Source organism: Ranitomeya variabilis, chromosome 6, assembly GCF_051348905.1.
Source record: "Ranitomeya variabilis isolate aRanVar5 chromosome 6, aRanVar5.hap1, whole genome shotgun sequence".
Classification (NCBI taxonomy): Eukaryota; Metazoa; Chordata; class Amphibia; order Anura; family Dendrobatidae; genus Ranitomeya; species Ranitomeya variabilis.
The window spans coordinates 37,780,472-38,068,829 of NC_135237.1; the positions used below are offsets into that span (position 1 = coordinate 37,780,472).

The 288,358-nt window shown below is 43.4% G+C and overlaps 1 protein-coding gene and 1 long non-coding RNA gene across 2 annotated transcripts; both read left to right on the forward strand.

The window, feature by feature from the left end:
- Nucleotides 1–30,229: 30,229 nt before the first annotated feature.
- Nucleotides 30,230–205,822, forward strand: ITGA8 (integrin subunit alpha 8). The gene is made up of 30 exons (XM_077268244.1): nucleotides 30,230–30,478; nucleotides 32,574–32,704; nucleotides 67,038–67,138; nucleotides 71,377–71,500; nucleotides 80,573–80,634; nucleotides 84,524–84,569; nucleotides 91,436–91,561; nucleotides 98,475–98,519; nucleotides 102,652–102,695; nucleotides 106,639–106,695; nucleotides 108,329–108,381; nucleotides 112,434–112,639; nucleotides 116,670–116,861; nucleotides 128,590–128,635; nucleotides 129,265–129,381; nucleotides 135,392–135,447; nucleotides 137,916–138,070; nucleotides 138,818–138,955; nucleotides 140,064–140,131; nucleotides 152,192–152,339; nucleotides 160,063–160,155; nucleotides 161,432–161,508; nucleotides 168,247–168,327; nucleotides 171,653–171,758; nucleotides 175,106–175,264; nucleotides 176,760–176,891; nucleotides 180,922–181,035; nucleotides 188,241–188,342; nucleotides 198,382–198,504; nucleotides 202,579–205,822. Exons 1-30 carry the CDS (start codon nucleotides 30,309–30,311, stop codon nucleotides 202,663–202,665), a joined length of 3,159 nt encoding a protein of 1,052 aa, XP_077124359.1. The 5' UTR covers nucleotides 30,230–30,308; the 3' UTR covers nucleotides 202,666–205,822.
- LOC143783394 (uncharacterized) lies at nucleotides 190,756–195,994 on the forward strand. Its single transcript, XR_013217147.1, has 3 exons — nucleotides 190,756–190,803; nucleotides 191,528–191,623; nucleotides 195,867–195,994. It is a non-coding gene; the product is annotated as an uncharacterized LOC143783394 (long non-coding RNA).
- Nucleotides 205,823–288,358: the final 82,536 nt, after the last annotated feature.

Below are 288,358 nucleotides of genomic sequence, written 5' to 3' on the forward strand. Positions count from 1 at the left end.
TGCAGTATAATAGATAGTTTAGGTTGACAATTACCCCCCCCCCCCCCGGCCCTACATGGTTTGTATTCTTTTTTTATGAAACAGTGCCACCTTTGTTCATGTCTGGTACTGCAGACTAGTTCTATTAAAGAGAAGGAAGCTCAGCTGCAATACCAGGCACAGCCTATGAATAGGAGTGGCGCTGTTTAGAGAAAGCAGAAAGCACACCCTTGTAAACTCGTACGATCCTTGGTATGGTCTCAATGTATAGTACACGGACTGATACTATGATCTATCATGTGGTCGAGGATGAGGAGAGCAGCCTGCAGGTCATATGGCTCGTGTATACAATTTAACATTTTGAGAACATTGATCTTTTGTGAATGAGCACCTGGACACGTCCTTCAATCCTGTCGGCCTCATCTGTGAGGTTCTCACGCCTATGCACCCTATGGAGAGAAGGACTAGATAGTGTGAAAGTAGACGTGCCTTCTGAATTCACTGGTAAATAGCCGCAGTGGGGGCAGGGGTACGACCCGTAGAGCATGAATCCCGAATGTAGACCTCATAGTATGACAGTGTTTATAGGAGATTAAAAACATTGGATTTTTTATTTTTTTTAAAGAAACAGTGCCACTCTTGTATACAGGCTGTGTCTTGTATTGCAGGACAGCCTCATTTAAGGGCTAAGATGCAATACCGTACACAGCCTCGGCACAAGGTTGGCGCTATTTCTACATTATGAAATTCCAAACAAGTATTTAAAGTAGTTATTTCCAATCAGGTAATTTCAGCGTCATCTCTATCTGTAAAAATGTGACTTAATCTGCCAAATTAGTGGTGGGCAGAGAATATATATGTATTGCAAGAGATATAAGCTGAAACTTCTGGACTCTTATGCAAAAAACTATATCAGGTCCCCATCTACCATTTATAGTGCTGGCGTCTACTTATGTGGTCCGGGGTGCCACTGCCACCTCTGCACCCTCTTTAGCTAGGCCCCTATTTGTTCAGAGTTCCCACTCACATAAACAAGTTTAAAGCCTAACTAAACTTTATAAAGAGTTCACACATGAAGAGTAATCCAGCGGGGCACAGGTACTTCCATAAAAAAACAGAATTTATTTATCCATAATTAAAAATATTCCAGTGGTGTAACATGAAAAATTCAGTGAACATCAACACATTGCAGCGCATGACACTACAGCAACATTAGCCGACGCGTTTCGACAAACGTCTTATTCATGGCTAGTGTGGATATGTTCTGAAGAGTTCTTATAGATCTCCAGGTGAGCTCTCTCTATATTCAACATATAAATCAAGAACATTAACAGACATAAATCCATACACAATATACATAAAATGTAAAATGAATGAGGGATACCAATAAGGAAAAAACATCATGGAAATATACAACAATTAGTATTGTAGAATCAAATCCTGTCTATAGTTCAAACCGTGCGGTATTCTTGTGCCAAGTGAAAAGATCCAAAAGGATTCTCTACTCAGTCATTTTCTTCTGTGATACCGACCTCTATATAGTTTGTAGACTTTCTCTATCCCACAGAAGCCTCTGGTGCCCCCCTTATGAGAATTCAGAAAGTGTTTTGAGACTGCAGATGAGGATATCGCTGCTGGGTTACCGGCATCAGACAGGTGACGCCCGATTCTGGTTTTTAATGTGCGGGTAGTGCATCCCACATATTGGAGTCTGCACAAGGTGCATTCAATTAAGTAAACCACATATGTGGCATTGCAGGTTATAAAATCTTTAATATAATACTCTTTGGAGTCAGAGCATGATTGAAATTTTTTTTTTGTACATATTGACACACTAAGCAGCGTTGAGCACCACATTTAAAAAATCCCTTAAAATCCAGCCAAGTTTTTTTTCCCCCTGGACTGCGTCTGCAGTGGCAGCCTGGACTTTAGATTTGTTTCTATTTGCTGTTAAAGTTATATCTAGAAAATTAATACTATTGATATCAAAATGAAATGTAAATTTTAAATCAAAACTATTATTATTTAAATATTCAACAAAATCAGGAGCTTCAGATGGAGTCCCCTTCCAAATAAACAGGAGGTCGTCAATGAATCTGCCGAACCAGATTACGTTATTCTTGTAGGGATTATCCTCATTGTATAAATATAACTCCTCCTATCTTGCCATGACTATGTTCACTAGACTTGGAGAAAATTTTGCCCCATGCTGTTTTTTATGGAAGTACCTTTGCCCCTCTGGATTACTCTTCATGTGTGAATTCTATGAATTCTATTGGCTTCTTTTTTCTGTGCGGGGCTAGATGAGGAGTAGCCTGAACAGGTGAGCTGACTTGTTTTTCCATATTTATAAAGAGTTGTAACGATAATCGTAGTCTTGATTGGTGGTGGCATGGAGTCACTTTGCATTCTGTCTGGCTTCTGCTCAGCAGCATCTATCTTTTTTGGACTGGTAGACCATGCTTTTGTGTTTGCCAAAAATGACAAAACACCGCCAAAGGCCGGACAGAATACAAGGTGACTCCATCCATCTCTTTATAGCGATTGTATTCTTCAGAGTTTTCCATCTGAATCCTGTTCTCCAGATGGAAGCCCCTGATGAAGCCACAAATGTGTAAGAGAAACGTAATGTAGACCTAGCCAAACGAAAAGTCAGAAGCTCTCAACTAATCCTTGGAGTGCAAGCTGAGTGGTACAGACCCACAGGCTTTCTACTGAGCCTATAAACTGATCTGCTTCTGCCCCGTCCTTCAGGAAGGCTCACACGAACGTATAAGGCTCACACGAACGTATAAAAAATTGCTTAACGTTTCATTCAGAAAAGTGGGACGATATTTTTTCTCACTTGTCATCCGTGTACAATCCATTTTTTTTACAGCAGCAATTAATCACGAACAAGAACATTTAGTTTCTTACGTTACGGAATTGCAATGTATCAGTAAAGATCAGATGTTATACTGTGGTTCCGTACGGCATCCCATTTTTTTTCACACACCCATAGACTTGGTTAGTCTCGTCCGATTTGTGGAAGAAACTAGTGAACGCTGCGATTTTGTTTCACACAGAAAAAAATCGCTCATCTGCACTTCTCCATTGAGTAACACTAGTCCGAGTGCAATCCCTTTTTTTCACTGACAGCACTCGGACCAAACATACAGTCAAGTAAACGAGCCCTGTGAAGGTCGAAGGAACTGGACTCGTGTGCACAAACCCTAAAACAAGCTTTGAAGTTTCTTGAAGAGTCTTTGATATAGATTAAGGTTACGTGCACGTGTTGACTTTTTCAGGTGGATTCCGCCTGGTACCCCCCTGAAAAAGCACTCAATAAGTATATGCACAGCAATGTAAAAACCACTTGCTGTGCACATATTCAGTCTTTTAAGGCTTTGAAAGCCATGAAGCAGCTAAAAGAAGTGACGTGACCATTTTTTTAGGCAACTTCCACTTGGAAACTACCCCTACTTTACATCTAACATTTTTGAAAAGAGTCATCATAAAAGCGACAAAAAAAGACGATTCAACATAAACACTGGTGGTGTTTTCCAAAAGTGTCTTCTGATCCAAAACCTCCGCAGGTACACCGGCGTCCAGAAGATACTATGTGCACATACCATAAGAAGGTTTTTCCTTGACACTTATCTACGGTGCTGATGGGAAAAGTAGACTACTGCGTTTGCCTGTCTGTGCAGGATGCATAGAAGTGACCGGTGGGATCGCCAGAGATCAAACACAAACCTGCCTGTGTGCAGGTGCTAAATGTCAATTGGGGGAAATAATCTATAAACAGAAAATTGCAGCAAAACATTTCTGGAAAGAATTAAAGATGTTTGGCTCTGACGATAAACGATACTATAATCCAAATGTGCAAACACCCAAATTCCAGCTCTGCCAACTGGACGAGTTTGTCTCCTGGTGTTGAAGAAAGCCGATTTATTTCTTCAGAGTAATCTGCAATTAAGGATTGTTTTTACGATGGTGCAGTAGAGGTCTGTAAGATGCCAGGTACAATTATACTTATCTCATCTAAACACATTTTATGTTATGTGACACCTATTTAAGTCACCATAAATACCTGTCTGGTTCCGCAAAGTATCCTCACCATGAGGAGAGAGGGGATTCAGCTATTCATTAGTGATGAGGGAACGTGCTCGGATAAGGTGTTATCCGAGCATGCCCGGGTGCTAACGGAGTGTCTTCGGCGTACTCGAAAAATATGTTTGAGATCCTCCAACTCCATGTCTCACATCTGTTCGAAAGGCAGGCCAGCTGAGAGACGTGCAGCCGCAGAGACTCAAGCATATTTTTCGAGGACGCTGAAGACACTCGGTTAGCACATGAGCATGCTCCGATATCACCTTATCAAAGCACGTTCGCTCATCACTACTGTTCATTCATTAGCCACAGCAATAGCAAAAAACTTTTCTCTCCCTCTGGAGGACCCAGCACATCGGTTGATTTAAAGAAATACGATGTAATGCTCTTTTCCCTGTGGTGGCGCTGTAAGGTATTCAAACACTTGCTCTCAGGTTCTATTTTATTATAGCAATTCGCTAGGGATGGCAGTAGCAGGAAACCTCCGATCAACTCATTGTCAAAATAAATATCTAAACTGAAAAGTCCTTTTAAAAATCCATCTCGAAAATTGGAGCACCACATTTTTTCATTGTACAAACTAGGTTAATAACTCATTGAAGATCTCCACAATCACATTAGAAGCAATCAATATCACCCCATAGACATTGCAAAAGATCAGCTCTACATATAATGTGGCCAAAAGAAGTCATTTTGTGCAGCTGGACTGCAATAATCGATGCAGTCGCTTAGAAATGAAAAAAATTGCTACGAAATTCCACCATTTTGCCCCAATTTTTCAAAAATTGCAGGCTAAACCATAATTTGACCTCCTAGGCATTTAGTAATTTTTCTGTGTTGGTCAATAACTTTAAGGCATTTGATATGGTCTTCACTCCATGACAGTGTAAGCTTCTTAAAATGCGCATGTGCCCAAGAGCAAATTTTGCCAAATTCTATGTGTATGGGGCCTCACAAATCTCGCCTCATCGAAGATGTTAGAGAAAAGAAGTAGTTTTCTTCTAATGGCAAATGAAGCATCTATAGAGGTATCTGACGATGGCTTACTCCCCTCTGCCCATAGAAGACACATGTACGTGTATTTATCTATATGTTGGAGGGATCAATTGGAATAGTTGTTCAGCCAAAAGTGATTGAGAAGATATAGACCTCTTGTTTTGATAGTGTAGCAACTCAGGAAAATAGGTAACACACTAAAAAACTGCAACTGACCCTGTCGGTTCCTGTACAGACTAGAGATCTTAACCCTTCAGTCCCTAGTGGTTCCTGCATGAGCTGATATAGCCCTGACCACAGACTAGACAATCGCAACTCGGCCCTATGCTGCCTGAAAGGCCGTCGAGCGCTTCACGTTCCTCCTAAAGAACTGGAGGGCAGAGAAGAGTGCAAATTACGTACAGAAGGGAAAGGGTGCAGAAATAGAATGAGATCCCAGAGAGGGTAAAACAAACCAAGAAATACAAAACAAAGGATTAATTACATACTATTAGAGAATATGCCGCCTACCTCCTAAAAAGAAACAGAAGACAGGTGCAGGGTAAATAACATAAACAGCAGAGAGAGAAACTCTAGCTGGTCTTTCATTGACTGGATTGAACTACAGCAATATGGCAGAACATCACCAGCAGGAAATACCAGCGGGGGAAAGTATATAAAGCTGCACCCGAAAGGTGATAGGGAAGACAAGAGACAAGTAAATGAAAACACCTGTTACCCTAAAAAGACTGAAGCAATGATAGAAGAAACTAAACACCTGAAGAAATGGTGTAACTGCTGTGGCTTGGCGGACAGAGAAGCTGACCACAAAGCACAGGCTCAAGGGTTTGAACCCAGACGAATGACACCCCTTTTCCTTCTCTGTGCCACTGACATATCATATAGATCAATAAATTGGGAGAAACTGCACATACACTGTTCATTGGCATATGTGACACATTTAATTACAAACCCCTGAACGCTATTTCTTGAGTCCATTGAGTGTGTGTCCACTGGATTAGTGTTATGAGGGTCAAGGTGATGGGGTTTTCAGAAATTAGGTAAGCCACCACTGAAAGGTCATGGAGATCCAACCCCAAAGAACCAGATCCTTTACAGTAGTATGTGGTACAACTTAGCACTGCAACTCAGCTCTAATGAGCCTTCTTACTGCCATTGGCCAAACTGGAGTACACTTCCACAATAATGTAATGACTTTTTAAAAAGTCGCAAATGATAAATCAGCTGGAAACATCTGGAAATTGTAAATTCTGCCCACAATGATGAACATACAAAAACAAATAGGTGAACACATATAAAATCGGTTTTTAAAAAAGGCACAAATTAAAAGAAGAATAAGTTGCAAATGAAAAACACCATTAAGTAGACAAATAAAGGTGAAATGCAATAATGAATCAGAGCAAGAGGGGTTTCCAAAGTTATTTAGCTAGAAATAAGTTATAGACAGAGCTGAAGTCTTTGTATTTGCAGTCTAAGGATAAGGTCAGACAAGAATTTTCATCCAGAAAACTTGCGCGTTTTTCATCTGAATTGCAATCCACGTACCATCCGAGTCCGCATTTTACATCCATGTTCCATTCGTGTGCATCAACATTTTAAAAATGTACAAGACCAAATACAGTTTCCTATGTTAATAATTGCAATGTATCTATAAATATCGGATGTTATATGGATGTTTCATATCGGATCTGATTTTTTGGGGCGCACCATAGACTTGTATAGGTAAGTCTCATTTTAGATACAGAAGAGAATAGTGCATGTTGCAATTTTTTTTACTACATCAGTCATTGGGCAGTCTGATTTATGCCCGGACAGCACATATATAGTATGTTTGTCGTAACAAGACGTAAAGTTGATACTTTCCAAATGGAAATAGACTTAACACCGGTTTTCCACAGCTTGAGATTGGAGAGAGGCGCAGCAACAAAACAAAAATAGCGCCGAACTTAGGAGAAAAGAGCCATTTAGATGAGTGACAGGTCCCTTTTCAACATAACCTTTGTGGTCCATTAATTGTAAGATAAACATTTAGGGCTCATTCGTATTTCACATACACGTTCTATCCATGATTTTCACGGAGAGAACACAGATCCAGAGTATTCTCTGACGCCATTCACATAGCCGTAATTTTTGGACGGACCATGTGGTCCACGCAAAATTTCAGAGCCATGTCCAATATTGATCTGAGTGATAAATCGAAATCAGGAATGCAAATCTACGAGTCCATGAAAAAAATCAGAGCGCTACTATTTGAGTGCGGTCTGTTTTCTAGTAGATCGCTAGATAGGAGAAGTTTGAGGGGTTTTTTTGCTAAATAGAAGCTTGAAAAACTTTTTGTTTGTTCGTTTCTCATCCGAGAAAAACTGGTGAAACTCGGATGAAACTGATGAAATTCTTCTCAAAACTAAACTAGGACCATTTTGATTGTATGTTAAAAACAAAACGGACATCTAAATGAGCCCTTTGAAAGAGAGGATTATCTGGCTTCAGTTATGGAGCCAACGTGGAGACGTGCCCACATCTACCAGTAAGTTCATATCCCGGTGAATGATGGCTTTTTCAAGCTTAGATGATGATGACCCAGGGCATATATCAAATGGATGTAATTTCCTACTCTAGGGAGTGTAGATGAATACACTGACCACTTTGGATGTCCTTCCCGATGTAGCACGTTACCTTCCTTCCTGCAGCTGCGTTCACATGTGCTGCCGGTCTGGTGAGTGATTGACAATATCTGTCTGTAGCTTTGGACACCTGTTTGTCGTTTGATGCTGTTTCCTACTATTTGGCATGGGACACATTGATGTCATCTACAAGGATCTATGACTTCTCAGTTTTCCACTGACTGGTTTTAATGAATTGCATCTTTTTCTCCCTCCCATTGTTGGTCTGCATACCCTTTCCCTTGGACGCCCAGTCTGTCTTACGCCCTTGCTTCCTCATCCTCACTCAATAAATCATTAAAACTTTTCACTACCAGGAATTTCTGGACATTTTTCACTTCTGGTAGGACAATTTTTAAACTTTTTTTTTCAAAATTACACTCTGTTTTATACACAAAAGGCGCCTTCCTGCCATTTGTTCATAAAAAAATGAATAAAAGGTTATGTCTATAGCAAAAAGTATGACCTAAGAAGAATATTAAAAGCTCAACACCTAAAAAAGTGTGATGATACATGCCACTTCTACCATGCATATATCTACACAAAATCATCACTAAAGAGACTGAACATCTGGTTTTAAGATGAAAGCAGATGACCTGATGATTGCAGATGTTTTGACTTGCTCTTTCAAGCCATATCCACCTTCATGAAACCTTGCTTCTTGTGCAATTGCCGGCCAATGATGTCTCAGATCAGATGTACTCGATGGGAAACAAGTCCGGAGACACTGCAGGACATGATAGCACATTTAGGTCATAGAGATTGCATATACGTAGTAGAGCAAGCAACATTCTTGAAGATGTGTTGCAGAATGTCTCCTGGGACACTTTGGAGACATGGCCAAACTACTGGTTCCATCACCACTATTAGTACACCTGGAATGAAAACTAGTGACTTCTGCCTACTATACAGTATGCCACTCCATACCATAATCTCAGGAGTAGGACAGGTTTGACATTGACATTCCCTCATGAAGACTTCTGCATGGCGTTGCTCACATGGTCTCCAGACCATTCTCTGGCTATTACTGCATCCAAGACAAGACGGCAATGGAGGTCGGAATGGAGGTCTATCCTCTTCAATGATGGGTTCCGAATATTTTACATTATGCCACCCCACACTATAATCTCAGGAGTAGGACTGGTTTGACGTTCCCTCGTGAAGACCTCTGCATGGCATTGCTCACACGGTCTCCAGACCAATCTCTGGCTATTACTGTATCAAAGACAAGATGGCATTGGAGGCTGGAATGGAGGTCTATCCTCTTCAATGATGGGATCCACCTACTGTACAGTATGCCACCCCACACCATAATCTAAGGAGTAGGACTGGTTTGACGTTCCTTCGTGAAGACCTCTGCATGTCATTGCTCATGTGATCTCCAGACCAATTTCCGGCTATTACTGCATCAAAGACAAGATGGCATTGGAGACTGGAATGGAGGTCTATCCACTTCAATGATGGGGTCCGCCTACCGTACAGTATGCCACCCCACCCCATAATCTCAGGAGTAGGACCGGTTTGACATTTTCTCGTGAAGACCTCTGTATGGCATTGCTTATGTATTCTCCAGACCAATCTCTGGCTATTACTGCATCCACGTCAAGACAGCAATGGAGACTGGAAAGGAGGTCTATCCTCTTCAATGATGGGGTCCGCCTACCTTACAGTATACCACCCCACACCATAATCTCAGGAGTAGGACTGGTTTGACATTTTCTCGTGAAGACCTCTGTATGTCATTGCTCATGTATTCTCCAGACCAATCTCTGGCTATTACTGCATCTAAGACAAGACAGCAATGGAGACTGGAAAGGAGGTCTATCCTCTTCAATGATGGGGCCCACCTACCGTACAGTATACCACCCCACACCATAATCTCAGGAGTAGGACTGGTTTGACATTTTCTCGTGAAGACCTGTGTATGTCATTGTTCATGTATTCTCCAGACCAATCTCTGGCTATTACTGCATCCAAGACAAGACAGCAATGGAGACTGGAATGGGGGTCTATCCTCTTCAATGATGGGGTCCGCCTACCGTACAGTATGCCACCTCACACCATAATCTCAGGAGCAGGACTGGTTTGACGTTCCTTCGTGAAGACCTCTGCATGTCATTGCCCATGTATTCTCCAGACCAATCTCTGGCTATTACTGCATCCAAGACAAGATGGCATTGGAGACTGGAAAGGAGGTCTATCCTTGTCAGTATTCCGGGTTTTCTAAGTTACCTTGTGAATGTTTTTGCCCTTTGTTAAAATGGAGTTTGCTGTCTGCCCTACTTCCTGTTCATTTGTTTAAAACCCGGGTCAGGTGTCAGCCTCACTGCTGGAGTATTCTGCTTGGTTTCTCCATCAGCTCAGCTGCTTGTCTGCTGTACTTCTACCCGTGGCTCTGGACATTCTCTGCCTATGTAAGTTACGCTCTCAGTCTGTTGGCTTGGGAACTTAACCCTTGGTTCTCTCCTCCGGGTAAGAACTCTGTTTGGAACTGTGTTTGGGGCTTTTGCTGCTGGACTTAGACTGTGTTTGCTACTTAATCCTTATTTACTCCCCCCGGTGGGAGCTACTGGAAATTACACCAGTATAATTCTTTATGTGAACTTGTTTCTGGACTTACCCGTGTTTATGCCACAACTGAGATAAACTTATGAACTTGTTTCTGGACTTACCTGTGTTTATCCCACACCTGGGATTAACTTGTGAACTTGCTTCTGGACTTACCCGTGTTCGTCCCACACCTGGGATTAACCTGAGGACTTGTTTCTGGACTCCCTGTGTTTACTTCATACCCGGATTTGACTCTTTCTGCACCAGCTGTGTTTGGATCTGCACGTCACCCGTCTCACTCACCTTGCCAAGGACTTTGGCCTAAGAACTCTTCTGTTTTGCTGTATATGGCTAAGGGACTTGTGTCATTGCAAGTTATCTATATATTGTTTGTGTGGTTTTTGCTGTGTTACAAATACACTATTTTACACTAAAGAAACCCGTCTCTGTCTGTTCATTGCCCCATGCTACCAGAATCTTAAGAGTTCCTACAATAGTATTACAGGATACTCCAGCCTAAAAAAAGATTCTGCTGGGGCAATGACAGAGACACGGGTAGACAAGATGTTTGCTATGATTAACTCCTTGCAGCAGGAGGTGGCGGCTGTACAAAGTAAAATTAGAGACATGGACTCCCGGGCTAACCACAATGCGCAGGTGTTTGGTCAGGCTCTCCAAGATTTACGTACCTTGATAGACGCCCAGGTTACACCACCTGCTCAGCATACACCACCTGTTCAGCATACACCACCTACCAGTATGCCTAAATTGCCTCCTTTTCGGTTTAATGGTGACCGAAGTCAATTCCGTGGGTTTGTAAATCAATGTATATTATTTTTTGATGTACATGCCTCCTACTATCAGTCTGATAGATCTAAAGTACTATGTATTATTATGTTGTTGACATCACGGGCACTGGCTTGGGCAAATCCTATGGTAGAAAGTCGCGATGTCCGTCTAAATAATTTGGATGATTTTCTGGCAGCTATGGCGCAAATGTTTGATGATCCCAACCGCCGTGCCTCCGCTGAAAAATCCTTGCTTTCCTTACGCCAGGGGAAACGTTCAGTCATAGAGTATATTACGGAATTTAAGAGGTTAGTAGTGGATACCAACTGGGATGAAAATGCTTTGTTACCAATTTTCAGGAAAGGGTTGTCCAGTACAATCAAGGATGAGCTAGCTCGCTCAGAATCTCCACAGGAGTATGAGTTATTCTTACAACACTGTGTGCGTATTGATATCCGCCTAACTGAACGCAGACAGGAGAAATGGGCAGCTGTAAATCGCATTACTAATTTTACTCTTCCGTCTAGGGAAACTACCAGTAAGAACCCGCGGGAAGCTGAGGAGGTGCCGATGCAAGTGGACTCACTACAAAAACGTGAAAGTAATGAACGCCGTGAATATCGCTTTCGAGAACGCTTATGTTTTTACTGTGGCCAATCAGATCATTTTCTTATTAATTGTCCTAAATGTCCCAGGCGACCTAACAAGGTATTGGCGGCAGTAGGGGATTATGACAATACGGACACTGAGTCAGAAGTTTCGGAGACCAGTTTACATCTAGATGCTGTGGTTCCCCTAACAGTGATGTCAACTTCCCCTAAGGATCAAGGGGAGAAATACTCACATTGTTCTCTTCCTATTCAGATTCTGTGGGAGGGACAGTGGATAACAAGTTCTGCTATGATAGATTCTGGAGCAGGTGGAAATTTCATGGATTCTTCTTTTGCCAGGGAACATGGTATTAAGACACAGCTAAGAGCCTCACCAGTCACCATGGAAACGGTGGATGGTTCTCCATTAGTTTCCGGGCCAGTAGACCGGGAGACGGTGCTTCTGAAGTGTAAGATGGAACCAGACCATCTGGAAACCCTATCATTTATGCTAATATCTTCTCCTAATTTTCCTGTAATTCTAGGAATTCCCTGGTTACGGTCACAGAACCCAAATATCAATTGGGAAACTAAGGAGATATCCTTCCTTCCGAAGTGTAGCTCTACCATCAGTCCACAGGTAATGGCTCCAGTTACCCAGAATTTGGAGGAAACGAAACAGGTATCTACTCTCCCTCTGGTTTACCAGGAATTTTCAGACATTTGTGACAAGAGGAAGGCAGATCAACTCCCTCCACACAGACCATATGACTGCCCCATAGAGCTGCTTCCCGGGGCAGCGATTCCTTTCGGCCATGTTTACCCGTTGGCAGCTCCAGAATTAAAGACTTTACGGGAGTATATAGACGAGAATTTAGCCAAGGGGTTTATCCGACCATCTTCTTCACCAGCGGGCGCTCCCATATTCTTTGTAAAGAAAAAAGATGGCACTCTAAGACCGTGTATTGACTATCGGGAGCTAAACAAGGTAACCATCCGTAACAGGTACCCGTTGCCATTAATTCCTGAATTGTTGGAGAGAGTTCGCCAAGCTAAAATATTCACCAAACTAGATCTTCGCGGAGCATATAATTTACTCCGTATACGTCCCGGAGATGAATGGAAAACAGCTTTCAGATGTCGGTATGGACATTTTGAATATCTAGTGATGCCATTCGGACTCTGTAATGCTCCTGCTGCTTTCCAACACTTGGCCAACGATATTTTCAGGGATTTACTGGATCATTATGTAGTCATTTACCTGGATGACATCTTGATTTTCTCTGATTCCCTACAGGAACACCAGGAACATGTCAAGACCGTGCTCAGACGTTTGAGAGACAACCATCTGTATATCAAACTTGAAAAGTGTGAATTTCATTGCTCCAAAATTCAATTTTTAGGCTATGTTATTTCTCCCCAGGGATTGAATATGGAGTCCAGCAAGATCCAGGCGATCATAGATTGGCCGGTACCAGGAAACGTCAAAGAGGTACAAAGATTCATTGGCTTTGCTAACTTTTATAGACGTTTCATCCGGAATTTTTCGGAAATTGTCCGTCCCATCACTCTCCTTACTAAGAAGGGGAGGAAGTTTGTATGGTCTTCGCAAGCCCAGGAAGCCTTTGATCGCCTAAAGGTTTGTTTTACCACGGCTCCGATATTGACACACCCGGACCCTGCACTGCCTTTTGTCGTGGAGGTGGACGCTTCTGACTGTGCACTGGGAGCAATCCTCTCACAACGAACCGGAGATAAAGGTTTGCTGCACCCGTGTGCCTTCTTTTCTCGCAGGTTATCATCTGCTGAACTGAACTATGATATTGCAGATAAAGAACTGTTGGCAATCATTTCCGCTTTTAAGGAATGGAGACACCATTTGCAGGGAGCAACTCAACAGGTAGTGGTGCTCACAGACCACCGTAATCTGGAATTCCTCAAGTCCGCCAGATGTCTCTCTCCTCGACAAGCTAGGTGGAGTTTGTTCCTAAACCAGTTTGATTTTGTCATCTCGTACCGCCCAGGTTCACGTAATGGGAAAGCCGATGCGCTATCCCGAATCCACACGATGGACTCCGTGCCTGGGACCCCGTCTAAGACCATCTTGTCGGATGCCAACTTCATAGGAGTGCTCCAGGACCGGGACCTGTGGGAGGAGATCAAGCTGGCCTATGATGGTGACGTATTTCTTGCTACCCCACCTGACAATGTGAATCTTGTCTTACAGAATGGTGTATGGCTTAGAGATCGCTGTATTTATGTCCCTGAGGCTGTGAGACTTCGAATTCTCAAATTGGTCCATGACTCCGTATTGGCTGGTCATCGGGGGGTACAGAAGACGCAGGAATTTTTAACCCGTTTTTTCTGGTGGCCTACCTGTTTGAAGGATGTGAATGACTATGTCCGCTCTTGTGAGGTTTGTGCCCGGTACAAAGTTCCTCGTGTTTCACCTACTGGCCTTCTTAAGCCACTACCTGTACCATCTCGTCCTTGGGGGTCTATTTCGATGGACTTTATTGTGGAGTTACCCACCTCCGGCGGTAAGAATACTATTCTGGTGGTAGTGGACCGTCTAACAAAGGCTGCTCATTTTATTCCTTGCAGTGGTCTTCCCTCAGCCACAGAGACAGTGGATCTGGTTATCCAGAATGTTTTCCGGCTGCATGGGGTACCAGATGAGATCATCTCTGACCGGGGAATACAATTTACCTCTAGGTTTTGGAAAGGATTTTGTTCTGCACTCCACATTAATGTTTGCTTGTCTTCTGCATACCATCCTCAGACCAATGGGCAAACCGAACGAACCAATCAAACCTTGGAGCAATATCTACGCTGTTACGTCAGTCATTTGCAGGATGATTGGCTGAAGCTTCTTCCGTTAGCGGAATTCTCGTATAACAACTCACAGAGCAGTTCCACGAAGGTAACGCCTTTTTTCGCCAATTTGGGATATCATCCAAATATTTTGCCTAGGTCTCCGGTTGCTACTTCGGTACCAGCAGTTCAAGACAGAGTGGCAGTGTTGCAACGTAATCTTGAAGTTTTGAAAGACTCCCTGATCGTAGCACAGGAGCGTTACAAGAAGTCGGCTGATAGATTCCGGAAACCGGCACCCATGTATAAGGTAGGAGACTCGGTTTGGTTGTCTACCAAGAATCTAAAATTGGGTGTTCCTTCGCAGAAGCTGGGGCAGAAGTTCATCGGTCCATTCAAGATCACTGGGATTGTGAGCTCTGTTGCTTGTCAGCTGAAGCTGCCACGAACTCTAAAGGTACACCCAGTATTCCATGTTTCTTTATTAAAACCAGTCTCTCTCAACACATTTCAGGGACGTATCGTACCTCCTCCTCCACCAGTGTTGGTTGATGGCGAAGAACAATTTGTTGTACAGGACATTATCGATTCAAGACTTCATAGGAATCGACTTCAGTATCTGGTTAGATGGCAGGGTTATTCTCCTGAAAACGATTCTTGGGAACCAGTAAGTAACATCAATGCTCCCCTGAAGGTTGCTCAATTTCATCGTAGATACCCAGGCAAACCTGGTCCAGGATCGTCCTGAGGCCGTTTCTAGGGGGGGAGTAATGTCAGTATTCCGGGTTTTCTAAGTTACCTTGTGAATGTTTTTGCCCTTTGTTAAAATGGAGTTTGCTGTCTGCCCTACTTCCTGTTCATTTGTTTAAAACCCGGGTCAGGTGTCAGCCTCACTGCTGGAGTATTCTGCTTGGTTTCTCCATCAGCTTAGCTGCTTGTCTGCTGTACTTCTACCCGTGGCTCTGGACATTCTCTGCCTATGTAAGTTACGCTCTCAGTCTGTTGGCTTGGGAACTTAACCCTTGGTTCTCTCCTCCGGGTAAGAACTCTGTTTGGAACTGTGTTTGGGGCTTTTGCTGCTGGACTTAGACTGTGTTTGCTACTTAATCCTTATTTACTCCCCCCGGTGGGAGCTACTGGAAATTACACCAGTATAATTCTTTATGTGAACTTGTTTCTGGACTTACCCGTGTTTATGCCACAACTGAGATAAACTTATGAACTTGTTTCTGGACTTACCCGTGTTTATCCCACACCTGGGATTAACTTGTGAACTTGCTTCTGGACTTACCCGTGTTCGTCCCACACCTGGGATTAACCTGAGGACTTGTTTCTGGACTCCCTGTGTTTACTTCATACCCGGATTTGACTCTTTCTGCACCAGCTGTGTTTGGATCTGCACGTCACCCGTCTCACTCACCTTGCCAAGGACTTTGGCCTAAGAACTCTTCTGTTTTGCTGTATATGGCTAAGGGACTTGTGTCATTGCAAGTTATCTATATATTGTTTGTGTGGTTTTTGCTGTGTTACAAATACACTATTTTACACTAAAGAAACCCGTCTCTGTCTGTTCATTGCCCCATGCTACCAGAATCTTAAGAGTTCCTACAATAGTATTACAATCCTCTTCAATGATGGGGTCCGCCTACCATACAGTATGCCACCCCACACCATAATCTCAGGAGTAGAACTGGTTTGACGTTCCCTCGTGAAGACCTCTGTATGTCATTGCTCATGTATTCTCCAGACCAATCTCTGGCTATTACTGCATCCAAGACAAGACAGGAATGGAGGCTGGAATGGAGGTCTATTCTCTTCAATGATGAGTCTTGCTTTTGTCATGGATGCAGTGATAGCTGGAGATTGTGAGAATGGGAAACTCTAAATTACCCCCCAACATGTGGATATCACGATTATTTACCACAAATGTTTAGACCTTCCATCAGTATTTATTCAGCGCTGGATACATGAAGTGGGCTCATTGCATTCCTCACATTTCTCTTCTAGTATCATGTAGGTAGGCTGAATTAAATATTTCATGACATTTTTGTTTCTGTTGACCTTGCAGGAGTGGGGTCATGTTTACCCAGGGGGGAACTCTAAGTTCCTAAAAGGGAAATGACTTACTTCTAGAAAGCAAACAAACAATTGGCATGAGGAATATGCTTAGTAGCAGAAAAGTGTTCATCTCAGGGGGCCCTTCACATAACATAGGTTTTGGAGAAGAACACCAGTAAGTAAATAAGTGTTGCTGGAATAAATATTCTGGATGCCTGCATTATATCCATATTAAAGGAGTATTACTCTCATGTAATGTGATAGCATATTGCCGGATATTCAATAACATTATGATCATGGAGGTCTAACCTCTCACTGACACTGATGTTGAAGGAGAAGGACTGACTGGCAATTGCCAGATTGGGAGCGAGTTTAGGTCAAGGCTCTGTATGGGCCACTTGCTTTCCTCCACACTATTTCTTTACACATTATTGGGGCAGATTTACATCTAAAAGTAAAACAGACTTTGTTGCCCATAGCAACCAATCACAGCACAGCTTTCATTTTACCAAAGCTGTTTGAAAAATGAAAGCTGAGCTCTGATTGGTTGCTGTAGGCAACAAAGAGTATTTGATAAATGAGGCCTAAGTTTTGTGGGCCTTTACTGGATCCTTCCTTAACCATTTCACAACATCTGCCGTATATGTACGGTGCAAGTCGGAAGCGGGTGTATGGAGCGGGCTCATGCAACGAGCCCGCCACTTTCCCAGCAGGTGGTGGCTGTGTATTACAGCCAGGACCTGCCGCTAACAATCATGGGTGGAGTGGTGCTTCATGCATGATTGTTAACTTGTTAAATGCTGGTGTCAATCTCTGACAGCTGCAATTAACATAAGCCGGCATGTGTGCACATCATTCTGCAGCGCCCCAGAGTCCTGGTCATTGCAGTAATGTTGTTCTTCCACTAGGGGGAGTGATGTTACGTCTGATGGCAATAAAGGAGATCTTCTGTCCAGGTATCACAATCACACACAACACACTTCACACTGCAGGCCGCCAGGGGGAGCTAAGCTTCTATCTATTAGGGCACTCCTCACAGTTAGGTAAAACTGGTGGTTTGGTTAGGAAGTTGGTCAGAACCCGACGGAGTTTGGCAGAAGCTGGCTGGAGTGGGTTCCAGTCAGCTCCAGACTGCGGTCTGCGGAGGACGAGGGTCCACGGAGCTGCGCCTGCCCCACGTGCGGCAGCATCCTAAGAAAGAGACATTGAAGAGAAGCGTTTTGCAGTGAGTGAGAAACGAAGTCATAGCAGCAGGAGAGGAAAACCAGAAGGAGTTCTGCCCTGTAAAAGGCTGCCTCCTTCTGAGGCGCACAAGAATCCCGGTAGCCAGAACACCGAGGGAGTAAGGATCTCTACGCTTTATTTCAGAGACTGGCAGGACAGTTAATTCTACGTTGGCTGCCCGACCTTTATACACTGGAGGCAAGGTGGTAACCTTAAAGAGGCCGGGGCGTGCTAGAGTCCCTAACCAAAGTCTCAAGTCACCGGTCATACGTGTTTTGTTTTGTCCTATCCTATCCATCAGGGGGACAGAGAGAAGGAGACTTAACATCTCCAATAGTTGTGAGGATCTCACCGAGTTGCTTAGCAGGGAGGAACTACAACACACAGGCACTAGAGGAAGTCTACTGATTTCCACCTGGATAAGGGGACTCTGGATTTGCCTTCAGACCAGCCGGACTCTGCCTACCCTGTGGTCCGTACCCTGGACTGTGGATGCTGAAGCCTTCGGTAAAGGTAAAGAGACTGCAACCTTGTGTCCTCGTTATTCACTGCGCCTTACATCATCCACCATCACCATCTACACCTCTGGGAAGCCCTGGGGATACACTTCACCTGTGGGAAGGTATACCATCTAGCTGCCATCACATCACCCCAGCGGACCCCTAAGCAGCATCGGTCACCCTGACCGAATACCACAGGTGGCGTCACAAACATTATCCCTTTAAAGGCCTTTTCTTATTTTATTAACGGACCTCCCGAGGGCCACGGACCGGGTCAGCCACCGTGACATCCCTACTGAGGACCGAGGGACCCGGTACCGATTGACTCCTAGCCCATTCAATTCTCTCAGCCGATCGATGCAAAAATGGAGACACAACCCAAAAAACTTTTTTTGTGCAAACTTCTGATTTTTTTTCACCACTAAAATAATTTTAAAAAGCTGTACATGTTGGGGATTGCCGTAATTGTATTGAATCATTTTGCAAGGTCACTTTTACCACAAAATGTAAAAACAATTCCTGAAAACCATTTTTTTTTCTCACAATTTCACCACACTTGGATTTTTTTTTCACAATTTACAGTACACTCTTTAGTAAAATGAATGATGTCATTCAAAAATAAAACCGTCCCACAAAAAAAAAACTTTAATATAGCTAGGTGGACAGAAAAATAAAAGAGATATGGCTCTGGGATGAAGGGGAGGAAATAACGAAAATGCAGAAAGGGAAATTGGCCCCGTCAGGAAGGGGTTTAACTGTTACCATAGAGGTGAAAGAGTAGGACTGTGTAATGTCTCTGAATGCTGGATCAGTAACACTACTGACTGAAAATAAGTAGCAAAAACATGAAAAATAGCCCCCTATCATTATCCCTCCTACACCAATACAGTAGAGCCCATGTATTCGGGCACCTAGTGCTCTTCGAGCATCGACCAAACCCAAATCATTCGTGAAACTGCTACCTCAGCACTTGGTACCAGTTTACACAGCTTGCCACTATTGGACGAGCTTTTAGTACTTCTGGTTATGTCTACTTTACAATAATATCTCTGACAGATCAAGCAGATCATAGATTTCATCACTTGAGTTACAGCAAAGTTGGCTATGCCAGTGCCAGGCACTGAGTTTTTCTGTATGAACCCAAGTCTGATGGTCAGGAAAAAGGGACCTATAATGCTGCATGCAGGGCAACCAGTGCATTTTATGTGACCACACTGGAATTGTGCATCTACTGATGTCCACTAGTGTCCTCAAACTATAAAGATACTGTCATGACCCTTCATACAATATGATGTTCCAAACATGTTCTCCACACATTGATGTTCTCATAGTGCCTCCTTACACTCAGTATGATGCCTCACAGTATTTCTGCCATCCGTTATGATACCCCTAGATTACCCTACTTACTATAATGTCCTCAGTACCCCCAAACACAATGATCCCCAACACATTATGATGCCCTCAGTCCCCTCCACACACTGTATAATGTCTATACAGTGTCACCCCCCCCCCCCACAGAGTATGATGCTGACGGTGCCCACTTTCTCCTTAATGGTGCCATTTTGCTCTCTCCATCCACCGACAACTAAAAGCAAAACTGAGCCCTAGTCCCACAATGAGCAGAGCAGATCTCTGCACCCCAACGCAGCAGGCGTGATGTAGTGACATCATTGAGCCATTGGTGCGTAGCCTCAGACGGCACAGGTGAATGATGGAGCAAGGAGCTGATGCCTCCCCTCTACACCACTGTATTGAACCAAATATGCCTCCAAAAGAGGCAGATGCATTTTAAACCAGGACATGCTGCCCACCTCCCAGGACAATGGGACCGCTACCCATTAGGACTGTTCCACTGGATTCGGGATGGTTGGCAGCCATGTTACTATCAATGTCTACCTATAGAGATTGCATGACTGTGTGCTTGATTTTAAGTGCCTGCTTGCCGTGAGTGCGACTTAAGTATCTGAACTTGTTAAAGGGGTTGTACCAAATTTGGAATTTAATTCCTATCCAAAGAGCCATCATCAATCCCAAGAAACATGTGTGAACAGAGCAGTTGTAACTCATGTGCACCTCTGCTCCATTTACTTTTTAATGAAAGTGCAGAAGATGACCACTCTAGCCCAGCGCTAGGTTATCACTGGCGGTCCCATAGAGATTAAATGAATTGGAAGTGCGCATGATCGACCATCGCTCCATTCACTAGGGGCTCTTCATAGCTTCGGTAATTGGGATTGGTGATGCACGATCAGCAAGTTTCCCCCTCTCCTATGAATATGGGATAATTTCCACACTTCAAACAATCCCTTTAATTATATGTTGTGCATGCAGCACAAATAGTTTTGGCCATATGGTACCTTTATCCTACACCACATACATTGATATCAATGTATGACTTCAATGCTCTTTAATGTACTGTATATGAGGGATGATCGGACGGTTAACTAGCCGTACAGTGTGAGCGTTCTTTAGATTAGTGCATTATTCTCCAAATCCAATGACACATCTTCCCCGTCATTAACAAAATTAGCTTCAACGTGAAAATCAATATGCGCGCTTGTTAATGGCCCAAGGATCCTAATGGGCTCTCAGCAGCTCGCTGCTTTCAACAAGTTAACCCGGGGAAAGTGACTGTCAGATTTTAATTCAATTTTGAGTGGAGAGATTTATTTTCTATAAATGTTTTCTTCCACTGCAATCGTGGGCTGAGCGATCCCTCCGAGGCATAATTTCCACAGTAAATACCCTACTACAATATTAACAATAAAGGAAAAAAAATCCTTTCTATTTCCTACTAACATTTAGCACATAAAAGGCATGTATCACATTTTCGCATCCAATTTTTTTGCACCACTGCATCTTCCCCCAAAAAATATGGAGCAACTTTGCAAATAGTTTTAGTTAAAAATCTACTACCGTTTTGTGTACACAGGTTCCTATGCAGAGCTGTATCATATGCAATTGCGGCAAAAATGAGCTTAGAGCATTTTCTATGCTGTGAATGTGTGTAGAGTTACCTCTATGGTGACTGGGAAAATAGAGGTAACTCGATTAGGGTACATTTAATTGGGAGGATTTTTGATTGGCATCAGAGAATATTTTTGGTGTGAATTTAATCTTCCAGGTAGAGGTTAAAAAATTATTTACTCTATTTACTCTTAATGGGAGTCTGTAAGATCAAATTATGCTATAATGAAATAAAAAGCAGGGTGCTTCATAGTGCAGAAATCATTAATAAATTGAAGATAATGAGGGCCTAGCCTGAGGACAACATCTGTTGATGTTGAAACGCATACCAGAAGCGAGTGGGGACCCAAGAGAGACCAGACCCGAGTGAAAATCTGAGAGACCCGACCCGAGTGAAGACGCGGGAGAGACCAGACCCAAGTGAAGACCCGAGAGAGATAAGACCCGAGTGAAGACCAATGAGAGACCCGACCTGAGTGAAGACCCGAGAGAGACCCGAGTGAAGACCCAAGAGAGACCAGACCCAAGTGAAGACCTGAGCGAGACCAGACCCAAGTGAAGACCCTAGAGAGATCAGACCTGAGTGAAGACTCGAGAGAGACCTGATCCGAGTGAAGACCCGAGAGAGACCAGACCCAAGTGTAGACCCAAGAGAAACCAGACCCAAGTGAAGACCCGAGAGAGACCAGACCCGAGTGAAGACTCGAGAGAGACCCGACCTGAGTGAAGACTCAAGAGAGACCAGACCCGAGTGAAGACCCGAGAGAGACTAGACCCGAGTGAAAACCTGAGAGAGACCAGACCTGAGTGAAGACCTGAGAGAGACCTGTCCTGAGACAAGACCTGAGAGAGACCAGTCCTTGACAAAGACCATGTTTGGTCGAAACGTTGTATGTATTGATGGCAGAATAAAGAACTTTTTACTTTTTCACCTGGATTGGATGCTGCTCGCCTTTCTTCAGTCCTGAGACAAGACCTTAGATAGACCAGAGCCGGAAAGACCTGAGCTGAGTGAGCAGAGTCAGGCCCGAGAGAGAGACAACTAGGCTGCAGAGGATTGATGTTCGAGTGAACAGTCGCCTCTAGTGTAGATGTATGGTACAAAGTGGGGACTTGAGCCATCTTTCAGGGAGCAAAGGTGGCCATCATGCCGAATATGCAGAGCAACCCACTAATCTGGGACTTGCGGCCTATCGGGTAGTATTGTCAACCCCCTGTTAGGACCCATGTGACATTCTGCGTTGCCTAGAGAGTGAGAATGGTGACGGGCCCTGTAGTGATAGTGACAGCCTTTTGGTTAGGGTATTAAGACTAAGACTTCACTGATGATAATAGTTGTTTAGTGGTAATTGTAGAATGCTAGTGCGTAAATAGCATTTGGTCAATACCCTGTTCATCTGAAATACTGTATTATCCTTGTAACATAACTTGCTTCATTTTTCACCATTTGCACCATTGCCTGATATTGTCCTGAAGGCACCCCTCTAATTATCTTAATTGAATAAATAGTTGTTAGTTTAAGTACCACTGTTTCCTCATTGCCTGCGCTGTTGCATACGCGTTACCTGTTAACACGTGTCCTTCCGGTGCTCTGATTTGCTGTTCTTTGGCCATCTCTTTCCCGCTGCTTCCAGGTCTTCCCTCTTTGGGCATTACCATTGAGTCCTCTCCATGCACATCACTGATGTTAACTGAGTGGGGCTTTGACCATGTGGGGCCAAGATCACGTGGGGCTATGACCATGTGGGGCCAAGATCACGTGGGGCCATGACTGTGTGGGGCCTAGTTGGGATGCAGAATAAGAAGAAGGCCAAAGAGGAGCAATCGGAAGACTGGGCTGCGGCAGCACTGGTTTGAGGAGAGGTGAGCAAAAAAGAGTATTGTATTTTAACCCATTTCCAACCCCCAGAATTGAGCAAAACAGCTGCCAGCTAAATTAGAGCAAACTGAATCCCACAAATTTGGATTAGTTAAGATCCGAATATTTTGTGAAATGCATAGCGAAAGTGATTAGAATTGATTCACTGCTCCCTACTAGTGACAATATATCAACCTCCATAGTGTATAACCCTATAGACCAGTGCGATAGTATACACAGAACACGTCTGTGACTCATCAAAGTACCTGAATACCGAGAGCTCGGGACCCTACCATGGCCGTGTTATAACCAGCACTGGCACTGTGAGGGTAATGTCATGCCTCCTTCCATAAGACCACCCTTTGATCATCAGCTCTAGCACAATGTGCGCTGCCTTCCCCGCTACTGCAACAGTCATTCCTCCGAATCAATATGAGCATGAAAGTAAATATTCTGACATGAGGAATAAAGTTGTTTGTCTTTTTACTGTCACTTATAAATTAGTCATGTTCCTCGTTACAGCGGAAGTTCACTTTCCTGTAAGTGGAATAATATTGTTTACCCGCCGGACTGGTGGGATCTGATGGCTCCAGGGTTACACTGTATTACATGTTAAAGTAATGCTAACTATTCAATGCAATATTAACGATTGTTCCGCAGGAGAGTGTACAATTATTTTCTAAATTACTGGCATGGTTATATTTGTGTCCACGTAGTAGGACTGACTGGCTGCTGTCCATGCTGTAGGATACTCGCAACTGTGCGTCCGGTGCTGTCTCCTGTCACTGGAGGTGATTGATTGATAGATAATAGATATATGATAGATGACAGATAAGAGATAGATAGATAGATGATAGATAGATAGATAGATAGATAGATAGATAGATAGATAGATAGATGATAGATAATAGATAGATAATATATAGATAATAGATAAAACGATAGATAGATAATAGATAGATAATAGTTAATAAATAGATAGATAGATTGTACATTCACACTGAAGGCATCAAAACTATGAATTAACACATGTGGAATTATATATTTAACAAAAAAGTGTGAAACAACTGAAATTATGTCTTATATTCTAGGTTCTTCAAAGTAGCCACCTTTTGCTTTGATGACTGCTTTGCACACTCTTGGCATTCTCTTGATGAGCTTCAAGAGATAGACCGGATCATGCAGCTTTGTATGAAAATCCCTATGTATTATAATTGCCAGACCTGAAATAACAATCACTTTTCACTATTGTGTCCCCCCCATTTCCTTGTAGATTGTAAGCTTGCGAGCAGGGACCTCACCCCTAATGTCACTGTTTAAATTGTCTGAACTCGTACCGAATTTATTGTTTGTACATGTCTCCGCTTAATTGTAAAGTGCTGCGGAATATGTTGGCTCTATATAAATAAAATTATTATTATTTATTATTATTATCCTCCAAGTCCTATGGTGCAATCCAGATTTATGGTGTCGGCTGGATCTTAACCCCTTAACGACCGCTGATACGCCTTTTGCGTTCAAAAAGTCAAACGGTGCTCCGTCCTTTCTGAGCCCTGCCATGCGCCCAAACAGTGGCTTTACCCTACATACGGGGTATTGGCGTACTCTGGAGAAATTGCACAACAAATCTTGTTGTCCATTTTCTCCTGATAGCCTTGTGAAAATAGAAAGGTTCCAAAGTACATTTTTTGTGGAAAAAGTAAAATGTAAATTTTTTCCTTCCACATTGCTTTAGTTCTCATGAAGCTCCAGAAGGGTTAATAAGCTTCTTGAATGCGGTTTTGCGCACCTTGAGGGGTGCAGTTTTTAGAATGGTGTCACTTTTGGGTATTTCCTGTCATATTGACCCCCCAAACTCGCTTCAAATGTGATGTGGTCCCTAAAACAATGGTTTTGTAAACTTTGTTGGAAAAATGAGAAATCGCAGGTCAACTTTTAACCCTTATAACGTCGTAACGGAAAAAAATGTATGTTTCCAAAATTGTGCTGATGTTAAGTAGACATGTGGGAAATGTTATTTATTAACTATTTTGTGTGACACCACTCTCTGATTTAAGGGCACAAAAATTAAAAGGTTGAAAATTGCAAAATGTTCAAAATTTTTGCCAAATTTCCGTTTTTTTTCATAAATAAACGCAAGTCATATCGAAGAAATTTTACCACTAACATGAAGTACAATATGTCACGAAAAAAACAGTCTCAGAATCAGTGGAGTCCGTGTAAGCGTTCCAGAGTTATTACCTCATAAAGTGACAGTGGTCAGAATTGTAAAAATTGGCTTGGTCGTTAGGGTCAAAATTGGCTTGGTCACGATATCTACAAATCTATGGTGCAGGGGCAGACATATCTTGTGTGCAACCTAGAGGTAATGCGGCCCATTTGCAACTCCAAAGCAGGTGGAATAGTGTATTATAATGAGCTATTGGAATGAAAAGAGCCCATATAATGTTCTTGCACATGGGCCCTTTTATGTCTGTGTTGGCCAGTGCTATGGTGCTTCTTGGATCTATGGTGTCTCCTAAATCAATGGGACCTTTCAAATCAATGGTCCCTGGTGGACGTTTAGTACCTTCTGAATCTATGGTTCCTTCAGAACATTTGGTGCCTTTTGAACTTACAGTGCCTTCTGAATCTATGACGTCTACTGGAATTTTGGTGTCTCGTGGATCTATGATGTCTTCTGAGACATTTCTTTACTGACACGTCTTCAGGTTTATGATATAGGACACTAGATCCATGATTTATTATTGACGCACAGTAGATGTCGCATTGTAACTTAGGATTGTAGCTTTCATTCTGTTTTTTTGTTTCTAAAGGAAACACAATGTTATGAATGGAATGTGAATATTAAGCAGGCGGCACTTGGATATCTAGAATAAGCTGGCTCCATAGAAATGCAGGAAACAGTCATATAATTTAATTGAATTATTTAGGTGAATTCTTCCTTAGATGGGTTATCGCTATCGGTTTTGAACATTTGTCTTTAAAGCTTCCACGGTGATAAGGAGTGGTCTGCTGCCGGAACCTCCAGTAATCATCTATGATCTGTACCGTAATCATTTGGTTTTGCAGGTCTTTACTTTACCTGCAGCGCCACCACAGAGATATTTGAGTACTACATGGCACCCATTGAAATCAGTGAGCTGTCTGTAGAATGTAGAGATACAATGGCTCCGCCAGAGAGATAGATGCTTTTTGTAGATGCTCACTGCTTGGGATAATATATGGAAGTCCTGAATTAAGAATCAATCAGGAGTGGGTGATAAATGCAGAAGTGGTGATGTGTTTCTGTTATACTTTTCCTCTGATTGTTCCACTCCTGATATTGGCTACAAACACTGATGTAGAATACTGACCAAATACTGCTAGTGTGAACGATAGTAATCCTGACTACAAATTAATAAACTGCAAAGGGCATTTCAGATTTAGGAGATAATGACAAAATGTGACAAAGAACAATCCGAAACCACCAAACAATTAATTTCCGTGCTCTGAGAAATTACCGTATGCTCTAAGATTAAAATGATAATAACAAAGCTGTATTCTAATATTTAGTCCATGGTCAAAGCCTTTAGGGTTTAATTTTCATTTATCTTTTTATTTATACTGCGTCCAAATCAGCTTAGCTGCTAATGTAAAGCAGAAAATCTAGATAAAAAATAGGGTGGATCTGCTGCCGATGTAAAGATGTCCTTCTCGGTGATCCGATAGCCGCTACTGCACAGGCGCCGGTGGCGCCATCTTGCTAGAGAAAAAAAAGTCCTTGAAGATCTCGCCGCCCCATCAGTAGCAGCTATCGGATCACCTCTATATAGACCGATAGCTGCTACTGCGCAGGTGCGGCAGGCGCCATTTTCAAATGCACTTTTTTTTTTTAATATCAGGATAACCTCAATCATAATAATTATGAGATTATGCTGCAGCGCAAGAAGGTTTTTTTTTAATATGTATATATAATAGGGGGCAGGTCAGTGAGGGATCAGTGACCTGTCAACATATCTGATCTTACAAGATGTAGAATCAAGCCAGCCATACACATCAGATAACTGGCCGCCAAATTATTAATTTGCGAACAATTTGGTCAACAGCTATGTTAGCCAACTCTCCCATACACAGAAGTGCTCGTTTGGCGGGGCATGCCTGCGTTCGCTATGAAAAGTCCTCCGGATGACATCTTGGCTGGTTTCTGATCTCCAGGAGAACAATGCGATTACAGTCCAAGATTGTTCATGCCTAATCAATATCTCCCCCTATGAGCCGACGGCTGGTGCCCCCATACACATTAGTCTGTCATCCAAACCCTATCAGTGGACTTGGCTGACATTAGTCTAATGTTTTTGTTTGTTTTTTTAATGGCCTTTGCTTGATCTCGAGCAATGGTGACTTGATGGATGAACGCTCAATAGGAAGATCGATGTTCTGCAAGTCTAGATAGGTCCACTAGGGTCTTCTCCACCCTTATGTTGATAGTATCAAGCTATTGGGTTGCTGGTCTATCTCTTTGCCTTGTTTCTTTTATTCTTCTCTGGTGATTTCTGTCTTTGAATGATGTGTCCAAAATAGGCAAGTCGCAGCTCAGTGATCCTTGCTTCGAGCACATGTCTGGTTTGATTTGTTCCAAAATTGATTTGTTTCTTCTTCTTGCCATCCATGCTACTGATAACATCCTTCTCCAGCCCACATTTCAGAGGCGTCAATTCTTCTTTTGTCTTATTTCTTTATCTTCCAGGTTTCGCAACCATATGTTACTATAGAAAACACCAGATTATGTACGAGCTGTGTCTTCATCGCCAGTGAATTGTTCCTCGATTTGAAGACCTTGTCCAGTGTCTTCATTGTTGATTTGCCCATAGCTATTCTCCAATAACGTCTGGTGTTGTCGCTGCATCTCGAGTGATCATCGATCCAAGTAGGTTGTAGTCTAATGTGTATGGGGACCGTAAGATGTGGTCACTGGTCTACAATGTTACCTATCTGATCTTACAAGGTGAGGAATAAGATGTTATCTATGGTTTTAATGTAACATCTGATTTTACATGGTCAAGAATAAGATGCAATCACTGGTCTACTGTGTAATTTATCTGATTTTACAAGGTGTAGAATAAGGCGCAATCAGTGGACTTCAAGGTAACTTGTGTGATCCAACAAGAAGTAGAAAAAGATGTAATCCCAGGAATACAATGTAATAAAATAATCTGTCAAGGTGTAATAGTGTAATATCACAGAGTGTAGAATAAGACACAATCACTGGTCCACATGACTTATCTTGTATGGAGCTTTCTTGGCTACAATGTGATTTTTATCAGCTGAGTTGCTTATAAAATGCAGTTCCTAAGTTGCATGGAGCCCAGCGCTGATGTTCAGTGCAGGGTCCCTCTTTCTCAGGGCAGAGTCCCTCTTTCTCAGTACAGGGTGCCTTTTTCTCAGTGCAGGGTCCCTGTTTCTCAGTGCAGGGTCCCTCTTTCTCCGCGCAGAGTCCCTCTTTCTCAATACAGAGTGCCTCTTTCTCAGTGCAGGGTCCCTGTTTCTCAGTGCAGGGACCCTCATTCTCATTGCAGGGTCTCTCTTTCTCAGTGCAGGGTCCCTCTTTCTCCGCGCAGAGTCCCTCTTTCTCAATACAGAGTGCCTCTTTCTCAGGGCAGGGTCCCTGTTTCTCAGTGCAGGGACCCTCATTCTCATTGCAGGGTCTCTCTTTCTCAGTGCAGGGTCCCTCTTTCTCCGCGCAGAGTCCCTCTTTCTCAGTGCAGAGTCCCTCTTTCTCAATACAGAGTGCCTCTTTCTCAGTGCAGGGTCCCTGTTTCTCAGTGCAGGGTCCCTCTTTCTCAGTGCAGGGTCCCTGTTTCTCAGTGCAGGGTCCCTGTTTCTCAGTGCAGGGTCCCTGTTTCTCAGTGCAGGGTCACTCTTTCTCAGGGCAGGGTCACTCTTTCTCAGTGCAGGGTCCCTCTTTCTCAGTGCAGGGTCACTCTTTCTCAGGGCAGGATCACTCTTTCTCAGTGCAGGGTCACTCTTTCTCAGGGCAGGGTCACTCTTTCTCAGGGCAGGGTCACTCTTTCTCAGTGCAGGGTCCCTGTTTCTCAGTGCAGGGTCCCTCTTTCTCAGTGCAGGGTCCCTCTTTCTCAGTGCAGGGTCCCTGTTTCTCAGTGCAGGGTCCCTCTTTCTCAGTGCAGGGTCACTCTTTCTCAGTGCAGGGTCCCTGTTTCTCAGTGCAGGGTCCCTCTTTCTCAGTGTAGGGTCCCTGTTTCTCAGTGCAGGGTCCCTGTTTCTCAGTGCAGGGTCCCTCTTTCTCAGTGCAGGGTCCCTCTTTCTCAGTGCAGGGTCCCTCTTTCTCAGTGCAGGGTCCCTCTTTCTCAGTGCAGGGTCCCTCTTTCTCAGTGCAGGGTCCCCCTTTCTTTCTCAGTGGAGGGTCCCTGTTTCTCAGTGCAGGGTCCCTGTTTCTCAGTGCAGGGTCCCCCTTTCTTTCTCAGTGGAGGGTCCCTCTCCTCAGTACAGGGTCACTCTTTCTCAGTGCAGGGTCCCTCTTTCTCAGTGCAGGGTCCCTGTTTCTCAGTGCAGGGTCCCTGTTTCTCAGGGCAGGGTCCCTCTTTCTCAGTGCAGGGTCCCTCTTTCTCAGTGCATGGTCCCTCTTTCTCAGTGCAGGGTCCCTCTTTCTCAGTGCAGGGTCCCTCTTTCTCAGGGCAGGGTCCCTCTTTCTCAGTGCATGGTCCCTCTTTCTCAGTGCAGGGTCCCTCTTTCTCAGTGCAGGGTCCCTCTTTCTCAGTGCAGGGTTCCTCTTTCTCAGTGCAGGGTCCCTCTTTCTCAGTGCAGGGTCCCCCTTTCTTTCTCAGTGCAGGGCCCCTCTTTCTCAGTGCAGGGTCCCTCTTTCTCAGTGCAGGGCCCCTCTTTCTCAGTGCAGGGTCCCTGTTTCTCAGGGCAGGGTCCCTCTCCTCAGTGCAGGGTCCCTCTTTCTCAGTGCAGGGTCCCTCTTTCTCAGTGCAGGGTCCCTCTTTTTCAGTGCAGGGTCCCCCTTTCTTTCTCAGTGGAGGGTCCCTCTCCTCAGTACAGGGTCCCTCTTTCTCAGTGCAGGACACTACAGGCTGCTCCAGTCAATGAGACCTCCTCCCCCTCCTCTTCCCCTTTCCTTAGGGGAGTGAGTGGGCTGCAGCACATCAGGCTCAGTGTGTGCTCCACAGCTCAGCACTCAGTCCTACCTCTGCTCCATCAGTCTCTGCTCAGGACCTCTGGATACAAGATGCTACATGAGTGGAGCCTGGCACTGCCTCAGCTGCTGCTGCTCTTCATCCATTGTCCCCCTGCACCCCTGGCATTTAACCTGGACGTAGACAAGGTGACAGTGTACAGTGGTCCCCAGAACAGCTACTTTGGATATTCTGTGGATTTCTACATCCCGGACTCCCACACGTAAGTGCTGCACAGACTGTGGGTGGAGGATGATGGGGGTTATACTTATATCATCAGCCTCCTGCTGTGCTAATGAATGCACAATAAATAATAGTCATCTCAGAGACTGATCACATGGCCGGTGAGAAGTCAGTGCCCCCTACTCCGGACCTCAATCACTACCTTGTTCTGATGTTTGGGGGGAAAAGAGGACACTTTACTTACCCAAAGTTACATGCAAATCATTAACCCTTGGCGTGCCAAGGCTGAGGGACAACAGATGACTCCCTCGCCTTCATTGTCAGTGGAGGGGACACTGTGCAGGCTCAGAGATGTCCTGGCATGAAGGACTCTGCCAGGGACCTGGGGAGGATGAGCAGAGCGTCCTGCAGTCCGGAGCATGTAGCTGTGCAAAGAAGAGAGCCTGGAGGTGTCCTCACTGCTCCCATGGAGTGGCTTCTAACAGCAGCCTTATGTATACTCTAATATCTATCTGTGTCATATCTATCTATTATCTATCTATCATCTATTATCTATCTATCTTCTATCTATCATCTATCTATCTATTATCTATAATCTATCTATCTGTCTCATATCTATCTATTATCTATCTACAGTATCTATTATCTATGTATCTATCTATCTATCTATCTATCTATCTATCTATCATTTATCTATTATCTATTTATTATCTATGTATTATCTATTATCTATCTATCACCCATCAATCATCTATCTATCTCATATCTATCTATATATCTATTATCTATATCTTTCATATCTACCTATCTATCTCAAATGGGAAAAGCTGACAGCACTCCAATAGTTACCAAAGCAAGTGGACTTTATTTAGCCCATGTGGGAGGCTGTGCACCCACATTGTATTTTTTCAGTGTGATGTTCCAATTTATATTTCTTGATATGTACAGTATCTATCTATCTATCTATCATCTATCTATCTATCTATCTATCTATTATCTATCTATCTATCATCTATCTATCTATCATCTATCTATTATCTATCATCTATCTATTATCTATCTATCTATCTATCTATCTATCTATCATCTATCTATCTATCATCTATCTATTATCTATCATCTATCTATTATCTATCTATCTATCTATCATCTATCTATCTATCATCTATCTATTATCTATCTATCTATCTATTATCTATCTATCTATCTATCTATATATTATCTATCTATCTATATATTATCTATCTATCTATCTATTTATTATCTACTGTATATCAATCAGCTGGGTGTCAGGTTTGGTCTTGTGTATTCCTGGTTTTCAACCTAGTATTGTTCTGTATAGGTTTGGCGAGTGCTGCTACCTAATATTCATATTAAGTATTGTAAGATAACAAGGTCAGATACATAAGTGAGAAACAGACATGATGATGATAAATATGAGATAGATAGAGAAAATATGAGGCAGAAAAAAACATAATAAAATTGCTATATTAATTAATACATTATATGAGTGCGATCTGCAGCTTTCAAACTAATAGTCAGTAAAATGATAATGGGTCAGAGCACAATAAGAGATAGCTGTACTGGGTACTTAAGAGGAAACATCAAGTCCACAGGTAGAGTTGATATAGATTGATAAATTGTACATTTATTAATATACATATAAGATACGTAGCTTTATAAATAAATATGATAAAAAATAGAATAAAATATGACATAAATTAATAAATAGAAATATAACAGATAGATAATAGATGGATGGATAGATAATAGATACATAGATAATGGATGGATAGATAGATAATAGATAGATAATAGAGAGATAGATAATAGATAGATAATAGATAAATAATAGATAGATAATAGATAGATAATAGATAGATAGATAGATAGATAGATAGATAATAGATAGAGAATAGATAGCAGATAATAGATGGCCTTCAGTCCTGCCCTGTAACGTCTGTACCTTTCCTCATTTTCTATCCCATTGGAGATCATTATCCAGGACCCTTACCCCATGTGGTATAATGAGCCCCCGTATGGTGGAGCTGCTGTCTGCCCGCACAGTAGTGTCTGCCATTGTATTATTCTGTAGAAGGTGCTGATCATCGCTCACTTCTCTCCATCTCTTACAGAACCGGCGTACTAATTGGAGCCCCCAAAGCCAACACCAGCCAACCGGAGATAGTGGAAGGAGGAGCGGTGTACTACTGCCCCTTCCCCAGCACAGGGACACCCTGTAAGAGGATCCCATTTGACAACACTAGTGAGTATATCTATACCATGTGCGTGATTACCACCAGTGATGACATGACCATATGACGGCCATTCTCAGCCGGGGCTTCGTGATGTGAAGGTGTTTGCATTTAGGAAGTTAGTGACCCATTTGGTCAGCAGTAAAAGTGATAACGCTGCATAAAATGCCAGGCTGGGTGTGGTGCTGTGGTGTGATACGTTGTGTCAGTGTAGTGCTGCGGTGTGATACGTTGTGTCTGTGTGGTGCTGCGGTGTGATACGTTGTGTCAGTGTGGTGCTGCGGTGTGATACGTTGTGTCTGTGTGGTGCTGCGGTGTGATACGTTGTGTCAGTGTGGTGCTGCGGTGTGATACGTTGTGTCAGTGTGGTGCTGCGGTGTGATACGTTGTGTCAGTGTGGTGCTGCGGTGTGATACGTTGTGTCTGTGTGGTGCTGCGGTGTGATACGTTGTGTCAGTGTGGTGCTGCGGTGTGATACATTGTGTCAGTGTGATGCTGCGGTGCGATACGTTGTGTCAGTGTGGTGCTGCGGTGTGATAAGTTGTGTCAGTGTGGTGCTGCGGTGTGATACGTTGTGTCAGTGTGGTGCTGCGGTGTGATAAGTTGTGTCAGTGTGGTGCTGCGGTGTGATAAGTTGTGTCAGTGTGGTGCTGCGGTGTGATACGTTGTGTCGGTGTGGTGCTGCGGTGTGATACGTTGTGTCGGTGTGGTGCTGCGGTGTGATACGTTGTGTCAGTGTGGTGCTGCGGTGTGATACGTTGTGTCATCGTGGTGGTGCACTGTGATACGTTGTGTCTGTGTGGTGCTGCGGTGTGATACGTTGTGTCAGTGTGGTGCTGCGGTGTGATACATTGTGTCAGTGTGATGCTGCGGTGCGATACGTTGTGTCAGTGTGGTGCTGCGGTGTGATAAGTTGTGTCAGTGTGGTGCTGCGGTGTGATACGTTGTGTCAGTGTGGTGCTGCGGTGTGATAAGTTGTGTCAGTGTGGTGCTGCGGTGTGATAAGTTGTGTCAGTGTGGTGCTGCGGTGTGATACGTTGTGTCGGTGTGGTGCTGCGGTGTGATACGTTGTGTCGGTGTGGTGCTGCGGTGTGATACGTTGTGTCGGTGTGGTGCTGCGGTGTGATATGTTGTGTCAGTGTGGTGCTGCGGTGTGATACGTTGTGTCAGTGTGGTGGTGCATCGTGATACGTTGTGTCGGTGTGGTGCTGCGGTGTGATACGTTGTGTCAGTGTGGTGCTGCAGTGTGATACGTTGTGTCAGTGTGGTGCTGCGGTGTGATACGTTGTGTCAGTGTGGTGCTGCGGTGTGATACGTTGTGTCATCGTGGTGGTGCACTGTGATACGTTGTGTCTGAGTGGTGCTGCGGTGCGATACGTTGTGTCAGTGTGGTGCTGCGGTGTGATACGTTGTGTCAGTGTGGTGCTGCGGTGTGATACGTTGTGTCATTGTGGTGCTGCGCTGTGATACGTTGTGTTTGTGTGGTGCTGCGGTGTGATACGTTGAGGCTGTGTGGTGCTGCGGTGTGATACGTTGTGTCAGTGTGGTGCTGCGGTGTGATACGTTGTGTCATTGTGGTGCTGCGCTGTGATACGTTGTGTCTGTGTGGTGCTGCGGTGTGATACGTTGTGTCAGTGTGGTGCTGCGGTGTGATACGTTGTGTCAGTGTGGTGCTGCGGTGTGATACGTTGTGTCATTGTGGTGCTGCGGTGTGATACGTTGTGTCTGTGTGGTGCTGCGGTGTGATACGTTGTGTCAGTGTGGTGCTGCGGTGTGATACGTTGTGTCATTGTGGTGCTGCGGTGTGATACGTTGTGTCTGTGTGGTGCTGCGGTGTGATACGTTGTGTCAGTGTGGTGCTGCGGTGTGATACGTTGTGTCAGTATGGTGCTGCGGTGTGATACGTTGTGTCAGTGTGGTGCTGCGGTGTGATACGTTGTGTCAGTGTGGTGCTGCGGTGTGATACGTTGTGTCATTGTGGTGCTGCGGTGTGATACGTTGTGTCTGTGTGGTGCTGCGGTGTGATACGTTGTGTCAGTATGGTGCTGCGGTGTGATACGTTGTGTCAGTGTGGTGCTGCGGTGTGATACGTTGTGTCAGTGTGGTGCTGCGGTGTGATACGTTGTGTCAGTGTGGTGCTGCGGTGTGATACGTTGTGTCAGTGTGGTGCTGCGGTGTGATACGTTGTGTCAGTATGGTGCTGCGGTGTGATACGTTGTGTCAGTGTGGTGCTGCGGTGTGATACGTTGTGTCAGTGTGGTGCTGCGGTGTGATACGTTGTGTCAGTGTGGTGCTGCGGTGTGATACGTTGTGTCAGTGTGGTGCTGCGGTGTGATACGTTTTGTCAGTGTGGTGCTGCGGTGTGATAAGTTGTGTCAGTGTGGTGCTGCGGTGTGATACGTTGTGTCAGTGTGGTGCTGTGGTGTGATACGTTGTGTCAGTGTGGTGCTGTGGTGTGATACGTTGTGTCAGTGTGGTGCTGTGGTGTGATACGTTGTGTCAGTGTGGTGCTGCGGTGTGATACGTTGTGTCAGTGTGGTGCTGCGGTGTGATACGTTGTGTCAGTGTGGTGCTGTGGTGTGATACGTTGTGTCAGTGTGGTGCTGCGGTGTGATACGTTGTGTCAGTGTGGTGCTGCGGTGTGATACGTTGTGTCTGTGTGGTGCTGCGGTGTGATACGTTGTGTCAGTGTGGTGCTGCGGTGTGATACGTTGTGTCTGTGTGGTGCTGCGGTGTGATACGTTGTGTCAGTGTGGTGCTGCGGTGTGATACGTTGTGTCTGTGTGGTGCTGCGGTGTGATACGTTGTGTCAGTGTGGTGCTGCGGTGTGATACGTTGTGTCTGTGTTGTGCTGCAGTGTGATACTTTGTGTCATTGTGGTGCTGGACACTTACATAGGGGGGCTTTGCTTTTCAGAGATCAGAGACATGTGGTTACAGGGGGCTGACACTGGAGGTTAGGCAAAAAGACAATTACTGCAGAGACAGCGCCTCCCATTGTTATGGTTTGTGTTGGTATTGCAGCACTTGATTCAAGCAATTGGTCCTGAGCAGCAATAATAGAAATTGCCCAAAGACAAGTGTGCCGCCATTGACATTTTTCTATTTACAAAAAAAAAAAACAACTAATAAAACAGGGTTTATTGCATCCTAATCGTGGTTCACTCTCTAATCTTACGGGCACTGTGCAGCACTCACTTAGGCAGCAAATCAAGAAGGGAACCACTTGCTTCATTTAATCATTTTCCTAACATGAAATGAAAAATACTGAATGTATGTGACTACCACTAGGGGGAGCTTGTTGCATATAAGTTATACGGCTCCCATCAGTCCAAAATTAGTGTACAATGTAAGGTGCAGCGAAAGGGGCAATGTAAGTGGCAATGTAAGGGGCTTCCTGTAGTGCTGGCTGTAAGCAGAAGGATTTTATGTTTATATTTCAAGGAGTTTATAAAAAATAACAGAAGAAAGTGTGATAAAAAAGAAGTAATATTCATTTGTTCAGTCCTCCGCCTTGGTCGTCCCTACTGGTCTTTCACTACTGTCCTGCAGCGATGATCTTCTGTACATAAATGTGACCTGTGCAGCCAATCACTAGCCTCAGCAATGATATTTCCATTCACAGTGAAAGACTGCTAAGGCCACTGACTGGCTGCAGCGGTCAAACGGATGTACGTGATGTCATCACTGCAGATAAGTAACAAAAGGCTGGGAAGCGGGGATATACTTATAAGACTGGGGCTACATTGCTAAAGGTCAGCACAGTGCAGGGGAAAGGGGGCCGCATTGTGACCCCTTAGGGTACCGCAATTACAACAAACAAATAACAAAGGCACAAATTTTTGCGAGTCCCTGTGGCTGTTCAACAGCTACAACACATGCAGGGATTTCCTGTTTGTCAGGTCTCTTCCTGTCTGTCATGCAGCCGCGAGGACTCGGACATAGTATTTGAGCACGCCGCGGACACTCAGTGAGCACTCGAGCATGCTCAGATAACACCTTATCCCAGCACGCTCGCTCATCACCACTACTAACCGCCATGTGTGCAGGTTTTCTTCGTTTCTGAGTTCATCTGTCGCCGCTGGCTTTTTATGAATCTCACAGATTTATACACTGTGCTTCGGGCACATAATTGAAGACTTTGATGGGTTTTACTTCCATGACTTTGTCTTGTGTAATTTTAGCCTGTTATTATTATTTTCTCATGCGACTGACGGTGGTAACGACTTCCACATGTTAATTAGAAGCCCAGAAAGCATTGTTTCCTATTGTCAGTGTTACATGCTCGCAGCCCGGTACTTTTATTATGCTTATTATCGGATAGTTGTTCCCTGTTGATTTCCTTCTGGCGTCTGAGTTTCGCTCCTGACATACTTCTTCTTTCCTCAGCAACCGAACATCCTTGCAATGCTCTCAGTGAACTGCCATTGCACTTGGATACCTAGGATGAGTGGGGATAATATTCCTTCCTTGTCTCCAGGGCTTCCATAATGACCAGCCTGTTTCCTTTTTCCTGTAATGCCTTATTTATCCTGCGGGGGCACTGTGGCGTAACTAAAAACGTACAGGCTGGGTTCTTTCTTTGATTCCTGCTGATCGCTGGGGATCTCCAGATATTCTGTAATCAGGTTTTAATGAGTAAAACCCTTTAGGCAACACTTTTTAATGACAGAATGACTTTCTAAAGATTCCCAGAGAGAGAGACACCCGTAGGCTAAAGACTGAAGGGCTATTTAATGTGTATAACCAAGCGGTAGTGCTTATGTTCAACAGAGGTGGTAATGCCCATGTGTGACCACCACATTCATAGGCAGAGAACGGTTTGATGGTCAAGCATGCCCACTACTGCCCCATTCACACTGGCTTCTGGAAATAAACTGTTGGCGTTTCCTGGGCGGCTTCCACTCACGTGAAAACCATGTTGAGTTTGCCTACATGGAAAAAATGTCATGTACACAGATCCTTAGAGTCATGTTTAGGAACGACTTTGGAAACCAAGTTTTAATATAAAACGCATAAATTTGTAATGAGACGTATTAATTTCTGGGCAGCTTTCCAGAACTCTTCTGGCATTGTGCAGACTTTGTCTTGGGTTTATATCTTTAAGTGCTTAGTGCTGGTTGTACATTTCTTTGAGGTCTTCAGTCGACATGTACGTGTCGCTCACCCATTCCCACCTGTCATGTACCGCACTCTGCACCTTGTAAAATAGAAGTGATGCGAGTGGTAAATGTCTGGCAATGCTTGTCCGGTTTCCTTGCCTGGATTGCAGTTGTCTGGACTTTATAAACTGTGGCAGGATTTCTTGTCATATTTTTGAAGTAAGAATATCTTCTTACTACAGGACGTAAAAATAATGAACAATTGTTTCGGAAGGGTTTTTCCAAGTAGTCATGATGTATGGCATGCAGGTACTGTGCCAGTGCTGAGGTTATGATTCCGATGGTCATCTAGGGGCAATATGAACTATGCTGACCACGGGGTGGGCTATACCTTCAAGGAATAGAAAGAGGCATCATTTGGAACACAAGTCTTTTATGTCTTTACTTTTCTCCCCAGAGGCAAATAGTGGTTACACCAGTAAAAGTATGCAGCATAATGGTTACACAACCAACGAGGGAAACAGCTTAATGGTTGCACATCCAAAGAGGGAAACAGCTTAATGGTTGCACATCCAAAGAGGGAAACAGCTTAATGGTTGCACATCCAAAGAGGGAAACCGCTTAATGGTTACACATCCAAAGAGGGAAACAGCTTAATGGTTACACAACCAAAGAGGGAAACAGCTTAATGCTTACACAATCAAAGAGGGAAACAGCTTAATAGTTACACATCCAGAGAGGGAAACAGCTTAATGGTTACACAACCAAAGAGGGAAACAGCTTAGTGGTTATTCATCCAAAGAGGGAAACAGCTTAATGGCTACACATCCAAAGAGGGAAACAGCTTAATGGTTACACATCCAAAGAGGGAAACAGCTTAATGGCTACACATCCAAAGACGGAAACAGCTTAGTGGTTATTCATCCAAAGAGGGAAACAGCTTAATGGTTACACAACCAAAGAGGGAAACAGCTTAATGCTTACACAACCAAAGAGGGAATGAACTTAATAGTTACACATCCAGAGAGGGAAACAGCTTAATGGTTACACATCCAAAGAGGGAAACAGCTAAATGGTTACACATCCAAAGAGGGAAACAGCTTAGTGGTTACACATCCAAAGAGGGAAACAGCTTAGTGGTTACACATCCAAAGAGGGAAACAGCTTAGTGGTTACACATCCAAAGAGGGAAACAGCTTAGTGGTTATTCATCCAAAGAGGGAAACAGCTTAATGGCTACACATCCAAAGAGGGAAACAGCTTAATGGTTACACATCCAAAGAGGGAAACAGCTTAATGGCTACACATCCAAAGACGGAAACAGCTTATGGTTATTCATCCAAAGAGGGAAACAGCTTAATGGTTACACAACCAAAGAGGGAAACAGCTTAATGCTTACACAACCAAAGAGGGAATGAACTTAATAGTTACACATCCAGAGAGGGAAACAGCTTAATGGTTACACATCCAAAGAGGGAAACAGCTAAATGGTTACACATCCAAAGACGGAAACAGCTTAATGGTCACACAACCAAAGAGGGAAACAGCTTAATGCTCACACAACCAAAGAGGAAAACAGCTTAATGGTTACACAACCAAAGACGGAAACAGCTTAATGGTTACACAACCAAAGACGGAAACAGCTTAGTTGTTACACAACCAAAGACGGAAACAGCTTAATGGTCACACAACCAAAGAGGGAAACAGCTTAATGGTTACACAACCAAAGATGGAAACAGCTTAATGGTCACACAACCAAAGACGAAAACAGCTTAATGGTTACACAACCAAAGAGGGAAACAGCTAAATGGTTACACAACCAAAGAGGGAAACAGTTTAATGGTGACACATCCAAAGAGGGAAACAGCTTAGTGGTTATTCATCCAAAGAGGGAAACAGCTGAATGGTTACACATCCAGAGAGGGAAATACTACATTTCTGCCCACTGCAGGGAACATATGTGTCTGCCCATGACTTACCCTGCCATTAACAACTTTTTTGCTGACTTGAGCTAGACCTAGAGCAATTAAATGATACAACCCTTTACAGAGATTTCCTATCCCTAAAAATACATTTTATCAAGTTGAAAATGCCTTAAAAAATACAAGATACACTAACCCACCATTACTTGTGCCCAATCCTGTGTTTCTATAGAAGAACACTAACATTTCATCCATGCCATATGACTTCTGCAGGCAATGAGGTCTCTATGGCCTGATCCTCCTGCAATGATTACAATATCGCAGAGGTCACAAGTAGCCAAGTACATGTAGTGCCTGAAAAGGCTGGTATATTACATTTATAGGTATTTTTAGGGGTAGGAAAAGCCTTTAAATCAGTCCTTTTAATGCTGCTTATCTAAAAACTCGCAAATGAAAACACCACTTAATCCAGCGCCATAAATCCCAGCCTCATATTCAGCTCCCGCGGTGCGATTATACTTAGGATTTATACAAACAGATACTTTGGTTATTTTTGGAATCGAGCTCACAGCCTCAGACTATAAAAGAAGAAACAGCAAAATGAAGAAGGACATCAACCATTTGGAAATTTCACCCTTTGGTCTTTATGAAGTCTTTTACAAGATGATTCTCAGAGTCTGGTGACGATTGTTCCTCTCCATCTTATGTTCATTAGCGGAAAGTAATCAGAATCTAGTAAACAAAACAAAAAAAACCAGACTAAAAGGTCATCACTGACCTCCTCTTGTAACTGGAAGAAGACGAGATTCCCACACCAGCTATGATCAATGATCCCAGATCCTCTGAAATCCACCCATCTCATTCAAGGATCAGGGTACTTGCTCTTTAAATTTCAGATCGGCTCGTTCAGATTGGCTATGGTGTTTAAGCAGAAGCCCACCTCATTGAAGAGAAAGCTGCTGCATTTATTTCCTAGGGAAAGATGGGAAGATTATAAACCACCAACTAGAAACTACTCTACATATACTGATGGGATTATACTCATACCAGACTTGGGAAAATTCCAAGGAATCTAATAAGACCCTAATTTTTAAAGCTGTTTTTATGTCTATGGGTTGGCTGAAGACTAAAATATCAGATAGCACTCCATCCTTGTCTTGAGGGCCCCATAAACATCAGTTGAAAGTCAGCTCTAGATGTGGATTCAGGCACAACTGCTCAACCATCTGATGCATGTAATACGCCTATCACTCACCCCGGTCTGCTAAACTTTGTTGTGCTCCACGTCAGGCTTTCTAGATGACCTTGCACAATTGTTGTGAATTTGGATTCTGGGCTCCCCCGGTGGCTACTGGTGGAATTGAACTTGTGACATCATCTTCCCTGTTCACCTGTTCTGATTAGATCTGGGTGTCGCTATATAACCTGGCTTCTCTGTTAGATGCTTGCCGGTCAACAATGTTATCAGAAGCCTCTCTGTGCTTGTTCCTGCTCCCAGACATCTACTAGATAAGTTGGACATTCGTCCATGTTTTGTTTTTGTATTTTGGTTCCAGTTCACAGCTGCAGTTTCGTTACTGTGTCTGGAAAGCTCTTGTTGATCAGGAATTGCCACTCTGGTATTATGAGTTAATGCCAGAGTCCTAAAGTAATTTCTGGATGTGTTTTGTTAGGGTTTTCTACTGACCATGAAAGTATGCTTTCTGTCTTCTGCTATCTAGAAAGCGGACCTCAAATTTGCTAAAGCTAATTTCCTGCTGCGTTTGTTGTTTCATCTCATATCACCGCCAATATATGTGGGGGGCTTCTGTCTCCTTTTTTTTGGGCATTTCTCTAGAGGTGAGTCAGGTCTTATATTTCCCTCTGCTAGCATTATTTAGTTCTCCGGCCGGCGCTGGGCATATAGGGATAAAAAGTAGGACATGCTACCTGGCTACTTCTAGATGATGCGGTAGGTTTAGTTCATGGTCAGTATAGTTACATCTTCCAAGAGCTTGTTCCTATTGAGGCTTATGCTAGTTCTCTGGCCATGGAGATCATGACAGTTTGACCGGCCCACTAAAGGGTTAAAATCCTTGGCTGAGAAAGGAGAGAAATAAGAAGTCTGCTGAAAATTTTTTTTTTTTTTTTTTTTTCTCTAGTAGTTAGTGTGCTCTTAATTGGATCACTTGCCAGTCTGTCTATGCTGCAGTCTTTCTTTTTTTTCTCTCTCCTTCTAATCTTTGAATGGCTCTATGTTCACCTGTCTATAATGGATCTACAGAGTGTAACTGCAGGTTTGAATAATCTCGCCACGAAAGTACAAAGTTTGCAAGATTTTGTTGTTCATGCTCCGGTATCAGAGCCGAGAATTCCTTTGCCGGAATTCTTCTCAGGGAATAGATCTAGCTTTCAGAATTTTAGAAATAATTGTAAGTTATTTTTGTCCCTGAAATCTCGTTCTGCTGGAGACCCTGCACAGCAGGTCAGGATTGTGATTTCCTTGCTCCGGGGCGACCCTCAAGATTGGGCTTTTGCATTGGCACCAGGGGATCCTGCGTTGCGCAATGTGGATGCGTTTTTTCTGGCCTTGGGCTTGCTGTATGAGGAACCTCATTTGGAACTTCAGGCAGAAAAAACTTTGATGTCCCTATCGCAGGGGCAAGATGAAGCTGAAATTTACTGCCAAAAATTCCGTAAATGGTCTGTGCTTACTCAGTGGAATGAGTGTGCCTTGGCGGCTACTTTCAGAGAGGGTCTTTCTGATGCCATTAAGGATGTTATGGTGGGGTTCCCTGTGCCTGCAAGTCTGAATGAGTCCATGACAATGGCCATTCAGATCGATAGGCGTCTGCGGGAGCGCAAACCAGTGCACCATCTGGCGGTGTCCACTGACAAGACGCCAGAAAACATGCAGTGTGATAGAATTCTGTCCAGAAGCGAGCGGCAGAATTTTAGACGGAAAAATGGGTTGTGTTTCTATTGTGGGGATTCTACTCATGTTATATCAGCATGCTTTAAGCGTACTAAAAAGCTTGATAAATCCGTTCCTATTGGCACTTTACAGTCTAAATTTATTTTGTCTGTGACCCTGATTTGCTCTTTGTCATCTATTACTACGGACGCCTATATCGACTCTGGCGCCGCTTTGAGTCTTATGGATTGGTCCTTTGCCAATCGTTGTGGGTATGATTTAGAGCCTTTGGAGACTCTTATTCCTCTGAAGGGGATTGACTCCACCCCATTGGCTAATAATAAACCACAATACTGGACACAAGTGACTATGTGTATTAATCCGGATCACCAGGAGACTATTCGTTTTCTGGTGCTGTATAATCTACATGATGATTTGGTGCTGGGATTGCCATGGCTGCAGTCTCACAACCCAGTCCTTGACTGGAGAGCTATGTCTGTGTTGAGCTGGGGATGTAAGGGGACTCATGGGGACGTACCTTTGGTGTCCATTTCATCATCTATTCCCTCTGAAATCCCTGAGTTCCTGTCTGATTATCGTGACGTCTTTGAAGAACCCAAGCTGGGTTCACTACCTCCGCACCGTGAGTGCGATTGTGCTATAGATTTAATTCCGGGTAGTAAATACCCAAAGGGTCGTTTATTTAATCTGTCTGTGCCTGAACATACTGCTATGCGAGAATATGTAAAGGAGTCCTTGGAAAAGGGACATATTCGTCCATCGTCATCTCCCTTAGGAGCCGGTTTTTTCTTTGTGTCAAAAAAAGACGGCTCTTTGAGACCATGTATTGATTATCGGCTTTTGAATAAAATCACGGTTAAATATCAATACCCATTGCCGTTGCTGACTGATTTGTTTGCTCGCATAAAGGGGGCCAAGTGGTTCTCTAAGATTGATCTCCGTGGGGCGTATAATTTGGTGCGGATCAGGCAGGGGGATGAGTGGAAAACCGCATTTAATACGCCCGAGGGCCACTTTGAGTATTTGGTGATGCCTTTTGGTCTTTCTAATGCCCCTTCAGTCTTCCAGTCCTTTATGCATGATATTTTCCGCGATTTTTTGGATAAATTTATGATAGTGTATCTGGATGATATTCTGATTTTTTCGGATGACTGGGACTCTCATGTCCGGCAAGTTAAGAGGGTTTTTCAGGTTTTGCGGTCTAATTCTCTGTGTGTCAAGGGTTCTAAGTGCGTTTTTGGGGTTCAGAGAATTTCCTTTTTGGGATATATTTTTTCTCCCTCTTCCATTGAGATGGATCCTGTCAAGGTTCAAGCTATTTGTGATTGGACGCAGCCCTCTTCTCTTAAAAGTCTTCAGAAATTTTTGGGCTTTGCCAACTTTTATCGTCGATTTATTTCTGGTTTTTCGGATGTCGTTAAGCCATTGACCGATTTGACTAGACAGGGTGCTGATGTTGCTAATTGGTCCCCTGATGCTGTGGAGGCCTTTCAGGAGCTTAAGCGCCGTTTTTCTTCTGCCCCTGTGTTGCGTCAGCCTGATGTGACTCTTCCTTTTCAGGTTGAGGTCGACGCTTCTGAGATCGGGGCTGGGGCAGTGTTGTCGCAGAAAAGTTCTGACTGCGCCGTGATGAGGCCTTGTGCCTTCTTTTCCCGTAAATTTTCGCCCGCTGAGCGGAATTATGATGTTGGGAATCGGGAGCTTTTGGCCATGAAGTGGGCGTTTGAGGAGTGGCGCCATTGGCTCGAGGGGGCCAGACATCAGGTGGTGGTATTGACTGACCACAAAAATTTGATCTATCTTGAGACCGCCAGGCGCCTGAATCCTAGACAGGCGCGCTGGTCATTATTTTTCTCTCGGTTTAATTTTGTGGTATCGTACCTACCGGGTTCTAAGAATGTTAAGGCGGATGCCCTTTCTAGGAGTTTTGAGCCTGATTCACCCGGCAACTCTGACCCCACAGGTATTCTTAAGGAGGGAGTTATCTTGTCAGCCGTTTCTCCAGACCTGCGGCGGGCCTTGCAGGAGTTTCAGGCGGATAGACCGGATCGTTGTCCGCCTGATAGGTTGTTTGTTCCTGATGATTGGACCAGTAGAGTCATCTCTGAGGTACATTCTTCTGCATTGGCAGGTCATCCTGGAATTTTTGGTACCAGGGATTTGGTGGCAAGATCCTTCTGGTGGCCTTCCCTGTCACGAGATGTGCGAGGCTTTGTGCAGTCTTGTGACATTTGTGCTCGGGCCAAGCCTTGTTGTTCTCGGGCTAGTGGATTATTGTTGCCCTTGCCTATTCCTAAGAGGCCTTGGACACACATCTCGATGGATTTTATTTCAGATCTGCCTGTTTCTCAGAAGATGTCTGTCATCTGGGTGGTGTGTGACCGTTTTTCTAAGATGGTCCATTTGGTTCCCCTGCCCAAATTGCCTTCTTCTTCCGAGTTGGTGCCCCTGTTTTTTCAAAATGTTGTTCGTTTGCATGGTATTCCTGAGAATATCGTTTCTGACAGAGGAACCCAATTTGTGTCTAGATTTTGGCGGGCATTCTGTGCTAGGATGGGCATAGATTTGTCTTTTTCGTCTGCTTTTCACCCTCAGACTAATGGCCAGACCGAGCGGACTAATCAGACCCTGGAGACATATCTGAGGTGTTTTGTGTCTGCTGACCAGGATGATTGGGTTGCTTTTTTGCCATTGGCGGAGTTCGCCCTCAATAATCGGGCCAGCTCTGCCACTTTGGTGTCCCCGTTTTTCTGTAATTCGGGGTTCCACCCTCGATTTTCCTCCGGTCAGATGGAATCCTCGGATTGTCCTGGAGTGGATGCGGTGGTGGAGAGATTGCATCATATCTGGGGGCAGGTGATGGACAATTTAAAGTTGTCCCAGGAGAAGACTCAGCTTTTTGCCAACCGTCACTGTCGTGTTGGTCCTCGGCTTTGTGTTGGAGATTTGGTGTGGTTGTCTTCTCGTTTTGTCCCTATGAGGGTCTCATCTCCTAAGTTTAAGCCTCGGTTCATCGGTCCGTATAAAATATTGGAGATTCTTAACCCTGTTTCCTTCCGTTTGGACCTCCCTGCATCCTTTTCTATTCATAACGTTTTTCATCGGTCGTTGTTGCGCAGGTATGAGGCACCGGTTGTGCCTTCCGTTGAGCCTCCTGCTCCGGTGTTGGTTGAGGGTGAGTTGGAGTACGTTGTGGAAAAAATCCTAGACTCCCGTGTTTCCAGACGGAGACTCCAGTATCTGGTCAAGTGGAAGGGATACGGCCAGGAGGACAATTCTTGGGTCACTGCATCTGATGTTCATGCCTCTGATCTGGTTCGTGCCTTTCATAGGGCCCATCCTGATCGCCCTGGTGGTTCTGGTGAGGGTTCGGTGCCCCCTCCTTGAGGGGGGGGTACTGTTGTGAATTTGGATTCTGGGCTCCCCCGGTGGCTACTGGTGGAATTGAACTTGTGACATCATCTTCCCTGTTCACCTGTTCTGATTAGATCTGGGTGTCGCTATATAACCTGGCTTCTCTGTTAGATGCTTGCCGGTCAACAATGTTATCAGAAGCCTCTCTGTGCTTGTTCCTGCTCCCAGACATCTACTAGATAAGTTGGACATTCGTCCATGTTTTGTTTTTGTATTTTGGTTCCAGTTCACAGCTGCAGTTTCGTTACTGTGTCTGGAAAGCTCTTGTTGATCAGGAATTGCCACTCTGGTATTATGAGTTAATGCCAGAGTCCTAAAGTAATTTCTGGATGTGTTTTGTTAGGGTTTTCTACTGACCATGAAAGTATGCTTTCTGTCTTCTGCTATCTAGAAAGCGGACCTCAAATTTGCTAAAGCTATTTTCCTGCTGCGTTTGTTGTTTCATCTCATATCACCGCCAATATATGTGGGGGGCTTCTGTCTCCTTTTTTTTGGGCATTTCTCTAGAGGTGAGTCAGGTCTTATATTTCCCTCTGCTAGCATTATTTAGTTCTCCGGCCGGCGCTGGGCATATAGGGATAAAAAGTAGGACATGCTACCTGGCTACTTCTAGATGATGCGGTAGGTTTAGTTCATGGTCAGTATAGTTACATCTTCCAAGAGCTTGTTCCTATTGAGGCTTATGCTAGTTCTCTGGCCATGGAGATCATGACACACAATCCCATGTGATCACCTGCCTGCGCCTAAATAAGGCTCGTCAAGACACACACCTGTGTCTTGATATTAAAACTTTAGTGTCCCTGACCCTTGTCTGCCTCCAGCCTTCAGTATCTCTGCAACATGTCTGCGGTCTCCAAGATGTCCCCTGGCTGCCTGCGGCTTCCAGACCCCCAGTCTCCTGTCTGCCTGTGGCCTTCAGCATCTCTGCAACCTGTCTATGGACTCCATGACGTCCCCTGGCTGCTGGCGGCGTCCAGACCCTCAGTTTCCTGTCCATCTGCGGTCTCTAGTGCCTCTGCTACCTATCTCTCACCCGCCTGCTGCACCGACGCCCGTGACCCGTGTGCCTACCCAGACTTTGGGCTTGGAGGATCCAGGTCACCAACTGACCTTAACAATGTGTATGTGAGCCTCCCAACTCTCTGGAGACAAAAGGAAAGGGCATTTAAAATCTAACGCCCATCCTTTTTTTCAGAGGGAATAAGCCACTGCCAGAGGTCTCTGGCAGCAGCTTTCTACTGTCCCCTGTTGAAAACACATGAATGTTCGGCAAAGGCCAATGCTGATGTCTGTGGGGGAGCCGGGAGAGATAGCTCTGTCAAATGAACATTCAGCAAGCAACTATCTCATTTGTATGGCCAGCTTTAGAATAAGGCATGGTCTACCTAGGTTTGTTGCCATCTAATGAGTATAAAGGTTTCCCAGCACTCTGTACCATGCAGAGATTGGAAGGATCAGGCAGCTGGATTTCCATATGCCCGATCCTCTTGTTTCCTAGAGGCACTTCCTCCATGTGAGTTCCACCATCTTCATCTCCACCTATGTAATCGTCTTGACATATCTGAAACCATAAGAACTGAAAACCCACCTTTTTGATAGATTGAGACACGTCCTCGCACATATTTATGTCAAATTATATCCTTGAAACTTGAAGTCGCATTGATGTTCTCTGCAGTTAGTCTTCTTACCGGTAAACATCACAGACTGAAGCCGCTGACACACGTAATCTCTCACAACAGTAGAGAGGAGATCAAAAGCTAACATGAAGCTGCAGTAGATGCCTTCACTTCAATTTCTTTTAAATCCACCTACACATGTTTCTGATTTATTTTTTTTAATACAAAAATAGGTTTTTACAGAGTGGCTTCCAAGTCTGGCCGCATCTGTTTCAGCCCCTTGGTCACATAGTTTACGAGATAACATCAGCCTTCTGCAGGATGTGCTTTCAAGAACAAGAAGAGTAAAATAAAAAAAATTTGCTTTATCGTCCCGTATGTATGAACTGAGAAACACAAGATGACCCCAGTTGTATAAGAGCCAATGGTTAATCTCACAATACATCTTGCAAGGAGCGAGAACCATTTCCTCCTCCAGACCGGGCAGAAGGAGGCTGGAGAAGATCCTGAAGGAATATGAGAGAAGAGCCAAACTTAAGACTAAGATGTAGGACTCTCAGATAAAGGCCTACATTTCTGGATATTGTCAGAGCTCTTCTCTGAGTGCAATGTTTCAGAAAGTCAACATTTCGCTTAGTAACAACTTAATTGTGTCTGGAAAGAGGCCAAAGTGAAGAATTCTGTATCTGTACTTCAAAAAGATCCATCAAGCTTGACCGCATGATCTGATTGTTACATCATTGTGCTTTATTTAAAGGGGTTTTCCAGTTTCATATAAATAAAGTTTAATCACCCCATAATGAAAAGTTCTGCAACTTCTTAATATTCTTTGATCCCAATTCATCAAAGCTTTCACGCCAGAATTATGGCTTAAAAGCTTTGAAAAGTTGCAAAAATTAGGTGCAACTTGGAGTTGTGGCTAAATTTTGAGACTTTTGGCGTTTTCACGCCACTTTCTGGGGCAGGATGGGAAGTAGCGTAGGATTTGTGGCGAGGAGCTCACACAGGTGTATCCAGAATACCCCCTCATCGAGACCAACGTAAACCATTTTGTTTAAATTCTTCACCATTTTCAAGATCTCTGTTTTATCCTGTGAATTTGAATGTAACGCGGGTGGGTGTGGACCACCGTGCCACAGGCTGGGCTTACCCCAGAGAGGCTTGACATAGTGACTACCGAGTAGTCACTAGAGCCTCTGATGGTGAGGATAGGCTTAGTTGCAAGTAGTCACCAGGTACTACTCCATGGCTCTCTCCGGGTCTGCAGCAGCTGACCGGAGGGTCAGAAACACGGCAAGGAGGTACAGGAGGACAAAGGAAAAGACGTGGTCAGGCAATCCGGCGTCAGGGCAGGCAGTGCAGGTTCAGTATACGTAGTGGAGGTTAGGAATGGAGAGCTCAGGATAAATGGTTAACGATCTGGGTCAATAGCAGGAGAGACATAACACATGCACCCACAGGATCCAGCAACAAGCAACAGGGAAGAGCGCCTCTCTGGTCATTAGGCTGTTTATGGTACTGGAGAAAAAGCATTTGCCGTGCATGTGAGATGAGCGGGCTCAGGAGCTGCACCTGCTCAGTACGCAGATGGTGACGGTGGTTATACAGCTAGCTTGCATCTCTAACAGCATCGACTGGAAAGATCTTCAATCAATGCTCTTTTTTTTCTACTATGCTACCTACCTGTTCTATTTGGCGTCTGCACAGAGCGGTAATGAGTTACTCTACTCTTCTTCTGGGCTGCTCTGTTGACACTGCGTGATTGCTGGTGTCATGCTGATTGATAGCCGGCTTTCCACAGTCAATCAGCAAGATGACTGCTGTCAATCAGCATGACATTAGCAGTCACGCCTCGTCAACAGAGCAGAGAGGAACAGTCTGTCGATGTGACATCAGCAGAAGCCGCTGAATAGCTGGGTTGAGTGGTCTGTGACCGCTGTGTGCTGTCAGAGATCGGAGCCACACACAGCAGGCAGGTAGGTAGCAACTACCTGCGTGTTACATCTTAGGCCTATAGTAAAAAATAAAAAAATTAGTCCAAGATAACCCCTTTAAGTGTTGCGACCCCACATGGCGAGATGACTTCCACCTGCCATATCGGTAAATTCACTCAATACTGAAGAACTGCAGTATTGTATATAGGACAAGCGATCAAATGATCACCGGTCTCTGATATAAAAAAAAACTGAAAAATTTGAATCACCCCCTTTTCCCCAGTTAAAAAAAAAATAGAGATGTAAAAAAAACATTTGGCATCACCAAAAATATGAAAAAATTAAATGATTTAACCCATATAATAGACGCTGTAAAACAAAAATTAACATTTTCACATTTTTCTGTCTCCTCTCTTCCCTCAAAAAATGCAGCAAAATTTTATACCAACATCGTTTGTACCCAAAAATGCAAAAACTAACAAACCCTGACACGACCGGTAGGTCTCAGAAAACGGGGACACATACTTTATTTTTTCAAATCTGTAATTTTTTTTTCACCAATATACAAGTTTGGTTTCTCTGTAATCATACTGACCTGGAGAATCGCATTTCCAGGTTATTTTTACCGCACAAAAAAAAGGAAACCCAAAAACCAAATAGCGGAATGTTTTCCCTGTGTTTTTAGTGCATTATATAGTAAAGTGAATAGTGTCATACAAAACTACAACTCGTCCCGCAAAAAAGAATTCCTCGTATGACGATGTTAACGGAAAAATGAAAACGTTATGGCTACTGGACTTCAAAATTAAAATTGGCCGCAGCAGGAAGGAGATAAAGGTGTTGTCAGTAACTTTATAATATTTTGAAATAGGTTGTTCTAAAATAATAAAAAAATAATAATTTTCTACCAGACTTACGCCATTTCTCCATACTTCTGCCTGTGTCCCCTGTCGGTCTCCTCACTTCTTCTTTTGAGTGGGAACACCAGTGTCTGCTGCAACCTCTAGGAATTTGGATATTGACCGTCTGTAGGAGCTGGATATAATGGTTGTCACCCAGCAGATAATAAGCAGCAAATGATCGTATTCCTGATGGTGTACGGATGACTATTTATAAGGAAATGCTCAGCAGCCATGAGAACATCTGCATGAAATACAATCTGTGTGGCCCTCTCTCCAGTCGGGGTCCACGTGTTGGAGATGCTTCAGGTTGGTCCATGGTGAGGTAGACCGTACGACCAATGTTGGAAATTGGCAGGATATATGGAGAATTCTTCCTTTGTAGGAATATTTTTTTAATGTCTGTAGGATTGGCAGCAAACATCAGCAAAATGAGTAACAGGATAAGTAGTCAAGTCTGGGGCCCCGGCTAGGAATACCATGTAACTTGCCCAGGGCTACGAGAGGCTTAAGGAGAACTTGAATTCTGTCTGCGACCGTATCCTGCACAGAAGCCTTGTAACAGGAGTTTCAATGGGTTACATGCCCATCTGGGCAGCGTTATTCACACCTATTCTACCGGCCCCAGCCACTGAAGGGGCCCAAACTGGTAATATTATATTGGATTACAACTTGGGTTGTACTGAGGCAGCCAATCTCGAGAGAGCAAGCCCAGGGTCTGACACAGTAATGTGCCTGTTGGGCTCACTAGATGAGGTGGATCCTCAAAGCTCAGTGTCCAGGTGGACACAGGGGCCCTGGGTGTTGAGGAACACGGGAAACAGATAGCAGAGGTACTGGAGACCGCAGGCAGACAGGAGACTGGGAACAGGTAGTTGAGTTCCTGGACGCTGCAGACAGACAGGAGTACTGAAACAGATAGCAGAGGTCGTAGAAGACCAGGAACTGGTAGCAGAGGTTCTAGAAGACCGAGTACAGGTAGCAAAGGTCCTGGAAGATCGCGAACAGAAGCTGGGGTCCTGGAAGATAGGAAACAGGAAGCAGAGGTACTGGAAGCCGCAGGTGGACCAGAGATGTCCTGAGGTGAACACGTAGCAGAGGTCCTGGAAAACCGGCAACAGTTCGCAGACAGAACTCTAAAGCAACTAGAAAGTCAAAATACCAAGACCACAGTGTCTTGCTGTGCCTTATATAGGTCCAGACAGATGATCACATGGGATCACGCCGGACCATCTGCAAAACCCGACGTGTTGGAAAACAGAGTTCATTGGACTGGAGTGAGGGGAGCACAGCCCATTCTTCTGGCCTAATAGGCAGATACTGATGACAGACCTGGGAGTTATTGTTAGACCTCATGGAAACCCATATGTACCCAGCCACCATGTTGTAGTGAGCGACAAGCTGATAGAGGGAGCCCTCTCCCTCTGTCAATCCCCTATGCGTCTTTTAAGAGACTAAAATACTACCATCATCTAAGGTAACACTGAAGTGTAACAGCTGGACGTCAACCTGAGTCTCTTCAGTACATCTTGCAGTGAGCGACAAGCTGACAGAGGGAGCCCTCTCCCTCTGTCAATCCCCTATGCGTCTTTTAAGAGACTAAAATACTACCATCATCTAAGGTAACACTGAAGTGTAACAGCTGGACGTCAACCTGTGTCTCTTCAGTACATCTTGCAGTGAGCGACAAGCTGACAGAGGGAGCCTTCTCCCTCGGTCAATCCCCTTTGCAACTTTTAAGGGACTAAAATACTACCATCGTCTAATGCAGGGGTGGTGAATCTTTTTTCTGACAAGGGCCATTTGGATATTTATACCGTCCTTCGGGGACCGTACAAACTCCGCTCACAAAGTAAATCCTGACTCTGGCACTGGTGTCAGGACGTAATCTTCCATTGCATGCCCTTCAGTGTTCAGTAGTGATCCCTGAGAATCTGCTCGGAGGCCTGATAAAAGGTCATCGAGGGCCGTAAATGGCCCTGGGGCCTGAGGTTCCCCACCCCTGGTCTAAGGTAACACCGAAGTGTAACAGCTGGACGTCAACCTGAGTCTCTTGAGTACATTGTGCAGTATACTCACGCATGTAGAAATGGCTCCCGCTAATGACAGATACTGTATACCTGTTATATGGCGTTTAGGACATGCACCCACCAAGAGAATACGCTGCATTTTTTCCAGTGCATTTCTTTGTGAAGAAAATCTGCTGCATCTAACATTTCTAGCAAAGTGGATGTGATTTCGGCCAATCAGCTGCTCTCCGTGTTGGCGGATGCCAGCCGGGAACTGCTCCGTCTTCTGAAAGTGGCCGCGGCCAGGTACTGCACATCCACCTCCTGTTGATTTGAATAGGAGCCAAATGTGCAGCACCCAGCCGTCACTATCAGAAGACGGAGCAGCTCCACAATTGAGCACTTCCGGCCAACGGCTGATCGGTTGGTGTTCTGGGTGTCTGACCGTGACCGATCAGACACCAATGACCTATCCTAAGGATTGGAAACAATGATAAAGTACTGGACAACCCCTTTAAAGACGCTGTGAATTTTCCATGTTTTTAAGTTTGTTTTCCATTAAGACTTCTATGGTTAATCTGAACAAACACATTGTTTTTGCATTAAAAAAATGAAACCAGATATGTATCTACAAAAGGGAAAGCACACTGGAAAAAAAAAGCGGCAAAAATGTTGTGGAAAGCATGATGTGGGAATTCAGTAGAAAAAAATGCAGCATTTCTGCACATGGAAACATACTTGGCCTAAAGGTTTAATAAATAAAGACTGTTATATATACATGCCTTTTAAATTGTGATTACATTGCTGGTTATCCTATTAGTTTGCGTGTTGTCAGGAGATACATACAATTTAGACAGTTTGCATATTATCCTTGCTGCGCCCAGCAGGGCTGTCTGCGTCCTTCCAGATGTGCACGCGTGCTTTCCTTCTATTAAGTGCATGTTACATCAGGGGATCTATATATAGAAGTGTTTGTATGAACTTAGGCTAATAGTCTGTCTCTAGTCTGCAAATAATAGACACGGTACACGTCTCAGATCCAGAAAAAGCATCCTGCAGCGCCCTTTATGCTGCAGTCCCAAAACCTTCCCCCCAGTTATAATAGATAACTTGGATCTGATTGTAAATTCATATGGACAGTACTGGAGATGAGGGGATCGCTTCACACCCCCCTGGTCCACAGTCCAGGTCAGTGCTCTCCGGCCTTGGACAGGAGCTGTGTGAATCTTCTTACCCTCCAGGTTCGCCTTATGATTAGCCATGACTGTCGGTTTGTCACCTGTGCACCACATAGATGTCGTCACCCCAGGCTGGCGTATCAAGCGCTGCTCAAGAGAACCTGGAAGCTCTGGAAATTTTCCCAGTTCCTGTCCACGGCCAGAGAGGAAATTTGCCCAGCTCCTGTCCACGGACAGAGAGGAAATTTGCCCAGCTCCTGTCCACGGACAGAGAGGAAATTTGTCTAGCTCCTGTCCACGGCAGAGAGGAAATTTGCCCAGCTCCTGTCCACGGCCAGAGAGGAAATTTGCCCAGCTCCTGTCCACGGCCAGAGAGGAAATTTGCCCAGCTCCTGTCCACGGCCAGAGAGGAAATTTGTCTAGCTCCTGTCCACGGCCAGAGAGGAAATTTGCCCTGCTCCTGTCCACGGCCAGAGAGGAAATTTGCCCATCTCCTGTCCACGGCCAGAGAGGAAATTTGCCCAGCTCCTGTCCACGGCCAGAGAGGAAATTTGTCTAGCTCCTGTCCACGGCCAGAGAGGAAATTTGCCCTGCTCCTGTCCACGGCCAGAGAGGAAATTTGCCCAGCTCCTGTCCACGGCCAGAGATGAAATTTGCCCAGCTCCTGTCCACGGCCAGAGAGGAAATTTGCCCAGCTCCTGTCCACGGCCAGAGAGGAAATTTGCCCAGCTCCTGTCCACGGCCAGAGAGGAAATTTGCCCAGCTCCTGTCCACGGCCAGAGAGGAAATTTGCCCAGCTCCTGTCCACGGACAGAGAGGAAATTTGCCCAGCTCCTGTCCACGGCCAGAGAAGAAATTTGCCCAGCTCCTGTCCACGGCCAGAGAGGAAATTTGCCCAGCTCCTGTCCACGGCCATAGAGCACTGACCTGGACCGTGGACCGGGGTTGCATGAATCGACCCATTCATCTCTAGACAGGACCAATTATCATCTCCATAGTGACTTCGGAGCTAATGGGTAGTTATCTATTCAAAATCCTAATTTCTTGGCCAGTGTAGAGAGAGGTTATGAAGAGCATCTTTTACTCTGGAGGACCTGCCAAGTCCTATATTACACAGATAGACCATTGATTTGAATAGGCATTGTGTAATTCTCAGATTCTCCTCTGGAGGAGCTGTTGGGAAATTAAATACTTTTAACCAGTTTTCTTCCCAGATCACAGCGGATCACTGGGGGTCATAACTGGGAAGCACTTTGCAGTCAGCTTATGATAAAGAGATCCAACTAATAAGTCGGGTTTTCCCAAAAGAGAGAACTCTGTTAATGTGTCTAGATTTAGTTGAACTTGCTTTTCTGTCTACTATGTTAAGGATAGAGAAGGATGAAGACTGTGCAATTTATAATATGTAATGTACTATTTAAAGAGGACCTGCCACTTGTTCAAAAATTTTAGGTTAAATACCTTGTAAAAATCCCTATGCTCCCCTGATTCTGCCGCTCTTTTCCCATTTTGCGCTGCTTCACTCCATTGCTGAGATACTTACATTTCTTTCTTCTGGAGCACAGTATGTGAAATTTCTGGTTGCAGTCCAACTGGACAATTCTTAGTAGCTTTCTCTGGGGTGTACACTCTCATCCCTCCCTTCCAGGCACTGCCAATCACAGCTCACCAGTGTCTGAGCCTGCTAGATCAGCTCCCGGGCTGTGATTGGCAGTCTTTGGGAGGGAGTGGTGAAAGTGCACATTCCCAGACAAGGCTGTGAAGAAATGGTCAGTTGGACTACAAAACACAAATTTGTAAAAAAAACGAATTGCCAGTTATCACAAACGCTTGACTGTAGTTGTTGCTGCTAAGGGTGGTCCACCAGTTATTAGGTTTAGCGTGCAATCACTTTTTTCACACAGGACCCTGTAGGTTTGGATTTCTTTTTCCCTTTGTAATAAAAACCTTCATATATAAACTGCATTTTGCGATAACTTGTGTTATCTTTGTCTAATATTTACATTTGTTTGGTGATCTGAAACATTTAAGTGCAAAAAAACAAGAAATATGGAAGGAGGTCAAACAAAAAATCACACAGTGCCCTTTAGGTTTGGATTTCTTTTTCCCTTAGTAATAAAGACCTTCATGTATAAACTGCATTTTGTGATTACTTGTGTTATTTTGTCTAATATTTACATTTGTTTGGTGATCTGAAACATTTACGTGTGACAAACATGCAAAAGAATAAGAAATCAGAAAGGGGGCAAACACGTTTTCACACAACTGTAGGTTATAATGGGTACGTGTGGAATCTGTGAAAAAACAGATGCCAAACGTACTGCAAACGTGGACATGAGAAGGAGGCCTAAGGGATTAACTGGAGTACACTTGTTACAAATTTAGTGACTTCTGAAAAAGTCGCAATTAATAAATTAGCAAAAAACATCTGGAACACCCAGCAACCAATTAGCGAAGCGTGGTTCAAATCCTGCGCCAATTCGCGGTCGGACTGCATCTGTCCCTGATTGTTCGCAGCCGGCCGGGCGCGAACAATCAGTGAAGCCAGGGCCGGCTCTGGGTTTTTGAAGGCCCCGGGCGAAAGAATCTCACAGCCCACGTAGCATATAACACAGCACACGTAGTATATAGCACAGCCACGTAGTATATAGCACAGCCATGTAGTATAGAGCACAGCCACGTAGTATATAGCACAGCTATGTAGTATATAACACAGCCACGTAGTATATAGCACAGCCATGTAGTATATAGCACAGCCACGTAGTATATTGCACAGTCACATAGTATATAGCACAGCCACGTAGTATATAGCACAGCCCACATAGTATATTACACAGCCACGTAGTATATTGCACAGCCACATAGTATATAGCACAGCCACATAGTATATTGCACAGACACGTAGTATATAGCATAGCCGACGTAGTATATAACACACGCCACGCAGTATATAACACAACCCACGTAGTATATAACACAGCCCACGTAGTATATAGCACAGCCCACACAGTATATAACAGCCCACGCAGTATATAACTCAGCCACATAGTATATAGCACAGCCACGTAGTATATAGCACAGCCACATAGTATATAACACAGCCCACGTAGTATATAGCACAGCAACGTAGTATATAACACAGCCCACGCAGTATATAACACAGCCCATGCAGTATATAACACAGCCCACGCAGTATATAACACAGCCCACGTAGCATATAACACAGCCCATGTAGTATATAGAAATGTGGGCACCATATCCCTGTTAAAAAAAGAATTAAAATAAAAAATAGTTATATACTCACCTTCCGGTGGCCCCCGGATCCAGCCCAGGCCTTTAGCGATACTCCTCGCGACGCTCCGTTCCCAGTAATGCCTTGCGGCAATAACCCGTGATGATGTAGCCGGCCGCGATTAATCAGCCACGCGGGATTTCCGTGACAGACAGACAAACAGACGGAAGTGGACCTTAGACAATTATATATATATATATATATATATATATATATATATATATATATATATATATATATATATATATATATATATAAATTTGCACTAAAAAATGGTCCATATTTCTGGAAATGTACTGTGGAACTGTGGAAAATGAAACAAAAGAAAACAGGAATATTCCCGGGGAGCAGCCAGAATAACATGAGCAAAAAACTGTCCCCTTTTCCTCTGGTGTTTAAACACTTCTCTGTAATTACTCAGTGCGTGCAGCAGACGGTTTCTTCTCCAGGACGGAGCTGATCTGCTAATAATTGGTTTATTATTATTATTTAACATTTATTATCAGACGGTGGAGATTTCTGTCGTCCGGGAGAAGTTTGCTCTTCCGTGTAGCAGAGTTTATATAACGTCTCGGTATCTCGTATCCTGATCTCTTTCATGAGTCTCCAGATCATTCCTCTGTTTATTCCGCGGCGTGGTGGTAAATAGCTACACAGAGATAGATTACTCCATTGTATCTAGCTTTCATGTAGGATCTGGCCCCAACATAGTCCTCAGCGCTTTCCTATCAAGAAACCACGAAAGGAGTTTTCTAATTTCTGAAAACCCGTGTCCTTCTATTGTAGTTTGTTTAAAAGCATACTGTCCTTTATTCACCCTCCCCAGGTCCAGCGCTGAGTCTCCTCCACAGCTCCCAGTGTCTGTTATTGTCTGCAGCGCTACTGTCATGTTGACAGCACTGCAGACAATTGGTGAGCTCAGCGGTTCTGCGGGGGGGTGAAAGGGATTTTTTGATTCTGGGAAACCCCTTGCTATTTGCTGCAAGTTGAGGTAAGAAACATAGAAAATGATGATCTCCGTCATGCTGGAAAATTTGCATATTTCCCAAAAGGGATGAGGGCAGTGTTCTGGATCACTGCGTTGAGAAACACGTGATGGTGTCTCCGCGGTGTTGGATGTTTTGGTCTCCCCGAGGCCAATCATCTGTGCCTTTACAGCCTTTTTACTAGGCACTGCTCCTAATAGCCAGATTCCTACTCCACACTGATGAGGGGCAAAAACCCCGAAACAGCTGTCTGTGGATGGATACCATGCTTGGCATAGGTGGTTTTCCTGTATTGGATGTTTTCCTTTATTGGATGCTGCCCTTCCCGTGGTTGTTCCTTCCCGGGGAAAGGTCTGGCTATTCACTGCTTGCGTTGAGAAACATGTGATGGTGTCTCCGCAGCTATCCCACATGCATTTGCATATTTCCCATAAGGGATGGGGGCAGTGTTCTGGATCACTGCGTTGAGAAACACGTGATGGTGTCTCCGCGGTGTTGGATGTTTTGGTCTCCCCGAGGCCAATCATCTGTGCCTTTACAGCCTTTTTACTAGGCACTGCTCCTAATAGCCAGATTCCTACTCCACACTGATGAGGGGCAAAAACCCCGAAACAGCTGTCTGTGGATGGATACCATGCTTGGCATAGGTGGTTTTCCTGTATTGGATGTTTTCCTTTATTGGATGCTGCCCTTCCCGTGGTTGTTCCTTCCCGGGGAAAGGTCTGGCTATTCACTGCTTGCGTTGAGAAACATGTGATGGTGTCTCCGCAGCTATCCCACATGCATTTGCATATTTCCCATAAGGGATGGGGGCAGTGTTCTGGATCACTGCGTTGAGAAACACGTGATGGTGTCTCCGCGGTGTTGGATGTTTTGGTCTCCCCGAGGCCACTCATCTGTGCCTTTACAGTCTCAAATATAAAGTCATGGCTGAAAGTGTTGGCACCCTTGAAATTGTACCAGAAATATGAAGTATTTTTCCCAGAAAATTATTGCAATTACACACGTTTTGTTATACACATGTTTATTTCCTTTGTGTGTATTGGAACAACACAAAAAAGGCATATTGGACATAATTTCAAACAAAACACCCCAAACTGGCACCTTTACAAAATTGTGGGTAAATAACTTTGTTTTAAGCATGTGATGTTCGTTCAAACTCACCTGTTGCAAGTAATAGGTGTGGGCAATATAAAAATCACACCTGAAAGCCGATAAAAAGGGGATAAGTTGACTCAATCTTTGTGTAATTGCAATTATTTTCTGGGGAAAATATTTATTTTTCTGGAACAATTTCAAGGGTGCCAACACTTTCGTCCATAACTGTATATACTGTAGCATACCCTGGTGTAGAATTGATTTATAGTCAACGTTCAGAAAATACAAATACGTCATTTTTCAATATGATCTACTTGATTTTTGATGCACTTTTTCTTTCTGCTAACAGGCTTTTGTAGTCTTTCATTAAAAAATAGTTTGGCTGAGCACCGCTGCCTTCACCTCTTCATGAGATGTGAATCTTTGTCCTCATAGGGCTTCTTTCAGGGGAACAAACTGATGATCAGCCGATGAGGCAAGATCAGGACTGTAGGGAGGACGCTTTAACACCTCAAACTAAAGTTTTTGGAAAATGTCGGCAAAATGGGCAACGGTGTCCGGTTGACAGGCAACAACACCACGCCCTGGTGTAGCAATCCTCATCTTCTGCATTTTGTCTGATTTTCTTTATATTCTGTAGGGGTCTAGGGAGTAATTTTTCGCCTTGTGGAGAGAGACAAGCCAAGCTTGGCATGTCAGAGTGAGGAGACTTATATGCCATGCATGCTACTCTGGAAAATTAAATATGCAAATTGTCTCTTCAGAGAGGAAGAGGACTAGAACTCTAGTCAATTTCGACTCTTTAACGAGCCTTGCCATATGACTTGGGATAAAAGCCAAACCAGAATCTCAACTTGAAGGCACGATGTTTCGGGATGTTGCCCCTCATCAGTGCAAAGCATGAAATCTGATTTGGCTAGGTGAGAGGCTCTAGACTGGAGTCTAAGGGGTGAACATTTCTCTTTGTGAACAGTGGCATGTCAGAGTAAGGAGACTTACAAGGATCACTGCTTGAAATAGATGGCACTAGAGTTCTAGTCCTTTTCCTCTCTGAAGAGACAATTTGCATATTTAATTTCCCAGAGGAGCATGCTTGGCTTATAAGTCTCCTTACTCTGACATGCCAGGCTTGGCTTGTTACTCTCCATATTGTGCACAAAGTCTTTAATAATTATTGGCACCAAACGCACCCACAGACCACAAAAAAATATCCGCTGCACGCTGCTCTTCCTACATGAAAATGACAAGCGGGGCAGCGATTGTTTCTCGCACCGCAGATAGACATGAAACTGTTCAGATCATGGGAGCAGAAGAAGGAAAATGACGGAAGTCCTGGATCCAGCAATGCACGACAGACCCTACTGACTGTAATGGGGTCTGGGATAGGCTGCTTTGGGGGGTATTCTTTTCTGGATCTGTGACAGATCCTCCAGAGCACATGTGAATGGCGTCTAAAGCTGCACAGACCCTTCACCCAGCGAGGATCTGTGCCGCTGCACATGAAGAGTAATGCAATGAGAGCAGACAATTAAGAACAGTCGAGAGATTCCTGGGACTAGGTCACATTGTGTCTGGGTCATAGGAAATAGAATTATGTGGCACAAGTCTCCTTGGAATGATAATACCGTCTGATATGTTTGGAAGAGTAACTATTGAAAGATTTTTTTTTTTCATAAATCATGAAAATAAGAAACTTTGTCATATATCTTGTTTGAGAAATCCCCTCCTTTCTCCTCCAGAACTGATTGTTCATTCTCAAAACTTCTCAATTCACGGGTAAAATGTGTCTTCAGTGAATACAGATTTTCCCATTGCTAAGACGGGAGATGACAGTTGGTGCTCATAAAGTTCTATGTCGTTTCAGTGGAATGTCTGCCTCTGGCTCCTCCCTCCATAGAATGTTATAAGCACCAACTGTCACCTCTTATCTCAGTTATTGGCAAATCTGTCCTCACTGCATACAGATTATTTTACAGATTTTATCCATGAACTGAGCGTGACAGATCAATGCTGGAGGAGAAAGAAGATTTCTCCAAGATATATTACAATGTTACTTATCTTTATCTGCACTATTAATTTAAGAAATAAAATTAAAACAACGGACTCTTTAAATATATAGAAATTACTAATATATTAAGAAAACGGGCTTCAATCTGACGATTTCCGCTATATTTGAAGGGGACTGGACGTTAGCCCAATGACCCCTGTATACAAGCCTATCAGTGGTCGTTGACTGACCTGTTTAACCCAAAACAGCCTTCCCACTCATTTTCTATTATTGGCTCTCTTAAATGATTCATAACTGACTTATTTCATTGCATAAGCCAGCCCCCTTCACTGTCTATGCTTTGGGAGCTAGCTTGGATATTGAAATGAGCCTCTCAGCCAGCCCCCTTCATACACAAATGCAAGCCGAAAGAGGGAGTAAGTGGACCCAGAGACCAGTGTTGAAAAAAAGTTGTATATATATTTGTATTTAAACCCACTTAAAGGCATTTTTTAGGTGTGTGGACAACACCTATTGTGAATGGTGGATCCTGTGCTATCTACTGTATATAGAGGTGTTATCAGTCATTGTACAGGAGGAGGAGGTGAGCTGTGACATCACCTGTTGTGAATGGTGGATCCTGTGTTATCTACTGTATATAGAGGTGTTATCTGTCATTGTACAGGAGGAGGAGGTGAGCTGTGACATTGCCTATTGTGAATGGTGGATCTTGTGAATGGTGGATCCTGTGTTATCTACTGTATATAGAGGTGTTATCTGTCATTGTACAGGAGGAGGAGGTGAGCTGTGACATTGCCTATTGTGAATGGTGGATCCTGTGTTATCTACTGTATATAGAGGTGTTATCAGTTATTGTACAGGAGGAGGAGGTGAGCTGTGACATCATCTATTGTAATGGTGGATCCTGTGTTATCTACTGTATATAGAGGTGTTATCAGTCATTGTACTGGAGGAGGTGAGCTGTGACATCTCCTATTGTGAATGGTGGATCCTGTGCTATCTACTCTCTATAGAGGTGTTATCAGTCATTGTACAGGAGGAGGAGGTGAGCTGTGACATCACCTATTGTGATTGGTGGATCCTGTGTTATCTACTGTATATAGAGGTGTTATCAGTCATTGTACAGGAGGAGGAGGTGAGCTGTGACATCAACCTATTGTGGATGGTGGATCCTGTGTTATCTACTGTATATAGAGGTGCTATCAGTTATTGTACAGGAGGAGGAGGTGAGCTGTGACATAATCTATTGTAATGGTGGATCCTGTGTTATCTACTGTATATAGAGGTGTTATCAGTCATTGTACAGGAGGAGGAGGTGAGCTGTGACATCTCCTATTGTGAATGGTGGATCCTGTGCTATCTACTCTCTATAGAGTTGTTATCAGTCATTGTACAGGAGGAGGAGGTGAGCTGTGACATCACCTATTGTGATTGGTGGATCCTGTGTTATCTACTGTATATAGAGGTGTTATCAGTCATTGTACAGGAGGAGGTGAGCTGTGACATCACCTATTGTGAATGGTGGATCCTGTGTTATCTACTGTATATAGAGGTGTTATCAGTCATTGTACAGGAGGAGGAGGTGAGCTGTGACATCACCTATTGTGAATGGTGGATCCTGTGTTATCTACTGTATATAGAGGTGTTATCTGTCATTGTACAGGAGGAGGAGGTGAGCTGTGACATTGCCTTTTGTGAATGGAGGATCCTGTGTTATCTACTGTATATAGAGGTGCTATCAGTTATTGTACAGGAGGAGGAGGTGAGCTGTGACATCATCTATTGTAATGGTGGATCCTGTGTTATCTACTGTATATAGAGGTGTTATCAGTCATTGTACAGGAGGAGGAGGTGAGCTGTGACATCTCCTATTGTGAATGGTGGATCCTGTGCTATCTACTCTCTATAGAGGTGTTATCAGTCATTGTACAGGAGGAGGAGGTGAGCTGTGACATCACCTATTGTGATTGGTGGATCCTGTGTTATCTACTGTATATAGAGGTGTTATCAGTCATTGTACAGGAGGAGGAGGTGAGCTGTGACATCAACCTATTGTGGATGGTGGATCCTGTGTTATCTACTGTATATAGAGGTGCTATCAGTTATTGTACAGGAGGAGGAGGTGAGCTGTGACATAATCTATTGTAATGGTGGATCCTGTGTTATCTACTGTATATAGAGGTGTTATCAGTCATTGTACAGGAGGAGGAGGTGAGCTGTGACATCTCCTATTGTGAATGGTGGATCCTGTGCTATCTACTCTCTATAGAGTTGTTATCAGTCATTGTACAGGAGGAGGAGGTGAGCTGTGACATCACCTATTGTGATTGGTGGATCCTGTGTTATCTACTGTATATAGAGGTGTTATCAGTCATTGTACAGGAGGAGGAGGTGAGCTGTGACATCACCTATTGTGGATGGTGGATCCTGTGTTATCTACTGTATATAGAGGTGCTATCAGTTATTGTACAGGAGGAGGAGGTGAGCTGTGACATAATCTATTGTAATGGTGGATCCTGTGTTATCTACTGTATATAGAGGTGTTATCAGTCATTGTACAGGAGGAGGAGGTGAGCTGTGACATCTCCTATTGTGAATGGTGGATCCTGTGCTATCTACTCTCTATAGAGGTGTTATCAGTCATTGTACAGGAGGAGGAGGTGAGCTGTGACATCACCTATTGTGAATGGTGGATCCTGTGTTATCTACTGTATATAGAGGTGTTATCAGTCATTGTACAGGAGGAGGAGGTGAGCTGTGACATCACCTATTGTGGATGGTGGATCCTGTGTTATCTACTGTATATAGAGGTGTTATCAGTCATTGTACAGGAGAAGGAGGTGAGCTGTGACATCCCCTATTGTGAATGGTGGATTTGTGTAATCTACTGTATATAGAGGTGTTATCAGTCATTGTACAGGAGGAGGAGGTGAGCTGTGACATCACCTATTGCGAATGGTCGATCCTGTGATACATACAGTATAGAGTGGTCATCTCTCATTTAATCCCAGTGTGTTGATGATTTCACTGCTGAATAGTCTTCTGTGCAGAAAAGCAAGTATGGGTCTAGTATTTGGCCTGAACATTGCAAGATTTTGATAAGAAAAAAAACCATTTATCAAGTTATACAAAAATTACATTTAACATAGAAACCTGATGTAAACAATTGGTTATTTTATGACATTTTTTATTTTTTAAAGGGTTTTCCCAGTTTCTGCAAATAAAGGAAACATTCTCTCCTATTTGTGTTTCTGATACTCATGGGGATGAATGTTGGTGCTTGCAGAATGGAAGCTTTCTTGGTTACTTGTAAAGGATGAACATCTGTGCTGATTACATGAAGATCACGTTGGTGGATGATACTTTAGAGTCAGGATCGGTTTTCATTCTTTAGAAGTTAATTAAGTGCATGAACTATATTGATGACTTATGATACCAAGAACGAGATTTCCTAACATGGAAAACCCCTCGAATTTAGTATTTCTATAGTTGACATGTTAGAGCCGTCCACAGTTTGACCGATGGGGGATGAGCAAGTGTAAAGCTTCAGAGGTAAAAATGACAAGTTAAATGTAAGAGGGTTTTTGGTTTCAAAGCGGAAACATATGTTAAAGTGGATTGAATATGGTTTGAATGATGGGATCGGGGACAACAAGTCTGAGCACATCTAAACGGACTATAAGAAAATCTTTCAATTTGCAGATGTGTGGAAATTGTTCCCTTACGTGGTCGGGAACAGTCTAAAAAAAAAACTTTATTCTGATCTTTTAAGCTGAGATCTTCTATTAATAGAGAGTCGAGAGGTCGAGCTCTCAGGATATCCCTACTTAGGCACAGAGGTATGTGTTCTAGCACAGGTGCTAAGGTTTCCTATGGTGACTAAGATTACATCTTTGAAGTGTTCCAAAAAGTTAAGAAAAACCTCCGAAATTAGACCGACAGGTCAAATCCACAGTTTACTGGTTGAGGTCTATTTCATAGAATCCTAGAATGTTAGAGTTGGAAGGGACCTCCTGGGTCATCGCGTCCAACCCCCTGCTCAATGCAGGATTCACTAAACCATCTCCAGCCTCTGTTTGATGACTTCCATTGAAGGAGAACTCACCACTTCCCGGGGCAGCATGTTCTACTCATTGATCCCCCTCACTGTCAAAAAGTTTTTTCTAATATCTAATCTGTATCTTCTCCCTTTCAGTTTCATTCCATTGCCTCTTGTGTTTCCATGTGCAAATGAGAATAATGATGATCCCTCTACACTGTGACATCCCGTCAGATATTAAGTCTCCTCTTAGCCTTTTTTTTTTGCAAGCTAAACATTCCCAGATCCTTTATCCGTTCCTCGTAGGTCATAGTTTGCAGTCCACTCACCATCCTGGTAGTTCTTCTCTGAACTTGCTCCAGTTCACATATCTGCATTTCATGGTCTGTGTACGGACCACGATTTCCGCACCACCAATGGGTCTGCTGATCCAAACTAACCGATTTATGGCCTTATATGATGCTCTTTAGGAGACCCATGGCTGGTATGGGGATTTTGGTCTGAATGTGGACCGTGAAATGCAGACATCTTGTCTACAAAGTTTGCCCATCATGGACAACTTTATTAATAAAACTGCTCCAAGCATCCACCAACTTTCGGGATGAATATATTGAGCTCTCACACTACTGTAGGTTCATCAATGGTATAAGTTGGGAGGCTTTCCTGAAATACACCTGTGACAGATGCCTCCAAGAGATGAATCCGTTTAAGCATACAGTTACATTCATAGGCTGCCATCGTCAAAAAATAATGGCGCCTCTTTATGGTGTAGTACAGAGGATGAAAAGGTAAAAAGATATAAGATATATAGCAGCTTCACGAGACACTCTTTTAGCCTCAATAGTGTGCAGGGTACATTATCTGGAGCTTTCTATGAACATATAGCTGAATTTCAACAGAAAACATACTTTGAATTCTTCTTAAAGGGAATTTGTCACCAGGTTTTTGCCACTTAATCTGAGAGTGGCGTAATGTAGGGGCTGAGACCCTGAATACAGCGATGTATCACTTAGTGGGCTCCTTTGTGTAGTTTTTATAAAAATCACTTTCATAGCAGGAGATTATCAGTAGAGGACTAGTAAACCTGCTGCCAGGTAGTCCAGACACGCCCCCAACACTGATTGGTAGTTTTCTACCTATGCACAGTGTACACATAAAGCAGCCAATGAGTGATGAGGGCGGGGTTATACTGAACTAAGTATTTAGAGAACTGCTAGATCTGCAGCAGAGAAAACACTATTTTTTATTAAAATTGCAGCAAGTAGTAAAGTAAGTGTTACATTTCTTGAATCAGGGTCTCTTCCACCACATCATATTTTAAAATATATTAAAATTAAAGATAAGCAAATAAAATTGTAAGTCCCTGGTCCGCGGGCCATGTCATTAATCCGTGGCTGTTGGATTTTAGCCCTGTGATCCACCTAGTTGCCGTCCCATCATCACATAGTTGTGGCGCGAAACACATAGAGTTGCACCAGGCCGGCTAATCAAAGGAAGAGTCGGAGGGTAGGAGCGGGATCATAGGGCTCTTACCCGGCAGTCACAAAATACTCATTGTTTTAGTGTTCAGATGACGTATACTTTATAATATTGTGGATATTTTATAGCCATGTCATCTGATCCCACCACCGTCTTTGCCCCATTACTATGAAAACTCTGAAATGATTAATAGCGGTAAAGCAATGTATATGGATTACAAGACAGTTATATGCGCCAAGGTCGGTCTTGTAGGGACTCCGTGGTATTTATATTTAGTAGGAAGCGTTCTAGGGTTTCACTCCTTATTTTACAATCTTTATATGTTTTATGTTTTGTTATAGCAGGAACGTAACTCAGACCCAAGCTCACAAGTCATGTCCGACAGCCCCATTGAAAATTAGCATGAAACGACGTATCCTGTGTGAATTGTGGTTAATGTTCTTTTTCCTGTGCAGGCAACAGACAGGCCAGAATCAATGGAACCAAGCAGACGCTGGAGTTCAAGTCACAGCAATGGTTTGGGGCAACCGTCCGGTCTCATAAGGAAAAAGTTGTGGTGAGTCTGAGATTCAATAGAAACCTATACATGTCTGATGTGGGCGTAAAGAAGCTTATATTTACGGTATTTTATATTTTCTGGACAAGAGGAAACAGATGTCATATTTAAAAAAATATTCTTTATCCAGATGTCTGCATAATAAACGGTAATATATGCTTCCCCAAGCCATGATCTTGGAAGCCTTCATATAGAAAATACCAATTTTTCATGTATTTAGTAATTGGAATAGGAAGACTTTCAGACGGAGAAATAGTTATAGGGGGTGTATAGGCGGAGAATAAAATTATTTACTAAATCAGGAAAAAAATTCTACTGGGAATTTGCAATTTATGGTATCTACACATTGATGTCAGCGATCAAGTTTCTCCTCCTTTTCCTTTCTTACAGTCTGCGAAAATCGTACCGCACTTGGATGTCATCAGAGTGCCGTGTACTTTTTCCATGGACTCATTGATGTGCTTTGCCAATAAGATTATTATTATTATGTGTCTGTGATTTTCCACTTACCTAAAAAAATCACGGACATGTGAATATCCCCATAGACTATCACAGGTTCAAGTGCTTTACGTGAAAAATACAGATAGCACTTGTACGTGAAAATCGGACGTCTGAATTAGCTCTTGATCTTTGATGCGCTGGACACCTTTGACATAAAAAAAATGATCCCACATGTCAGTGGTTACTTTTAGTTAATGACATTGCACTGTTTGTCTGCAATTGTCATTGCTTCATTCATTTTTAGCTCCTCCTAACGCCACCCCTCCCCCATATGCAGTTTGAAATCTGAACCAAGTTTAATATTTTTCTCTGATTGGACTTTCCCTTTCAGTAATACAGGCTGGATGTGATACAGATTGCTGCTGTGTTCACTTGCTTCAAGACTGTCACGATCCATTTTTGGATTCGTGGCAGCTCTGGTTCCACTATAATTTAAATGTAGCTTTTTTTCCTTTCAGGCCAGCAGGGGTTAATGTCATTTTTTCTTGCTGGTAGCCTGCTGCAGCTGCTGCGTTGCTAGGTCAGCTGATGTGGGTGGTGAGCACTCCCACCATCCTTTAAATAGTCACCTGATGCATCAGCTGACTGTTGGCGATAGAGTTATTCTATGGCGAACAGCCTTGCAGTTGCAGCTCTCTGGAGTCAGCGCTGTATCAGCTACTTCTGGAGTTCGGAGTTCTGTTTCCGTGTCCTCTGTGGTGTGGAGCTTGGCAGCAGAGTCTGGAAGCTAAGTGTTGTTGTGTTTTTACCTTGTGTGTCTTGTGCTTGTCACCACTTCCTGTGGTGAGGCTAGCGCCCTTGCCAGCCAGTTCACTAGCCAGGGCTGTGCGAGGTAACAGCGAGGGATGAGGTTCGTGACGGTGGCGGAGGGAAGGATCCGCTTAGGGCGTTGGGGGAGTGCAGGGACAGGCTCAGATTGGAGCTCAGGAGGTGTCCATCCCTCATTCTCTATCGGTAGGGCCTTCCACTCCCCATTTCCATGCCGTTAAGTGTGTGTTGTGCCGTTCGCTGACCAACCCCCAGTGGGATCGTGACATTGACTTTATTTTTCACTCTATATATCCTTTCCTCCTTGCCTATAACCTGTTTTCTCTGGTCTTCAAAGAACTTTTTGGTCTCTCCATTGCAGATCTGTTTACAACTCCCTCCCTGCTGCTGTCTCTAAGGCCTCATTCAGACGTCGATTTTCACATGCAAGTGCTATTTGTAGTTTTCACGGATAGCACTCATACCTGTAATAGTTTATGGACCCATTCACATGTCGATGATTTTGAGGGCCACGAAATATCTCAGAGGCATATGCGATTTTGACCTGCTGTTTGGATTAAAATCAGCAACACAAGTTTATGGATCTGTGAAAATATCGGACCGCACTCAGATGACTGTCAGAAAGGAGAAGATGGATCAACTTTTTTTTTTCTCTCCACGTACAAAAAACTGATGACACTTGGACCAACCTCTGATCACCCTCTGATCATTTGATCAATATAATTTTTCACCTACATGAGAAAATTTGACGTCTGAATGAGGCTTTACGCTCAGATAAGAGAGAGCGGGGAGAAGAGAGAGGGGACCAGTGAGAGCATTCACAACCAGGAGCAGGAGCTGTGATGGATTTGTAACATTTTTGCAAAGCACTCAGCGAGATAAAAAAAAACTCAGCAGTGAAAAGAATAGGACATTTTTATTGAAAACTATTTAGAGACTTTTTCGCCTTGCATCTAGGAAGCAAATGAACAACAAAACAAAACTTTTGTGCAAAATGCAAAACTCTACATAACTTTTAAAATATAGCAATGTCAGTAGAATAGCGGATTTATTCATTATTTAGGCATAATCCTATAACCTTAAACTGCAATAAGAAGTTTTTTTTTGCAAACCCCACCCCAATGTAGGAAGTTTAGTGAAGTAATACATTGTGCCTTCTCATGAATATCTTATGAAGGTGAGAGGACGAGTATGGAAAATGTAAAAAGGTCGCCTCATAGGGCTCCCCTATAGAATAAGACATCAGGGTTTGATTGATGATATTTCCAGCCATATTTTAGGTTTTAATTAACCTTATCCCAGATTCTCCACATATTTTCTATTTTTCCCTCTTCATCCGTCTGTAATCATGTATATTGAATTAAGGGTGTACGCCTTATGTCAATCTCTTCTCATTAAAGCATTTATGCACTATCAAAATTAGACGACGCCACTTTGGCGAGGGTGCGGCTGATTTTCCGGGTATACGACGGTCATTTATTTTATCCAAAAGAATGCTAATTGACATAAATGTTAGATGACTTTCATAGCCGTAGACTCATCAAGGAGAAACTATCCCAGCAATGAAATGAAGAAGACGGAAATGGAAATGACCTAGATTTTTATTTTTTTTTAAGGCCTGACATTATGACTTTTTTCACCCAACTGCAAAAAAAAGTAGAGCGTGACTAAGAAAAAAGTACACGAGGATAAGGCCTGTAAGAAGCGCTATCTCGGAGGAGAGGGAACCCAACCAACACTTTCTCTTCTATCCTGACCGGAAGGTCACACCAAGGATCAGGAAAAGGTGGCTTCTCCTTGTAGAGATGGAGAAAGAGTCTGTCTTGGTTCCAACTTCCACCCCAGTGTATCATTTCAGAACTTTTTACACCTTTAATGTCCTCCTTAGGCCTCCTTCCTTTGTTTGTGTTTCAGGTGTGTGTGGCATCCATTTTTTTTACAGATACCACACGTACCCATTAAATGCTGCTCACATGTCCTTTTTTTACCGGCAGCACGGATGATAATCCCTCATACAAGTCTATGGGTCTTTGTAGAACACAGGATTCACAATTCACAGTAGCTGATGTCACAGCTCACCTCTTCTCTCTCCCTTCACAGTGACTTTTTACCTTACGGAATCATGCTTTGATTAGAGGTTTAGAAGGTTTCTATACAAAAATTAGGGTCTGTGTCAGCCTACTGATGATAATATTCATATGTCTACAGGAAGTTGAAATCTTTAACTAATGGCCAATGAGAAAATTGAAAGATTTGATTTTACTACTATATGTCATGATATAAAAAAATGACATTATCATTATTTTTTAGGATTTAAACAATAGGTCATTTTTTGATGGCACAAGCCTTTAAGGTAGGATGCGAGTGTAGTAATACCAGAAATTTATCTTGACTTGTTGTCAGCCAAAATAAGCTTTGGGGCTCTATATTAAAGAAGCCCTCCTCATCCTCCTCCTCCCATGAACATTTTTATCTTGTTAATATGTTGCAGTCATCCTATTATATAGCGCTGTGTACTTACAGTACAATTGCTCATTTTGCCTTTCTACCCAGCTTACTCTTCTCTTTTCTCTGCTCTATGTAGAAACCGGAGGTGTCTTTTCCTTGCATGAGTCATGCCCTTTTCAGCTCCTCCACAACTCCCCTCCCTGCCAGGGATTTTTCAGTGATGACTCAGGCAGGGAAAATTGACCTCCTGTTTCTACATAAAGCTTAATCAGTTTTTAATCACATGATGTCATAGAACTAATGGAAAAGAGAAGAGTTAGCTGGGTAGAAAGGCAAAATGAGCAATTGTAAGTACATAGTACTGTATAATATGATGACTGCAATATATTAAGAGGATACAAACTTTGATGAGACGTGGACCGCTTTGCATAATATAATATGTACAGTGCTTTTGCAGTCAGAATTGATACATATGGTAACCTTGCCATTGTTTGTTGACCTTTGTTTTCCCGTTTGTCTAGGCCTGTGCCCCTTTATATCACTGGAGGAGCGTAAAAGAGGCAAGTGAGAGAGACCCTGTGGGTACTTGCTACGTGGCGGTACAGAACTTTAGCACGTATGCGGAATACTCCCCCTGCCGCAACCGTAAGTTTATTCATTAGATATATTCATAGGGATGACTATGGTGGTCCATCCACTATGTAATCTAACACGGGGGGGAGGCACTGAGCTGCAGATGCGCCCTGAATAAGTTTGCACCAACGTGTCAACCCAACTTTATTCCCGGGAGGTGGTAGAGAAGACATTGGGCATGCTGGAGCAGATTGCTTTGAAATTATGTAGCAATTTTACATTAAGAATTAGGATATGCCGTAAGTGTCTGAGATATCCGGGTCCCACTTCTAGCTCCTGCATGTGTGTCAAGAATGGAGAGTCTCTGATCCTCAGTGTCGACTGGTGCCCGTCCAGAGAAACAGGAGGGCTGGCTCTGCATGGAGTCCTAAAGTTACAAAAAGCCATGGACACTCGTGGGACTCCCATCTATTAGTGGTTTATGGCGTATCTTATAGCTATGCCATAAATGTGAAGCCCCCCGTTTAGGTCCAAACTGACTGTATCCTTAAAACCTAAGTAGGAAACTTTTGTATCCAAAAAACTGAAACTCCGACTACTAAAAAGATATATCTGTAAATGATTAATTGAATGATTGAATCACTGTCATAATCTAATTAAATTAAATAGATAGGAAGGAAAATTCACTTCTGCCAGTACAGGTATGTCCACACAAGGTCTTTTTCAGGAATCCACCTGAAAAAGCGCAGCGAAACCACTGCAAAAAAGTTTAACTAATGCACAACAATGTAATAACTACATTGCTGAGCACATACAGAAAAACTCCTAAAAATATATAGATCCCCTCCAAAAATAAGAGCACATACACCTACAACGATACAGAGGGAATACAACTGATCCAATAAAAAAACTATATACCAAAGTATATTGAACATATAAATTACAAAACAATTAAAAAAATTAAGTGTTTCATACGAGTCAGAAAGAGAAATATATGGGCTCTACATGATTAGCAAGTATTCAAAAGATACTGTAGAAAAGCAACCAAAACTAGCTGCCCTATTAATAGTCATTATCTTGCAAATTTGAATATAGCTGCAAATTTATCAAAGGAGAAACATAGCAATGTTGTCATTAATTAGCATTCTGCGTGTATGGTCAAAGAAAGGAAAGATATAGGCAGACTATATTGAGGTCATAAGTTAAAATATGTGTTGTAACAATTCTGCTCACTTGGGAGCGATGTGAGGTATCACTGCAACTGTTTAAAGTCCGGCTGTTTATTTCAGTCCTCATAAACTACATCACAGGAAACTCAAATACAGCCCTTGTCCGGCATAAAGTAAAGCATAATTTAACAAGTCCATACAATAGTCCTGCTTAGCAGGCCTGTCTTAGGGTACCGTCTCACAGTGGCACTTTTGTCGCTACGACGGCACGATCCGTGACGTTCCAGCGATATACATACGATATCGCTGTGTCTGACACGCAGCAGCGATCAGGGACCCCGCTGAGAATCGTACGTCGTAGCAGATCGTTTGGAACTTTCTTTCGTCGCTGGATCTCCCGCTGTCATCGTTGGATCGGTGTGTGTGACACTGATCCAACGATGCGTTCGCTTGTAACCAGGGTAAACATCGGGTTACTAAGCGCAGGGCCGCGCTTAGTAACCCGATGTTTACCCTGGTTACCGTCGTAAATGTAAAAAAAACAAACAGTACATACTCACATTCCGGTGTCCGTCAGGTCCCTTGCCGTCTGCTTCCCGCACTGACTGACTCCCGGCCGTAAAGTGAAAGCAGAGCACAGCGGTGACGTCACCGCTGTGATCTGCTTTCACTTTACGGCCGGGAGTCAGTCAGTGCGGGAAGCAGACGGCAAGGGACCTGACGGACACCGGAATGTGAGTATGTACTGTTTGTTTTTTTTACATTTACGACGGTAACCAGGGTAAACATCGGGTTACTAAGCGCGGCCCTGCGCTTAGTAACCCGATGTTTACCCTGGTTACCCGGGGACCTCGGCATCGTTGGTCGCTGGAGAGCTGTCTGTGTGACAGCTCTCCAGCGACCACACAATGACTTACCAACGATCACGGCCAGGTCGTATCGCTGGTCGTGATCGTTGGTAAATCGTTTTGTGAGACGGTACCCTTAGAGTCCATGTTATTAGTCCTTTTGCAAAGGCACTCAGTCCAGGAGATCTGCACACCTCCATACACACAGACATGTGTGAGACAGCTCTCAATTTACAAAATGAACCACACCCAGGGGTGGAGATGTGGTTTCCCAATTCTTCAGCTGCTCGCAATCAATCTATATATACTAAACACATTATTCCAAGTTTATCTCCCAACCATTAGGTGTCCGAGAGCCACCTTACAGCATATCATACAATACAATATTAGTCTTCATATTAATGCATGAGTGTAACGAATGGAAACAGAGGCACTGATGGTGAAGTTCACATTCATTTATTGAAATTTTCATGAAACCACCGGACCACTACCCAAGGGGCTCCGAAAGGGGCGTGACTAAGTGAACCCCGGACCCCCGTAGTAAGTCCCCTCAAACAGGACCGAGATGGAAGTTTGGGGGATGCAAGGTGCTACCTCCAATTAGACCCTGGGAACGTGATAGCTGACTCAGCCGGATTGGCGGGCAGTCAGGTACTGCGGAGAACGAGACAGGAGGTAAACGGCCCAAGCATGTAGCGGACGACAGCTGGCACGGAGAGAAGCAGGTGGAGCAGGTGTAGTTCCAGAAGGTGTGGGAAAGCCCAGTAGGTACTCTGTTGTGAATTCTGCTCTTGGGTTCCCTCCGGTGGTTGTAAGTGGTAGCGCTGCTGTCTCTGAATCACAGCAGTTATCAGGTGTGTTCACTTTTTGTAATTTTGACTGGGCTATTTAATCTTGCTTCACCCTTTAGTCAGTGCCAGTTGTCCATTGTTCCTGGAGGATTCACATGCCTGCCTGGTCTCTTCTGCTTTGCAGTTCATTTCAACAAAGCTAAGTTCTGGCCTTGATTTTGCTGTCCACATGCTGTGGACTTATTGTTCAGTTCTTTTCGTCACTGACGTCACCGCTGTGATCTGCTTTCACTTTACGGCCGGGAGTCAGTCAGTGCGGGAAGCAGACGGCAAGGGACCTGACGGACACCGGAATGTGAGTATGTACTGTTTTTTTTTTTTACATTTACGACGGTAACCAGGGTAAACATCGGGTTACTAAGCGCGGCCCTGCGCTTAGTAACCCGATGTTTACCCTGGTTACCCGGGGACCTCGGCATCGTTGGTCGCTGGAGAGCTGTCTGTGTGACAGCTCTCCAGCGACCACACAATGACTTACCAACGATCACGGCCAGGTCGTATCGCTGGTCGTGATCGTTGGTAAATCGTTTTGTGAGACGGTACCCTTAGAGTCCATGTTATTAGTCCTTTTGCAAAGGCACTCAGTCCAGGAGATCTGCACACCTCCATACACACAGACATGTGTGAGACAGCTCTCAATTTACAAAATGAACCACACCCAGGGGTGGAGATGTGGTTTCCCAATTCTTCAGCTGCTCGCAATCAATCTATATATACTAAACACATTATTCCAAGTTTATCTCCCAACCATTAGGTGTCCGAGAGCCACCTTACAGCATATCATACAATACAATATTAGTCTTCATATTAATGCATGAGTGTAACGAATGGAAACAGAGGCACTGATGGTGAAGTTCACATTCATTTATTGAAATTTTCATGAAACCACCGGACCACTACCCAAGGGGCTCCGAAAGGGGCGTGACTAAGTGAACCCCGGACCCCCGTAGTAAGTCCCCTCAAACAGGACCGAGATGGAAGTTTGGGGGATGCAAGGTGCTACCTCCAATTAGACCCTGGGAACGTGATAGCTGACTCAGCCGGATTGGCGGGCAGTCAGGTACTGCGGAGAACGAGACAGGAGGTAAACGGCCCAAGCATGTAGCGGACGACAGCTGGCACGGAGAGAAGCAGGTGGAGCAGGTGTAGTTCCAGAAGGTGTGGGAAAGCCCAGTAGGTACTCTGTTGTGAATTCTGCTCTTGGGTTCCCTCCGGTGGTTGTAAGTGGTAGCGCTGCTGTCTCTGAATCACAGCAGTTATCAGGTGTGTTCACTTTTTGTAATTTTGACTGGGCTATTTAATCTTGCTTCACCCTTTAGTCAGTGCCAGTTGTCCATTGTTCCTGGAGGATTCACATGCCTGCCTGGTCTCTTCTGCTTTGCAGTTCATTTCAACAAAGCTAAGTTCTGGCCTTGATTTTGCTGTCCACATGCTGTGGACTTATTGTTCAGTTCTTTTCCATGTTTTTGTCTTGTCCAGCTTGGTCTGTATAAGGATTTGTTTAGCCAAGCTGGTATCTCTGGAGATGCAGATATACCTTCCATATCTTTAGTTAGCTGTGGAGTTTTTGTATTTTCTGTGGTGGATATTTTCTAGTGTTTTAATACTGACTGCATAGTACTCTGTCCTATCCTTTCTGTTTAGCTAGAAGTGGCCTCCTTTGCTAAATTCTCATTTCCATCTGTGTATGTTTTTTCCCTCTCCTCTCACAGTCAATATTTGTGGGGGGCTGCCTATCTTTTGGGGATTTTCTCTGAGGCAAGATAGTTTTCCCTTTTCTATCTCTAGGGGTAATTAGTCCTCCGGCTGTGTCGAGATGTCTAGGGAGCGCTAGGTACATTCCACGGCTACTTCTAGTTGTTGTGTTAAGTTGAGGGTCTGCGGTCAGTACAGGTACCACCTTCTCCAGAGTACGACTCATGCTGCTCTTAGGCCACCAGATCATAACAGTACGCTGAGGAAACAAACCAGTATTAGCGAGGTGCAAGCAGGGCATAACACACAGGCACTGGGAACCTGAAAACTAGCAACAGGAAACACTTGTTGCTCAGGCACCTCCCTAAGGGCAGAGGTGCCTGAAATAGTATGAGATACTCAGCCATTGGCTGAAACGTATTTTAGAAAATGGCTTGCTGTCTCTTTAAGAGATCGTGAGTGCGCGTGCGCCCTTAGTGGCATGCCAGAGGACTTTGCGGGATGCGTGCAGTGTCCCAGAAGCAGCAGCAGGAGCAGGCTGCGCAGGACATGGGAAGTGAGCCCCAGGAGACTGGCGTCTCCACCAGGCACCAAACCGAAGCGGCAGCCCAGGGAACGGGACAGGGACGCTACAATGAATATGCCAAGAAAAAACACCTCTGGGCAACATTTATGTATAAAGCAATGAAAACAATGTCCCATGTAAAGCAGCATATATATTAAAGTGCTAGTGCTTGTATTTACCTTTAGCCATTATGATAAACAGAGGGGCAGAGAACACCTCGACGCACGTTTCACCGCCACCTGCGATTTCGTCAGTGAAACACCTTGGAATTCCTCAGCAGGTGCATCGGGGTCTTAAAAACATTGTGTGCACATAACCCAAAAGAAATTGGATTTTCTTAAAAAGTGAAAGGAAGTTACCGCCAGTTTATGCTTTTTCCTAAAGGATTTATAAAAGGTCTATAAAAAGTGTCACTATTGTGTAAAATCCAAGGGATTTTTCTCTCATTAATCTTGAACTTCCTGTAGAAAATTATTTTTGAAGGAGTCATTGTTGGAAGGGGAAATGATTTATTTGAAGTCTCAGCTTCCAGTGATTTGCTTTCTGTAATAATAATAGGGCTTCATTGTAACATTTGGTTGCACTACGGGCAACATAAAGCCGAAGGTTGGCAATAAGCAATGTTTCTCGATGGGTGAAATCGTTTTGGGTCACTTGCAACAATTGCAAGAGTTAAGATCTTGTTGGAATTTTTAGAGTTTGTCACAACTTTTCTCCATAGGTAAAAACTATGGTTGGACTTCAGTAATGATAAATGACATTCTACAGTGACCAAATATGATTGTGAAATTATAGCCCTGAAGGTTGAGGATACCTTAGGTGGTATTTTTGGGCAAAAAAAATATCTTTGTAGTTGTGTTTGTTTAAAAATTTCTTTTTTACAGGTTCTTTGTTTCCCTGCAGAATACTGACTGCAGAAAGAAACCACCAGAGACTAGACGTAGGTGGACATGACTTGGGGATGGGTGGAGCAAGAACTCCTGCAGCTTTTGTTTGTATTGTGGTATAGATTTTAAACAAGAGTGTTGTTGCTTTAAGAGGAAGGAGTTTAGATGTTTGTGCCTGGTGTATTACTGTGAGGAGGGTGGGGCTTATATAGGGGAGGCAACTCTGGCTCTCCCTCTTTCTTTCACAGGATGGACAGGAGGAAACATAACCCTCCCTCCCGCCCTGTTTATAATCTCTGTCCTAAAACTTTTTAATTATTGCTTGTATAATGATAAATGCTTTATTGTATTTTTGAATTTGTCATTTGATATCTTGTACCAGGTTCAATTGTATATTGGCTATAAAGAGTTATTATTTGCAGTAACCTTCTAAGCCCAAGGGAAGGGCAATCCTTCAGCCATGGTTCCCTAGAGGTTTCCTCCACTGGGGTTTTTTCCTCTCCTGAGCGCTGTAGGATGACTCTTTGTGAGTCGGAGGTTTGCCAAGTTTAGTCCCATTAATGCTTTTTCAGGGACTTCTAGTTTTTAAGTTTACAAAAATGATTTAATTATAAAAAAAAAGTGTCAAATGAGACACGTCATGGCTTTGCGGTTTAGGAGTCAGGTGGAAGTTGCAGACAAGTTAAGATGGACTCATTTTAACTAATAAAGGATGTAAAACCTCATGGTGGTAAGCAGGCTCGGCTTTGGTGGCCAGCCTCAAGGACGTTGTAATGGTAACATCAATCAGGGGCGGGCACAGTGATTAAGCACAGGAGTGAGGATAATAGGGTCATTGGTGCCCTGAAAGTTTACTGGCTCTGCTTGAATGGCAAGACAGTGCGTGCCGCCCCTTTATGGCTGTCTGTCCTGGTGCTGTATGTCAGACAGCTAGGGATATTGCAGTACTTGTGAATCCCAATGTACTAGCACTCCACCTGACTCCTACTGTGATTATTTAATCCTGTGATTATAATAAAAGCTGTGGCCATTTTGACAACCAAAATAATGTGTTTTGTGTATTTAGTTTAGTGCGTAGGTTTACAGTAGTTATGGTGGTTTTAAGATGGAGTGGGGTCCATCCCTTATCCAAAAGTCATAAGGTATCTACAGTTGTGGCCAAAAGTATTGACACCCCTGCAATTCTGTCCGATAATACTCAGTTTCTTCCTGAAAATGATTGCGATCACAAATTCTTTGGTATTATTATCTTCATTTAATTTTTCTTAAATGAAAAAACACAAAAGAGAATGAAGCAAAAAGCAAAACATTGATCATTTCACACAAAACTCCAAAAATGGGCCAGACAAAAGTATTGGCACCCTCAGCCTAATACTTGGTTGCACAACCTTTAGCCAAAATAACTGCGACCAACCGCTTCCGGTAACCATCAATGAGTTTCTTACAATACTGTGCTGGAATTTTAGACCATTCTTCTTTGGCAAACTGCTCCAGGTCCCTGATATTTGAAGGGTGCCTTCTCTAAACTGCCATTTTTAGATCTCTCCACAGGTGTTCTATGGGATTCAGGTCTGGACTCATTGCTGGCCACCTTAGAAGTCTCCAGTGCTTTTTCTCAAACCATTTTCTAATGCTTTTTGAAGTGTGTTTTGGGTCATTGTCCTGCTGGAAGACCCATGACCTCTGAGGGAGACCCAGCTTTCTCACACTGGGCCCTACATTATGCTGCAAAATTTGTTGGTAGTCTTCAGACTTCATAATGCCATGCACACGGTCCAGCAGTCCAGTGCCAGAGGCAGCAAAGCAACCCCAAAACATCAGGGAACCTCTGCCATGTTTGACTGTAGGGACCGTGTTCTTTTCTTTGAATGCCTCTTTTTTTCTCCTGTAAACTCTATGTTGATGCCTTTGCCCAAAAAGCTCTACTTTTGTCTCATCTGACCAGAGAACATTCTTCCAAAACGTTTTAGGCTTTTTCAGGTAAGTTTTGGCAAACTCCAGCCTGGCTTTTTTATGTCTCGGGGTAAGAAGTGGGGTCGTCCTGGGTCTCCTACCATACAGTCCCTTTTCATTCAGACGCCGACGGATAGTACGGGTTGACACTGTTGTACCCTCGGACTGCAGGGCAGCTTGAACTTGTTTGGATGTTAGTCGAGGTTCTTTATCCAACATCTGCACAATCTTGCGTTGAAATCTCTTGTCAATTTTTCTTTTCCGTCCACATCTAGGGAGGTTAGCCACAGTGCCATGGGCTTTACACTTCTTGATGACACTGCGCACGGTAGACACAGGAACATTCAGGTCTTTGGAGATGGACTTGTAGCCTTGAAATTGCTCATGCTTCCTCACAATTTGGTTTCTCAAGTCCTCAGACAGTTCTTTGGTCTTCTTTCTTTTCTCCATGCTCAATGTGGTACACACAAGGACACAGGACAGAGGTTGAGTCAACTTTAATCCATGTCAACTGGCTGCAAGTGTGATTTAGTTAATGCAGCCAGTTGACAGGTGCTGTTAATTACACAAATTAGAGAAGCATCACATGATTTTTCGAACAGTGCCAATACTTTTGTCCACCCCCTTTTTTATGTTTGGTGTGGAATTATATCCAATTTAGCTTTTATGACAATTCTTTTTGTATTTTTTCATTTAAGACAAATTAAATGAAGATAATAATACCAAAGAATTTGTGTTTGCAATCATATTCAGGAAGAAACTGAGTATTATCTGACAGAATTGCAGGGGTGTCAATACTTTTAGCCACAACTGTAAGAATCCAGCAGTGAGCTTGATCTGACGGAGAGTTAGTGATTTTTACCTGTCTTGTTCTAAGCTCCGCTGTGTTGATTTATGACCGTAGACCACACCAATGTTTAGCTGTGCTTTGATGTGGTCATAAATTGGCTAAGAAGAGCTCAGAAAAAGACAGATAATGGACTTACAAATTCTCCATCACTGATATTCTCTGTTAACTCATTCTACAGTAAGCAATGTGTAGGGAAACAAAAACAGTAAAAGCAAAATGGTGCAACATTTTATAGAGAAACCTAATCACAAAACTCATTTTTAGCCCAAAAAACATGCTTTTAAGCAACATAAAATAGTTATCAAACATTCTTTTTCTTTTGCCAGAAAATGCTGACCCAGCAGGACAAGGGTACTGTCAAGCAGGATTCAGTTTGGATTTCTATAAGGTACAGTTTTTCAGTAATATTTTAGAAAATACGAGATGAGAAAAACATTACGAAATGTTACTGGTATACAAATATCCTCAAGATTTAATCATATACGGATTTCATGGTCTAGAAAACCCATTGTAAATGTCTTATTCTGAGCTCCCTGGGACTGATTTATAACTATAGACCACATCTTTCCCTCGACTTGTCATTTTGACTCTCCCTTCTGCCGGAAAACCTCCCCACAGCATGATGCTGCCACCACTATGTTTCACTGTGGGAATGGTGTTCTTGGGGTGATGAGCTGTGTTGGTTTGGCTCCAGACATAGCTTTTACCTTGGTGTCTAAAAACTTAAATTTTATTCTGATCTGACCACAATACCTTCCTCCATACATTTGGGGTGTCTTTTGACAAACTCACAACAAGCCTTACAATTTTTTGTGTGTAAGTAAAGGCTTTTTTTCTGCCTACTCTTCTATAACACTTTTGCAATCCACTGTATTTTTTTGCCCAAAATACTTGCATTAGAGTAAAAAAGAAAAGGCTAATTGGTGTTCTTATATTTTAAGAGACAATAAACTAGATAATCTCTGTGTATATTAGTGCAAAAGGACATCATAGGAGTCGGGAAGTTTAGGGAGAGGGATGTTAAAAAAGCTGTATGAGTGGTGATCAGCTGAGCAAACTAAGCCGCTCTTACAGTATGTGTGTGCTACACTGATGATTACAGGGTAATGTATAAATATTTGGAAACTCCAGATAAATCTTGACAATTTTTGGAAAACCTTGAGCTCGCACAGTGCGGCAGGGAGGATTATCAGGAGGAAGGTTTCTCATACGCCAGCTGCTTGTGACACTGAAGGATCTCGGCTGGGACACGATCCTCCTGGCTCGGAAAATATTTAACTGAACATGAGGGACATTACCGCGGCTTATCTGACGCTTATTTACACGACCTGTCAGGCGCTATGTATGGCTTCACATTATTCTCCAGCTTGTGCAATATATTATGGCCTCATTACTGATCCCGGATGACTCCGCTCTGTAATTCTAGAAAAGCTGCTTTTACTGCTTGATCTCAGTGTATTATATATGAGAGGTTAGAAGATCTATGTAAATATTACAAACGTGGGATTTCTAAGAATGTAAGGGTTTGTTCACATGTAGCTTTTTTGGTGCAACTTTTCAGTGTGTTTTTATTTTAGCGCAAAACCAAAAAAATGCATTTTTTCCCCATTCAATTGAATGTATAAAAAAAATTAATAAAAAATGTGCGTAAGGCTCCTCCTGCCAACACTCTACGTTTTACTGCAAAAAAAAAGAGGTTTACCATGAGGGTTTACATGTTCATCAGTTCGCCCCTGGTGGACCCCGCATCTGAGATTAAATCAGTGGAAGTAAATGGTGCTAATCAGTCACTGCTACTCAGGGAAAAGGAGTGGAGGAATCTTCACACTCACTTCACTATTGCATTTGCGCTTTTTTTTTTTGGCAACTTTTTTTTTGTTTGTGACATATTTTTCTTACCATTTGAGCCTTTATTGAAGTCTTTGTTTTCGCCTCTTTTCTTTTTGGAGTTTATGATTTCCAGATGTGTTCGTTTGATTCTTCGTTTTAGACTTTTAAAAAAAAAAAAGTTGCAAATTTTGGTACAAGTGTATTCCAGTCCCATCTCCCCAAAAGTGATTTTATGTATTTCTAAAAGTTTTGCTCAAATTCTTCTGCATTTTAGTAGCACATGCGACTCATTTTTTGGGGGGGCTAAAAATACACAAAACAAAAATTAAAAATAGTTTTTTATTTTGCTCAAAATTCATTAACTATGTGCGCCCTATGGATGAATGTGGCACAAACAAAATATCAACAAATATTACAAGACAAAAAAAAAAGAAAAGTGACTTTAAAAAAATTGCAGATGATGATCCGGGCTCTTCATGTGTCATAATCTGCCATTCCTGGGTCAATAAACTACTGAATATTGGACTTTGAAGTGCTACCTTGATCTTTTTGGACATATCTATCCATGTATTTATCTATGTATCTATTATCTATCTATCATCTATCTATCTATCTATCTATCTATCTATCTATCTATCTATCTATCTATCTATCTATCTACAGTTGTGCTCAAAAGTTTACCTACCCCGGCAGAATATTTGCTTTCTTGAACTTTTTTCAGAGAATGTGAATGATAACATCAAAACCTATTTCTCCGCTCATGGTTAGTGGTTGGGTGAAGCCATTTATTGTCAAACTACTGTGTTTTCTCTTGTTAAATCATAATGACAACCCAAAACATCCAAATGACCCTGATCAAAAGTTCACATACCCCATTTCTTAAGACCGTGCATTGCCCCCTCTAACATCAATGACAGCTTGAAGTCTTTTGTGGTAGTTGTGGATGAGGCTCTTTATTTTCTCAGATGGTAAAGCTGCCCACTCTTCTGGGCAAAAAGCCTCCAGTTCCTGTAACTTCCTGGGCCGTCCAGCATGAACTGTGCACTGTGATCTCCCCAGAGTGGCTCAATGATATTGAGGTCAGGAGACTGAGATGGCCACTCCAGAACCTTCACTTTGTTCTGCTGTAGCAAATGACAGGTCGACTTGGCCTTGTGTTTTGGTTCTTTGTCATGTTGGAACATCCAAGAATGTCCCATGTGCAGCTTCCGGGCTGATGAGTGTAAATTTGCCTCCAGTATTTGCTGATAACGTGCTGCATTCATCTTTCCTTCCTTTGACCAAGTTTCGTGTGCCTTTGTAGCTCACACATCCCCAAAACATCAGTAATCCACCTTCATGCTTTATAGTAGGATTGGTGTTCCTTTCATCGTAGGCCTTGTTGACCTCTCTCCAAATGTACCGTTTATGGTTGTGGCCAAAAAGTTCAATTTTGGTCTCATCACTCCAATTACCTTGTTCCAGAAGTTTTGAGTCTTGTCTCTGTGCTGTTTTGCATATTGTAGGTGAGATACTTTGTGGCATTTGCGCAGTAATGGCTTCCTTCTGGTGACTCAACCATGCTGCCCATTTTTCTTCAAGTGTCTCCTTATTGTGCATCTTAAAACAGCCACACCACTAGTTTTCAGAGAGTCCAGTATTTCAGCTGATGTTATTTGTGGGTTTTTATTTGCATCCCGAACAGTTTTCCTGGCAGTTGTGGATGACATTTTTGTTGAGCTACCTGACCATGGTTTTGTTTTTAAAGACAGCCTGGGATTTTCCATTTGTTGATTACAGTTTGATCGCTGGTGACTGGCATTATCAATTCCTTGGATATCTTTTTGTATCCCTTTCTTGTTTTATACAGTTCAACTACCTTTTCCCGTAGATCCGTTGATAATTCTTTTACTTTCACCATGGCTTACAATCCAGAAACGTCAGTGGCTGGATGAAAGATGCAAGAGTCTGTCTGGATCCCAGAAACTCACTCAGCTTTTATGCACACACATTGATTACAAGCAAACAGGTCACAGGTGAGGATGTTACCTTTAGTAGCCATTCAAACCCATTAGTGTCAACTTCTGTGCATGTTATCAGGCCAAAATCACCAGGGTATGTAAACTTTTGATCAGGGTCATTTGGATGTTTTGGGTTGTTATCATGATTTAAAAAGAGAAAACACAGTAGTTGGACAATAAATGGCTTCACCCAACCACTAACCATGAGTGGAGAAAAAGTTTTAGTGTTATCATTCATATTCTCTTAAAAAAGGCCAAAAATTCTGCCGGGGTATGTAAACTTTTGAGCACAACTGTATGTATCTATCTGTCTATTTCATATCTACCTATTATCTATCTTTCTCTCTATCCCCCTGGCACGTTGATGCTGTATCCCATTACCATTAGTTCGGAGGCTGCGGGCCGCCCTCCTGTGTAATGTAATAATGCTGTTTTCCTTCTGTCTAGAATGGAGACCTCGTAGTTGGAGGACCCGGCAGTTTTTATTGGCAAGGTAAGACTTATGTAACCGGATTAGCCGCTACATTGTTGCACTCAGATTATCACTATTTCCTCTTGTAAACAATGTAATTAAATAAACTGTATCTAAGCCAAGCTCGTGGGATAGACAGCGCTCCGTATTCAGGATGTTCTTGGATTTCAGTTTGGTGGAAGTCCATGGCCATGATGTGATCTGGAGCGCTAGCTCTGTAGCCAACTAGCCTTTTAGGATGCCATTGCACGTGTTATGGGGTCAGTGAGCAGAAGAGATCCACATATCTGGCAGGATATCATTCTTACGGACGTAGACAAACACAAAGTTTTATACTTCTGCTGTCAAACTTTACATGTAGGGGTTTTTTTTAGGAAAAGATGTCGATAACGATCCATGCCTTAAAGGGAAGACAAAAGTGGTGTCCTTCTTACAAAAATAGCTCCACGTCTGGCTTTAGGATGTCTGCGATATTGTAGCTCAGCCCCATTCATTTTGATGGAACTGAGCTGCAATACCAGACAAAACCTATGACTAGGCATGGCAGTGTATTTAAAGAGGCCATCATGTTTTTCAAGTCCTATACAACCCCCTTAAATGGGAAAAAAGTTATATCATTGTTGGTAAAGTTTACATTAATATGACTTTTTTTTTCTGGTGGTTCTATGGGGCCTTTTAAAGTCAAAGGCCTGTCAATTACCTTAAATATTTAGTTTTTTTTAGCCTGATGTAAATGCCGCTGTTTTGCTGAATCCGGCGTTGTTTTTCTTTTTTTCCTGCTACTCACCGTTCCTGAGATATGGCCTCCCTTTCCTGGCTATAAATCTCTAGTCTTGTTATCCAAGGGGGTGTGGTTTTCAAGAAGACGCCCACTGAGAAGCATTTGAGCACCATGCCCACTTGGCTAACAAGACAAAATTTACAGATAGCAAAGAGGGGGCCGTATCTCAGGAACAGAGAGGCGTAGGAACGAAAGAAAAACATCGCCGGATTCAGGAGAACTGCGGCATTTATATCAGACAAAATACATATTCATGGCAAGAGCATATCCTTTTTTACCCTTTCAGATGGGGTGTCTTAAACCCATTAACTGATAAACTGAGTTTGCTACCAACCATTTTTGTTTCCCTTCCATGACACTTGAGTTAATTTACTGGTTCTCTTGATTAAGGTATTTTTTTTACAGGTTTATGCTATTCATTAACGAAAAGGATGGAATAAACCAGGGCCCGGTGCCCTCCCTCCATGAGCCCCACATGGGCTGCATCTTTGGCATTTATACCCTTGCAACACAATTGCCAGTCCTTGCGCCTCACATTACTGCGGTATAATCCAGCGGTAGCGTTCCTCCGATGCTTATGTAATTCTGGATGGGGAATAACACATTAAAGACTCATCTAGCTTTCACACGGTTCTTACGTAATTTAAGCATGTGGAGATATATGTATAGAGGGCTCCGTAGTATCATCTAGAGAGTCCAGAGACTAACGCCATTAACAATAATAATAGTAATAGTACATATAAATAACATAAGGTTTTTAGTAAACATTGTTTTTATTAAAAAAAGCATAAAAGTCATCCAACGCAACGAGGTGACCTTATTCGGGACAGTCCTATGCTGCCATAGAGGAACTCCGGCAGCTCATCTTGAGAATAAGGATAGCAAAGTCCCCTGTGATTGTAGTGCACGCAACATGTTAGGATTTTGTTGCGGTCGGCGCAGCTTCAAAACGATGCATGCGGAGGCATACATCCGCATACATCCGCATGGCCTGCGCACCCAATGTTAAAGCTAGGGTACGCAGGACGAATGCTGATGTAGGCGAAGCTGAAGGAAGAGGCGCGGCAGTGGGCGGGGCTTCCTGGAGAAAGAAGGCTGCCGTCCACAACCCTGCCGAACGCTAGTGTGAAGTTAGCCTTAGTCACATCACAGTACGATGTTACTTTCATGTTTCTTTCAGCCTGAGCTATCCCTTTCTTGTCTGGCACCCCTGGCCCCTGAGACACTTTGTCCGTCTCCGCAGCTCTCATGAGTTCCGACCCACCTTTCTGATACAGATCCCTGTCTGACTTTCCCTACTAGAAAATGATAAAGGCACGCTCCCCTGTACCTCATTCAGGCCGTAGGCCCTGACGTCCACTAAAGTTAGTGGCAACCATCTTTGTGCTCATTCTCTCTTGTGCTTTTCATCCCTCTTGCCTTAGACTATACTTATCACACTTTCTATCTAATCTTCTCATCTCCTAAAACAGGAAGTGTTTGCCCTTTTTAACTAACCCTGCCCCTCCCATCTTTTGGCTGTTCTCCAACACTTTAACTGTTCGTTTACTATAACTATCTACTTCCTGATTCTATTGTGCCCTCCACTGCCCCTTCCCATTTCTTATCTATATCTACCGCTTGATCCTATTTCTAATCCTTATCCTTTCCCCATATCTAATACATTAGCACACTATGAGTTCACATCACAAGTATTTAAAACATTCTATGGAATTGTCTTTATTATATCATTCACATTACCAACATAAATTTGTTCACATTAGTGCCCGCAATATTCTGCCCGCAATATTCTGTGCACTTAAAATATATTTTTACTACACAAAAGCACACCCATTTTATTATTATTATTATTTATTAAAGAGGTAAACAGAATATGATTGTCCCGGACACACTCTTACAAATATATTGCAATCATATTATATAGCTCTATGTACTTACAATTGCTCATTTTGCCTTTCTACCCATCAAACTGTTCTCTTTTCTCTGCTCTATGTAGACACAGGAAATCTCTTTTCCCTGCATGAGTCATGCCCCTCTTCAACTCCTGACCCAGCTGCTCTGCTCCTTTCCTCTCTGCCAGGGATTTTGCAGTGATGACTCATGCAGGGAAAATTGACCTTCTGTTTCTGCATAGAGCTTAGAAGGATTCATAGTCAGTTTTTAATCATGTGATGTCATAGACCTAATGGAAAAGAGAACAATTAGCTGGGTAGAAAGGCAAAACGAGCAATTGTAAGTACACAGTGCTCTATAATATGATGACTGCAATATATTAAGATGATGAAAAATTTTATGGGAGGAGGAGGAGGGCTTCTTTAAAGTCACATATTTGTATGAACAGATACAGATTTCCAATAGTAACACATCTAAATCTGCTTTAAGTATGCTCGTCATTAACATTGGGATATTACTTCCACCTGTTGAGAACCATTATCCAGACTCCTCGTGTTCTACCTCTGCATGTTCAGCCAGATCAATTGCCAATCTGCTTTTTTCCTTTACGTTTTCTTTTTTTTCTTTTTTTTTTTTTACCATTTACACATTTCCGGTCATAAAAAGGTAACAGATGTGTGGTTAAGCGTTGGCTCCATTTGACCAGGTCTGATTTAATAGCTCTTAAATGAGAGGTGTTACTTAAAGCTCTTGGGTTCCTAAGTAAGACTTATACTAAGACCACCCACCCATACCGGGGACCACTTACAGCACTGCTGTTATGTTATGGGGTGCAGGGACCATTGAGCCCCGTCAGGCACTAAAGCCAAGGTGTACCTACAGCGTCTGCATCCCCTGTTGGTTCATAACTTTTACCTGGGGGAACTCAGACAGCCGAGACCCCCTGGACAACAGCAAAATATGGACTCTTTACTCTTCGTTATCTCATCATGGAGCTTCCCTTTATGTATTTCTTACAATCCCCTAATAATTATGTGCCATGAAATTCCTAAATTTCATCCCATAATAACATATAATAATTTGTATATCCATAGCGCCAATATATTCTGCGGCACTTTACATTTTAGATGGGACTTGTACAATCAAGATAAGACATTACAGAGTAAAATATAGTTGATCCCATACCAAGAGGCGTGATGCGTGAGGATCCTGCTCGCGAGCTTGCACTCTATGAGGAAAGAGCGGTAACACTAAAGGAGCCATCGGTATAATAAATAGGAGCATTCAAATAAAGCGGCCTGGTCACCATCCAGTATCTGTACAGATATAAAGTGCGTGGAAGAGAGAACAGGGGATAGTTAGCTTGATTAGTCAGGTGAGGGGAGAGGCCAGTCTAAAGAAATGTGTTTTTAGGGAACCCTTGAAGCTGTAAATACTGGGGTTTTCTGGAGTAGTGCATTCCAAAAAACTGGTGCAGCACGAAAGAAATCATGGAAACGGGAGTGAGAGGTCATTAACGCAACAAAGAGGACGGGTAGGGTGATGGACTTAGATGAGATGTATTAACCTTTACTTAATACAATTTCAGTCTGCAGTTGTCATTCCCTCATTCATTTTCATACCCCACCACTACACACATATATCCAGTTTACAGCCTGATCCAAGTTTCAGATTTGTATTTTCTTTTTGGGAGTTTTTCTCCCAGTAATTTAGGCTGGATGTGAGATGTACATGTATCCAGAGGACAGCTGTGTTTATATACCAGCACAGTTTCAATCCTGCAGTTAGTTTTTCTCCATGTACTTTTATGTTTTCCACAGCCTATTTTTCTCTCTGCCCTCCCTGATACTATAGATGCTTTTCTCCATTCACACCATGCACATCTGTGTAGAACCCCTGACCTGTTGCTACCTCTAAGGCCAAGTTCAGTATTTGGTCAGTATTTTACATCAGTATTTGTAAGCCAAAACCAGGAGTGGAACAATCAGAGGAAAAGTATAAAGGAAATACGTCACCACTTCTGTATTTATCACCTACTCCTGGTTTTGGCTTATAAATACTGATGTAAAATACTGACCAAATACTAAAAGTGTGAATGTGGCCTAATACTGGGAGAAGTAAGTGTGAGGGCAGAGAGAGCTGTCAGAACCATAAGCAGGTGTTCTAATTTGTAACAGTTTTGGAAAGAACTGAGCTAGATAACAGACTTTCTACAGCAAAAGCAAAATTGTAGATTTTTTTATGAAGACTATTTAGAAAGTTGCTTACCTATGCATTTAGCAAGAAAGTGAGCAGTATAAAAAAGTGTTCATATAATAAGAAAAGTGCCGGTTACAAGTCATGTAATGACCATATATATTGTTATTCCTCATGTATACACAGGACAGCTTATCCAGGTACTGCTATTACCCGGGGGAATTAGAATTATTTGATCTTCTTCCATGATGGGAAAATTATATATTTTTGATTTGGAGATAAAAAAAACATGGCCGTCTACCATCTGTTTGATATAAATCATTAGCAACAAGCTTATACAGGATGGATGATTAGAGATTTTCTGAATCCCACACCAGAAAATATTATTTTCTGTCGGCTGAAACTAAAGGGAATGCAATGATTATAACTCAATCCATATGATTATGTCATTAGAAAACAGTATCACTATAAAGTGCAGTCAGACGGCCGTATAACATGGACGAGGATCGCATCGCAGTGCACGGACTGGCTGGCGGCTCTCCTGTGCTGAGAATGATAGATAGCTGCATAGAAATATATGCTGTCGTGCTTGGGTCAGGAGAGCCGCCAGCCAGTCCAAGCATTACAGCGCGATCCTCCTCTGTGTTATACGGCCTAAGAGGCGCACTAATATCATATCAATCAGACAGTGATGTATTCATGCTTTCATGCTCGTTGGGGCCATACCACTTGATCCAGAAATCCGTCTTTATCATTATGTCCATCCATTCTACAGCATGACATCATCATATACTGGTAAATCTGAGGATGTCCTGGTGGTTAGAGAGCAAGCCCATAAATATGGAATTTACACCGGGGCTCCAAGATAATTCCACAATTAGACCTAAATAAAACTGATTTATTAAAAGCTTCTACATTTGTAGTATTTGGTGTCCATTTACCTTAAAGGGAATCTGTCAGCAGTTTTTTCCTCCTGAATTTGAGAGCAGCGTAATGTAGGGGAAGAGAGTCTGATTCCATAGATATGTCACTTACTAGGCTGTGTGCTGTAGTTTAATTACAATCAGTGTTTTATCAGCAGCTGATGATCACTATCGGACAAGGTGTCTCATGCAGGCCAGTCAGGCTAATCTGTGGAACCCCGTCCCCACCACTGATTGGCAACTTGCTGACAGTGTACACAGAAAGCTACCAATCAGGGCTGTGGGTGGGGTTATACAGGGCACTGCTATATCTACAGCATAGAAAATAGGGATTTTATCAAAACAAAGCAAAGCAACAAGCAGTCCAGTAAGTGATGCATCTCTGTCCACCCAACATCATGTTGCTCTCAGATTCCATAGCAAAAACCTGCTGACCGATTTCCTCTTAAAGAGTCCCTGCTCTTCTGACTTTTCAGAATAAAATGTCTCTATTTAGCACATGTTCAGAAGCAGCAGTAGCATAGAGGACATTATAAAGCAGCACCGAGCACTGTAGCTGTGAGTCCAGCACAGGGCTGAGATAAAACTCCTACTAGAAATACAACTGAAATATAGCACATGCATCCCTACAATCAATAACTATACATTGCAGAACTTACCGTAGATAGCCAAGGAAATCAAAGCAGCAGCTGACAATAAGAGTGCCTGCACACGTAAAAGACCATGCAGGCTAATGAGCTCTCAGTCTGTCTTGTCTTGAGCAAGATAAATCAGGAGGGGGGGGGGGAGAAGTGGCTTACAAGTGGAGAAAGAAGAATATTTATCTTATGAAGTATATTACAAATGTCTTATAGTCACTTGTACTATTAATTCATGCAAAGTTGTTGAAAAAACTATTTTAAATTAATAGAACTGTTATTTGGATTTTGGTTGTTTTCTTTTTTAGAGTGAATGATGAGATCAGGAGAGGGGGAGAAGTGGCTTATAAGTGGAGAAAGACTAATATTTATCGTATAAAGTGTATTACAAATTTTAAATTAATAGAACTGTTATTTATATTAAAAGATTCATAAAATAATTGTATTTGTATTCAGGGCAGGTCTTCAGTGCCAACGTCGTGGAGATATTTAAAGGCTATTCCTTCCGGAGCATTATCAGAAACCTTGCTGGAGAGAAAAAGACCAAAGTTGGTGACTCTGCCTACGACTATAGCTACAGAGGTAAGTCGTAAAGAGAACCCTCGGCACACGCATGAAACGACAGCCAACATCTCCTAACTTGGCCAACATTATCACAATGTTCTTCTATTTTCCTCCCTTGCTTTATAGAAGAGAGAGCAGGTTGTCAGTCATTACATGTCTCACACTGGTAACGCCACATCTGGCCACTGATTTCCCCTGTATGGGAAACGTAGTGTTAGGTGTCGAGGTCCTGCCGCTGCACAGGGGGAATCTCAAACACTGCGGTCTCCCATTCTCCTCCAGCCGCAGTGGAGCCTGCTCAGCAGAGACGTCGGTCCCAGCGTCTGGCTCAAACTGATACTGTGCGGCTGGTTACTGCTGCCCTTCCAGGTCCAGCCATTGTAACCAGCACTGATCAGGGGGCGAGCAGACCCTCCTGGGACTAAATCCTGCTTTTTCTCTACTGAGCATGCCCAAGAGACGACCTCTCATTGGAGGTCGGGGGTCACATGCTCACGTCCTGTAGCAGCTCCTATTGGATCATTAGGAAGGTCCCGGAGAGCTTCCGCTATAAAAGGTTCGCATGGCCGCCCGGCCATGCGCTAGTATAAACTTGATAACGTGTGAGTGTAGATGAGTGACTGTCGATGTATGAAAGCTCCTTAATCATTCCCATTCCTAGTGTTGTTGACTGCTCGCGAATGGTGGGAGCTACCTAGAGCCTGACAGTGCTACCTGCACACGTAGCACACATTACAGTGCCTTTTTGCAGTGCCCGTCTGTACGGCATCGTGCGCAATCAGTGCGCTTTCCTGACAATTGGTCAGTGTAGGGTGGGAATTCCCGCTCGATCTCTTTATCTGACTCAGGGCGTCCTCAGGCTCAAAAGCCACCGAGGGTCAGAGCGAGTCCAATCACCAGATTAGTGGGGGTGATTCATAGGGATCCCACTAGTGTCTTGCAGCTGCACCCTGTGACTGCTAACAGGGAGCAGCGTATTTTCGCGACTCTGTGAAGCAACAGAGTTCGCCTCCATTCACACTGGGTGAAGTCTAACCCACGTGTGAGCAAGCGTCCGTCCGCCATTACTCAGCAGCAGGTACCATCTCTGCACGGTGGACCCCGGGCTGCGAACGCACCTCACATCTACCTCTTTATTATTTGGTGCGTTCCGCCAGCCCTAACATGTAGGACTACTTGCCGGCCATTTAAAAGAATTTGTGATCCCATAATACATGGAGGTGATGGGGTCACATGAGCATCCAGGCTCAGCTTTGTACCCCCGCTATCATGTCCATATGACCTAAAGAGCTGATGGACAGGGAGTTATCCTTGTGACACATCCCCTTTTATGATTTATAGAGAATCTGAAAAAAAAATAAATCCAAACGCTCCACTTTATTTAAAGCTATCACTTCATGAGCAACTGGACTTTTCTATGGGAATTTACATTGAAAAATGTGTTTTATCCGAGACATTAAAATCCTGGAATTTATAAGGATTTATAGAAGTGATCCCAGCGGTTAAGGCTCGGTGGGGTATACACAGGATGTCGTCCATTTAGGTCTTCCCTTCTATAAAGTGTCTCGTTCCGATCTCTACATTGTGATTTATTTATATACGTAGAGATAGTTTTATTTTCTTAGATAATCTCTCGCAGAGACAAATCCCAATGTTTATTAACATTGAAAATATACAAACCATTGTGACATTTATAGAGAGGAAATTAATTCCTTTACCTCCCGGGGAGGACACAGATTTTTTGTGTTTGTGCTTTTCAGTTTCGGGACCTATCTTGTAGGCAATGGTAGAAATTAGGGTTTATGTTAAATCACTTCTCAGAAATAAGGAAAATAAATAACTTTTCTAATTCGCTGTGTTGCAGATGTCATTATTATTTTTTTATGTGATATATATATATATATATATATATATATATATATATGCATTTGATTCTTGGTCGGTGGCACGCACTGATCGCAGTAGGAGATGATGTGACCGAGCTCGGTGGGTCCAGTCTTGATCCAGTTTTTACATCCAATGGCCAATTAATAAGAATTACGATTATGACCCTAGTACCATGTTGCAAGCTTTATGCGGTTCTGCTTAAATTACTGTTCTGATACCTCCAAAGCAGGGAAGCTAACATATACAGTAACACTGCTGCTTTGAGATTCCGGAGGAGTCAACACTGTGATTGGCCATATGGTCATCTCTGTTGCTAAAGTTATACTGGTTAAGTGACTTTGGTCTCATCCAAGAAGTGTTATGTTATGCTCCCTTTGGTTGAAAAATAAAGCCATTCCTGAGATTAGCCTGCTAAGTCACTGCATCATCTGTATCCCAGTTTATTCTAGATCCTCGGAGACTTAAATCTGGACTTATTTCTTCTTCTACGACCCATGAGCTCTTCCTCCTGTATGTTGACACACACTCAGACTGAAAAGTATATGAATCTCCCCCTTCCACAGAATTTCTTCTGAATGCTTTCTTCCCTATCTACAGCCTGTGTGATCCTCATAACTAGGATGCTTTCCTCCCTTTTCACAGTCTGAGCTACCATTTACAACATTTGGGACAAACATGCATATATAGGGCATTACCGTTAGAAACAAAATGGGGGTAAGGGTGATGGTAGCGCTATAGAAATCTTATGTGCCGTAACTACAGCCCCGGGACTGGAGGAGAGTATCATCCAAATAGCAGTTTGGCAAAAGCAAATATTATCAGACCGGGAAACATGGATGTGTGCATTTAGCCTAGTGTGTATGGCCGTCTTCACGCTAGAAGGTAAAGGGAAAGTAGAGAGAAACACAGCCAAGAACAGTGTGCTGTTAGATTTATATCGGATTCAACAGGACAGCACGCTAGTTAAAGAGGTTACACAGACTGCACACCAGCAAAATCTTAGGAAATTTTCAATTAATACTATTTATAAATTTGCTTGATTTTTACGCTTAGGATACAAATGAACAAAAATAAAAATTGTCCATAGATTTTACCTTGTGGTCTAGAGGCCTATTCTGGGAGTTGAGAGTGGAGTAATGTATATTCTATGTATTTATGACATTTTTTAAGAAAATAAAAATGCCATGGGATAATTATTGTAGTAATCAAGTATCATTCCTATAATCAATCTCGTAATTCTTTCCTTTTCATATTCATAGTAATTTTTAAACAGCGTAGGCAGCCATATTATTTCCCGGCAAGACGGCACTGACAGTCATGTCTCTGCTTTACTGTCGCTATAAACCGGCCATTATATGAACTAAAGGTAGAAATCAGGCAACGCATAATATACTCGCTCTGTTCCACATGGTAAAGAAGTCTAGGAATCCTTATGTTCCACGTCTGAGGCAACGTAAGGCACGAACATTGGATTCTCGACGATGGGCCTGATGCCTTAGGATGTGTTTACATGATCTTGGCGTGTAATCAGAATTTGTGGTTCTCATTGACTGTTTGCCGGTTCCGGTTGACAAGGAAATTTCTCTGGGGGTAATTGTCTCCCCATATGTAAGTAGATGATACACTACCTACTGTTTAACCCCAGGCGTTCTCATTTGTTAGAGCGTAATGTGAGGCCTGTTGTGATGTGGCCATTTATAATGTACTGTAATAGAGCTAATTGCAACCATCCACTTTTACATAATGAGAAGATTATGCCTGTACCGTAATCTTTCCTGTACAGTGTCAGCTCGTGTTATAATCTGTAAAAGCACTAAAACCTACATTTTCCATGGAATGCTGTGTTTCATTGATATATCAGCCATTTTTCTTTCATATCTCTACCTAGTAACGTAACTAGAGTACGATGGGCCCCAGTTCAAAATTTGTACCTTGGCCCCCACCTCCATGCTGGACAGATGTATGGGCTCTTGTATCATTATAGAACCTATAAAAAATATGTGTATTCACTGCACATGTAATAATGTCCTCTGTCCCATCTCCTTCCTGTAATAATGTCCCCTGTACTGGCTCCTTCCTGTAATAATGTCCCCCATCATGGCCCTTTCCTGTAATAATGTCTCCCATCTTTGCCCCTTCTTGTAATAATGTCCCCCGTACTGGCCGTTTACTGAATTAATGTCCTTAATCCTGGGCCCCTTCCTGTAATCATTTTTTTTTTAAACAAAAAAGGCAGCAATCTGAAATATGAAAAATTGCGAAAGTTTAGCGCATAAATAGGCCAATTCATGTGTACCTGGAAGCCACGTTAAGGTATTTCTCGTTTCCAGGACCTATCAATGCCTTTCCTCACTTAGAATAAAGTCTTCATCTGTATGGGAACATAAATCCTCTGTTAGACTAAAATCTATATCTCTGTGGAGAAGTAATGGACCTGCTGGGATTAAAAACACCTGTGGCTAAAAGGCAGAGTGCTCAGTCAGAAGGCTAATGAATACAAATTTAAAAAAACTGACCATCACATCCAAACATAGACTAAGTGTGAAAAGGTGCTGAACCTAGAGTCTCCAGCACATATACTCTCAAACAAAAAAGGCAGCACTCACATCCTGGGCCACTTTCTGTAATAATGTCCTCCATCCTAGGCCCATTTCTTTACTAATGTCCCCCATACTGGGCCCCTTTCTGCAATAATGTCCCCCATCCTGGCCCCTTCCTGCAATAGTGTCCCCCATCCTGGGCCCCTTTAAGTAATAATGTCCCCCATCCTGGACCCCTTTCTGTAATAATGTCCCCCATCCTGGACTCCTTCCTGTAATAATGTCCTCCATCCTGGCCCCTTCCTGTAATAATGTCCTAAATCCTGGCCCCTTCCTGTAATAATGTCCCCCATCCTGAACCCCTTTCTGTAATAATGTCCCCCATCCTGGACCCCTTCCTGTAATAATATTCCCTGTACTGGCCCCTTACTGAATGAATGTCCCCCACCCCGGACACCTTTCTGTAATACAGTCCCCAGTTGTTGGGCCCCTTTATGTAATAATGCCCCTCCCACCCAATCCTATATCAATGTTTCCCATCCTGAGCCCTTTCTTGGTATAATTCTTCCCATCCTGGGCCACTTCCTGGTATAAAGTTCTACATCCTGAGCTCCTCCCTGGTGTAATAGCCCCTATACTGGCTTCCTTCCAGTAATTATATCCATCTCCTGGCCTCTTCCTATAATAATGCTGCCCTCTATCCTGGGCCCCATCTTAAAACAATGTCACCCATTATTGGAATAATACTTATTATTGTATATATTGCATCAACTACTATTTACTACTGTTTAATAGTGCATGAGTTTCTGTCTCCAGCAGTAGCGTTTTATTGCCAGTAAAGCACTGTTAAAAATAAACCAAACAAACAGGAAGTTTCTGCTCACTCACTGTGTGTGTACCTGGAGCATAATTTTACTTTCACTTTCCAATCTGACAGATACGATGCTAAGATCTTAAGCTATACGAAATAACAGTTGTAAGCTGTGTTATCTTTGTTCCTGAATAAATATATATTCACTGTTAAACGGCTGGACAGTACAGAGATTAATCTGCTGCCAACACCCATACTGAACCTCTTCCTAATATAATGTCCCCCATCCTGAGCTCCTTCCAGCAATAATGTCTTTCGTTCTTCTACAGCACATGTTAAAAATAAATAAGTCGGCACAGAAGCCAGAAACTGACTTCAGTGTGCCAGCACAGGTGTAACACCAGTGTCGGCGTCCCTGCGTGGCCATTTTCCCTCCTCCCAGCAGGGATTCTGACATACTCACCGCCCTGGCAGCTCGGTGGTGTTTCCATCCTCTCCTACGATATTCTGTTGCTCTGGACCTGCACACGATGCGCAGGTCTCTCAGTGGAGCGCCTAGTGCAGGCACACACGCCCCAATTCTTAAAGGAAAGTACCTGAACCTAAGACTGCACCGGTGGTACCTGAACCTGAATCCGCTCCGGCGGTACCTGAATCCGTTTTGTCTCAATAAGTTACGAATCCGGTCCTCCCAGTGACTTCAAGGCCATATCCGCAATGGCTATCCTGACCCTTGGGGATCAGCTGCTTCAGTCCCGGGGACTGCCTAGGAGTGGTTATCCTATCTGCAGTTCAAGCCCAACTCCACCATCAGGAGCTCCAGCGAAAACAAGGAAGCTGCCAAGCTGGGTAAGCCCGGCCGTGGCACAGCGGGTCCACAATCCACGTGTGTGACAACCGGCAATGTATGACATCACTGCCATGCACCACCCGTGATGTGCAAGCCATCGTCTGCTGCCGGTCTTTGTATTGCGGTGCTGGGATCTGGTGGGTCTCTGCGCCTGATGGCCTGTTCAGCGGCCATAGATTACCTACGTGGCCGACGGAACGTGTCCTGCAAATCAGTTTGCACCATCTCTAATATATAGGCATTGAAAAGTGATCTATACAGAACAGGAAGTATAAAAGTAATTTTTTTTCCAATATAGACTGCAATATGAAAAATGTAAAAAAAAATTACCAACGTTCTTAAAAAGAAATTTGACTTCAATTCCCACCGATTCTACTATATATAGATAAAACAAGATCCATCATTCATTATAGGTGATGTCATGGCTCACCTCCTCCCCCTCTCTGTGCAATGACCTCTGCACAGATGACAGAACATGCCCACAACACTCTCTCAAATCGATGTGTCATATCTAAGCTATTATTTCCTATGATTCATGTTGCTGCTGTTAAGCAAATATCTAAATGCTGGTCATTCCATCTTCAGCAAGATAAAGAAAAGTAATTAAAAAAATCCACATTCGCAATAATATATGTAATAAAAAAATAGTAAAAATATATAGATAATATGATTAATTAATGGCCATTAAATGGAGAGGTGTCAGTGTCCGTTTTTATATTATTTTTTATTATGTTCTATGTACCGTTTTATAATGGACGGATCGTGAGTCCCGGCTTCTGCTATGATATGTGCCTGGATGCAGAATTGATTGCACGTTCTATCTCTTTCTTTCTTTCTTAACAGGTTACTCTGTGGCTGTAGGAGAATTTACAGGCGATTCTGAGCAAGGTAATGTACTAACCTCAGACCGCAGACCTGGGTGCATTAGGGTTCCCATAAGAGGAGGCAGCTCTTTATCAAGCATTCGTCATTGTCAGTAATGCGCCTCTGGTTAACTGCGAGACTATTAAATATTAAAGGATGGGTGCCATTACTGGTGGAAGCAATGCGTATCTTCCCGATCCGATGATGACTCAGGGAAACTTGGGTCTCGGTAGTATAGAGGTCTGCAAACTAATGGCTGCAAATGGAGAAACCAGTCTGGACCTTTAAAACTTTCAGAATGCATATCATAAGTAATACATTATCCATCATATCCTCTTGTGCCAGGTTGGCCCCTGAAATGTGTAGCTCTGGGATACTCCACATTATTTGGAATAAATAATGTTCTCTTGGATCCTATTTTATAATAAACAACTGTGTTACGCCAAATATAAGACCTACCTAGAAAAATAAGCCCTAGCATGATTTTGCAGGATTTTTGGGGTATTCTTGAAAAATAAGCCCAGAATCCGACATATAGTTACTGTCAGTGTTGGCATTAGGGACGACCAATCTGGGCAATTGTCTAGGCTCCCCATCAGTTTGTAATTTTAGGACAAAATTTAACCAAAATTTCAGGGCAACAAAAAAAGTTATTTTATGGGCATTTTTAGGGTACAATAAGGCTACCGTATGTTCACATGATGCAGTTTTTTTCTGCCGGCAAAACCTGTTCTCTTGGCAGTAAAAAGCAGTTTTTGCAGCTTTTTTGGTGCGTTTTTTTTGCTGCAGATTGTGTGAGTCAATGGTTGTATATTAAAGTTATATTTTATACACCAAAAGAGCAGCATAAATTCAGCATACTTTAGTTTTTTGCTCTTTTCTTTTTCATTGTTTTTTAAGTGTAAAAATGCTGCAAAAACTCTGCAAAAAGAATTGTCATAATGCAGTTTTCAAAAATGCATCATTTTTACAGTTCAGTCAGTATGAGATTTCTGATATCTTATGGCTTTTGCTGGTGCTGTAAGGCTGCGTTCCCACGTTGAGCTTTTGATGTTGCAGATTTTCTGCACCCATTAAGTAAAATAGATTACTGGCATTTTTTTTTTTTTTAAATACGCAGCATAAAAAACTCACCAAAAATCTCATCACATGGGAATGTAGCCTGAAAAGTAGTTTTTAGTTTGCGTAAAAAAAAAAAGCGCAACAAAAACGCAACGTGTGAGCATAGCCTAACATTATAGGGTCAGGTCAGATCTTCTTGGGGGCAATGAGCCACGTCATACTGTTTAGTAGGAGAATAAGAGTTCCTACACTTTTACATTACCACCGATGGAAATATTCCTCAGCGGATTTCATCTATAGGGTGAGGGGCTCTACCCTCCAATATATCGATTTAAAAAAATTGAAGTTAGGGGTAAATGAGATGTTCCATTTTTTGTTTGTAGGGTCTCTGGGCGCAGGCTTCGGAGTTTTGAGGCAGAACATGTAGACAGAGGGGCAGGAACTACTCTAACAGGAACCAGCTGTAGAAGAACCTGCCTGTACGCGGAGTCTTAGGAAGTAGATGAAAGGCTCCACTCCTGCCACTTCCACCCTATAACAAGCTGTTTCTGATGGGAGATCACATTGATTGAGTGTGTTTTGGAAATAGACTTCCTTTAGACCAGCCGTCCTCATGAGCTCTTTGCTTTCGGCTCGTCAGATCACAAAGTTATTCTGAACTACTTCATAAGGGCAGGGCCGTAAGGAAACCAGTAGGATGTACAGTATATCAAAACAGTAGTTCTATCAGCGCATTGTAGACCCATGTGATATTCTTCTATGTCTTACATTTTTTGTTATGACAGCCATACACTTTTCCATTTTTCTCTCCACCCCCGGAAAATTACATAATCATCAAATTATCGGTTAAAAAAAATAAAGATAATTTATAGAGGTGAGTCTTACTAACTGCAAAAATAATTTTTGACTTGGAGGACCTTTACTCAACTTCTCCTGTGGGGGCGCTGCAGGAAAACTGAATGAGTGCTGACCAGGTTTCCTATAGATTAGAGCTCATCCCAACAGTCAGGAACCAGGTGATCAACCTTTGATCTTACAAAATTAGGGAATAATTCAAAATGTCAGATTGATCTATTTATTGCTAGGTTATATTAGACCAATGGTATTAAAGTCATAAATTATCCATGTATTTGTGAGATGCTTAAAGGGGTTGGCCTAGTTTCAAAAACACATGAAAAAAAAAAACTTGAATGAAGAATAATGAGTTAATAGATGTGATCTCCTCTTCAGGATCCTAGTAGGCAAAATGGAGAACTGCTGCAAAAAGGATCTCTGGTTTGGAGGACTCAAGGTAGATACTCCATTTCTCCTGTGGAGGCGCTGTAGGAGAATTGAATGAGTGCGGTCTGGGTCTCCCACAGATCATAGCTGATCTTTAGAGGTCCGAACAGCCAGGGACCAAGTGATTAGAGCCATTTAAGAAGGTGGAAGGGGTTTTTTCTTACCTTTCTTCTTCAGGCAACATATCATAAGAAAAAAAAAACAAAACATAATTTTGTGATCCTCTGTTGGGAGATGTTTTCGCTGTATGTGTCTGTATAGGGAAACCTAGTGGTTGTGATGTGAATTACAGCTAGCGAGTCTGAGTAAGTTAGTCTGATTAGTCAGATACTGGATCCCAGCAGAACGTAACCACAAGCCGTGATTATAACGCAGCACTATTCCCAGTTAGTAGTGTAATGTATACTGGTAATTAGAATCAGAAATGTTACGTGCCGTTTCCCATACAGAAAGTAATAAAAATCTATGTTATTGTGCATTTCCAGGTCCAGATGAAATGTTGAGTCCCATAATACCGTATATTATATTAGTAATATATAATCTTTTATGCAATTTTTAAAGAAAATATCTTTTTTTATTATAAATATAGTTTATTTTACTTTCTTGTGTTCTTTTTTATATAAGTAAACATATATATTTTTTAAGCATTATAACATACAAATAATGATGAGTAGGACGTTCTTCTGACATCCTGCTCTTCATTCACCTGTTTGCTGAGTCCTGCCATAGGCTGAAGTACTCAGGTGACTGGAACAAGATGTCATCCGATGCATGTCCGACTGCAGCCTTTTAAAGACAGACAACCATTCTAACACTGACCACCAGAAGACACACAATAAGCTGACACTTCCTAATTTCTGAAGCTCGCTTGGCTTTACTGAATAGATTGAGGCTATATCAGCAGAGTCATCTCATTATCATCAAAGGGAAATGGATTAAGATGAGATAACTGCTCTATGGTACTGCAGTAACCAGAAACAGAATAAATCTCTCTATGCACCTCTCATGTCGCTCTGTTTCTCCTGGAGAAGAGCTGTATTCCATATACTCCCACTTACAGCAAGTACAATAAGCTGACATTTCCTAATTTGTGAACCTCACTTGTTGGCTTTACTGTATAGATTGTGACAATATCAGAAGAGTCATCTCATTATTATCATCAGAGGGAAATGTATAAATATCAGATAACTGCGCTATGGTACTGCCGTAACCAGAAAACAAGATAAGCCTCTTTATGCATCTCTCATGCCGTTCTATGTCTCCAGGAGAAGAGCTCTGCTCCATATCCTGCTACTTAGAGCACATTTAATAAGCTGACATTTCCTGATTTCTGCACATCACTTGTTGACTTTACTGGACAGACTTTGAAAGGATTCGCAGAGTCTTCTCATTTTCACTAGAGCATAATCTCGTGTTAATAGGAGATGAACACTGTTTTTTACAGTAGAAACTAGGAAGCAAGAACGTCTCTGTATGCAACCCGGCCCTCTCAGTCTCCAGTGGAAGAGCTAGCCTCCATATTTTTCTGTGATAGTCTATGAACATTTTCCTGTCCATTAACTCCTGATCCCTCTGGCTGAGTACATAAGGTCATGCATCTGTACCAAGTGCTGCGTATTATGTTTTTTTTATTTCACTAAAAAGTTTTGGTCTCTTTGGTAGTAAAGAATAAAGGCTGGTGTATAAAAAGCTATATGTGATTTATATGAAACCCCACCACTACCTGCCGATGTCCATTCCTTAGACTTTCACCATTGAATGCTACTGTCATTTCACTTCTTTATCTGCTGTTTTCATTTCATTTTGTCAACAGAGTTGGTGGCTGGAATCCCAAGAGGCGAGCAGAACTTTGGATATGTATGTATTATTGGTTGTTCATGTAAACATCATTATGTTTTTTTTTTACTTGTCACCATTATTATCAATTATTAAAGCGTTTTACTTTTTTCCCATTTTATTAATTATATAGTTTATTATTAATTGTAGAGTAATTGGTTCTAAAACTCTCTAGTATATTTGTATTTTCAAGATCTCTTCTGTTTGCTGTCAGAGAGCAGCATAATATAGGGCAAGAGACCCTGATTCTAACGATGTATCACTTACTGGATTGCTTGGTGCAGTTTTGATAGAATCCCCGTTTTCTGTGTTGCAGAGGCTGAGCTGTGTATAACCCCACCCACACCACTGATTGGTCTACGTTGTGCAATCTCAGCAAGCTTCCAATCAGGAGGAGGCGGGGTTACACAGATCAGCCTGACTGGCCTGCGTGTGACACCTAGTCCTGCAGTGATAATTTCCTGCTGATAAAACACTGCATTGAAACTACAACACACAGCCTGATAAGTGACACATCGCTGGAATCAGACTCTAATGATCTATATTATGCTGCTCTCAGAATAAATAGCAAAAACCTGCTGACAGATTCCCTTTAAAGGGTTGGAGATTTGTGTGCTCAGATAACGTTCACCAAGGTTTCAGACCTTATTTAGCCTGTTAGGGTCATGGCTCATTCACTATCATGTTAGGAAAGGACAGGTGATGCAAATTTCCCAGCTTTATAAAAACTTAGACTCCTCTAACTTTGGGCAAAAAAACATCAGCCATGGGTTCTTCTAAGAAGCTGCAAAGCCTATGAAAATGGTGGAGGCCCACAATGCAGGAGAAGGCTGTAAGAAGTTATCAAAGTGTTTTCAAGTTGCCCTTTCCTCAGTTCGAAATGTAATGAAGAAATGGCAGTTAACAAGAACAGTGGATGTCAAGATAAGGTCTGGAAGACCAAGCAAAATTTTAATTAGAGCTGCTCGTAGGATTGCTAGAGAGGCAAATCAGATCCCCCGTCTGACTGCAAAAGACCTTCAGAAAGATTTAGTAGACTTTGGAGATGTGGTACACTGTTCTACTGTTGTTATGGACTGGTAATTTAGGAGCGACATGCGACTAGCTCTGAGCAGGTGGTAACTGTTGTGAATTAGACTTTTTGGCTCCCTCTTGTGGTTACTAGTGATATGACTCTGGGATTTTCTTCCCTCAGTTTGCACCCAGCTGGGTCGTTAGTTCAGGGGTGTTGCTATATAAACCTCCTGGATCCTTAGTCCAGTGCCTGGCATCGTTGTAATCAGACACATTCTGTTTGCTCCTATCTGCTGGTCCTGGTTCGTGCAAAATTAAGCTAAGTCCTGCTTCTTTGTTTTTTGGGTTATTTGCTTGCTCTCATTTTTGTCCAGCTTGTACTAAATGTGATTCCTGACCTTGCTGGAAGCTCTAGGGGGCTGGTGTTCTCCCCCCGGGCCGTTAGACGGTTCGGGGGTTCTTGAATTTCCAGTGTGGATATTTTTGATAGGGTTTTTGCTGACCATATAAGTTATCTTTCTATATTCTGCTATTAGCTAGTGGGCCTCTCTTTGCTAAATACCTAGCTCATTCTTATGTTTGTCTTTTCCTCTTACCTCACCGTTATTATTTGTTGGGGGCTTGTATCCAACTTTTGGGGTCTATTCTCTGGAGGCAAGAAAGGTCTTTCTTTTCCCTTCTAGGGTTAGTTAGTTCTCCGGCTGGCGCGAGACGTCTAGAATCAACGTAGGCACGTTCCCCGGCTGCTGGTATTTGTGGTGCTAGGATTAGATATATGGTCAGCTGGTTACCACTGCCCTATGAGCTGGTTTTCTGTGTTTGCAGACTTAGCAATTATTCCTGAGACCCTCTGCCATTGGGGTCATAACAGGTAACTATACAGACCGCAGTTCCTGATCTTAACACAACACTAGCAGTAGCCGTGGGATGTTCCTGTCACTCCCTGGACACCTCGTCACAGCCAGAGAACTAGCTACCCCTAAAGGTAGGAATAGGAAAGCTATCTTGCCTCAGAGAACATCCCAAAAGGAAAGGACAGCCCCCCACAAATATTGACTGTGAGAGGAGAAGGAAATGACATACGTAGTATGAAACAAGATTTAGCAAAGGAGGCCACTTCTAGCTAGATAGATAGTACAGGAAAGAACACTGTGCGGTCAGTAATAAAAACTAGAAAAAGTCCACCGCAGAGATATGCAAAAATCTCCACACCTGACTAAAGGTGTGGAGGGCAAAATCTGCAGCCCAGAGCTTCCAGCTTAGCTGAATAGATCCATACTGATAAGCTGGACAAATGAGCAAAACATAGAATGTGCTGAACAATAAAGTCCACAACAAGTGGACTGCAAAAGGACAAGCAAGGACTTATCTTTGCTGAACTGGACAGAGTGTCAGGGAAATCCAAAAGAGCAGTGGCTCCAAGCAGGAACAATTGACAACTGGCATTGATTGAGGGATAAGGCCAGACTAAAATAGCCGAGCCAGAAAGACGATCAGTGGAAGCAGCTGCTGATGCTAAATCCAAGAAGCAGCTATACCACTCAAAACCACAGGAGGGAGCCCAAGAGCAGAATTCACAAAAGTGCTACTTACAACCACCGGAGGGAGCCCAAGAGCGGAATTCACAACAACTGTTGAGAGACACATGCAAAAATATGACCTTCATAGGAGAGTCATCAGAAGTAAACCTCTTTTGCGTCTTCACCATAAAAATCCGCTTCAGAAGTTTTCAAAAGAACATCTAAACAAGCCTGATGCTTTTTGAAAACAATTCCTGTGGACCGATGAGGTTAAAATAAAACTCTTTGGCCATAATTACCAAAGTTATGTGTGGAGAAAAATGGGCACAGAATTTCAGGAAAAGAACATCTCGCCAACCATTAAACATGGGGGTGGATCAACCATGCTTTGGGGTTGCAGCCAATGGCAAAGGAACATTTCACGGGTAGAGGGAAGAATGGATTCAATGAAATTTCAACAAATTCTTGATGCAAGCATAACACTATCTGTAAAAAAGCCGCAGCTGAAAAGAGGATGGCTTCTACAAATGGATAATGATCTTAAAAACCACAATAGACGACCTAAAAAGGCACAAGCTGAAGGCTTATAATGGCCCTCACAGTCTCCTGATCTGAACATCAGTGAAAATCTGTGACTAGACCTTAAAATAGCAGAGGAAGCAAGACGACCCAGGAATCTCACAGAACTAGAAGAATTTTCCAAGGAAGAATGGATGAAAATCCCTCAAACAAGAATTGAAAAACTCTTGGCTGGCTACAAAAAGGGTTTACAAGTTGTGATACTTGCAAAAAGGGGTGCTACTAGTTACTAACCACACGGGGTGTCTAAACTTTTGCATTGGCCCATTTTCCATTTTGTAATTTCTAGAAATGTAAAAAATAACTATATGTATAGTTATCTTTTCTAAAATACAAAGGAAATGTGTCATCTTTAACTTTAGGCCTTTTAGAGATCATATCATCTTCAACTTGCTTAACTGTTCATAATACCAGAGATTTTGACCAGGGGTGCCCAAACTTTTACATGCCACTGTAAGCAGCAGATGATCTTGAAAATGGTGAGAAATTGATATACATTGGTCATCTCTTACGGAATTTGTAGTAAGTTGTACCAAATTTATTTTGAGATGTACTGACGGAACTCTTCTGTGCTAACTTATGACACTTTTATGCCATAAATTATGATGGCTTTGCCCATGCTGCTTCCCGACACAGCTACACCCTTTTCTTTAAATGTAGGTAGAACTGTTCAAGATTGGTGTAAGAATGGCAGAAATCACCTTTTTTATGCAACTATGTGTTGTGCACAATTTTGAGATATTTCAAGAAGTTGTACACCAAAAAACTTAATGTGAAATTTTGATAAATAAGGCCTCAAATTATATTGACCCCATATAATCAGGCTGATGGACCACCATCTCTTTTTCCAGGTCACCATCATTGACTCTACAGAGATGACGTACATTCACAATTTCACAGGTGATCAGGTAATTTTACACATCGTGGGGGTTATTGATGAGCCTGTAAGACACAGACAGATAATTGGCTTTTATCCATTTTATATGTAAAATACTTGTCGAATAGTTTCATGATACTGATATCAGTGTTCCAGTTGCAAAATTTGGGGTGCAGAACCTGTTCGAAATAAGGGAGCGGGGAGAAATTTTTCAAATTTTTTTTAAGGTTCTGTTTAGGGAAGGGGGAAGGTACAAGTTTTAGCAGGACGAAACACCCCAATCTGTCACAGCTTGTACAGTCTTGAGTGACCCCTGGGAGAGTGAAACAAGTACTTTTCCTCTTTTTATCACCCCCTTACCAATTGACGAAACTTGGGAGGGTGAAAGAAGAACTTTTCTTCTTGTTATCACCTCCTTTCCAATCAGAGACCATATTTGCTCACAATTAGGGAGGAGGTTTTTTTTGTACTGGATGGCTAATATTTCATTTTAACATCCATTCACCATGGCAGCTACATGGATTCAATTCAAAGTACACTCCCCATAACCTCCTATGTTAAATAAATGTAAAAAAAAATAAATAAATAAGTGAAAAATGTTATAAAATAGCCTCGTAAGAAAAGGGGACCTTTCTCTGGATTTTTTTTTTTCATTTAAGCTGAGCACCTTCTCCAGTTCTTGCTGCTCCACTGGTTTTGGAACAGTTTTTCTTTTTCTTCTGTGCTCCTCCGTTCCAAAGTTATGCCCTCTGGAATTAAAAAGATGCAAAATTTTCCTTCACCTAACTGGGCGTGCACCACAGAACTTCCTGTGAACATTTTATTTTTCTCCTGGCCAATCAAAATATGGCTACGCCCACAGAAAGGTCCTGTGGTCTTCACCCAGTTGGCTGAAGGGAAATTTTGCATCTTTGTTTCCAGAGGGCATAACTTTGGAATGGAGGGGCTTAGAAGAAAAATAAAAACTGTTCCAGAATCAGAGGAGCTGCCGCAATTGGAGGAAATACTCAGTTTAAATAAAAAAAAACTAGTGCAAGGTTCTCTTTAAAAAAATAAAATGCTTTGACATTATAAAACAAGTGATAATATTATTTTTTCTTATTTTTCTTCTAATAAAGCTGGGTAGTATAGACAACCTTCTATACAATACTGATTCCCATGTCACAGCAGACAAGCGCTTCCTTGGTTTCATTTGTTTGCATTGAAAAATGGGAGGATGGGAGCAAAAATTACCTTAAGAAAAATACACGGCTGCCTGCTGGGCGTGACATAATCCGTGCCTCCATACATCTTTAAGACAAAAAAAACCCCCAATGAACCCACATAACCCAAATAAGTATAAAAAAAGGAGGATTCCGATCGGAGCTCCGAATAATGCATCGACCACATTAAATGTATCAGTGATTCCTTATGTCCATATAGATGGAGGAACATCTGCCCATCCATCCTCCCATCTATGGGGTTAGCCTGCCCTTGTTTACTGGAAGTCTCGGAAATTGGCCTTTGAGGGTTCAGGTTCAGCTCCCTGTTTAAATAATTCAGTGAGATATTGAAGATTTGCAGATTCTTGTCCCATTAAGACATTGTTTGATGTCAGAACGCTGATACATTCGCAGATATATACGAGGAGGGTCGTGCCATTGTTAAAACCTCTCTCTTTCCAGATGGCTTCATACTTCGGATATACAGTCGCCGTGTCAGATGTAAACAATGACGGGTATGTTAACACTATCCTCCAATGTTTGGGCCGCTCTTAATTACCACCATGAAGAACTGTGTTTTACTCCATTTTGCCACTTCGCTGCATTTTCATTTTTAAGACGACGCACGGGAGGCGGAGGGGGAGGAATCAATGTCTGACATGTATATGGGGGTTACTTTAGATGTAAATACGTGGCTTATGGTTTACCATAATGCTTATGGTTTCATGCTGTGCCCTGTATTCTGCTAAATGTCAGACGCTCTTGTAGTAGAAGAGTCGTCAGTGGAAACACTGCAAAATGGATTGGCAGGAGTTTTTTTTTTTTTTTTACAAAATCTAGTAGAAAGAGTGTGAATGGTAGAGATGCTACTATATATATATAATTTAATGACATTAAAGAAGCACTCCACCTCCCATCAAAATTTTTATCCTCTTATTATATTGTGATTATATATTATATAGAACTGTGTACTTACAATTGCTCATTTTGCCTTTCTACCCAGCTAATTATTCTCTTTTCCATTAGGTCTATGACATCACGCGATTAAAACTGAGGAGTTGAATCTTTCTAAGCTCTATGTAGAAACAGGAGGTCAATTTTCCCTGTATGAGCCATAAGTCTCTGCAAAAGTCCCTGGCAGAGTGGAAGGAGGGAGGAGCTGGGTCAGGAGTTGAAGAGGGGAATAATTTATGCAGGGACAAGAGACTTCCTGTTTCTACATAGATCAGATAAAAGAGAACAATTATCTGGGTAGAAAGGTAAAATGAGCAATTGTGAGTACACAGTTCCGTATAATATGATGACTACAATATAAGAAGAGGATTAAAACTTTGATGGGAGGAGGAGTTCTTCTTTAAGAGGACATTAATTGTCCAGACAGTACAGAAAAATTAGAAATTGCTCAAATAGTTCGAAGTTGCACATTGACCCACCAACTGCAGTAACCTCTTAAGTTTCATAGTAGGACTCACATTGATAACGCCAACTACATTACTGTTTAACGGTGCCCTTCCTATAATAAAAGTCTTCCTTATAGTACCTGTATGAGCAAGTCAGCCATACAGCCCATTTACAGAACTGGCAATAGTGCCATCTATTAGTGATTGGCCTAACAGCTTTGCCCAATAGACCCATTATAGTTGTCATATTAGGATGTTGTCATGGAACATGCTTTTGTCGGGCCATATTTAATTGTTTAAAACTGTTTAAAAAAACCTCAGATAATATTATTTAATCATGAACAAACCCTTTTAATAAATTCTTGGTAGGCTATAAGAGCTTTAAGGAGCACCAGTCACTTGCCATAAATGTGCAGTTTGTTATCCTATTGTTATTGCCGGGGTCCTACTGAATCCGGCGCTGTTTTCCTTTTGCTCCTGCTTCTCTCCGTTCCTGAGTTATGGTCCTCTCTTCCCTCTGTATAAATGCCATTTTATTATCAAAGTGGGTGTGGTCCTCATAGATAAGGCCACCGAGAAGAGATGAGAACCACGCCCACTTTGCTAACAAGGCAACATTTACAGACAGGGAAGAGAGGGCCATATCTCGGGAACGGAGAGACGCATGAAAATAAGATAAACATCGCCGGATTCAGGAGAACAGCGGTAATTAAGCCCAATGATAAAAATACAAAGAGTGACTGCAGACTTATTGATTTGGACCAGACAACCCCTTTAAGTATGAAATTGAATAGCCATATATATATATATTTTTTGTTTTGTATACAGTATTCTCCTTTTCATCACGGAAACTTTTATTTTAAAAGCCCAAAAAAGAGAGTATTGAGTCCTGTGACGTTGCATCCAATGAATGACTGCCTGTGTACGTGTATTTGCCTGTATACATGTGCAGGAGTTTATCATATTTTATTGCTGCATACAACGATCCATAATCAGTCATCAATCATAATTATATACTGTCCTGCAGATTCTAAACATTTACACAATGCATATGTTCGTGTCACATAATGTACACATCTGTGCTCATAAGTGATATTTTTAAGAGCCTCGGATTCCATGCATGTCATGGCGGGCTCGCGGAGGTTAATGTCCTGTGTATTTACGTACATTGCTTTCTATGCATCATTTAGATGGGAAAGAATGGTGTACAGTAAGATAATTGTGCTCGGATTTGGCCTTGTTGGATAGGGCGAGAACTTCGGCCCTCGCTAATGCACCTTGAGATCGATATTTATGAAGCATAGCTGATACTCATGAGACACTAATTTAGGTTTAGGTGATAATAGGATGTATGTACTATAGGGGTCCAAAGAGAGTGGGTGCCCCTACCCAGGTTGGCCTTGTCCCAAATTTAATGGGTGGTGAGAATCTGCAAAGGAAAGTGGTCTCCACCTGAGAGGATGTAAAAAATGGCCTATGGCTGCCAGGACCTTCTGTCCTTCCTCAGGAGCGTGTAAGTGTAACATTTTAATTTACTTCGTTATGAAGCTGCATCCACTGTGTACACCACTATGTTATAGAAATGCATTATTTGATCTGCCTCAAAGGGGTTGTCCAAAAATTGAAATAATGACGATTTTTTTCTTAGGCCAGGTTATCGAACCCCAAACAATCACCTGTTATCAGGTCTGGCGACAGCCTGATTTGAACAGTTTGGAGAGCTGGAACAGCACAGAATTGCAAACTGTGTAGGGGCTGGAACAGCAATTGAATAGCAGCTGTGGTGCAGCACCAAAGAATTGTCACTATACTGTATAGTGTTTACATCTGGCTATTGCTGGATCTGACAACAGCTGATTGCTGCTGGGTATCGGACCCCCTAGCGATCTGATATTGATGATGTATCCTATGGATACATCAAGATGTCTGTCCTGGACAACCCCTTTAATATATTCCCATACTCCTCAAACTTAAGCAAATGATAAATCGATTAAATTATCTGCTCCATAGGCAATCTTGATTTAAAGGGGAATTCTCAGCACTTTTACCGGTTGAGTCCTTACACTTACTAATACTGTCCAATCAGTAATGATGATGAATGGTTACAAACAGTTGTCAAATTAAGTATAAATTACTAGGAAGGAAAACAAAAAAGTCAAAAGTTAAAATTATTAAGAAGGATAACAGCGTGCAAAATTACTAGGAAGTTGAAAAAAGGAAGGAAGATTATTAGGAAGGATAACAGAGGAGAAAATTATTAGGAAGTGAAAAAGGGAGCACAGTTATTAGAGAGGATAACAGAGTGTAAAATTATTAGGAAGGGAAAAAGGGGGCAAAATTATTAGGAAGCATAACAGAGCGGAAAATTATTAGGAAGTGAAAAAGGGAGCAAAACTATTAGAGAGGATTTTTTTTGTTCCCTTTTTCCCTTCCTAATAATTTTGCACTCGGTTGAGTGCAAAATTATTAGGAAGGGAAAAAGGGAACAAAATTATTGGGAAGAGAAAAAGGAAACAAAATTATTAGGAAGGGAAAATGGGAACAAAATTATTAGGAAGGGAAAATGGGAACAAAATTATTGGGAAGAGAAAATGGGAACAAAATTATTGGGAAGAGAAAAAGGAAACAAAATTATTAGGAAGGGAAAAAGGGAACAAAATTATTAGGAAGGGAAAATGGGAACAAAATTATTAGGAAGGGAAAATGGGAACAAAATTATTAGGAAGGGAAAAAGGGATCAAAATTGTTGGGAAGTGAAAAAGGGAGCAAAATTACTAGAGAGGATAACTGAGTGCAAAATTATTAGGAAGGAAAAAAAGGAGCAAAATTATTAGGAAGGAAAAAACGGAGCAAAATTAATAGGGAGGGAAAAAGAGAGCACAATTGTTAGAGAGGATAAAAGAGTGCAAAATTATTAGGAAGGGAAAAAGGGAACAATATTATTAGGAAGGGAAAATGGGAACAAAATTATTAGGAAGGGAAAAAGGGAGCAACATTACTAGAGAGGATAATGGAGTGCAAAATTATTAGGAAGGGTAAGAGAGTGCAAAATCATGTGCTCTTTAAAGATCTATTCTCCTAGAGAGGGTATTTGAGGAAATTGCTGATATGCATGCAGTGTGTAGCTGACAAATATTTCTGAATGATTATATACCTTCTTTGTGCAGTTTAGATGATGTCCTAGTGGGGGCGCCACTGTACATGGACCGTGAATTCGAGAGTAGCCCAAAAGAAGTGGGCCACGTTTACCTCTACTTGCAGGAGAGTCCTCTTATGTTCAGAGACGCTCAGTTACTGAAGGGGGACGCAGTGTTTGGCAGATTTGGCAGCGCTATCACAAGTTTAGGCGATTTGAATCAAGATGGATACAACGGTAAGATGAATTTCTTCTATAAAGTAGACAATGGTTTATCTGTAATTCAGATAATAGTTGGAGCATCGCGGTACCATAACTGTTGCATATTCATCAGAAATTATTTTTAAAATGGCTTAGACAAGTTTAAAAAAAAATAAAAGAAGCGATATCCCCCTCTCTGACCCCCGAATCTCCAGATCCCAACCTCATCCAGCCCCTGCTAGTATCTGTTTCCTGGTCTCCTTTCCAATCACCAGAAATATCAGGAAATGTCATCGCAGCCAATCACTGACGAGGAAGGTCACTGTTTTGGCCAGTGATTGGTTACAACTTGAGGTCATTTGAGGCAGCCAATGAGCATTCAGTGTGGTCCCCAGGAGCCCTGGTGGGTATATGACTGAGCAAAGGATTACTACTATCATCTGTTACTTAAATAGGCCATAAAATTAGCAGTATAAAATTAAGTACATCCCCTATAAAGAGAATGTGTCACCAGAAAATGACCTATTGTCCAAATTGTTGTGTAATGTTAAATGTGTCTTTAAAAAAATACATATTTTTGTTTACATTTTTCATATTCTATATATATATTAATCTTGCAATTTTCACAGTTGATCATAATAGGAAATTGTTATGTTAGTCATTTTTCCAGTTAGCAGCATTAGACTGACTTACACCCAATGTTTTGCTCCATTCTGGGCAAAAGGTCTCTGTGAAGAAAATTGGAGGAGGTGAGCTGTGACATCACCTATTGTGAATGGTGGATCCTGTGTTATCTACTGTATATAGAGGTGTTATCAGTCATTGTACAGGAGGAGGTGAGCTGTGACATCACCTATTGTGAATGGTGGATCCTGTGTTATCTACTGTATATAGAGGTGTTATCAGTCATTGTACAGGAGGAGGAGGTGAGCTGTGACATCACCTATTGTGAATGGTGGATCCTGTATTATCTACTGTATATAGAGGTGATATCAGTCATTGTACAGGAGGAGGAGGTGAGCTGTGACATCACCTATTGTGAATGGTGGATCCTGTATTATTTACTGTATATAGAGGTGTTATCAGTCATTGTACAGGAAGAGGAGGTGAGCTGTGATATCAGCTATTGTGAATGGTGGATCCTGTGTTATCTAATGTATATAGAGGTGATATCAGTCATTGTACAGGAGGAGGAGGTGAGCTGTGACATCACCTATTGTGAATGGTGGATCCTGTGTTATCTAATGTATATAGAGGTGATATCAGTCATTGTACAGGAGGAGGAGGTGAGCTGTGACATCACCTATTGTGAATGGTGGATCCTGTGTTATCTACTGTATATAGAGGTGTTATCAGTCATTGTACAGGAGGAGGAGGTGAGCTGTGACATCACCTATTGTGAATGGTGGATCCTGTATTATCTACTGTATATAGAGGTGATATCAGTCATTGTACAGGAGGAGGAGGTGAGCTGTGACATCACCTATTGTGAATGGTGGATCCTGTATTATTTACTGTATATAGAGGTGTTATCAGTCCTTGTACAGGAGGAGGAGGTGAGCTGTGACATCACCTATTGTGAATGGTGGATCCTGTGTTATCTAATGTATATAGAGGTGTTATCAGTCATTGTACATGAGGTGGAGGTGAGCTGTGACATGACCTATTGTGAATGGTGGATCCTGTGTTATCTACTGTATAAAGAGGTGTTATCAGTCATTGTACAGGAGGAGGAGGTGAGCTGTGATATCCCCTATTGTGAATGGTGGATCCTGTGCTATCTACTATATATAGAGGTGTTATCAGTCATTGTACAGGAGGAGGAGGTGAGCTGTGACATCACCTATTGTGAATGGTGGATCCTGTGTTATCTACTGTATATAGAGGTGTTATCAGTCATTGTACAGGAGGAGGAGGTGAGCTGTGACATCTATTGTGTATGGTGGATCCTGTATTATCTACTGTATATGGGGGTGTTATCAGTCATTGTACAGGAGGAGGAGATGAGCTGTGACATCTATTGTGTATGGTGGATCCTGTGTTATCTACTGTATATAGAGGTGTTATCAGTCATTGTACAGGAGGAGGAGGTGAGCTGTGACATCACCTATTGTGAATGGTGGATCCTGTGTTGTCTACTGTATATAGAGGTGTTATCAGTCATTGTACAGGAGGAGGAGATGAGCTGTGACATCACCTATTGTGAATGGTGGACCCTGTATTATCTACTGTATATAGAGGTGTTATCAGTCATTGTACAGGAGGAGGAGGTGAGCTGTGACATCACCTATTGTGAATGGTGGATCCTGTATTATCTACTGTATATAGAGGTGTTATCAGTCATTGTACAGGAGGAGGTGAGCTGTGATATCACTTATTGTGAATGATGGATCCTGTGTTATCTACTGTATATAGAGGTGTTATCAGTCATTGTACAGGAGGAGGAAGTGAGCTGTGATATCACCTATTGTGAATGGTGGATCCTGTGTTATCTACTGTATATAGAGGTGTTATCAGTCATTGTACAGGTGGAGGAGGTGAGCTGTGATATCACCTATTGTGAATGGTGGATCCTGTGTTATCTACTGTATATAGAGGTGTTATCAGTCATTGTACAGGAGGAGGAGGTGAGCTGTGACATCACCTATTCTGAATGGTGGACCCTGTATTATCTACTGTATATAGAGGTGTTATCAGTCATTGTACAGGAGGGGGAGGTGAGCTGTGACATCACCTATTATGAATGGTGGATCCTGTGCTATCTACTGTCTATAGAGGTGTTATCAGTCATTGTACAGGAGGAGGTGAGCTGTGACATCTATTGTGTATGGTGGATTCTGTGTTATCTACTGTATATAGAGGTGTTATCAGTAATTGTACAGGAGGAGGTGAGCTGTGACATCTATTGTGTACGGTGGATTCTGTGTTATCTACTGTATATAGAGGTGGTATCAGTCATTGTACAGGAGGTGTTTGTTACCTTGCATTGTAATCCTGTCTGTGATGATAATGAGGCTGCTCAATCGTCTTCTGTGCATAATAGGAAATATGAGACTAGCATTAGACTTGTGTGAAATCTGCAAGATTTCTGATGGAAATTGGAAAAAGCATTATCAACTTAAAAAAAGAGAATAAATGTAACATAAAAGTGTGATTTAAACACTAGGTCATTATCTGACGGCCCGTTCCCTCTGTCCCGTTGCTATGTACTCCATTCTGCACAGTAGTGAATTCTATCTGTATCCCGCAGATGTCAGAATTAGCATTGTGCTAGAAGCGATCTTAGTATTCTCCAGCTCGGCTGTGATCTGCGCTCTCACTACTTGACCCTGCGCTCACTGGTGTCTGGGCTTCACAGCTTTCCACACTCCGGTCCATAGAGAGTCCCTTTTATGAGGATAACCTCTCAATTAACCTCCATTTCTCTTCTGATTCTGGTCTGCGAGCTCCCTAATACATTCCACATTTACTGCACAGCTCCTCTGATTAGTGTCCCGTGTTCGGGGCTGAATATTTTTCTTCCAAAACTCAGGGATTTATTATGAGGGTCCCAAGAGTGGAGGAATTTCTGCTCTCTCCAGCAATAATGTCCCAGAAAAAAAAATAATGCTGTATTACAGTTTTGTCCCAATGCCTAGGGTTTTGGTAGGGGCTTAAAAACCATGGGCACAAATAAATGTGGTGGCACTCAGATTGCCTCAACAGTAATCAGATATTTATCTAACCCTGACATTACATGGCAGACTGCAGGTTATATCGCACTGCACCAGTCTGCACCAGAAACATGTTTGACCCTTCATGATGTTCGTCTTGGTATTCTCAAACATGATCTTTTCAGTTGCGATATTGTACTATTCGTTACATCAGTATCTGTAATTTGTATTTGCACTATACATTCAAGACTGATAATTGGTGATAGGAAAACCGGTAACATATGTTTTTTTGCACCCCCAGGTGCTTAGGGAATTTAGAGGACATTTTGTTCCGATTTTATTAATATAGAACAGTCTTCAAAATCAATGACAGATAGATTTCATCTCATTGTTGTGTCGCCTTCATTTTGCAGATGTTGCCATCGGATCGCCATTTGCAGGGGAAGACAGAAAGGGAAAAGTGTTTATTTATAATGGGAATAGAAACGGGCTAAATGACAAACCATCTCAAGTCTTGGAAGGATCCTGGGCCTCAGCGACGCAGCCAGCAGGATTTGGCTTCACAATGAGAGGGGATTCGGACATAGACAAAAATGATTATCCAGGTATGTGTTTTGTATGAATTCTGCTGGGGAAGGTAAGTCTATGGAACTGTGTCGCTCCTTCCAACTGCTGCGGAATCTTAGTCTTCCTTACTTGATTGACTGAATATCTGCCCACCTGATAGCTCCTCAGTGTCCCTCCTCTCTGCTGCTGAATCTCTGCCCACCTAGCCTAATTGATGGCTCCTCAGTGTTCCTCCTGTCTGCTGCTGAATCTCTGCCTACATTTCCTAATTGATGGCTCCTCAGTGTTCCTCCTCTCTGCTGCTGATTCTCTGCCCACATTTCCTAATTGATGGCTCCTCAGTATTCCTCCTCCCTACTGCTGAATCTCTGTTCACCTAGCCTAATTGATGGCTCCTCAGTGTCCCTCCTCTCTGCTGCTGAATCTCTGTTCACCTAGCCTAATTGATGGCTCCTCAGTGTCCCTCCTCTCTGCTACTGAATCTCTGCCCACCTAGCCTAATTGATGGCTCCTCAGTGTTCCTCCTCTCTGCTGCTGAATCTCTGCCCACATTTCCTAATCGATGGCTCCTCAGTGTTCCTCCTCTCTGCTGCTGAATCTCTGTTCACCTAGCCTAATTGATGGCTCCTCAGTGTCCCTCCTATCTGCTGCTGAATCTCTGTTCACCTAGCCTAATTGATGGCTCCTCAGTGTTCCTCCTCTCTGCTGCTGAATCTCTGCCCACATTTCTTAATTGATGGCTCCTCAGTGTTCCTCCTCCCTGCTGCTGAATCTCTGTTCACCTAGCCTAATTGATGGCTCCTCAGTGTCCCTCCTCTCTGCTACTGAATCTCTGCCCACCTAGCCTAATTGATGGCTCCTCAGTGTTCCTCCTCTCTGCTGCTGAATCTCTGCCCACATTTCCTAATCTATGGCTCCTCAGTGTTCCTCCTCTCTGCTGCTGAATCTCTGTTCACCTAGCCTAATTGATGGCTCCTCAGTGTCCCTCCTATCTGCTGCTGAATCTCTGTTCACCTAGCCTAATTGATGGCTCCTCAGTGTTCCTCCTCTCTGCTGCTGAATCTCTGTTCACCTAGCCTAATTGATAGCTCCTCAGTGTACCTCCTCTCTGCTACTGAATCTCTGCCCACCTATCCTAATTGATGGCTCCTCAGTGTCCCTCCTCTCTGCTGCTGAATCTCTGTTCACCTATCCTAATTGATAGCTCCTCAGTGTCCCTCCTCTCTACTGCTGAATCTCTGCCCACCCAGCCTAATTGATAGATTCTCAGTGTGCTTCCTCTCGGCTGCTGACTCTCCACCTATGAACCCTGATTGATGGCTACCCGTTGTCCCAGCTGCTGCTGATTCTCCATCTATCTAGCTTGATTGTGTCCCTCCTCACTGCTGCTTAATCTCTACTTACCTAACCTATTTGACAATCCCCCATGTCCCTCCTCCCTGCTGCTGAATCCCCATCCACCTTGTTTGGTTACCATCCCATCAGTGCCCCTCGTCCCTGCTGCTGATGAGCATTCACTCACCTATCCTGATTGACAGCTCCTCAGGGCCCCTCTTCCCTGCTACTGCTGAATCTCATATCGCTCAGTATAAGCTGCAGCAGCATACTTGCCTGATGTACCAGATTTACTGAGACTGTTTCTAGTTTAAAAAAAACATTTCTGACAAATTCAGGGTGTCCAGGTTGAAATAGGGTGGTGTTCGCACAAAGGGTTTGGTTGGGATGAACCCAGGCACATATGAGTGTTGGTAACTGCAGTGGGGAAAATAAGTATTTAATACACTTCTGAGTTGGCAAATTTTCCCAGCTACAAAGAATAGAGAGGTCTGTAATTTCTATCGTAGGTACACTTCACCTGAAAGAGACAGAATCTGAAAATAAAAACCAGAAAATCACTTTGTATAATTTTTAAATAACAGTTGCCTTCTCACCAAGCTGCTTGCCTATTGCCCTGAAGCTCATTTCAGCCTTGTGCAGGTCTTCAATTATGTCCCTGGTGGCCTTAGACAGCTCTTTGGTCTTGGCCATGGTGCAGGGGTTGGAGTATGATTGAGTGTGTGGACAGGTGTCTTTCATACTGGTAATAGGGGGTCTGTTTTTACATACAGATCATTGACCCTCGGCCTCTTCTCTGTAGAATCACTTGTTGAGCCTTCAGATTTTTGCCGTTAATGTCTTTAACATTTATATTTGGGTGGTGAAACCTGAGCAGGAAATGTGAAATCTATTCATGAACGTCCCTTCTCTTTTATATCGTCGCTGTTGTGTTTAAAACGCGAAAATAGATGATTTCCTCTCTTGGACAGCGTGATTTGGACCGTAAATACAGTTCTTGTATTTAACATTACGGTAGATATAAAAAATCTACACACCCCTGTTAAAACGACAGGTTTTTCTTATGTAAAATAATCATAGCAAGAAGAAGAATTTCAGAACTTTCTCCACCTTTAATGTTCCTCCTAATCTGAACATTTCTATTGAGAAACAAAGTAAAAAAAAATTTGGTTGGAAGATGCACACCATTAAGCTAATACTTTGTTGGAGGACCTTTTGAATTTATATAATGTAGGAGCTGAGACCCTGATTGTAGTGATGTGTTACTTACTGGACTGTGTGTTGCTGTTTCAATACAATCAATGTTTTATCAGCAGGACATTATCACTACAGGACTAGGTGTCCTGTGTCATGTAGTCCTGCTGCTCTGTGTAACCATGCCCATACTGAGTAGCCGCTTTCTGTCAATGCACAGTATACACAGAAGAGCTGCCAATCATTGGTGTGGGCGGGGTTATACTGAGCTCAGCATTCTGAGCTCTGCTAGATCTGAAGCAGGAGAAACAGCGATTGTATCAGAATGACAGCAAGCAGGCAAGCAAGTGACACGTCGCTGGAATCAGGATCTCTGGCTTTACAACATGCTGCTATCAGATTACATGGCGAAAAACCTGCTGACGGATTCTCTTTAAACTGACTGTCTTATTGAAAAAAACAGCACGCTGCTAAGTAAGTGATGCATCGCTGGAATCAGTAACTCTGGCCCTACATCATACTGCTCTGTAAAAACTTGCAAACAGATTACCTTTAAATTGGCCTTAAATGGCGCAGCACAAACCTGGTGTCATATTCTCTTTAAGAGTAGAACTTGTTAAGGTTGGAACTCAAGGTCAGTAGGAGGTTGGTAAAGCAATGTATTTACAAGGTACTCAGCTTTTTTATGGATTGTATCTATATACTGAATATATTGTAAAATAATGATCACTTCATTCTAAATGTAAATACAGAATACCTACAGCCAGCGTCTAATATATACAATATATACACAATGCAGGAATCTGATCTTGTATACAGCACAATCACTGTCTGTCACACGCCTCATTTAGCAGTGGATATTTTTAAAGATAAATATACCCAGGTCCTAAGCAAAGATTAATCTTAAGATTTACACCTAGCTTTTTACTTTGTTCTTGATTGAACTGGCCTTTAAGAGATTTTTTTACTCTATATATTTGGATGTGGCCGAAGTTGCCCCCAAATGCCAAAAACGATATCACCCTCTGCCCCAACCATAGTGCAGAATGAGTTATAAGATCTATCTATGTGCAATAAAACTGCTAATTTCACTGTTATTTTAGGAAATGGGATTAATCTACAAATATTGGATTTATTAAATATATCTTTATATTTCTAGATTATTAGATGCTGGATTAAAGAAATGATCTCTATTTAATAATATCTACTAATGTGTATAGTAATTAGCTTTATTTTGTTTTATTCTCATTATGATATACCACCCCACCTCTTCAGCACTCAATTATAATTCATCTGTGCATGTATGTTGTTGATGGAGAAGTCTACTTGAGTCTGGGGTCTGCTATGACTCAGGGGGAGGGGCCTCCTATGAGTCAGAGGGAGGGGCCTCCTATTAGTCAGGGGAGGGGCCTCCAATGAGTCAGAGGGAGGGGCCTCCTATGAGTCAGAGAGAGGTGTTTCCTATGAGTCAAGGGGAGGGGCCTCCTATGAGTCAGAGGGAGGGGGCCTCCTATGAGTCAGAGGGAGGGGCCTCCTATGAGTCAGGGGGTGGGGCCTCCTATTAATCAGGGAGATGGGCCTCCTATTAGTCACGGGCAGAGGCCTCCTATGAGTCAGAGGGAGGGATTTCCTATGAGTCAAGGGGAGGGGCCTCCTATAAATCATAGGGAGGGGTCTCCAATGAGTTAGAGGGAGGGGCCTCCTATGAGTCAGGGGGACAACCTCCTATCAGTAAGAGGGAGGGGACTCCTATCAGTCAGAGGGAGGGACCTCCTATCATTCAGAGGGAGGGACCTCCTATTAGTCATAGGGAGGGGTCTCCAAGGAGTTGGAGGAATAGGCCTCCTATGAGTCATGAGGAAGGGCCTCCTATGAGTCAGAGGGAGGGGTCTCCTATGAGTCAGGAGTAGGGGCCTCCTATGAGTCAGAGGGAGGGGGCTCCTAGGAGTCAGGAGGAGGGGCCTCCCATTAGTCAGAGGGAGAGACCTCCTATGAGTCAGAGGGAGGGGTCTCCTATGAGTAAGAGGAAGGGGTCTCCTATGAGTCAGGAGGAGGGGCCTCCTATGAGTCAGGAAGAGGGGCCTCCCATTAGTCAGAGGGAGAGACCTCCTAGGAATCAGAGGAAGGGGTCTCCTATGAGTCAAGAGGAGGGGCCTCCTATGAGTCAGGAGGAGGGGCCTCCTATGAGTCAGGAGGAGGGGCCTCCTATGAGTCAGGAGGAGGGGCCTCCCATTAGTCAGAGGGAGAGACCTCCTATGAGTCAGAGGGAGGGGTCTCCTATGAGTCAGAGGAAGGGGTCTCCTATGAGTCAGGAGGAGGGGCCTCCTATGAGTCAGGAAGAGGGGCCTGTCATGATTTCTCAATGGCGAGAGAACATAGCCCAGCATATATGAGAACTAGCTCTTGGAAGATGGAAACTATACTGACCATGAACTAAACCTGCCGCACAACTAGAAGTGGCCGGGTAGCATGCCTACGTTTTTTTATCCCTAGATGCCCAGCGCCAGCCGGAGAACTACCTAATCCTAGCAGAGGAAAAGACAGTCCTGGCTCACCTCTAGAGAAATTTTCCCAAAAGGCAGACAGAGGCCCCCACATATATTGGCGGTGATTTTAGATGAAATGACAAACGTAGTATGAAAATAGGTTTAGCAAAAATCGAGGTCCGCTTACTAGATAGAAAGAAGACAGAAAGGGCACTTTCATGGTCAGCAGAAAACCCTATCAAAACACCATCCAGAAATTACTTTAAGACTCTAGCATTAACTCATAACACCAGAGTGGCAATTTCCGCTCACAAGAGCTTTCCAGACACAGTAACGAAACAGCAGCTGTGAACAGGAACAAAATGCAAAAACACACAAGGACAAAAGTCCAACTTAGCTGGGAGTTGTCTAGTAGCAGGAACATGCACAGAAAGGCTTCTGATTACATTGTTGACCGGCATGAAACTGACAGAGGAGCAAGGTTATATAGCGACTCCCACATCCTGATAGGAGCAGGTGAACAGAGGGGATGATGCACACAAGTACAATTCCACAAGTGGCCACCGGGGGAGCCCAGAATCCAATTTCACAACAGTACCCCCCCCTCAAGGAGGGGGCACCGAACCCTCACCAGAACCACCAGGGCGATCAGGATGAGCCCTATGAAAGGCACGGACAAGATCGGAGGCATGAACATCAGAGGCAGTGACCCAAGAATTATCCTCCTGACCGTATCCCTTCCATTTGACCAGATACTGGAGTTTCCGTCTGGAAACACGAGAGTCCAAGATCTTTTCCACAACGTACTCCAACTCACCCTCAACCAACACCGGAGCAGGAGGCTCAACGGAAGGCACAGCCGGTACCTCATACCTGCGCAACAATGACCGATGAAAAACATTATGAATCGAAAAGGATGCAGGGAGGTCCAAACGGAAGGACACAGGGTTAAGAATCTCCAATATCTTGTACGGGCCGATGAACCGAGGCTTAAACTTAGGAGAAGAAACCCTCATAGGGACAAAACGAGAAGACAACCACACCAAGTCCCCAACACAAAGCCGAGGACCAACACGACGACGGCGGTTGGCAAAAAGCTGAGTCTTCTCCTGGGACAACTTCAAATTGTCCACCACCTGCCCCCAAATCTGATGCAACCTCTCCACCACAGCATCCACTCCAGGACAATCCGAAGATTCCACTTGACCGGAGGAAAATCGAAGATGAAACCCCGAATTACAGAAAAACGGGGACACCAAGGTGGCAGAGCTGGCCCGATTATTGAGGGCGAACTCCGCCAAAGGCAAAAAAGCAACCCAATCATCCTGATCCGCAGACACAAAACACCTCAAATATGTCTCCAAGGTCTGATTAGTCCGCTCGGTCTGGCCATTAGTCTGAGGATGGAAAGCAGACGAAAAAGACAAATCTATGCCCATCCTAGCACAGAATGCCCGCCAAAATCTAGACACGAATTGGGTCCCTCTGTCAGAAACGATATTCTCCGGAATACCATGCAAACGAACAACATTTTGAAAAAACAGAGGAACCAACTCGGAAGAAGAAGGCAACTTAGGCAAGGGAACCAGATGGACCATCTTAGAGAAACGGTCACACACCACCCAGATGACAGACATCTTATGAGAAACAGGCAGATCCGAAATAAAATCCATCGAGATGTGCGTCCAAGGCCTCTTCGGGATAGGCAAGGGTAACAACAATCCACTAGCCCGAGAACAACAAGGCTTGGCCCGAGCACAAACGTCACAAGACTGCACAAAGCCTCGCACATCTCGTGACAGGGAAGGCCACCAGAAGGACCTTGCCACCAAATCCCTGGTACCAAAGATTCCAGGATGACCTGCCAACGCAGAAGAATGAACCTCAGAGATGACTCTACTGGTCCAATCATCAGGAACAAACAGTCTACCAGGTGGGCAACGATCAGGTCTATCCGCCTGAAACTCCTGCAAGGCCCGCCGCAGGTCTGGAGAAACGGCAGACAATATCACTCCATCTTTAAGGATACCTGTGGGCTCAGAATTACCAGGGGAGTCAGGCTCAAAACTCCTAGAAAGGGCATCCGCCTTAACATTCTTAGAACCCGGTAGGTAAGACACCACAAAATTAAACCGAGAGAAAAACAACGACCAGCGCGCCTGTCTAGGATTCAGGCGCCTGGCAGACTCAAGGTAAATTAAATTTTTGTGGTCAGTCAATACCACCACCTGATGTCTGGCCCCCTCAAGCCAGTGACGCCACTCCTCAAAAGCCCACTTCATGGCCAAAAGCTCCCGATTCCCAATATCATAATTCCGCTCGGCGGGCGAAAATTTACGGGAAAAAAAAGCACAAGGTCTCATCACGGAGCAGTCGGAACTTCTCTGCGACAACACCGCCCCAGCTCCGATTTCAGAAGCGTCGACCTCAACCTGAAAAGGAAGAGCAACATCAGGCTGACGCAACACTGGGGCGGAAGAAAAGCGGCGCTTGAGCTCCCGAAAGGCCTCCACAGCATCAGGGGACCAATCAGCAACATCAGCACCCTTCTTAGTCAAATCAGTCAATGGTTTTACAACATCAGAAAAACCAGCAATAAATCGACGATAAAAGTTAGCAAAGCCCAAAAATTTCTGAAGACTCTTAAGAGAAGAGGGTTGCGTCCAATCACCAATAGCCTGAACCTTGACAGGATCCATCTCGATGGAAGAGGGGGAAAAAAATGTATCCCAAGAAGGAAATCTTTTGAACCCCAAAAACACACTTAGAACCCTTCACACACAAGGAATTAGACCGCAAAACCTGAAAAACCCTCCTGACCTGCTGGACATGAGAGTCCCAGTCATCCGAAAAAATCAGAATATCATCCAGATACACAATCATAAATTTGTCCAAATAATCGCGGAAAATGTCATGCATAAAGGACTGGAAGACTGAAGGGGCATTTGAAAGACCAAAAGGCATCACCAAATACTCAAAATGGCCCTCGGGCGTATTAAATGCGGTTTTCCACTCATCCCCCTGCTTGATTCGCACCAAATTATACGCCCCACGGAGATCAATCTTAGAGAACCACTTGGCCCCCTTTATACGAGCAAACAAATCAGTAAGCAGTGGTAACGGATATTGATATTTAACCGTGATTTTATTCAAAAGTCGATAATCAATACACGGCCTCAAAGAGCCGTCTTTCTTAGACACAAAGAAAAAACCGGCTCCTAAGGGAGATGACGAAGGACGAATATGTCCCTTTTCCAAGGACTCCTTTATATATTCTCGCATAGCCGCGTGTTCAGGCACAGACAGATTAAATAAACGACCCTTAGGGTATTTACTACCCGGGATCAAGTCTATGGCACAATCGCACTCCCGGTGCGGAGGTAGTGAACCAACCTTGGGTTCTTCAAAAACGTCACGAAAGTCAGACAAGAATTCAGGAATCTCCGAGGGAATAGATGATGAAATGGAAACCAAAGGTACGTCCCCATGAGTTCCTTTACATCCCCAGCTTAACACAGACATAGCTCTCCAGTCGAGGACTGGGTTATGAGATTGCAGCCATGGCAATCCCAGCACCAAAACATCATGTAGATTATACAGCACCAGAAAGCGAATAACCTCCTGGTGATCCGGATTAACACGCATAGTCACTTGTGTCCAGTATTGTGGTTTATTACTAGCCAATGGGGTGGAGTCAATCCCTTTCAGAGGTATCGGAGCCTCCAATGGCTCCAAATCATACCCACAGCGTTTGGCAAAGGACCAATCCATAAGACTCAAAGCAGCGCCAGAGTCGACATAGGCGTCCGCGGTAATAGATGACAAAGAACAAATCAGGGTCACAGATAGAATAAACTTAGACTGTAAAGTGCTAATTGAAACAGACTTGTCAGGCTTCTTAGTACGCTTAAAGCATGCTGATATAACATGAGTTGAATCACCACAATAGAAGCACAACCCATTTTTTCGTCTAAAATTCTGCCGCTCGCTTCTGGACAGAATTCTATCACATTGCATATTTTCTGGCGTTTTCTCAGTAGACACCGCCAAATGGTGCACAGGTTTGCGCTCCCGCAGATGCCTATCGATCTGAATAGCCATCGTCATGGACTCATTCAGACTCGCAGGCACAGGGAACCCCACCATAACATCCTTAATGGCATCAGAGAGACCTTCTCTGAAAATCGCCGCCAGGGCGCACTCATTCCACTGAGTAAGCACAGACCATTTGCGGAATTTTTGGCAGTATATTTCAGCTTCATCTTGCCCCTGAGACAAGGACATCAAGGCCTTTTCCGCCTGAAGCTCTAAATGAGGTTCCTCATAAAGCAACCCCAAGGCCAGAAAAAACGCATCCACATTGAGCAACGCAGGATCCCCTGGTGCCAATGCAAAAGCCCAGTCTTGAGGGTCGCCCCGGAGCAAGGAAATTACAATCCTGACCTGCTGTGCAGGGTCTCCGGCAGAGCGAGACTTCAGGGACAAAAACAATTTGCAATTATTTTTAAAATTTTGAAAGTGAGATCTATTCCCCGAGAAGAATTCAGGCAAAGGAATTCTAGGCTCAGACATAGGTGCATGAACAACGAAATCTTGCAAATTTTGTACCTTTGTGGCGAGATTATTCAAACCTGTAGCTACACTCTGAAGATCCATTTGAAACAGGTGAACACAGAGCCATTCAAGGATAAGAAGGAGAGAAAGAGAGGAAGGCTGCAGTATAGGCAGACTAGCAAGTGATTCAATTAAGAGCACACTCAGAACTAGAGGAAAAAAAAAAAAAAATTGTAGCAGACTTCTTTTTTCTCTCCTTTCTCAGCCAGTAATTTAACCCTTTTTTTTGGGCCGGTCAAACTGTCATGATTTCTCAATGGCGAGAGAACATAGCCCAGCATATATGAGAACTAGCTCTTGGAAGATGGAAACTATACTGACCATGAACTAAACCTGCCGCACAACTAGAAGTGGCCGGGTAGCATGCCTACGTTTTTTTATCCCTAGATGCCCAGCGCCAGCCGGAGAACTACCTAATCCTAGCAGAGGAAAAGACAGTCCTGGCTCACCTCTAGAGAAATTTTCCCAAAAGGCAGACAGAGGCCCCCACATATATTGGCGGTGATTTTAGATGAAATGACAAACGTAGTATGAAAATAGGTTTAGCAAAAATCGAGGTCCGCTTACTAGATAGAAAGAAGACAGAAAGGGCACTTTCATGGTCAGCAGAAAACCCTATCAAAACACCATCCAGAAATTACTTTAAGACTCTAGCATTAACTCATAACACCAGAGTGGCAATTTCCGCTCACAAGAGCTTTCCAGACACAGTAACGAAACAGCAGCTGTGAACAGGAACAAAATGCAAAAACACACAAGGACAAAAGTCCAACTTAGCTGGGAGTTGTCTAGTAGCAGGAACATGCACAGAAAGGCTTCTGATTACATTGTTGACCGGCATGAAACTGACAGAGGAGCAAGGTTATATAGCGACTCCCACATCCTGATAGGAGCAGGTGAACAGAGGGGATGATGCACACAAGTACAATTCCACAAGTGGCCACCGGGGGAGCCCAGAATCCAATTTCACAACAGGGGCCTCCCATTAGTTAGAGGGACAGACCTCCTAGGAGTCAGAGGAAGGGGTCTCCAAGGAGTTTAGAAAGGATCAGTTATGTGGCAGGGGGAGAGGGCTCTGATGTAGCAGAGAGAAGGTCCCTTTGGTACTCCGCGACCAGACTGCCCCAATCTAGCATTTATTTTGTATCCAGCCATTGCAGCCATTGCCCTTACTACATCAGCATTAGCGGCTGCCCTCCAGATGACAATACAGGAATTACAGATTTAAGGCCCCGTCTCACACAGCGACGCTGCAGCGATACAGACAACGATGCTGATCGCTGCAGCGTCGCTGTTTTGTCGCTGTGTGGTCGCTGGGGAGCTGTCACACAGACAGCTCTCTCCAGCGACCAACGATCATGGGAACGACTTCGGCATCGTTGAAACTGTCTTCAACGATGCCGAAGTCCCCCTGCAGCACCCGGGTAACCAGGGTAAACATCGGGTTACTAAGCGCAGGGCCGCGCTTAGTAACCCGATGTTTACCCTGGTTACCAAAAAAAACAAACACTACATACTCACCATCTGATGTCCGTCAGGTCCCTTGCCGTCTGCTTCCTGCTCTGACTGAGCCGCCGTACAGTGAGAGCAGAGCGCAGCGGTGACGTCACTGCTGTGCTGTGCTCTCACTGTACGGCCGGATCTCAGTCAGAGCAGGAAGCAGACGGCAAGGGACCTGACGGACATCAGATGGTGAGTATGTAGTGTTTGTTTTTTTTGGTAACCAGGGTAAACATCGGGTTACTAAGCGCGGCCCTGCGCTTAGTAACCCGATGTTTACCCTGGTTACCAGTGAAGACATCGCTGGATCGGTGTCACACACACCGATTCAGCGATGTCAGCGGGACCTCAACGATCAAAAAACGGCCCAGGCCATTCCGACACGACCAGAGATCTCACAGCAGGGGCCTGATCGCTGGTACGTGTCACACATAGCAAGATCGCTACTGAGGTCGCTGTTGCGTCACAAAACTTGTGACTCAGCAGCGATCTCGCTAGCGATCTCGCTATGTGTGACGGGGCCTTTACCCGATGTGATCATTTATACAGATACAAGTAAATAAATGATAAGTTTGAGTATCTGTCCGTCTGTAAATGTCCTCCTTCCATAACTGGATTTGTGTTCTTTTCCTTCTAGATCTGATTGTTGGAGCTTTCGGAGCAGGGACGGTGGCTGTATACAGGTAAGATAAGAGCGCTTTCCATGTTGCCTCATTGATTGTTCATGACTCTTCCAGCCTCAGTGAAACATGGCTGCTTACTTCTATAAACAGCACCACACTTTTTCACAGGTTGTGAGTGGTATTGCAGCTTGGACCCATTTATTCCAATGATCCTGAGCTGGAAAACCAGACACAAGCCATGGACAAGTGAGCTGCAGTTTATAAGAGGAGTCATGAATTTCTAATCTAGGGCTGCACTTTTATAAACCTAATGCGGACACATAACTTTTTTTTTTCATGTAACACATGAATATATTTACATATTTATATATTATACTCCAGATCTGCACTCGCTGTTCTACACATTTTAGAGCTGAAATCTCGAGGCATTCCATAATAAATCTCTGCATATTTTTTTGTGTTAAAAAAGTATAATGCTTCTACTACCAGATACTGTACAGTTATAAACTTTCAGTGGTTTTTCTTGACAAGTTTGTTGACTATTTTCTTACACAACTTGCAGAATTATGATTTCAGCTGTGAAGTTTACTTGCTGTAAACTGGATTTTTTTTGCACATCCTCTGTACTGGATATCATTGCTCGGATCTGCTATGCTGCTGAGAACTTTCCTCCTCTGTTTCCTTCTCAGGGCCAGGCCTGTAGTGACAGTGGACGCTGAACTCCTACTTAATCCTATGATCCTTAATCCTGAGAATAGAACCTGCCTGATTTCCATCTCAGACACTTTGGACATGATGGTGACTTGGTAAGTGAGAGGATGGTGGTTTGATCTCTTCTATTACATTGTGTTATAATGCAGATGTTACAAGGTAGCCCTGTCAATGGTGTCTGAGGACATAAAGCTTTGTGGGGACTGATGACATCATCAGAACAGACATGATGATGTCACTTGTGACACTCTCAGACATTTAACCAACTGTAAGTTTGCGCTCACTTTACCAAATATGTCTCCTATATAACTTAATTTAATGCCCACATGAAACATTCATTATTCTAATAATACAGCTATACTGTGCTTTAATAGTGTAAGGTGTATTAATAATAAAGTCCCTGGTGGTCTAGAGTAGTGAAGAGTTTAATGATAAAGCCTCTGTTGCTCAAGGGCAGTGAAGGGTTAAATGTAAAGTCCCTTGGGGTCACGTGCAGTGAGGGGTTAAATAGTAAAAATATTGGTTGTCTAGGGCATTGAAGGGTTTGATGGTAAACTTCCTAAATGGTATAGGGCAGTGAATGTTTAATGGTAAAGTCCCAACTGGTCAAAGACCATAAAGTGCATGGTGGTGTAGGGCAGTGAAGGGTTTAATGGTAAAGTGCCTGATGGTCTAGGGCAGTGGCGGGTTTAATGGAAAGGTCTGTGATGGTCTAGGGCAGTGACGGGTTTAATGGTAAAGTCCCTGATGGTCTAGGGCAGTGGAGGGTTTAATTGTAAAGTCCCTGATGATCTAGGGCAGTGATGGGTTTAATGGAAAGGTCTGTGATGGTCTAGGGCAGTGTGAAGGGTTTAATGGTAAAGTCCCTGATGGTCTAGGGCAGTGATGGGTTTAATGGAAAGGTCTGTGATGGTCTAGGGCAGTGTGAAGGGTTTAATGGGAAACTTCCTAAATGGTATAGGGCAGTGAATGTTTAATGGTAAAGTCCCAGCTGGTCAAAGACAGTTAAGAGTTGAATGGTAAAGTCTCTGATCATCAAAAGCAATAAAGGGGTTAATAATAAAGTGCATGGAGGTGTAGGGCAGCGAAGGGTTTAGTGGTAAAATCCCTGATGGTCTAGGGCAGTGGAGGGTTTAATGGGAAAGTCTGTGATGGTTTAGGGCAGTGAAGGGCTAAATGGTGAAGTCCCTGATGGTCTAGGGCAGTGAAGGGTTTAATGGGAAAGTCCCTGATGGTCTAGGGCAGTGTGAAGGGTTTAATGGTAAAGTCCCTGATGGTCTAGGGCAGTGTGAAGGGTTTAATGGTAAAGTCCCTGATGGTCTAGGGCAGTGTGAAGGGTTTAATGGTAAAGTCCCTGATGGTCTAGGGCAGTGAAGGGTTTAATGGTAAAGTCCCTGATGGTCTAGGGCAGTGTGAAGGGTTTAATGGTAAAGACCCTGATGGTCTAGGGCAGTGAAGGGTTTAATGGAAAGGACTGTGATGGTCTAGGGCAGTGAAGGGTTTAATAGTAAAGTCCCTGATGGTCTGGGGCAGTGGAGGGTTTAATGGGAAGGTCTGTGATGGTCTAGGTCAGTGAAGGGTTTAATGGCAAAGTCCATGATGGTCTAAGGCAATGAAAGACTTAGTGGAGAAGTTCTGTTGGTCAAAGGCAGTAAAGAGTAAAATGTTAAATTCCCTGGTGGTCTAGGGCAGTGAAGGTTAAATGTTGGTAAATGGCAGTGAAAGGTTTAATGATGATGTCCCAGGCGGTGTATGGCAGGTAATGGGTTTGGTGGTAAAGTCCCTTGAGGTCAAGGGTAGTGAAGGGTTTAATGGTAAAGTCCTTGGGGTCAATAGTAATACAGGATTTAATGGTAAACTCCATGGTGGTCTAGGGAACTGAAGGGCTTAATGGCAAAGTTCTGTTGGTCAAAGGCAGTAACGGATTTAATGATAAAGTCCCGGTGGTCTAGGGCAGTGAAAGATTTGACAGTAATGTCCAGGTAGAGCTTTGCAGCTAAAGGGTTTAATGGTAAGGTCCCTGATGGTCAAAGGCAGTGAAGGTTTAATGGTTATATCCCTGTGGGCAAGGAATGTAAAGGGGTTAATGGTAAAGTCCCTGGTGGCCACGGGCAGTGATGCTTCACTTACTCCACTCTATGATTATTTCTAAAATTTAGTTCATGTGGGGGCTCTAAAAACTGAGGGTCCTGGGTAGTTTCCCAGTTTTCTATCCAATGACAATTTGTTTGGGTGTTTAATCCTCCTCTGATGACTTCTGATTTCATCTAATAACATTGGAAATGCAGCAATGTTCTGGGGCTGCGCTGTATGGACATTGCTTATAAAGGAGGACTATCTCGATGATACATGTGGAGTGCCGTGAGGAGTAAGCAGTTCCCCTATAGCCTACATACCATTACACACTGTATTGTCAGCTGATGCCTATCTCGCGAAACAATGGGATTGTAACCATAGACGCCAAAAACTGGCACAAATATCGCACAAGGAGAATGATCAGAGCTTTTTTGGCTCCTTTAAGACTATAAACTCCAGGACTCTAAATAATGCAATGATACTTTTTGCTACAGCAGATCTTAGATGGTCCCGGCCGATAGTCGCCTTTGGTATTGATTTGGTTTGTGTTGTTTTATGTTCTGTTGTAGTTGTTCTAACCTTGTATTCAGCATCTGAAAACGATTAGCAGGGTAAGTCCAACAGGCACATAATTCTTTAGTCCCGCGGGATCCATCTCGTCTGTATTCCTGCTCTCAATGACGGCTGATGGATGTGTCGGTGTAAGAGAAATTACAGAATGCATGTAAGGGAACCTGAAGGCGTTCCGAGTCGCCAGGGCCCGATTTCTAACTCTCATGAAAGCAGACAGCATCACGACATTCCAAGATTGATGCATCAGTTTACTAATCTGTTCGTTTATTTCTGCAGTTCCCCCACATTAAATGTGAATCAGTAAATTCGTACACCTCATTAATGGAAGGTTGCCAGATCGTGTCCGCATGGAAACGTCAGCTACAGAAAGATAAACAGACACATTAAGTTGTCTAAAACTTTACAAAAGGAAGGGAGTCTGTAAATAATCTACATAATCAAACAAGGTTGTTTAGAATTTTTGTTCACTTCCCAGTACATCGTATTTTAAGGAATCATACTACATGTCCTGATAGCTTCCCTTGTGCATTTGATGGTTGGAATACCATAATGTGCTCTGAATAAGAATCATACGTGGAGCTTGTATTCCTGGACACATCAGTTGAATATGGTAGAATAAGGCAGGTTTTATTCATTCCACCCCTAGATGCTTAAGGAGTTTAGGTGACGTTGGAATCAGTAGCAGATAAATCACATGTGCGGCTGACTCAGCTGCACATGAGGGGTTGAACCACACTGCATGTGTGTTCAATTAATATTGTGATTGTTCTGATTTCTTCCCATATAGATGCACCTCCACAGGACCTTGGGCGGAGGGTGGGCAACAGCTGTTCATGCCTACTTATATAGTTAATTAATTATTTGCTCTTCTTGAAGTGTGGTTTTCCCAGAATTCAAACTCAAAATTGTAGCATGGCAGATAGAAATTTTATTTTTAAAATTGAAGTATTGGAGGATTTCTTAGCCTAAAGTTCTAAATAGTATTCTTCTTTACAGGCATATTGCACTGGTACAATATAGTTAACTAATTATTTGCTTTTCTTGAAGTATGGTTTTCCCAAGATTCAAACTCATAATTGTAGCATGGCAGATATACATTTTATTTTTAAAATTGAAGTATTGGAGGATTTCTTAGCCTAAAGTTCTAAATAATATTCTTATTCTCTCTGCTTAAAGACCTAAATAGTATTCTTCTTTACAGGCATATTGCACTGGCACATGGAGAAACATCTATTTACCATTACATATATAACTAAGGATAAAATACAAATCAGAGATTTTTTTTCATCTAAAATAATACAAAACTAATAAATAATAAATAGTTACGATCATAACATTTTTATACACTAAACGTGACAAATATTTGGTATCCCCATAACAACCTATAGATTCAGATTATTTATGGAATCGGTAAATTACTTAAAAAAATGCCATGATTGTTTTTTTCACCATTCAACCCACAAAAACTTTAACACTGATATACAAAGAAGGTTACGTAAAAATAAAAAAAGACATGGCTGTTATATTGTAACTATCAGTGAGCAAAGAAAATATTCTGATCATCAACAAGTGCATCACAAAAATGTCACTGTGTATGGATGTGTATACTTCATTATTATTATTATTATTTATTATTATAGCGCCATTTATTCCATGGCGCTTTACATGTGAGGAGGGGTATACATAATAAAAACAGGTACAATAATCTTGAACAATACAAGTCACAACTGGTACAGGAGGAGAGAGGACCCTGCCCGCGAGGGCTCACAATCTACAAGGATCAATCTTCATATATGCTTATGTGCAAGTCTGCACTATGTATATGCATGAGTAAGGTATTAATGCATGTATAAAGTATTAGCATGTGCATTTTTATGTAATGTGCATGTGTGCATATGCAGGTGTGGCCTGACAAAAGTCTTAAAGAGGGGCCCAATTTTGGTCAATGGTCAAAGCCTCTTGGACAAAAGTCCAAGACAGATACAAGCCATTGTGGCATTTAAATATTCCTTTGGTCATCTCTAAACAAATGTTTTCACACTGATATAAGTCTTGGTATTCTCAAACATGATTTATTCAATTTCAAAATTGTACAATTTGTTACATTAGTATCTGTAATTAGTATTTACACTATACATTACAAAAATGATAATAGGTGATAGGAAAACGGATGATTTTTTTCACCCCCAGGTGCTTGGGGAATTTAGACAGATACAAGCCATTTTGGCATTTAAATATTCTTTTGGTCATCTCTAAACGAATGTTTTCACACTGATATAAGTCTTGATATTCTCAAACATGATCTATTCAATTTTGATATTGTACAATTTGTTACATTAGTAACTAATTTGTATTTACACTATACATTAAAAAATGATAATAGGTGATAGGAAAATGAATGTATGTTTTTTCACCCCCAGGCGCTTGGGAAACTTAGGGGACATTTTGCTCCGATTTTATAAATATAGAACAGTCTTCAAAATAAATGATTGATAGATAGGTAGATAGATGATAGATACCCTTAAATAGCAAAAACCAGGATGCAGGACTCTGCTTTAGTCAGTCAATTATTCCCACCCCCTCAAGGGAAATAACCCATAGATTCCTAATTCCCCAAGGGAGTGTCAGTAATCTGCAGCAATTATTCCTCACATTCTTGGCAACATTTTGTGTAATAGTGTGTAGGAAATGTGTGTTCTAGTGCGGGCTGGAAGCCTCCAGATGTCAGATCTCATTCAGTTTAATCACTTTGCAGAGAGGAAGTTAATCTTCAGTTTCAGGCATTATGATTAGAGGATTGTTCAGTGTCTCTTATAGATATGTTAATGGAGCATAGAGGAGATGTAATTACACTGACCACAGTTGTGATTTACTCCATTGACTGTGATGAAGTCCTTCCATGGATTCTGCATGTAATTTTTGCTTCTCGGACGTGGGTCAAAATATGATGGAACTCCGAGGTTTCAGGTCAGATGGAGCTCATAGCTGTGCACCAAAATAGCTTTTATGAGACAATAACTTTAGTGAGCTAATATTGTAGAACTTAGAATGTCTTTACATCTGAATGGAGCCGTTGTTGCCAAATTCGTTAGGCAGAACCTGATGGACTCCATTAAAAATCAATATCCCCCATATACATTGCATAGGAACCTTAATATGAAGCTCCTGAGACCCAATGCAGAATTTGCAACAGATTCTCCCCCTATGGTGCCATTTATAATATAGGTGTCTTCTTACATGATACTTTATAATAGTTGGGGGTCCAACGTCTTGACTCACTGAGAATGAAGGTGTCTGGCTATCTGCTGCACTGGGTAACTGTGAATGGGGGCAGCTGAAGCCCATGTACCTCCATGCAGAGAAAAATGCTAAAACGATGCAGACAGTTTTCATAAACCAAGCCTAAATGTCTCACAGAAAAAAGAGATTATTGATGTTTTTCTATTTGTTTTACAGCCTCACTGTGATAGTTTGTATGGACGTATCCGGACGAGGTATTCCAGATCACATGGGTTAGTAACATTCAATTCTTTGCATCCGTCAGAATACCATTGATATTGAACAGAATGTTTTTGGAGCTGCATTCCTTAATCATTGTATTCATTTCCTACAGTCCTATGTAAATTAGACAAAACCTAACATAAAAACAAAGTAAGCGAACACCCTGTAGTAAATAAATAAGTAGCAATACTCCATGAAAATAATATAGAGTACTTGGTTATCATAATATTTGATCAAATAAAAGTAAAAGCCATCCCACCACGTCAAGGTGACCCTACTCGGGATGTTCCTAACCTCTAGTATTAAAACCTTACCATATGTCAAGTGACATAAATGTGAGAAGGGGTTAAAAAGGATTGAGATCCCGATTAGTTAACATCCAACAATGGGCAGCTATATAAACGTAATGTTCAGACTCCCACCCATCCACAAATCATCAAATATCCTATGGAGAGGGAATATCTTTAAGTGTTGAGTATAATCCTTTAAAGGGAGTGTGTCAGCTCAAACTGACAATATGAACTAAGCACATAGCCTGGTAGGGGATATAGCTGCTGTAAAAATTACAATTTTAAGGCTCTAATCGCTGCCTCAATTTTGCTGAAGCTGAATGCTAATTAGGGTACTTGGTGCACCCTAGGTGTGGCCAAGAGGCTCAGTGCACAGTTCCGACCTAGGGGTTTTGTATGTCTCCGCCTCCCTCACTGGTGATTGACAGCACTGGCGTGCCAAGAAAGCTCAGGCAAACCAGCGCTGTCAATCACCAGTAAGGGAGGAGGGGCAAAGAAAACCAGTGAGCAGAATGGTGCACTGAGCTCCTTGGCGACACCCAGGGTGCACAAGTAACTTAATTAGCATATTTGATTAAAGTTCAGTTTCTGCAGTGGCAGCGATTAGACTAGAGGTGTGTTTTTTTTATATGGGCTACATCACCCACAAGGCTATGGGCTTAGTGTATACTGGAAATTTGGGCTGACACAGTTTCTTTATAAGGGTACCGTCACACAGTACCATTTTAATCGCTACGACGGCACGATCCGTGACGTCGCAGCGATCGTATGATTATCGCTCCAGCGTCGTAGACTGCGGTCACACGTTGCAATCACGGCGCTGGAGCGATGCCGAAGTCCCCGGTAACCAGGGTAAACATCGGGTAACTAAGCGCAGGGCCGCGCTTAGTAACCCGATGTTTACCCTGGTTACCAGCGTAAACGTAAAAAAAACAAACAGTACATACTTACATTCCGGTGTCTGTCCCCGGCGTTCTGCTTCTCTCCACTGTGTAAGCGCCATAGCCGGAAAGCACAGCGGTGACGTCAGACGTCACCGCTGTGCTCGCTTTCCGGCTGGCAGACGCTCACACAGTGGAGAGAAGCTGAGACGCCGGGGACAGACACCGGAATGTAAGTATGTACTGTTTGTTTTTTTTACGTTTACGCTGGTAACCACGGTAAACATCGGGTTACTAAGCGCGGCCCTGCGCTTAGTTACCCGATGTTTACCCTGGTTACAAGCGAACACATCGCTGGATCGCTGTCACACACAACGATCCAGCGATGTCAGCGGGTGATCAAGCGACGAAAGAAAGTTCCATACGATCTGCTACGACGTACGATTCTCAGCAGGATCCCTGATCGCTGCTGCGTGTCAGACACTGCGATATCGTAACGATATCGCTAGAACGTCACGAATCGTACCGTCGTAGCGATCAAAATGGTACTGTGTGACGGTACCCTTACAGTTATCTAGGCTTTTCACAAACGTCTGCAGTCACTCTGTGACTGTAGACCTGTAAATAATCACATCACGTGCACTGTGCAAACGTCTGGCACCATTCAGACTAGACGTGTGCAGCCTCTCTCAATACAATCAACGTCTAGTCGGTATGTGGCCGGGAGCATGAATTTCCCATACTTGAAATCACACGACAGCATAACATGGGAAACCGATTCAGCGTCAAGAAGCTGCATCTACAAATCATATTAAAAATAGTTCAAAGATTTTGTTTTATAAAAAAAACTGCCGTAGATGATTCATGAACAAGTAATCGCCAAATCTCGGCCACTGCTGTGATTATTTATTTAGTTCTTTATATGGAAATGTTGTTCTTGTCCATCGTGACGCTCCTTTCATCAGGCTAAGGCCGGGATATAACCAGCGGCATGTCTGAATTGTGAGACATCTCCGAGGGTCGATAAATCAGCCGCGGCATCTCTCTCATAAGAACAACAAACAGCAAAGTAATGAAGATCCGCTTCCCTTGGTTTATATTGGCTCTCGTTACTAAGTTTTATCTAAATAATCCTTCTCCGATGGAAATCAAAAAAATGTTTTGCTTCAATTATTAAAGTAAATGACTTTATTTTCGTTCACGTCTTATTCTCCATTCACATTGGAAGCCTCCAGACCCAAATTCCCCGGATTATAGGATCACGTCCCTGTAACATAAATAATTGATGTGCTATGTCTTCACCGATAGCGATGAAAGCTAACCTGGAGCTGGACTGGCTGAAGCAGAAGGGAGCGGTGAAGAGAACGCTCTTCCGTGATTACGGCACCACACAACACTCGTTTACTATGATCTTGGGGAAGGATACCGGAAAACTCTGTCTGGACTTCGTTGTGTATCTCAGAGTAAGTTGAGAACTTGTCACGTTCAGATATTTATGGATCTGATCTATCGGCAATGGCCTGTATAGAAGGGTTGTCCAAAATTGAAAAAAAAAAAAAATGACGTTTTTGTTCCAAAAGCACCGCTACATCTATCTGTTACAGATTGGGTCTGGTAATGCACGTCTGCTTGATTAAAGTCAATGGGCCGCAAATAAATTCAGACCAGACCCTTAAATATAGTCAGACCCCATGCCAGAACCATAAATATATTCAGACCCCCAAAATTCAATTGCAGACCCTCAGATGACCGTACACTGGCTGAAGTCAGATCCATGCCCTAACTGTAAAGCAGAGTAAAGAAATTAATTCAGACTTTAGAGCCAAACATAAAATTAATGTACACCCCCAAACTAGACCCCTAAGTAAACTGAGATCCAAGATCAGACCTCTTGATAAATTAATACTCCTTAGAAAACCCATATATAAATTGATACCCAAGTCCAGCCCCCTTAACTCAATGACAGACCCCAGACAACTAGACCTATGAATCAAGAGTCCAGACCAGACTCCCTAAAGGGATTTCCCATTTCACTGATATTAACGACCTATCAGATCACCGGAGACCACCACTGGTCAGCTGATATCAGCTCCTGGGGCCCCGGATGTGAATATGGCACGGAGCCGAACACTTCAAAACTACTGCAGATCAGCTCTTATCCCTTTGTCCTAAGTATGAATCTTTTTTTATTGACTTCCTATTTCCCGCAGGAAGAATCGGAATTCCGCGATAAGCTGACTCCAATCACTGTCAGCTTGAATTACAGCTTACACGAATCTGTCTTCTCCGGTGACCAGGATCTAAAACCAATATTAAATCTCTATAAAGAAGCAAAATTACAGAAACAGGTATGCTCTGGCTATAAGTCCTTCTAATTAACTGGTTTCCAGTGCAATGTTGTCAACAATGTGCCCAGGTATCATAAACAGCGGCAGGCATACCCTTAAAAACTGCACTGTGTGAATAGAGTTTCATAAAATAACTTCTAACTATCATCTGATCCCTTGCCACCTTGTTTTTGGTCATACATGACAGGAGTTTACCTCTGGTCACAGGTGTCGATTGATGGGAGTACTACAGGGGGTTGCAGCCTGCAGCTGTCAGCTTTACCATGCTGGTTATCAAAAATAGAGAGGAACCCACCTTGTTTTTTTTTAAATTTATTTATAGCACAGGCGCCGGTTGATAAATACTCCCATCATTTGCCAAATGCTCTATCGGTTATCATCGACAGCAGCCATAGGCTGATGGGAGTAGTACTTCCATCAGCTGGCTCCTGTGACCGTAGGTAAACTTTTTACCTCCGGTCACAGCTGCTGGCTAAGGGAGACTTTTAGACCAGGCAATGCTTCTTGAGAAAGAGGTATGCAAATGAGTCAATGACTGACTCTTGAACGAGCCTTGCCATATTAGTTAGTATATTTACCCCATCATTCTTCCATATTATGTCCGTGGGAAATTATAAAGTGGAGCTGAATCTATAATTAATATGTTGTACACAATATTAAAATAATGTAGCAAAGCTACTAAAAAATGTGCATTAAGGTATCTCTCCGACCGAGAGCGGGATCTGCTTAGAGTTTGTCTTTTTTCCCGGGTCTGCGTGGATTTCCACCGAGTTTCCTGGTTCCTTCTCACACTCTACATCATGATAGGCTAATTAGCTTCCTAGGAAATGTTCCCATGTGTGTAGGAGCCATTGGGGGCAGGGAGTGACGTGAAGGGTGACAAGTTCTCTGCACCACTGTTGAACTGCGTATTAAATTTGGTGTTTCAAGATCAAGAAAATTTCTTATTTTGTTTTATGAATTGCCAAACGGTAACATTTTTGGAGATGAGAGGAGCTCAATGATTTGAAAACAGCAAATTTTATTCAATAACTTTTCTTAAAATGAACAAAAAAATAGTAAAATGGTCTAAAAAGTTGTCACTGTCTTTTGTCTTCCCCAATCTCAGGCTCACATTCTTGTGGACTGCGGAGAAGACAATATGTGCATTCCTGACCTGAAACTTTCAGCCAGATCGTAAGTCTAAATAAACATACGGTACATAGCCTGATTGATTTCTATTACGGTAGAACACATGCGTCCCAAAAAATGTACAACCGGCGAGTGCTACGCCAACGTGCCATGTTTGTTTTACATGTTAATTGTAGCGCTCCACAAAATGTTCAGCTAATAGGTGGCAGATTTTCCACTGAAATTATTTTTACAGTTCATAAAACAATGCAGAGGGACACAATCAGAGGAAAGGGTGAGTGTAGAAAGAAACCATAGGGCACCACAGCAAAACCTGGAATTAGGGTTCACAGTGTTGTGATGAAATGCAGCAAGCAGAGAACATGAAAAAAATCTGATCATTTTGGTATACAGTGACGTTGGTAGAACAGGTGTAATGCACACAGTGATGTCACAGTACGAGGGATAATAAACACAGTGACATCACAGTACAGGGATAATAAACACAGTGACGTCACAATACAGGGATAATAAACACAGTGACGTCACAGTACAGGGATAATAAACACAGTGATGTCACAGTACAGGGATAATACACACAGTGATGTCACAGTACAGAGATAATACACACAGTGATGTCACAGTACAGGGATAATACACACAGTTATGTCACGGTACAGGGATAATACACACAGTTATGTCACAATACAGGGATAATAAACACAGTGACGTCACAATACAGGGATAATAAACACAGTGACGTCACAATACAGGGATAATAAACACAGTGACGTCACAGTACAGGGATAATAAACACAGTGATGTCACAGTACAGAGATAATACACACAGTGATGTCACAGTACAGGGATAATACACACAGTGCTGTCACAGTACAGAGATAATGCACACAGTGATGTCACAGTACAGAGATAATACACACAGTGCTGTCACAGTACAGTGATAATAAACACAGTGCTGTCACAGTACAGAGATAATACACACAGTGATGTCACAGTACAGGGATAATAAACACAGTGATGTCACAGTACAGAGATAATACACACAGTGATGTCACAGTACAGGGATAATACACACAGTGCTGTCACAGTACAGAGATAATGCACACAGTGATGTCACAGTACAGGGATAATACACACAGTGCTGTCACAGTACAGTGATAATAAACACAGTGCTGTCACAGTACAGGGATAATACACACAGTTATGTCACAGTACAGGGATAATACACAGTGACGTCACAGTACAGGGATAATAAACACAGTGATGTCACAGTACAGAGATAATACACACAGTGATGTCACAGTACAGAGATAATACACACAGTGCTGTCACAGTACAGTGATAATAAACACAGTGATGTCACAGTACAGAGATAATACACACAGTTATGTCACAGTACAGGGATAATACACACAGTTATGTCACGGTACAGGGATAATACACACAGTTATGTCACAGTACAGGGATAATACACACAGTGATGTCACAGTACAGTGATAATAAACGCAGTGATGTCACAGTACAGAGATAATACACACAGTGATGTCACAGTACAGAGATAATACACACAGTGATGTCACAGTACAGAGATAATACACACAGTTATGTCACAGTACAGGGATAATACACACAGTGATGTCACAGTACAGTGATAATAAACGCAGTGATGTCACAGTACAGAGATAATACACACAGTGATGTCACAGTACAGGGATAATACACACAGTTATGTCACGATACAGGGATAATACACACAGTTATGTCACAGTACAGGGATAATACACACAGTTATGTCACAGTACAGAGATAATACACAGTTATGTCACAGTACAGAGATAATACACACAGTAATGTCACAGTAAAAGGAAAATACACACAATGATGTCACAGTAGAGAGATAGTAAACAGTGATGTCACAGTACAGGGATAATACACACAGTGATGTCACAGTACAGGGATAATACACACAGTGATGTCACAGTACAAGGAAAATACACACAATGATGTCACAGTAGAGAGATAGTAAACAGTGATGTCACAGTACAGGGATAATACACACAGTGATGTCACAGTACAGGGATAATACACACAGTGATGTCACAATACAGTGATAATACACACAGTGATGTCACAATACAGAGATAATACACACAGTGATGTCACAATACAGAGATAATACACACAATGATGTGACAGTACAGAGATAGTAAGTGATGTCACAGTACAGGGATAATACACACAGTGATGTCAGCAGTTTTATCTACTATCCTGATTTGTATGCCCTCAGGTATAATGAGTAGAGTTAAATAATGCACAAATTTTACAATGTTCCCTTCCCTGGTATGTATATCACACTGCTATGGTGCCCTTGGAAAGTGCAGGTCCAGCTCTGGTCTGATTCTTCTGTGGTCCATGATGTAATGGATGTATTGCTGCATGTTGTGTTTCTTAAACCATGCACCCCATGGGGTCGAGAATAAGTAAAAATTGGTGTAAAATAGATTTCTAAAAGGGGCAGAGATTTATTGTATTTCCAGCATTAATCATGCTCCAGCTCCATTAGCGACCTAACGTTCCCCACCCGCATTCGCACAACATATTTGGACGCGCCGTCTTCTGTATGAGTAAATACATGTTTGCAATCAGGCGGCTTCCTGATTGAGATAAACATTTGAATACAAAGGGATGAATCTATTTAGAGGCCTCAAATGAAGCAGAGTTTAAGTTATTATTAAGTTGCCGTCCTCTGTAATCCGCCCGCGGCGGTCTAAAGTAAACACATTTAATTGGCCTCTTGTTTCTGTACAGGAAATAATTAAGGATGCTGACGATGTACGCATTACTGTACTGTGGGCTACTATTAATAAACATTCACTCCAAGGTTGAATGCAGAGTTCGCAATAAATATTTTTTTATACTTGATATTACCTCAAAGGGGTTATCCTTTGCTGCTTTTTTCCAAAAAATTGTTCTACCTAGGTCTTGTGGTGTTTTGCACCTCTGTCCCGGTCACTTCAGTAAAGTTGATCTTCAGTACTAGACACAACACGAGGACAAGTGTGGCGCTATTGCCGGCGCCCCAGCACAGTGTCCCCTTCTTCCTCCGTGCAGGAACACCGGCTTACTTACTGCATCGGTCCTTGGCGCAGTCCCGCTGTGCTCCTGCCTCCTGTCACTTCCTGGTTTGCACGCCGCATTGTTTCTCGGCAGTGTTGTGCGCTCCCCTATTCTTGTCAGGTGTGAGGCATTTAGTAACATGTTCTCCTGCAAGGTGTCTCTCGACCAATTGCTGGGAGACATCACGTATAAACGGCACCTGCCCCAATAGGGAGGTGCCTGAACAACCACTATAGTTTAGTGTTAGGGTTGTGCAACTGTAACCTGTCCCTGTGGCCATCCTGTTGGCATAGTCTGAACCTGTCCCTGTGGCCGTCCCATTTGCTATCCGGAGACTGCACATTCTGAACCTGTTCCTGTGGCTGTCCTGTCAGCATAGTGTGAACCTGTCCCAAGTGGCCATCCTGCCTGCATAGTGTGATCTTGTTCCAATGGATGACCTGTCCTGCCCTGTCCAGGAGTCTGTATTAACAGCTTAGACCCATGGGGTCAGTTGCTACTGCCCTGGCATGGCACCTGGCAGCTACCTGCTGCTCAAGGCTGACCTCACCACTAGAGGCTCCAGTGAACACCAGCTGCTTATTCACACCCCTCCAGGGTAGGTCCGGTCCGTGGCACAGTGGGTTCATGAACCACGTGCGCCACCTGCATGTGTATGCATCAACAAAGGTGTGGCACTGTTGTTTGGAAAGGAAGGCAGACATTTTTTTCTAATCTTGTGTAAATCCTTTAAAAGTGGGATACCAGACCCCAGTGACAAGCCATAAATAAATGAGGTTACATTGGGATTAGCTCCTTGAAGAGATGTAGTCAAAGTAGAAAGTGGTCACCATTGAGATAGGGAAGAACAATTCACAGGTTAAAATTATGCCCTGTGTCACCTACCCGCTTCTCAGCACATGACTTGGGGTTGCACCTGCAAGGGTTAATCTATCTCCTCTCCCTCAGTCCAGCATTCAACCTCTGTCCTTTGCTGCAATGGGAGCATAAATCACATCCCGACACAGATCACACGCCCCGCTCATACACGCTGCCACCACTCACCGAACACACGGGCGATGAGTCCCAGATGTACTGCTACTACTATGTGCCAATCACCAGGAGCACACACTCTAAGTCTATGGATTCTTTAGAGCATACAAGGTTCAGACTTATTAAAGTTTTAATCTTTAATATAAAAGGTACAGTGCTTACAACAAAAAGGATATAAAAATGGAAGTAAAAAGTGACATACAAATATGCAAAAACAGTGATAAAATAAAGGGAGAAAACTTACAGAAATATCGAACTTTGCAGTCTGGTACTCTGTCCCTGAGGGAGGGAGAAATTTGGAATGGCTCACATCAGCTTTCCAGGCTGCTGAACATCTTTCTTTGTGTGTAGGCCTAATTTATAGACTTACTCTAGAGATCAGATTGCTAGACCAGCCTCTCAGGTTAATATTCTAATTGCTGGTTTGTGACTGGACCATGGCTATTTTACCAATGAATACATGATTTTTCTCTGAAACTCTTTGTGTAACCTTTCTCATATATAGATAGTGTCAGGCTGCAATTGGCATCTCTCTTCAAAAGAGCCAGAAGGTGTGAAATGTTTCCACTTTGTGGTTCTCAGTAAAGCCCCCTGGCAAGATTGGAAACAGGAGACTGCCTTCTCAGGATAACATATGCTGTGACCCCTGTGAGACCTGCAGCCTAGAACAGATGGTAATTACTGCCAGTCATACATCCATACCTATACATATTTCACTACACCCTGTCTTTAATATTTTTTGTACAATCATTTGATCACTCTATTACATGTATCATGTTCTGCTGATCACTTCCCTGAAATACACTGAAGGAAAAACATACCTCCAACAGTAGCTAAATGAGTGATAGATCAGCTAAAAAAGGAGAGGCATGTTCTATAAAATCTCCACCTTGGGTATCAAAAGAGCTTTTCCCACTCCTGATTGTCATGAATCCTTTTCCCACTCCTGATTGTCATGAGGTCCTTGTTTCACTCTTGATTGTCCTGAGTCCTTGTCCCACTCCTTATTGTCCTGAGTCCTTGTCTTACTCCCGATTGTCATGAGTCCTTGTCTTACTCCCGATTGTCAGGAGTCCTTGTTCTACTCCTGATTGTCATGAGTCTTTGTCCCATTCCTGATTGTCATGAGTCTTTGTCCCATTCCTGATTGTCATGAGTCCTTGCCTACTCCCGATTGACATGTGTTCTTGTCCCACTTATGATTGTCATGAGACCTTGTCCCACTTCTGATTGTCATGAATCCTTGCAGCAATACCGATTGTCATGAGTTCTTGTCCCACTTACGATTGTCATGAATCCTTGCCCCTCTCCAAATTGTTATGAATCCTTGTAGCAGTACCGATTGGCATGAGTCCTTGTCTCACTTCTGATTGTTATGAGTCATTGTCCCTGTTCCGATTGGCTAGAACCTCGTCCCTCCCCTTATTGTCCATTTTCCACTACTTATTTGAGGCGGTACTGTGCTCTACCCACCACTGATTCTCTACAACATACCTCTCAAAAGTTGAATCCCAAAGTTTAAACATTATAAGCCCTATCCCCAGTTGTGTCCTGGGACACCTAAAACATTGTGATTATGTCTGTTTGTATGGTATGCAACTTTGCATAAACCACTGCCTTCAAGGGTCCTTGATTGGTTGGGTCGTCCTGAGATAGACCCTCTTTTTAGCCAGTTTACATTTTGGCTACTTTAGGTCGTGAACTCTATGGCCATGTGCACATGATGCTTTTTGTTTTATTACTATTTCAGATTATTACATAACAAAAATGCATCAGGAATGCATCATGTGAACACGAAACCAGAAAGTCCATTTAATTATGAAATGGTTAAACTGCTTACCCTGCAGAGATCACCAAGATCAGTGCTGAGGGATACACTTTCACAGTCCTATCAGCCAGGATAATTATATTTTTGTCTCAGCAAATCGTCTTATTCCTTGACCCTGTGAATGTGAATTCCAATCTTGCCGTAATACTTCACATTGTTTACTAACTGCATTATTTTTACGTGCAGCGATCGCTCAGCTTTGGCTCAAACTCAAGGCTGCAGAGTCGTAAGAGCACCATTTGCCACCATGCCATCCCGCAGTTCTCTATGACAACTGGGTGTGAAATGCTGGAAATAGTTTTTCTTTTTTGTGACTTCTCAAGTGTGTCCTCCTTATCCTGATGGGTCCATGCGCAACAGTAGTAGGAAGCCGCCCCCATCCCTCAGAGTCTGGTCTATACAACTTCAAAGCACAGTGAGTCCCATGACATACCCCCAAAACATTCCTGGCAAGGATGTGATAGGGCTTTGAAATAAAGCCATGTGGATTCCCATAGTGTTCACAACCACAAAAACAGCTCCGCGATGCCGCTACACTCCGTCCGCTGCACTAGAACATAAGGTTTTGGGAATTAACATATGGAATCTTTGCAAACATTCTCTTTGAAGTTACTTAGAGTTTTAAGATGTGTCCCAAAATATAGAATTAAAGGAGCCATGTTAGACATTTGTGCCACATCCGAGCATGCTGTATATGAATTTTGATTGGTCTCTTGGGAGTTGTATGTCCTTTTTTGGCAGTATAAGGCAACCGTATGGCAATGTTATTTAGAGGCTGTGCTCGTGTGTATGACATGTTTAGAAAATAAAAAAATTAATTTACACTTACTGCCACATACTGCAACACTACATAGCGGCACATAGTATGCCTACAGCTCCACAGTATCTGGGTGCATGGGCCTTCATACCACCTCCAGCCGGTGCCTACATGAGTCCTACTTCACATAAGACTAGAATAAAGAGAGCTATACACGTTGGTAGCAGCTTCTATATTCAGCTTTCTACAAAATACTTCACCTGGCATTGCCGTAGCTTCAAGAGACAACACCTTAACGAGCAACCAGAAGATGTGTAAATTGGAAAACGGTTTTAAACATATAGTTGAAAACAGAAGTTTCCATAAACTACGTAAAAAGACACATCTGCATGACTTGGGTCAGATGTTAGCGATCTCCTTCCATAAGATTCTCACAATAATTGGTCGGAATTTGGGCCTATTCCTCCTGACAAAACTGGTGTAACTGATCCCGGTTGGTAGGTCGCCTTGCTCGCACCGGCCTTTTCAGCTTTGCCCATACATTTTCAATAGGATTGAGATAAGGGCTTTCTGATGGCCACTCCAAAACATTGTGTCACGCTGTGACTGTCCTGGTGTGACACGACCTGGCGGGACGGTCACAAAACGACAAAACACACAAGGGTACACGGGACACTTTAACAACGGTGGGCCCTGTCGGTAGGGAACGGGGTATGGGCACCTCCTGCACTCACCTGAGGCTGTACCCTGATCTTGCTACCATCCCTATACGGGTTCTTTCAACCCGTCGCCGACCAGGATACCTTATCCCTCTCTTGCCCTGCTCTAATCCCTATGTAGGCTGGTGAGAGCACTGGTCCCACCGCTGCACTAATACAACACCGGAAAAGTTACACAACAAAGGGACAAAGAAACAATAACAGCACACTTAGCTTTCTCTGCTGCAATGCCCCGCACAGCAGAGTAAGGCACCTGGAATGAGTATTCAGCTGTAGAACCACAGCACTCAGCAAGCTCCTATTGCAGCTAGGTTGGTATCCAAAGGACCTGTATAACCAACAGTGAGCTGATGCACCAGGTGACCTTTTAAAGGAAGGTGGGAGTGGTCACCACCCACATCAGCAGAACAAGCTGCAATGCAATTACACCAGCGACCACCAGGGGAAAAACTGCATTAACCCCCGATGACCTGAAAGGAAAAAAGGTTTTAATCGGAGGGAAACCAGATCTGCCACAGATCCAAACATGAATCGTGACACATTGACTTTGTTGTCCTTAAGCCACTTTGTGACCATTTTGGCATTGTGCTTCGGGTCATTGTCCATTTGGAAGACCCATTTCCGCCCAAGCTTTAACTTCCTGGCTGATGTCTTGAGATGTTGCTTTAGTATTGCCATATAATCTTGTTTTCTCATTATGACATCTATTTTGTGAAGTGCACCATTCCCTCCTGCAGCAAAACAACCCCACAACATGATGCTGCCACCCACCATGTTTCACAGTTGGGATGGTGTTCGTAGGCCAAGCTTCTCCCTTTTTCCTCGATGGTCATTATGCTCAAAAAGTTCAATTTTAGTTTCATCAGACCACAGGACATGTCTCCAAAAATTAAGGTCTGTGTTCCTGTGTGCATTTGCAAACATTAATTTGGCTTTGTTTCTTTTGGAGTAATGGCTTTTTCCTGGCAGAGTGGCCTTTCAGCCCATGTTGATACAGTACTCGTTTCACTGTGGATATTGACACAATCTTATCAGCTTCCGCCGTCATCTTCACAAGGTCTTTTGCTTTTGTCCTTGGGTTCATATGCACATGTAAGACAAAATACGTTCATCTCTGGGACACAGAACTCGTCTCCTTCCTGAGCGGTATGATGGCTGGACATTCCCATCTTGTTTGTACTTGTGTATAATTGTTTGTACAGATGAACGAGGGACCTTCGGGTATCTTAGGGTATGTGCACACGTCTGGATTTCTTGCAGAAATTTCCTGAAGAAAACCGGAAATTTTCTGCAAGAAATCCGCATTTTTTTTTTTGCGGTTTTTTTTTTGCGGTTTTTTTTCCGTTTTTTTTTGTGTTTTTTTAGCATTCTGCAAGCGTAATTAGCTTGCAGAATGCTAAAGTTTTCCAAGCGATCTGTAGCATCGCTTGGAAAACTGACTGACAGGTTGGTCACACTTGTCAAACATAGCGTTTGACAAGTGTGACCGACTTTTTACTATAGATGCAGCTTATGCAGCATCTATAGTAAAAGAAAGAATGTTTAAAAATAATAAAAAAAATAAAAAAAATGCTTATACTCACCCAGACATTTCCTCAGCGGCGTCCGTTCCTCTTCCTATAGCTGGTGTGTGCGCGCAGGACCTTCCGTGACGTCGCGGTCACGTGAGCGGTCACATGACCGCTCACGACCAATCACAAGACAGTGACGTCATCACAGGTTCTTTACCGCACACCAGCTATAGGAACCGAACGGCAGCATGCAGCGGGGAGGCGGGAAGACATTGATGGTGAGTATAGGACTATTTTTTATTTTATTTCTTATTTTTTGACCACTTATATGGTGCCCAGTGCGTGGAGGAGAGTCTCCTCTCCTCCACCCTGGGTACCAACCGCACATAATCTGCTTACTTCCCGCATCGTGGGCACAGCCCCGTGCGGGAAGTAAGCAGATAAATGCACTCCTAGGTGTGCGGAATCCCCTGCAATTCCGCATTTTAATGAACATGTTGCTTTTTTTTCCGCGATGCGATTTTTTCGCGGAAAAAAAGGCTACATTTGCACAAAAAATGCTGAATACACTGAAAATAGTAGGAGGCATATGTTAGCGTTTTTTTCGCGTCTCTATCACGTTTTTATAGCGAAAAAACGCGAAAAAAACCCGAAAAATACTTAACGTGTGCACATGGCCTTAAAATTGTGCCCAAGGATAAGCCAAACTTGTGCAAGTCTGCAATTCTCTTCCTGATATCTTGGCTGATTTCTTGAGACTTTCCCATGATACTACACAAAGAAGCAGTGTGTTTCAGGTGTGTATTAAAATACATCCACAGGTGTGCCTCTATTTAACTCAGATGTTGCAAAAAAAGCTATCAGAAGCTTCCAAACACATGACATCATCATATGGGCAGAATTATTTTAAGGCATAGTAATCTTAGTGTATGTAAACTTTTGACTTTTGCAGTAAGTAATAAAAATGTCTTAAAATATTATCTCTCTCATTATTCTGGCATTTGGCAAATATTAATGATTATAGTAATCCTAATTGACCTAAAATGGGAAAGGTGTATTCTTATTTTGTGTCAGATATTGATATAAACATGCAAATGTGTATTTTTATATAATGTATGTAAACTTCTGGTTTCAGTTGTATTTGCCAACTTTACAGGACCAAGGGGAGACCCAACAAAAAAGTAGGGAGACCTCCCAGAAGCCAATAATTCTACAGAGACAGGCGATAGGATATAGACAGGGAATGGGATATAGAGGGCAATTAATAGGAGTCAGGGGAATGTGGCCTTAAAAGGAGCATGGACAGGGCAAAAAGTGTGTACATCATGCTTCATGTTAATTCTCCTTTCACATGTATGTTTCCAAAACTTTGCAGCTATGCCAAGAGCTTTAATCATCCTGGTGATATGATTGAGCATATCATTGAAGGGCATAAGAAGCCTCATAGATAGGCAAAAGTATGCAAAATGCAAGAACTTGAAAGTAGGGGCCAGCACATCAGTGGATAGCGTACCTGTAGTGTCATGTGACTTTACAGAATAGGCTGCCATATGCATACATGAGAAATAATCTATTTTTGACAATTATATCACTTGTATCCTGCAGTATTCCCCTCTGCAGGCTTTTTTCTCTAATTTTCAGTTGTATCTGAGCTAGTCAGTGAAGACTAGAGAATGATATCTCCCATACACAGCAGACACAGACATGAGGGACTCCTACTCTCTTGTCTGTATAGTACACACCAACAAAAGGGACTCCTGCTCTCCTGTCTGTATAGTACACACAGACATGAGGGATTCCTGCTCTCCTGTCTGTATAGCACACACAGACATGAGGGACTCCTGCTCTCCTGTCTGTATAGCACACACAGACATGAGGGACTCCTGCTCTCCTGTTTGTATAGCACACAGACATGTGGGACTCCTGCTCTCCTGTCTCTATAGCACACACAGACATGGGGGACTCCTGCTCTCCTGTCTCTATAGCACACACAGACATGAGGGACTCCTGCTCTCCTGTCTGTATAGCACACACAGACACGAGGGACTCCTGCTCCTGTCTCTATAGCACACACAGACATGAGGGACTCCTACTCTCCTGTCTGTCTAGCACACACAGACATGAGGGACTACTGCTCTCCTGTCTCTATAGTACACACAGACATGGGGGCTCCTGCTCTCCTGTCTGTATAGTACACACAGACATGAGGGACTCCTGCTCTCCTGTCTGTATAGCACACACAGACAAGAGGGACTCCTTCTCTCCTGTCTGTATAGCACACACAGACATGAGGGACTCTTAGTCTCCTGTCTATAGCGCACACAGACATAAGGGACTCCTGCTCTACTGTCTGTATAGCACACACAGACATGAGAGACTCCTGCTCTCCTGTCTGTATAGTACACACAGACATGAGGGACTCCTGCTCTCCTGTCTGTATAGCACACACAGACATGAGGGACTCCTGATCTCCTGTCTGTATAGCACACAGCCATGAGGGACTCCTGCTCTCCTGTCTGTATAGCACACACAGACATGAGGGACTCCTGCTCTCCTGTCTGTATAGTACACACAGACATGAGGGACTCCTTCTCTCCTGTCTGTATAGCACACACAGACATGAGGGACTCCTAGTCTCCTGTCTCTATAGCGCACACAGACATGAGGGACTCCTGCTCTACTGTCTGTATAGTACACACAGACATGAAGGACTCCTGTCTCTATAGCACACACAGACATGAGACTCCTGCTCTCCTGTCTGTATAGCACACACAGACAAGAGGGACTCCTGCTCTCCTGTCTGTATAGTACACACAGACATGAGGGACTCCTGCTCTCCTGTCTCTATAGCACACACAGATATGGGGGACTCTTTCCCTTCTGTGTCGCTCTTTCACTCTGCTTCTTGCACGGCTCCTCTTTCCCCTTCAATTTCCTTAGAATTCAGTAGTTTTGATTAACACAAGACAGATTTTAGCAGTTTTTCCAAGTGAGTAATAACTCTAAAAGCTGAAGGAGGAGAAGTGGCTCATAGGTGGAGAAAGAAGCATATTTTTTTATAATGTATTTTACAATATTCATTAGACTTGCAAAAATTGTTAAAACATCAGTGACCAATTAAATACTTTGTTTTAAATTTAGAGATAAAAAGGAGCTGATTTTAGGGGAAGAGAATCACATCCTCTGTATCATAAATGCAAGGAATGATGGAGAAGGTGCTTATGAGGCTGAACTACAAGTCAACATCCCAGCAGAAGCAGACTACGTTGGCATTGAGCGCAGCATGGAGGTAATCGCAGTAATACTTTTTTTTTTTTTAAATTCGTTTATTAATAACAATATCAATTGTACATACATTGTTTACATTCCCAACATCTAGAAGGTACATAAATTTTTTACATATAACCACAATTGGGATATTGCAAAGGTTACAAGTAGTGCATGTCAATCATTTGGTCATGTCTTATACAAACTTTATCTACCTTATCTTCTAATAAAACTTTCAAAACTAATGCGCTGCCACTGAGAGGAAAATTCTAAGTAAGTTTCGCCCTGTAAGCCACCGCTGCTCCGTGTATTCCGACACCCTTTCCTTGCATAGTTATTAAGATATGTTAATCTAAACGGTATGAGAGGAGGAGTTCCATCTCCCCCATATCTTCTCAAATTTGGCTGGATTGCCCCTATTTTGGTACAATGCCCGTTCATATGGAACAATAGAGTTCACCAGATCAACCCATGTTCTAAGAGTTGGACCAGAGCTCCCCATCCATCGTAGGGCCAGCACCTTACGCGCCAGAAACAAAGTCTCCCTCAGAAAAATGTCTATATAACGATCCCAAGTCTCAGCTTCCCATACTCCAAATAAACAAACCAAAGGTTCAAGTGGGACAGGGATAGATATCAATGAAGTCAGTAATGTCGTTACCTCTTTCCAGAATTGGGAAATAATAGGACATTGCCATATCATGTGGATGAAATCTGCGTTGCTGGAATGGCATCTCAGGCAGTCTGATGAGTGTAGACGACCCATTTTGAAGAGACGAATTGGGGTCAAATAGGACTGATGTATGATATATAATTGTGTCATCCTATTATTAACTGATGGGGAAACTTTAGTTGGGGATTCCAAAATTTCATCCCATTCCTCCTCCAGAGTGTCTGGAAGGAGCCGTCCCCACTTCCCTTTAATGGAGTCTAAGGTGGATCTCTCATTTATGGATAATAAATAGGTATATAGAGAAGAAATAAGTCCCTGGGGGCCCTGTGAATTAAGGATACCTATTAACGGTAAATCTGAAATAGCACGTCCTGTACCCGCACTCCGCATATACGATTGGAAGGCTGACCTTAGTTGCAGGTAACGGAAAAACTGAGACCTCGGTATATTGTATATAGTTTGTAATTGCTCGAAGGAGACAAAAATCCCCCGCTGGTGTAAATTACCCACTGTGAGGACACTATATGATGTCCAGAATTTGGTGGATGGGTGACCCAGTAATATCGGGAAATAACCATTATTCCACAAAGGCATTTCAGTTGCTATATCAGCAAATCCTATTAATTTTTTAAGTTGCCTCCATATTGAACGTGCTAGCCGGAGTATAGGGAGTAAATGAGGAACCGCAGTTCTCTCCATTTCCAAAAAACCCAGTGGGCAATCAACTTTAGCTGAGTACAAAATGTGATGTTCAGAGTTGGGAAGAATCTTCCCGGGCATCCACGTATTCAACATTCTGGCCTGGCCCGCTAGGTAATATAAGTAAAAATCTGGCAGAGCCGCCCCACCCCCTTGTTTAGGTCTCTGTAGAGTAGATAGTTTAAGTCTAGGTCTAGCCTTTCCCCATACGAAGGATGTAGTAAGGGAATTTAGGGTTGCGAAGAAGGACTTAGGTATAATAACTGCACTATGTTGGAAACAATAACTCAACTTGGGGAGTAATATCATCTTTATAAGATTGATGCGTCCAGCTACAGATAATGGTAGTTTGTCCCAGGTAGCGAATTTGGATTTGACCACGTCAAGTAATGGGAATATATTGAGATGTAGATCTAGGTGACTACTTTGGGACATATATATTCCTAGATATTTGAACTGGGAGACAATGGGTAGCAATGAGAGGGTTTCAAGGCGGGACATTGGAGTGTGGGAAAGAGGCATCAAAGCAGACTTTCCCCAATTTATATAGAGGCCAGAAAATTTACTGAATCTATCAATCATCGTTATTACTTTTGGTAGAGTGACCTCCACTTGATCCATAAACACCACCATGTCATCAGCATACAGACCGATGACCTCGACCCTATCAGCAATATGTATCCCTTTAATGTCCACAGAAGACCTCATTCGTATTGCCAGAGCCTCTATTGCCAGGGCAAATAGAGCTGGGGAAAGAGGGCACCCCTGCCGAGTACCTCTATGTAGGGAGAACGATGCAGACATTAAGCCGTTCACTACTACGCGCGCCTTGGGTTTTGCATATAGCGTGGCTATCCCTCTCAAAAATTTACTCCCGAACCCATATTTACGCAAACATGCAACCAAGAAGGGCCATTCTAGGGAATCGAAAGCCTTGGCTGCGTCCAGCGAAGCCAATGCCCATTTGTTATCTGTTTCCAGAGAACTATATTGTATGACTGACTGTACCCTCCTGATATTTATAGAAGTGTTTTTCCCTGGCATAAAACCGGTTTGATCCGGGTGTATAAGATCTAGTATGATCTTGTTCAGTCTAGTGGCTAATATCTTAGTGAAGATTTTATAATCTACATTTACCAAAGAAATTGGTCTATATGATCCACAATCTAAGGGGTCCTTCCCCTCCTTCTTAAGTACTATAACATTAGCATCGTAGAACGTTTCAGGAATAGATTCCCCTTCCCATATTCCCTTGAGTACCTTTAGCAATATGGGGGCTAGCTTGTCCCGGTATTTCCTATAGAATTCTATGGGAAACCCATCAGGTCCTGGGGCCTTTCCAGATGCCATGTCAGCCATAGCCTGCTCCACCTCTTCTAAAGTAAATTCAGCTTCCATAAGGGCTTGTTGCGATGAGTTTAGTGAGGGGAATGTAATATCTGATAAATAATCTAAGCACTCATCAACATTAGAGTTGTTACTAGATTTATATAACATAGTATAATAGTCATAGAAGCACCGAAGTATCTCATCAGAAGAGGATACTAAAGATCCATCAGACACCCGAATCTGTAAAATTGTATTGGAGGTATTGTGTTGACGTACCAAAAAGGCCAGCAGTGTACTAGCCTGATTTCCTAGCTCAAAATAAGATTGGCGCGTGAAAAACAATTTACGTTTCGATTTAACCTCTATATGTTGGGTATAAAGTCTTTGGGAGGTGAGCCATTCAATTCTGTTATTGCTGGATTGATTAGCTATATAGGCAGCCTCTGAAGCCTTTAATCTCTGTTCCATCTCCTCATCCTCTTTCGCTGTTGCCCTCTTTATATAGGAGATAGTGGAGGACAGACATCCCCTTAAATATGCCTTCAGTGTGTCCCAGAGTAAACCAAGATTTTGAAGTTCCGAGTGTATCAGAATGAAGGTATCTAATTGAGTAACCGTCCTGTCACTTGAGTCTATTAATTTTAACCAGAAGGGGCTCAATTTCCAGGACCCGCTGTGAGAATCGGATCGTCCATATTTAAGTTTAAGGATAATTGGGGAATGATCCGAGATCCCTCGGTTACCATGCTCAATACCATCTACCCACAGTGCCAACCCACTTGACCCAAATATATAATCTATCCTAGATAATGATTGTCTAGTGGATGAGTGGCAGGTATACCCCTTGATCCCCGGATGATTTATTCTCCACAAATCCAACCAACCACTACCGTCCATAAATAATGCTAGTTGAGAGGGGGGTTGAGGTATAATGTCTCCTGTCGTTGCATCATCTAATCTCAGTTTATCTATGGATGGATTCATAGTCAAATTGAAGTCTCCCATGCAGATAACATTCGCCTCCGGGTACTTTAAAGAGAAGCCTAGGGCCAGACGGAGAACTGATATATTAGCAGGGGGGGGGTTATAGATACATAACAATACGTATTCTCGCGAGTTAATAAATGCATGTACAAAAACAAAACGACCCTCTGGATCACGTCTCGCCTCCCTTGCCTCCCATCTGACCTCTTTGTGCACTAGTAGAGAGACCCCTCTTGAATAACTGGTGTGGAAGGCATGTAAGGACCACTGCACCCACGGCTTTTGCATACATCGAACTTTATCTCTTGTCAAATGTGTTTCTACCAGTGCTACAATGTGGGGATGGTATCTTTTTATCTGTGAAAATACTTTAATTTTCTTTTTAGGGGTCTTTATACCTCGGATATTCCAGGTCATGCATATAAGTTCAGTTCCCATATTTACTCTTGAGGGAAAAATCAATACATATCATTATTATTTGGGTGTATTCCAGCAGTAGCATATTAGGCATAGATTTAATATCAGCGGCAGCTTTACCTAATAAACAACCAAAACAAAACCATAAAACCAAATGGAACAAGAAAACTTGAACGGTAGGGGAGAGTATTTCCATCCTCCCACAGTCAGATTGAAAAGGGGATACCCTCACTGAATTCAGTGTCCGGTATTGTTGATTTCCCCGCACCTATACGGAAAGCTCAATTCTTATTGCCAACTTCCAAGGAACCCAGGCTAGGGGACTTCCATATTTGATCCTCCGTGAGATCGCAGCCATTCAATCGCCTCCGCTGGGTCCGTGAAGAATAATGAGGAACTATTGTGGACGATACGGAGCCGAGCCGGGTAGAGCATAGAATAAACAATGTTCTTGTCTCTAAGTTGCTTTTTAACATCCACAAATCTTGCACGTTGTTTTTGAAGTTCTGCAGAAAAATCTGGAAAGATTGATATGGTGGCATTGCCAAGTTTGATGAGGCCCTTCTGTCGCGCCAAGCGAAGAATAGTATCTCTGTCTCTGCAATTAAGAAGACGTGCCAGGAAAGGTCTCGGCGGAGCTCCAGGAGGCAGAGGCCTAGTTGGTACTCTATGGGCTCTTTCCACCGAGAATGTTGAGGAGAATTCATCTCCCAGTGTGGATTTCAGCCAGCCCTCCAGAAATTGCTCAGGTTGCTGACCCTCTGAACGCTCCGGGAGACCTATGATTCGGACATTGTTCCGACGCAGTCTATTTTCCAGGTCATCTGCCTTTTGCCTCCAAGCATTTACAGATCCAGTGGCTTTGGTTAATTTGGCTTCCATAGGAGTAATAGTGTCTTCTATAGTAGATACCCTCGTTTCAACCTCTGATATACGCCCCCTCATAGTTTGCATGTCATGTCGCAGGCGGCCCACCTCAGTATGCACATCCTCTATTTTCTCTGTAAGAGATGCCCTAGTGAGGGATATGGCCTGCATTAACTGCTCCGATGCCTGTTTGAGAGTCAGTTCTTCCTCCTCTACTTCCCCAGTGCCGTCAGAGGGGCGACCTCTGCGTTGAGAGGATGTGGGGTTATTCCTAAGATTGCGCACATTTTCATGAGGGTCATCCTTGGCAAATTTTTTAAGTTTTTCAGCAGCCGTTGCTCCTCTAGGATGCTGCATGGCGGGTATACACAAAAGGACCTCACAGGTTAGTGCTGAAAGTAGTTATAGGCAGACCGTGCTCCAATTCTGTGAATATAAATGAAGCAAGTTCTATATAGTATTAGATGATGCTCCAAAGTTCCATATATTATGTGTTAGCCAGTAATGGTAGGGAGGATCGCAGGGGAGTAGTCCAGGTGTTGATTTATGTGGTTAGACCTTATATGTTGGACGGGCGCTCAGCTTTTGCTGGCAGGGAGAGCAGCAGAAAGGGGGGGTTAATTCCCACTATTATAATGTCACAAGTGCAGTGATTGATTAACAGAGGAGGTGCAGGGCCCAATGTCTCAGGGCATACATACACCGCACCCCCTCACCAGATCTCAAGCACAGGAATGTTTCACCTGCAGCACTGTTAATGTATAGAGCGACACTGCCTGTGCTGTTAGACAGCGTGCTTCAGTAATGGCCGCCTCTCCGTCCACCCCAGGCCCCTCAGCTGTCATATAATAAAGTGAGTCTCACCGCTGCGATCCTGCCCCTCTCGGCTCCGTTATGAAGAAAGTCCGGTGCCAGTAGGAGATGATGACGCCCTATGTCCCAGGGCGCGCGTGCATAAAATGGCCGCTGCTCCACGTGTGTCCATCCAGCACCCTCGGCTCCCACAGGCACCGCCGCCCGCCTAGATCCTCCGGCTTCTGCGCCCCGATGTCTCTCAGCGATCTCTGCCGGTGTCTGTCAAACCGCAGGGAAAACCCGACACTAAAGGGAGCCGGCACTTGCGCTCTGTCCAGCCAGGGCGCGCACAGGTAATATGGCCGCCGCCACACAAGAAGTCCTCACCAGCCCGGTCCACCGCAGTATTCGGCGCTCCAGGACCTCACTGTGTCAAACCGAAGGGGTCCTCAGATTCCTGGGGGTCCCAGGACATCAGCGCCAGCCCTAGTTTTGTGTGGATGACGGGTTTTAATGGCAGAATATAGTCAGGATGGTAGGAGCTCACACAGGCACGTCTTCCTCTCTCTGCTACATAGCCACGCCCCCGCAGTAATACTTTGACCATGTAACCCACCAAGAATTGAATTAATCGTAGGATAAAAGCAAATGATTGCCAGCTAAACGCACACCCTGCCAGAGAGGGCCCTTACATACACAGGGCAGACATCTGGCAGTGAAGGATGCTTAATTTAAAACATCATATCCTATGCTTTCAAGATAACGCTCCTCGTCTTGCTATATCCTGTTCACTGTGAAAACATAGGATATTGTCGTTTACACAGAGGATATTTTTGGGGTGTGTCAGATTAGACTCTCCTGTTAGAGTCTGTGAGACATTGCAGATTTATCTATTCTTTTATCCTGTTTTCTTTCCTCGTACATTAATCCGGTTACAGAAATAAAATAAAAAAAGATAACAAAAGAATAAAAATTACAAAGATGAAAAGTCGAAAATAGTCTATTTTTTTTATATTTGGTCTCAGCAATTAATTGTAATCAGTGAAACAACAAGAGTTTAGTTTCTCTGCAGCACCCCCACAGGTGAAAGGGAGAATTACAGCTCTCATTTAAATTAATGTGTGTTCTGTGTAATGCGTTAACTTTTTTGGGTCCTCCAAAGCAAGAGGTTATTAGCAAAACTTACAGGTACAAAGCCTGATATATTTTTTTTATTATTTTTTATTATTTTATTACAGTCCTGGAGGGAAGATTTGCATCCCCAAATCTGTGTCTGTATATGTACACATATCTGCTGCTATTTAAGAAAATGTTGGAATTTTTGCCCCCAAAATGGTCTCAATGAAAACACTGTCTCCGACAAAAACCAAAAGAGGACATGTTATGAAAAATATATTTCAGTAGTGTATCTTGTATCGGCACACTATGAGCTTGATTCACTATTGCATTTGTGTCTGTATTTGGTGTTTTTACCCTGCTTTTCATTTACACCTTATTGTTTTAATTAGCACCTTTTTTAAAGTCTATTTTATTTGTTCCCCTGGTTTTTTTTTTCTTTTATGTTCATCATTGTGGACGTGGCAAGTGGTTTCCAGCTGTTTTTGGTTGATTCATCAATTGTGGCTTTTTAAAAAGTCGCAGAATTTGGTGCAAATATACTCCAGTATCCCACACCCATCCATTATCTTGGAGTCATTTTATGTAATCCAGTTATTTTGTGATAAAAAGTCACAAAACAGGTCAAAGACTAAATTAAAAAGCATATGTGATTTTGCGCAAAATTCATGAACCACGCTGAAGAATTTGGTACAAAAAAATTAAACGATTAGATACACGACAAAAATGAAAACTGACATAAAAAAAAGTCCAAATGGTGAATTGGGACCTGATTTGTTTTCATATTTTAAATGCAGATTTTTTCTACATTTCCTCTTTTTCGCTTCTTGAAATATTTTGATTTTCACTGTCATCATTTCTGCAGGGACTGCGACAGCTTAATTGTGAATACAAAATGGAAAATGAGTCCCGAATGGTCGTATGTGACCTTGGAAACCCCATGGTTGCTGGAACTAATGTAAGCAATTTTTGTAAATTATCTGTGTGAATTGTGGATTTTATACCAAGTTTGTTAACTTTGAGTGATGACCCTTCCTAGAGGTCTAAGATTGCGTCTTACAAAATTTTATTTCTTTAAGTCACATTTTACAGGCCAAATTTTGCACCATTTCTGGCAATTCCATAATGCACATGCTTGACCTCTGCTCCAGTCAAACAAGGGCGAAAAGTCTTAGCAGTCCAACCCTCCAAATTTAGAAGTTATTACCTATTCTTTCCCTAAGTGATAACCTCTTCTTACTAAAGGAAAAATGGAAAGAGCTGGATTGACTCCGAAACGCGTAGTCTCAATAAAAATGTTTTTTTCATTTGGGACCTCCTTCATTTTTGCATCACCCTTTAAGCCACTATTACTCTCATCCAGCACTTACTAATATTTTTTTTTAGGTAATTTTTAGAGGTCAGCGCATTTTTTTTAGCCCTTTTTTCATAACGATTTCAATATAACCTCAAAACGACACAGAAAAAAAGGTGAAAAAAAAGGAAAAACCACAAAGCATTTAATTTGAAAATTTAAGTTACTTTGCAAAAACTGTTCATTGCGAATATGTTAGTGCTTTGACTTTGCAACTCTTATATACAGACCTACGAATCTCCATAGTAAAAAAAACAAAACAAGTAGTCATGTTCCTTTTTATGGCTATGTACACAGTTTTTTAAGAGGTTTTGGAAAACTGAGCAGAGACCTCCCACATCCTTGTCAAAAATGCAAAATCTTGGAGGTACTGCTCAGTTTCTGCTCTGAAAATTCAATAGAAAGTCTAAGTGTGCACATAGCCACTGAGCGGAAACTCTCCAAATCCTCCTCCACATCTTAAAACTCCCTAAATAATTGGAGTTTCCACTCAGTCTGCTGCAAAAACTCAGCAAGAAAAATCCAAGTTCAAATAGCTAATATGTCCCCTATTTTTCCCTAATCTAAAGTTGGAAAGCCAACAAGATTTAGGGAAAGAGGAATGGACTGCAGGATCCGACTACACAGAGTTTGTTTGTTGTCTGTTACTACGGAGATGCCTACTGAGTCTACATTGGAGTTACAAAAACAAAATTGTAGGATATTTTTAATATATACTTTTTTTAAAAGTTAATGAAATTAAACGAATGAAAAAATGAATGCATGAATTCAATTAATTCATTAATAGAAAAGATGTTATTTCTGTGTCTACCCAGCATGGCCGATGATGCCACTTACAATATAAAAAATCCTGACCTTACAGGTTTCTGGTCTGTTTTAGCTCTCGCTTGGTCTACGATTTATGGTCCAGAGGTTGGAAAGTGCTGACAGCATCAAATTTGATCTTTTTGTAAAAAGGTAAGGCCTCTGATTGTTCTTCAATATTTAGTTGCTTGTTATGGGTATGTCCAAAATTTAATTAGGGGACAATTTATCGATACCATCTAAAAGACAGTGTCGCTATGCTTTTGGGGAGAGGGTTAGAGTGATTTCCGTATTATGAAAAGGGAGACAACTCTCAATATCGGAATAATGGTTAAAAGACAATAAAACAAAATTAGGCGAAGTTATTGGGGTCTAACCGTTGGGCTTCAACCCATCCAGAGAACCGAGGCTCTGAAGAGCCCGTTTGAATGCTCCATTTATTGTTAAGGGTTCTTCAGAACCCACGTTCTCGGGATTGGCGGACATAACAATCTTAAGAATACTACTTTCAAGGGTCATTCTCAAAAAAACAAGTTATCCCCTTTACATAGGGACATACAGCGACCCTGATATTAGGGCTCTAGAATCTCGAGAACGGAGCTATTACAGCCCAAGAACGGGGCTTAGTAGATACTTCTTAAATAAGGTGTAGGTCCCTCCATTCATTGTCTATGGAACTGCTCATTTCTCGGGTTTTCACAGCCCCTATGATGGGATGCTTGAGGGTCCCAGTGGCTTTCTTCCATAGTCTATGACTTTTGGTTCTGATCTTGTGAGATTCCAGATTATTTTGCAGTATTGCACCAGATTATCAGATTAAGTTTTCTTTTTTTTCATAGAGCCGGAATGTGAATGTGCATATATCTACTATATAATTGTCTAAGGTTCACTTCCGTCTGTCCTTCTGTCTGTCTTTCTGTCTGTCATGGATATTCATTGGTCGCGGCCTCTGTCTGTCATGTAATCCAAGTCGCTGATTGGTCGTGGCAAAACAGCCACGACCAATCTGCGACGGGCACAGTCCGGCGCAAAAATGGCCGCTCCTTCCTCCCAGCAGTCAATGCCCGCTCCGTACTCCCCTCCAGTCTGCCCTCACACAGGGTTAATGGCAGCGTTGACCGCGGTGTAACGCACTCGGGTAACGCTGCTATTAACCCTGTGTGACCAACTTTTTACTATTGATGCTGCCTATGCAGCATGAATAGTAAAACGATCTAATGTTAAAAATAATTAAAAAAAATAAAAAATAGTTACATACTCACCCTCCGTTGGCCCCCGGATCGACAACAGGCCTTTCCCGATTGCGACGCTCCGGTAACCGGTCCATGCTGCGATCTCGCGAGATGATGACGTAGCGGTCTCGCAAGACCGCTACCTCATCATCTCGCGAGACCGCAATGCACTCTTCAGACCGGAGCGCGTGAGGAGCATCGGTAACCGGCCACTTCGATCTGGGCGCCAACGGAGGGTGAGTATGTAACTATTTTTTATTTTAATTCTTTTTTTTAACAGGGATATGCTGTATACTATGTGGCTGGGCAATATACTATGTGGCTGGGCAATATACTACGTGGCGGGGCAATATACTCCGTGGCTGGGCAATATACTACGTAACTGGGCAATATACTATGTGGCTGGGCAATATACTACGTGACTGGGCAATATACTATGTGGCTGGGCAATATACTACGTGGCTGGGCAATATACTACGTGACTGGGCAATATACTACGTGGCTGGGCAATAGCATATTCTAGAATACCCGATGCGTTAGAATCGGGCCACCATCTAGTATATATATGATTAAGTAGTATAATAGGACGGCTGGATCATGGCCATAGTATAGTATGTATAGGTACAAGCCATGGTGCACTTTTTGTATATTTTGTTTCTTGACATACCGAGGAATGTCTAGATGTCTGACCTTTACACCTAATTGTCTGAAGCGGATAAAACAATTTGGAAAGTTTGAGAAATATCTAGATAACTTAGCGTGAAATCGTACGACAGAGCTAAAGGGAAGGAAGTGGTGACAGAGAAGGATTATTATCCCAACATGTCGACCTTGAGGCGATCTGTCACACAATCAGCCATGTTTTTACAGCAAGAAGCAGACATTAATCTTCCCAGAATATGTGCATGTTATTAATGGAGCCAACAATGTGTGGACACACCTTGATTGTGACACTGGGGTCACAAGAGCAGATAGATCTCTATAATGGGGTCCAGTGGGTGACTGTCACTAATGGAAGATTTATTAGGATGATCAGACGTCACCACTCCCACCAGTGTCAGGAGTGAAGGGAAATGTTCGCAAAATTCTTTAGTTACTTTCAATAAAGTAAAACCCCGATTCATTAAGACCGGTGACTTTCATAGTGGTCTTGATGAGGGGGCTTGTTGGAGTCAGACGTTCATGAATCAGGATTGTCGGAAAGTGGCGTGCATCTCCATGTGCCAAACATCAGTAAGATTTCTGGCATAAGATACAAATCGGCCTGTCATGAGTTAGACAAGCTGTGACTTCACGATTAGGGATGAGTAAACCCGAACTGTAGAGTTCGGGGTTCATACATGACACCTAGTGTCGGGTGCTGGACTCCGGACACAGACTTCTCAAGAAAGTCTGTGAGAAGTCTGTGTTACTGTTCGGAGTTCAGATGCTTAATAAAGCTTGTTGGAATGCTGCAGCGTAGCCAATTAACAAACTGTTAGCCTGTGGGTACTTCCACAGCCATCACAGCCATACCGAGTATTGGCATGGCTGTGATTTGCTGGTGATACCCATGACCTAGCCTGTATAACCACCGGATCATGGGTAGCTCCGCCATTGTGATCTGATTAGCGTAGGGACAGCTTAAGTGAGGGACAGTATGAAAGAACAAAATAAATAATGAAAAAACTATGTGGGGTCCCCCGTTTTAATAACCAGTCAAAGGACAGCAAACAGCTGTTAGCTGGTCTTACTGTGCTGGGAAAGGGACAATATCCATGGACCTTCCCAGCCTATTAGTATCGGCCCCCAGCTGTCTGCTTTGCCGGGTATTAAAAATGGGGGGACCCCAAAATAAACGACGTGGGGTCCCCTCTATTTTTAATAATAACCAGTTATGGCAAAGCAAACAGCTCGGGGCAGATATTAATAGGCTGGGAAGGTCCATGCATATTGGCCCTTTCCCAACCTAATAACGCCAACCCTCAGCCGCCCCTGTAATAGCGCACCCATTAGATGCACCAGTTCTGGCACTTAGCCTCCACTCTTCCCAATTGCCCTGCTACGGTGGCAATCGGGGTAATAGGTTTTGGGTTTGATGTCAGCTATGTAATGTCCACAGGCATCAATCAAGACCACGGGTGAGTAATGGAGAGGCGTCTATCAGACACCACCATTACTAACCCTATATTTAAAAATAAAAAGACACCCACAGGAAAAAAAAAATTATTTGAATAAAGACTCCCCCACACATTCCCTGGTTTATCCATTTATTACTAACAAATAATCCCAGCAGTATCGTTATAATCCATCGTTCGGTTGTGCTCATTTTATCAGAGTTGGGCAAAACTTCAAAGAAAATGCCAAAAGTTGTAAAATATTTGCGCAGCTCTTTGTGCATATAATGCAAAAGTTTTACAATTCCAGAAACGAAAAACTGGACGAGAAATTCCTTTGTTTAAAAAACATTAAAATAAATTCAAATGATTATTGATTAACCATCATCTATTTACAATGAAGTTCCTTTTATCCATCATTCCATAATCCCAAATCTGATAATCCAAGCTATCTGATAATCCGGCACATCTCTAATCCTACAGATTCCATATTCAAGAACTGGCGCTGTAGTTGTGTGAATTTATTCTTCTGTGAATCAGTCACATTTTTTTCCATTTCCAGCTGATAACGTCCTTTGTTTTCCTATTTGCTGCGTTTTTCTAAACCACGATCTGGGAGTTTACAATCTTGTAATTGTGGAGCACGAGCGATGTCCAGGAAACTGTCAGCAGAGCTGTAATGAGATCCGCCGCCGAGCTGTTGACTCTCATGAATAACATTGTGATGCAGACGCGGGAGGATAGCCATCGGGTCACATGGCCAGGCTGCCAGTTGCTGCCTCCAGATACCGCCTATGTAATGAGATGATCTGAGCGGAGCAATGAGGGATTGATTATCTCGGACGGAACGATATGGATGTGTTTATTTAAAGATTACTAATTTATTTACATAACAGAAAACAAAACTTTTATTTTCGGCCTTGGCTCGGAATGTCTCAATCTTGTGGTTTTTCTCAGTTCATTGATCCAAGTTTGTCACCAGCTCCAAGTAGGAAAGTCAGAAACTACACTGAGGTCCAAATCCAGTTTTGAACACTTTTTTTTCCCATTGAAAACTATGATTATGTCACATCCTCTACTCTACTCACATGCGAAGCTGCACCAAACTCTGGGCAGTATAGCGTTCTTTTACATTAGACTACTTTACATTAGACTTCTTTATACTACAACAGATGAACACAGCAGTAATCATGTAATCTGAAATGCAGCTTTGGATGTGACTAGAGTTAAAAGTATGATATAATTTAAAAAAATTTCACCTCTGTTAACATCAAACTATATCGGCGACTTTAAAGGGAATCTAAATCTGAGAGCAGCATGATGCAGGGGCAGAGACCCTTATTCCACTGATATATCACTTTCTGGGCTGCTTAGTGTAGTTTTTATAAAATCAGTGTTTTATCATTTATTTAATCAGGAAATGCAGCAGGAATTTTGTTGTCAAACTAGATAGTAAAAGAACATCACAGCTCAAATATCAGCAATAAAAATGGAGAGAGAAGGCCATAAACATTTGCAGAAACTGTACAGATAGTATTTGACAGCAGTGAAGAGCAGTGTGTGAGGACAAGAGAATAAGACAGATAGTAATAGATAATTTAATAGGTTAAAAGAGATATGAAGAGATGGAAGAGTCACTGTGTCTATGAGGCAGGAGTGTCACTGCATCTGTGAGGCAGGAGAGTCACTGCATCTGTGAGGCAGGAGAGTCACTGCGTCTGTGAGGCAAGAGAGTCATTGCATCTGTGAGGCAGGAGAGTCACTGTGTCTGTGAGGCAGGAGAGTCACTGTGTCTGTGAGGCAGGAGAGTCACTGCATCTGTGAGGCAGGAGAGTCACTGCCTCTGTGAGGCAGGAGAGTCACTGCGTCTGTGAGGCAAGAGAGTGATTGCATCTGTGAGGCAGGAGAGTCACTGTGTCTGTGAGGCAGGAGAGTCATTGCATCTGTGAGGCAGGAGAGTCACTGCATCTGTGGGGCAGGAGAGTCACTGCATCTGTGAGGCAGGAGAGTCACTATGTCTGTGATGCAAGAGAGTCACTGCATCTGTGAGGCAGGAGAGTCACTGCGCCTGTGAGGCAGGACAGTCACTGCATCTATGAGGCAGGAGAATCACTGCATCTGTGAGGCAGGAGAGTCACTATGTCTGTGAAGCAAGACAGTCACTGTGTCTGTGAGGCAGAAGAGTCACTGAATCTGTGAGGCAGGAGAGTCACTGCATCTGTGAGGCAGGAGAGTCACTGCATCTGTGAGGCAGGAGAGTCACTATGTCTGTGAAGCAAGGTAATCACTGCGTCTGTGAGGCAGGAGAGTCACTGCATCTGTGAGGCAGGAAAGTCACTGAATCTGTAAAGCAGGAGAGGCACTGTGTATGTGAGGCAGGAGAGTCACTGTGTATGTGAGGCAGGAGTCTCACTGTGTATGTGAGGCAGGAGAGTCACTGTGTCTGAAGCAAGAGAGTCACTGCATCTGTGAGGCAGGAGAGTCAATGCATCTGTGAGGCAGGAGAGTCACTGTAAGTGAGGTAGGAGTGTCACTGCGTCTGTGAAGCAAGAGTCACTGCGTCTGTGAGGCAGGAGAGTCACTGCATCTGTGAGGCAGGAGAGTCACTGTGTATGTGAGGCAGGAGAGTCACTGTGTATGTGAGGCAGGATAGTCACTGTGTATGTGAGGCAGGAGTGTCCCTGTGTATGTGAGGCAGGAGAGTCACTGCGTCTGTGAAGCAAGAGAGTCACTGCGTCTGTGAGGCAGGAGAGTCACTGCATCTGTGAGGCAGGAGAGTCACTGTGTATGTGAGGCAGGAAAGTCACTGTGTATTTGAGGCAGGAAAGTCATTGTGTATGTGAGGCAGGAGAGTCACTGTGTCTGTGAGGCAGGAGAGTCACTGCATCTGTGAGGCAGGAGAGTTACTGCGTCTGTGAGGCAGGAGAGTTACTGCATCTGCGAGGCTGGACAAAGGAATGATACGCATGGCTTGCATCTGTTTCTTTCTTCTTCAGTGTGGTTAGAGTGCTGCAGAAAATCAATCACACATATTGTATCTGGAGACTGGAGTGCTTTTGATTCATGGTCAATCGAATCGCTGCTTTCCTATTAAAATTTGGCGAAGCTAGCGAATTAAAATTTGAAAAAAAAATCACCAATCACTTGTTGGGACCTACATTGTCGACAGATCAAAGGAGCGGAGGCTGTGACTAGTTCTCAAACTCCTGCACCTCTGCACCATTCACTTAAACAGGCTGAGCTGCATTACCAGGCAGTGCCACACACATATGACGTCGCTGTGTCTGGTGTGGAGCATCTGCAGAGAGTTCAGCTGCTTCTTTGTACTATTGAACAGTGAGCTGACCAGAAAGGTGATCCCTAGCAATCATAGATTGATGGTGATCCCTAGCAATCATATATTGATGATCTGTGCTGACGATGAATGAGCTATGTATATCATTAACGTATCATTAAGAATTATTATATCCCAATCTCAAAATGTAACACCAGCTAAACTCTCACCAATTACAAAACATTTTGTTGTTCGTTATTTGACCCTAATAAACTTTTTTTTCCTCCAGTTCTAATAAGGATAATCCCAACAGTAACCTTGTCAGTCTGGAAATCTTCATCACTGCTGTGTCCCGGGTGGAGATCAGGGGGTGAGTATCTTAGTTTGTTTTCCTATATTTTGATCATTATTTCTTCTAAGTACATATCTATGCATTTCAAAGATTGACGTCCTGCAGCCCCCAACACCAATATCTTGTAGGTTCTGCAGCAGCCAGAAGTAAACAGTGCCAAAAACCGTTATGGTCTCAAGTTTTGTGAACAACCAAAATAGTACTTAGGGGTGATTTTTGACCCCATCGCTGTACCTTGTGCCTTATACTGATTATATAGGTTTGTACAAACTGTGCTGCTGTAACTATCTTTACAGCTCATCCATTGGGGCATATGTTCATCTTGGAAACTCCATATAATGGAATCCATAGCCTGCCATATATTTAAGATTCTATACCAAGGTTTCATACTAAATCTACGAGTAATACAAATTAAGCATGCCCCCAACAAATATGTTATGATGGACAAGCAGCTCTTCAAAAGGAGAATACAGTGCCTCATGGAGATATCATACTACCCCTCTAAAGTATCTATTGGTCTGTATCAAGGACCCATAGGGACTGTGTGTCCCTAAATACAGGCTCTGTGCATATGGCAAGATTATGTTCACAGCTTGAAAAAATCACCATCTTAAATTGTAAATGGTACAGGTGAAGATAAAAACTGCAATGACAATAAGCGCAATAGGGTCTTATCCGAATTACAAAAGAGAGTAAAACGGGATTTGCTCACCTGGGGGGGTTGTGACTTTTACAACCCCTTTGTTAGCTTGTAAGTAAAGATGGCTGCTGCAGATTCACCAAATAGAAAGTCAGCAAACTTGGAAATGAAAGTGGATGTACAACTGCGCTGCCGATAATCCAATATACAAGAGACCAGATGCGGTATGGGTGCAGTTTTATTTGTCAATGGAGCACAAATAGAGGTGGATAAGGGTGTTTGTTAAGTTTGAAAGAAGGAAAAGGGGGTTTTGAGAAGAAAGAAGGGTTTAACTTCTTTCCTTTTCTTTTTTTTCTTTCAAATAATTTTATCTGTTCCTTATTCACTTGCTCCATATCTAGTGGCTCATACCACTACAACACACTCCCAGCCCACTAACCACAACAGCTGGTTCAATTCTCTCCATCTCTTTTTGATATTTTTACCAAACACCCTTATCCACCTCTATTTCTGCTCCTTTTTATTTCTAAACACAAAAAATTCTTATTCTTTTTCAATTCAATTTCCAAGTTTGTGCAAAGGTCGTTTTATGTATCATGCCGACAAGATAATGTTTTGTGCTGGTCATATGACCATGGGGGACCCTCTTTGTGTGCTCCTGTTTTTTGAATGTATTGTCTATTTATTTTTGGAAGTTGTACCCTATCATGTGGTTTATCCTGATGAAGAGTTATGATCACCTCGAAACGCGTCGACAAGTAAATCGCATCACTACTGCATCTGGTGTCCTGTTGTATATTGGATTCTCGGCAGCACAGTTTTACATCCACTTTCATCTCCAACTTTGCTGACTAAATTGTAAATAGTGTAACTTTTCTACATAAACAATTTAATTTAAGTTGAAAAAAAACGTAGCAGCCTTGTAAATTTTCTCCTATTGTTTTGTGTCTACAGATCCTAATCAGGCTTATATATCTCCATGGCAACAGACTACAAACAAGCTAACTGTAGTCTGAACCTCACATTGCCATCTATCTGTCTGGTCCTTCTTGCAACTCTACCAAATGTATGTTAGTAAGAAGAAGGATGGCAGATGGAAATATTAATGCAGGATCAAACTACACAGAACTTGTTTGTAGTCTGTTACTATAGTGTTTGTAGTCTGTTACCATGGAGATGCATAAGTCTGCATATAAACTGTAGACACAAAACAATAGAACTTGTATTTATTGAGATTACTTTCAAAATTGCTTTGTATTTTCATTTTTAATTTATCGGAATAATAAAAAAATGACTGTGATACCTTTTTAAAGCAGTACTCCACTTCCTCCAGTCAGTCTCTTATACAGTGAATGGTCAACATGTGGACCACTCCAGGGATCTCAGGATCGCTGGGGGTCCAAGCAGACAGATCCCCATCGACCAGTAAGTTATAAGTCCCAGAGTTAGAGGATAACACTATGGACACAATGGATGTTACGACCCTCACTGTAGGAATTCTGCCGCGACCCAAAATGTATCTATTTCAATACTATAGAAAATTTAACAAGACTTCATGTAACGACCAATAAAAGAGCAAATCCTTAAAAACTGAAGTTAATAAGGTTTACCTATATCATATAGGTCGGGGGAATAGCAGTCCCCGTCTTGTTTGATATCATATCCAGGCTGCTGGAATATGCTGCGTCTGCTTTTTTTCCTTTCTCGGTGCGCAGACTGAGCCTTGGACTTTGGTGACCTCCAGGAACGTGTTAGTAATTCCAGACAGCATGTGCTGCCATCACTTACAGTAAAATGAAACAGGTTCCGTGGTCCCTGGAGGAGGATTAAATTGGAGACTTCTTCATCTAAAAAAAGGGAGACCAATGGAGAAATTAAGATACTTACAAAGAATACAATAGTGGGCTACAAGGCTCGTATTACTTCTCGAACATCTCCATAAAATACTGCCGATCTTTACAACGTGGCTTCCATTACGAGCTTATTAAAATCTCCGGACTTAGTTTCCATCATGTGCTGTATTGTAAAGAGATTTAAGACCATGACCTAAGACAATATTCCCTGCTAGAAATCATTAGAAATACTGTATTTCCTCATCCTAACCTCCTTTTCTTTAAGTTCTTCCCAAGCCGACCGGGTTCTGGTCTTCTGGTTAGTGTAGTAGCATCAACCAGGAAATCACCGGAGGAAATAAGTGATTAGGGATAACCAGCTACAGTTGTGTAAACTGTGGGATAAAGAGGGTTTCTCAAGATTTTGCAAATGGATGGCAATTTTGCTAATGGAATCCATGAAGTCCAGCTTCTTCCATCTTTGATTTCTTGCAGAGTTACCCCAATTTATCTTGTATCTGGGAACCTTTCCGATGTCAGTGATTACATTAAAAGGATATCTGTACTTTGTCCCCGGATTGGATGGGACAGGCTATACATTACTACACTCTTTAGATGTGACCCTTCAAAGGGAACATATGGATTTTCTACATGTCATGATTAATAGGATCAGTTACTATGAGCTGGTTTCCATATTTCTTACTGATTAGGACCATCAAGTCTAAAACTGTTGTATGCATGTTAGAATTAGGGTTCATTCCTACATGGTAGATTTCCAGCCCCAAAAACACATTCAGATGAATAAATCCTATATATATATATATGATTAATATTAACCACTCATATTAATTCCTAAATATTTTTCTTGTAGAGTGTCTCTACCTCCTCAAGTCGTCTTACCTATTCCTGACTTTGAACCCAAGGAAAAACCAACAGAAGAAGTGGAAATCGGACCCTTAGTTCAGCACATCTACGAGGTATAACTCAACTTACTAAGTAGCAGTAAACTTATAGGAACACCTTTATACTGTTTTTGTTATTGTGCATATTTTTTACTATTTTGCTGCTTCGGCGTGTCTGCAAGTCCTTTATGTAGCTGAGTGAACCTCAAAAATGTTACAAATCCGTCCTGGTCCTGATGCCTCTCTCTGCTCTCTGCTAGAGATAGAGAAAGAGTGAGGGGTTGTGCACAGATCTCCAAAGCCGTCCCCCCAAAAAAGCATGTACAGTCTCAGAGAGGGCTGAGAAAACAGGCTATAGAAAAGAAGGAAAGCAAATGAAGAGGAAATAATTGCAGGATAGAAGCTGTTCTGATAAGCAAGCTAATGAAAACAGCAGTACCTGAATACACAATGATCATGTCAAACCTATATTACCAGGAGAGACAATCCCGCAAAAGAAAAATCTGAAACTTGGATCAGGGAGTCTGACCGGGAATGAAGGAATGAAGCTTGCGGAGTGAAATTTGCTAATTTATTTATTTTACTCTCGTATATGGTCCCACTACAGAAGTCATCTGTCCCCATTGACGCTCACAATCTAAATGTGTGTATACTTTTTCATTGGCACTCACAGTCTAAATTCCTTATAAGTATGTCTTTGGAGTGTGGAAGGAAACCCCAAATCCTTGCAGATATTGTCTTTGGTGGGATTTGAACCCAGAACCACATTGCTGAAAAGCCGTAATGTTAATCAATGAGCCACCAAGTACTAACATATGTAACAATGCATCCATGACAAAGGTTTCTATAGTCACGCGTGTAGACTTTTTGAACCATTTTGTTACTGTTGCACCATTCTACAATGATAATTTCCTGTTCCTGCTAGAATACAGGAAATAAAAAATGTCTAGTGCAAATAACACATAGGGTCTGATTGTATTCTGTAACTTTACGTGCACATTTACAGTGGAGAGAATAAGTATTTGATACACTGCCGATTTTGCAAGTTTTCCCATCTACAAAGAATGGAGAGGTCTGTAATTTTATTGTAGGTACACTTCAACTATGAGAGACAGAATCTTAAAAAAAACATCCAGAAAATCACATTGTATGATTTTTATATAAGTAATTTGCATTTTATTGCATGAAATAAGTATTTGATAGAATAGAAAAGCAGAACTTAATATTTGGTACAGAAGCCTTTGTTTGCAATTACAGAGGTCAGACATTTCCTGTAATTCTTGACCAAGTTTGCCCACACTGCAGCAGGGATTTTGGCCCACTCCTCCATACAGATCTTCTCCAGATCTTTCAGGTTTCGGGGCTGTCACTGGGCAACATTGAGTTTCAGCTCCCTCTAAAAATCTTCTATTGGGTTCAAGTCTGGAGATTGTCTAGGCGACTCCAGGACCTTGAAATGCTTCTTACGGAGCCACTCCTTAGTTGCCCTAGCTGTGTGTGTTGGGTCATTGTCGAGCTGTAAGACCCAGCCACGACCCATCTTCAATGCTCTCACTGAGGGTGTCGTGATATATAAGACCCCATGGGGGGTCTGTTTGCGGACAGCACGACACACAACGGGATGGTAAAGGGTGAGGAAGGCCCTACCAATAGGGAAATGAGGAATGGTAACCTCCTGCTCAAACCTGAGCCTGACCCTGCACTCCCCTAATGCCCTAAGTGGGTCCTTCCCCCCACCGTCATCAGGAACCTCGTCCCTCACTGTCACCTCACACTGTGCTGGCTAGTGCACTGGACGGCAAGGGGCGCTAGCCTCACCACTGCAGATAGTACAGCACAGGGGACAGTGACAAAGACGAGACAAACGGGGTAATAACACAACTTAGCTTTACAACTTCCCCTGCTGCAAAGCACCGCACAGCAGACTAAAGACACCAAGATCATGAACTCACAAAACCAGCTGATAAACCACAGCAGCCAGCAAGCTCCTTACTCCAGGCTTGGTCACTGTAGATTGCTCTATCACCAACAGTCAGCTGATGCATCAGGTGACCAGTTAAAGGATGGTGGGAGTGGTCACCACCCACATCAGCTGACCTAACAACCCTGTAGTTAGAAAGTTAGAACAGATTGCCAGAGAGGGAAACTGATAATAACCCCCGACCCCCTCTGGTCCTGAAAGGAAAAAAAGCTTCATTTAATTCATAGTGGAACCAAAGCTGCCACAAATCCAAAAATGGATCATGACAGTGGGAAGGAGATTGTTGGCCAAAATCTTGTGATACATGACCTCATCCGTCCTCCCTTCAATACAGTACAGTCGTCTTATCCCCTTTGCAGAAAAGCACCCCCAAAGTATGATGTTTCCTCCACTATGCTTCATGGTTGTTATGGTGTTTTTCGGTTGTACTCATCCTTTTTCTTCCTCCAAACACGGATAGTGAAGTTGATAACATAAAGTTCTGTTTTGGTCCCATCTGACAATATGACCTTCTCCCATGCCTCTTCTGGATCATCCATCATTGGTGAACTTCAGATGGGATTGGACATGTGCTGGTGTGAATAGGGGGACCTTGTGTGCCCTGCAGGATTTTAATCAATGGTGCCTCAGACAGTGGAAGATTGACTGTCATCTTGTGTTTCTTCATTTTCTAATAATTGTGCCAACAGTTGTTGCCTTCTCACCAAGCTGCTTGCCTGTTATCTGTAGCCAATCCCAGCATTTTGCAGGTCTACAATGTTGTCTCTGGTGTCCTTAGACAGCTCTTTTGTCTTGGCCATGGTGGAGAGGTTGGAGTGTGATTGATTGAGTGCATGGACAGGTGTCTTTTCTACCGGTAACAGGATCAAACAGGTGCTTCTTAAAGAAAAACTAACAGGTCTGTGAGAGTCAGAATTCTTGTTGGTTGGTTGGTGATCAAATACTTATTTCATGCAATAAAATGCAAATTAATTACGTAGAAATCATATAATGTGATTTTCTGGATTTTATTTTTATATTCTGTCTCTCACAGTTGAAGTGTACCTACGATAAAAATTACATTGCAGACCTCTCCATTCTTTGTAGGTGGGAAAACTTGCAAAATTGTCAGTGTATCAAATATTTATTTTCCCCACTGTATATATTAGATGCAGTTAATATTGTTGCAACAGTGTACACACCCTTTCAATGGACTTTCCTAAATGTGAGGCTTATGGCAAGTTAATGAAACATCCCAAAACGTGAAATTTCTTGTGTCTCACCAATCTTGTACATTAAAAATTCTCAGTCCCAGATTTCATTGCAGAGATTGTTATTTGGTAAAAAAAATATCCTCATATACTGTAATCAGTGAGATGGGCAACAGTCCCAGAAACTTTGCAAGAAAAACTATAGAAATACAATTTGTAAAAAATGATTTTTTTCTTTATTTTGTCTTAAGCTGCATAATATTGGACCAAGTGCGGTAGGAGAAACACACGTTACTGTGGAATGGCCTGTCCAGGACAAAGAGAAGTTCCTCCTTTATATATTTCACATTGAGACCGAGGGCCCCTTGCAGTGCCATCCAAACAGCGCAATCAACTCTTTGAAAATTAAGGTATGTTAACAAGACAAATTCACCACATATAATGCTTAAAGGGCAACCCCAATAATTAGCTGATCACTGTGATTGCTTCTTGGAAACCTCTTCTGACCATAACATTCCCCTTGCAATAGCCCTTGCAGGGAATATGTTGTATTGCATGACACAAATTCAAATAAATGGGATACTTTGTAATGTGTACCAGGACTGAGTCCTCCATAACAAGAGTTACTCCTCTTAAGCTACCATCCGCTAAACAAGTCTCGGTAAACATTTATTAAAGCTCAATATTTTTACATTTTGCATTCACTTGTCTTGAATATTTATGATCACCCCCTTTAAATGGAACATTTCTGACAGTTTCCCATAGAGTGTGTCAATAAAATTCTTCTTACTCATGCCATGGATAATACCCGGGTAATCCACATTGCTCACGGATTAGATGTACAGCGTTGTCAGTATCCCCTAATTTCTCTACAGGGATTGAGATTAAACCTTTTGCAGCTTTCTCGATACGGTAACTTCCCCACAGGGTCCTATTTGTCTCTGCACTTTTCTTATATCAGGCATCCTACTTCATGTACGGCTTTGCCACCCGTGGGATTTATGGGATAATATCCTTCTATTTTCTGCCCCATATGGGCTGCACATGTGCGGGTTTCCGTCTATCCAGTCCAGGGATAATTCCTCTACTGCTAGCAGCCGTTAGTTAATTTTCCTCCTCCATTTAATCTTTTATTGAAGTCGCACTAATGGAACGGAGAACGAATGTTCTTTCCTTCCCGAAAATTACAGTGGATGGATTATAGGGAACAATGCTGATTTACTAACATTTAATAAGAAAAAAGGAAGATAATTCTGTATGTGTATATATATATATATATATATATATATATATATATATATATATTTATATATAAAATGTAGAGCGTAAGAGTGACGTATTGAGGAGCTAATGTCGGGAAGTCTGCTTGTAACCCCCATATAGGACAGGATATACGTCCGGAAGCTCGGACTTCTAGACACAAAATGCTGTAGGGTCTTTCCCTGAAGATGTGCACAGCTTCGAGCAGGGGCAACTGAGGCTATAGTCTTGGAGTCTCCACCACTCGGAAGCCCCCATCGTCCTACCTTACCATGCACCATTTCTTAATTAAAAGATAACCACTATTATACATGCACTAATATATGACCACAAAATGTTATAATTTGGTAACTCTTGATGCAATATTTCGTTAAAGAAGACCATTTGCCCCTGAGATATTTGCCCAATGACCTCCAATCTCTCCCAATCTGGCTTTGGGTACACTCTTATTATTCTAGTATCAGTATTAATACTATTTAATTATTGACTTTTCTGGCTGTTGATGTTAGTTTTCTTGCCCCTTTTCATTATGAGCAGTCATTGTGGGATTAGCTACATAAAATAGTAGTTCCATTTTGGAAGGTTTCAGACTCATCACCTATCAGACATTTCAGTTTTCTAATTAATTTATTGATGTCTCTTTAGTCAAGTGAACCAGAAGACACTCCAGTATTAGCTGCTTTCCTACGAAATTCCAGTGTGTCTCATGCCGTGAGTCGAAGAGACATAGCGATGGCTGAACCTCTGAGGCACAACCCCATTTTAACTAAACTACTGGTAAGAACATGGCATCATATGGTAAGAACGCTCGTTCAGATGAAAGCTATCTTCCCCGATCCCCCCATAATTATATTGACACTGAGATCAATTGCATGGAAGGATAACATTAGAATAGCTTGGTAGTAGACTTGGACCTCGTCCATCAGTAATCTCTGGCCACTAGACGGAAGCCCTGAGAACCGCCTCTTATGTCCCAGCATTATTTTTATTAGCCAATCGTACTCGACATCATCGTTACGGCATGATGCACATGTGACATTGTGCCAGGCCAGCTAATCAAAAGAGGAGCCACAGACAAGGCACCAGGAGATAGAAGGCAGTTCTCAAGGATCCCATCCAGCAACCACAGAATAGTGATATGGCCAATGGATCAGGTCTTGTGAATCAATTCACGCCAACTCTACTTAATAGCTTTACAGTAGAAGAATTACACATTAGGGGTGCCAAGGATTTTGAGAAGTTCCTCCATGACTTGGAGATACCAAAGTGGTTAGACTTTTCTCAACCCTCCTCCTTACGTCAACTTAAATGTTCATCCTTGGCCATTAAATTTGTGGGACCCTGCAGATCGTTCTTAAACATCATTTCATGAACAACTTGTTTGGATTGTCTGAAAATGCACCTTGAAGGGTAATTATAGTCAAAGGCAGTGGCATCTCAGTGTCTTGAAGGAAGCACCATTTGACCAAAAAGGAACATAAGCGTTTGGTGTTTCATCTACTTCATGGTAAGCTAAATCGCTTTGACTATGATGTAGACATAAGCACATAGTCTTAGGTGTCTGGGCCAGAAAGTTCATGAAAGCCTTTTCACTTTTGAAAACCTCTGTAGAAGATTCTGAAAAGTTATTTTTGGCAAAGATTGTATGCTAAAATGATGGTAAAGCCCCTTTCAGAGCAGACAGGTCATTTTATGTGTAGGTAACCTTAGGCACATGTTTAAGTTTATGCCAGCTGGAAGGTTGATTATGGTCAAGCAACACCATGATCATCATGTCTTAGAGAAAATTACATTTGTCAGCTTGCCTCATGGCACCTAAAAGACCCCTGAGTTTTTCATCCAAGACATGAATGTAGCAAAGCTGTTCAACTCATGCCACTCGACAGTCTCATAGAATTTGACCAGAAGGACAAATGTGGCACCACTGCTACATTTCAATGGGAGGGACATGGGATGGAAGCTCTGAAAATTACTGGGGGTCTCAGTGGTCAAACCCTCACTGATAACTTGTTATTACTGGATACTCGATCAAGATCCTGCACAGGTTACCTGACAATTCATATTTTAGGATACGGAAGGTAGGCAGTAGGATAAAAAATAGTAAAAAAGCTTCAGTCTTTCCATGTCTTGAAGGAAACATTTGACCCTTTGTCTGATGGTCCCAAAAATTTAGGAATTTTGCCTAGTCCTGCTAAATCAGGCTACGGCCATGTAATGCCTCTGAGTATTTTCACTCTCCTTTATCTGTCTATAAGAACACGTGTGACATTTCTATCTCTTGGATTTCCGAGAGATTGAAAGATACACATGTTGTTCAATTCGTTAATAAGAAACACATTTGATTATTTGCTCCAGGTCATTGACTTGTTTTCATGTCTGGAAGTGTGTTTTGTTCCGATTTTTTTTGTAATAGTTGTTGGAAGATCTTGTAGTTATTTTGCTGGCTTGGTCCATAAATCTGTTGTAGATAAGAAGAATGCTTTTCTAACATACCAAATCAGAAGAGAAGTGAGGCATTTATACAGACAATTGGAATCCAAGAAATTAGATAAAATTGTTGTTTCAACATTTATACGAAATCTCACCTGGCAATCTATGGGTCTCGCTTCAGAAACTCCCCCAAAATTTGCATTTTTCACCAGAGTTATCTCCAGGTGCCCTCAACCAAATTTGGAATGCACCCAAAGTAAAGTAAAGCTTTCTAACCTGAAACTCGGGTGTAGCCAACTAAATCCAGATGAAATAGTAGATTGCACAAGGTGGAGAATCCCCCTTCCATTCCCTGTCATTGTAATTTTTCTGGTTAAGGTGGAAACAGTGGCCCGCATATAATGTTCAGCATATGCCTACTTTGCTGAAATGACAAAAAAACAAATTACAGGCTAAAAAGTTTCATCCAATATTTAGCAACTAAATTTTCAAAATTTCTCTTCCTTCCTTACAAAAAAAGAGCAGTCCAGAAAAGTGACCGAGATTAAGCATACATCTCGCCTCATTTAGTACATGTAAAGATATTATTAAAAAGATATTAAGTGCAGAAAATGTACAAAAGAAATAAATACCTCCTTTAATCTCCTTCTATTCATTCTTTGATCTCATTTTTTGCTCATGTTTCAATTAATACTGAGAAATATATAAAGAAATCTTCTGCACTTGTCTCAGCCATGCCTCCTCTCCTACTTCTCATTGTCCCGTGTGTGGCTGTAAAGGTACCTTCACACGAAACGACTTTGAAACGATATCGCTAGCGATCCGTGACGTTGCAGCGTCCTCGCTAGCGATATCGTTTAGTTTGACACGCAGCAGCGATCAGGATCCTGCTGTGATGTCGCTGGTCGCTGAATAAAGTTCAGAACTTTATTTGGTCGTCCGATCGCCGTGTATCGTTGTGTTTGACAGCAAAAGCAACGATACCAGCGATATTTTACACTGGTAACCAGGGTAAACATCGGGTTACCAAGCGCAGGGCCGCGCTTAGTAACCCGATGTTTACCCTGGTTACCAGCGTAAAAGTAAAAAAACCAAACAGTACATACTCACCTGCGCGTCCCCTGCCGTCCGCTTCCTGACACTTACTGAGCGCCGGCCCTAAAGTGAAAGTGAAAGCACAGCGGTGACGTCACCGCTGTGCTGTTAGGGCCGGAGCTCAGTCAGTGTCAGGAAGCGGACGCCAGGGGACGCGCAGGTGAGTATGTACTGTTTGTTTTTTTTACTTTTACGCTGGTAACCAGGGTAAACATCGGGTTACTAAGCGCGGCCCTGCGCTTAGCAACCCGATGTTTACCCTGGTTACCCGGGGACCTCGGCATCGTTGGTCGCTGGAGAGCGGTCTGTGTGACAGCTCTCCAGCGATCAAACAGCGACGCTGCAGCGATCGGCATCGTTGTCGCTATCGCTGCAGCGTCGCTTCGTGTGAAGGTACCTTAAGACAACTACTTGCAGCAGGAGCCTCTCCCCTTTTCTCTGTCTGAGGGGGTGGAGCTTCAGCTACGCACCAGCTGAAGATGGAACTGATCAGCAGGAAAATAAACCCTTCTACATTTCTGCAAGACAAACTGATCATGTAGAAATTTAGCGTTAATAAGTTTAAAGCTTTTTTAAGGAGCATGTGACTTTTAACAAATTAGGTGTAATCAACTACCTTTTTTATAATCACAAATAGCCCATCTATATATATAATTGTCTAAGGGTTTTTCCGTCTGTCTGTCTGTCCTGGAAATCCCGCGTCTCTGATTGGTCGAGGCCGCCTGGGCCTCGACCAATCAGCGACGGGCACAGCATGGCGACGATGATGTCATAAAGGTTGCCTCGACCAATCAGCGACGGGCACAGTCTGCCGCAAATTCGCCTCGACCAATCAGCGACGGGCACAGTATCGACGTAGATGTCATAATGGTTGCCATGGTGACGATGATGTCATAAAGGTTGCCTCGACCAATCAGCGACGGGCACAGTCTGCCGCGAATTCTGGAATCATCATTGTCCATATACTACGGGGACATGCATATTCTAGAATACCCGATGCGTTAGAATCGGGCCACAGTCTAGTTATTAATAAATGTAGATAATTGTACCCCCTTATTGACCAGTATAGACTAATATATCATTAAAGGAAATGTTTGTGCAGCTCAGCTCCTACTCACTTCAATAAGAGCTGATCTGCAGCTCCCGGCAGCAGCCACTACAGTGTACAGAGTTGTTCTGAGAGCAGCTGATCGGTGGAGGTGCTGTGTGTTAGACCTCCTGATATTATAGGAATATGTGTATAATCCCCCTTAAATGTATTTGTGTATTTTTCTTATTGCAGAATTGCACTAATGTGAAATGTTTAACAATCTCCTGCAAAGCAAAGGGATTAAGAGGCGCTGAACGGGCAGTGATAAAGATACGATCCCGGATATGGGCAGAAACATTCCTCCAGGTAGGTCCACCCAAACCTAACCTTTTGGTATGTTTGCTCCTTGATTGTGAGGTTTTTAGTTTGCTTTCCACATTCCAAAAACAAACTGAAATTGCACAGATAACAATGAAACATGAGGACACCAGCAGGCTCGGACTGGCCCACAGGAGAACAGGAGAATCCCGCGGTGGGCCGCACTCCACCTATATGAGCAATAATTGGCACAATAGATTACTTTCATTATGTACAGAGTAGGGCATTATTTCTTAATTCCATTAACAAACGGCACCATTTATTATTATATATAAACATAGGCAAATTTCTGAATGAGGGTAATGTGATCTTTTCATGTAGCTAAACAGTGGGCCACCAGAGTCAGTGTTACTGGTGGGCCCTTGGCACTCCAGTCCGCCACTGGACACCAGTATGATCGGTCTGGTACAGTCTTATTATTGGGTCCAGAAGCTTCAAGTTATGCATCTGGACACCACTGTAGATATACCCCTCTCCCGCAAGGTAATAAAATAGGTTGGGTCAATCTTGAGCGACTCCTACCGTTCTGTCCCGTCGCGGCTTACCCTTCCAATACTCTACAATGTGCATCTCCTATTCTTATTCTAGACAGTCAGCGAGTTATTTTTGGAGCAGCAGTAAGTACAATGACATAATGATTGCTTGCGTTGTCCGGCGGCCAGGACCAGCTGCTTCTGGATAAATATCAAAGTGAAGATTATTAATGAGATGATTCATCTCTGCATTAGAACTGAAACCGGATCTAGCAGTAAACGCTTATTGTACAGTGTACTTCCCATATCTGCAGATACTTCTTTTATTGTATAGTGTCTCACTACTTTGCAATTTCCTTTTTGTTTTTCCATTTTGCAAAAGTTGAAACTTTTTGGCTTAAAAATAATCTACTGTATATTTTCAATGTAATTCAGCTTATATTAATAACATAACAGTGATCTATAACTACAAATCCAGGGCTGCATAATACGGCTAGCGTTGCAACCACTTGGTGTATTTTTGCCACCAAAGTCATCGATGGTAGTTTGAGTCATCTACTGCTATGAGACTGAAAAGCGCCGATCAACGATCATCAAGAGTCGATCAGCTCTCATTAAAGGCGATTTATCTGCTTGTGTAAAAAGATATCTGCTGATTGGTTCCGAGGTTCGGTGGCCCTCTAGTATTTTAAGGGGTTTTCTAGGGAATAAAAATTATTTTTGAAGGCTCCAGCTTTTTAAAAAAATAAAATAGGTAAAGTATCATGAACCCTCTCTGATCCTGTTCAAACACTTACCAGGTCCCCATTGGTCTCTATTTCCTGGTCCTGTCTAAATTATAAATAAGATTGGCCATAAATGCCTACTTATTGAATCATTGGCTACTACAGGTCACCTTCTATTGACAATGATTGAAAAGGAATTTCTGCCCATATTTCGTTAGTGTTATGACCGCTCCAGGAAGTAGAGACCTATGTGACCCGGGTATGTGTTGAAATTGGAGCTCCGGGGGATTGGCGATGGTGAGTATTGCTTCAATAGATTACTTTATTCCAATCTGAATACTTATATTAAAAAATGTCCCTGGAAAAACCCAATAATGGTGTTAGCCAATATCGTCAGTTCAAGAAACCTAGCTAAAATAAATGAATAGGGAAGAATTTGGAGAACCAATGGTTTTCTATAGGGTCGTACTGGGGTGTATTGGGTCAATTAGAGTCAAAGATTCTGCAGGACTAAACTCTATTTATACAAAACAAATGACCAATAGGTTATTTGTGAATAAAGCTTTAAAATATAGTCCAGGGCAGCAAGGAATTGTCTCCTAAAACACCTTCAGTCTGGGTTGTCTTCTGCTGAACATTGTGTCAACACTTGGGTCCACCAGAGGATCTGATCTGATGAGCCAGTCCAGCCTTATGCCTGAAAAAGCAAAGAACAATCTTTAAAGGGTATTACCACTTTAGACATTTAAGGCATTGCCATAGGATAACTATAAAACATGCCATCTCTTCAGATCCCTCCTATCTCCACAATGGGGGTCCTTTGTCCCCTTTCCTGCCTGGTGAGGAGGCCATTGCATCTAGACAGAAGAATAAATGTAAAGGTGTCCTCACCTCTCTTCATTCACTACTATGGAAGCCATGGGTACTAGTCGAGCATTTGATTTCTTACTTAACATATTGATTTAGTATCTGACACTTCGAGCTCCATTGTACAAATGTCTAAAATTACAGCAGAAAAAAAAATACAACCTTGAGATAAAAACAGCTTTGCGTCTCCTGGGACCTCTGACTATATATAGAATGAGACTGCGGAGACAAAACAAAGGAAGAAAGGCCTTAAATATGTGCGTGTGATTTAAAGTCTGTAAGGAATTATTTCAGGAAGAGAAGCCATAAATTATTCTATTCTGCTCCAGTTTTTCTTTAATTGGAAGTAAATGTTGTGCACAATGCCAAGGAGGCTCCAGGTTTTGGACATGTTTTTTCTTTCACTGCGGAGAGGATGAAATGCAAATCTCAGAGATCTGCTCATATCTGGCACTGGGCCAGGGATCTATCACATTGCCAAAAGCTTGTGCATCTCCGGAAGTCTGCTCCTTATATTTGAGGCTCTGAGGGATTCAGGAAGAGCTGTAGGAAGCTTACCTAGGTCTGAGATTTTCATTCTGGGGGATGTTGTACATTTTGTGAATAGTGAAGCCATGGGCATGCACAATGCCGGTCTTCTCTGTCATCGGATATTTCTTCGTAAAGGAAAATAAACATTCCATGTTGATGTGAGTTGAACAACCTCAACAAGAAGATCACAACCATCTGAGAACATGACCTCTTAAAGAGGGATTAAAGATGCAAAAACAAGCCCGTCAGTAGGGCGCCTTATTTTGTTGGCTTTGATCAAATGGGCTCTTGGGCAGAGGGTACAACTTCTCGTAAGAAATATCTTAGGAGTTAAGACCATGTGCTTTCCAACACTTAAGATTGACTTAGAAAACGTCTTACACTTCTCAAGTACCTGTTTCTGTTTTCTTAGACTGCCAGTGATTGGTGTTTTATAACAACCAGTACGGCGGTACATCCTGTTGTCACTTTTGCAAATATTGGCTGCATATCCAAACCCCCAAAAATTCTAATATTTTTATAAAGCAGATCTGTCACCTGATTTCATAGTATAAATCACATACATAACTACTGTGGCATGTAAACGTTTGAGCACCCCTGGTCAAAATGACTGTTATTGACAACAGTTAAGCAAATTGAAAATAAAATGATCTCTAAAAGGCCTAAAGTTACCCCTTCACCCCCCAAGCCTGTTTTGACCTTCATGACTAGGCCAAATTTTACAATTCTGACCAGTGTTACTTTATGTGGCAATAACTCTAGAACGCTTAAACGGCTCCTATTGATTCTGAGATTCTTTTTTCATGACGTATTGTACTTCATTATAGTGGTAAAATTTGTTTGTTATGGCTTGCAATTGTTTATGAAAAAAATCAGAAATTTGGAGAAAATTTTGCAATTTTCAAACTTTTAATTTTTTTACCCTTAAACCAGAAAGTTATGTCACACAAATTAGTTAATAAATAACGTTTCCCACATGTCTATTTTACATCAGCACAATTTTTTAAACATAATTTTTTTTTGTCAGAAAATTAGAAGAATTAAAAGTTGACCAGCAATTTCTAATTTTTCCAACAAAATTTACCAAACCATTTTTTTAGGGACCACATCACATTTGAAGTGACTTTCAAGGACTTACAGTATATGACAGAAAATGCACCAAATTGACACCATTCTAAAAACTGCACCCCTAAAGGTGCTCAAACTATATTCAAGAAGTTTATTAACCCTTCAGGTGCTTCACATTGTTGTGCAATTTCTCCTGAGTACGCTGATACCCCATAAGCGGGGGAAAACTACACTTTGGGCACACGGCTGGGCTCAGAAAGGGAAGGACCACCGTTTGATTTATTTTTAACGCAGAAAAGCAGAACCCCCCCCCCCCATAAGTGATGTCATTTTACAAAGTACACCTCTCAATGAATTCATCTAGGGTGCAGTGACACCATATGTACTTCACAGAAATTTACACCATTGGACGGTGAAGAAAGAATAATTAAATTTTTACTACTAAAATATTGTTTTAGCACCAAATGTTTAATGTTTATAAGGGCTAATAGGAAAAAATGGACCTCTCAGTTTATTGCTTAATTTCTCCTGAGTACGCCTATACCCTAAATGTAGTCAGAAAACACTTTTGAGGCACAGTGCAAAGCTTAGAAGGGAAGGAGCGCCATCATTTAGTTCAGATTTTACTGTTCTGGTTTGCGGGTGCCATGACCCACAGAGAGGTGCCAGAACAGCAGAATCGCCTAAAAGTGACCCCATTTTACAAACTACACCTCTCAATTAATTAATCTAGGGGTGCAGTGATTATATTGACACCACGGGTGTGTCATAGAATGTTGTACCATTTGGCAATGAAGAAAAAATACGGTAATTCAATTTTTACCACAAAAATGTAGTTTTAGCCCCAGATTTTACATTTTCACCAGGGTAAATGGGTAAAAATAGCACCAAAATTCATCCCACAATTTCTGCTGAATGTGGAATTACCCCATATGTAGCTGCACAGTACTACTTAGCCATACGGAGAGACTCGGGAGGGACGGAGCGCTATTTTCCAGATTTTCCTAGAATAGTTTGCGGATTCCATTTAAGGAGCCACAAAGTGCTAGAAGAGCAGAATCCCGCCTCAGTTGACCTCATTTTGAAAATTATACCCCTTTAGGAATTTATCTACAGGGGTAGTGATGATTTTGATTCCATGTTTTTTTTCCAGAAACAAGCAGCAGTGGATATTGCTGAGTGAAAACTGAAAATCTGCCATTGCAGTGCCCATAAATTGTAGTCACCAGTACGTTATGCCCAGCCCTTCTTCAGGCTCTCATCGCTATAGAAATGCCAAATAATGGGGCGCTAAAGGTGATTTAGGCACACTGGGGCTCAGAAGGGAGGGGGCATTTCGATTTGAGAGCACAGAATTTGCTGACTTTCTTTTGGGGGACAAGGAGCCATTTAGCTTTTCCAGAGCCTTTGTACTACCAGTAACGTGGAAGCCCCCTATATTTCTGTTAACAGATGACAGACCTGAGTGGTGACTTGCTTTTTTTGTGGATTGAGTTGTAGTTTTTATTGGGAACATTTTACATAACGTTTGGGATCACATTTATCCTGCGCTCTATGCTGAGCACTTACATTGGGGTTTCCATCTAAACCTCCGAGTTATGTGATTCAGATGAAATTTCCATGGGTGCCCAAGTTATTGCATCAACCTATTTTCATTTTTGTAATTTTTAAAATGAAAAATAGACAATATATAGTTGTTGTTTTTGCATAAAATGCAAAGGAAATGTGTCATCTTTAACTTTAGGCCTTTAGAGATCATTTCATCTTTAACTTGCTTAACTGTTCACAATAACAGTACTTTCGACCAGTGGTGCCCAGACTTTTACATGCCACTATAAATAAATCTAAACCTGATGAGACTGGGGTATTTACTTTGATAATCCACATCAGAATGGCTGTATAATTCAGATGTTAAAATGAGCTAGAGAACGGGAGAGCTCCTGAGTTCATATGTAATCTCCACCTACCCAGCCCAGCTACAGTTTGTACTTAGCAGTGTTAGATTTCAGCAACAACAGGGAGAAGCTGTCAATCAGGCTAGGTGGGTGGAAATTCAGGGGCGGGGAGGTGGAACACTGAGGAGAGGTCAATCAGGCTATGCGTTATAGAAGGAAAAAAAAAACATAGCAGTGCCCCTCTAAGGTAGTAAGTCCGAGAAAAAATTGTGTCCTACTATAGTGTCAAGTCCTCTCCTATAGGAGTTGCGCTATTGTTCCAGCACGACTATGATAATTGCATGCAGTGTAAAATGGCTCAGGCAACTCCTATTCGCTGTATCTTGGGATCCGGTCAGCTGGAACGAAGTGTGATCTATTCACGATGCAATTTATTGGTATTAGGCAAAAAATTAGATCTAAAAGTCATGCACAGATTGTTGGGAATAATGCCCTCTTTGAGATATAAATTCAAGAAATTTGCGTCCAAATTATGATTAATTTCCTAGATCATTAAGTCTTCCACTGATAGAAATAAATTAGTGAAAAAAAGGCTCTTCACATACCTTAAGATTGGATTCATCACCATAAAAATTTTTCCTTGTGTATTGGTGAATTAATTGGGTAATTTATAATAATCAGGCTAGGTGGGCAGAGATTCAGCAGCAGCAGGGAGGAGGGACACTGAGGAGCTTTTAATCAGGCTATGTGGGTGGATATTCAGCAGTAGTTAGGAGGGCCCCTGAGTCACAGTCAATCATGCTAAGTGAATGGTGATTCAGCAGCAGGGAGGAGGGACACTGAGGAACTATCAGTCAGGCTATGTGGGCAGCGATTCAGCAGCAGGAAGGAGGGACACTGAGCAGCTGTCAGTCAGGCTAGGTGTGCAGAGTCAGCAGCAGACAGGATGGCCACTGATCAGCTGTCAGTCAGACTAGGTGGACAGAGAGTCAGCAGCAGACAGGATGGCCACTGATCAGCTGTCAGTCAGACTAGGTGGACAGAGAGTCAGCAGCAGACAGGATGGCCACTGAGCAGCTGTCAGTCAGACTAGGTGTGCAGAGAGTCAGCAGCAGGGAGGAGGGACACTGAGCAGCTGTCAGTCAGACTAAGTGGGCAGAGAGTCAGCAGCAGGGAGGAGGGACACTGAGCAGCTGTCAGTCAGACTAGGTGGACAGAGAGTCAGCAGCAGACAGGATGGCCACTGAGCAGCTGTCAGTCAGACTAGGTGTGCAGAGAATCAGCAGCAGGAAGGAGGGACACTGAGCAGCTGTCAGTCAGGCTAGGTGGGCAGAGAGTCAGCAGCAGGGAGGAGGGACACTGAGCAGCTGTCAGTCAGACTAGGTGGGCATAGACTGAGTTTAAATATTCGCAATAGATTATGCGGCCATTCTAAAATGGATTTCCAAAGTAAGTACACAGAACTTGTTCAGGTCTAATATATCTATTTAATAATGTTTGTGGTTTATGTTGTGAAATATGGCGATAGATTTTCATTCTTTAAAACATAAGTAAAGCAATAAATTATTGTATTTATCCGACTAACATATACGGCATCACAAACTTATTTGGATGTTATGTTTTTTTTGTTACAGAGAGAAAATGAATCTTACTCACTTACCGCCATTGTGTCATTTGAAGTAAAGAAGATGCCATACAGTGTTCAACCTGCAAAACTGCCTGCAGCAAGTATAGCGGTACGTACACAATGCGGCTCATTAACTACGCGTAAAAGGGGTAGTGTCTGGATAATTGCATTCGCTGTGTGTACTCAGCTGAGGTGCAGTCGGAGTCGTAACTGCGGCCTGTGCATTATATGTATTATGTTAGATAAAACATTTCTCCAATTGCTTTGCATTAAAATGAATCTGCCAGCGGGATTTCACACCCCAATTATTCATATGTGCATGTAACTCTTTCACAGATAAGTCCAGCAATACATTTTACTTTTACATGGCAAGTCCATTCCTCCCTTAATGAGAAATCAGCATTTAATTTAAATGGATATGCAAATGAGGCTGAAGTGCTATGGTAGATCTGAAGCCTTTGTCACTCCAGCTCTATTGCCCACCCAGCAATACCTCCTCCTGCTTGACTGATGGCCTCTTGACTGTTTGATTTCAGGCAAACAGAGCCATCAGTCAAGCAGGAGGAGGAGGCACTGGACAGGGAATAGAGCTGGAGTGACAGATTTACAAATAACGCTTCAACCTTATTTGCTTATCAATTCAAAGGCTGATTTCTCAGTAATGGAGGAATGGACTGGCCTTGTAAAGGTATGCATAATAAGGAGGACAAAGAGTTAAAACACACCAAAAAATAGATCAAATTTTATTAAGAATACATAGTGTATACCATAATTATCAATTGCATGGGTTTCATATTTGCAGATAAGAGACAAAATCCATAGGTGTAAAAAATGGCCGAGGAAAGTCTAGGGAAAAGAAAGACAAGCACCTGTATTGTATCTAATCCTGTTAGTCTAGTGATAGGTACATATGGCCAGTTGTGTATAATAAGAAATGCCAGCAAATACGCTATTTTGGTCAAAGTACCATCACCACATTCATAATAACGTAGCGTGCCTGTAATTCCTGCATGAATATAAGTCACCAAAGGCAATAATTACCCATTTGTGGTCAATTCCTGTCTAAACCTCCGTCCTTATCCCCGACGCGCGTTTCGCGTGTAAGTAGTCTCGCTTCCTCAGGGAGACTGGCCTTGTAAAGGTATTGCTGGACTTGTCTTTGAAAAAGCTACATGTTCTTACCTTTAAAAATGTAATGTATAACAATACTGGTGATGCCTTTCACTTCCTACCAGCAAATTCTGCAGCCCCTTCAGTAAACGAAAGAGTGAAATGGGAGACTGAGCCAACTGGTACCTACATGTAATGGGTGAAATCTACGGTGATTGAAAAATTGGCAACTGTGGTCAATTTACCCAACTTACCCCCTGGGCAGGGCACCCATATAAAATCTGTAACAGGACCTCTCCCTATCATGCCGGTGTCTTCTTACATGGGCGCACCTAGGCACCAAGACCATTTTACCATATTTAGTTTTTCGTTTTTGTTGATAGCCTAAGATCGTGTTTTCCAAAATGTATAAAATATGTGCCATGAATAACAAAAATGTGTTAAAAGAAGAAGGACCCCAAACTATTTATCATCAGAGACAGCATTTTTAAAAATGCCGTTTTGCGGGCTACACCAGCAAACAGCTGTAGTCAGACTGGCACCCCTCCAGCAGCCGGACATATGGCAGGGGTTGCTTTCAAAGGGTAATACCTTTTAAGATAACACATCGGTAGGTTTGATGACTGTAAGGGCTTGAGTACTATCCATGGTTTTCACAGATACCTCTCATACCCATGATATTCTATGGAGTTGTCTACATGTCCAATTTTTTCCTTGGACCAAGAGGTCCGAGAAAAAAATCGGAGACATGCCCGACTTTGACCCATGTGTCAGACCAAAATTGGCAATGCCGTAAAAAAAACATTGGACCACTGTCAGATGACATCCGAGCGCAGTCTAAATTTCAAGGACCGGCAGAATGGAGAAGGTAGAGGATTTTTTTTTTCTCTCCACCTTCGAGAAAAACTGATACCGCTCTGATCAAACTCTGATCAGAATAACCAGACCTTTTCTCTCGGATGGAGAGAAAAGCGGTCGTGTGCACCTATCCTAAAGGTACCTTCACACTAAACGATATCGCTAGCGATCCGTGACGTTGCAGCGTCCTGGATAGCGATATCGTTTAGTTTGACACGCAGCAGCGATCAGGATCCTGCTGTGATATCGCTGGTCGTTGAAGAAAGTTCAGAACTTTATTTGGTCGTCAGACCGGCGTTTATCGTCAGGTTTGACACCAAAAGCAACGATACCAGCGATGTTTTACGCTGGTAACCAGGGTAAATATCGGGTTACTAAGCGCAGGACCGCGCTTAGTAACCTGATGTTTACCCTGGTTACCAGCGTAAAAGTAAAAAAAACAAACAGTACATACTCACCTGCGCGTCCCCTGCTGTCCGCTTCCTGCTCTGACTGAGCGCCGGCCCTAAAGTGAAAGTAAAAGCACAGCGGTGATGTCACCGCTCTGCTGTTAGGGCCGGCGCTCACACAGTGCAGGGAAGCGGACGCCGGGGGACGTGCAGGTGAGTATGTACTGTTTGTTTTTTTTTACTTTTACGATGGTAACCAGGGTAAACATCGGGTTACTAAGCGCGGCCCTGCGCTTAGCAACCCGATGTTTACCCTGGTTACCCGGGGACCTCGGCATCGTTGGTCGCTGGAGAGCGGTCTGTGTGACAGCTCTCCAGCGACCAAACAGCGACGCTGCAGCGATCGGCATCGTTGTCGCTATCGCTGCAGCGTCGCTTAATGTGACGGTACCTTTAGATGGACACTAAAATGCGGCTGTAATACCGCCATCTAAATTCGGACTAAATAGCGTACTACCCCCTAATAAAACCATTCTCGCACAGACTGATTACAGGTGACCACCCATTGCTAAAATGTCATAGACAATTACTAATAAATTCAGGGTTGTCTCATCCATCAATGGACACAAATTTGTTCCAGCGAGACGATCACCATTTTCTACCACAATTCGGGACCAATTCCTCCGTCGTAAAGCGCAGTTGGTGTTTACTCAGCTCATTTAATGAGACTCCAAACTTGCTGTATATTTGATGTTCCCTAATAACACTTTGCTCGGGCTCATAAATTGTGCGGATCGTTATAAACCTGGACTGAACGAGAGACGGGAGGATTACAAGAAGAAAACTAACGATTCAGGATGCAATTGCTGGAAATAATTCTAAAGAAAACATAAAGAGGGAGCTCAGGGCAATTAATATTATTGACATCTGTTTACAGTATTCGGCGTATTTACACAGCTATGTGACCCTCGCTGCGTGCGTCTGCAACTGAATGGAAAACGAAGGAGCAAAATACATTGAAATTAGGCCCAGGGTATGTGACATTTGGCATGTGCTGGAATGAAACACTAAAACAAATATTAGCTAAATGTTGCATATAATAATTGTTGCCTGAAGTCATTTACAAATGTGTTTTGCCTCTGCACAGTCCTGTGCTGCAAGCAAGTAATCAGTTCAGAAAGAGCAAAATAAAGTTTTATTTGTGTTTTCATTTTTAACAAAAATACACTCATTTTTAAAATTAATTGTAAATAATATTCAACCCTCATCTTCAAAACTGTCTGTTTTGTAGCAATAATTGATTAGAATTTACTAGAAAGGGTCCTACTTGTTAGAAGAGACCTCTGACTAGGGCTAATCACAAGCTGACCGCAAGTGATCAGCGGTTTTCAGCAAAGAAATCTGGCAATAAGTGTTCAGGCTCCCTGCCGCGGCACCATGGGAAACTATCAGTCTATCAGCCATTTACATCATTTAATTCTTTAAAGAGAGTTTTCTGGTTCTACATAACTTTTTGTAGTTACCCTATATGACTGCACATTGTTAAATTCTCACAGTGTGTAATACGCGCAATGTCAAGATTCCCCTGTTTCCAGCATGTGACCGCAATTTGCAGACTTGCGTTCATGTGCTGACTATCTTCTCATCCATTACTGTCATGCTGTGACAGTCTTCGGTATGGAAGGGGGCCTCAAACTGTCCTTGGAACTGGGCCCTAACTTTCTCTGTACTCTTGAAGGTAGAGAGGCCCGAGTGTCCGACCTTACTATGCTCCTATTAAACCCTGATCTGTCCCCTCCCCAACCCATGAGACATGGGACAGAAATGTAAGGTAAACAGGACACAAACACATAACAGGGATAACAGAAAGCAACAAACCTACAAACACTCACCAAAGGTAGGGAGTTATATAGAGAAGGATAGGAATGTACCAACAAAATGGGAAAGGACAATGAGGAAAGCATACACCCAAAAACGGCACGCAACAATCTCCACTAGCAACAACAAACTTCTATTCAGCACAACATCACCAAGGAACTTGGAAGCAAAGCTTTCACCGGCAAGGCAGAGAAGGTCTGGCCGGGTTTTATAGGGAGAGGTAATGACCAGATCAGAAGCAGCTGAAATAGAGCTGCAAGTTTCTGACCAGCATACAAAGGGTCATTAACCTCTTCAGCACCAAAGGAAACCAAATCCATTCAATATGGGACACAAACACACAGGCTAAATGGAAGATCTGCGATTCACAATACGTATTGATCTTCTAACCCCAGATCTTCCAAGAGTACGTGACACACTCATGACAATTACTGTCAATAAAAAAAAAAACTGAGAGTCGAGGGTGAGAACCTAATTGGTACATAAAGGCAAGTATGCAAATCACGACTGGCCGCTCAAGCTAGACACAGAGAGGAATCTTGACAGTGTGTATATTGCACACTACAAGGATTCGGCAATCTCCAGTCATATAGGGGGACTGCAGAAATTTATGTTGAGTCCAGAAAACCCCTTTAAAGTTTTAGCAGGATAGCTACAGGATATGGTATAGAGGGTTGATAGGCAATAGTGTGATCTCTGACTGATCATTTCATGCCAGGTTTCCTCACTGATTACAACTGATCACCTGGGGTCCTGGCAGGGTGACACTTTGTAATCAGCGTAGGACCCCTTAAAATATATTCTAATCCAATTTTGCTACACAATTTTTGTAGCGTTGGGTTAAATACAGTACTTTTTACCACTGACTTTAAGGGCTCACTCGACCGTAGTTTTAGTCTGCGTGCTGTCCGTGGAAAAAACAAACCGCTCTCGGGCCAGTGTTACTCTATGGGGCAGTGCTGATGAACGATTTTTTTTTCTGGGTGAGAAAAAAATTCAGCATGTAATACATTCTTCTGTAATTTGGATGAGACTCACCCATTCAAGTCTATGGGTGCGTAAAAAAAATAAATCGGATGCCGTACGGAGCCACAGTTAGGAATATGATTTTTACGGATACTTTGCAATTCTGTAACATAAGAATCTGTAAATGATTGATAACTGCTGAGTAAAAAAACAAATTGAACACGGATGACAAGTGGATGAAACGCTAAATGATTTTTTTAAATGAGCGTGTGAACCTACCCTCAAAATAAGTGCATTCTTTTTTTTTTTTTATCCCTATGGCCTAATTACTCCCTCACAGTGCCTGGCTCGTACAGAAGCAAAACACATTTGTAAATAATAAGGGTTGTATGAGTTGTGAAAAAAAAGGCGCGCAAGGGGAGGGGGAATATGATAAAATAATAAAAGAAGCATTACTGACCTGTTGATTTCCCAACGTTGCAGCGCTGTCGCTTTTACCGCTTCTCAGCGGTCATTCAGCAATTGGCTTCTTGGCCAAGCATATAGAGACCGTCAGGGACCACCAGTCCCTGTACAGTGGTCAGTAGATCTGGCTTTAAACCATGTTCACACGTTCAGTATAAAACCAGGAGTGGGTGATAAATACAGAAGTGGTGACGTGTTTCTATTATACTTTTCCTCTGATTGTGCCACTCCTTATTTTGGCTTACAAATACTGATGTGAAATACTGACCAAATACTGAATGTGGCCTAATTTTGGAGCTCCATCTAATGACCATTGTGCAGTCCAAAAATCTGTATAACATTTCGGTCATTAAATCTGACCTCCTTTCAATAAAAGCGATCGCCTCCCCTTAGATTGATCAACAGTGCTCGTTTGCCTGAAATATTTTCCTGGCCTTGCATGTCCGCACTGACACTACAGAAACCAAACAAGTACGAACACAGTGTCTGTGCAGGTTCATTCTCAGCCCTCTCTCCTGTTTATGGCATCTGCTCGCTGCACACGTGATCCTACAGTAACGAGCGGCCACTGCAGACATGAGAGAGGAAAGAAAGTGCACCCGCACTAACACTGTGTGTGCGCACACCTGTATGGCTTCTGCAGTGTCAGTGCGGACGTGCAAGGGTGGGAAATCAGTTCAGGTAAGTGAACTCTGTCAGTGTTCGGACCCGAGAGTAAATCTTGTCTACTGTCACAGACAGAAACAGGTAAAACGTAAAAGAAAAATGTCACAAAGGAAGGTTTAATTTGACACCAGCTAGAAAAAAAATCAAAAAGATGCAACAATTTTACATAAAAGGAATAATACCTTGCCCCCATAGAGCACAATGACCAATCTCTATCAATAAGTGTGGTATTCCCACAGAAAAAGAAGCTTTTCGAAGACTTAAGGTACCGTCACACTAGGCGATATCGCCAGCAATCCGTGACGTTGCAGCGACCTGGATGGCGATATCGCTGAATTTGACACGCAGCAGCGATCTGGATCCCGCTGTGAAATTGCTGGTCGCTGCTAGAAGGTCTGCACATTATTTGGTCGCTAGGTCGCCGTGTATCGCCGTGTTTGACAGCAAAAGCGACGATACCAGCGATATTTTACACTGGTAACCAGGGTAAACATCGGGTTACTAAGCGCAGGGCCGCGCTTAGTAACCCGATGTTTACCCTGGTTACCAGCGTAAAAGTTAAAAAAACAAACAGCACATACTCACCTGCGCGTCCCCCAGCCTCTGCTTCCTGACACTAAAGCGCCGGCCCTAAACTGAAAGTGAAAGCAACAGCGGTGACGTCACCGCTCTGCTGTTAGGGCCGGAGCTCAGTCAGCGTCAGGATGCAGAGGCTGGGGGACGCGCAGGTGAGCATGTACTGTTTGTTTTTTTAACTTTTACGCTGGTAACCAGGGTAAACATCGGGTTACTAAGCGCGGCCCTGCGCTTAGCAACCCGATGTTTACCCTGGTTACCCGGGGACCTCGGCATCGCTGGTCGCTGGAGAGCGGTCCGTGTGACAGCTCTCCAGCGACCACACAGCGACGCTGCAGCGATCGGCATTGCTGTCGCTATCGCTGCAGCGTCGCTTAGTGTGACGGTACCTTTACAGTACATACATTCCCAATGTAACCAATGTCTGTGTACGTCACCACCAACGAGGTAGCTATGACCTTGAGATGACATGGCTCCTGACCCATCCTACAAGTAGAAGGTTTGGAGCCACCTTGTCACATCTGGTATGACAATACTAAAGCAGATACGTTGCAGTGTATGAACGTGAAAGTGGATCACTCAGAATTTATGAGCAGCTTCATGGTAGAGGAAGCAGAGATTTCCTTCCATCAAGGAAGAGCAGAGACCCGGCGGTGTTCTTCACTCACCATTCTTCCTAATTTCCACCTTTTACGACACTGGATATTTTCTTTAATCCCTTGTAGGTTCTCAAATTCATGCTGTGAAGACCACATTGTCCACCTGCCTCCTGGCCCGATGCTCTGCTTATGATAACATTACCATATGGGACGCACACGACCCTGACCATCTGTGCAGCACATTTCCATGTAAATGGCAGAGGATTGCTGAGACTAGTAACCTGAAAGTATAATCATGCAGAGACCATGCTGTATCATTTATGGGTTGTGCCTGACATCATCCCCAATCTGGTGGATGGCACTGAACATCAGAACCAACAGATAGGACTTTTCCAGGACTCTATCTTTAAGCTCCCACCTTAGTAAGATGGGTCTTTGTCTGTTTGTGCCAACTAAAGCATCAATCTTGACAAGCCATCTTTAAATAATAGATTTCTGAAGTTCAGTCATTTTTTGAGCATTGAATCAACAACCTATTGAATACGTATGGTGGCACCTAACGTCACTCGGGTATCTCCACTCTAAATGTTATTGATGCCTCACTCAGTTAGAGTGCTGTAGGTATTTACCTTGGTTTTTGGGGAATAATATATTATCGCCAATCTTTTTAAGGTGAGGTCGAACTTCTGGAACCATATCGATCAGTAGAATGAGAGGTCACGTCATTGATTAAGCAGGCACTGCGAATAGTTCATACATGCAGCAGTGTTTAGTATTGCCGTCCTTGTATTCTATGACCCTGCACAACTGCACTGGCAGTGTGAGTGCACTCGCTGCATAGAGGATCACAGTAAAGGAATAGTGAGCGGCCGCTGCAAACAGGAGAGAGAGATGAGAGTCCGACCGCACTTATTTTGGAGAGCTCGACGGTCAATCCCACCAGCGAACAAATATTGATTGCTTATCAAAGAAAGATCATCAAAGTTTTACTCCAGGAAAATCTCAAATGATACAGTGATGGTGGCATATGACATTTCTGTATGATTGGTGCGGATTAGAGTTTAGCAAAAAGATTTCCAGGACCTTTGTTGAGCATCCACATCGGTGCTGATTAGAAACTTCAGAAACTTCGACCAGTGGGAACTTCTTTAGGCAGCCCTCTGATGTTGCAACCAGCCACATGACAAAACATCACAGGGGCATAGTAATCATAAAAGATGCCTAAGTGCCGGGATTCGAGAGCCAGACATTGACTTGACCCAACTGCCAGGTAGTACCGATGTGGATGCCGACCGGGATCCTGTGAATCATTTTTCTCAAATCTAGTGAGGATGCCAGAAGTTGAACCCTCAACAAGCATAAAGTGATGGGTATCCTGAGAATAAAGAGGAGGCAGTGCTGGTGTAGCCTGCATTGGTTTTGCCCAGAACAGTGGTCACCCAATGCAGTATGTCCACATTCAAGAAAATGGGGATTTCTCCAGTTCCCTGAACAATTTGTTACTTGAGCCCACTGGCAGGTTTCTCAAGATTAGTAAGTGACCATATAGCAATATGCCATCATTTCATGAAATGGGATACTCCTTTAAAGGGGACCTGTCACAAGGGCAAAAGTGGGCAATTTTTGCTCTCATTTTATTCCCGCTGCCCACCTGAGTCTTCAGTTTTTTGTATTTTGTAAATCTGCCATACGGTTTCAGAGACATGAGCCTTTTAACTTATTGCTAATTTTCATGGTCTTTATAAAGGGGTGTTGCCTATGTAGTAATTGTGCAGAGCAGCCTAAAGACACGCCCCTGAGGATCTGTGAGCCACGCCCCCTTGCTATAAAAAACCCCCACTAAATTAAAAGGCCCATATCTCTGGAATCGTACGGCAGATTTAAAAAAAAATACAAAAATCTGAATACTCAGGGGAGCAGTGGGAATAAAATAAGGTAAAAAACTGCCCTGTTGACAGGTCCTCGTTATGATTCCCAATTCATCAAATTTTGCTCTATTCTCTTGCTAGAATAATCCTATAGAGCTGTATTGATATCACAGGGACATTTTGTTTTTGGCTTATGGCAATAAGAAATGATTTACGGCCTTCACTCCAGGCAAATGTGTGATTTCCCATAAAGTGTGTTTATATAAGGACACAGTAGTGCAAAAACAATGGAGCATCACTCTCCTTTTTCGCATGAGCCAAGAAAACCAAATGTCATCTTAAAGTTTACAGGGAAGGTTTTAATGTTCTGACTTGTTTAGTTTCTTTACTTTTTCTCATGGCAGTGATGTAAATTTATTTTTTATTCAAGTGCACTAAAATGTATATTTAACCTTTCAGCCATCAGATATGAAAGATTTATGGTTTCCTAGAGAGCCGAGCATGGGCTTAAGAGTTCTTGTTCTGCTCCTATAAAGGAAGTTCTCCCCATTTATCACTGTATATAATTATGTTTGCATGATTCTGGGGTTTCTTAACGTCTTCCAAAATCCAGTATAGATTACAGATCTCACCGGGAAAGTACTTTACGAATCATGTTCAATGGGATTGTTCTTTATGACTTCCACTCCTCCAGTTTTCCTGTTTAAGTTGAGACTGAGGGATGAGAAATATGTGGACGCAGATGACTTATAGATTTTTTTTTCTTCTTGCAGATAAAGACGTCAGTGATTTGGACGACTCCAAATATACCGTTTTTCATCCCTCTTTGGGTCATCATTTTGGCCATTCTACTAGGGTTGTTGGTTTTAGCCATACTTACTGTAGTCATGTGGAAGGTAAGAGATGAGTAATGGGTAATTGTTATGTTTTTGGAAAAAGGGTCCATATATCACATTTGGCTTCTTAACTTTCACAAAGTTGATCGATGCCGGCAAAAATTGAAGTCGTGGAGGCAGCATTAATAAGGCGAGATTCACATTGCTTAGCTCCTACGAAAATGATCTAGAGGTCTCCACTTAAATGAAAAGTTGACGACATTGCAGTGTTAATATACTTGTAGTCTGTGGCATTGCAAATTGCACATCTTCATCAGTATCCAAGGGTCAACCGTGGATTTTGGCTGTGGAAATACGAGTTGGATTCAATCTGATGATTGAATGTGCCTTTAGTGGTGTTATATCATACATCCTGAATGCTCGATCCCTGGCTATTTTATCAGTATGTAGGTTGTAGAAAGCTAGAGAAATACAAAATAAAACACAGTAAAAGTAAAGACATTGAATGCATGCGGTCTTTAGAGAGGCATAGCTAGGGATTTGTTTCATGGGGGGTCCTAACCAGGTAACCCTGATTACATCTACGGTGTCGAACCTTAATAGTGGATGTAGGAGAACCTCAGCAGATGACCGCCCTGTTACTGAAAAAAAACTCTATACAAAGAACAACACTGATATTACCACCATATGGTGACCATATACAGTGGGGAAAAAAATATTTAGTCAGCCACCAATTGTGCAAGTTCTCCCACTTGAAAAGATGAGCGAGGCCTGTAATTGACATCATAGGTAGACCACAACTATGAGAGACAAAATGAGAAAACAAATCCAGAAAATCACCTTGTCTGATTTGGCAAGATTTATTTAGCAAATTATGGTGAAATATACATATTTGGTCATTAACAAAAGTTCATCTCAGTATTTTGTTATATATCCTTTGTTGGAAATGACAGAGGTCAAACGTTTTCTAGAATATATTAATGCCCTAAAACTTGACGGATCTTACTTGGACATGGTCGGTACCTTCTCAACATGAAGCTACTCAAAACTTTCTTGTTTGAAAATTGGAATTGCTAAGCCAAAAAAGCATTAACATTACAGAAAAAAATGCTGAGATAGACGGGATTAAGATGGATTTGTGCAAGGTTCCTCGATGGATACTTGGATGTTTTTATGGTTGGGAGAGAGAGAAAACATTTCTGGCTGAAGACCCCTTAAGAACAATTAATTCTCTAGACTATTATAAACTCAATTTCCAGCTTCCATCATATGACTGTTGGCCAAAAAAGCTCCGTAAACTGTAACCATAATGGTGCCTCATCGCTTCATATAATAAAATACGGGATTTTTTTTGCTGGAAAAAGCAACGACGTGTAGTTTACAGGCATTCGGGGATTAAAGAAAAAACATATTTCTCTAGGAATGCTCCTCTTATAATGAGTTTACAACATTATAGTAGCATAGCCGTGCAGCCAGTGCTCAGCCGGGGCCCTGGGGTTAAAGCCTGCTACATCCATCAGCTTCAGGGGAAAAAAGAGAAGTTAGATTTTTTTTATATTGTTAAAACAGGTAGACAAGAAATGTGCATTTTTAAACTATTTTTAATTTCTTCGCTATAGAATTGGTGTGTTTGTTGAGGATTTTTTCATTGTTTCTCGTTAAAAAATGTTTACAATTTTTCAGGAAAACGTAAGCACATTTGTTAAAATTATTTCTTTGACAGTGCAAATTATTATTAAAAAAATAAAGATTATTATTATTATTATTATTATTATTATTAATAAAGTGCAGATTTATTATAGATTGTTTGACAAAACTGTCTAGTTATAAGACCTTTGAAGTTCTCACCACCTGACTTTGCCTTACTGTGTGTTAGATATGTGCTTCACAATTTTGGCACATTTTTCTGTGCGCTTGGTGGCAGACATGAAGCCAAAACCCTTTTCTGATAAATTAAAACCCCTTTTAGCACTGGTCATATCTCCCTATGCAGACAACTTGTAAAAAGTGTCTAAAACACATCATAAATATGGTGCAAGTCATAAAAAAACAATTTTTTAGCACAAATTATTCCTAAAGTCTGGCACATTTAGTTTGATAAATTATCCCCGGGGGTTTAAATTCTATCAGTTCAATTTTGTTAAAATATATATATGAGTGGATCACCACTATCAGAATGGTCTGCGTTGGTTTTTAGACATAATGGGTGGTGGTCTATCAGAGCAGGAAAGGAACGCTTAAGGATCAAGATGTTCATACACCATGAATATCTGATAGGTGGGAATCTGACCTCTGGACGCCACCTCAAGCCGCCTCTTCATCTATAGGTGTTTACTTCCAGCCTTATTGAAGTTCTAAAGACAGGGCAAAAGACCCCCAATCTCTTTATATCGGGGAATCTCATGTGTGAAATAAGTCATAAATGTCTGTAGGTTCATGGTTACACAGATTGAAAACACCGGTCCATCAAGTTCACCGTTTCTCCACCAGTTCTATATTTTCTATCTCTAGATTATTTATATCCCACAATGCCAGTGAGGAAATCATCCAGCTCTTGTATAAAAGCTGTTGTAGTGTCGGCCATTATTACCTCTTGTGGTTGGTATTCCATAAACTGACTGCTCTAACTGTAAAGAACCCTTTCCTATTTAGCTGCCAGAATCGCCTTCCTTCCACATGTAATGAATGCCCCCGGGTCCTTTATAAGGTCTTTAGAAGAAATAAGTCATGTCCTTTGTATTGACCACCCAAGTATTTATACATATAAATGCGATTGTCTCTTAAAGGGGTTGTCCAGGATTGGGGCTTAAGTCTGTAGTCACTCTGTGTATGACTGCAGACTTGTAAATCCTCACAGTGCACGCTGTCAGGATTCTCCATAGCCGGGAGCGGGCGGTCATATGAACGCAAGTATCTGACTTGTATACTTCCGGCCACATTAGACATGTCCAAAATCGCTCAATTCTCTTATATTGAGCAAGCCTGCGTACGTCTAGTCAGCACATGATCACATGCATGCGAATCACATACTTTCGGTCATGCGCCCACCCGCTCCCAGCACTGGAGAATCCTCAATGCGTGCACACTTTGCTCTACGAGGATTCACAAGTCTTCAGTCACACGGAGTCACACGGAGCGACTGCAGACTTGAGAGCGAACCTGGGTAGTCCCTTTAGACATATTTTTTTCTAAGTTAAACAAGCATTAGAATTCATCCATTTTGACTGTGGGAGGGGCAGTCAATCACATCATAGAAATTCTGACATCAGCAGAAGAGGATGATGTTGACCTTGTTGGAGACAGTTACCAATTCACTCCTAAGACTTATGGAATTTAAGGCAAATAAAGTGTTGACATTTCCTACACTCTCATCCCAGACAAAGTGCTATGTCTGATTTATCTCTCTATTTAACTCCTTAACGATCACCAATACGTATTTTTACTGATATAAGAGAATGGCGTTCCCAGACAGGTGACAATCCAGCAGCTGCCATCTGTACACTATAGCTGACAACTTGCTGCATCAGCCATGATCAGTGTTGTCACGGTGTATACAAGTGTATGGAGTGAGGCTGAGCCCACTGGACGGGCTCTGCCCAGAAGTATGTATAACCGCCGTTCCGGGCTCAGAACCTGGTGAATCCCTGCAGTGCACAGTGCGCACACTGGGGATATTCAAAAGTCTGCAGTCACATAGAGTGACTGCAGACTTCTTATTTTGGAATGGACAACCCCTTTAATGTTTTTGTGTGGTATGACAATTTGAATCAAAGGGATAATCATTTAATTTTTTTTAAATGCAAATCTTGGGAAACTTCGGTCAAATTTCTAAAATTTTTCTAAATGAACACAATACATATCAATCTAAGTTTACCATTATCATAAAATATAATGTGCGACGAAAAAACGTTCTCATAATCGGTGGGATGCGTTGAAGCGTTCCAGAGTTATTACCACATATAGTGACACTGGTCAGATTTAAAAAATGTTGGCCTCGTCAGTAGCTCGTCATCAAAGTCTGTTGGGCAGACTGCACGGCTAACACCGGTACTGCCAAACCAAAAAGTATAATAGCTAAAGCCAAAAATTCTGCAAATTTCAGTGCTAACATTCTTTTGTTAATTTTTTTTAAAGTGTGGATTCTTCGATCGGGAAAGACCGCCACAGGAAGATGTAACCGACGACACAGAAAAATTAACAAACAAGACATCTGAAGCATGAAAACAAACCAACTGCTGTAAGACTGCTAATGTGGAGGCCAAAGATTGAATGTACCTGCATCGCCACTTTGCCGCGTTGCATCTGAGTTGCGCTGTACCAACTACTCAAGGAACATTTTTGTTCAATGATGCCTTAAAAAAATATTCCTTCAACATCACAGATGGAGTTTTTACTTGAATCTTTGTTGGTTTCCTGCAGAAGAGTTGCGTGATGTGTTCTCCAGAGACTTGTGAGAGTAACAAAAACTGTAAGGCAGTGCCTTTATTACTGTACCGGGATGTAGACTTCTCTGACCAAATCTAGAACCACTACTGTTCTGTAAAGGATCTGGGAATGTGCTGCCCATGATTGGACAGAACTGCTTTGGATCACTGGGAAGTGTCAGATTTTGGACTATGTTTTTGAAACTGACTATAAAAGTTGGAGTTAAGAATTGTCGTATGAAGCACAAACTCCTTCGTCTTCCTCTCGAAGCTTCCAAAAATATGTAACGGAGATCTGTAAAATATTTTATACATTTGTACAAATGTCAAAAAGTTGTTTATAGAAAAAATGCAATTTTTAATGAATGCCAAAGCTTTACTTGACACCTACTCAATATAATGGCTGCGGCCGAATCTAAAGACATCATGCTCATTGAGGTCAATCTGCCTGGGTCAAGAGTTGGGTTTTTAAGAGGAGAGTAGATTTATTGGAACTTTTTGTGTTCTTCTTTGAATGGCCAGGGACCTGAGATCACTTTATATAACAATCACTTTATTTATATCACTTGTCACACTGTTACACTTTGACCATATTAAGCAGTGTCTTTGTGTGTCTAGCACATGACCAATAGTCATGGTTTACAGAGGCTTACCGACTGCTCATGGTTGGTGATTACGTAATATTGCATTCAATCATTATAATAAACCAAGAAAGACTGGATGAAACTAGGGTTGGTTTTAACTAGTGGCCAAGTTTGTGGCTAGACAGATTCTTCAAGGTTGTCCTGCCAAATAAACCACTAATGTCCACTTAAGAACATTCAAATAACCCTATCTTCCATAGCTGATTATATATGTTTCATTGAGACCAGAAAATCAGATTTAAAGGGGGATTTTTTTTTATTAATTAACGGCCTTCAGCTCAGTCTCATGTCATAGTGACTAGATGGATGACCGCTTTGTTGGAAGATCAATCTTGTGCAAGCCTTGAATGGTCCACCAGGGTCTTCTCCACCTTTATCTCTATAGTATCAAGTCATCAGGTTGCAGGTCTTCTTCCTTGCCTTGTTCTTTCTATTCTTCCGACCATGATGTCCTTCTCCAGTGATTACTCTCTTCATTTGATGTGTCCAAAGTAGTCAAGTAGCAGCTCGGTGATCTTTGCTTCGAGTGACTGAATTATTCCTATTTAATAGATGATATGGAATATGTTATATTAGGAAATGCTTCTTCTGGAGTCAGTGTCTGCTGAAAGTTTTACGCAGGGGAACTATAGTTTGGCGAACACGACATTGGGCCATTGATGGCACACATCTATCAATCAGAGTTCTAGAGGGTGTTCCCAGATATTTTTCTTCCAGGTAGGATTGAGAATATCCAATCGTACAGCCTTCGGAAGGGCAGAGGTAGCAGTCACGATATATCCCTTGTGGCAGGGGGTACAAAAGCCCCAGCAGTATAAATGTCACATAGAAGGAAGGAGGCCCAGGATGTTTGCATGCTTTGATAATCTTTAATTACACAATATGCAATCTATTCTATTGCACAAAACCTCTTATTGAGACCATTACAGGATTTCTGTCTTCAGGAGCACACAGCTCCTCAGCCTCCCAGCTTCCTGCTTGCCAGAGGGCAGTGTGCTCCTGATGACAAGCAGCACGGCTGAGCTGCTTGCCTAGATGCTGCCGAATCGAAAGAGCACTGAAACTAGTCAGATTCGATGATCTAGCTAGCTGTATCGCAAAGATCTTGCAAGTGCTGCGCTCGTTGCCTAGAAAACTAACCACAGCTTATAGACTGCAGAGGTGGCCGGTTACATACACAATGAGTAGTAAACTAGAGAATTAAATACCCTTCTGTTCTTGAGAACAGAGAGTAGTTCTAATAGGAGGTAACTTGCAAAGTTGCTTCTTTTTACAAGTATCTTGCAATTTTATGCATTTAAGGATATCCCTTTAACAATGACACTTAACTTGACCATATATTAGGGATATTAGAATGCCATTTATTGACGGATTAGTTATTAGAGGATCTATAAAGGTTGTTTTGGAAGACAGTACCATAATTAAAATGACGGCAAAAAGACCATTGATATCTGATGTGACCTGTGGTCTGTTCTTCCATTGATGGAATATTGATCTGTTGGCATTATTGCTTTTTTTAATTACACCACCCTGCTGCAAAGACAGAAAAAACTTTTTGAGAAATGTCTTGCCGTTGTTTGGTCTCTGTCAAACTCATAGGTGTCACAAAGGGGCACCTACTTGTCCACCAGAGAATGGTCTTACCAGACTATACTCAACTGTGGGTCAAAACTGAGGCCCTCTGCTTGTCTAAACTTTACAGGACAGTGAAACTTTTCAGTGCAATATATAATAAACCCAAAACTTGTTTACACTAAGATCTGATGGGTCTTTTTCTATGTATTTTTTGAATACCAGAGTACCAAATGCAATTATTAGGGATGACGCCATACTGAACAGTACCTTATTATCCAGGGTGCGGTGTTGCAGTTGCCCCTTTGCCAAGAAAGCCTAAGAAGCCCAAATACTTCTGATGCTCACATGCCAATATTCCCATTTTATGTATTTTGTACTCTCGTCTTGAATAGGTTGAATATATTCCCGAGCCAGAGAAAAAGTGTATTCCAGTCCTTTCCATTTCTCACGTGATCACAATCTTATTTTCAGATACGGTTTATTAGGACCTATTCTTGGAATACACAAATCCACTGAATGTATTTTCCATGCTCGCTCCTTCTGGCTTTAGGTCCATACATGGAGTTTGTGACATTGGAGAGATTTTTCTTCCATTTCATTATTGTTTTTCTACTAAGCCGACCATCACTTGTGCAAATACCATTATTCTGGGAGATGCTTGACGACAGACATATTATCGGCCTGTGCAATGTGCAAAGGACTCTTTTTTTTTCCAAAACAATAAAAGAGCAAATGGGACAATGTTTGTGTTTTACTTATTTCCTCTCAATAGAGTAACATCAACTGGAAAATTTTAAGGAATTTTTTTAAGGGGAATTTTCACATCGGTGCCCACAGTGACTACGGCAAAATGACTCCCTTGTGGACTGCTGTTAATTCAGAAATATATGGAAGCTCCGAACAAAACCACAAAGACTTGGCGGTGCTTCTGGTGCACGTTTATACATCTAGACCTCCATCTTACGCAGAACCACTGCTCTAAATTTAAGAATGGGTCACTAACAGAGTTGAGCTTTCTCGCTGCCTTGGTCCATTGTACTTCACGGCAGCAGAATCAAGGTAGTCTGCGATACTGTCGCTGACATCCTCATCCTGGCATCTTGGGCGCCTCTTGCACTTACTAGGACCTGCGAACATCATGCTGTGAGTCCAAGTTCCATGATGTTAAGAGGTACCAAGAATGCTGACAGAAGAAGTGAAAACTCACCTAGTTTGGCTGCCACGATGGACTGAAATAGACCCAGACAGCGTGACTCTTTTTGTTCAACTCTAGTCATTGATCTCCTCCCAAACAATGCTCCAATGTACGTAACGTAAGCACCTCATATCTACAGAGCTCCCTCAATGAAGATCCCATGGGGCACCTGTATTGTGGATGTGCATGCTACATACATACAGAATAAGTAGCGGAGGCTACTCCATATACCCAAGGAGCGGTCTGTATGTTCAAATGACCCATCTTCTTCCGGAAGTAAAATTAAAGCTAAAAAGTTATGGCTTACAAATTATGGTAACACAAAATATTTTACTTATTTTTATTTTCATTTTAATTTTTTTTATACTTTAGACTGCACTTCAGGTTTAGACAGCTGAAAATAGAAAACACACAAAGCCCTGTTTTACATACACACAGGTCTACTGAAACATAGCGATGTGAAACACTAGAGTTAGGGACCATCCTGATTGGGTGCAATTTGTCACAGTGTGATGGTTCTTACTCTTTTTTGATCAAATTAATGTCTACTAAGTATCTTATGCAATTTACCTAGAGTACTACTATTTATTTATTCAGTTGCTTACTGCAGGGTATTTGCTCATTGCTTTTATCTTAGGTTTTACGCAGATTAACTACATCTACACACAGCCCAGCTACATCTACACACACATCTTATCTACATCAACACACACAGCTCTGCTACATTAACACACAGCTCAGCTACATCAACACACACCGCACAGCTACATTATCACACACAGCTTAGCTCCATGGATATATAGATAGATAGATAGATAGATTGATTGTAGGTAGATAGATAGATAGATAGATAGATAGATAGATAGATAGATAGTACAAAAAAGAAGACAGCATTACTTCTTAGAAAAAATATATAACTAAATCCCATAATGGATACAATCCAGCTCCTATGTTCGGTCATCACACCATAGATGAATAATGAACACTAGGCCACCAAGTCATAATAGTACACTCCATACTCAAATCATGAACCATATACAAAAACGGAGTTCAAGTCCAAATTAGTATGTAAAAATATCAATTTTATTAATCTTAAATACTAATAACAATCATTATAAAATACCATATACCTAACATTACATGCTCAGCAAGGGAAAGCACCAACAGTGCCAGACCTGTATGACCTACTGTTCACTGCCATAACATAAATAAAGTGCTTAGTGCTATTGTCATATTTGATGGGACAAGGAAAAGAGACCCAGGATCAAGTATCATTATTTATCTAACAGCACGATATAATACACCTGGCACATTTCCTTACCCATGTAACAGGCAGCGGATGGTCACACAGCACAGCCCCAACGCGCATTTCGCGTTGGCTTCGTCAGGGGGGCGGTAAAAAATATATAGTGGTTTATCAGCCTGTTGAGGGAGGATCTAAATTGATCCTTCACGGTTAACTCAGTGATTTCCAAATTAATCTACAGGGCGTTGCCGGCAACTGAAAATGACCAGACGAAGACGTGTGCCTCTGTATGGGGGATCGAGCAGATCTCTGGCCCCCGTTTTATTGTGTATCGCTTTTCATAATCATAGAAATTATACTTCAACCAATCAGCATAAGAACACGCTCACAGTTCTTAACCTATAAGAATGCAGGAAAAACTTAACCCATGAGTATACAGAAAAAACGGAAACTACATATATGGTCATATATTCATGGCATAGTATGTGTTTTTCTAACAGGTGCCTCAGTCTTGTATAGCGATACATCCCCGAATCTATTATCTGGCTCGAGTCAGAAGACTCAAGGTCTTTATACCAATTATGAACCATAGCCTAGTTGAATAACAGGCTTGTGAACAACAAGATAAAGTTACTTCATGGCAGCTGTAACCTTTTACCTAATTAAATAACAGAATTTATCTTTAAGCAACAAGAAAATGGAGTCGAAAAGCACAAAATGGAGAATCTTTCATAATTTGTTCCTTCACATTCCCCCCTAGATAAATTTTGTTAATTAATGTCCAGCATCAGAGGTACTATCCCAAGCTCTAAGCTCGAGGGGTACTGGTACCAGCCATGGCTGTTGCGGCGTACCTGTCCCCCCTGTATACTAGAATTTACGAATAACAATTATTGATAACAGTGGTGGGGATCTTTTGAAGATAGCCATGCACTTGGCTTCAACATCTTCATCAGGTAACTTTGTGAAATCGATGTAGAGAAGAGCAGCGGTGGCAACGCTTTTGGTATCATCATTAGTTGTCTTAGTGCAGAGTTTCCTAATACATACAGAAATACACCAAAGAACTAGTTTTAGTATTACATACATGACAAGGATAAAGGCAACAATATATAAAAAACTTTGCAAGATTCCAGCTATCCAGTCCCCAAGTCCCTCAAACCAATTGGCTGGATTAAGAAAGGAGAAGGTGTCTGCCCACCAACTGTCCTTACTACAGTCATTGTCTTTATTATATTAATCTCTGAGTCTTTGAATATCCTCTAACTTAAACTTCATAGTGCTATTGGGATCTATATAATGACAGCATGCGGGTCCAATAACCTGACACATACCACCCTGTGCTGCTGTTAAGTAATACAGTATATTGATTAGTGACTATGATAAGTTGGTTTTGGACAACAACAGTAGTATTCAGTATATCTAATACCGTATATCCCAAATTTGATCATCTAGAAAATCTGTGGCCCTAACCAATTTATCCCACATTTGTGTAATCATAGGGTAAATGAAAATAGAACTGACAATTTTATTGGCTATACACATCTGTACTACTAATCTTTAATGATATTGTACAAACTTATTATTCAAGGATATTGGGGAATTTAGGCTTTCTCATGCGGTTACCAATAATAATATAAAAAATGCGAAAAACCAAAACATTATGTCCCCTTATTTGCTACTAGTCTGTTTGACCAACTTGCAGTGCGATACGTGGATCCACGTCGACCTTCCTTCCAGCTTTACTGACATAGGGGTGATACTGAGGACTTGGTAGGGACCGTCATACAAGGGTTCTAGTCCGTGTTTTCTGACATGGCTTTTCACGACAACAAAACCACCAGACTTTAAGTTGTGACAAGTGTCGGTTTCTGCTGAATCTGGAAGGGAAGAAGAAACTAAAACATGGGTGTTAGCAAGATTTTTACTAAGCTGAATAACATATTGAACAGCACGGTCAGTTTCCTCTGATAACTACTGAGACTGGAAATTTGCAACTGAGGGCCTAGCACTAAACAATATCTCATATGGGGACAGGCCAAGTTTTGCCTTAAGGTAGTACGAATGTGGTACAGTACAATGGGTAGGAGCCCTGGCCATGGAGCCGTAGTCTCCTGCATCATTTTGGTCAGTTGTCCCTTCAGTGTGCCGTTCAGCCTCTCAACTTTCCCACTGGATTGTCGATAGTACAGAGTATGGAGGGCTACAGTAGATCCATCCAAGCATTGTCAGAACCTCCTGATACACATGAGAAGAAAAGGCCGGGCCTTGGTCACTTTCGACGACTTCTGGAACACCATATCGGCATATAACTTCCATCACCAGTTTCTTCGCTGTGGTCTTTGCAGTCATGTTAGTAACGGGAAATGCTTCTGGCCAACTGGAGAACATGTCGACAACCACCAGAAAATATTCATACCTTCTAGACTTAGGCAACGTGATGTGGTCCACTTGGAGCCTTTGGAAAGGATAGTCGGGCTTAGCAAGGTGCTTCGGGGGTACACGTTGAAGTTGACTGGTATTGCAGGTCTGACAGATGTTACATGCATGGTTGAGTGCTGTCAGGACTGTAGAAATACCTGGAGCCCAGTAGAATTTTTGTACATTTTTTTCCTCGATGTGTGGGCCCATGTGCCCACATGGCAATAGCAGGGTACATCCGCTTAGGGAGACACACAAGTTGGTCCTTTTTCCAGAGACCATTGTCCATACATGCTCCAGCAGCCTTCCACTGCTTCACTTCTTCCTTTGGGGACATTCTCTGCATCGTCATTAAGCGGTCTCGTGGGGTCCGACAGAAAACCTCAGTCTGGCGCAGATCATCAAGTTCCTGTAGAGTCAGTGTTTCTTGTAACTGTTTACGCTGAAAGCGTGTGGTCACCATAGTTGGTATAGTCTGTTCAACGGGTAGGAGAGCAGCAGCTTTTGCTTGCATATCCAGAAAGGCGTTACCAACAGTCTGTGGACTTTTCCTAGGACCGTGCGCCTTAATTTTGATAATGGCCACCTGGGTAGGTAATTTGATTGAGTCCATGAGGGTTTTAACAGCTTCAGCATTTTTCACTGGAGTTCCGGCGGTAGTAATAAACCCTCGATTGACCCATAGGGCTCCGAAATCATGAGCAATACCAAATGCATACTGTGAGCCCGTGTATATATTAGCCCGCCTGTCTTTGGCCAGAACACATGCAGTAGACAGAGCCTGAAGTTCTACTTCTTGTGCTTACAGTGAGGGAGGGAGTGCCGCTCCGTGCACTACAGTATCTTCCGTAGTAACAGCGTGTCCGGTGTGGAATCTGCCAAATCATCAGCACATCTTAAGGTACCTTCACACGAAACGACTTTGTAACGATATCGCTAGCGATCCGTGACGTTGCAGCGTCCTGGCTAGCGATATCGTTTAGTTTGACACGCAGCAGCGATCAGGATCCTGCTGTGATGTCGCTGGTCGCTGAATAAAGTTCAGAACTTTATTTGGTCGTCCGATCGCCGTGTATCGTTGTGTTTGACAGCAAAAGCAAGGATACCAGCGATATTTTACACTGGTAACCAGGGTAAACATCAGGTTACTAAGCGCAGGGCCGCGCTTAGTAACCCGATGTAAACCCTGGTTACCAGCGTAAAATGTAAAAAAAACAAACAGTACATACTTACATGTGTCCCCCGGCGTCCGCTTCCCACACTGACTGAGCGCCGCAAAGTGAAAGTGAAAGCACAGCGGTGACGTCACCGCTGTGCTGTTAGGGCCGGCGCTCAGTCAGTACAGGAAGCGGACGGCGAGGGACGTGAATGTGAGTATGTAGTGTTTGTTTTTTTTACATTTTACGCTGGTAACCAGGGTAAACATCGGGTTACTAAGCGCGGCCCTGCGCTTAGCAACCCGATGTTTACCCTGGTTACCCGGGGACCTCGGCATCGTTGGTCGCTGGAGAGCGGTCTGTGTGACAGCTCTCCAGCGACCAAACAGCGACGCTGCAGCGATCGGCATCGTTCTCGCTATCGCTGCAGCATCGCTTCGTGTGAAGGTACCTTTAAACCGTCTTCCAGGGCATTGTAGAGAGGTTGCATTATGCGGGATGCGTCCGGTATCCACTGACGACAATAAGTACATAGTCCAAAAAAACGCTGGAGTTCAGTCTCATCTTTTGGAAAAGGAAGGGAGCTGACGGCTATTTTTCTTTCTTCTGTGAGGTGTCTGGCACCCTGAAGGAGACAGTGACCCAAAAATATCACTTGACCAAGGCAGAATTGAAGTTTCGAGGCTGAAACCCGACAGTTCAGATCTGCCAGATACTTGAGGAGGCTAACAGTGGCAGCAATGGCTTCCTGCTCTGTTCGTCCCTGATAAATAAATGCAAACAGAAACTGGCAATTTGGGTGTAATGGAATGCTGAAGAAGGTACTGGCAAGGTCGATAACTGTGAACCAAGCAGCATCCTGAGTTATCTGGGACAAAAGAGTATATGGCTTAGGCACCTCCGGAGTTTCCAGAACAGTAACTGCATTAACTGCCCGTAGATCTTGTACCAGCCAGTACACAGGGGGTTGGCCGGGTGGGGTCTTTTTCTTAACGGGCAACAAGGGCGTGTTACATGGGGAAACACAGGGTACTAGGGCACCATTATCGAGTAACGTTTGTATTTGCCCCTTGAGGCCCCGCTCCTGATCATGTTTCAAAGGGTACTGATGGACTTTGGGAAAAGGGGCACCAGGTTTGAAAAACACTTTTACTGGTTCTACAGGCATTATTGGGGGTGGATCTGGGCCTATCAGGGCCATCATAACCGTGGGAAGGGCATGTAGGATACAGATCTCCTCATTGTGTTCATCTGCATAGGGGTTATATAACGTAAGGACCATCTGACCATCATCTTGGAATTGTATTCTGGAGCGGAACTGTGATAATAAATCTGCCCCCAGTAAATTTACCGGACATGTGGGAGAGATTACGAACTGAGCCGTGACTTCAGGGAAGGGTCCCACAGGGATAGGTTTTATAAGAGTATATTTATTGGGTCTTCCATCTACTCCGATTAAAACAAGCTCTTGGTCTGAGACTTGACATGACGGGGCTTGGGAGGGAGATTCCCAGACATAGGGTTAAAAAAGATATTGGATTTGTGTAAGGTAGGGAGGGCAGGAGCTGAAGTCTGTTACGTGGGCCACTGATAAGGAATGGAGCTGCGTCCTTGCAGCTGTGTGTGTGTGTGTGGGGGCTAAGGTTGGAGCAGAAATCACTGCGACCACTGATTTAACCTTTAATTTTTCTGCTGATGCAGAACGGGCTAAATTCTTTTGAAAACTCGTTACTATTTTCAATGCATCATCTGGAGTGGAAGTCTCGATATCAGGTCTAACTGACATTATTGCCTCTTTCAATTCAGATTTAAAGCCGGACATTACAGCTGTCACAAAAATGTGTGAATGGGCTTTATTATACAGTGAGAAACCCTGATCTTTAAATACTACCATAAGACGCCCATAGAACTTCTCGGCAGTCCAGGATATATTGGTACCTTGGGGTTAAGGGGCATAGGGCTTACAGTCGGGAGTAGAGGCTTAATTTCCTGGGGAGGGACCATATTATCTAGCAGGGAGACCCCCTGTCCCAAATTTTTGATTGTTTGCTTTCCTGACACATTAATCTCAGTCACTTTCTCAGTTCCTTCTTGCACTACAAAACATCCAGTTTTTTGTCATAGTAATAGACAACTTTCCTTTTTCAGCGTAATTCACTTCCTCTGTTGATCCTCAATTTTGCTATATATCAACCACTCAACTTGAAGCAGGTGAATCTTTTACCAATCTTTCAATTACACTGATAATCAAACAATCTCTTACAAGTTTCCTTCTAAAACTAGGTACCATATTTCAAATATTGTTTAAACACAAATCTCCCAGCGCGACAGAAAATATAGAGAAACTTAGAACGCAACTACGTGCCCCCTCCATACGAGAGGCACAGCAGAGATAAGAAAATCACAGCATTCCTCAACACAGAGAAAGCAATAACGCAGCTGTTTGACTCCACCCTCCCATCGAGTATCTTAGAGATAAACACAGAAACGGAATACAGCAGTTCTCAGACTTAATTAATTTCTACAAAACCTTCATCACACAATTCACATACCAGAACACCTTAGAAAAACCCATGATTGAGAATATTTTATCTGCATTCCTGACAGATTTATTTCCCCGTGTTTGGGCTAACGATATCAGATTCATCACACAAATTCAAAGTCTTCTTTTCCTTCCACGGAAACTGATTCTCCTTTAGAGCTAAATATCCTTACTTTGTTGTGCACAATACCGACGGCCTTACGGTTTTGTTCCACTGGGTCTCTCTGACCCCCGCTGGGACAACCCAAAAACGCAGTACTCAGTGAAAGGAGGAGGGTGTCTTAGACTTTCCCTCCGGACACCTCTGGATATATATAAATATATGATTCCTGAGTTACGCATCCTACCCAATCTTCGATCACCTCACCGCGCCTGATTCTAACAGTGATCAGGAATTCAGGATATTTTGACTATAAAGAGAATTACATCACTGGTCAATCCGGGGTGTCCGTCGCTTATGAGGTATGGTTCGAGCACTGGGCTCCCAACGGAACTACACCTCTATATGATTCCACCCAAAAATCACCCCACCATCGGGGACAAACCTCAGATCCTCTTTGCAGCACAAACACAGGAAAACCACACCAAACGGTCAGTCTGGACAGTATAACTGCCAACTTACCGTGGTTGTTGTGGGGGATGATCAGTCCCAATTTTCCAGTGCCTGTGTCCGGTCCGAGGGTCATTTGTCTTGTTGTCCTCCGGGGGGCAGAGGCGTTCCTGTTTGGGGCCCCACGTTTTCGGGCGCCAACTGTTGAGGGAGGATCTAAATTGATCCTTCACGGTTAACTCAGTGATTTCCAAATTAATCTACAGGGCGTTGCCGGCAACTGAAAATTACCAGACGGAGACGTGTGCCTCTGTATGGGGGATCGAGCAGATCTCTGGCCCCCGTTTTATTGTGTATCGCTTTTCATAATCATAGAAATTATACTTCAACCAATCAGCATAAGAACACGCTCACAGTTCTTAACCTATAAGAATGCAGGAAAAACTTAACCCATGAGTATACAGAAAAAACAGAAACTACATATTTGGTCATATATTCTTGGCATAGTATGTGTTTTTCTAACAGGTGCCTCAGTCTTGTATAGCGATACACCCCCGAATCTATTATCTGGCTCGAGTCAGAAGACTCAAGGTCTTTATACCAATTATGAACCATAGCCTAGTTGAATAACAGGCTTGTGAACAACAAGATAAAGTTACTTCATGGCAGCTGTAACCTTTTACCTAATTAAATAACAGAATTTATCTTTAAGCAACAAGAAAATGGAGTCGAAAAGCACAAAATGGAGAATCTTTCATAATTTGTTCCTTCACAAGCCCATAAGGGGCTCCTGCGATGTTTAGGCTCAAGGTGTGAGCCTTTCTAAGAAGGAGTGCTGTCTTCATCTTTTTTGTATAATATTGAGGATCAGTCTATGCCTGGAAGGTCTGGCACCCATTTTTCACATACTTCTTGCTAGTGCTGCTGTTCAACTTTATTTTATTCTTATATATTTACACATATAGATAGATATAATACATGTATAATGAACACTATATACACTACCATATTTTGCATTTCCTTCCTAGCACGTGACTGATTACATGACCTGAAGGTTCCTTCAGTGAGCCAGGACCCGCACCATCCTTGCAGCTTTAGGGATGTGCAGCTCCTGGTAGCTTTCTCTCCTGCCCTGGACCAATCAGATTAATCAACTGAAAGTCAGAGAGCTGTGCCGTTACATAGTTTTCTCAGTAATCCAGAATGACGCTGTGTGACTGGTCTCCTCGATCACAGGAAGCTGCCACCGAACTGACTTTTTAGCAAGATTTTTTCTTGCTAAAAATTGTGTCCTAAAGTCCAAAAAAAGTAGCCAAACTGAAAAAAAAATTGATATCGACATAATGATACTAAACATTAAGACAAAGTTACCAAGTCATTTTGACGATAAAGATAAGTTTGTAAAAAACAAAACCCAGAAAACAATGGGGGAAATTTTTTTGTACGTACAGTATATGATCAAATCGTCTCTGTAATAAACACCAATTTATCTAAAGTTTAGTTAGAAAAAAACATTAAAAGTTGTAACAATTTGTGCACATTTTTCAGCACTTGCAAAAGTGTTCTGAACAGTTTTCTGGAGCAAATGACTGGGGCCGTCATCTATGATACTTTATGTGGTTAATGTCCATGAGAATTCCCATAACTCATCACATTCTAGGAGATCTTTCCTCCGAGCCAGTGAAACTCCAGATGTGACAGTATCATTTTCATCAATGCGGTTTTCCTCCAATTCCCCTTACTCCCCAATACGGTCAGATGGACCCACGGTCCAGGAGTATTATAAGACGGCCGTCCTTTCATCTGTGCCGCCGCTCACCGTTGTCCTCAGAAGGGACAGCCATTCCCCATTCACGTCTCTCCATGGGGCTGATTTGTATTCTGTTACTATGTAACATTTAATAGCCGAATAGTAAATATTATCTCGAGGGCCCATCGGGATCGGTCAGGGAAGTATAAACATTTGGGGAAGATGAAAAGGATATGGCGTCCCGCGGTGAATAACATTGTGTTGCTTATAGCCATGACTTCATGCTGGAAGCCTCGCCGTTCACTTTACGAAGCATTGGCCCGATATTTTCATTTGTGTTTATGTTTTTTGGATAATATCCACGTTACAGATGTACATTGAGCTCTACGCCCCCGGCCTGGGACAATAAGCTCAGATTCATCGTATGGCACAGCGGGGATGGATTTCATGTTGCATTTGCTTCCTACAAAGACTCACACACCATTTGGAGGGTCAGTCCTCCTGATTATTGCCTGGCAGGATTCAGGGCTTAATGGAAATCTAACTGATATTACAGCGAAACATAAGAATCGGCTGGAGGGTCGCAATGGAAATCATTACATGGCGTCGTCCTGCTGTTTGGACTTTATTGCTGACAACAGATTTCTGTGTGTAAATCGTTTGCTCAGGGTGGTCGCTGGGAGAAATGTTACTTTTGGGCTATTGCCTGAATTATTGTAAAGTGATATAGAATCAAAAATATGAGGTTATTGTATGTTGTGCGCCATGTAATTAATAATAAATGATATACTGTATATATGGGTCCCAGAGGAAAGAAAGAAGGAGAGAAAGAGAGAGAAAAGACAAAGAAAGAGAGAAAGAAATAGATAAATGGAGAAAGAGAGAGATAGAAAATAAGAGAGAGAGAAAGAAAATGGGAGAGAGACAGAGTACGAAGAAACGGAAGAAAGACAGAAAAAGAAAGGGAGGAAAGAAGAAAAGAAAGAAAGAAAAAAGAAAGAAAGAGAAATACAAAAAGAAATAGATAAAGAGAGTAAGAGAGAGAGACATAGAAAGAGAACAAAGAACAGGAAGAAAGTAAGAAAAAGAAAGGGAGGAAGGAAGAAAAGAGATTAAGAAAGAAAAACAGAAAGAAAGAAAAGAGAGAAAGACAAAGAGAAAGGAAAGAAGGAAGGAAGGAAAAGATAAATGTGCAGTTCATAGACAGATAGCTGTGAAACAGAGAACTAGATAGATAGTAGACAGATATACAGTAGATAATAGATAGATAGATAGATAGATAGATAGATAGATGGAAAGATAGATAGATAGATAGATAGATAATAGATAGATAGATAATATATAGATAGATAATAGATAACACATAGATAATAGATAGATAGATGATAGATAAATAATAGATAGATAATACATAGATAAATAGATAATAGATAATGGATCATAGATAGATAATAGATAGATAATGGATAGATAATGGATAGATAGATAATATGTAGATAATAAATAGATAATAGATAGATAACATGGAGCGCCCCCACTGCCGCAGGGCCGAGGGGTACCCGGTACCGGGCCCCTGAGTCTCTGTTCTGGGGGTTGTCACGGTGGCTAGACCCGGTCCGTGACCCTGCTGTGGGGCGTCCAGTGAAAGGTGGTGGTAATGGTGGTGAGGTAGTGGTGCTGTGCAGGTCGCAGTAAATAACGAGGACACCAGGTTGCAGTCTCTTTACCTCTTTACTGAAGAATTCTGAGTCCTCAATCCGGAATACGGTTAACCAGGCTGCGCAAGTCCGGCCGGTCCGATGGCACCTCCAGAGTTCCCTTTGCAGGTGGAAATCTGTGCCTTCCTGCTAGCGCTATGTGTTGTGGTCCTCCCCTGCTGTGCTTACGGGATAGTCCCCACAACTGTTGTATCTGTTTCTCGTGTTCCCCCACAACTCGATTAGATGATGTTCTGCTAATCCGTCCCTCCCTGATGTTACGGTTGGGACGCACCCGTATGACGGGTAGGCTCGGAGCTCTTCCGGGACCCTAGAGTCGCCCCTCTCCAAAGATTGCCCCCTATGTCTTCGTAGGTGATTTAGGTGAGACAGGCCGCCTGTGACTGACTGTCCTGCCGTTGGTTTGAAGTATTGCCTGGAGCTATATAGATATACTTCCTCGGCGTTCCGGCCGCCGGTTGTGCGCCTCAGTAGGATGTTGCCTCGGTCTTACAGCACGACCCTTACTGGTATTCTCCTTCTTGCTTTGATCTCGTTTCTCACTCAGCACAATAAATCTCGCTTCTTATCCTTTCTTGGGGCACCGCCGCGATACTGTGCAGGCACGGTCCCGTAATGTTCTCTCTGGTTGCCAGGCCTCTGTCAGGATCCCACCCCTGACAGGGACCCTACCGAATCTTCCCCCACAACACCCTCTGCCACAAGGTGTTGCCTGGTTCCAACCCAGTCAGCTTTCTTTTTAACTTCCTGCCTGACCCCCAGTTTTACCAGTGTGTGAGGAGTGGCCTAGTGAATAGTACCCTTAGCTCCCCCTGGAGGCCCGACTGTGAAATGTATTGGTGTATGTGATACCTGGTCAGATGAACTCCTTCAGTGCCATCAGAAGTAACATCACTCCCCTTAGCGGCAGAGCGACATTACTGCAACGACCAGGACTCTGGGGCGCTGCACTCCCCCCCGGTTAAATCCAGTACTCCTGGACTGGGAAGAAAAACAACAATACATGTCAGCAAAAAGACATACAATTTTTGTGAGTGCAATAGCAAGTAAACTTTAACAGAGCTTCCCTTTATGGGAGGTGAGGACACTTGAACGTTACAAACATGGTTAAATACTTTGAATAACTTAGTATAAATAACTTTTCTCACCCAACCGGGTATTCTACTTAGTGCAAATTTTTGAACAATAATTTAACATTGCCTTTAAGGACGTACACTCTGCATCCACTAAAGACCTTCTTATAATCACATTATAAGGCAATTAACTTCATTCTCCTTCTTTAAGTCTGCAGGACCGCCTGTCCTAACTGCTCCAGGCCTACTGCCTCTCCTTTCCATACAGGACTGCCCCTTTCCGCCCGAGCCTACTGCCTTTTCCACTACTATACACAGTATAGAACATATCATTTTTCCTTCAGTTCAAGATTACTGAGCCATCTCTATATGGCTCCTAGGAGGACTCACTAACTAACCCCGTCCGGGTTCACTTTCTGTCCTCATTCTTCCATCAACATTATCAAACATTTCTCACAATTAACTAGTTAGTTACATATAACTTCTTCATATCAGCATCATTGCTTCTTCTCTCAAGACATTATTGCCATTCAACCATCTTAAGGCAACGCTGTTCATAAGTGCAACACGTGTGAACATCCCCTTTAAGAGGGGACCAAGTCTCTATAAGGTAGTGCAACTTCTCAAGCTGCAAGTCTGTTCACTGTAAGGACTCCAGTGCTGTTTCCAGGAACAGTTTCTTCGCAAAGAGCCCTTTCCGTATGTAAAACCAGTAGAGAGCACCTAGGTGAAAACTATTTACAAGAAGTTTGTATCATGCATTGTTCATGATCCAGCAGTTCTTTCAGTGATGAAGAAACAGGAAACAAAACAAAAAGCAGAAGAAGGGATCCCGGGTAAACAAAGGGATCCCTTTAAGAGTTTAACCCTAGTCGGGTTGTAGCAGCAGAAAGACACATAGAAAGACAAGCAGTTAACTATTTACATGTTCAGGTTTCCGAGGTTTAGTTGGACGGCTTCCAGGGCTGCACCTGGCACTTAACCCTTCTTGGCTTGGGAAAAGTGAGATCCAGGGTAACACCCAGTGCTGGACAAACGCCGTTAATCTGTCTTTCATGTACGGTTAAATCATGCGCAGCGATGGAGGTCTGCGCAGCTTGAGTATGGGCATCTGCTGCAGCAGAGGTAGCAGCTGCTGCAAGATCAGTCACTGGAACAGAGTCAGCAGCTGTGGCACTAGCAGTCACTGAAGTGGTGTCAGTCATCAGGGCAGGGTCGTCCTTCATACCTGCTTCAGACGTGGTCCCTCCGGTGCCGGTCTGCTCCGTCTCCGCTGGGGTCTGGAGCGCTGGTTGCAGGGCCCTGCGCTGCGGCGTTGTCATCTCCGTTTGCAGCATCTCGCTTTCTGGCTTCGGAGCGCTGGAACTTCTTTCTTGCTCCGGACCAGACGAGGCTGCCGACAGACGTCTGGTGAGGCTCCCGATGAAGGTCTTCTTCCACCCGGCCTCAGTGCTCAGCTGCGTCTGCAGGGGTTGGCGGATCAGCCCGTCCGCTCCGGTCTGCAGAAGGTCAGCGTCAACTGTGGAGGTCTGGATGCGGTGCCTCTCCGGGTAGCTGGGGGAGTCCTCGGCTCCGACCCCACGCTCCGGCTCCGGGCAACTGGCCATGGCGTCCTCCATGTCGCTCGCTCCTTCTTCCTGGTCCTTTTCCCGCTCTCTCCTTCGTGGGCGGTTCCGTTCTCGTTGTCTCCGCCCTCCATTGAGGATTAGGAGGCGGATCTCGGCTGCTGACAGACACGTCCTCACGGTGCTGAAATATTTAGAGTGGGCGGCCATTGTCTTTCGCGCTCTTCAGTTTGTTCACGCCCACTTCCACGCCTTTCTTCTTCTCCTGCGCTTCTCCTCAGCGCTGCAATGGCGGCGGTTTTGGCGGTAATCCTTGTAGTAATGGCAATACACAGTCTTCTCAATAAAGCACAGTCCAAGCACTATAAATCACAGTTCCAAGGCACACATGACCTGATTCTTGTACGCCTCTCCAGGTCTCCGTCTAACCATTAGACGACCAGATGTTGATCTGGGGCAGCTTCAGCAAGGCTGGAATTGGGCAGGTTAATGTATGCGAAGGACGCATGCATCAAGCCACATACAAGGCTATCCTGGAAAAACAGTTGATTCCTTCTGTTCAGGCAATGTTCTCCAACTCTAAGGACAAGTTTTCTAGCAGGACAATGCGCCATGCCACACAGCTAGGTCAATCAAGGTGTGGATGAAGGGCCACCACATCAAATCCCTGTCATGGCCAGCCCAATCTCCAGACCTGAACCCCATTGAAAACCTCTGGAATGTAATCAAGAGGATGATGGATAGTCACAAGCCATCAAAAAAGGAAAAACTGCTTACATTTTTTTACCAGGAGTGGCATAAGGTCACCCAAAAGCAGAGTGAAAGACGGGTGGAAAGCATGCCAAGTTGCATGAAAGTTGTGATTAAAAATCATGGTCATTCCACAAAATATTGATTTCTAACTCTTCCTGAGTTAAAACATTAGTATTGTTGTTTCTGAATGATTATGAACTTTTTTTTTTGCATTATTTGAGGTCTGCAAGCAATGCATTTTTTGTTATTTTGACCATTTCTCATTTTCAGAAAATAAATACAAAATTTATTGCTTGGAACGTCGGAGACTGTCAGCAGTTTATAGAATACTAAAACAATTTAAATTTTTCTCAAAAATATACCTATAAAGAAAAAAATCAGACAAACTGAAAATTTTGCCGTGGTCTCCAATTTTTGCCAGAGCTGTATATATATACACTGCTCAAAAAATAAAGGGAACACTTAAACAACAGAATCTAACTCCAAGTAAATCAAACTTCTGTGAAATCAAACTGTCCACTTAGGAAGCAACACTGATTGACAATCAATTTCAGATGCTGTTGTGCAAATGGAATAGACAACAGATGGAAATTATTGGCAATTATCAAGACACCCTCAATAAAGGAGAAGTTCTGCAGGTGGGGACCACAGACCACATCTCAGTACCAATGCTTTCTGGCTGATGTTTTGGTCACTTTTGAATGTTGGTTGTGCTTTCACACTCGTGGTAGCATGAGACGGACTCTACAATCCACACAAGTGGTTAGGTAGTGCAGCTCATCCAGGATGGCACATCAATGCGAGCTGTGGCAAGAAGGTTTGCTACCAGGAGACAGGCCAGTACACCAGGAGATGCGGAGGGGGCCGTAGGAGGGCAATAACCCAGCAGCAGGACCGCTACCTCCGCCTTTGTGCAAGGAGGAACAGGATGAGCACTGCCAGAGCCCTGCAAAATGACTTCCAGCAGGCCACAAATGTGCATGCATCTGCACAAACAGTTAGAAACTGTCTCCATGAGGATGGTCTGAGTGCCTGACGTCCACAGATGGGGGTTGTGCTCAAAGCCCAAGACCGTGCAGGACGCTTGGCATTTGCCACAGAACACCAGGATTGGCAAATTCGTCACTGGCACCCTGTGCTCTTCACAGATGAAAGCATGTTCACACTGAGCACATGTGACAGACGTGACAGAGTCTGGAGACACCGTGGAGAGCAATCTGCTGCTCGCAACATCCTTCAGCATGACCGGTTTGGCAGTGGGTCAGTAATGGTGTGGGGTGGCATTTCTTTGGAGGGCCGCACAGCCCTCCATGTGCTCACCAGAGGTGGCCTGACTGCCATTAGGTACCGAGATGAGATCCTCAGACCCCTTGTGAGACCATATGCTGGTGCAGTTGGCCCTGGGTCCCTCCTAATTCAGGACAATGCCAGACCTATGGCTGGAGTGAGTCAGCAGTTCCTGCAAGATGAAGGCATTGATGCTATGGACTGGCCTGCCCATTCCCCAGACCTGAATCAAATTGAGCACATCTGGGACATCATGTCTTGCTCCATCTACCAACGTCACGTTGGACCACAGACTGTCCAGGAGTTGGCAGATGCTTTAGTCCAGGCCTGGGAGGAGATTCCTCAGTAGACCTTCCACCGCCTCATCAGGAGCATGCCCAGGCGTTGTAGGGAGATCATACAGGCACATGGAGGCCACACACAATACTGAGCATCTTTTCCTTGTCATGAAGCATTTCCACTGAAGTTGGATCAGTCTGTAATTTGATTCTCCACTTTGATTTTGAGTATCATTCCAAATTCGGACCTCCATGGGATATTCATTTTGATTTACATTGATAAGTGTTATGTTTCATTGTTCTGAACACATTCCACTATGCAATGAAAAATTTGCAACTGAAATATTTAATTCAGAGATATCTAGGATGTGGTATTTTAGTGTTCCCTTTATTTTTTTGAGCAGTGTATACGCATACAGGTAAATGATGAGTATTTACGATAGAGATCTTACAGAGCTCAGGCCTCCATAGAGAACAGTAGCACGCAGCATTACACACATCCAGTCACAGGTCACAGCATTCGCAGAGAGAAGTAATGATATCTTCATAGCCTGCATACTGTACAATTTGGGGGAATGTCTTGTGTTTGTTTTATTTTGCACACAAAACATTATTTTCCTTTTTATTCGGGGAAGCTTTAAAAAAAAGTCCTGGGACAATAAGGTTACATCTGGAGGAAGTGGAATATTATGGCTCCAGGAGACAGCTGGAACTAATGAAGCAGTGGTGGCTTTATAAGACTTTTCTTCTTGGTGATATGTGGCTTTCTTTATTGTTCCAGGACAGAATTCTGGACAATTTTATATAATGTATTTATTAATACACTGGAAATGTACATCCTATAAAATATACCTATAGAGCACAAGAAAGAGAGATATAAAGATGTAAAGGTGCGGCGTAAGGGTTCAGGTGCAAACACTTACGGTATGTTCAGTCCAAAGAAGCAAGTTCCCATGTCTGTTCTCTATTGTAGGGGCTGTGTTTTCCCCTGTGTTTTCCCCTCTTTACAAGCTGACAATAGGAACTAGCAGACAAAGGAAGGACCTGGCAAATTAGGTAATGGCAAATCTGCTCCCTACTCTTATGCTCCAGGACAGCAGCAGAGGAGACCATTTGTATTTTGTTACAAGGCCATATGTGAATGCTTCCCAAAAATGCCGGGACTGTCCTTCAAAAACTTGTGAGTTCTTGTGACGTTTTTGATGCTTTTCCAGCGTTTCTGGGACTGGGCTTCCAAATATTGATTTGCAAATGTTGACATTAGCATGTGCCATGAGGAAGAAGATTCTTCTGTTGACCTACTAAAGGCCCCGTCTCACTTAGCGACGCTAAAGCGATCCCGACAACGATACGACCTGTCAGGGATCGTTGCTGCGTCGCTATGTGGTCGCTGGTGAGATGTCAAACAGTGAGATCTTCCCAACGATCGCTGCTGCGATCTCGCTGTTTGACATCTCACCAGCGACCTGTAGCGACCTGTACAACGATGTCACATGGGAGCTATTATGACGATTCAGTGTCTGAGTCGTCAACGAGGTCGTTGGTAAGGTGTCAAACACAGCGATGTGTGCTACCCAGCGGGACCTCAACGATCAAAAAAAGGTCCAGGCCATTCCGACACGACCAGCGATCTCACAGCAGGGGCCTGGTCGCTGCTACGTGTCACACATAGCGAGATCGCTACTGAGGTCGCTGTTGCGTCACAAAACTTGTGACTCAGCAGCGATCTCGCTAGCGATCTCGCTATGTGAGACGGGGGCTTTACTTCTATGAAAGAGCGTTGGAAGCTTGTACAGAAGCGACTATCTAGGTAGCAGGAGCTGAGAAGAGTCATGAGCGCCAATACTCAATGGTGTGATCTACCCCCCAAATTATATATGTGTTACAGCACCCTGTATGGATGTCCATACAACCTTAAATATTTTTTTTGTCCCAAAGCTATCTCTCCCAACTTCTCTATACACAAGTGCTCGCTTGAATGTTCCTGCGTTCCTATCGGGAGAGGGAGAGGGGAGTACGCGAGACATCTGGACGTATCAGTAGAAACTGTCGGAGGAGATTCAGGTGGCCCCTAAATAAATCCCACCCAAATCTATGCCTTCAGCTAATGAATGGTTGGTCTTTATTCTTACACAGAACATGATTGTTTGCTGTCTGAGCATTGAAACTATAGATTCCTTACTGTACAAGCAGTGAGGCTATGGATTAATTACTGTACAAGTAGTGACATTATAGATTCTTTACTGTGCAAGCAGTGAGTGTATGGATTCTTTACAGTCCATGCAGTAGGTCTAATGATATTTTACTTTGTGTGCAGTGAGACTATGAATTCTTTAATGTACGTGCTGTGAGAATATGGATTATTTACTGTACAAGCAGTGATCCTATGGATTATTTACTGTACAAGAAGTAATCCTATGGATTCTTTACTGGACAAGCAGTGAGACTATCTCTGCCACAAAATGTTGTAATGTTTTGAGTCACTTAACAAATTCAAAGAGGGCCTGGGTGCCTTTCTGGATAGACTTAATATTGCAGGTAATGGGTACTAGATTCTGTGATGGGACATTGTTCCTGGGAACTCGTCTGATTGCTGTATTTGGAGTCTGGAAAGATTTTTTCCGCTAGTATGGGACCATTAGCATTTGCCCTATGGGGTTTTTGTCGTCCTGTAGATCAACACTGTAGAAATATATGTTGGACCTTTCCCATTTTCAACCATATCCATTATGTACCTACTGTGTGAGACTGTATTATTGGCCAACAAATGAGGAATAAGCCCAAATACAAGACTTTAATACAAAAAAATAGCAATTGCTATGGTGCTGTATGAAGGCAACTGGGCATGTGAAGTATCTACAACTCCAAAAACTGGAGTCATGGGTAGTCCATGTGGTGCCTTATAATTTTCCTAATTTTCATTGGAGTCATACATCAGATGGCCGCTTCCCTTAATTATCAGATCCATACCCTGCTCATACAGATCATGTCACCTCGCAAATATTAATCGCTGATCTGGACCCACGAGACTCGTCCATGAGATGGATGTCGACCATGAGCAGAGGTCATCTGTCACAAACCTCATGTAGTATTACGTGGGACGAGTATGCAGTAGACGATGAGTCTCCTAATTGAATTTAGCCAGATAAACAATCCTCTCATTTACTTCTGGTGATTTCTTTGGAACAATTATTGTTTTCTTATGTATAAGATTGTTCCCAAGACGTTCCCATTTGACGACAACGAGATGTATTGTCTTATCGCATCTTGGTAAAGTGCAATGACCCGGGCATTCTCGAGTCACACAAAGTTCATGCTGTCCAGAAGAGCAAAACTGAACAAGTTGTTATATCTATTATTGTTTAATTATTTTTATGTTTTTTTATTTATCCTTTTTTTCCAAAATTGATGCAAATAAAGCTTAATCTGTGTATACATTTTATTTTTATTTAATTTCTACGTTAATTGGTCCTTGTACTTTCAGACAACTTAATTTCATTTGACAAATAATAAAATAAATCTTCAGTCTGAAAATCAATTGATATAAATATTATGGAACTGATTCATCATTTTGCATTTTTTTCATTGACCCTCTTCTTTTCTGATTTACCGTTTTCGATTACTTTTTTTACTGCAAACTCTTCAAAGTGGTGCACACATTTTATGAGTTTATGGCAAAGTCCCACATTTTTTTTTCCTACCCAAAACCGTATTTGCAGCTTTTTAATTTAAAAAGCTGCATGTTATGAAAAATTTGGCAAAATATTAAACTTTTTAACTGGCATGCATAAAATCATTAGTAGAGTTGAGCCAAATTCTGTGATATTTTAAAAAAGTCGCATTTCATGAATCTGTCTAAGACAAATGTAGCACCCCCACCGCCGCAGGGCCGAGGGGTACCCGATACCGGGCCTGTGAGTCTCTGCTCTGGGGTTGTCACGGTGGCTAGGCCCGGTCCGTGACCCTGCCGTGGGGCGCACAGAGATAAATATGGTGTAGTGGTGGTGGTGGTGCGGTGCAGTAAATAACGAGGACACCAGGTTGCAGTCTCTTTACCTCTTTACTGAAGATCTCTGGGTCCTCAGTCCGGAATCCAGATCACCAGGCTGCGCAAGTCTGGCCGGTCCAATAGCACCTCCAGAGTTCTCTAAGCAGGTGGAAATCTGTGCCTTCCTTCTAGCGCTAGGTGTTGCGGTCCTTCCCTGCTGTGCTTACGGAAAGTCCCCACAACTGTTGTGTCCGTTTCTTAAGTTCCCTCACAACTCAATTAGATGATGTTCTGCTAATTCTTCCGTTCCTCCCTGTTGTTACGGTTAGAACGGCACCCGTTTGACGGGTAGGCTCGGAGCTCTTCCGGGACCCTAGAGTCGCCCCTCTCCACAAGTTGCCCCCCAAGACTGCATAGGTGATTTAGGTGAGACAGCCCGCCTTAGACTGACTGTCCTGCCGCTGTTTAGAGTATTGCATGAAGCTGAATATTGTAATACTCCCTCGGCGTTCCGGCCGCCGGTTGTGCGCCTCAGTAGAATGTTGCCTCGATCTTACAGCACGACCCCTACTGGTATTCTCCTTGTTGCTTTGATCTCGTTTCTCACTCAGCACAATCTATCTCGCTTCCAATCCTTTCTTGGGCACCGCCGCTATACTGAGCAGGCACGGTCCCGTTTCGTTCTCTCTAGTTGCCAAGCCTCTGTCAGGATCCCACTCCTGCCAGAGACCCTACCGAATCTTCCCCTGCAACACCCTCTGCCACAAGGTGTTGCCTGGCTCCAACCCAGTCAGCTTTCTCTCTAACTTCCTGCCTGGCCCCCAGTTTTACCAGTGTGTGAGGAGTGGCCTAATGAATAGAACCCTTAGCTCCCCCTGGAGGCCCGGCGGTGAAATGTATTGGTGTCTGTGATACCTGCTCAGATGAACTCCTTCAGTGCCATCAGACGTACCATAGCTCCCCTTAGTGGCGGAGCCACAGCACTGCAACGACCAGGACTCTGGGGCGCTGCACAAAGACCACATTGACGTAAAACTAACTACATCACAAAAGACAACTTGAAAAAAGGCGCAAATTATATGATGAATTTGTCGCAATTCAAAGTCAATAATTGTGATGTTTGTAAGAGAGTGCACAATGGAAGATGAAATTCCCCAATGTTTTGCGCCATTTGTAATTGGAGACTGCCACTTACTGCTCAAACCCTGCGGAACCAGCAGAAAGAGGAAGTGTTGCGGGAAAGATGGGTTCAAAAGGAGCACCAGGTCAGGTGACATCTGTTATGCAACTCCCCGATATAAAAGACCGTAATAACAAGGTGGGAGGCAGTTTGGCACCAATGAGTGAGAACAGGACATGTGTCAGAGGGACGCTATGGCCGAATCAACAGTAGAAGCCCTGGGGAGTTTCTTGCCAGTGAGTGGGACGGTTAAGACCCATGGGCAGGAAAGCCCAGAAAGCCTTAATTTACTTTGTTAGAATGACTTGTTTGCATGTGGACGTCTTCCACGGAGTCTGGTCGAGGGGTGGGTGGGGCTAGGGGGGCTCCACCAGCAGCCATGCAGGCCGCCTGCTTCTTCTTCAGCGCTGCTTGATAGCCATCACTTTAACAGACATGGCCGCACACTGTGCGGCTGTGCCTGCAAACAGTGACATGGCCAGGTGGAAGATGGGTCTTTTTTACTCTATAGAAAGTGAAGGCGGGTCTTTGTCTCTCTACAGAAAGTGAAAGCAGGTCTTTGTCTCTCCACAGAAAGTGCAGGCAGGTCTCTGTCTCTACAGAAAGTGAAAGCAGGTCTTTGTCTCTCTACAGAAAGTGGAGGCAGGTCTTTGTCTCTCTACAGAAAGTGAAGGCCGGTCTTTGTCTCTCTACAGAAAGTGAAGGCCGGTCTCTGTCTCTCTACAGAAAGTGAAGGCCGGTCTCTGTCTCTCTACAGAAAGTGGAGGCAGGTCTTTGTCTCTCTACAGAAAGTGAAGGCTGGTCTTTGTCTCTCTACAGAAAGTGAAGGCCGGTCTCTGTCTCTCTACAGAAAGTGGAGGCTGGTCTCTTTGTCTCTCTACAGAAAGTGAAGGCCGGTCTCTGTCTCTCTACAGAAAGTGGAGGCGGGTCTCTGTCTCTCTACAGAAAGTGGAGGCAGGTCTTTGTCTCTCCACAGAAAGTGCAGGCAGGTCTCTGTCTCTACAGAAAGTGAAGGCTGGTCTTTGTCTCTCTACAGAAAGTGAAGGCCGGTCTCTGTCTCTCTACAGAAAGTGAAGGCGGGTCTCTGTCTCTCTACAGAAAGTGAAGACGGGTCTTTGTCTCTCTACAGAAAGTGAAGGCTGGTCTTTGTCTCTCTACAGAAAGTGAAGGCCGGTCTCTGTCTCTCTACAGAAAGTGAAGGCCGGTCTCTGTCTCTCTACAGAAAGCGGAGGCTGGTCTCTTTGTCTCTCTACAGAAAGTGAAGGCCGGTCTCTGTCTCTCTACAGAAAGTGGAGGCGGGTCTTTGTTTCTCTACAGAAAGTGAAGGCTGGTCTTTGTCTCACTACAGAAAGTGAAGGCCGGTCTCTGTCTCTCTACAGAAAGTGAAGGCTGGTCTCTGTCTCTCTACAGAAAATGAAGGTGGGTCTTTGGAGCGCCCCCCACACCGCCACAAGGCCGAGGGGTACCCGGAGCCGGGCCTCTGAGTCTCAGTTCTGGGGTTGTCACGGTGGCTAGACCCGGTCCGTGGCCCTGTCTGTCAGTGGGGAGCGTCCAGTGCAATAAGTGGTGATGATGGTGCAGTTGTGGGGTGCAGGTCGCGGTAAATAACGAGGACACCAGGTTGCAGTCTCTTTACCTCTTTACTGAAGATCTCTGGGTCCTCAATCCAGAATACGGTTCACCAGGCTGCGCAAGTCCGGCCGGTCCAATGGCACCTCCAGAGTTCTCTGCACAGGTGGAAATCTGTGCCTTCCTGCTTGCGCTATGTGTTGTGGTCCTTCCCTGCTGTGCTTACGGAAAGTCCCCACAACTGTTGTGTCTGTTTCTTAAGTTCCCTCACAACTCGACTAGATGATGTTCTGCTAATCCTCCGTCCCTCCCTGAGGTTCGGGTAGGAACGGCACCCGTTTGACGGGTAGGCTCGGAGCTCTTCCGGGACCCTAGAGACGCCCCTCTCCACAAGTTGCCCCTCAAGCTGCAAGTCTGTTTGCAATAAGGACTCCAGTGATGTTTTCAAAAAACAATATCTTCGCAAAGTGTCCTTTCTTCATATAGAACCAGTAGATAGCACCTTTAAGAAGGTGCAAACTATTTACAAGAAGTTTGTATCATGCATTGTTCATGATTCAGCAGTTTTTATAACATTGTGGAACAAAAAAGCAAAAATGAAAGTGAAAGCAAAAATAAAAAGCAATAGGGATCCCGGGTAAACAAAGGGATCCCTTTAAGAGTTAACCCAGGACGGGTTTTAGCAGCAAAACAGCAAGGAAATAAACAGTTAACTATGTACAGTTTCAGGTTTCCGAGGTTTAGTTGAACGGCTTCCAGGGCTGCACCTGGCACTTAACCCTTCTCGGCCTGGGAAAAGTGAGGTCCAGGGTTGCACCCAGTGCTGGACAAACGCCGTTAATCCGTCTCTCATGTACGGTTAGGTTATGCACAGCGATGAAGGTCTGCGCAGCTTGAGTAGGGGCATTTGCGGCAGCAGAGGCAGCGGATGCTGCAAGATCAGTCACTGGAACGGAGTCAGCAGCTGTGGCACTAGCAGTCACGGGAGTGGTGTCAGTCATCAGGGCAGGGTCGTCCTTCATACCTGCTTCCGATGCGGTCCCTCCGGTGCCGGCCTGCTCCGTCTGCGCTGGGGTCTGGAACGCTGGTTGCAGGGCCTTGTGCTGCGACGTTGTCATCTCTGCTTGCAGCACCTCGCTTTCCGGCAGGGCCTTGCTTTCTGGCTTCGGAGCGCTGGAACTTCTTTCTTGCTCCGGACCAGACGAGGCTGCCGACAGACGTCTGGTGAGGCTCCCGATGATGGTCTTCTTCCACCCGGCCTCAGTGCTCAGCTACATCCGCCGGGGTTGGTGGATCAGCTCGTCCGCTCCGGTCTGCAGGAGGTCAGCGTCAACTGTGGAGGTCTGGCTGCGGTGCCTCTCCGGGTAGCTGGGGGAGTCCTCGGCTCCGACCCCACGCTCTGGCTCCGGGCGGCTGGCCATGGCGTCCTCCATGTCGCTGAATTCTTCTTCCTGGTCCTTTTCCCGCTCTCTCCTTCGTGGGCGGTTTCGTTTTCTCTGTCTCTGCCCACCATTGAGGATCAGGAGGCGGATCTCGGCTGCTGACGGACACGTCCTCAAGGGGCCGAGATATTTAGACTGGGCGGCCATTATCTTTCGCGCTCTTCAGCTTGTTCACGCCCACTTCCACGCCCTTCTTCTTCTCCTGCGCTCTCCTTAGCGCTGTAATGGCGGCGGTTTTGGCGCAAACTTTTGGCGGCAAGTGACAATCCACAGTCTTTGCAATAAAGTACAGTCCAAGCACAGTAAATCACAGTTCCAAGGCACACATGACCTGATTCTTCAGGCTTAAGTAGATCCTGTTCGTGACGTCAAGTTGGAGCGCCCCCCACACCGCCACAAGGCCGAGGGGTACCCGGAGCCGGGCCTCTGAGTCTCAGTTCTGGGGTTGTCACGGTGGCTAGACCCGGTCCGTGGCCCTGTCTGTCAGTGGGGAGCGTCCAGTGCAATAAGTGGTGATGATGGTGCAGTTGTGGGGTGCAGGTCGCGGTAAATAACGAGGACACCAGGTTGCAGTCTCTTTACCTCTTTACTGAAGATCTCTGGGTCCTCAATCCAGAATACGGTTCACCAGGCTGCGCAAGTCCGGCCGGTCCAATGGCACCTCCAGAGTTCTCTGCACAGGTGGAAATCTGTGCCTTCCTGCTTGCGCTATGTGTTGTGGTCCTTCCCTGCTGTGCTTACGGAAAGTCCCCACAACTGTTGTGTCTGTTTCTTAAGTTCCCTCACAACTCGACTAGATGATGTTCTGCTAATCCTCCGTCCCTCCCTGAGGTTCGGGTAGGAACGGCACCCGTTTGACGGGTAGGCTCGGAGCTCTTCCGGGACCCTAGAGACGCCCCTCTCCACAAGTTGCCCCCCAAGACTTCATAGGTGATTTGAGTTAGACAGCCCACCTGAGACTGACTGTCCTGCCGCTGTTTAGAGTATTGCTTGAAGCTGAATGTTATAATACTCTCTCGGCGTTCCGGCCACCGGTTGTGCGCCTCAGTAGAATGTTGCCTCGGTCTTACAGCACGACTCCTACTGGTATTCTCCTATCGCTTTGATCTCGTTTCTCACTCAGCACAATCTATCTCGCTTCTAGTCCCTCCTTGGGCACCGCCGCTATCCTGAGCAGGCGCGGTCCCGTTACGTTCGTTCAAGTTGCCAAGCCTCTGTCAGGATCCCACCCCTGACAGAGACCCTACTGTATCTTCCCCCACAACACCCTCTGCCACAAGGTGTTGCCTGGTTCCAACCCAGTCAGCTTCTAATCTAACTTCCTGCCTGACCCCCAGTTTACCCACTATGGTGGGGAGTGGCCTAGTGAATAGAACCCTTAGCTCCCCCCCGGAGGCCCGGCTGTGAAATGTATTGGTGTCTGTGATACCTGGTCAGATGAACTCCTTCAGTGCCATCAGACGTACCATAGCTCCCCATAGTGGCGGAGCCACAGTACTGCAACGACCAGGACTCTGGGGCGCTGCATCTTTGTCTCTTTACAGAAAGTGAAGGTGGGTCTTTGTGTTTCTACAGAAAATGAAGGCGAGTTTTTGTCTCTCTACAGAAAGTGAAGTCGGATCTTTCTCACTCTATAGAAAGTGAACGCAGGCTTTGTCTCTCTCTTTTTCTGCCTGCAGCAAAGACTTGGGGGTTCTATAAATCTGTATGCCGTAAGTTTCCACTTTTGCTGAAGACAAATGGTATGATTGTGTGGCCCTAGTCGATCCCATAGCATATAGCAGGTACCGTCTTATCATGGGTCACACATCAGGGACCTCCAATATGGTGATGCCAGACACCTCCAGTCCTAAAGAGGATGTAGACGTTGTACAGTATACCATAAACCATACCTGGGCTAAGTGCGGCCCACAAGCCAAATCTAGCCTCTCCCACAGTAGACATAGGACTGAAAACAGTGGCTCATGGGGCACACCATATGGCTGTCATTCCCTGGCCAACATCCCGATGTCATCGCTATCTGCATCTTCAGGATGCAGGTAACGGTGAATACAGTGGTGGGGGACAGAGCTGCTGGCTCCTTCTTCCACCATTCGGCATGTGCGAAAGACAGGAGACACAATGACATCACTACAGCGCGTCTGCTGTGCAGAGAGTCAGTGCACACACCAAATACCAGAACCAAACCCCAGGGGAACAGGAGCGAGGTATGTGGTTTTTTATATGTATGGCATGTGTGTCTGTGTATAGAGAGGCCATGTGAGGGCTCATACTGTATATAGGGGGCTGTTTGGACTCACACTGTATATAAGGGGCTGTGTGGGTGCTCATGTTGTTTATAGAAGGCTGTGTGGGCTCATGTGATATATAGGGGTCTGTGTGGGGGCTCATGTGATATATAGGGAGCTGTGTGGGGGCTCAAGCTGTATATAGTGTCTGTGTGGGGGCTTCATGTGATATATAGGGGCTGTGTGGGGGCTCATGCTGTATGTAGGGGTCTGTGTGGGAGCTCATGTGATATATAGGGGCTGTGTGGGGGTTCATGCTGTATATAGTGTCTGTGTGGGGGTTTCATGTGATATATAGAGGGCTGCGTGGGGGCTCATGCTATATATAGGGGGCTGTGTGGGGGTCATACTGTATACAGGAGGGCTGTGCGAAGTCAGATGGCATGTAGGGGGGATGTCAGCTTAATTCTGCTCAATATTAAGTGATACAATTAATAGTAATATAAAATTATTATAATAAATATATCAGTATTGAGAAGAATTAATTTCAGCCTATTAGTTCGTCCTCTACAACAATGACGGTCTCTCATGTGGCCCCTTGGGAAAATGAATTGCCCTTCCTGCCATAGAGTATTAATATAGCGGGTGTGCTGGGTTGTGTAACGTTTTCTGCCGGTAATTACCGTATCTGGATTTAGTCTATTGAAATCTTTTTGTGTTGTCATTAGAAAGCAGAAGATTAATACCAGAGTATTGATTATAATAGGCCTCCCCCAACTATTATCCCACATTACCAGAGTCACTGATATATTTCCCAAAACCCAGGAACATCTGTACGGTACAGGAATAATGGCCTTGAAATGGCCTTGATTTCAACATCTGCATCATCTGTAACTGACAATCACCAAATCTTTCATCCGTAGCCAAAAAGAGGCTCCCAAAATTAAGGTTCCATGTATGATAATCAATGGTTGCATAGTTAAAAAACATAACAATTGAGCATCTTTGTCACATACAAATTATTTTTTGCTGTTTTCACTTACTCTATGGATTGAACTAGGTGGCTTTTTCTCTTCAAAGTTTTGGTCCAAATAGACTAATTCTTATCTGCATTCCGACCATTCCATTAATTACTTAGATTGCAAAGCTCTGCAACATCTCCTACATGGACAAAAAAAACAAAACAACAGCTTATGTTGTAATATGTACAGCAAACAGAAATCAAACATTCCCATTTTTTTCAGTAGGGTGCATCTGACTCGGTTCATAGGACGGATCCGTTTCTTGCATCCCGTGATTATTTTTTATTGCTTGGCAGCAGCTACTTGGCATTGGTTACTAAAGTTAATTTTGCCATATGCTAATGCTTTAGCTTTATCTATTTTATCAAATGTTTTTTTACCATTTAATGATGAAAATCTGTTGCCTCCTAAAATAGTAACTTGTATTGTCCCATAAGAGCGGACTCTGTTATCATAGGCTTAATAATCCTCCTTTATTTTCTTATTTGCATAGAGAAAAAGCAAACACAGCGCCGGGCCTTGCTCCTTTTGCAAACTTCTGCACTCGGCCTTTGTTCTGCTCCGATCATATCTCGGTCCCAAGGTGAATCTCGGATAATTTCCTACAATATCCTTTTTGCTTGTTTATTGTTTAAAGCTCCAAAGCAAACGCTGGAAGATGACCGGGAATGGCCGAGGACTTTGAGGCCTACAAAAAGGTTGTTGTCTTAACACTTGGGGGGGGGGGGGCTCCAGGCACAGAGAATACTTGCGAAAACCTATTTAGATGCTGAAGCCGCAGTTGTGTGCTGCACTAATGCCAAGGTCATCGCTCCGCAACGGGGAAGAGCCGAGCCCTAGAAGTCACCTCAACTTTCCCAGACTTTAGAACGACAAACGCAGGGTGGCTCTCAGGGTGTTGTGATATGTTCGTGGTGTCTGCTAAGTGATTGTGTCTGACTTTTCTTTTGATTGTGTTTATTTAATCTTTCCTGGGTTGGCAAAACTTGATCTGGCGGCAAAAATTTAAATCCTACTGTGACTTAAAGTAATTGCATTGGCCACCCAGCGGAGGTGAGGAGGTGGGCTCAAGTTTCAAAGGATGAAATCCATGGCCTGTGTACGATGTGGATAAATAGAGGGAAGTTTTCATCAGAAAATGACTTAATGTTTAAAACAAGCTTTGTGGTACCTTTTTTCTAATTTTTGCAATTTTTTTTTATATATCATGATTTTATATATATGTATACACAGTGAAAATAAGTATTTGATACACAGCCAAATTTGCAAGTTTTCCCACCTACAAAGAATGGAGAAGTCTGTAATTTTTACCATAGGTACACTTCACCTGTGAGAATCTTAAAAAATAATCCATAAAATCACATTGTATGATTTTTGCATAATTCATTTACATTTTATGGCGTGAAATAAGTATTTGGTACAATAGAAAAACAGAACCTAATATTTGGTACGGAAACCTTTGTTTGCAATTACAGAGGTCAGACGTTTCCTGTAGTTCTCGTCCAAGTTTGCATACACTGCATCAGGGATTTTGGCCCACTCCTCTGCACAGATCTTCTTCAGATCTTTCAGGTTTTCGGGACTGACATTGAGTTTCAGCTCTCTCCAAAGATTTTATTGGGTTCAGGTCTGGAGACTGGCTAGGCCACTCCAGGACCTTGAAAAGCTTCTTATGGAGCCACTCCTTAGTTGCCCTGGCTGTGTTTTTTAGGGTCATTGTCATGCTGGAAGACAAAGCAATGACCCATCTTCAATCCTCTTACTGAGGGAGGAGGTTGTTGGACAAAATCTCGTGATACATGACCCCATCTATCCTCGCTTGAATTCGGTGAAGTTGACCTGTCCCCTTTACAGAAAAGCAACTCCAAAGTATGATGTTTCCCCCACCATGCTTAACAGTTGAGACAGTGTTCTTGGGGTTGTATTCATCCCTCTTCTTCTTCCAAACATGGCAAGTGGAGTTGATACCAAAAAGTTCTATTTTTGTCTCATATGACCATCCCATGTCTCCAGATGGTAATTGGTGAACTTCAAATAGGCCTGGACATGTGCTGACGTAAGCAGGGGGACCTTGCGTTCCCTGCAGGATTTTAATCTATGACGGCGTAGTGTGTTAATAATGATAATGTTTGAGACTGTTGTCCCAGCGCTCTTCAGGTCATTGACCAGGTCCTCTGTGTAGTTCTGGGCTGATTCTAACCTTTCTCAGAATCATCCTTCCCCCACAAGACGAGATCTTGCATGAAGTCCCAGATCGAGGAAGATTGACAGTAATCTTGTTTCTTCCATTTTCTAATAATTGAACGGTTGTTGCTTTCTCACCAAGCTGCTTGCCTATGGTCCTGTAGCCCATCCCAGCCTTGTGCAGGTCTACAATTTTGTCCCTGGTGTACTTAGACAGCTCTTTGATCTTGGCCATGGTGGAAAGGTTGGAGTGTGACTGCACCCCCATTTTTTTCTCTCTTCTGCCCCCATTTTTGCCTTCATCCTGTCCCCAGATGTCAAGAGGACTTGAAAATCCTCCAAAAATCTGTAAAAAACACTATGAAAAAGGCAGAGATGCTTACCTGCCCAGGCCTCAAAACAAATGCACTATCAGGGTGCAGTGGACCCAATTATAAGTGCAGTAATACCAATGAAACAGTCAGCCTACAATCAGGGATTAGCTGTTTGGTACACCAGTGAACAAAAAGATACAGTCTGTATGTGGCAATGTTCACACACAGGAGATGCAGAGCATCGGGCTCACAGCCTATTAATAACGCCCATACTCTTAGATCAGGTGGGCTGCCCAGTGCTAACTAAAATGCATCCTGTGTGAACAGAGGCCACAGTTTACAGAGCCATCTGGGCCCAACTGCACCCTGAAAAAATATAAAGTGCAAAAAACACATAGCAATATATGTGAGGTATTAGTATTATGGCCAAAATACGGAAGCTCGAAACCCACGTCAAGGGTCCCCATGCTTTGTGAGTCCTACTCTAACATCAAAACCACAAAAAGAGGACTTTGCATGTGCATGTAATGGCAGGCAGTCTGTCACACCGTTCTGTCTGTATCTGGTTTTCGGTGTGACAATGCATGTCTTTGCTTTAACCCTTTGCTCCTTTCCCCCTAATTTGAGCTGGGATACTGTTGGCTGTTACCTGTATGGAGCCTTCTCAGTTCCCTGCTCTGCTGCGTAGCCGTACATGGGTGGTTAGGTCTTTGCCCTGCTGCATGACCATCCACATGTTCGGTCCCTGGTTGCTGCTGTGGAAGCTGTCCGCGGGTTGTGAGGTCATTTGCAGCTGGTGCATGACTTTCCACGTGTGTCAGTGCGTGCAGTCGCAGCCTGGTGCCCTAAGCCTCAGTTCTCGCACTGATTGTGCTGTAATGGTTTCTGTTTGTGCCTAGGGTGTGCGCGGCCACACCTCCCCTGCTTTTATCAGGGGTAGGGTGTGTACTTGAAATGCTGTCCCCAGCCAATTGCTGAGGGGCAGCTCCTATATAAAGTTCCCCTGCCCTATGGGCGGGGCTTGAGCTACTCACAAAGCTCCTGAACTTTGCTATGTATGCTCGTGTTCCTGCACCTCTCCTGTCTATGTTTTGGTACCAAAGACCTTGCATTGATTCCTGTTTTGTCCTGTTCTGGCATCTGTCCTGGAGGCGGTATATCCAGGCCCGAATCCTTGATCCTGTACCTGTCCTGTACCTGAACCTGTCTGAACTGTGTCTGCTGTGTCATGTTCCTGGAATCTCTCTGCATCTGAAGCCTCGCACCCAGTGACTTTGAGTCTCTTGTAACTGGTGTTTCTGCCAAGCATCTACTCTGTGCTCTGGATACCATGCGGTGCTTGCTCCTGGCAGGCCCAGCAATCCTGCGGATCTAGCCCCATCCTGCTTGAGTTCCTTCTTAGGTCCGATGCCCGGAGCCTGACGACCGCAGTCTGGAACCTGATGATCGCTGTCTGGAGATTGGTGCCTGTAGGTCGTGTCGGATGTCCGGAACCGAACGACTCCTGTCTGATGTCTGCCGGTGACCCTGGGTCCAGATGTCCTGATGTCCTGTCTGTACCCTGATGTTCTGCCTGTGTCCTGATGACCTCATGGACCCTGATGTCCTGACGTCCTTGTGTGTCCTGATGTCTTACCTGCGTCCTGATGACCTCGTGTTCCCTGATGTCCTGATGTCCTTCCTGTGTCCAGATGTCCTGTCTGTATCCTCATGTCTTGCCTGCGTCCTGATGTCCTCTTGTACCCTGATGTTTTGCCTGTGTCCTGATGTCCTGCCTATGTGTGCCTTGGTGATCCGTTGGTGCCTTGGGGTCCACTGGGTGGTACCCTTCTGGAGGTGTGGAATTGGGAGCCTGACATCGTCATGTTTTGTTTATGTACTGTGTGACTTTACTTTAGTAAACTTTACTTTCTCTATACCTGAAGTTGTGCGGTGTAATCAAGTCCAACGTGTCTCTTTCCTTGTCCACATGCTCAGCTGCCATAGAACCCCGGTCTCTGCCCTCCCCTAGTTCGGGTAGGCCCAGGTCCCCCTCTGCGGTATAAAGGGTCTGTATTGCGTCCCTGGGAGACGCGCGCCCCACGCCTTCTGAGTTCGGTAGGCTTGGGGGCATCTATGGGGCTGGGCTGCATCAGCTGCTGCAGCTGACCGTGACACAGCCAATGAGAACAGTGTATGTAATTGCAGGCAGCCAATGAGAACAGTGCATAAAATGGTCTGCAACCAATAAGAACAGTGCACGTAATGGCAGGTAGCCAATGAAAACAGTGCATGTTATGGCAGGCAGCCAATGAGAACAGGGCATGTAATGGCAGGCAGCCAATGAGAACAGTGCATGAAATATACACTGCTCAAAAAATAAAGGGAACACTACATTCCCACGTCCTAGATATCACTGAATGAAATATTCGAGTTGTAAATCTTTATTCATTACATAGTGGAATGTGTTGAGAACAATAAAACCTAAGAATGATCAACATAAATCACAACTAATATCCCACGGAGGTCTGGAGTTGGAATAATGCTCAAAATCAAAGTGCAAAATAAGGTTACAGGCTGATCCAACTTCAGTGGAAATGCCTCAAGACAAGGAAATGATGCTCAGTAGTGTGTGTGGTCTCCATGTGCCTGTATCATCTCCCTACAATGCCTGGGCATGCTCCTGATGATGCAGCGGATGGTCTCCTGAGGGATCTCCTCCCAGACCTGGACTAAAGCATCCATCAACCCCTGGACAGTCTGTGGTGCAACGTGATGTTGGTGGATGGAGTGAGACATGATGTCCCAGATGTGTTCAATCAGATTCAGGTCTGGAGAACGGGCGGGCCAGTCCATAGCTTCAATGCCTTCATCTTGCAGGAACTGCTGACACACTCCAGCCAAATGAGGTCTGGCATTGCCCTGCATTAGGAGGAACCCAGGGTCAACCGCACCAGCATATGGTCTCACAAGGGGTCTGAGGATCTCATCTCGGTACCTAATGGCAGTCAGGCTACCTCTGGCGAGCACATGGAGGGCTGTGCGGCCCTCCAAAGAAATGCCACCCCACACCATTACTGACCCACTGCCAAACCGGTCATGCTGAAGTATGTTTCAGGGAGCAGATCACTCTCCACGGCGTCTCCAGACTCTATCATGTCTGTCACATGTGCTCAGTGTAAACCTGCTTTCATCTGTGAAGAGCACAGGGCGCCAGTGGCGAATTTGCCAATCCTGGTGTTCTGTGGCAAATGCCAAGCGTCCTGCATAGTGTTGGGCTGTGAGCACAACCCCCATCTGTGGACGTCGGGCACTCAGACCATCCTCATGGAGTCGGTTTCTAACCGTTTGTCCAGACACATGTACATTTGTGGCCTGCTGGAGGTCATTTTGCAGGGCTCTGGCAGTGCTCCTCCTGTTCCTCCTTGCACAAAGGCTGAGGTAGCGTTCCTGCTGCTGGGTTGTTGCCCTCCTACGACCCCCTCCACATCTCCTGGTGTACTGGCCTGTCTCCTGGTATTGCCTCCAGCCTCTGGACACTACACTGACAGACACAGCAAACCTTCTTGCTACAGCTCACATTGATGTGCCTTCCTGGTTGAGCTGCACTACCTGAGCCACTTGTGTGAGTTGTAGAGTCCGTCTCATGCTACCACGAATGTGAAAGCACAACCAACATTCAAAAGTGACCAAAACATCAGCCAGAAAGCATTGGTACTGAGATGTGGTCTGTGGTCCCCACCTGCAGAACCACTCCTTTATTGAGGGTGTCTTGATAATTGCCGATAATTTCCATCTGTTGTCTATTCCATTTGCACAACAGCATGTGAAACTGATTATAAATAGTGTTGCTTCCTAAGTGGACAGTTTGATTTCACAGAAGTTTGATTTACTTGGAGTTAGATTCTGTTGTTTAAGTGTTCCCTTTATTTTTTTGAGCAGTGTACATTGTCATTGGAATCCATGCAGGACTCGTATATTACTCACTTGTTTGGATTATCCAGGCAACATTTTGGACTGTAAGTAACTATACATGGACTAATGACACTCTCCTATAGCTCATTATAGAGCACCATCTTATGTCTCACTAACAATTATATCTGGAGACTTGAAGGGGCGCTCTATAATGAGCCATTGGAGAATGGGGGCCATATACTGTTTAGAATTGAGGCTTCTTGTTGTCTGTGTTTGCCCCTGTAGACTAAATATTACACATCAGTGCCACACCAGACTCTGCTATGGCCATGTACGTAACCCTTACGTAGCCCCATCCTTTCCTTTGCTCTACAGATACCAAACCCGCAGTTTAACCACTTAGATGCTGCGGCATTAGTCAGATGAAGGGGTATCCCTCTGTAACCCCTCTCATTCCCATGACCTGATCCAGAAGAGCTGATGACCCTCATGGTTTCCATCTCCGTCTTCCTATTTGACCTTGCCAGATGTTGGAGCTAATAGACTGCCTGTCAACATTAAGAAGCAAAGTAATTATCAAACTATCACTGACTCAATGTGGTACTAATAAAAACGTCAACTCGTCCTGCAAAAACCAAGATCATCTCACAGCTCCGAGGCTGAAAAGAAAATATGTTGTGACTCTCAGAATAACACAAGAACTAATGAATTAAAAAAAAATGATTCTGTTCTCTCGGATGAGAAGATAGAGAAAAGAAGCCTCTATCATCTCCATTCTGTCAGTCCGCAGATGTGAACGGAGTGCAGTCAGAATGCAGGCTCGTTCACTTGCATGACCAAGTGCGATCCAAATATCAGATCTATATGCTGCGATGTTTTTCCTCGGACCGGCTTGGTCCAATGAAAAAAATCAGAAATGTGCACTGCACCATAGACTAACATTGGCGTGAGTGCGATCTGATGTTTTGGTGGAACGCACTCGGATCGAAAATAAGGCCATGTTCCCTAGCCCTTACGCCCATAAAAATAAAAAATAGATTGCACAATGATTGTTTTTATTTCCCATCCCTTCAAAAACATATAAAATTAATAATATTAATATTGACTCTCAGAAAGCAGAGACCTTGCAAATGTTGAGTAACCCTACACAATCATTTTCAGTAGATATTATAACATTTTGTAATGGTGATGGCAGAACACCAGAGAAACCTCAGAGGATACGGTAGTCACCACTGAAGTTTTTTTCTTCTCGAATCGTGTTGGACTTAAATTGTGATAAATTAAGACATTTCTTTAAATAGTCCCAGATGTTGGGAGTATATTTTCATGATTCTGTATGGAGATGACAGCCGTAATTCCAGTACAGCAGTGCAATGACCCACACGGACTGTTTCTCTAGGAAGTCCTATCACCGTCACCCATACATTCATCAACATGACATCATCTCAGAAACCACAACTCCCAGAACATTCTCCCAAGTCACAAAATATTCTGGAAGTTGTCCTAAGATCCCAGCGATTACAGTGACAGAGACCAGTTCCTCAGCAATGACAGAAAGAAATTTACTCTGGGAACATGAACTGATGACTAGAGAGAAACTTCAGATCGGAAATATTCTACCTGTTCAGATCCATACTCTGCCTATAGGGGGCAGCATTATATCGGTTAGTTCTAGGTTATTGAATATTTCTACCCTAACATCTAAGAAGCTAGTATTATCTATGCAAATTGCCTCTTCTGAGAAAAAGAGGACTCTAGAAACTTTCACTCTGTTGAGTGGGAGTGACAACTAATTGCTTTCGGAGCCCGAAATGGGGTCAGAGAAGTTGTCAACTCCATTTCCACACTGTTCTTGCCCCCAAAGTAAGCTGAAGTCAATACTACATATAAAATATGTTCTAAATCATGAATATTCATGGAATTGATCTTTGGGGGTGGGAGAACAGATCTTAGGTATCTATTGTAGTGCATACACCCTCAGATGGGGTTGGAAGACATTGGTCAAAATATTAAGCGTAGGCTCAACTTAGAACCAGGAACTATCTGAACTTTTATCTTAGTCATATAGAAGAGGTGGACTGGTCATGCATGTGTGTGGTCCTCTCCACTGAAGTTTTTGGAAGTTATCAGGACAAAAAGATATGGTAGGACATGTGCATTCCTTCCTATCGAGAGGTGGACACAACACATTTTTATTGTTATCCTACCATGTTTTAAAACACGATTCTTATCATAATTGGTTACATTTACAAAGTTCTCATAAGAAAAAACAAAACAAGAGACTTTGCAATTTATTTCTTATTAAAAATCCTCTCCATTCTTAAGAACGTAAAAAAAATGTATTTTATAGTTTAGAGCTCTTTGCCTAGGTTACCGTCCACCTGTACAGTCTATCAGCAGTGGCCGGTCTCCTAAGCAAGGAGCTCAGCACTTGTAAGATATTTCCCTTAGGTTTTGTGCAGATGATCATAGTTTCCCACTGAGTGTGATCCGTGAAAGCACCAGATCGCACTTGGACTAGCGTTATACAATGAGGCCATGCACATGTCCCCTCCTCTGATGCTGCAGAGGAATAGTTATGTTTGCTTGCATCATGGAAGTATACAAAAACAAAACATAAATTTTGCAATTTATTTGTAACTAAAATCCTATCCGTTCTTAATAATGGAACAGATGTAGTTTTATCGTCTTCTGCTAGTTGCCACTGCTGCAATCTAGCAGTCATTGCTTTGAAGCTGCCTGGATCACTATTATCTCCTGATTACACTTTAGGGCCCATGCGCTCCTCCAATGTTGCCTCATATAGATGCAATGGACAAAGCACAGTTCGGGTCAACTTTGCAACAATGCTGCTGGCCCAACCTGTCAATCAAGCAAGATGACCCGCCCACTAGCAAGCAGGAGGCAGGAGAGTAGAGTGCTCCTGCTGAAGAAAGCGAGACAACCTGAAAGTAATGCAATGTGTTATTTCTTTCCATGAATTTGGAACGGTTGGAAGTAAAATATTACATCATAACAAGTCAGGATGAATATTGTAAGTCCGGAACATGATTTATTACTCTTCCCTTGGAAAATCATCACATAGGAAAACAACATAAAATTCTCTACAAAAGGAAAATATTATCAGAAGGTTTTTAGTGCAGAGAAAGTCATAAATTACCAAATTAACCGTGCAGTAAATGAATGTTTCCAGCAGAAAGTTATTTCATTTGTGTACATATGCATCCTGTCACGCTCGCTCGCACCCAGACTGGTTAGCGTCAGTGAGGGTTGTGGCTCCACTGTACCCCAAACCAGAAGTACCCCGGAGGGGCGTGGCTAAGCAGCTACCTTGGTGTTTGCTGGAGCCTCTAGTGGTGAGGTCAAGCTTGTGCAGCAGGAAGCTGCCAGGTGCCACTCCAGGGCGGTGTTTGACAGCAGCAGCTGACTCCCAAGGGGACAGGACACTGTAATGACAGGTGCAGGCAAGTACTGAAGATATACTGTCTGACTCAGCTGTTACATAGTCAGGCAAGTACTGGCAGCTACAGCTGGAGTGCAGGCAGACGCTGGCAACACAGGTGATGTACAGGCAGACACAGCTGGTATACAGGCAGATCGGTGCAGGAGGGCACAGCTGATACTCTGGCAGGCAGGTGGGCACAGCTGATAATTTGGTGGGCTGGCAGGCATGGCTGATACACAGGCAGGCATGGCTGATATACTGGAAGAGATAGGAGCCAGTTCAGACTGGAGGGACAGGATCAGTTTCAGGAAGTACTGGGACACAGGCAGATACGACTGTAATACACGGACAGGTAGAACCCAGTTCAAACTAGGAGCAGTTTTAGGAAGGACTGGGACACAAGTAGGTACAACTGCAATAGAGGGATGGAAAGGACCCAGTTCAGACCGGACAGACTAGGAGACACAGGTGCAGACAGGTGCAGAGCCGCAGGTGCGAACAGGAGCAGAGCCGCAGATGCGGACAGGCAGGAAGCCACAGACGCGGTCAGGCAGGAAGTCGCAAACGCGGTCTAGCAGAAAGAAGTAGATGCAGTCAAGTGTAGGACAATTACAAGGACAAGTACACACAGGACAGACAGGATAGAGTTCACACTAGACCAATGCAAGGACAGGTACAAGCAGGACAGACAGGACCAGAGTCACACAGAATACTTACAATGAAGCCGGATGTCTACACAAGTACACAAAGATCACAAATGTTGTACAGAAACAGCAAAAAAGAGATTGGTGCTGGTTCAGATACTGCAGGTTTTTTTACATAAGTAACGGTGCAGACACTGCAGGTCTTTTGAGATAGAAACAGGTTTAGACACTGCAGGTTTAAGGAATAGGAACAGGAACAGACACAGCAGGGTAGGGAAAGATGCAGACTTGGATACAAACAGGTTCAGAGATAGGTCCTAATGCAGACAAGGACAGACACAGGTACAGGTTCAGGATTCGGGCCTGGGTACACAGCCAACAGGGTGGCGAAAACAGGAAAAGTCAGATACAGGTACAGATTCAGGGTCCTGGCCTGCGTATACAGCCCCCAGAGTGGAAGAAAGAGGAGCAGGAAAGATCAGAAACAGGACAGGACCTCGCAACTCAGTATTTGCACACAGACTGTTGCTCAGGCACCTTTCATTTAGTGGAGGTGCATTAAGTACCCAGTGCCTCTCAGCAATAGGCTGAGGACACATTAGGAACAAGCACACTGTCTCTTTGAGAATCAGGACAGGCAGACACAGCTGCTCTAAGCATGCAGCCAGGAAGTATGCACACAGAAAGCAGAGGACATGGACCTCGCTGCACGGTCTGGGGTGGTGAGTAAGGCTACTGTCATACATTCATCTTTCACCGCCGTCAGGCTCAATCCGGCAAATGTTGAAAAAACTGGATCCGGCGAAAGATGCCGCTGGATCCGTTTTTTTTCCATAGACTTGTATTAGCGCCGGATTGCGCTGGATGACCTCGCGTTTTCGTTAGTTTCCGGCGAAAAAGCCTGAAGCGCCGCATCCGGCTTTTTGCTGGAATGGAATCCTATGGGAACCGGAAGGTGCAGGATCCGGAAAATGACGGATTCCGGGGACGGATTCCATTTTTTTTTAAACTGAGCATGCTCCAATTATCTGGATATGCTAGTCAGATCAGTCGAAAAAATGGATCCGTCGCATCAGTTTTTCACTATCTGCGACGGATCCTTTTTTTTCAACAAACCTGATGTGTGAAAGTAGCCTAAACCAGTATCTCTTTGTGAGATGGAAGCCATTCAGAGATGCCGGCAGGGATATCACACATCCATGTATTATAATACATCATTCATTTTGCAAGTTACCTGTAAGCTCAAAACGAGCTCTCTTAGACTTTGTGCTAACCACCACTGACAAACTCCTTGCATTTCATGCAGGGATCTAGATTTCTCTGCTAGGGCTTCCAGGTTGCGCCCTCAGAATAGTTGCTAACTGGTGGATCGAGCTAAAAAGAGATATCAAACTAGCCAGGGTCAGAACTAGAGAATAACTAGACTGACAGAATTGTTGTCCACAGGCAGAGTCAGATCGGACAAAAGGAGAGTCAAAAAGTCAAAGGTCAAAACCAGAGCGGAAGTCCAATGGTCCAAGAGTAGTCTGACAACAGCTGGGTGACCAAATACAAGAGAAATCCAGAATAGCACAACAGGTAATATGTCAACAATTCAATAATTGGCCTTCAGCAAAGAATAGAAGTAAACTTATAGAACTCCGGTATTTTATCAAAACCTGGATCCATTGGTACAGTGGTGTAACATGCGCCTGGGGCAAAGCCAGCATTGCTTTCTCTAACCTATTAATAATGCACTGATTTCCCCTTTGTGTTCCGTTAAAAAGTAATAGTGTCTACTGAGTGCACCCTTCAATATCAATAATGCCACTTCCCACAAAAAAAGTTTATACTCACTTAATCCAAGTGAGTGAGTGCTCTTCTCTTTTGCACACAGAGTGGGCTGGCACCGGCGGTGCAATGCAGTGATGGCTTTGTGCGCTGTGATACTTGCAGCCAACAGATTGGAAAGTGGTGCGGTAGGGACTGATAGCTCTCTGCTCTTCTTCAGGCTGACACACATACAGGTCCTTCTCAAAAAATTAGCATATAGTGTTACATTTCATTATTTACCATAATGTAATGATTACAATTAAACTTTCATATATTATAGATTCATTATCCACCAACTGAAATTTGTCAGGTCTTTTATTGTTTTAATACTGATGATTTTGGCCTACAACTCCTGATAACCCAAAAAACCTGTCTCAATAAATTAGCATATCAAGAAAAGGTTCTCTAAACGACCTATTACCCTAATCTTCTGAATCAACTAATTAACTCTAAACACATGCAAAAGATACCTGAGGCTTTTAAAAACTCCCTGCCTGGTTCATTACTCAAAACCCCCATCATGGGTAAGACTAGCGACCTGACAGATGTCAAGAAGGCCATCATTGACACCCTCAAGCAAGAGGGTAAGACCCAGAAAGAAATTTCTCAACAAATAGGCTGTTCCCAGAGTGCTGTATCAAGGCACCTCAATGGTAAGTCTGTTGGAAGGAAACAATGTGGCAGAAAACGCTGTACAACGAGAAGAGGTGACCGGACCCTGAGGAAGATTGTGGAGAAGGACCGATTCCAGACCTTGGGGAACCTGAGGAAGCAGTGGACTGAGTCTGGTGTGGAAACATCCAGAGCCACCATGCACAGGCGTGTGCAGGAAATGGGCTACAGGTGCCGCATTCCCCAGGTAAAGCCACTTTTGAACCATAAACAGCGGCAGAAGCGCCTGACCTGGGCTACAGAGAAGCAGCACTGGACTGTTGCTAAGTGGTCCCAAGTACTTTTTTCTGATGAAAGCAAATTTTGCATGTCATTCGGAAATCAAGGTGCCAGAGTCTGGAGGAAGACTGGGGAGAAGGAAATGCCAAAATGCCTGAAGTCCAGTGTCAAGTACCCACAGTCAGTGATGGTGTGGGGTGCCATGTCAGCTGCTGGTGTTGGTCCACTGTGTTTCATCAAGGGCAGGGTCAATGCAGCTAGCTATCAGGAGATTTTGGAGCACTTCATACTTCCATCGGCTGAAATGCTTTATGGAGATGAAGATTTCATTTTTCAGCACGACCTGGCACCTGCTCACAGTGCCAAAACCACTGGTAAATGGTTTACTGACCATGGTATTACTGTGCTCAATTGGCCTGCCAACTCTCCTGACCTGAACCCCATAGAGAATCTGTGGGATATTGTGAAGAGAAAGTTGAGAGACGCAAGACCCAACACTCTGGATGAGCTTAAGGCCGCTATTGAAGCATCCTGGGCCTCCATAACATCTCAGCAGTGTCACAGGCTGATTGCCTCCATGCCACGCCGCATTGAAGCAGTCATTTCTGCCAAAGGATTCCCGACCAAGTATTGAGTGCATAACTGAACATTATTATTTGATGGTTTTTTTGTTTGTTATTAAAAAACACTTTTATTTGATTGGACGGTTGAAATATGCTAATTTATTGAGACAGGTTTTTTGGGTTATCAGGAGTTGTAGGCCAAAATCATCAGTATTAAAACAATAAAAGACCTGACAAATTTCAGTTGGTGGATAATGAATCTATAATATATGAAAGTTTAATTGTAATCATTACATTATGGTAAATAATGAAATTTAACACTATATGCTAATTTTTTGAGAAGGACCTGTACAGTTCAAAGTGGGCATGTGCACTTCCGAGCTAGCGACCTCACTACTACTTTCTTTTTTTTTTTCGTTTGGCCCTCACTACGCTATTCCACTGAATTGTGGACCTACATAGTACATTGGTGAACTAATTTGACCCCAGTAGCAACCTCTCATGAGACTGCTGAAGGGCACTTTTAGACTTTTTACTGCCTGAAGGAAGAAGGGAAATTGCCCTTTTCCTACATACATAATTTAAATATAGAAGTGCAATGTATGGCTGCCAAAAAGTTGTTTTCTAGGCGGTCACGCCTTTGTTTAATGCTCGTTCACCTAATACCTAATTTTCCCACTCTTTTCTTTTCTGCCCGGATCATCAGCTTGTGAGCGGCTGTGTATTTTTTGTAACGTTTATTTTTATAAGATTTTTTGTCCTGTTCCTTACTGAACATTTTGAAAGAAGCCCTCCTCCTCCTCCTTCTCCCATAAAAAGTTTTATCCTTTTAATACATTGCAGTCATCATATTATACAGCACTGTGTTCTTACAATTGCTCATTTTGCCTTTCTACCGATAATTCTTCTCTTTTCCATTAGGTCTATGACATCACGTGATTAAAAACTGAGTAGCTGAATCGTTGTAAGCTCTATGTAGAAACAGAAGGTCAATTTTCTCTGCGTGAGTCATGAGTCACTGCAAAAGTGAATGGCAGATGGGTAGGGAGCAGCTGGGTCAGGAGTTAGAGGGAAATGATAAATGCAGGGAAAAGAGACTTCCTGTTTCTACATAGAGTAGAGAGAAGTGAAGAATTAACTGTGTAGAAAGACAAAATGAGCAATTGTAAGAACACAGTACTGTATAATATGGTTAATGCAATGTATTAAGAGGATAAAACCTTTGATGGGAGAAGTTATTCTTTAATGTATAGAGAAGGATTTGTACATGTAGAATGGTGATAGCTTCATAGGTTACTGCAAGGGGTTGCACTTTTCAAGGTCATTCTCTGTATATTACACTGAGTCACCTGCTTGGTGTTCCACCCCATTTCACCAGTCTATACGATTGTTTTTTTTACTGTACAATTTGCCAGATCTCCATGACTCCGACTCCACAGTCTTGCAGACGACTGCTGGTAAAAAAAAAAAGTCATCATGTGCACTCTAGATGTATTTTCTCAATGAAATTAATGGAAAGCTTGTTAAAAACAGATTTGAAGCATTTGTTTCTCCTCTGTATGAACATACCGTAAAAAACAAATACGATGGTGGAATTGGAGATTGATATTTTCTGGTTTTTAAAGATGACATCGTAACAAGAAGATTGCATTGGCTTAGTATCTGCCCCATCACATGCGGCACATTATAGGGAACATGCAATGGTCTACTGTTCCAATCGGATAAACACATATAGGAAAGGTCTTCGTTCCCGAGGACGGCACAGCTTGACTTTCTCACACTAGGCCCCTAATGGGATTAAACCGAGATAAGATCTGGCTTATTATTTTTGTACAATCTGCATTCATAAATTGTTTTTTTTTCTCCAGCTTCTAATTTCCTGTCTGATGAGACGAGTAACGTTGAATGCATTATTACAGGGACGAAGATGGGAACGCAGATAAGTGATGGGGTCATAAGCTCCCATCATGTCTCGATTTATCAGCCCAAATCGGTTCTTCACTTGCTCATGGGCATCCGGACAGTAAAAGCCAAATGATATGATAATAGGTGATGCGGGGTTTAGGGTTTCACAGCTGCCCGATTTAAGAGAACCCAATGATTGCCTGTATCCATGAAGTTTCATTTTGTAGGACAAGCACAATTCGGGATTGGGGGACACTATACCAGGATGGGGGGCATTATACTAGGAAGGGGCCCAGGATGGGGGAAAATGTTATATAATGGAGCCCAGGTTGGGGGACAATATTAATGAAAGAGGACCAGTATGAGGGACATTATTACTGAAAGGGGTGCATAATGGGGACGATTATTACAAAAATAAGCTACGAAGGGCAACATTATTACAGGGGGCCAACACATATGTTTTTATAGGATCTAAAATGCTACAAGGGCCAAACATCTGACCAACATGCAGGTGGGGGTGCAGGTCCAAATTTTGCATCGGGACTCATCCACTATAGTTATGCCACTGGTCACGTTGCGCAAAACATGTCATTGTGGACACAAGATTTGGTCTTAACAATGTTTTAGATCAGTGCTTTTACACTTAGGCTTCCACAATGGAATCATTTGTAATCGATGGTCCAGTATTAATAGATCTTAAAGTATATTAGCAATCACATGGGTATATCATGTGACCACCACCGACTTCAATCATAAAAGCAGAATACAGAATAAAATGGAATACACGTTGCCAGCATAAAACACAATTATTGATGTCATAATACAATTTTCCAGAAAATGGACACCCAATTGGAAATAGCTTTAACGAGTCTTGCAATATGGCTAAAATTAAGCCAAAACCATGTCTCCGCTAAAAAGAAAAAAAACCCACCCACCTGAAGACACCTGTTTCAGGGTTCTGGCCCGTCATCAGTGCAGAGTAGAGTTCTGGTTTGGCTAATAACCTTGATCATGTTGTTTGGTAAAGAATTTTGCATTAATCTACAGGGTAGCCACCTCCAATGGGTGCCAGCTTTTATCCCTACCCTAAAATCTATAAAATCCCCAAATCCAACTGGCAGTGTCTACGAAAAGATCAGTACCCTCTGAGAGTGTTATTGAAACAGCACTCCCCTCTACAATGAAAGAAAAAGTAGATGTAGTCATCGAGTATCCTTGTGTTGCCCTAATCAGGTCTATCAGCTTTGCAGACCTAGAGGGATATAAGCACGCAAGAATGTTATTATTTAGATGAAGAACTTTTTGACAACTTCGTCTGAAAAAGATGCTAACTAAAGAACCGTAGTTTAAAATTAGAAATTGGCATTTTTTGGGGGCTATTTAGTTTTTAGTTTTTTTAACAGCCTTCAGTTCATCTCAGGCCACGGAGACTTGATGAATGAACGCTCTGTAGGAAGATCGATCTTGTGAAGCCTAGATAGGTCCACCAGGATCTTCTCCGCCGTTGTCTTGAATGTATCAAGCCATTGGGTGGCTGGTCTTCCTCTACACCTCATTCCTACTACTCTTCCGACCATGATGTCCTATTCCAGAGATTGCTTTCTTCGCATGATGTTTCCAAAGGAGGCAAGTAGTAGCTCCGTGATCTTTGCTTCCAGTGACGTCTGGCTTGATTTGTTCCAAAATTGATTTATTGATTTTCTTGCCATCCATGATAAGATCCTCCTCCAGCACGAATACGTTGATTCTTCTTCTGTCTTGTTTCTTTATCTTGATTATTTGCTGCTCCTTTGTCTTGATTCTTCTTCTGTCTTGCTATTTATACCTTGGAAAAATGTTGGCAATGGAAGTGGCTCACTTAAAGGGTCATGTGAAGTCATTAGAAAAGTTCTCTCCTGTGACTTTCTGCAAATTGTGACCAAATTTGGCTGCAAAAAAGTAGTGGGACAGCACCATAATGGTACCTCTAGTGGTCGTCGGACTTGTACTAATAGACCATTTGCAGGAATCAGAGCATCCTAGTTTACAGAGGTTGTAGAGAGAAACGTGACTACTTTCTTCCAGAAACAGTCCAGCTCCTGTCCATAGGTTGTGTCTGGTATCGCAGCTCACCTCCATTGAAGTAGAAAGGACTGAGCTGCAGTACCAAGCACAACTTAAGGACAAGAAGGGCACTGTAATCTTTTTCGAATTTTGTACAAACTATGAAAAAAACTTCCTGGACAAAGTTTTAACAAATGTATGAGACTTCTCTTAGAAATCATGTTTTCTGTTTTGCCTTTAAGCCTTTTACCATCTCGATACAATTTGTGGAAAAACATGATCCAAACGTCTAAATTGTCTCAGCTCGGCTACATCTGTGGAAGTCAATGCAGTGACTTTGCCTTGATCCTACTTTATCTTATACGTCTAGAGACCACTGGACACCTCCGATGATATCCTGCATTGCAGCGTGGACAGAATTATTTTCCTTTTTCTCCAGGTGTGTCTTCGAGTGTTCCAAGTAATGTCAGATGGATGAAACCTGCGGTTACAAAGGAGACGTGATCCAGCTGGAAGAGAATTGCTGTAGGAAGTGGAGAAGACTGGGATTTTGCTGAGTGTTTCTCAGGAAGCGCTGATCTTATCAATGTCGTCTTCTGGCTCCGCATCTCCGCACATGTAGAACAGTGATTGGCGTATGTGAAGACTACAACTCTTGCAATTAAATTGCAATTAATCTGTCTCTCCTATAAACTTAACCAACATCTAATTGTATAGTTTGCTTGTACAGAAAAGTACTAATGGCTTTCTGCCTTACAAAATAGTGCAAGGCTCACTATTAGTGTTTCTGCCCTCCATACCACATAGATGTAAGATACTTCACTGGATATGTACTGAGCAGAGAGCTGCAGTGTGAGCAAATACTGTTCACATGAGCGCAGATCGTCATCCTGGATGGAATTTTGTGCACAGGATGGATGTCCACCTGTGATGAGCAAACGTTCTCGGATAACATCTTATCCAAGCATGCTTGGGTGTTATCTGAGCATGCTCGTATATTATGTCCGAGTCCCTGCGGCTGCATGATTTTCGGCTGTTAGACAGCCTCAACAAGTGGGGATTCCCTATCAGCCGCAAATCATGCAGCCGAGGAGACAAAAACATAATATACGAGCATGCCCAGATGCTCGGATAACACTCGAGCATGCTCAGATAAGGCGTCATCCAAGCACGTTCGCTCATCACTAATGTCCACTCAGGATTTTCAGCAGATTTCAGGATATGTTTTTTTTTTTACTGGAATCCCCCTTCAAATATTATTTACTAGTAAAGGAAGTTGTACTTTCAATTGTTGTAAAACCGTTCTATTTTATGAAAGCGAATCTGCGTTACATGTGAAGATACAAGACAGAGAATAACTGTGGTCGTATTGGAAACCACAGACGCTTCCAATTACATTCAATCGGCCAGCAGTATTCCAGCTCTATCGTTTTCCAAAATGATGGGATGTTTCACAAATTAGATCTTATTGATGATCTGTACAATGACACAGGAAAAATGTGCAGTGGAATTAAAGGTGGACGTGCACGTGTTCTGTATGGATAGAGCGTGACCCTCAAAATTATTTTGTGACCAAAGAACATCAGTGCCGCTCTACATTCTCATACACTACTGTAAGGGCCGTGTTTTTGGTCCAAGTATGATTCGTCAAAACATCGGCTCACACTCGGACCAACGTTATACTATGGGGCTGTGCACATATCCAATTTTTCCCATATGGCAGCTTGCACGAGTTTTGTCTGATATTCGGATCGCGCACGGACACGTAAGTCAATGAGTGGGTGGAAATCATCAGACTGCACTCTGATGACATCTGAGTGCAGCGTGATTTCCACAAACTTACAGAATGGAGACGATGGAGAAATTTTTTTTCTTCATTTTTTCCTCATCCGAGCATCACACTATGATCAAACTATGATCACAGTGCCATTTGCAATATCGACACGATTATTTGGGGGGAGAGAATTGCACCTGGTCTAATACTACCATATTTATAGGGGCATCTACACCCACCAGCCATGGAGTCCCAAACGTCTGGGAATATATTTCCTGATACTATTTTCTACCATCCACTTTTTGCTATCTCCACCAACCTGGCAAACCCTAAACGTTGCTTTGGCCTCTATTACCATCTTTAGGCAGATAACAAAAAAAAAGAAAAAGAAAAATCTACTTACGCCTGATTTGTTTCCCTTTTCAAACTTTCTGTCAAACTTAACTCAGTGATGAATAGCGTAGAGAGGAATATCGCATCAAAGTGAGCAGAAGATGAAGGGTTGATTGACACGCATTGCTTTTTTGGTAACTGGACAGGAGAGGGCTGCCTTACCGTCGTCCAGTCTTTCACTGAATGTGACTGCTTCTGGTTGAAGAACTAGGAACACACAATCAAATTAAAGAGAATAGAAAGAAAGTTCAGCATGATGTAGGGGCAGACACCCTGATTCCAGCGATGTATCATTTATTGGGCTACTTGCTGTCATTTTGATAAAATCCATGTTTTCTCTGCTGCAGATCTAGCAATCTAGCAGTTCTCTGAATGCGGACTCTATATAACCCCACCCACATCACTGAGTGGCTGCTTTCTGTGTACATTGTGCATAGGCAGAAAGCCACCAATCAGTGGTGGGGGCAGGGTTAGATTACCTGGCAGCAGGTTTACTAGTTCTCCAGTGATAATCTGCTGCTGATAAAACTGATTTTATCAAAACTACACTAATCAGCCCAGTAAGTGATACATCGCTGGAATCAGGGTATCTGCCTCTACATTAAACTGCTAAAAGGTTAGGTGGTGACAAATTCCCTTTAAAGGAATTGCCTGGAAATAAGATATTGATGGAAATAAGATATTGATGATAAGCTATTAATATCAGACCAGTGGGATTTCAACATCCACATAACATTAGGGATCAATGGGTGCTAGATCCTACAGCTGCCGAAAGTACAGAATGTACCCTGTATAGCGGTCATTCTCAGGTACTGCAGCTCAGCTACACAGTATATGGAGTTGTTGTGATCAGACTCTATACAGCGTGTACTTTTAGCATCAGCGGCTACAGGGATAATTTTTTTTTGTCCCAAACAACCTCTTTAGCTTATATGAACCTCAAAAAATTAACTAATACTGATTTCCTAAATCAGTGATGGAAATAAAAACCTGTTGTGTCCTCAATACCCATTCACATTTATCACCTATCAACAGGTTAGGGGATAAATGTATGATTGTTGGAGGTCCGACCAATTATGATATTTCCGGGTTGGAATGTTTGAAAAGCTATAAGAAAGTAGTGACCATCGCATGGCCACACAGCAAGACAATATACGGGACAGATATGGGACCTAATTTCTTGAGGTTCACCATTTCTGAGCCCCCACTATTCACACATTTATCATCTATTCTGGAAATAAGTTGCTCATCCAAACTTTTATAAAAGTCGGGAAAAAATCAGACAATTAGACTACTTCCAAAAATGCCATCTGCAGGACTCCATTGCATTATCCACAGCTTACTATAATAGAAGCCAAATATTTCGTACTATGTCCGATGATAAATGTCACAACGATGACAGAGGAGAGAAGCAAACACAACAGAACGGAAAAGATAGGCGTCTGATCTTAATAAAAATGAATAATGGTTGTTTGCATCTTTGGACTAAAAGTTATCATTTTCATTCCATCGCATAAGAGACAGTGCCTGAACTTCTGCTTGTACTTGTGCCGTACTTGTGCCGTATTTGTGCCTGTACTTGTGCCCGTACTTGTGCCTATACTTGTGCCTGTACTTGTGCCGTACTTGTGCCGTATTTGTGCCTGTACTTGTGCCCGTACTTGTGCCCGTACTTGTGCCCGTACTTGTGCCTGTACTTGTGCCTGTACTTGTGCCTGTACTTGTGCCCGTACTTGTGCCGTATTTGTGCCCGTTCTTGTGCCTATACTTGTGCCTATACTTGTGCCTGTACTTGTGCCCATACTTGTGCCCGTATTTGTGCCGTATTTGTACCTGAACTTGTGCCCGTACTTGTGCCCGTACTTGTGCCCGAACTTGTGCCGTACTTGTGCCCATACTTGTGCCCGTACTTGTGCCTGTACTTGTGCCTGTACTTGTACCTGTACTTGTGCTGTACTTGTGCCCGTACTTGTGCCTGTACTTGTGCCTGTACTTGTGCCTGTACTTGTGCCGTACTTGTGCCTGTACTTGTGCCCATACTTGTGCCTATACTTGTGCCTATACTTGTGCCTGTACTTGTGCCCGTACTTGTGCCCGTATTTGTGCCGTATTTGTACCTGTACTTGTGCCCGTACTTGTGCCCGTACTTGTGCCCGAACTTGTGCCGTACTTGTGCCCATACTTGTGCCCGTACTTGTGCCTGTACTTGTGCCGTACTTGTGCCCATACTTGTGCCCGTACTTGTGCCCGCACTTGTGCCCGTACTTGTACCTGTACTTGTACCTGTACTTGTGCCGTACTTGTGCCCATACTTGTGCCCGTACTTGTGCCCTTACTTGTGCCTGCACTTGTACCTGTACTTGTGCCGTACTTGTGCCGTATTTGTGCCTGTACTTGTGCCCGTACTTGTGCCTATATTTGTGCCTGTACTTGTGCCTGTACTTGTGCCGTACTTGTGCCGTATTTGTGCCTGTACTTGTGCCCGTACTTGTGCCTATACTTGTGCCTGTACTTGTGCCTGTACTTGTGCCCATACTTGTGCCTGTATTTGTGCCGCATTTGTGCCCGTACTTGTGCCCGAACTTGTGCCGTACTTGTGCCCATACTTGTGCCCGTACTTGTGCCTGTACTTATGCCGTACTTGTGCCGTACTTGTGCCGTACTTGTGCCCATACTTGTGCCCGTACTTGTGCCCGCACTTGTGCCTGTACTTGTGCCCGTACTTGTGCCTGTACTTGTGCCGTACTTGTGCCCATGCTTGTGCCTGTACTTGTGCCTGTACTTGTACCTGTACTTGTGCCGTACTTGTGCCCATACTTGTGCCCGTACTTGTGCCTATACTTGTGCCTGTACTTGTACCTGTACTTGTGCCGTACTTGTGCCGTACTTGTGCCGTATTTGTGCCTGTACTTGTGCCCGTACTTGTGCCTGTACTTGTGCCTGTACTTGTGCCTGTACTTGTGCCTGTACTTGTGCCGTATTTGTGCCTGTACTTGTGCCCATACTTGTGCCTATACTTGTGCCTATACTTGTGCCTGTACTTGTGCCTGTACTTGTGCCCATACTTGTGCCTGTATTTGTGCCGCATTTGTGCCCGTACTTGTGCCCGAACTTGTGCCGTACTTGTGCCCATACTTGTGCCCGTACTTGTGCCTGTACTTATGCCGTACTTGTGCCGTACTTGTGCCGTACTTGTGCCCATACTTGTGCCCGTACTTGTGCCCGCACTTGTGCCTGTACTTGTGCCCGTACTTGTGCCTGTACTTGTGCCGTACTTGTGCCCATGCTTGTGCCTGTACTTGTGCCTGTACTTGTACCTGTACTTGTGCCGTACTTGTGCCCATACTTGTGCCCGTACTTGTGCCTATACTTGTGCCTGTACTTGTACCTGTACTTGTGCCGTACTTGTGCCGTACTTGTGCCGTATTTGTGCCTGTACTTGTGCCCGTACTTGTGCCTGTACTTGTGCCTGTACTTGTGCCTGTACTTGTGCCGTACTTGTGCCGTATTTGTGCCTGTACTTGTGCCCATACTTGTGCCTGTACTTGTGCCTGTACTTGTGCCTGTACTTGTGCCCATACTTGTGCCTGTATTTGTGCCGCATTTGTGCCCGAACTTGTGCCGTACTTGTGCCCATACTTGTGCCCGTACTTGTGCCTGTACTTGTGCCGTACTTGTGCCGTACTTGTGCCCATACTTGTGCCCGTACTTGTGCCCGCACTTGTGCCCGTACTTGTGCCCGTACTTGTGCCTGTACTTGTGCCGTACTTGTGCCTGTACTTGTTCCTGTACTAGTGCCGTACTTTTGCCTGTACTTTTGCCGTACTTGTGCCTGTACTTGTGCCCGTACTTGAGCCCGTACTTGTGCTTGTATTGTGCTGAACTCGTGCCCGAACTAGGACTGATCATTGAGAACATCACACTCGCTCGCGCCCCTTGAGTCCCGGGATCGGACCCTCTTACTGCAGTCATTGTTAGGCAGGACAAGCGTTCGCTGTTTACATTGTCAGTGTTATTGAGGAATTCTCGGTAATTACACATTGTGTGGATGGAAGGATTTGGTGGCACCGTCTTAAACAGTTCAAGATGTTCCCGTTTCATTTACTTGCTGATTAGGAATCTCAATAACATTGAAGTTTTTTTTGAGCAGTTTATATACCTATATATATATATATATATATATATATATATATATATATATATATACACAGTATATGCGCAACACTTATACTATACATATATATGCAAATATAATGTATGTATATATACAGTACAGACCAAAAGTTTGGACACACCTTCTCATTTAAAGATTTTTCTGTATTTTCATGACTATGAAAATTGTACATTCACACTGAAGGCATCAAAACTATGAATTAACACATGTGGAATTATATACTTAACAAAAAAGTGTGAAACAACTGAAATTATGTCTTATATTCTAGGTTCTTCAAAATAGCCACCTTTTGCTTTGATGACAGCTTTGCACACTCTTGGCATTCTCTTGATGAGCTTCAAGAGGTAGTCACCGGGAATGGTTTTCCAACTATCTTGAAGGAGTTCCCAGAGATACTTAGCACTTGTTGGCCCTTTTTCCTTCACTCTGCGGTCCAGCTCACCCCAAACCATCTCGATTGGGTTCAGGTCTGGTGACTGTGGAGGCCAGGTCATCTGGCATAGCACCCCATCACTCTCCTTCTTGGTCAAATAGCCCTTACACAGCCTGGAGATGTGTTTGGGGTCATTGTCCTGTCGAAAAATAAATGATGGTCCAACTAAACGCAAACCGGATGGAATAGCATGCCGCTGCAAGATGCTGTGGTAGCCATGCTGGTTCAGTATGCCTTCAGTTTTGAATAAATCCCCAACAGTGTCACCAGCAAAGCACCCCCACACCATCACACCTCCTCCTCCATGCTTCACGGTGGGAACCAGGCATGTAGAGTCCATCCGTTCACCTTTTATCCGTCGCACAAAGACACGGTGGTTGGAACCAAAGATCTCAAATTTGGACTCATCAGACCAAAGCACAGATTTCCACTGGTCTAATGTCCATTCCTTGTGTTCTTTAGCCCAAACAAGTCTCTTCTGCTTGTTGCCTGTCCTTAGCAGTGGTTTCCTAGCAGCTATTTTACCATGAAGGCCTGCTGCACAAAGTCTCCTCTTAACAGTTGTTGTAGAGATGTGTCTGCTGCTAGAACTCTGTGTGGCATTGACCTGGTCTCTAATCTGATCTGCTGTTAACCTGCGATTTTTGAGGCTGGTGACTCGGATAAACTTATCCTCAGAAGCAGAGGTGACTCTTGGTCTTCCTTTCCTGGGGCGGTCCTCATGTGAGCCAGTTTCTTTGTAGTGCTTGATGGTTTTTGCAACTGCACTTGGGGACACTTTCAAAGTTTTCCCAATTTTTCAGACTGACTGACCTTCATTTCTTAAAGTAATGATGACCACTACTTTTTCTTTACTTAGCTGCTTTTTTCTTGCCATAATACAAATTCTAACAGTCTATTCAGTAGGACTATCAGCTGTGTATCCACCAGACTTCTGCACAACACAACTGATGGTCCCAACCCCATTTATAAGACAAGAAATCCCACTTATTAAACCTGACAGGGCACACCTGTGAAGTGAAAACCATTCCCGGTGACTACCTCTTGAAGATCATCAAGAGAATGCCAAGAGTGTGCAAGGCCGTCATCAAAGCAAAAGGTGGTTACTTTGAAGAACCTAGAATATAAGAGATAATTTCAGTTGTTTCACACTTTTTTGTTAAGTATATAATTCCACATGTGTTAATTCGTAGTTTTGATGCCTTCAATGTGAATGTACAATTTTCATAGTCATGAAAATACAGAAAAATCTTGAAATGAGAAGGTGTGTCCAAACTTTTGGTCTGTACTGTATAATATATATATATATATATATATATATATATATATATATATATATATATATATATATATAACATAAGTTTAAAACACATCTTTTCATCATCCAAAATAAAGAAAATTAACAAAATTTAAAGTAAAGGAAATAGGTGCTGGCGTTTTTTTCTGAAGAAGTTTCGCCTAGGAAAACCTCAGTTGCTCATGGCAAGGTTGTGATGGTTAATTGGAAGGTGTCAGCAGAAAATGACCTTTAATTGAGATTTCATTAATATGTTTAAAGAATTGTTGGAGATTTCTATTTGTTTTTCTATGTTTTGTCTTTATTTTTATCGGGATCCAAGAAGTATCGTTTCTCCTTGCGGAGAGTGACATGTTAAGCATGTCGGGATGAGGAGACTTAAAGCCGCAATGTTCCTCTAGGAAATATGCAAATTGTCTCTTCAGAGAGGAAGAGGACTAGAACTCTAGTGCCACCTATTGGAAGTAGCAATCCTAACAGTCAATGTCGACCCTTTAACGAGTCTTGTCACATGACTTAGGATAAAAGCCAAACCAGAATATCAATTTGAGACACTGTGTTTCGGGGTACTGCCCTCCATCAGTGCAAAGTGTGAGATCTGATTTGGCTGTATGAGAGGCATCTGACCGGGATCCAAGAAGTATTGTTTCTCCTTGCGGAGAGTGACATGTTAAGCATGTCGGGATGAGGAGATGTAAAGCAGCAATGCTCCTCTGGGAAATATGCAAATTGTCTCTTCAGAGAGGAAGAGGACTAACACTCTAGTGCCACCTATTGGAAGTAGCAATCCTAACAGTCAATGTCGACCCTTTAAAGGGAATCTGTCACCCCCAAAATCAAGGGTGAGCTAAGCCCACCAGCATCAGGGGCTTATCTACAGCATTCTGTAATGCTGTAGATAAGCCCCTGATGTATCCTAAAAGATAAGAAAAAGAGGTTATATTATACTCACCCAGGAGCGGTCCCGGTCCGGTTCTGGTCTGATGGGTGTCGCGGTCTGGTCCGGCGCCTCCCATCTTGACGTCCTCTTCTTGTATTCACGCTGCGGCTCCGGAGCAGGTGTACTTTGTCTCCCTGTTGAGGGCAGAGCATAGTACTGCAATGCATATATTCACCTGGGGGCACTGAAGTACATTTTCACAAACATTTAGCAACTTTTTAAAAACTTTTTAAAAAGTCATAATTGATGAATTAGCGGAAAACATCTAGAGACCCTGAACTACATCCATAATGACGAACATAAAAAAAAGGACCTTATAGAATTGACTTTTAAAAAAGCGCAAAGTAAAAGAAAAATGTACAAATGAAAAACAGATGAAAAACAGCAAACGCTAAAGAAAGGAGGAAATTCAATAAGGAATCGGGTCCATAATCTTTTACCTTTTTTGCACTTTTTTAGAGGAAAATGTCCCATGCTCTGCTAAAATGTTGCAAAGTTTGGCCAAAAAGTTTCAAGTAAATCACATTTATAGTAATCCTAATTTGGGGCAAATAAAAAAAAACAGGTTAAAAAAAACTATAGAAAAAGGCACAAATGGAAAAATAAAATGTTTCTAATAACGGTGAGTAGTAATTGAGTAAATTCCGCGTATCACGTCGGAGTCTGAACATGAAGTGACTACTGTTTTTTCTCGTGATGAGTGAATCCACAGATGAGGAAAGCATATGTCGGGCTCTAGGGTACGTGGATAGATAAATCGGTCTGAAGAAAAAGCTCTCAGGATGCCTGCAGGACAGTTTAATTCTCTCAATGTGAGCTACGTGAAGCTGTGCAGTGCTACATATACAAGAGGAGTATACATTAGGTATTTACAGATCTTACACTGCCCTCTACAGTTCTGTTTTGAAAATACAGACACTTTTACAGTTTGGTTTCTTGAGCTAAAAAAATATTAAAATTTGAGAGTCCTCAGTGGTTGATACCTCTTTTAATAGCTAACTGAAAAGATGGTAACAAATTGGAAGCTTTCAAGACTACTCAGGTCTTTTCATCTGGTAAAGAATAACACAAGAATCTAAAGAGTCACATATTTATGTACAATGGGGCACAGGAATAATGCAACAGATAAGAAAAATGATGTGAAGCAGAACTATCAGTGTGGGACAGGGAGAAAACAGTTGTGGCCTTAAGGCCATGTGCACACGTTCAGTATTTTTCGTGTTTTTTTTGCGTTTTTTCGCTATAAAAACGTGATAAAAACGCGAAAAAAACGCTTACATATGCCTCCCATTATTTTAAGTGTATTCCGCATTTCTTGTGCAAATGTTGCATTTTTTTCCGCGAAAAAAATCGCATCGCGGAAAAAAAAGCAACATGTTCATTAAATTTGCGGAATTGCGGGGATTCCGCACACCTAGGAATGCATTGATCTGCTTACTTCCCGCACGGGGCTGTGCACACCATGCGGGAAGTAAGCAGATCATGTGCGGTTGGTACCCAGGGTGGAGGAGAGGAGACTCTCCTCCACGGACTGGGCACCATATAATTGGTAAAAAAAAAAGAATTAAATAAAAAATAGTGATATACTCACCTTCGATGGCCCCCGGAGTCTTCCCGCCTCTCAGCGGTGCATGCTGCCGCTTCCGTTCCTATAGATGGTGTGTGTGAAGGACCTGCGAAGACGTCGCGGTCACATGACCGCGATGACGTCGCGGCCACGTGACCGCGACGTCATCGAAGGTCCTGCACACACCATCTAAAGGAACGGACGCCGCTGAGGAGATCGGCTGTCTGCAGAGGGTGAGTATAACCATTTTTTAATTTTTTTATTATTTTTAACATGATATCTTTTTACTATTGATGCTGCATAAGCAGCATCTATAGTAAAAAGTTGGTCACACTTGTCAAACACTGTTTGACAAGTGTGACCAACCTGATGCTACAGATCGCTTGGAAAACTATAGCATTCTGCAAGCTAATTTCGCTTGCAAAATGCTAAAAAAACGGGAAAAACACACACAAAAAAAAAAAGCGAATTTCTTGCAGAAAATTTCCGGTTTTCTTCAGGAAATTTCTGCAAGAAATCCTGACGTGTGCACATACCCTAAATATTGGAACAGTTCCTAGATAAGGAGGGAGAAAGTTTTATTGTCCTGTGATTGAGGTCTGGTTCTGCGTTGTGACAATGGAAAGTTCTTGGCACCCCTGCTCCGAAATAACATCCCCAAAATCCGACAGGTACAGTGAAGGAAATAATTATTTGATCTCTTGCTGATTTTGTAAGTTTGCCCACTGACAAAGACATGAACAGTCTATAATTTTAAGGATAGGTTAATTTTAACATTGAGAGATAGAACATCAAAAATAAAATACAGAAAATCACATTGTATAAATTATTTATTTATATGATGGTCCCTCATTGCCTCAGCAATCTCCAGCCCCAGGCCTATCCGTCTGCTCTCTCTCACTGCTACATCACTTGTACCCCCCAAACAGGAAGTCTCACCACTATATCTCACTGCTCTGCACTACATCCATCTTGGGTTTCTCCCAACCTGGAAAACCCCTTATTCTAACTAGGCTTATTCTGGCACTCTCATTTCCTATCTCTACTGTGCCCCACTAATCTATACCCAATATTGCCCTATTCAACAGCTGCCCTCCTATTCTATCTTCTATATCTTTCTCTAATCCTGTACAAAGTAAATGTAAAGCACATACACATTATAATAACATTAAGCGAATACAATAATGTACATAAAACTCTATGAAACAGCACATATTTGATGTCAACATTGTTTGGAGAGGGAGAGGCACATGGCAGCCTCTGTCACCCCCTTACACTCCTCCCTCCTAAAATATTGTCATCCCCGACCATAGTGGCACCAGTAAGACATCAATTTTTATACATAAAACATTTAGCATATTTTAATATATATTTGCTCAAAGGCACATGGGCACAGTCCCTTATAACCCGGCACGATCCTCGGGTTGTCCGTCCAGTCTTTTGGATCCGCTTGATACTGGTCTCGCCAGTGTGGAGACCTAACACCGAATGTCTAAATTCCTTTTATTAACAGGCCCATTAGCCAACACAGCAACAGTCCCAGTAGTTCTGGAGCACAGTCCACAAAGTCCCTCATCTGTCATTTGAGACTAGAGTTCAATTGATGTAGTCCTGACTGTTGTGAATTCCATTCTCGTGCTCCCTCCTGTGGTCATGAATGGTACTTTGTTGAGTTCTGTCCGTGGGCTCCCTCTGGTGGCTTTGAGTGATACTGCTGGTCCTTACCTGGCTCCCAGCTGCCTCGTTTTCTGCTGTGCTGGCTTCCTATTTAACTGCACCTAGATCTTTACTTGTTGCCAGCTGTCGTTGAATTCAGTATTGGTTCAGATCTCTCTGGGACTTCTCTGGTGACCTGTCTCCTCCAGGAGAAGCTAAGTTCATGCTAGTTCATTTTGCTCATTGTTTTTGGAAAATGTTTCTCAGTACATGATAAGTTCAGTCCAGCTTGCTTATATGCTATTTTCTTGCTTGCTGGAAGCTCTGGGGTGCAGAGTGTGCGCCCTCACATCGTGAGTCGGTGTGAGGGTCTTTTTGTATTCTCTGCGTGGATATTTTTGTAGCATTTTATACTGACCGCACAGTTCCCTTGCTATCCTCTTACTATTTAGTATTAGTGGGCCTCTTTTGCTAAAACCTGTTTTCATGCCTATGTTTGTATTTTCCTCTTAACTCACCGTCATTATTTGTGGGGGGCTGACTTTACTTTGGGGAAATTTCTCTGAGGCAAGTGAGGCTTTGTTTCTCTCTAGGGGTAGCTAGCTCTCAGGCTGTGAAGAGGCGTCTAGGGAGAGTTAGGTATGCTCCACGGCTGCCTATAGTGTGTGTTATAGGATCAGGGTTGCGGTCAGTAAAGTTCCCATATCCCCAGAGCTTGTCCTATATTTCTGGTTTACCTATCAGGTCATTTCAAGTGTTCCTAACCACCAGGACCATAACAGTACAGCTGGCCAAAAGTGTTAATGCATCGCAAAAGAGGGATAAGAGAAGTTCTGAACTCATTTTTTTTTCTCTGCTGTGTGATTTGCTTCTCTCCTCCCCTTAATCTCTGGGTGGTTCAGGACTCAGCTGCAGATATGGACATTCAAAGTCTGTCCTCTAGTGTGGATCATCTCACTGCAAGGGTACAAAGCATTCAGGATTATGTGGTTCAGAATAATATGTTAGAGTCTAGAATACCAATTCCAAAAATAATTGCAAATTGTTTCTTGCTCTGAGACCCCGCTCCTCTGGTGACCCTACTCAGCAAGTTAAAATTATTATTTCTTTGTTACGTGGTGACCCTCAAGATTGGGCATTCTCCCTGGCGCCGGGAGATCCTGCATTGCTAAATGTGGATGCGTTTTTTCTGGCGCTTGGATTGCTTTATGAGGAACCTAACTTAGTAGACCAGGCAGAAAAGATCTTGCTGGCTCTGTCTCAGGGTCAGGAGGAAGCGGAGGTTTACTGCCAGAGGTTTAGGAAGTGGTCTGTGCTCACTCAATGGAATGAATGTGCCCTGGCAGCGATTTTCAGAAAAGGGTCTTTCTGAAGCCCTTAAGGATGTTATGGTGGGATTCCCCACACCGGCGGGTCTGAATGAGTCAATGTCTTTGGCCATTCAGATTGATCGGCGTTTGCGGGAGCGCAAACCTGTGCACCATCTGGCGGTGTTTCCTGAGCAGAAGCCAGAGTCTATGCAATGTGATAGGATTCTGACCAGAATTGAACGGCAAAATCACAGACGTCAGAATGGGTTGTTACTGTGGGTTGTGTTTTTACTGTGGTGACTCCACTCATGTTATCTCTGATTGTTCTAAGCGCACTAAAAGATTCGCTAAGTCTGTCACCATTGGTACTGTACAACCTAAATTTATTTTGTCTGTTACTTTGATTTGCTCTCTGTCATCCTACTCAGTTATGGCTTTTGTGGATTCAGGCGCTGCCCTGAATTTGATGGATTTGGCATTTGCCAGGCGCTGTGGTTTCATCTTGGAGCCTTTGCAGTTCCCTATTCCACTAAAGGGAATTGATGCTACGCCATTGGCCAAGAATAAGCCTCAGTACTGGACTCAAGTGACCATGTGCATGACTCCTGCGCATCAGGAGGATATTCGCTTTCTGGTGTTGCATAATTTGCATGATGTTGTCGTGTTGGGTTTGCCATGGCTGCAGGTTCATAATCCAGTCCTGGATTGGAAATCAATGTCTGTGTGTAGTTGGGGTTGTCAAGGGGTACATGGCGATGTTCCTTTGGTGTCAATTGCTTCTTCTACTCCTTCTGAAGTCCCTGAATTTTTGTCGGATTACCAGGATGTATTTGATGAGCCCAAATCCAGTGCCCTACCTCCTCATAGGGATTGTGATTGTGCTATAAATTTGATTCCTGGTAGTAAGTTCCCTAAAGGTCGACTTTTCAATTTATCTGTGCCGGAACATGCCGCTATGCGGAGTTATATAAAGGAGTACTTGGAGAAAGGGCATATTCGCCCGTCCTCATCACCTTTGGGAGCAGGGTTATTTTTTGTGGCCAAGAAGGATGGTTCTCTGAGGCCCTGTATAGATTATCGTCTTCTTAATAAAATCACGGTCAAATTTCAGTACCCTTTGCCTCTGCTGTCCGATTTGTTTGCTCGGATTAAGGGGGCTAGTTGGTTCACCAAGATAGATCTTCGAGGAGCGTATAATCTTGTGCGTATAAAACAGGGCGATGAATGGAAAACAGCATTTAATACGCCCGAAGGCCATTTTGAGTACTTGGTGATGCCATTTGGGCTTTCTAATGCCCCTTCTGTGTTTCAGTCCTTTATGCACGACATCTTCCGAGAGTATCTGGATAGATTCCTGATTGTATACCTGGATGATATTTTGGTCTTTTCTGATGATTGGGAATCTCATGTGAAGCAGGTCAGGATGGTATTTCAGGTCCTGCGTGCCAATGCCTTGTTTGTGAAGGGGTCTAAATGTCTCTTCGGAGTCCAGAAGGTTTCCTTTTTGGGCTTTATTTTTTCCCCTTCTACTATCGAGATGGATCCAGTTAAAGTCCAGGCCATTTATGATTGGACTCAACCTACATCTGTGAAGAGTCTTCAGAAGTTCCTGGGCTTTGCTAATTTTTATCGTCGCTTCATCACTAATTTTTCTAGTGTGGTTAAGCCTTTGACTGATCTGACCAAAAAGGGTGCTGATGTGACGAATTGGTCTTCTGCGGCCGTTGAGGCCTTTCAGGAGCTGAAACGTCGGTTTTCTTCGGCTCCTGTCTTGCGTCAGCCAGATGTTTCTCTCCCTTTTCAGGTCGAGGTTGATGCTTCTGAGATTGGAGCAGGGTCTGTCTTGTCTCAGAGAAGCTCTGATGGCTCTGTGATGAAGCCATGCGCTTTCTTTTCTAGAAAGTTTTCGCCGGCCGAGCGTAATTATGATGTTGGGAATCGGGAGTTGTTGGCAATGAAATGGGCATTTGAGGAGTGGCGACATTGGCTTGAGGGAGCCAAACATCGTGTGGTGGGAATTTGATTTATCTCGAGTCTGCCAAGCGGCTAAATCCTAGACAGGCTCGATGGTCGCTGTTTTTCTCCCGTTTCGATTTCGTGGTTTCGTACCTTCCGGGCTCTAAGAATGTGAAGGCTGATGCCCTTTCTAGGAGTTTTGTGCCTGACTCTCCGGGAGTTCCTGAACCGGCTGGTATTCTCAGAGAGGGGGTGATTCTGTCTGCTATCTCCCCTGATTTACGGCGGGTGCTGCAGGAATTTCAGGCCGATAGACCTGACCGTTGTCCACCGGAGAGACTATTTGTCCCTGATAGATGGACCAGTAGAGTTATTTCCGATGTTCATTGTTCGGTGTTGGCGGGTCATCCTGGGATTTTTGGTACCAGAGATTTGGTGGCTAGGTCCTTTTGGTGGCCTTCCTTGTCGCGGGATGTGCGTTCCTTTGTGCAGTCCTGTGGGATTTGTGCTCGGGCCAAGCCTTGTTGTTCTCGTGCCAGTGGATTGCTTTTGCCTTTGCCTGTCCCAAAGAGGCCATGGACGCATATTTCCATGGATTTTATTTCGGATCTTCCAGTCTCTCAGAGAATGTCTGTCATCTGGGTGGTTTGTGATCATTTTTCTAAGATGGTCCATTTGGTGCCCTTGCCTAAATTGCCTTCCTCCTCTGATTTGGTTCCGCTGTTTTTTCAGAATGTGGTTCGTTTACATGGTATTCCGGAGAACATTGTGTCCAACAGAGGGTCCCAGTTTGTGTCCAGATTTTGGCGGTCCTTTTGTGCTAAGATGGGCATTGATTTGTCTTTTTCTTCTGCTTTCCATCCTCAGACGAATGGCCAGACCGAACAAACTAATCAGACCTTGGAAACTTATCTGAGATGTTTTGTTTCTGCTGATCAGGATGATTGGGTGACCTTTTTGCCATTGGCTGAGTTCGCCCTCAATAAATCGGGCTAGTTCGGCTACTTTGGTTTCACCTTTCTATTGTAATTCTGGTTTCCATCCTCGTTTCTCTTCAGGGCAGGTTGAGCCTTTGGACTGCCCTGGTGTGGATTCTGTGGTGGATAGGTTGCAGCAGATTTGGAACCACGTAGTGGACAATTTGGCGTTGTCACAGGAGAAGGCTCAACGCTTTGCTAACCGCCGTCGCTGTGTGGGTCCCCGACTTCGTGTGGGGGATTTGGTTTGGTTGTCTTCTCGTTATGTTCCGATGAGGGTTTCCTCTCCTAAGTTTAAACCTCGTTTCATCGGTCCTTATAAGATTTCGGAAATCCTCAATCCGGTGTCATTTCGTTTGGACCTCCCAGCATCTTTTACCATCCATAATGTGTTCCATAGGTCATTGTTGCGGAGGTATGTGGTGCCTGTGGTTCCTTCCGTTGATCCTCCTGCTCCGGTGCTGGTCGAGGGAGAATTGGAGTATGTGGTGGAGAAGATCTTGGATTCTCGTATTTCGAGACGGAAGCTTCAGTACTTGGTTAAATGGAAGGGCTATGGTCAGGAGGATAATTCCTGGGTTGTTGCCTCTGATGTCCATGCTGCCGATTTGGTTCGTGCCTTTCATTTGGCTCGTCCTGATCGGCCTGGGGGCTCTGGTGAGGGTTCGGTGACCCCTCCTCAAGGGGGGGGTACTGTTGTGAATTCCGTTCTTGGGCTCCCTCCTGTGGTCATGAATGGTACTTTGTTGAGTTCTGTTCGTGGGCTCCCTCTGGTGGCTTTGAGTGATACTGCTGGTCCTTAGCTGGCTCCCAGCTGCCTCGTTTTCTGCTGTGCTGGCTTCCTATTTAACTCCACCTAGATCTTTACTTGTTGCCAGCTGTCGTTGTATTCAGTATTGGTTCAGATCTCTTTGGGACTTCTCTGGTGACCTGTCTCCTCCAGGAGAAGCTAAGTTCATGCTAGTTCATTTTGCTCATTGTTTTTGGAAAATGTTTCTCAGTACATGATAAGTTCAGTCCAACTTGCTTATATGCTATTTTCTTGCTTGCTGGAAGCTCTGGGGTGCAGAGTGTGCGCCCTCGCATCGTGAGTCGGTGTGAGGGTCTTTTTGTATTCTCTGCGTGGATATTTTTGTAGCATTTTATACTGACCGCACAGTTCCCTTGCTATCCTCTTACTATTTAGTATTAGTGGGCCTCTTTTGCTAAAACCTGTTTTCATGCCTATGTTTGTATTTTCCTCTTAACCCACCGTCATTATTTGTGGGGGGCTGACTTTACTTTGGGGAAATTTCTCTGAGGCAAGTGAGGCTTTGTTTCTCTCTAGGGGTAGCTAGCTCTCAGGCTGTGAAGAGGCGTCTAGGGAGAGTTAGGTACGCTCCACGGCTTCCTATAGTGTGTGTTATAGGATCAGGGTTGCGGTCAGTAAAGTTCCCATATCCCCAGAGCTTGTCCTATATTTCTGGTTTACCTATCAGGTCATTTCAAGTGTTCCTAACCACCAGGACCATAACACCTGACCCGGCTCACTCCTCGGGTCTTCCTGTTCAGGTTCTCCCCCCTTCCTCCTTTAACAGAGTACGGTCCCTTTAAAACAAGTGTGCTGCTTTTATACTCCCAGGGGGCAGTTCAGGGTTAAAATGGCACAGTACTTAGAGCAGCAGAACATAGTCCATTCTGGTTGCAAAAGGTGATTAACGCCTTCAGGGTTTTAGTCCTGTAATCCAGCAGGGGATGCGCAAATGTGCGCAAAGAAACTTGGAGGAGGGGGAAAAAAAACAAAGTCACTCAATTGCAACTGTGATGGTCAGTACCGACACCTGATCCTGGTACCGCTCAGGGCTCCTGGCCCTTCAGGAAATGTGGAACAGTCTCTCATTTTCCATTTGGTGCAACTAGCACAGCACATCAACTTAAACGGGTCGCCTCTATTCCGCATCATCCTTGTGACCAGAGTAGTAGGCCGCGTTCTGGCCCTGCACAATTATGAAAGTATGGCCCGAAGACCCGCTGGAGGAGGCCTCCCCACTGTTCCTTCTACTTCTCCCTTCAGCCAGCGGCTGGCTCAGGGAGGTTGGCGCCTCCTGCTCTTGTGACCCGACTGTGGCAACCGCTTCTGTTAAAGGCGCCTTTGCCTTCTGACTCATTGCAGGAGCTGCAACCATTACAGGCAGCCGCCGGACATACTGTGCCTTCCGCGCCTGTCTCTCCTCAATACTGGAGACCACTGTAACGGCCACGGCATACGGTCCCCGGGTCCCTCCCCTCTTATGAAAGTCACCCGGTCCCACTCTTGTAAAGGACCCTCATGGGCGATGGACCCGGCGTTCACATAGATTTTATCACTGGTCCTGACTTCCTGTTTAAATCCATATCCCTTGTTATGGCTAAAATATCTCATCAGGCCGCGTGTCATCCAACCAGATATGGTTCCTCCCCCGGGGTGCCGCAGCTCCTCTCAAATCTGGTGTTCCCAATGTTTCTTTTCCTCAATGACTCCCACCACCCACCAAGCTTCTTCCACAGTGGGATCCCGAGGTTCACCCAGGTAGCTGACGTGGGGAGGTGCAGGGCCAGGGATGGATGTCGGACTTTGCTAGCTGCATCCTCCTTAGAAGGTCATCCACTGCAGCCAAGAAAACTAGGAGCTGAGCCACGGCCACGATTGTCCCTCGTTCGGACACGCCCGACTTCCCAACTGCTTCCTTCTGCTGCTCGGGACTCTCACCATCTTCTGTTCTGCCATCATTTTTCTTTACCGGCCGGTTGAACGGGAACCAATCTTCCGGAAGCGGCAACCAATCCTTCCAGGTTTCCACTTCATCGGCTTCCGCCGTCTACAAGCCTCCGGGCCGGAAGTCCAATTTCACCTGCAACAATGACTGCTCCCAGTCTTGCCGCCCAATATCTCCTCTGAAGGACATGCCATGCTGCTGCATGGGATAAGTTGATTTGCTCTGTAATGCCGTCTCTCTTTCGGAAATGTGTACTTCTCTTCTCTTCCATGGATGGAGCAACATCCAGCTGCTTCACCCATTCGGCTTCAGATTCCTCCCGTTCCTCAGGAATCTGCTGCAGGGGTCGGGGCTTCTTCTTCCTTCGCTGCGCCCATCTCGGGCGGGCACCAGTCACCACGGGACATGGCCTAGGTTCAGGCCATTGCTTCTGCCAAGCTGGTCTTAGTGCCCTTTCTGATTTAGGACATCCACGATGGGTGGCACCACTCCCACCTTTAGCGCCATCTTCTGCCATCTTTAAGTCTCTAACGACCACCATCTTTGCTGTTTTCGGGGCTCCTCTGCCTTCTGCACACAAGGAATAGAAATCCTGCCGACTACGCCAATTTTGTGAGGTGACCAGTGCGGTAGCTGTGGCGAGGAGCTGCTGCGTCCCCACACCCTGACACCCCACAAAGGAAACACAATGTCCCACCTGTAGTGTGTAAAGTAGAACACTTACATTTGGCTCCAGAGTTCCTTCCAATCCTGTAATCTCAGCTCTAGAATCAAGGTTCATGCAAGCAACTCCAGACTCCATGTTCATGCTCAACAGTTCAACTTTACCTGAAATATTTTGGCACAGATATAGCACAGCTCACATCCATTTGCATTCCATGAGCTCTCCCTGCCTCTTCTGGCAACTTCTGTCCCTCAGACGCTCCTTTCACTTCTGTGGCTTCCATGCCCCTAGGTCCACCATCTTCCTCCCATTCCCCTTGTCTGGTTTCCATTGGAAAAAATGTAAAAGGAGCACTCAGCTCTGCCTAGTCCCAACCGTTTGCCCGGGATCCCCTTTGGAATGGTTACTTCAATGGATGGTGACCACTCGCACGCTGTTTAGCCTGGGGTCCCTCATTGCCTCAGCAATCTTCAGCCCCAGGGCTATCCGTCTGACCTCTATCTGCTACATTCCCCCCAAACAGGAAGTCTCACACTATATCTCACTGCTCTGCACTACACCCATCTCTGGCTCTTCCCAACCTGGAAAACCCCTTATTCTACGGGTGGTTTCACATTTGCGTCTCTGTGCGCAGCGTATCATCCGCACAGATCTGCATGCGTCATGCGTCCCTATCTTTAACCCCTTTCTGACCTCGTAAGGGATAGTACGTCCGAGGTCAGAAGCCCCGCTTTAATTCGGGCTCCGGCGGTGAGCCCGCATCAAAGCCGGGACATGTCAGGTGTTTTGAACAGCTGACATGTGCCCGTAATAGGCACGGGCAGAATCGCGATCTGCCCGCTCCTATTAACTAGTTAAATGCCGCTGTCAAACGCAGACAGCGGCATTTAACTACCGCTGCCGGGCGGCCGGAAATGAGCGCATCGCCGACCCCCGTCACATGATCGGAGGTCGGCGATGCTTCAGAATGGTAACCATAGAGGTCCTTGAGACCTCTATGGTTACTGATGCAGGCCTGCTGTGAGCGCCACCCTGTGGTCGGTGCTCACAGCACACCTGCATTTCTGCTACATAGCAGCGAACATCAGATCGCTGCTATGTAGCAGAGCCGATCTAGTGGTGCCAGCTTCTAGCCTCCTATGGAGGCTATAGAAGCATGGCAAAAGTAAAAAAAAATGTGAAAAAAATAAAAAAAATATAAAAGTTTAAATCACCCCCCTTTCGCCCCAATCAAAATAAATCAATAAAAAAAAAAATCAAACCTACACATATTTGGTATCGCCGAGTTCAGAATCGCCCGATCTATCAATAAAAAGAAAGCATTAACCTGATCGCTAAACGGCGTAGCGAGAAAAAAATTCAAAACGCCAGAATTACGTTTTTTTGGTCGCCGCAACATTGCATTAAAATGCAATAACGGGCGATCAAAAGAATGTATCTGCACCAAAATGCTATCATTAAAAACGCCAGCTCGGCTCGCAAAAAATAAGCCCTCAACCGACCCCAGATCATGAAAAATGGAGACGCTACGGGTATCGGAAAATGGCGCAATTTTTTTTTTTTTTAGCAAAGTTTGGAATTTTTTTTCACCACTTAGATAAAAAATAACCTAGTCATGTTAGGTGTCTATGAACTCGTACTGTCCTGGAGAATCATAATGGCAGGTCAGTTTTAGCATTTAGTGAACCTATGAAAAAAGCCAAACAAAAAACAAGTGTGAGACTGCACTTTTTTTTGCAATTTCACTGCACTTGGAATTTTTTTCCCGTTTTCTAGTACACGACATGGTAAAACCAATGATGTCGTTCAAAAGTACAACTCGTCCCACAAAAAATAAGCCCTTACATGGCCAAATTGACAGAAAAATAAAAAAGTTATGGCTCTGGGAAGGAATGAACACGGAAAAACAGAAAATCCCAAGGTCATGAAGGGGTTAACATGGCGTATGCAGGGACATGCGTTTGCATCAGTTCGCATGCGTCTGCGTACGCATGCGTCATTTCTCGGTGTGCGGCGGGGTCCAGCGAACGCAACATGTTGCATTTTTTGAAGCGTCAAAAATCCTTCAAATAAGCGCAGGCATTGTCTGTGGGAACGCATGCGTACGTATGTCCTTGCGTACGCATGCGTTCGATGCACTTGCGTATTTCGGACTGCGCATGTCCAGGTCACGCCCATGGAGACACGCCCTCCTGGAAATATCTAAAGCATGCGCATAAAAAACACAAACGCAGGCAAAAACCGCATACAAATGTATGCACACGCAGCGTTGTTTTTGCTGTCATGCGTAAGCTGATATGGATAGAAAACGCTGTGTCAGCATGCGTTTGCACGCGTTTTTGCATGTGTTTGCGCATGCAGATGATATATGCTACGCACATATACGCAAATGTGAACTTACCCTAACTAGGCTTATTCTGGCACTCTCATTTCTTATCTCTACTGTGCCCCACTAATCTATACCCAATAGTGCCCTATTCAACAGATGCCATCCTATTCTATCTTCCATATCTTTCCTTAATCCTGTATAAAGTCAATATAAAGTACATATGGATCGCCCCCAGGCGCAGGGCAGTGGGGTACTCGGTACCGGGTCCCTCTGTCTCAGTTCTGGGGATGTCACAGTGGCCCGACTCGGTCCGTGTGTAATAGAGTGCAGGGTTGCGTATGTCACCACGGAACAGACAGACCAACTGTTGAGGGGAATTTATTAACAGGAGTAAGATTCTCCTCGCAGGGAGTAAACAGGGGGTTAATAGTGGTAAATAAAACAGTAAACAGTTAAACGGAAATGAAAGGGTTAACGAGTGTTCTTGTAACTTATCAGTCCAGGGAGGTCCTGACTGAAGGGTCCTTATTCCAATGTGGGTACAGTCACCAGCAGCACTTGAAGAGCCTGAAGTCTTTCCTGTCTTCTGAGAACTGGAGACTCCTGGAGACTCCGGGGTTAAACTTTTGCAGCCTGTTCTTCTCAAAGTGAAACTGGAACCAGGAAATAGCACAGTCTCAGTCGCTGCTGCAGGAGCCTCTGTGCACCAGGCTGACAGTCTCTCTGTAGTAACGCTGTCACACACACACACTGGGCAGTTACTTATCACACTCAGGGATCTTTGCTTGTCACTGCAGTCACCAGGGCTGCACAGTCACTGTCTCTGATTCAGGAGGCTTCCAAGTCTACACCCTCACATCCAGCCTTCACTCTGGTGGGTATCTCAGCCTCAGTGCCCTCACGGGGAGCACTGTCTTTAGGGGAGCATGGCGGTGCAGCCTGCCCTCTCTTTGGCGCGCTGCCTTCTCTCTGCACTCCCGCTCTTTTCTGACCACACCCCTCTCTCTTCCCAGCAGTCACCTGGTCACCTCTGTCCAGGGCAGAAAGTCTTCCCCCCAACAACCCAGCTGTCTGACTATGTGGTTCCAGGCAAGGAGCAGGGAAAGCAACCTCCTTACACGTGGCCCTGCTAAGGGGCGTCTAATTAAAGGTGTAGATGAGAGTTTGTCAAGTGTTCGTGACGCCACCTGTGGTGTTCGGTCAGGATGACCGACGCTGCTTAGGGGTCCGCTGGGGTGATGTTATGGCAGCTAGATGGAATACCTTCCCACAGGTGAAGTATGTCCCCAGGGCTTCCCAGTAAGGTAGATGATGATGGTGTAAGTCGCAGTAAATGACGAGGACACAGGGTTGCGGTCTCTTTACCTTTTACTGAAGACTTCAGCGTCCACAATCCAGAGCACTGCTAACAGGGCTGGCTGAGACCGGCCGGTCCGAAGGCACATCCAGAGTTCCCTTTGCAGGTGGAAATCAGTGCCTACCTACTAGCGCCTGTGTGTTGTAGTACTTCCCTGCTGAGCACCACGGGATAGTCCTCACAACTGTCGTGTATGTTTCTGATATTCTCTCTCCGTCCCCCAGATGATATGGATAGGACGCACCCGTATGACGGGGTAGGCCTGGAGTTATTTTATAGGGACCCTAGAGACGCCCCTCTCCCACAATTTGCCTCCGTTGTCTTCATTAGGTGTAAAGGTTGGACAGCCAACTTGGAATTAACTGCCCTGCCGTAGTTCAGAGTAATGTGCAGAGCCAATCGCTCCCTCGGTGTTCCGGCCGCCGGCTACGCGCCTCAGAAGGATGTTGCCGATCTTAAGGCAGGACTCCTCCTGGTATTATCTCCTAGTGCTGTGATCTCGTTTCTCATTTCTCCACAATATACTTCGCTTCTTGTCCTTTCTTAAGATGCCGCCGCAATGAGGTGCAGGCACGGCTCCGTAACGTTCTATCTCATGCTAGGCCGCTGTCAGGATCCCACCCCTGACAGGTCCTCTCTGGGTCTCCCCAGTCAGCTTTCTCTCTAACTTCCTATCCAACCCCCAGTTTTACCCGAGTGTGAGGAGTGGCCTAATAGATAGAACCTTTTGCTCCCCCTGGTGGCCGGACTGTGAAGTGTAGTGTGTGACTGTGATACCTGGTCAGATGAACTCTTTCAGTACAATCAGACGTACCATCACTCCCCCTGGTGGGAGAGCGACAATACTGCATGACCAGGACTCTGGGGCGCTGCACATACACATTATAATAACATTAAGCGAATACAATAATGTACATAAAACTCTATGAAACAGCACATATTTGATGTCAACATTGTTTGGAGAGGGAGAGGCACATGGCAGCCTCTGTCACCCCCTTACACTCCTCCCTCCTAAAATATTGTCATCCCCGACCATAGCGGCACCAGTAAGACATCAATTTTTATACTTAAAACATTATAATAACATTAAGCGAATACAATAATGTACATAAAACTCTACGAAATCAAGTTGGCAACCATGCTACAAACTGAACACAATGGCACCAGTATTCTAAATGCCACGGGGCAGGTAAGGAGCCGTTTATACGTTTTGTAGGACCAGTTTTAAAAAGCAAATTTTGGTTTGGGTACCAGAACCTGAACTCCATTGAAATCAATGGGAACCCGAGTTTAGGAGCTAGCTGGAAAATGTCACTCTCTCTGCAAGCTCACCTGGAGTGGTTGGAGTCCACTAAACATAGAAAATGAAAAATCAAGCTGCTGTTGCTGCACCCATCTCGGTCAGTGAAGTAATGGTGCTGCTGATCAGTATTAGGGCTGAATTAATGCATTTGTAACCATGTATTTCTTTATCAGCTCCATTTCAATACCAAGCATTTCATTCGTTCTTTGTAAAGCTTAGCATTAGGTTGAGAATCATTTTAGGTCCCATAAATATTCATAGCGGCAATCATCTATTGAACTAGAATCTGTGTTTTTAAATGTACTTACAATAATAATTGATATTTTTTAAATAGCTTTTTATGTTTTTGAGTTGACTCGCAACTAATTGTTTAATCGATATGCAAATCTGACATTATATAAAAATTTAAATTACAATAATCTGCGAATAGCATAATACTTCCACTGCATGCATAACTATGGCCACTAAGTGTCACTGTTGTTCGGTTTTGCAAATGTTATCTATTAAAATAACAATAAACTTTTCCTTCTGTTTTCCTTCTTAGAAAAATAAGCCCAAAATGGAGGGTAAAATTCCAATTTTCTCTACCATGCTCTACACCACAGTGGGGAGAGCTTACAGGGAAGAGACTAAATCAATCAAAAGTATTTAGGACACTCCTAAACAGCTAGATACACAACGAAAGACAATGGAGTCCATGTCCATGAATAACAAAATACAATTTTATTAGAACAAAAGATCACAAGATACGAATATGTACAGATCAGTCAGAAACAGTACTCATTCAGAATGAGAAGGACCGGGTAGCACAGACCAAAAACAAGTGTGAATCCTGAAAGACATCATATACCGCCATAAAGTGCATAGTGCAATAGTACAAGGATATTGAACCAGGGGTGTATTAAAGAAATAAGGGACAATAGATGAGCCCTGTACACAGGCTCAAACACATATCACAATCGTAACAATTTACCCTCCCGGTTCTCACCCAGATGCTGGCGTCTGACAGGGATCCACACCGTTGCCCCGTTGCCCCAAACATGTTTGTTTTAGTTAAGTGTTAAAAAAATCAGAAATTTGTAAAAAAAAAAAAGAAGATAAATTGTTTATACTTTGCATTTTATTTAATTGGTAAAGAAAAATTAAGAAATTTGTCCAAAAAAAAAAAATTATTTGCCTGTGACTCCATCTTCCAAGAGCCGTAGCGGTTTAAATTTTCGGGATATGGGGTTATGTGAGACCTTTGTTTTTTGCTCCCTGAGCTGATGTTTTATTGATATAATTTTGTGGTAGATACAATGTTTTGATCGCCTCTTATTCCATTTTTTTGTGTTATTGCCACGGCTGAAAAACTGCAGTTTTGACATTTTGATTTTTTTTCTCATTACGTAGTTTACAGATTGGGTTAGTTTATTTTATATTTTGATAGATTGAACTTTAATAAATGCAACGATACAAAATATGTGTATTTTTTTCATAATTTTTAATTGGGGAAAATGCGAGAGATTTGAAAGTTTATATATACAGTATATTTTTGTTTGCTGTTTACTGTATTTGTTAGTTCCCTTAGGGGACTTGAAGCTGCAATGATCTGCTCACTACTACTATACCAAGGTATTGCTGTATATAGCACAAATCACGGCTACCTGTGAAGGCGCGCCATGGGCACTCAGCAGATCCATGTCCATCAAGGCAGGGCATCAAGGCGTGAATATGCGCCTCCACCTCCCATAGGGGTGGAGCCGCATATTCATCACTGTAATGAGCGGCACCGCGTGACCGCTCATACAGGACAAGCTGCGGCGCTGAGAGGAAGCATCGAGGGAGCCGGGTGAGTATTTTAATAACAGCGGCCAGGGGCCCAGAGGGTGGGAGGGGGGAGGTTGCCAGGAAGTTTATTTTAACCACAAAAAGAAAAAAAAAAACAATGATTTTTCATTCCTTCTCCCCAGCGAACGCTGCTGGAGAGAAGGGATGAATGGCGGCTTCAGCACCACACTGGGGACAGCGCTTACTGTAGCGCTGTCTCCAGCAAGGTCCGTGTGGTACTCAGTCGGTACACGGCTGCCGCACGTGTGCCACACTGATGTGCCACATGAGCTCACGGACACACGGACACGGATAATTCCGGTACCGATTTTTCCGGTACCGGAATTATCTGGACGTGTGGGACAGGCCTAAAGGAGTGGTTCTGCAGGTGGGGTCCACAGACCACATCTTTGTACCAATGCTTTCTGGCTGATGTTTTTGTCACTTTTGAATGTTGGTTGTGCTTTCACACTCGTGGTAGCATGAGACGAACTCTACAACCCGCACAAGTGACTCAGGTAGTGCAGCTCATCCAGGATGGCACATCAATGCAAGCTGTGGCAAGAAGGTTTGCTGTGTCTGTCAGCGTAGTGCCCAGAGGCTGAAGGCACTACCAGGAGACAGGCCAGTACACCGGGAGACATGGAGGGGGCCGTAGGAGGGCAGCAACCCAGCAGCAGGACCGCTACCTCTGCCTTTGTGCAATGAGGAACAGGAGGAGCACTGCCAGGCCCTGCAAAATGACCTCCAGCAGGCCACAAATGTGTGCGGCGCCCCAGGGTCCTGGTTGTTGCAGTGGTATTGCCTTCCTCTTGGGGAGAGTGATGCTACGTTTGGAGGCAAAGAAGTATAACTGCATCCAGGTATCACAAACATGCAACACATTTCACACTCCAGACCACCAGGAGGAGTTTCTGCTTCTATTTATTAGGTCACTCCCCATATATATATATAACTGATAGTCTGTAGGGAAAGTTAGTTAGTTCCAGACCTGAGTCTGAGGTGGACAGAGGGTCCAAGGAGCTGTGCATGCCTGTTGTGAATTTGCTTTTTGCTCCCTCTAGTGGTTACTAGTTTTTTGACTCTGGTTTTTCTGTCATTCCTTTTATCCGCACCTGGGTCGTTAGTTAGGGGTGTTGCTATATAAGCTCCCTGGACCTTCAGTTCTATGCCTGGCATCGTAGTTATCAGAGCTAGTCTGCTGTGCTCTTGTCTACTGATCCTGGTTCCAGTTATATCAGCTAAGTCTGCCTTTTGCTTTTTGCTATTTGTTTTGGTTTTGTATTTTTGTCCAGCTTGTTCCAAATCTATATCCTGACCTTTGCTGGAAGCTCTAGGGGGCTGGTGTTCTCCCCCCGGACCGTTAGACGGTTCGGGGGTTCTTGAATTTCCAGTGTGGATTTTGATAGGGTTTTTGTTGACCATATAAGTTACCTTTCTTTATTCTGCTATCAGTAAGCGGGCCTCTCTGTGCTAAACCTGGTTCATTTCTGTGTTTGTCATTTCCTCTTACCTCACCGTCATTATTTGTGGGGGGCTTCTATCCAGCTTTGGGGTCCCCTTCTCTGGAGGCAAGAAAGGTCTTTGTTTTCCTCTACTAGGGGTAGCTAGATTCTCCGGCTGGCGCGTGTCATCTAGAATCAACGTAGGAATGATCCCCGGCTACTTCTAGTGTTGGCGTTAGGAGTAGATATATGGTCAACCCAGTTACCACTGCCCTATGAGCTGGATTTTTGTATTCTGCAGACTTCCACGTTCCTCTGAGACCCTCGCCATTGGGGTCATAACAGTTTGCCAGGCCAGTATTAAATGTTTAATGCATTGCAGAAGAGGGATTATAAGAAAGAAGATTCTGAGTTTTTTTTTTCTTTTTCCCCTTTACCTCAGAGTGGCTATGCTTGCTGCAGACATGAATGTCCAGACCTTGATTACAAGTGTGGACCAGCTGGCTACTCGTGTGCAGGGCATACAAGACTATGTTATCAGAAATCCTAGGTCAGAACCTAAAATACCGATTCCTGAACTGTTTTCCGGAGACAGGTTTAAGTTTAGGAATTTCGTGAATAATTGTAAATTGTTTTTGTCCCTGAGACCCTGTTCATCTGGAGATTCTGCTCAGCAGGTAAAGATTGTTATTTCGTTCTTACGGGGCGACCCTCAGGATTGGGCTTTTTCGCTGGCGCCAGGAGATCCGGCATTGGCTGATCTTGATGCGTTTTTTCTGGCGCTCGGTTTACTTTATGAGGAACCCAATCTTGAGATTCAGGCAGAAAAGGCCTTGCTGGCTATGTCTCAGGGGCAGGACGAGGCTGAAGTGTATTGCCAAAAATTTCGGAAATGGTCCGTGCTGACACATTGGAACGAGTGTGCACTGGCCGCTAATTTTAGAAATGGCCTATCTGAAGCCATTAAGAATGTTATGGTGGGTTTTCCCATTCCCACAGGTCTGAATGATACTATGGCACTGGCTATTCAAATTGACCGGCGGTTGCGGGAGCGCAAAACCGCAAATTCCCTCATGGTGTTGTCTGAACAGACACCTAATTCGGTGCAATGTGATAGAAAAACCGCAAATTCCCTCATGGTGTTGTCTGAACAGACACCTGATTTAATGCAATGTGATAGAATCCTGACTAGAAATGAGCGGAAAATTCATAGACGCCGGAATGGCTTGTGCTACTACTGTGGTGATTCTACACATGTTATCTCAGCATGCTCTAAACGTATATCTAAGGTTGTTAGTCCTGTCACCGTTGGTAATTTGCAACCTAAATTTATTCTGTCTGTAACTTTGATTTGCTCACTGTCATCTTATCCTGTCATGGCGTTTGTAGATTCAGGTGCTGCCCTGAGTCTCATGGATCTCTCATTTGCTAAGCGCTGTGGTTTTACTCTTGAACCATTAGAAAATCCTATTCCTCTTAGGGGTATTGATGCTACACCATTGGCAGCAAATAAACCGCAGTATTGGACACAGGTTACCATGTGCATGACTCCTGAACACCGCGAGGTGATACGTTTCCTGGTTTTACATAAAATGCATGATTTGGTTGTTTTAGGGCTGCCATGGTTACAGACCCATAATCCAGTCCTGGACTGGAAGGCTATGTCAGTCTCAAGTTGGGGCTGTCGTGGTATTCATGGGGATTCCCTGCCTGTGTCTATTGCTTCTTCTACGCCTTCGGAAGTTCCGGAGTATTTGTCTGATTATCAGGATGTCTTCAGTGAGTCTGAGTCCAGTGCACTGCCTCCTCATAGGGACTGTGACTGTGCTATAGATTTGATCCCAGGCAGTAAATTTCCTAAGGGAAGACTGTTTAATCTGTCGGTACCTGAACATACCGCTATGCGTTCATATATCAAGGAGTCTCTGGAGAAAGGACATATTCGTCCGTCTTCTTCCCCTCTTGGTGCGGGATTCTTTTTTGTGGCAAAAAAGGACGGATCTTTGAGACCTTGTATTGATTATCGGCTTTTAAATAAGATCACTGTCAAATTTCAGTATCCTTTACCGCTGTTGTCTGACTTGTTTGCCCGGATTAAGGGTGCCAAGTGGTTCACCAAGATAGACCTTCGCGGTGCGTACAACCTTGTGCGCATTAAGCAAGGTGATGAATGGAAAACTGCATTCAATACGCCCGAAGGTCATTTTGAGTACTTGGTGATGCCTTTTGGGCTCTCCAATGCGCCTTCAGTTTTTCAGTCCTTTATGCATGACATTTTCCGGAAGTATCTGGATAAATTTTTGATTGTTTATCTGGATGATATTTTGTTTTTTTCTGATAATTGGGATTCGCATGTGGAGCAGGTCAGGTTGGTCTTTAAAATTTTGCGTGAAAATTCTTTGTTTGTCAAGGGCTCAAAGTGTCTCTTTGGTGTACAGAAGGTTCCCTTTTTGGGGTTCATTTTTTCCCCTTCTGCTGTGGAGATGGACCCAGTCAAGGTCCGAGCTATTCTTGATTGGACTCAGCCCTCGTCAGTTAAGAGTCTTCAGAAGTTCTTGGGCTTCGCTAACTTCTACTGTCGTTTTATCGCTAATTTTTCTAGCATTGTGAAACCTTTGACGGATATGACCAAGAAGGGCTCCGATGTAGCTAACTGGGCTCCTGCTGCCGTGGAGGCTTTCCAGGAGTTGAAACGCCGGTTTACTTCGGCGCCTGTTTTGTGCCAGCCTGACGTCTCACTTCCCTTTCAGGTTGAGGTGGATGCTTCGGAGATTGGGGCAGGGGCCGTTTTGTCGCAGAGAGGCCCTGGTTGCTCTGTTATGAAACCTTGTGCCTTTTTCTCTAGGAAATTTTCGCCTGCCGAGCGAAATTATGATGTGGGCAATCGGGAGTTGTTGGCCATGAAATGGGCATTTGAGGAGTGGCGTCATTGGCTCGAGGGTGCTAAGCATCGTGTGGTGGTCTTGACTGATCACAAAAATCTGATGTATCTCGAGTCTGCTAAACGCCTTAATCCGAGACAGGCCCGCTGGTCATTGTTTTTCTCCCGCTTTGATTTTGTTGTTTCGTATTTACCAGGTTCAAAGAATGTGAAGGCCGATGCTCTTTCTAGGAGCTTTGTGCCTGATGCTCCTGGAGTCGCTGATCCTGTTGGTATTCTTAAAGATGGAGTTATCTTGTCAGCTATTTCTCCGGATCTGCGACGTGTGTTGCAGAGATTTCAGGCTGATAGGCCTGAGTCTTGTCCACCTGACAGACTGTTTGTCCCGGATAAGTGGACCAGCAGAGTCATTTCCGAGGTTCATTCCTCGGTGTTGGCAGGTCACCCGGGAATTTTTGGCACCAGAGATCTGGTGGCCAGGTCCTTTTGGTGGCCTTCCTTGTCAAGGGATGTGCGGTCATTTGTGCAGTCCTGTGGGACTTGTGCTCGAGCTAAGCCTTGCTGTTCTCGTGCCAGCGGTTTGCTCTTGCCCTTGCCTGTCCCGAAGAGACCTTGGACACATATCTCCATGGATTTCATTTCTGATCTTCCGCTATCTCAGGGCATGTCCGTTATCTGGGTGATATGTGATCGCTTCTCCAAGATGGTCCATTTGGTTCCTTTGCCTAAGCTGCCTTCCTCTTCCGATCTGGTTCCTGTGTTTTTCCAGAACGTGGTTCGTTTGCACGGCATCCCTGAGAATATTGTGTCAGACAGAGGATCCCAGTTCGTTTCCAGGTTCTGGCGATCTTTTTGTAGTAGGATGGGCATTGATTTGTCGTTTTCGTCTGCTTTCCATCCTCAGACTAATGGACAGACGGAGCGAACCAATCAGACTTTGGAGGCTTATTTGAGGTGTTTTGTCTCTGCTGATCAGGACGATTGGGTGACATTCTTGCCGTTGGCTGAGTTTGCCCTTAATAATCGGGCTAGTTCCGCCACCTTGGTTTCGCCTTTTTTCTGCAACTCTGGTTTCCATCCTCGCTTTTCTTCGGGTCATGTGGAGCCTTCTGACTGTCCTGGGGTGGATTCTGTGGTGGATAGGTTGCAGCAGATCTGGAATCATGTGGTGGACAACTTGAAGTTGTCACAGGAGAAGGCTCAGCGCTTTGCCAACCGCCGCCACGGTGTGGGTCCCCGACTACGCGTTGGGGATTTGGTATGGCTTTCTTCCCGCTTTGTTCCTATGAAGGTCTCCTCTCCCAAATTTAAACCTCGTTTTATTGGGCCTTACAAGATATTGGAAATCCTTAATCCTGTATCTTTTCGTCTGGATCTTCCTGTGTCGTTTGCTATTCACAATGTATTTCATAGGTCTTTGTTGCGGCGGTACATTGTGCCTGTAGTTCCTTCTGCTGAGCCTCCTGCTCCGGTGTTGGTTGAGGGCGAGTTGGAGTATGTGGTGGAGAAGATCTTGGATTCTCGCCTCTCCAGGCGGAGGCTTCAGTACCTGGTCAAGTGGAAGGGCTATGGTCAGGAGGATAATTCCTGGGTGGTCGCCTCTGATGTTCATGCGGCCGATTTAGTTCGTGCCTTTCATGCCGCTCATCCTGATCGCCCTGGTGGTCGTGGTGAGGGTTCGGTGACCCCTCACTAAGGGGGGGGTACTGTTGTGAATTTGCTTTTTGCTCCCTCTAGTGGTTACTAGTTTTTTGACTCTGGTTTTTCTGTCATTCCTTTTATCCGCACCTGGGTCGTTAGTTAGGGGTGTTGCTATATAAGCTCCCTGGACCTTCAGTTCTATGCCTGGCATCGTAGTTATCAGAGCTAGTCTGCTGTGCTCTTGTCTACTGATCCTGGTTCCAGTTATATCAGCTAAGTCTGCCTTTTGCTTTTTGCTATTTGTTTTGGTTTTGTATTTTTGTCCAGCTTGTTCCAAATCTATATCCTGACCTTTGCTGGAAGCTCTAGGGGGCTGGTGTTCTCCCCCCGGACCGTTAGACGGTTCGGGGGTTCTTGAATTTCCAGTGTGGATTTTGATAGGGTTTTTGTTGACCATATAAGTTACCTTTCTTTATTCTGCTATCAGTAAGCGGGCCTCTCTGTGCTAAACCTGGTTCATTTCTGTGTTTGTCATTTCCTCTTACCTCACCGTCATTATTTGTGGGGGGCTTCTATCCAGCTTTGGGGTCCCCTTCTCTGGAGGCAAGAAAGGTCTTTGTTTTCCTCTACTAGGGGTAGCTAGATTCTCCGGCTGGCGCGTGTCATCTAGAATCAACGTAGGAATGATCCCCGGCTACTTCTAGTGTTGGCGTTAGGAGTAGATATATGGTCAACCCAGTTACCACTGCCCTATGAGCTGGATTTTTGTATTCTGCAGACTTCCACGTTCCTCTGAGACCCTCGCCATTGGGGTCATAACACATGCCCTCAGAGCTGCAGCTCCCAGAAAGAGACATTTAGAAGGCAGAACTGTATTGCAGCGCGCGTGAAGGAAGTCAGAGCAAAGGAGAGGATACCAGAGGGGGACCAGCCCTGAATAGGCTGCCTCCCTCTGAGGTGCAGAATCCCGGTAGCCGGAACACCGAGGGAGTAAGGACCTTTATGCTTTACTTCAGAGACCGGCAGGACAGCTAATTGCAAGTTACCTTTCCGCACCTACACCCAGGAGGCATGGTGGCATATCTCAGAGGCCGGGGCATGGTACATTCCCTATAAACTGCCTCAAGCCACCAGTCATACGGGTATTGTCCTATCTGACTACGGGGGACAGAGAGAGAAACACCACATCTGTGAGACCCTTATGTGAAACCATAGGCAGTAAGGGACTACACCACTGCAGTGCAAGGGAAGGCTACTGATTTCCACCTGGACAAGAGGTCTCTGGACTTGCCTCCAAACCGGCCGGACTCTACCTGCCCTGTGATCTGGTGTCCTGGACTGTGGATGCTGAAGTCTTCAGTAAAGGTAAAGAGATTGCAACCTTGTGTCCTCGTTCTACCCTGCGCCTCTCACCATCCACCATCTACACACCGGGAAGCCCTGGGGACATACTTCACCTGTGGGAAGGTATACCATCTAGCTGCCATAACATCACCCCAGCGGACCCCTTAAAGCAGTGTCGGTCACCCTGACCGAATGCCACAGGTGGCATCACGAACATAAACTTTATCCCTTTAAAGACCTTTCCCTTTTACATGGATGTCCCAGGGCCACGGACCGGGTCAGCCACCGTGACATCCCCCTGTGAACCGCAGGACCCGGTACCGAGTACCTCACAGCCCCATGGGGGCGATCCATGTGCATGTGTCTGCACAAACGCTTAGAAACCAACTACATGAGGATGGTCTGAGTGCCCGACATCCACAGATGGGGGTTGTGCTCACATCCCAACACCGTGCAGGACGCTTGGCATTTGCCACAGAACACCAGAATTGGCAAATTCGCCACTGGTGCCCTGTGCTCTTCACAGATGAAAGCAGGTTCACACTAAGCACATGTGACAGACGTGACAGAGTCTGGAGACGCCGTGGAGAGCGATCTGCTGCCTGCAACATCTGTTATGGACCTGGTGGTTAGGAGCACCCGGAATGACCTGATGGTTAAAATGGAAAACCTGGGACAAGCTCTGAGGAGGTGGTAACTCTACTGACCGCAATCCCTAATCCTATCACACACACTAGAAATAGCCGTGGAGCGTGCCTAACTCTCCCTAGACGCCTCTTCACAGCCTAAGAGCTAACTACCCCTAAAGATAGAAATAGAAGCCTACCTTGCCTCAGAGAAATTCCCCAAAGGAAAGGCAGCCCCCACAAATATTGACTGTGAGTTAAGAGGGAAGTGACAAACACAGGAATTAAACAGATTTTAGCAAAGGAGGCCGAATCTTCTCTAGATAGACAGAGGATAGGAAAGGGAACTGTGCGGTCAGTATTAAAAACTACAAAAACCACGCAGAGTGTGCAAGAAGACCTCCACACCGACTCACGGTGTGGAGGTGCAGCTCTGCACCCCCAGAGCTTCCAGCTAGCAAGGAAATATCCTAATAGCAAGCTGGACTAGAAACATAGCATGTACTGAGAAATAAATTCAAAAACCAATGAACAACAAATGAACCAGCAGGGACTTAGCTTCTGCTGGAGTAGACAGGTCATCGGAGAAATCCAAGAGAGATCTGGACCAGTACAGAGACATTGACAGCTGGCATGAACTAACGATCTGAGCAGAGTTAAATAGGGAAGCCAGCAGAAGCAATAAGCGAGGGCAGCTGAGAAAGCCAACCTCAAAGATCAGCAGTTCCCCTCAAAGCCACCAGAGGGTGTCCAAGGACCGAACTCACCAAAGTACCATTCACGACCACAGGAGGGAGCCCGAGAACGGAATTCACAACAGTACCCCCCCCCCCTTGAGGAGGGGTCACCGAGCCCTCACCAGAGCCCCCAGGCCGATCAGGACGAGCCAAATGAAAGGCACAAACCAAATCGGCAGCATGGACATCGGAGGCAACAACCCAGGAATTATCCTCCTGACCATAACCCTTCCATTTAACTAGGTACTGAAGCTTCCGTCTCGAAATACGAGAATCCAAAATCTTCTCCACCACATACTCCAACTCCCCCTCAACCAACACCGGAGCAGGAGGATCAACGGAAGGAACCATAGGCGCCACATATCTCTGCAACAATGACCTATGGAACACATTATGGATGGCAAAAGAAGCTGGAAGGGCCAAACGAAATGACACAGGATTGATAATTTCAGAAATCTTATAGGGACCAATGAAACGAGGCTTGAACTTAGGGGAAGAAACCTTCATAGGAACATAACGAGAAGACAACCAAACCAAATCCCCAACACGAAGTCGGGGACCAACACAGCGACGGCTGTTAGCAAAACGTTGCGCCTTCTCCTGAGACAACGTCAAGTTGTCCACCACGTGAGTCCAAATTTGCTGCAACCTGTCCACCACAGAATCCACACCAGGACAGTCAGAAGGCTCAACCTGCCCTGAAGAAAAACGAGGATGAAAACCAGAATTACAAAAAAAAGGCGAAACCAAAGTGGCCGAACTAGCCCGATTATTAAGGGCGAACTCGGCCAATGGCAAGAAGGTCACCCAATCATCCTGATCAGCAGAAACAAAGCATCTCAGATAGGTTTCCAAAGTCTGATTGGTTCATTCGGTTTGGCCATTTGTCTGAGGATGGAACGCGGAAGAAAAAGACAAATCAATGCCCATCTTAGCACAAAAGGACCGCCAAAACCTAGAAACAAACTGGGAACCTCTGTCAGACACAATGTTCTCCGGAATGCCATGCAAACGAACCACATGCTGAAAAAATAATGGAACCAAATCAGAGGAGGAAGGCAATTTAGGCAAGGGTACCAAATGGACCATCTTAGAAAACCGATCACAAACCACCCAGATGACGGACATCCTTTGAGAAACAGGAAGATCAGAAATAAAATCCATGGAAATATGCGTCCAGGGCCTCTTCGGGACAGGCAACGGCAAAAGCAACCCACTGGCACGAGAACAACAAGGCTTGGCCCGAGCACAAGTCCCACAGGAC

Bases quoted from the DNA above. Each gene is read 5' to 3' on its own strand.
- ITGA8 (XM_077268244.1), top strand. From the start codon at position 30,309: ATGCTACATGAGTGGAGCCTGGCACTGCCTCAGCTGCTGCTGCTCTTC. The intron at 140,132-152,191 runs GTAAGTCTAAAT...TTTTAAATTTAG, and splicing joins CTGAAACTTTCAGCCAGATC to AGATAAAAAGGAGCTGATTT. The intron at 168,328-171,652 runs GTGAGTATCTTA...TTTTTCTTGTAG, and splicing joins TCCCGGGTGGAGATCAGGGG to AGTGTCTCTACCTCCTCAAG.